This window comes from Ammospiza caudacuta, chromosome 18, assembly GCF_027887145.1.
Source record: "Ammospiza caudacuta isolate bAmmCau1 chromosome 18, bAmmCau1.pri, whole genome shotgun sequence".
Taxonomy (NCBI): domain Eukaryota; kingdom Metazoa; phylum Chordata; class Aves; order Passeriformes; family Passerellidae; genus Ammospiza; species Ammospiza caudacuta.
The window spans coordinates 14,295,266-14,583,623 of NC_080610.1; the positions used below are offsets into that span (position 1 = coordinate 14,295,266).

General features: G+C 45.3%; 2 protein-coding genes across 2 annotated transcripts; one reads left to right on the forward strand and one right to left on the reverse strand.

The window, feature by feature from the left end:
- The first annotated feature begins 3,319 nt into the window (after positions 1-3,319).
- On the forward strand, positions 3,320-212,723 carry TMEM132B (transmembrane protein 132B). Its single transcript, XM_058816681.1, has 9 exons — positions 3,320-3,404; positions 62,037-62,916; positions 99,214-99,354; positions 147,362-147,548; positions 173,821-173,964; positions 200,681-200,886; positions 207,821-208,094; positions 209,489-209,680; positions 210,855-212,723. The coding sequence occupies exons 1-9, from the start codon at positions 3,320-3,322 to the stop codon at positions 212,007-212,009; spliced, it is 3,264 nt and encodes a 1,087-aa protein (XP_058672664.1). The 3' UTR covers positions 212,010-212,723.
- On the reverse strand, positions 195,007-198,336 carry LOC131565668 (endogenous retrovirus group K member 24 Gag polyprotein-like). The gene is made up of 2 exons (XM_058816682.1): positions 198,011-198,336; positions 195,007-196,126 (listed from the first exon to the last, which is right to left on the reverse strand). The coding sequence occupies exon 2, from the start codon at positions 195,896-195,898 to the stop codon at positions 195,227-195,229; it is 672 nt and encodes a 223-aa protein (XP_058672665.1). The 5' UTR covers positions 195,899-196,126; positions 198,011-198,336; the 3' UTR covers positions 195,007-195,226.
- Positions 212,724-288,358: the final 75,635 nt, after the last annotated feature.

Here is a 288,358-nt window from a genome sequence, read left to right on the forward strand (position 1 = left end):
CAAGCGGCATCCCTTCCCTGTCAGCACCTTGTCAGCCTGCAACATTTCTCACTTTGGCTTTTCTTTCACATGGTGGGTACAAAATCCCACTTAAAAATGTGCAGCAGGGATGGAGTGGAGTCTGAACGCTTCCCAGTGGGGTGAGGTGAGGCCCTTGGCTGTGTGCAGGGTTGGGCTGGGGAGGGGACGGGGTCCTGTGTGCCCCAGCTGAGGGTCAGAGCTGGGTTTGAGCTGCACAAGGGAATCGTTTCCTCCTTCCCTGTGCCCCCATAACGTTGCAGACATCTTTTATGGAAAATCCTTTCCTTAGGATTTTTCCTCCTGAGAAGCTGAGAGGCCTCAGGAAGAAAATGTAAGCAATGGTTATCTGCTGCTGTGGAATGCAGCAGGTGCATCTGGGATTGGGCTCATGTGGTTGTTTCTAATTAATGGCCAATCACAGTCAGCTGGCTCAGACAGAGAGCCAGAGCTACAAACCTTTGTTATCATTCTATTCTATTCTATTCTATTCTATTCTATTCTATTCTATTCTATTCTATTCTATTCTATTCTATTCTATTCTATTCTAATTTTCTATTCTATTCTATTCTTAGCCAGCCTTCTGATGAAAACCTTTCTTCTATTCTTTTACTACAGTTTTAATGTAATATATATTATAATAAATCAAGCCTTCTGAAACATGGAGTCAGGTCCTCGTCTCTTCCCTCATCCTGGGACCCCTGTGAACACCAGCACACCATAACTGCCCTGGGTCCTGCTGCTGTCCCCAGGGCGTGCAGCAGAGCTCACACACAGCTTTGGAGGCCCCTTGCACACACCTTTGCACATTTATTTCACACAATGACCCCCCTGCACCTCCAGCTGGAAAACCCAACATCCCCCACACTCCCCAAGAGACAAATGGGATCTCAGCTGATTCTCTTATTTTGGATCCCCACATCTCCATGAGCAGCTGAACATTCCAGTTGTGTTTTATTAGATCAGGTACTGAGGGCAGACAGCAAGATGTTCTTCATTACTGCCTTTTACTCCTTTTATATACTTATTTATTAGTTTGATCTTCTTTGAGGAGCCCAAATCTTTGTGTTCCCCTGGGTTTTGTTTTCTCCCCAGCTCTGTGGGTCGGGTTCCTCCAGCCTGAGGTTCGTTCCCATGTGCTCTCACGCTGCTGCACATTTCCCTGCACGGGAGATAAGCGTTTATTCACGTTCATGTTTGTGCGGAGTGGTAAAATATTAGAGCTAAATTTTTCATGACATTCCTAAGAGCGGTTATGGAGCAAACAAGATTACAGCAAGTACTACAGAAAAGCTTGTTTATGCAGGGAGGGAAAAAAGTCAAACTCGGAGATGCGTTTGCAGAGCTGGGGGAGAGCCCCGGGGCGGGGTTTAGAGCTCCCTCTCCTTTCCCTCGCTGTCTCCATCACAGCAGCAGCTCCCTGCAGTTAGGGCTGAGCGGGCTGGGAGCGGAACTCCGGCTCCAGCAGCGCGGTGTGCTGGCATTGCAAGGGAGAGGGCACGGGCAAAGCCTGGCTGCGCTGGCACGGTGCCATCCCGAGGGGATGGAGCTGCCCTGGCACGGCGGGCACTGCCCTGGGCACGCTGCTGGTGCTGCCCTGGGCACGCTCCTCTCTCCCTGCACAGCCCTTGGGATGCCCTTTGCACATCCCCGAACTCCTGAGGCTCCCTCTCCTCACCTCTGGGGAGCCCTGCGCACACCCCTTTGGACACCCTCACACTCCTCGAAGAGCAGTGTCCTTTGCACAGCCTTCAGAACGCTCTGACGCTGCTCGGGATGCTCTGACACCGTTCAGGAGGCTCTCACACCGTTGGGGATGCCCCCACATCCCGAGGGATGCTCTTTGCCCAGCCCCGGGATGCTCCCATACCATTCGGGATACTCTGACGCTGTTCGGGATGCCCTCACAGTTTCTGGGGTGCTCTCCCAGTTTCTGGGGTGCCCTCCCAGTTTCTGGGCTGCTCTCCCTGTTTCTGGGGTGCTCTCACAGTTTCTGGGGTGCCCTCACAGTTTCTGGGGTGCTCTCCCTGTTTCTGGGGTGCCCTCACAGTTTCTGGGGTGCCCTCACAGTTTCTGGGGTGCTCTCCCTGTTTCTGGGGTGCCCTCACAGTTTCTGGGGTGCCCTCCCTGTTTCTGGGGTGCTCTCCCTGTTTCTGGGGTGCCCTCACAGTTTCTGGGGTGCTCTCCCAGTTTCTGGGGTGCCCTCACAGTTTCTGGGGTGCTCTCCCAGTTTCTGGGGTGCTCTCCCAGTTTCTGGGGTGCTCTCACAGTTTCTGGGGTGCCCTCCCTGTTTCTGGGATGCCCTCACAGTTTCTGGGGTGCTCTCCCTGTTTCTGGGGTGCTCTCCCTGTTTCTGGGTGCCCTCCCTGTTTCCGGGGTGCCCTCACAGTTTCTGGGGTGCCCTCCCTGTTTCTGGGGTGCCCTCCCTGTTTCCGGGGTGCCCTCACAGTTTCTGGGGTGCTCTCCCTGTTTCTGGGGTGCCCTCCCTGTTTCCGGGGTGCCCTCACAGTTTCTGGGGTGCCCTCCCTGTTTCTGGGGTGCCCTCCCTGTTTCCGGGGTGCCCTCACAGTTTCTGGGGTGCCCTCCCTGTTTCTGGGGTGCCCTCCCTGTTTCCGGGGTGCTCTCTCCCGTTTCGGGTCCCTCTCTCCCGTCCCGTTCCCCGCAGTTGCGGCCGGCGGCCGCCAGGGCGCGCGCGCGCTCTTTGCGCGTCTCGCGGCCGGCGCGCGCCCCCCCCTCAGGGCCCCCCAGGCCGGGGCAGCGGGACCGGGACGGGCCCCGGGGCGCTGCGGGCCCGGCACCGGCACCGAAACCGGCACTGACACCGGCACTGACACCGGCACCGCGGGCCGCCGGGGGGGCCGGGCCAGGCCACGCGGGGCTGCCCCGCTCGCCGGCCCCGCGGGCACCGCGCAGCCCCGGCGCGCTGAGCGCACCTGCGGGCCCGCCCCGATCGCGCCCAGGTGAGCCCGGCCCGGCCCGGCCGCGCCGCCGCAGCCCCGGCACAGCCCCGGCACGGCGCCCGCTGCCCCGGGGGAGCCGCCGCTGCTGCTGCTGCTGCTGGCGGGGGCGGCGGCGATGCGGAGGGGGCGGCCGTGATTGCGGGGCCGGCGGGGACCCCCCTTCCCTTCCCTGCCCGTGCCCTGCCCTCCCCGGCGGGCGCCGGCCCCGCCGCCGGACGGAGCGGCGCGGCGCGGAGCGGAGCGGGCGGGGAGCGGAGCGGGGGGAGTGGTTACGGGCTCCGGCGCGACATCCCCGGCCCCCCCGCCCCGCTCAGCCGCCCCTCTCCAAATAAATCAGCACCATGACTACTTCTGGGCATGGAACAAAGAGGATGCTCTCCCGGGGCCCCGCGCTGCTCCTGGCGCCGCTGCTGCTCCTGTGCCGAGGTAACCCCGGACCCGCCGCCGCGACCCCGCCGCTGTGCTCCTGTTTGTCTGCTTTGCTCGTTGTGTCCGTTTCTGTGTTTGTTTTTAACAATTTGTGTTTATTTCATAGCTGCCCCCTCCCCCGGTGTTATTCGCGGCCGGTTCCCCCATGCCAGCGCTCCCTCCCCGCTCCCCGCGGCGCTGCGGGTGCGGCGCGCTCCGGGCTCCGGCTCTGGGCGCACCGAGGAGTCCCCGTCCAGCTCTGCCGTCCCTGTCCCCGCGCGTGCCGCGGGCTCCCGGCCCCCTGCGCGAAGCCTGCCCGCCTGCTTCGGCCGCTGCCGATTTGGGGGCAAAAATGGGAAAAGTTTGGGCTTGCCGGAGCTCTGGGGGATGGAGAAGGGTCGTGGGGTTTCCCACGGGGCGGCCGACCCCCGTTCCTCGCTGATGCTCCTCGCTCTTTCTGGCTATCTGTGGGGTGGATGGGGGGAAAGATGTGCAGGAATTAAACCCTTTCGGTTTACAAAATACTTGTGCAACCTTTTTGCGCTGAATCCCGAGAAGGACGGGTTTCGCTGGGCTGGCGGGGAGCGGGGTCTGGCCCTTGGTTGGGCTCAGGTGGGATTCCCTCATCACGGCCAGCTGCGAGGCAGCGCGCCCGGGCACAGAGCGAGGCTGGGAGATGATCTTCCTCTGTTATTTTCTTTTTATTATTATTTTATTTTTTATTTTATTTTTTATTTTCCCCCAGCTGGACTTGGGAGCAGCGTTTCGGGTCCAGGTGCGGGTGTTTGCTGGGGAAGGGCTCAGCAGAGCGCTGCCCCTGGGAAAGTCTTTAGCAGGACTTCACTCTGGGCACGCTCTCCTCGGCGTGCTCCCGTGAGCTCCCTCGCAGATGCTGCTCCTAATAAACAGGGGCTGTTAAAAGCAAATTAATTAAGGTGCATCGGTGCTGAAGTTGCTCGGGGATTCGTCTGCGCTTACTTCTTTTCTCGGGACGGTGCTCACGTTTGGCCGTGGCGAGGAGCTTGGGCTGCTGGGGAAACTTCGCGGGGGGTTTAGAAACACGCATAAATGCAAGGATTTTGGGTGAAAAAGGAGCGATCCATGGGAAGGGATAGCAGCTGTCGCTCTCGGGGAGGCCACAGGGAAGGCTTTGCGGTGGGGAAGTGTTTTAGGAAAGGTTCCTACAGGAAGAGCAGGAACGATTTGCCAGGAAGGAGGCACCAACCTTGGGGACACACGGAGATGGACAGCAGGGGATCCTCGCTCTGCTCACCCCAAAAAGCACCGCTTGCCCCTGCCCTCCATCCGCCTCCCTGGCTGGGCTGTGTGCAGCACCTGGGAATCCTCCTGAGCAGGACACGGGCACTGGGCTGCAGAGTTTGGGGTGCGGATCGTGGGGACTGGGGCACCGAGCACAGGGCGCAGGGCATGGGCTGCCTGTGGGTCAGCACTGCCCATGGAATGGTGGCTTTTTGTGGCCACTGCCATGCCCTGTGCTCCGTGCAGCTCTTCCTTTATCGAGGAGAGAGTTGGGCGCAGTAAAAGAGCAGGTTTCTGGTTTTTTAAAATCTTTTTTATTTATTGCTTTGACATATTAATGCTTATCTTTTCCCTCCTCCCGTCTCCTCCTGTGTGGGTAGCTACCATGGTGAGATCGGGCTGTGGGTGTAATTCTTCCAGCGCTCTGAGTGCTTAAACATATGGAAACCCACTTTGAAACAGTTTGTGGCTGCAAACCTACCGACGTATCCATCCATCCATCCATCCATCCATCCCTCCCTCCCTCCCCGCTCGGTGTGCGCGTCAGGGGCTCGCAGTGCGCTCAGCCCGAGCTGTGAATAACGAGAGCGTTCCCCGCCCGCGCCTCTCTCCTCTCTCCTCTCTCGGCCGCGGCATCCTCCTGCCTCCCCGGCGGAGCCTGTCCCACCCCTGCGGGCCCCAGCCGTGTCTGTGCGGGCAGAGGGGCTGTGGGATGGGGGACAGCTCCTCAGAGAGAGGCGAGCGGCGGCGGAGCCCGGGAACGCCTCCCTCGGGGCTGTGCCCATCTTCCCGCAGCTCGCGGGAATCCGAGCCGGTTTTCTCCTCTGGATTACAGGGGTTAACGAACCGCATCTCGGTTTGGGTTGTTGCAGACGGGAGAGACACCTGCATGAGTCATGCCGCGGTGCTGCCATCTCCGCAAAGCCGCCGGCTCCCGCAGACGCTCGCCTTGGGCTCTTGCCATTTTTCTCTATTTATTTGCCTTCGCTCCCTCCCTTCCCCCTTGCCGGCTGCGTTGCGGGGCCCGGCGGTGCACCAGGCTGGGTTTCTGCAGCCTCTCCCGAGCGGGTGGCATTTGCTCTCCTGTCAGGCAGGTTCCCTAAATAGCTTTGTGCGGGTCCAATTAAGAGATCAGCGCGCTGCCCCGGCGCTGGGGCTGCTGGCGCGCTCGGTGCGAGCAGAGGCTGTGCGTGTGTGCCTGGCAGCCGAGGGCCGCTCACGCTGAGCCCGAGGATGTCTCTGCCTGGCAGCGGGCCCCCGTTTGTTGCTGGCATCCAGGCAGGGTTTTGGCCGCCTTCCTCGCTGGCGGCGGCGGAGCTGTCTCCGAGGTGATATGAATAGGTATCCTGCGAGCGAGCTGGATGAGTTACCTGAATATTTTGTTTTCCTGCCCGGTGCTGTGTCACCGGCTCGCTCCGCCGCCTCGCACCCGGTGCGGGAGCGCGGGGCAGGGACGGGGCGTGCGGAGCTCATCGAACGGCTCCTGTGGGATGATGCGCTGGGGCTGCTGTCAGCCGTGCGTGAGGAAGGACCCGCGATCGCTTTTAGACTCTGGCTCCAGGGGGGCGTGGGAGGAGAGACATTATGCTTATTTTATTATGTGTCCCTGTATCACTCTACCTAATATGGAGACACTTTTTATTCAGAGGCTCTTTAGGAACAGAAATGAAAGACCTGCATTATCTAGTGTACAATAGATTTGCAGATCACGATCGTACAAACTGTTGAAATGTAGGTTATTTCCCCCAGATTAGTGCAGATCTCAACATTTTATACGATGACCGTTCAAACTGATGTGAAGTGGGGGATAGAGGGCTGGGGGAGAAGTCTGAAATTATTATAGTGCCTTTTGCTCCAGCATCCATTAGAGCAGAATATTTTAGATACCCTGATTTTACTTCCCATCAGCATAAATCTGGACAAGCTGCTCTGAAGCCAGTGGAGCTACTCTGGATTTATGCATTGCTGCTGTGATCGGCATTGGGCTCTCTGGGAATGCAGGAGGCAACTGTGTGACTTACCCTGCACAACATTTTTCAATTCAAAATCTCCTGTCACTGCTGCTGCAGCCTCCTTTGTGTATTTGAAATGGGGAAGTCTCACTGGTTTTGGGTTTTGATTATTTTCTTCAACATGTGTGGCTTGGTCACAGAACTCTGTTCACTGACTCTGGCTGATCAATAGAGGGTTTTGTGGTTTGAATACCGAAATAGTTACATTAAAATATAAAAATCAATTAAATGCAATTAATTTGCTGTATTTTATAGCTGGGAATGGTAGTCACTCCCAGCCCTATTATCTCTGTGTTTAAGGCAGCTCAGTGTGGTGATGAAGGTACGAGCCCAGGAGCAGCTGCAGGAGGTCAGAGCAGAGGGCTGCCAAGGCTGGGACAGGGTTTGTGCCTCAGGAAGGATTTTTTGGATGAAGGATGCATTCCTGAGCCAGAGATGGCTCCATTTGTTTAATTGCTGTGTTGGGTTTGCCGTCATGGATTTGGTTGCTCTTTGAGCCCGGGCAGCAGTTTGGAAGGTGCAGTCCCTGGGCAAGGACTCCCTTGTTTCAAAGTGCCTGGAGAGAGGAGTCTGTGCTCCAGGGAGGTGCACAGGGGTTTGGGTTACACAGGGATTTGGGCTGTGCAGGGTTTCCCCTTGGTGCCAGTGGGATGGAGATCCCACCCCGCTGACCCCACTGAGTTGGGATCCCCCTGCCCTTCTCCACAGCTCCTCAGAAACGTGTTTTGCAGCCAGGCTGCTCAGGGGGCCTGTGTTGGCTGTGTCCCTTTGCTGAAAGGAGGAGGAAAGGGTGCCATTACTCGTGATTTTGGGTTGTGGCAGCTCATGCTGCTTGTCCTGACCTTGGTGGTTGATGCTGGTACCAAGCACAGGTTTTGCTGTGATGGAGAGGTGAATTCATCATGCCCTGTGTCTCATGGAGGTGGCTGCAGACCTGTCCTGTCTCAGAGGAGCAAAGGGGAGCTGGCAGCCCCCTAAGTCCTGTGTGAAGCCAGCAAAACCAAGGTCTTCTGGCCTTAATAAACCTCTCAGTGAAAGAGAAGCCACCCCACCAAAATAAATCCTGTCAGCTCAACAAATTCAATTCACTGACCTTGATTCCCCATTCTCTCCTTGCCTGTATATGACTGATGTTAGTTAATGACAGGGGTGGCTTGGTTTGCTGGCACAGCTTTAGCTCCCAGCCCCGTTGGTGGCTCACTGATGTGCTGGCACGTGGTGCCTGCCCAACTGTCAGATCCTCTCCACAAAGTGGCTGTGCAGTGAGAGTTACCATGTGTTGCTGTAGATGTCGTGGAAGATGCTTTGATTTGGTGCTGTCAGGAGTTCCCAGGGGCATTTCAGGGGAAGCAGTTCCCACGTGAGGATGGGCAGGCAGAAATTACAAAGCAAAGAAGTCCCTGGAGACAATTTACAGGGATTGCTCAGTGTCTGCCTTTCCCTGGGTATTCCCACTGCCCTCTGTGACGTGCAGGGCTGTGATGGGAGTAAAGCCAGGGCTCTGAATTGTGTGTGTGGCTGAGCTCCTTGACTTTATGTTTGGGCAGCATCTCACACAATCAGCTTTAGTCTCGGGTGCAAGGTAAATATTCACGTTTTTAACACGCTTCCCAAAAATTCTCTTGCAACAAGCTTTGAGCTGTTCTTTGTTTACATAAATGTTTGTCTCTGACAGCATTCAGAAGGCTTCATGAATTTATGATGTGCTCCAGATTAAAGCACACTTTTTCCCTTTTCTCTTCTTCCTTCTTTTTTCTCCCCAAAACCACTCTTTCCTCCCAAATTTTGGAGATGAAATGGCAGGAGGAATGCATATTTCAGCTGGCTACTGAGAGGCAATGTAAACACCATCTTTCATGGAAAATCAGTTTGTTCAAGTCCAAAAGCAGCCCAGCCTCTCCACTTGATCAATTTGCCTGTCATAGGAGATGATTTTAAAAGTGGTGATTATGTCCTATCTTGTCTCTTGCAACTTCAGGCAAGGAGAGAAAATGAAGTGTAGCATTTGATTTTAACTCTGTTTTTTTCCTGATATTTTTTTGGTGATGGTGGCAGTCAGAGAGCAAGCAAAGGGGTGCCCTGAGGGGTGAGGGACACCAGGAACAGAGGAGTTTCCACCAGGCTGCTGTCTGCTGAGTAAACTAATTGGAAACTGCATGTAAACCAGCTCTGCTCATCTCACTGTGCCTGCACCAGCTGGCCCTCAGGAGCTGCCCTGCCCCATCCCTTCCCCTGCAGTGGCAGGAAATGGGATTTTAGGGACAAAGCTGCTAAATCCTGGGCAGAGGGTGCTCGGTGCTCTGTGGCTGCATGGCCACATCCTCCAGCCTTGGGATGGTGCTGCCATCTGCTTAAAGGCTCTGCAAAAACCACAGGTCAGGTCATGGGGAGGGATGGTGTGAAACCACCCGTGTTGGGCAGCTCTAGCTTGGCATTGGTGATGGAAGGAGATGATGGAAAAAACTCCACTGATGCCATTCAAACTGGGCCAAATGGAGAAGCAGGGATCAAACCCTCATTCTGGCCTAGCCCAGGGGCTCAGCAAGCTCCAGAATTGCTGTTTGCAGCCCATGGGATGTGTGGGAGGTGCTGCCTCTGGCCAAGCCTGTGCTGAGCCCATTTATCCGCACATACAATGTTGGGGAGTTAGTTTTGGGCTGAGGGAGCCCTGGGGGGAACCAGCCTGAGGAGGAAAAGCATTTCTGCCAGAGAGGGGAGAAATGTCATCCTCATTACCCCAGAAATAAATTCCTCTAGAAGGATCGAGAGGTGCACGTATCTTTGGGTTTTTTGTTTAGCTTGTATGGAAACATTTCAAAAACAGATGGCAGAGCAGAGATTTATTTCCCGTTAAGTGCAGAGGGCTGGTGCACAGGACCTTATCTGCTTGTGGGCCCTGTAATAAACCTGCCAGCAGGTGATTTAAATCCAGTTTTTCTGATTGGGAGAGTACTGAAAGGAACAGGGTTTATGTTACTTAGGAATTTTATGGCCAATGTTAGACTTTTAAGATGCAGGAATGATCAGGGCATGGCTCTGTAGCACCAGAGACGCTCATTTCTTTAATAAAGGATCCTCCCTGAGTCAGAAAAATGAACCATTTTCCATTATTTAGCAGCTGAGCTGCCGTTGCTGTTTGCATGAGTGACAGACGCAGCTCCTTTATATCTCAGTTTAGGAGTTGTTGTCAATTAGCCACAGCTTTTGCTTAGCAGCAAGACTCTCGCCACAATGGGGAAGGAGGGCTGTCTAATGGATGCTGCAGCTCTTGAAACAAACATTCATGCTGCAGCTTCAAAAAAGGATGAAACTCACACCAAAAATAAGACAGAGCCCTGTGCCCTAAAAGGGAGCCCTTGAGCAGATGGAGCAGGGTTCTATGCAATAAGCAGTAATTAGAAACTCAGCAAAGGCTGGTAGCTGCTGACTGGTATTGGCACCCAGATTTCTGGTTGAAAAGGGAAAAATCCAAGAGGAGTTTTGGAAGGAGCTGGTCTGGACGTGTGTGTGGGGCAAGACCCTGGCCAGACTGAGCACCTGGTGTGGTGAAAGACAACAGCAATTAGCCCCCAGTGCCTCTGTCCCTGAGTCTGTGGGGCCACAGCATCTGAAATGTCCCTGGGGCACCCACAGGGCTGGCTGGGGGCAGCAGGGACTGATAGCACAAGGTCTGATTGACTTTCACTGGGTGCAGAGGGGACACAACACACACGCTGTGGAACGGGCTTTTAAAAGGTTGCCAGAGGCACCCCGAGAGGATGCTAAGAGCTTTCTAGAAGCAGCAGAGCCCTTTCAGGGCAAGCTAAAGGCCAGTGTACCTCAGCCTCTCCAAATCCTGGGAATTAGAGCTGGAAAAGTTGGCAGATAAGCTGCCTTTGCCATCTCTGGAGGTTGGGTACAGCCTGTTCCTGAGCAGGGCTGGTTTTCAGGCACGCAGGGCTTGTGCTGCTTCCCTTGGCAGAGCTCTGCAGCCCAGCAGACCTCTCCTGTGTTCCGCCCACAGCTCTCCTTCTCTGCTTCATTCCATCATTTATGGGCTGGCCTGAGCTCCCAACCCTCCAGCCCAACACCCACCCACAGCCAAACCCAGGCAAATCCATCCAATGGGGACAAATGGTTAAACACGGAGTGGGAAATGCTCAGGAAGAGGAGCTGGGTCTGGCATGTAAATACCCAGCATGCAAATGCATTTCCAGCTGGAGGTTATTTGGAGAAGAGAGGGCAAGGACTTGAAGCACACGTGGTGATGAGCCATAGATTATGCTCTGAAAACACTCAGAAGGCAGTTCCAGTGGCACTATCTAATTCATCTCCCACTAAGACATTCTGCTCCAAGGTGTTGGGAAATAATGGAGTAGCTTAGATACTAACATTATTAAATCCTCATCTCTGACAGCTATGAGAATTAATATACAAAGGTTTCTTCTATTTTTTTTTAATGCAGCACAGTTAGTCATTTCAGGTATTTTGCTTAGGAGTAGCCCACTGAAAGTTATTAGCATGAATATTGGTGCAAAAAGGCTCAACTCCATTAAAGAGGAGAAACGAGATAAACAGAAGATAGCATGAATTTTATTACAGTTGAGGCATTTTGTTTCCTTTCAAATATTAATCATTTGTCATTCTTTCCCCTGTAGATCTCAAAGGGCTTTAGAGAGAAAAGTGAAGCCATTGTCTGTCCTCTGCATTGTCCCCATGAGGTGCCCTGGGGCAGCAGCCCAAAGCCAGTGCTGAGGCTCTCTCTAAGGCATCGGCACTGCTTGGTTCTTGTGCTGTGTTTGATTTGCACCAGCCCATCACAATTTTTATGGGAAGGCATAAGCAGAAAGGAAGAGATGGAATTGTTGTTCTTTATTGCTGAAATCAAAGAGAGCCCTACAGAGGAGAGCCCGGATGGTGGTGCCCATCTCATCACCTCCTTGGTGTGGTGAAGCTGGACAGGCCATGGAGACTGGGGTATTTCCAGGGACTGCACTGAGGAGCTGTTCTCCAGACAAGCCCTTTTAAACCCCAAATGTCCATGTTGTGCACCTTATTTCACTTATTACAGTGTCATAATGAGATTACTGGAGTCTGCTGTAATCCCTGGGGGACAGATATCATCTCCTGGGTACAGCTTCAGCTGTGTCTTCTTGAAGGGTCCTGCTCATCCAGAGTTAAAGCCTCTCCCTCCCTTTCTAGGGAGCCCAACACATTAAACGTGTGAGAAGGCTTTATGGCATTTAACCACATGGGGAAAGCCAAAGGGCAGTCATTGCTTTGGTTCCTGCACCGACCAGCAAACTCTGAGTTGGTTCCCCAAGCTGCCCTGGGCCCTCTGTGCCCTCCTCAAAGGGCTGAGAGCTGGAGCAGCCCCAGCTCTAATTCCTATCTGCCAAAATGCTCATCCCTTAGGTGTGTGGAATGTGGGAATTGTCGTGGCAGACTCCAGTCTGCGGGACTCCATCATCTGAGTTATTATCTCCAAAATGCAGTTCCCTCCTCAGTGGCAGTCTCCTATTGAAAGCACTCTCTTTCAGCAGGGCACTTGCATTTATTTACTGTGCAGCTTCTCCCATTAGTATAATCATTACTCCTTGGACTGGGTTTGAATTCAGAGCATCCCACTGTGGTACTTAAAGAATTAATTACAGTGATGAAAGAATTCCTCTAAAGACTTCTATGAATTGGTCTGGTTGAAGTGTTTTAGCTTTGCTTCAATTGGTGCAGCTCTTGTCAAAGGATGGTGAGAAAATGCATGGGTCAGTGATTTAGATGAGGCAAATTACGTTAGAAAAATTGATTTGATTTAGAAAGTGAGCTTTCAGATCACAGGGAATTGCCTGCTTCTTTCTCTGCCGTGCTGATTCTCCCTGAAGATGAGCAGAGGCAGATAATTCAGGGTTAAAGTAAGTGGCTCTTGTAAAAGGTTTGTCAGAGAGTGAGGAGAGATGGGCTGACACACATCTTTAGATAAACCATTATTGACCCATATATTGCTATCTGTGCATCAGCTGGAGTTACAGACGGATGGGAATGCTTATAAACACACTCAGGCAGTTCATGTGGCTCGCTGAAGAATTGAATCCTTGTTTTTAGGTTTGGCTTTTCTTTTTTCCTCCCCAGGAATGGTTTTCCCATGGAGCATACCTTCCGAACTGGCACTGATCTGGCAATGTGCGCTGTGTGGCTGCCTCAGCCAGCCCTGCGCTGCCTGGCTCTGTGCTTAGTCATTCCTGGGGCTGGCACTTTGCTTTTCCCGAGCTTTTTCACTTCCTCGGATCAAACTGAGCGTTTCCTCCTTCTGTCCCTTGTCTTCATCTTAAAGGGGCTGCGGTCCCTGGGCTGCAATGGGGTGATGCTCCATGGGTCAGGCAGTGTTCCCTCGGGGGATTGCTCCTAAAAAGCACCTTCTGAACGAGCAGTTCCTTCCCTGCATGCTCGGGGGGTTTTCTGAGCTCTCCTCCTGGCCAGCTCTGTGCTGCCCATGGGAGCGATGGGCTGTGAGTGCAGGGGCTGCTGGCCAGGGACCCACATTGCTCCCACCATCCTGAGCTGCTCTGAGCAGGCTCTCTGTGTTGTCAGGGAAGCAGGGATGGAGCCTGGCAGCGTTTCAGTTTGCACTTTGTAAAATTTGTCTTTTAAAAAAACAAGTTAAGGAGATGACTTTTGCCTAGCAGTGCTTTTTGTTTCTTTCTCACCTTGCAGAACCCTCTACATTGCAGATTGTTTGCTGGAATGCTGAGAGACCTCATTTTTGGTCTGTCTAGCACTGGTGGTACTTGTCTCCATAGCTCCAGCACCAGCAGCTCCCTTGGCATGGAAATGCAGGAGTGGGCTCTGCTGTGCCTGTGCCATTCCCTCCCCCAGGGTGGGCACGAGAGGGTGCAGAGCCCAGGGGCACCCACACAGTGGGGTCCAGCCTTTGTGTGCACCTTCCTGTGCTTGCAGAGAGCCTTTTCCATAGCCCAGCCTCAGGCTGGGAAGTGAGATGACAAGTGCAAGGAGAGAAATGATGCTGGGGAGAGCTGGAACGGAGCCTCCCGCCAGCAACTGAATTCAAGGCTGCAAAAAGAAGTTGCAAAAGTAGCAATCCATCTGTCCACTTAGTGGGAGAAGCCTAAGATCATTTCACAGTAATCAGCCCCCTGGTGTTCAAAAAAAACCCAACCAAAAATACTGCAGGTTTTTGCTTTACTGTGGCAGAATCTAAAGCAAATTAATGTTCTCAGAGGCTGGGAAGCTTCCCCCCCCTCTTTTTGACAAGTAGGGGCTGTATCAAGCTAAAAATAATATAAGAAACAATAGAATATCTTTGGGTTTTTAGATAACCATATTTTTGCCATACATTTCAGAGATTTTCTGTCCTCACTGAAACTCTGTGGTTAATTACCATCAGAGCTATTGGCAAGTGGGTGTTTTTGTGCAGGGTCAGCTGGGTGGTGAGCAGGGTCATCATCACTTGGCATGCTCCCAAGGCAATGCATTGTGCAGATGCACTGCCATGCTACAGCTCCTTGGCTCTATCAGTGTCTCCAATAACAGCCACAATATTCAGGGATTTTAATTTGGTTGTAAAAACTTGCTCCAGGCACTACAAAGTCCGGGAGCGTTTGTTTATTTATTTATTGTAATCTCATTATATTCTTCCTTTCCCCTTAACTGTGAGGGCATAGAGGAAACAGATTCCAAAGATGCCTCTTGATTCTTGCTTATTTGAATTGAGAAGCATTGAGCTGGAGGAAGATCATGGATTTCTGTCTCTGTGTGTGGAGACATTCATTCAGATTAAAGGAGAGGTGGCAAATGGGGAGGTTTGAACATGCCAAGCTTGAAGGTGACCACAAGGAGCCCTTCTTGCAAAACACTACAGGAGCAAGATGTTGAGGGTGGGTGTTTGCTCATGCCAGGCTCATGCCTGGAAGGATGTCCCTGCTGTCCCCCACCTTTGGTTTTGGGGTGGCTGGGGCTGTGGGGAGCAGAACTGGACCTGAGCCCACGAGTGAGGCACAGCAGGACCCAGAGCTGCTGAAATGCAGCAGCTGCTTTGCTGCTGCACAACAATTCGTAATTAAAACACAACTTGCCATCCTGATTAGGTTAAGCATTTAAATTCATTTGCAACTTTTCTCCCCCCTGTATTGTGTAATTAGCAATGTGTGACGCTTACATTAGCTGGGTTAAAAGTTATAATGATTAATTTGCACATCAAAGCCTCCCCATGAATCAACTGGTGCAGAGAGCTCCAGTGCCTACTGAACACATCCCTGCCTGCTCCAGGGGCACCAGGGAGGCTCCAGGAGCTGGTTCCTGGTGTTTCAGCCCTCCTGCAAGGCAGCAGTGTCCCTGTGCCCCCAGTCACTCCATAAATGACACTGTGACCAGGATGTGGCCACGCTTTTCGAAGCCGGGCTGATGCATCCTGAAGCACCTGACTGACCATGCACCTGGGAGCACTTCAAAGTCATAGTGTGAAATTACTACTGGTGATTTTTGTGGATATAAACATTGCTCTGAAGTGTTTTGGCCAAATTCTGATTGTTTTTACCCAGGTTAATCTTTGACTATGAGTTTTGCCTGAAGGTTTTTCTAAGTCAGGTTGGAGCTCTAACTAGTAAAGAACCTTGTTCAAGCAAGCCAAAACCAACAAGAAAACTACTATAAGCTAATTATAAAGAATGTCTTCTTTCTTTCTTATCTAGTCATAATATTGTCTTTCTTTCCACCTTCTGCTGAGCTGTGAAAATATTCTGCAAAATGATATTTTTGAGTAGATGGAAAAGTACACCCCTGTCAACAATATTTTTCTATTGTTCATCAGAGACAGGCTTCATAACAGAAGAGATCCGTGCTGGAAAAGTACATCAGCTGCAAACAGTTTATTCAAAGTCAGCTCAAATAGCAGGGAGGGTTTTTGAGTTCCTGCTCCAGCAGAATTTGAAATGCAGAATGCAGCTTCTAATATTTCAGAGACATGAATGGTGCAGGTCATAATAATGTATAGCTATTTTCACAAAGGACAGGTTTTCTGTTAAAGCTTCCAGTGGAAAAAGGTCTAGAGGAGTTAAAATATTTACCTCCTGTTTGAGTTCCTGTGTGAGGGTGCCACGAGTGTAAAATGAGTTCCCACCTCTTTTGGTCCATGTACCCGTGTGTGTGTCCATGCACATGGGAGCACTGGTGTTGAGTTGGTGGGGTGTTAAATGTTTCACTTTTCCAACCATCAGTTTCAATTGAATTTCATAAGCCATTAAAGTTCTCTGCTGCTTTCTTTGCTCTTCCAGTCATGTGAGCTCCAGCCATTTAGCTGTGGGTCCTGAGGCATCATTGCTCTGTGGAGCAGCAAAAGCAAATTGGTTCCTGATGTAAAATCTTTTTATATATATGTATTTTTTTTCTTTTTTGATCTCTCTAAGTCACTGTGAGTGGTGTTACAGTGTTGGGCTGATGATGGGAATCTTCAAGCTTGGCTTTTTCTGGTCCAGTTCTGGTTCCCCCCCACAGCATCTTTGAAAAAGCTTTTGTGCCTGGCTTGAATGGCAAAAACATAGAGGAAGAGTTGGGGTTTTTTTGTGCTGTTGTTTATATATTTATCTGTAGAATCATGGTGCAAAGATTGGACTGGGGCTTTGGGTTTTCTCCCTGTAGAAATGTTTATGAGGATGATAGTTATTTGGATCAAAAGAGATCTTTTGGCAGTCCTCTGACTTTGATTCGGTACTGGCAGTGCAACAAATAATGAAAAAGCAAAGCAATCATTTCCCCTTCTCCCACTTTTATTCTCAGGATAAATGAATGGTTAAGATCTCTGTGCTCAAAAATAATTGCTCATGGCTCTTACAGAAAAAATGAAAATCCATAACACTCACCCGTTAAATGGATTATTTGATCTTTCCTGTTGGTTTGTGTTTTGCACTGCTGAGTGTCTTTGCTGCCAGTCTGAGGCCGAACTGGACAAAGCTGATGTTCAGGCTGTGCAGATTGAGTCTGGGGAAGGAAAAGTGGATAAGGAATTTTACTGCTTTGGAAAGCAGCTCCCATGGTGGGACTTGAGCAGCGGGGATGCAGCAGGCTCTTGCTGTCAAGGTCCACTGGTAGAACTGTTCTGCACAGCATAAAGTTAAAGAATTTGACAGAATACAGAATGAATGGGAAAAAAGAGTAACTTTAACTTGCCATGTGATTTTAAAGTAGCTCAAACATCAATAAATCAGAGTGTGTGTGAGTGATGGCTGGGACCTGCTGGGCAGTTGTCAGTGTGCTCCTCCTCCAGCTGCTGAGGTTGATGAACAGATGGAGGTGTCCACCAGTGCTGTGCCAGGCTTTCTCTTCCTTTCTCTCCTTGTTTCATGGCAGTGGATGTGAGGGTGAGCTGCCATATTTTACATTTTCCCTCCCAGCAGCCAAATGGTGCTGAGTGACCATTCCCATCCCCAGGACTGTGCACTGCCCCTTCCTGAGCTTTAACCTCCCATCCTTTCCAGCAAAGCCAGGCATGAAACATTAGGCTGAGCCTGTATTCTTTGTTTGGGCATAACTGCAGCAGTTCCTCTTTTTGTTTTTAAATCCTGCTAATTGGTGCTCTCAGCCTCAGCTCCAGCTTAATGAAGGCTGCTGTCTGGGAATCATCACAAACAGTTATGGAAATGCATTTAAATGCTTAAATCTGTTGTACTTTTCTCTTTATGGGCTTATTCCTTCAAAAAGCATAACTATGCCCAGGGTTCCTCCTGCCCAGGATGGTTTCTGTCCGTGAGCCCTGTGCTGGGGCTCTGGCACAGAGGGGTACACAGGAGGTTTGTGCCAAGGCAGAGAGGGAGCCCTTGTGCTGAGGGAGCAGCATTTTCAGTCTGTCTGCTCCAGATGGGGCCTTTGGATGCTGGGCATGAGAACTGAGAGAGCATCCAGAGGGGAGGAGAGCACCCTGCTCCTCTGACCTGCCCAAACATCATTGACTCAATCCAGTGAAATGAATAGAGCTGCTGTGGCTGCACTGCTCGTGTCCCTCTGTCTGGCAGTCAGTGCATGTCTGTCCTTCTGTTCTTCATGGTGAGAACCCTGCAGTTGCACAAGGTTTAAGCTAAAGCAAAGCAAAGGTCACATTGTGGGTTTTCCCATCATGGCTGTGGTTGTAGCCACACATTCTCCAGCTCTGGAGAGGGGTGGGCCAGCTGGTCCTGGGGGGATTTGCACAAGGGTTTGTGGTTTCTCCAGAGGCAGGGGAGCAGCATGCAGTAAAACAAGGGCTTGTATTGCCATTTTTCACAAAACATGAGGTATTGTTTATTTCTGCTCTGGTTAGAGGGAGATGCAAGTGGTCCAATTCCTGTATTTTAAGAACAGCCTTCAGCCCATGTGATGGGCAGGGAAGATGAGGAGAGACTGCTACAAGCCAAAAGCAGCAAACCCATGAAGCAGAGCCTGAGACAGCTTTAAAGCTATGAACATAATTACCCGAGGAGTCTGCCAAGGAACCAGATGCTGTAAATGAAAGAATAACTTCCATGGCTTGGCATCTGTCTGCGATCCAGGGAGAGGAGGAGAAGCAGGGAACTGCATGCAGGGCTGGGAAATGGTTCCTCCAGTTGCAAAATGAGCACCTTCAAAAACATTTAGTCTATACTGCCATTTTTGTATGGAGGAGAGTGAACCTGTTGGAAAGGAGAGGAGAGAGGTCAACGTGCTTGTCTTGTGGGCAGTTCGACCGTGTTCTGCAGGTTGGATGTCAGCGTTATGTGGTTGGTTGGCTTCTGGGAAGATCTGGGTGCTGTGGCAGCTTAAGCAGGGGGTGATAAATGAGGAAGATGTGGCTGGGCTGAATTCTGAACCTTCTGGGACCCGTTTGTGCCCAGAACCCTAGAGAGCACTCTGTTTTCCATGCATGGATGAGCTCAGTTGATATTTAAAAAAGTGGCTGCATGTGACTTGTTTGAGGTCAGGTCACTCTTGGCAGTGCTCTAGTTTCAAAAACCAAACTAGGAAGTTCCTGCTATTTCCCTCCCCAATTTATTTTTACAATTACTGTTAAAATAATTGCAGTTCTAGCAAAGGTAAACAGCTGGGTTCAACATAATCAGTACATAAACAATATCCATCATTTCCATGGTACAAAACCTCTGGCACACAACATGTTCCTGAGGCTGCATCTTAGGGGAAAAATAGAAAACCTTTGTTGGAAGGGGAGCAGAAAATCAGCTGGGGTCCTCGTGGATTGAGTACGTGTGGATATCAGCAGCAGTGCAGTCTCCTTTCTGCTTGTGCTGGAGCCAAACACCCCAGAAAAAGGTGCTGGTGACAGAGCTGCACATGGGGCATCTTCAGAGCCAAGTGAGTGGTGCTTCCTGGGCTGCAGAAACAGAACCTGCCTCTCCCAGCTGGGAAATAAAGGCAGGGAGCAGTGATGAGAGGTTACAGGGGAAGTTCTTGTGATTTCAGGCCAGGATAGCAGTGTTTTCAAACCAGGAAGAGGAACAAGAGCTTTGCTTTAGATTTACTAAAACAGTAAATTTTACTGTTTTAGTAACCTTATTTTTTACTCTTATTTGGCTGTAATCAGTAGAAAATATGTTCAACATGCACCTTGGGTGCACAGGATGGGATGGACATGGCAGTGTGATGGAGGGCTTGGGAGTGGGGGACATCACCAGCATCCCAAGGAGCCTGGCAGGGAGCAGGGAGGTGACTGGGGATGAACTCAAGCTGCTGCCTCTGCACACTTAAAACCTGCTCTATGTGCATCCTTGTGAGCAGCTGTGGTCATTTTCCCTCAAAATAACAAACCTTTTTTGCAAGAAGGAGTTGGGGCAGGCCTCTGTATCGCTGCAGCTTGGGGACACAGTCATGTGCCAGTCAGAGAGCCACATCATGTTGAGTGCTGAATGACTCTGCTTATTAATATAATAAACCAGAGGAGCGCTGTCATGACAGTCTCTGCAGCGAGAATCCAGGGGGTTATTTTAACCACAGCACATTAAATCTTCCTGTCTCCTGAAAATTGCACCCTGGAGGTATGGACTCAAGGGTAGGAGGGGTAGGAACATTTAACAAGGGTTTGCAGGAGTTTTTATGCATATTGTGGTCTCCAGAACAGTGCTCTGCTGTCTGGGCTTTTATATCTTCCCATCACTGTAGTTAAGTTCCTCAGACATGGAAGGGAAACATTCTCTCTTTTATTTTCTTCTCCCTTCATTCTCAATTTTCAAGATGAAATTTTCTCTGCTGTAGCACTGATACAAGACCTTTTCTTCAGATGTGCTATATGAAAACATGCTGTCATCCTCTCTGAAAGCTGTGAAGTGTGTGCATGTATATTCTGTATAGGCACACACTACACAGAGATACATGTGTGTATACATAGGGTTTTTCCTCTCTCTCTCAGATAAAATAGGCTTTTCTACATCTTTAACAAAATCTGGGTGTTGATAGCTGATGGAAGATAAAATTCTCACCAGAGTACCCTGATGGGCTCACAGCTGTATCTGCTGGGGTTGATTCAAGGGCACTCCTCCCCTGACTGGCGTTTTGGTCCCTGGGTGCCTGGGTAGGGTCACCAGAGCCTTGGAGAAGATCTGCTGTGGGTCAGTTAATGGCCACAGCCCAGCTGCCTCTGTGAGAGCCCACAGAGAGATTTCTGTGGCTTCAGATGGCCCCAAGATCAGGGCTGGGGGCAGCACCTTCCAGGGGGCTCCACTCCCAACAGGGAGGGAGGTTAAAGCAAAAAGGCAGGACTCTCAGGGACAGCAAGGCGAGGGGATCCCTGCTGATCCCCTCGAGGTGTTTTGTGTCTCTATCTGCCAAATGCAGAGCACACTGGGCTGGTCCTGGTTGCTGTGCTTGGGAGTGGAGCTGCAGCAGCTCAGTGTCTCCCCTTTGCCACCCTCTGGTGAAAAATGTGCCCACATCTCCCTGGGTTTCCTGTGTGCCGGCCTGACACACAAGCAGCTTTCCCTTCTCTTTTTCTAATCATGGAGAGGGCTCAGCACACTGTCTGAAATAGCTTTTTTGCCTCAACAGGGAGGTTCCTTGAGGCAGTAATTGACTCTTTCTTTCAAGCAATGGCATTTTACCTGGGAAAGCAGCCAGTTGGTATTTTCAGCACAGCAGAATTCTGCCTTGCTTTGAAAGGAGCTGGTTCCAGATCCTCTTTGGGTTTTTTCCCCCCTTAGGATGATGTCATTTTACTTTGTGCACTCTCTGCCATGCTGCACAGTCTCTCCAGCTCCTTGGGAAACACTTCCATTAGACAGGCACTTAATTTTATAGGAGCAGCACCTGCAGGACCAACAGGTGAATAATCTGGAGTCCTCAGCTGCATCATGGGCAACTGAAATGTCCTTTAAGTGACCCTGAAAGGAAGGCTGAATTGGTAGTGATGGCTTTTTCTTTTCCATGAAGAATCATAGGATGAAATGTGTGATAACACAATTGAAAGTGAAGAAGATGCTGGATATAGGCAAGAAAACTGAAGAGACCAGGGGAGAAAGATTTCCAAATCAGAAACAAACTGCTCTTCACTCTTAGTTTTCATGCCAATTTAACGTATTCATGAAAATTGCCTCAATTTAACTTCAGGGGAGAAAAGAAGCTACAGGGTTGCTGTAGCTAAAAGGCTGCATCCTGTTTTAGTAAGTTTGCTATACTTTAGATTTTTATCTAGAGGGGCTTTTTAATGGTACTTTCTACCAGCAGTTCTCCACACCTGTTTATTTTTAAAAAGCACTCTGCAAGCTGCAGGAAAAGGATGCTAAGCACAGTTATCCTTGTTCTGCAGGTAGAGGGAACTGGCAGGGATGTGCAGTAACTTTAGTCTGTGCCAGAGCCAGGAAAACAGATGAGCCTTTAGCTCCTGAATCCTGTTCAACACCACACAACCTTGCCTGGGGGTCATCCTGCAGTGTGGGACTGGGGCAGGAGTGCTGGGCTGAGCTGGTCATCCTGCTCAACCCAACCTTGGTTTATGTTCCTGCCCTTGAGTTCCCCTCTGTGACAAGAATGAAAGCAGTGGTGAATATTTTGGATTATGTACTCCTTGTATAGCAGAGGAGGAAACCTTGATAGAAACCTTGATAGACTTGGCTGCTTGTTGGTGCTTCCTCTGCAGGGTCTGTGCAGCCACCCAGCAAAGCAGGGCTGGTCCCTGCCCTCTCTGCAGGACAGCCCTGGGCCCACGGGGATGGGACATTGCTGGCATCTGGAGTGAGAGACTTTGCCAATCCAGCAGCACCACCCCTGCCCGCCCATCCATCCATCCATCCATCCATCCATCCATCCATCCATCCATCCATCCATCCATCCATCCATCCATCCATCCCCAGCAGCTGCAGAAAGTGACCACAAATCACAGCCTGATTGGTTTTTTAGGAGGTTTTGATGCATGAAATGCAGGGACAGTGTTTCCCTCCTGGTACCTGCAGGAACACGATGCTCTGCAATAAATTAGCAATGCTGCCCTGGAGACTGTAGTTTCTGGGTGTATGATATCCTCCTCAACATTTAAAAAAATACAAATCCTTAAGAAAAAGAATAATGCACTTCCAAAATTTTGTAACTTCCTTCATGCAATGTGGTCTTGCTGGAGTGATCAAGGTACAGGCACAGATCCTGCAGTGTGCTTAGGCACAGGCACCAAAGTTTGCAGAATATGGGTTACAGAGTTTAAGGTCTTTCAGTCCAAAGTTAGATCTTTTCCACCTTTGCAAATGTTTCTGATGTTGCATAAGGACTGTCTTTGAGGTTTACCAGCAGTTAACATCATCACACACTTCCATTTAAAGCAAAATCAGAGTGCCTCTTTCATATCTCTAAGAGAACTAAGAAAGCCTTCTTCACAGCACTGCAGACAAATGGAGATTGACAGTTATTAGCTGATGGTCTAACTGCTCTGACAGGGTTTGATGCAGAGGGATTTTCAGTGATTGACTCTGAGCCATCCCTCGTGCCTGTTTCACAGAGATGCTGAATCCACTCTGTCCCTGCTGACCATTGATTTGGTCCCCACTGGGCCTTTCTGGCTCCTGGGCAGTGGAGGTGCTGATAACTGAGCAAAGTGGGCAAGTTGCCCAGCAGAAACCTCCTGTTTGCAGCAGATGCTGAGAAGGGGACTGAGAAGCTGTTTTTTTCTCCATGGCCTTGTTTGGGGCCATTTAGAGGCAATACAGAAATGGAAGGATTGTGTCATTCACATTGCTGGTCACTTTTAGCAATTATCAGCAGGAATTTAGCACCTAATCTGTGTCTAACAAATCAGAATTAAATCTTTAATTGAAGACTAAAGGACTTCATGTGAGAAGTAACTAAATATTAAACAACCTGCTCACCTGCTATTGCTTGGGTGTTCAGTGTCTCTCCTGTGTGAGGCAAGAGCTGCAGGTCAGAGCTCCCTTTACCCAAGTATGAGCAGCATCTGTGTGGATAAGGGTTTGGGCAGCAAGGCTGCCCCATCTGCAAGCACAGCTCACACCCCCAGCACTGCTGCAGAGCCCTGGCTGTCACTGCAGCCCTCCAACACGATGCTGTTTGTTTGTCACAGCTGTCAGGGCCTCTGTCAATCTCTGGTGCTGTTAATCCATCCCGAGTGCATCCTGAGCAAACCTTTCTGCTAGCTGGGAGGAATTTACTCTCTGCTGATACTTAGCAGCAGAAAGACAGGAAAAACAATTATTGATCACAAATGAGTGGGGCTGTGCCCAAGCCCTCTGATTCCCAGGCTGCTTTTTGTGTCTCTTTCTGGGCACAGTAAGCCTTGCATTGACATCTGCCAACACCACCCACTGCTTCCTGTGACGCTCCGGAGAACTGGGAGTTAAATTTCCTTAACTCACATAGCAAAAGCAGAGCCCTTGTTTATTTTGCATGTCGTTTTGGTGCTGCTCCTCGTGCCAGTGTTGGGATTGCTGCTGGAATGTCTCTGCCCTGGGAGCAGGGCAGGGATGGGCAGGCAGGGATGGGCAGGCAGGGATGGGCACACGGGGATTATTGTTGGGATTTCTGTTGGAATGTCTCTGCCCTGGGAGCAGGGCAGGGATGGGCAGGCAGGGATGGGCACACGGGGATGGGCACACGAGGATTATTGTTGGGATTTCTGTTGGAATGTCTCTGCCCTGGGAGCAGGGCAGGGATGGGCACACGGGGATGGGCAGGCGGGGATGGGCACACGGGGATGGGCAGGCAGGGATGGGCACACGGGGATGGGCAGGCAGGGATGGGCACACGGGGATGGGCAGGCAGGGATGGGCACACGGGGACATGGCCGAGCAGCCCAGCGGGAGCGCTGCGTGCCCCGCGCTGTCCCTGTCACACACCCGGCCCCTTTGTGCTCCCGATCCCGCAGCCCCATCGATGCCATCGATCCGGGGAGATTGCAGCCATCTGGAGTTAAGCAGGAAATGGCACTGCCTGTTGCTGGTGGCACAGGACTGACTGCTCTTCCCTGGGAATTGATGCTCATGGCTATTGATTGGAAAGCACTTTGCATTGCGCTGAATGTCAGTCTAGTTAGTTCATAAATTTATGGATGCCATTCTGCATTTGCCACAAACTTTCCTGCTTTCTGTCATTTTTTTTCAGGAGAGTTTGAAAAAAAAAGGCAACGTGATATGAACAAATGGAGATATGGGAGTAAGATCTTAGGTTTTAAATTTGCGTTTATTCTGTGTCTTGAAGAGCAGTGTTCAGCTACCTCTGCCTTCTAATTTTGCCTTTTAACATGGTGTGAAGCCCAGGGAGACTTGTTAGATGTTGATATAATGATATTGGTAAAAGATTGGTATTTGGAAATGATTGTCAGATAACTTTGATTTTCCATGCACAAGTGCACAGTAAACACACACATTTATCTAATACTTTGGAGACAGCTTTAGTCTTTCAGATATACACTGGGTAATTGAAAACAAATGTTAGCTTCTCTTTAATAGTGCTCCACACTAGTCACAGTGCAGTGTGACCGAGTTCTCATTTTAGTATTCTTCAGAGACATTTGAAGTATGCAGCTTCCTAAATCCGAGCTGACTTGGAGCTCTCTGCAAATGCGTTATTGCAGCTATTGGAGGTGAGTCTGTCGTGTTTGCTCCTCCAGGTAATGCCTGACCTGTTTGAATTGGATGCCCTCCTCGCAGCCGATAACTTTCTGGGCTGAAATTTGGTAAAAACTTCAGCAGAGGTTCCTGTGTGGCACTTCACAGCTTCTCCATGTGGGCACAGGTCTGGCTGCCCTAGCAGGGTCTCCATGAGCCACACTCCCTGCAGCAGGCACTGCTCTGTGCCAGTGTTGTGCAAGCAGCAGAGAAGGGGCTGCCCTGCCCTGGGAGCCAGGCTGGAGCTGCTGTGCCAGCACTGACCCTGCTCACCACGGCCCCAGGGGCTCCAGGGGCACCCTCAGCAGCTTTGCTTGGGGACAGCACCCCAGAGACAGCTTGGCCTGGCTCTGCAGTGAAGACCTATAGTAGGAGTCCTAGTAAATATCTGTATTGTATTTGAGTATCTGTATATTGCCTTGCCCTATATCTGCCTTGCCTTGCCCTGATAAGCCCCGGTTGTTCTTGATGGGCTGCAGCTGTGATGTCCTTAACTGGGCTGCAGCTGTAGCTAGTGAAGATAACTGGGATAAAAGGGGGTGGGCTTGGCCAGGCAGGGAGAGCCTGGAAGGAGCCCTGACAAAGAAGGCGTAACAAGCAGAAGTGTGTGCTGTGAAGAACTGCCCCCAAGAAACATCACTGAGAAGGTATGAGACTTTAGAAATATGTTTGTGACAGTATGGGACTTTAGAAATATGAAATATAACAAGATGATAACAAAGATCCATCCCTGGGTTGTGTCCCATGGCTTTTCACAGGTAGCCAGAGACAGCAGTGCCTTGTGCTTCCCCTTGCATGTTGAACTGGGGCTGGGGATGCTGAGGAGGAGCGTGCCACGTGTGGGATGGATCCTGTCTGACAGTTAGTCATCCTGAAGGGTGTTTGGTTCTCTGCTCAGTCGCTGCAGGGAGTGGGCTGCTTCAGAGGCAATTTGTCCTGCTTTGACCTGGTGTCTGTGCACAGGGGAGCAGGATCCCTGTGCTGGGTGGGGAGGGACAGCCTGGCCTTGCTCTGGACAGGGCTTTCCACCCCAGGGGTGCCCTCACCCAGCCCTGGAGCAGGGGAACATCCTCCTCCCCTGCCCTGTCAGCATGGGCATTTTCTCAGGGGGGAAGGGACCCTCAGACTCTGCTGAGTGGCCGCCTCAATCCTCTCCAAAGCACAACAGGTTTGCTCTTGGCAGACTAAACCACTGCTGAACAATGGAACTAATGAAGAGATCTGAAGTGCATTTATCCTTTGAAAACTGAGTCTAAATATAGTGCTGTGGAGTTCAATATCTCTCTTCAAGACATTTAGATCAAATGTACCTATTCTGAGACTTCTACATTTTTTTTTTTTTTCTTGTCTGTAAACCCAATGGCCTATCCTGGGAATTTAAATTCCAGTTGAGGTCCTTTGGACTCATGAATCACTTCCAGTCACAAAGGCACTGTAGTGCACTTGGGACGTGGTAATTATGTTCGTGTTCAGCAGGGCAAAGTAGAGCCCAGCTCACCTCCCTCCTATTGTAGCAGCTTTTGGTGCTGTCTTGGGAAAAGTAGTAGTAATAATAAGAATAATAAAAGGGTGCCACGAAAGACAGGGAATCTGACTCAATGCACACAGGCAAGAGAGGCTGTGGAAGCAGCAGCCCTTCCCAAGTGCTCCCCTGCCAAGTCTTTACAGCCCTCAGCCTTTTTTTGGATGAGCTGGGGCCATGATCAAGCAGTGGCTTCTTTTGTGAGACGGCTGTATCCAGAAAGGCCATTCTCATACACTGAATAAAAATGGAAATTCGTCCCCAAACATCCACATTCATTTGTAAAACAGTTAGGAAATGAAAACTGTCAACACCTGAGACTGAGAGCCCATCTGGCCCCCTGAAAGAGCTCAATTTTCCCTTTGCTGATCTGGGCCAGGTATATAAATGTGGTCGACAAAACAGCAGCAGAGGTGCCTGGGCTCATTTCTGTTTGCATCCATCCACTAGTGACTTCTTTTTTAAGGATTTGCTAGGCTCCTGAATTGTCATCTTATCATAAAAAGGGAAATAAATCCTCCTGTTTTCCCTGTGCTGCCATTCTCCCCAGATCTGTGCCACAACTGGGAAGTTCTCTGCCTGTTGTGGTGAAGTTTGGAACTCAGCTTAACCCCTGCCTTGCCATGCACCCTTCTGAATTGAAGTGCTGAAGATTCGTTCTGTTTGTTCATTAAATAAAACTAGTAGAGAGAACACATTCAAATGCATTATTTTCCAAGAGTGACATATGCTGTTGACTCACACAAATATGTCTCCTCTGGAGAGTCCCTCGTATGAGAAATCTCAGCACTTCAACTTCAGTCCTTAATGAGAATTTTTCTTCTAGCAGAGCTATTAAAGGCTCCGATCTTAACTCTCAAAAAAACACAAAAGATGTCAAATTATACAAATCCAATATTTGATATGTTAATAACCAAAGAGGCTGCAAAAGGAGGAGTGAAAATACAACGTGAGGAGAGGCATTGCCTTCCTGGTGGTGTGCTTCCCCTGGCTGCTGTTTATTGCCACCGTGTTACCTTGGCAGCAGCTTCTGATGCATCCCTGGATAATAAGATGCACACACTAATATGACAAATGTGTGATGTACCAGAGCACGTACAGTGCATGCAGGGGAAATTAGGTGTATTTCTCTTTTTCCTTCTGGTACTCTGGAGGCTGTAAACTCCTCAGGAGTAATTTGCTGACTGGTGTCACGAGGGTGGTGTTTCTGTAGCACTGCCAGGATTTACCTCTGAGGGCTGTGTTCTGCTTCAAGGTGCAGCACTTGTGGTGTAGGAGCAGGAGTGGCATTTTCCCTTTTATTTCAGTGGACAACTAGCAGCTGTTGTGGCACGTGGAAACTGTGTTTTTCTTCCTTTGTGTCAAGGGAAAAAAACCTCTCTGAGGTGATACGTGCTCAAGCCTTGCTGTGCAGGGTGTGTAAGGAATGGATGACTTGGAAATCCCAAGTTTTGGGGTTTTTTTGACAGTCTTTTGAAAGATGCTCTGAATTGCCACATCACATGGTTTTCATACTTTGTTTCAGCAAAAAAAAAGTATGTTGTGCAAAGTGTTTCCTCCCATCAATATGTGGAGCCAGGCCCTGAATGGAGGGATGGGGGCTTGATAAACTGGATTTATCTTGGTGGGCATGGGGACTAAACGCATCTGAAAGGTTTAAATCCTGACCCAAATCAACTTTTCTTCCTGCCGAGATAGTTCCCCTCTCCTAGCAGAGGCAATCACCACGCCAGCTGGGCAATTTGGAGCTGTCTGAGGTGCTGCTGCCAGGCCTGTTCCTCATGGGGCTGGTTCAGTGTCACAGTGATGCTTCTGAAGCTCCCAGTTGTATTTCTAGTGTTTTACTGGGTTCAACAGCACAGCAGGGGCAAAGGGCAGCACAAAAACAAAAACCCATTGCTGGTATGTGTGTAATTCCAGCTGGGTATTTATTTGTGCTCAGCAATGACACACTGCCTCCCCATTCCTCTGTACCCACCACGAGCCATTCCCTCCTGGCAGGAGGTGCTTCCTGCATGTTTTTTGTAAATCCTGGGTTATTCTGTGATGTCACTCACAGGGACAGTGGTAAATAATGGAGTTGGTGCTTTTCCCACAGGCAGGATTTTCCACATTGTGCCTCCAGCCTGATTTGGATTCCTCAGCTTGCACATGTCTCTGATCTGCCACCTGTACATTTCTCATGTTGCCCAACTTATTCCCAGTGAGCAGGAGTTTGAGTCCAGGAAAAATGCAGAATTTTGTCTCTCCAGTGCAAATGATAATTGGGTAGAGATTGCCTTCTGGGATTGGCTAGGGATTAGTGGCTGTATTTTTTAAAGCTTCCTTTAAAAATTTATATAGAAAATTTGGATTTTCTGCTGGAAAAATTTATGGAAAGCAGAGAAAATAATAAATCTGCCAGGCTCTGCTCAGGGAAGTCTTCTCTCCCTGCACTCAAATATGGCAAAGCTTAGCTGCTGGCATTTCTCAGAATGAGTGCTGGATCTCCAAAAGCTCGTGTAGCTCTGGGATCAGCTCAGTCCTGCAGGATGCTGATTTTCCTTGCCTTGCTACCAGAGGATCCTTGCAATGTCCTCATGGATGCTCAAATGCTCCGTGTCTTCAACCAGAACGTTTCAGGCTGGTATTTTTTGCTCCCATTGTGGGAAAGGAGAGGCGGCTTGGAGCTGAGGAGGGAGGCAGAGTGTGCCCAGATTTTGGTTTGTAGGGGTCTGTGGGGGTCTGAGGGCACAACTGTGCTCTGGTGGATATTTAGGTGGAACCCAGATGTTTTCTGTGGCTGGCAATGGATGGGAAATCTTTGGGCATTTGATTTCAAGATGCTTTAGTTTGCTGCTCTTGAGGAGTTATGAAATACTGTAGAAATGCTGACAAATTAATGGCTTGTAAAACAAGCTTTCATTATGAAAATGTCAGAGTTTGGAGACCTGCTTGGTGGCTTGGGAGAGTCTGGTGGTTTTTTCCATTGATTGTGAAGGTGCTGGAATTTGGAGCTTTCCTCTGCAGTATTTTGTGGCACTTTATATACTTGGCATAACAAATCAGGTCAGTGCCTTCACTATCTGCTTGTGCAACGTGTAGCTCCTTGGGACTGGAGGGCAACATTTAAAATTTGCACAGAAATTGGAATTTAGCTGTGAGGATTTGAGACACTTATTTTGCTGGGATTATGCTTCTGTTTATCAGCATTGGAAGGTATTTGAGAGACCTAAAAATTGAATTCTAGGTTTTGCATTAAAGAAAAAAAAAGATCTGTTAGAATGAGTTTCTCTTTGGAGAAGATGGATACTGAGTATAGATCTGACTCTCCTGTGTCTGCAGGAAGAGGATAAAGCATAGACCAAGCTTATTCTTAAAAGGCTCATAATAAAAAAAGAAATAAGAGTTTAAAAAAGTCTATTGGACTGCTTTGAATCAACAACACTGAATTGAGAGCTTCAGAAACTTTTAAGAACAGGTTGTGCTTGTTTCTTTTTATCTCTGTAAAAACTAAAACTTAAAAAAAGGAAAAAGTAGCCACTAATGAAAACATCGAGTCAACTGCTAACTATAATTTTCAATTAAACCATTTAGAGAGGAGCCTGTTGGAGCTGGCTTGAAGAAGGATATTAATATTACATTGCTTTATAGCAATATCAGTTTTTGACCACAGAATCTGTTCTTTAGGCATTAAATACTGGGGAGAGCAAAGAAAGTGAAGATTCTGAATTACACAAAGTTGATAAAAATACATTTATGATATGATCTTTCTCTGCTGGTGAGAGAGTAAATGCTAATTTACTCTTGCTGTCCAAACTGAGCTGGAGTAACAGGCACACCTGTGGTGAATGTTATGACCTTTTTGTTGTGCTGCTTGCTCCCTCCCACAGCTGGTAGTGTTTTGTGGCTCAGTAAAGCATTTTCCATTTACATAAAGACTTTTCAACTCCTCTCTTGAATATGTGATTCACTTTGGAGATGTGCAGTTGTCTAGCAGAGCAATGGCTGTTGCACTTAGTAATGTATTTTGAGATTTTTGAGGCTGGAAGATGCTATCAAACTCGATGATGTCTGTTACTTTAATTTTATGTTCTGCTCTATACAGTCCTGGAGCCTAATATATCTTCTATTCTGCTGGAGGGAACTGGCTTCTTTTTAAGCTTTTGCAGGCTGTTTCTGTTGTGCAGCGGAATTCAAATTAGGAATTACTCTGCTCTGTTCAGAAGAGAGAGAATCTTGTGTTAGGATGGAAAGCTGGGCAAGGCTCAGTGGCAGTAAAACCTGAGGGAAATGTGTCCATGGCAGTGAGATATCTGTTGTAAGGTCCTGTGCATAGCTGGGATTCTCATTCTGGGTCTGAGAGAATGCAGACCCCTTTCAGATAATTTGGTTTGGGGTTTTTGTAAGGTCCTCTGCATAGCTGGGAGTCTCATTCTGGGTCTTATAGAATTCGGGCCCCTTTCAGATAATTTGGTGTTCCTTCTAAACAAAAAGGTTTCTCTCCAATCCTCCTTCTCCACCATTCCTGGGGAGCAAAGTGGTTCAAGCCTGGCTTGGCTTTGCACTGAGGAATAAGGGATGGTTCTGTGCTCAGAGCCCTGTGCTGGTGCCAGCCTTGGGGTGATGGATTTGTGCCTGAGCACTGTGCATTGATGAATATTGATCTCAGAAAAATGATGAGGGACCAAGGCTTGAGTGGTCTGTGTGTGTGGAATCAGCTGCAGTCTTATCTCAGTTTAACTGATTATTGGAGCTTTGGCTCGCAAGGCAGAACAAACTCTTATTAGGTTTGGTCTTTGATGGCAGAGCAGTTACCTGAGGGCAGAACTGCAGTGTTACAGCCTCTGGATGTTTGCTGGCTCCTCCCTTCCCTCCTGAATGCTGCTCAAGGTGACTGACAAACCCACAGGCTTTCCTAATGAAATGTAGAAACTGTAAATCTGTCTTTTTTTATTTTTCCCCGCTCTCTGTTCTTTTTATCTCCTAGTAATTATTCCCCTTAGGATTGGCTGCATAATATTAAAGAATCTTTTCTTGTTGTGCAATTAGTTTCCAAAAAGCACGTTCATCCTGGGCACCAGTCTTGGGCTGGGGAGGCCAGCAAAGACCTTGGCACTGCTGCTGGGGGGCTGCTTTTGAAGCCTTGCTGGTGAGGATGTGCCATGTACCCAGTCTGTCTCCCACCAGAAAAAGAAACCCACAAAAAATTATTGTGAAAATTTGTGCCTGGCTGCTCACAGGTGGTTTTTAACCCCCATCTGCCCTGGGAAGCGCAGGTGTGCTCACATGGGATGAAGCAGCAGCATGGAAAAAACTAAGCTCCAATAAGATATTTAAGCACCTAAACCCTCTTATGATCTTTAGCAAGCCTGTCTTGGTGAAGCTGAATTTACAGTATTTTACCAGAGTTGGACATGAGTCTGCTGATATCAAACTTGCGTGTTCAGCCCCAAATCCAGTTTCTCACTGTTGCATCACTGGATGTGCAGCAGGGCGGGTGCTGGGTGTGAAGTTTTCTGTCCATTTGCTCCTTAAAAATTGGAATTTGACGTCTGTGGAATTTGTACAAACCTTTCTGGGCCTCTGACTTGTCTGGATGGACTGAAGACAGGAACTGCTGAGTGAATTTAGATGGATGTGCTTGAGTAAGGAAATCAGAGATGCTCTACCATTATTAATAGGTTTAGAATGCTTGCAAGCTGTGGACTTTTTCTTCTGTTGAGTGTATCCTATCTGTTGTAAAACAATCTAACCTTGTTTAAATAAATGCTGCAGAAAAGCAGCATTCCCAGAAAAGCTGGGAATAACCTTTTTTTTTTTTTTTTTGCTTTCAGCAAGCCTGCAGACACTGAGTGGGTCTTCTTTTCCAAAGTTGCAGCAGTGATAGGTAGAAAAGTTCTTTTCAACTCTTCCTGTGGTCCATTCAGAAAAGCAAAACTACTAATGTTGCTTTTTAAAAGAGTTTTTACTCTGGTGTTCAGCACTGACCTAAAGTTTGGACTGTCAGCCATGGGAAAGAATATTTATTTAATAAGCCACCACCATCATGAAATCCCTCTGGACTTAAGGAAAAGATGTGCAGAATAGAAATTAAATGCAACAGAAGTAAACAGAAGTTTAATAAGATTCTATAGGAATTCCTGTATAAACCTAAGGAGTTTAATAGAAAAGGAGAGGTTATTTTTAATCATCCTCTGGAACTCTACAGCACATTTTTAATTAAATTACCTAGGATGGATAGGAAAAAACCTAAGGAAAGATGACTAATTTCCTATTAACCTTTATTCAACTTTTTCATAAAGTGAATTAAGTTAATGACTCATTTCTGTGTGTGTTGTCCTGGTGAAAGCTCATGCTTACAAAGTTTAAACTGTCTCCAATGTTTCTGGCCAGTCCTGTCCTTCCACCCCTCATTTGGTGATTCCCTGTCCGAACGTGGGCACTCAATAGGAAGACAAATCTGTTAAAACAAGACTGCAGGATACTAAGCCATGCTCAAACTTTGATTTATTGTGGAACCATGAGAGTTTTTAGCTTTTTTTTTTCTTTATTCTGATTTGTGTGATCCTCCTGGGGAAGAGGAGATTGCTGAATTCCAGGTTCATCCTGACTGGTTTGAAATGGATGTCTAAAAGAACAACCTTGGTTCTGGCCATCAGCAACTCAAGAGTGGAGCCATATGGACCCTTTGGCTTTTTTTCTTCTTTTTTTACCTTTTGTGGCCTTGTTGGATTTGATTTGCTGTGCTGCTTTAATAACTGTAAAACGCAGTAATTAAGGAAAACCTGAGAATGTCATCACCTTTTGGACACTGATAATTTTTTGCTAGGCTGGGTAAGGATTGCACTCACATGGGCCATTGGTCTCTTAAAAGAAATTTCATCCTATTCTTTGAAAAAATGCTTTGATATTTGCTTTAATATGAGAGAAACCAAGCCCACAGGTACCCCTTGAGAACAGCTTTATTAATTAATCCCACGTGGCTCATCAATGTTGCTGGTGTCTCCATTACTTACATGCAGAAATAAAGACAAATGGCTCTTGTTAATAGCCCCAGGAATGCATAAATCTCGCTTGTTTATGGAAGAAGGCAACACAAGGAGACATTATGTTACAAGGCTTTCTCGATTTATGGCCTCGCTGCCTATGCTGGCACAGATTTGGGTCAGGAATGTGGGGATGGGCGCAGAGTCCTGCTTTTATTTGCATTAACCGGAGATATTTCCATTTCCCGCTGCAGCTTGGGGGTGGGAGATGCCTCAGCCATGGGATGGGGCTGGAGGAGGCAGCTGGGGCGTGGGAATCTCTGCTGGTTGTGTTTGTGGTGAGGGGGGTTTGGAGCCTCCATCCTCACAGGAGTGGGAAGGGACTCCTGTGCTTGCTGTGGGTCTCAGCTTGATGCCCTGTGAAACATCAGACTGTTTCCACAGCAAAGCAGTTTTGGTAGAAAGGCATTTCATCTTCTGGGCTTCCCACTTCTCCTCTTCTTCATGGCCTTTCCTGCATCCTGCCCCTGCCAAGTGCAGCTCATTTAACCTCAGACAGGGTGTGCCTCATGCCACTGCAGAGATGGCAGTGGGGAGGGTGTTCTGGAGCTTTCCAGGCTCCTGCTTGGAGCAGGACACTTGCCCACACGAGCAGCGGTTTTGCTGAACTGAGTGGGAAAGCCTCTTCCTCTGGGATTGGGATTTATCCCTTCCCTGGGGCTTGTTCCTGCTCTCTGAGGGAAAACCTTCCTGACCCCTAGATTAAGTCTCCCAAACTGTAACTCGGATGGTCATTGCAGTTTTCCTGACAGATCCCCTTTTGGTATCCCTCCATCTGTTATTTATTGCACTTAAATTGAGCTGATTGTGCTCTCTCTGGTCCTTGCTGCCCTGTTACCACCTTCTCTCCTCCCTGCTGGGGCTCCCCAGTCCAACAGTGTCAACAGTACATAATTTCCTGAAAATATCTTGGGTTTTCAGCTGTCTCAGCTCACACCTCTCTTTTCCCTTCCATTTTAGCCCTGCTCATCTTTTATGGCTTGTCTTAGGAGAGCAGTGGTCCCTCTCTGGGCAGGAGCTGCCTGAGGGTGCTCACGAGGGCTGTGTTCACCATCTCACCAGAAGGATGGATTTTTCTGAAAGGGTGCAGATGGGTACTTCGGAAAACCTGTTTGATTGTCTGTCTAAGAAAATTTTGGTTTAATTTTTCTCCATGACTGAGCATTGCCTTATGGAGTCAGACCTCCTAGAAATCCATCAGGCACTGGGAGGGGACTGTGGCTGCTCGAGTCATTGATCCTTCCCCAAACAGTGCAGCAAGGAATTTCCTCTTAATTTTGAAGTAGAGGAACAAGCACTTTGTGTGGCTTGTTTTAACAGCTGATGTAATTAATTCTGCTCTTTTAGCTGGGGTTTGCTATTTTTATCAGCCCTGGACTTGCATACTGCTGTAGTAACAGCTCTGGGGCAGACCTCCTGTTCCTCCCAGTCCCGAGTGTGAGGTACAGCTCTAATTATATTTACAGTCAATTCACAGTTCAGCGAGCGGAGCTTGGGGCCAGTTTCACAAGTGCTTCACTCTGTTATCAAACTGCTAATAAATGTGGGGAGCCGTTGTGGGAGAGCACAGGCAGCAAAATCCTAACAAGAGTGAGAATTCGTGTGTTATAAACCCCATGCTCCAGCAGCTGATGAAAAGCAGAGCCCCACAGAAGGAGCACACAGGATATCACAGAGCATCAATCACATGAAAAGTGATTTACTTGGTGTGTAGGCTTTGCTGCTCCCTTTGAATGTTTAATGGTTACTGAGGTATTTGGGTGGAGGAGAGCAGGAGATCCCTTGTGTTTTAAGTGATTAGACAGTGATCAAGAGAGGTGTGATAAGTTCTGCACAATGAACTTTTGGCTTTGAATTTCAGCGGGCATTTCCTCTCTGCGTGTCTCAACTCTCCCGTCCTAAAGCAGGATCATGGTTGCAAGGTTAGGCTGCCATCCTCAGTCCTGCCTGGCTGTCCCCAAACCAGATGAGGTGACTCCTGCAGCTGATGGCTCTCTCTCCTTTCCTGTAGTTGCACCTGGGCATGGCAGCTCCTCACTTGGGACCTGATTTTGTGCAACTGTTTTCAAAGCAAACTGTAGGAGCAAGGAATAATGGGAGAAGAGGAGGTTTGGATGGTGGAACACTTCTGTGCACATCTGCCTTCCCCATTGACTTAGCCAGCTTTTAATCCCATCCCTGCAGACTGAGGTTTCTTCCTTCTTGTGTCTCCCCAAAGCTCTTGGTACACTTTTCCATTAGGTTTTCTGTTTTCCAGGCTCAGCAGCTGGAGCTGATGGGATTTCAGACCAAGCAATGCCAGGGCTGGCCTGGGGAGCTCCCTCAGGGGGTGCCTTTATTCTGAGTTCTGCTGTTGGGGCTGGGGTTAAATGTGAAATTTCACAGCAAACCCCACAGCTGAGTCAGGTCACCAAAGGGGTTCATTTTGGTGTGGAAATATTTCCAGGCTAATGGAGAGTCCTGTGCACCAGTAAGGAAGAAGGAGGTTGTGGTAGAGCCTGGCCTTTGGCAAAACCATGAATTATTGATTTGTCTGACTAGGATAGTTGATATATAACATGGCTCTGTTTTGCCTTGCTTTCCTCCCAAGGATAGGCTGGGTATTGATTGGAATCATCTGTGTTTTCAAATGTCTTAGCCAGGCTGTAGGTGTTGAAGAGTTTTTCAGCGAGTACAACAAAATGTCAAAGTTATTTTGTGCATTAAGTCCTCTCCCTCAACTAAAAATTCCCTCCTGCCTTGACACTGTGGTGTAGATGTCGATGTATATATTTAACTTTATTTTTAGACTACTGGACCAGATCAAAGGGAGAAATTGGACATAGGTAGTGTGCAAAAGCTGCCCATTAAGAGATATGGAAGTCGTGCAGCTTCTCTGCAGCAGAGCTATGCAGGAGGCTAAAGCCCTGTGGTAACTTATTTTCCCCCAAATCCACTCCTGGCTGCTTAGAGTGAACATGTAATTTAGGTCAAATTGTGCAATGAGTGAAGAAGAGCCCCCTCTGTCCCTGCTTTTTGCCTTCTCAGTTGAGTTTCATTTTTCTCCCAAGGCTATTTGGCATTTCCTGGGAGGCTGAAGGTGGTGTGTCCATGTGCAGCAGGTCTGTGTGCCCTGTGGTGATGGGGTGGGGTTATCCACTGTGCAGAACTGAACACCAGGCAGCTTTCCTGCGTTTTGGGGTTATTTTTGTCTCTCACTAATACACCAGCTGGCTTTGCTCGATAAAATAGCAAGGTCTGGTGGTAGGGAGGCACAAACACTGAATTCACCTTGTACAAAATTGCTGCTCTGTGTTTATATTTCCATGCTGGTTGCCAGCCATGGGTTCCCTACCGGGTTTTATCCAATCATTATCTCTTGCACTTATTTTGGGTTTGGATTGGAGGCAGGGTTTCTTTGCCCTGCATGTGCTGTCAGAGGAAGGGAGGGAGGCTGCCCCAGGTGCTGTGCTGTCCCATCTCTGGGAGCCCTGGCTGGTGCAGGTGCCCACCCGTGGGTCAGGGCAGAGCTGGAGCTGGAGCAGCTGCTGTTGGAGTGCTCTGGCTGCAGGCAGCTGGTGGGGCTGCTCACCATGTGTTATTTCCCCATGGACCAGCTCTCAGCAGCTGTCAGAACGAGGAGTGACCTTTTTTCCTCTCTTTGCCTTTTTTTTTTTTTTTTTTAATAATTTTTTCTTTCTTTTTCTCCCCTAGCCTGCTCTAGAAGCAGATCACTGTAAGTCTCCAAAAGGATGGGGCTGGTATCAAGTGTACCACTAACTATAATTAGCTGTTACAGCAGGAATTATATTGGGAAGGCAAGTCCTGAGCCACTGAGTCCACACTATTATTTAAACTCTTTAGGTGCTTATGTTGCTCTTGAGAGTCAGACTTGAGCTCTTAAATCACTTTGAATCCTTTTGGACAAAACAGTTATTGGAGCTGAGGGCTTTTTTACAAGACCTTGTGTACGTGAGGTTTCCCTGTGATGCACAGAGGTATTTGTAGAGCTGTAGCTGATATGTTTTAGTGGAAGAGACATGGCAGTGATTAATAACTTGGTCAGCCCTTGCTGGCCCTTCCACTTCTGAGGCAGCAGAGAATGGAAAACACTGTGCAGAGAGACACATTTCCTCTGGGATGCTGGGCTGGGAGTACCTGCTGAGGCTCACAGAGCAGCATGTGAATGGTGTAATAATGTAATAATGCTGCTTAACTGAGGGGTTTGTGCACCTGCAAATAACAATGGTGCAGTTGAATGGAAGCTTGAGGTTGGGAGTTCTTCTCTGACTTCAGAGGTTCAAGCACACAGCTGAGCTCTTCAAGAAGCTCAAGTCTCTAATTGTGAAGCACCACGACTGTCCTCACATTGCTCCAGGTCACATACAGTGACAGTGCCCAGGTGAGTGAGTGCAGGAGGGGACAGTGCCCAGGTGTGTGAGTACTGGAGATGACAGTGACTGGGTGTGACAATGACCAGGTGTGCAAGTACTGGAGATGACAGTGACTGGGTGTGACAATGACCAGGTGTGTAAGTACTGGAGATGACAGTGACTGGGTGTGACAATGACCAGGTGTGCAAATACTGGAGATGACAGTGACTGGGTGTGACAATGACCAGGTGTGTGAGTGCAGGAGGTGACAGTGCCCAGGTGTGTGAGTGCAGGAGGTGACAGTGCCCAGGTGTGTGAGTGCAGGAGGGGACAGTGCCCAGGTGTGTGAGTGCAGGAGGGGACAGTGCCCAGGTGTGTAAGTACTGGAGGGGACAGTGCCCAGGTGTGTGAGTGCAGGAGGTGACAGTGCCCAGGTGTGTGAGTGCAGGAGGGGACAGTGACTGGGTGTGACAATGACCAGGTGTGTGAGTGCAGGAGGTGACAATGACCAGGTGTGTGAGTGCAGGAGGGGACAGTGCCCAGGTGTGTAAGTACTGGAGGTGACAGTGCCCAGGTGTGTCAGTGCTGGAGGCCACAGAGCTCCTTGGCATGGACAGAACTCAGCTGCAGGAGCTGCCTGCCCCAGCCCTGCCCCTGTGAAACCACAGTGGAGGAGAGTTCTGCATCAGAATTCCAGAGAACACGGATAATATCAGGGATTGTGGCCTCTATCAGTGGGTAGCAATTAAGGGGTGTCAAGATCATTAATGCATAATTAATCTTAATCTTTCTGCTGCTGTATGTACTTAACAAACTCACACAGAGGCAGGGATCCGTGGCCTCGCTTTGACACTCCAGATAATAGAGGCCAGCAATAAACCTGTTCACTGCATACTTCTGCTTTTCCTTGCAAGTAAATTCTGAGCTCAAGCAATTAAAAATTACCTTAAAAGATGATTCCCTTCCACCGAGACTGATGAGACCACACAAGGAAATGCAGCATTGTCTTTTGGGCTCTGCCTGCAATAGTTGTTTTCCTTTGAGCTGCTAATTGAGATGCAAGGTAGATCTTTGAAAGGAAATACAGAACTTTTAATTTCTTGCTCATGTTTGTGAGCATTCCTGAGTTAGCAAATCACCAGGAAACTGGCTAAAAAGAAGTGATTTCTTAGCAAATGAATTGTTAATTATTGAGCTCCTGTAAATTCCTGTAATTTTAAAATCGTGTTGGCAACGGATCAAAAGAACATGTGGTGCCACAGTGTTAGAGTATTTTTATTTATATCTGATTCACAATTGTCTCCATGGCAATGTGAGAGATGAAGGCAGAGGAAAGAAATGAGTTATCACATTATTAAATGACCCAGTGGAAAAAAAATTAAGACATGTTAAGGATTAATTTTACATTATAGAGCTGCCTAGCAAGCCATTATCATTATAGTTAAGGATTTGTTAGCGTTTCTATTATAAACGTGTTTTTGAAGTGTTTATTACTGTTTCAATTTGCATCAGGTTGCAACTTTGCATACAGGTCCTCTGAAAAAGGAAATCTAATTTTAAAATGCACCAAGTAGAACAGTTTATTAATTTTAGAACATTTCAGTGCTCTGTGTCTCATAGAGAGAGATTTCTCCACTCTAATGACTAAGTAATGGGTTTTCTTCCTTCAAAAAAGAAACCCCAGCCCCTCAATTGGGGAAGCAGCCTTTATTAGGTTTCTTTAGTGGAACTTGGGGCAAATCAGTGTATGGCTTTTGTAGAGGTGAACACAGCCCAGCTCTTTGCAAATTGAGCTTTTTCTGCCCTGCTTTTGTCAGAAATATTGTCAGTAGATGTATGACTCGAACAAAGAACTGGTAAAAGTCTCTTGGAGGACAGAGGTTTTGTTTGTTTTGTGTGGGTTGGGGTTTTGTGCCCCTTGGCAGAGGGGGGAAATGCTTTTCATTAGAGCACACAGCTTATGCAAAAATCCCCTGCTCCCGGTGGATTATTGCATAATGCACTATAGCGTTTTCAAGCTTGGCTAACTGTGATTAGGAAGCTAAATGGAGGGAAAAAAGCAACAATTTCTGTTCTAAAGCCAAAGCTTATTTGTGCCTTTCACCAGCCAGAGTGCTGGTTCCCTGGCAGGGAAAGGCCAGAGGTGCCAGCATCTCCCAGCCAGGGCAGAGCTCCCCATCCACTGGGATTTGGGGCATTTTCAGGGGTTTTGGGAGCTTTGGGTGCCCCGGCTGCAGTGTGGCAGTGCTGAGGGACAGTGTGTGTGTGGGATGGGAGCTGCCTGCAGGACAGAGAATGATGGAAGTGCTTCTGGGGTTTAAAACAGAGGGAACAGATGAGGGAAGGCTTTATGGTACAGCCCATTTATCTTGAATTCCCAGAAAAATCTGTGAGGCTCTGCAGGGCTGGCTCCTGTCCATCTCTGTTCAATATTTTCATTATCAATCTGGGTAATGGAATGGAGAGTAGGTTTGTTAAACTGACAGGTGATGTAGAGTCAGGAGAGACTGCAGATGCTCGGGGAGGAAGAAGCAGAGTGCTTTCCTAAAATACTTCATTTCAATCTGGGCAGATTGGAATGGTGATGTGAACAAGGGATGAAGGGCCAGGTGACAGCTTGGGGCAGGGATTGCAGCAGGGCAGGTGAGCAGCACTTCGGGCAGAGGGTCTGGGGCTCAGTGGGCTCTCACAGCACAGACATCAGCGTGGAACGGAATGACAAAAACCCATTCTGCAGGGCTGGCATTGGGGAGGCTCAGTGGGATGTGGGACAGTGTGAGAGACTGGGAGCACTGACACCCTGTCTGGGAGGAACAGAGAGAGCACCTTCCATCAGATCTGCCATCTGAAAGCCACGCAGGGAGTCTGGCTGGCTGGGGTGAGAACACACTGGGAGGAGTGTTGCTGCTCCAAGGGGATGCACTGGATATTCTGGGAACACATGGCCACTAAACCTTGGCTGGTAATTCCTCCAGCAGCTCTGCTGGCTGGCTGAGGTGTTTATGCAGGAAAAAGAAACAGTAATGCACTTTTTTTTGGTGGCTCACCCATTTTTTTAAGCTACTCTTCTGAGCACTGGCCTAACTTGACTCTTCTTAGTTTTCATTCAACTTTAATTTTAAAAGAAGTTATTAACAGGCCCACAGCACTGAGCAGGATGGAGCTAGCTGAATTCCCTCTATGAAATGCTACTTTACTTGATTAAGTCCAATGACATCTTTGCATTCAGCTAACTAGCTCTCGGCAGGTGATAGAATAACTAATCAGAGTAAAAACATCAGATGAAATGAAATACAGACTGTAAACACCATTCTAATTAGTAGCTTTATGGGACTCTGTCAGTGAATGATCATGGAAGAGATTTCTTGTTTTCCATCTTGAGAATATTTGGGTATTAGTCATGGCTGAATGCCTGTTTGTGTCTTCCTAGCTGGGATTTAGGGGATTTTAATCCTGGCTCTCTGTGCAGGCCCTGCTATTAGGAAGTGCCAAGAGCTGTCCTTGGCCTCTCACTGACCTCTGGCTTTGTGACAACCAAATGAAGCTGATGGAGGTGGCCTGGGTGTGGTGGTCCCAGTTTATGGGCATGAGTGCCCAGTGCAGCAGTTTCATGGGGTTTATTTTGGGCACAGTTGGTTGCTCCTCTCTCTTTGGAGGCAGCTCAGCCATGCTTCACTTTTGGAGCCAGCAACCTTTGTCTTGGAAGTTCATCAAAGGTAATTGTCAGTAATTAAATTTCCAGCCTGGAAAAACCAGAATTTCTTGACTGCAGAATTTCTGCCTGTTATGCAAGCAGAAACATTTTTATACAAAACCCCCAAACACTTCACATTTCTGTCTGTATATATAGCCAGGAACAGGTGGCTGTGGCTGCACCCTGCATTTCAGAGCTAATGGCTCCTGAGCTGGGAGGGGATGCACCTCTGAGCACCAAAGGGCTGTGGCATCACCCTGAGGGGGTCTGGACAGCATCCCCTGGGCTGGGGCCCAGAAATTCCCTGCGTTGGGTGGGCAGTGGGAGAGGAGCATCCCCAGAGCTGGGGTGAGCTGGGAGAGCTGCCCTGGGGTGGCTGATTGCTGGAGAGGTGGCAGAGCAGGGGGTTGGTTTTTTAAAAGCCTTTCAGAAAGATGGAGAGGAGGAATGATTTCCATGACAACAATTCAGTTAGGGAGAGAAATGATGGCTCTTGGAGAGGGAATGTGAACGGAAAGGTGTCACTGCTGTGAACCTGGAGGGGCTTAGGGGAGAGCAGGAGGCAGAGCACAATCAAAACATTAAAACACAAAAGCATGATTATTGCTTGAGAAACAGCACTTTCCAAAGGAAATAGGGATGTGCAGCAAGGCCTTGGTGAGGAGGAGGAGGAGGGCAGAGTCCTCCCAGCTGGTTCCTGGGTGAGGGAGAGTCCACACATCCATCCCCAGAGCCCCTGGCCTTCACTCCAGCGCTGATTTTGTCAGATGTGCAAGTGAAAACATCTTCTCTGCTTCAGTGGGCACGGCTGGAGTCCATCTCTGAGTGCCCAGGCAGAACACAGTGTGGTCTCTGGTTTTGGGCTTTCTCCTCTTGCCCTGGAACCCTGTAGTTGTGCATGTGCCTTGCAGGTCCAGCAGTCTGCGTTCCTGCCTGCTGCACAAAGTCAGTTTCTAACTATTCTCTTTTCTTTTGTCACTCTTCATTAGCTGATTTTCTTCCTATATCCTCCCTTTAATGCTGACTAGAAATGGCCTATCATCTCAACATTGCTTGAACCTTGATTATGATTATTCTTTTTTCAGACACTATAATTTTGGGTGATATGTAGACTGGGAACCCTGCTTCTGGCACTGACACTGTCAATTTTGAAAAGTTTGCTTTGCCTAAAGAAGCCCATCCTAAGACAATGCTGATTAGCCAAAAAAACCTCAAACAACCCAGAAGCAAAATGTGAACAATATCTAAACTAAACTTTGCAAAACCGACATTCATTGAGCTATTTGAATTCTATGCAGCCACAGCAGGCTTGGAAGACACTTGGATACATTTTCCAGCCATAAAGCAAACAGGTTGTCAACTTGAAAGGTACTTGGTTATTGCTGATAAAAGACGTGGCCAGTAAAAGGTAGGAAGATACACTGGGAATAAATAACAGAGTCCATAAACAGTCACTATTTGTTGTATGTCTTTGTAATGCAGTGTTTTTGTAGACAAGTGCACTGAAATTTCAACTTATCAGATAAAACAAAAAAAAAAAAAAAAAGGGAAATAAATTGTGCTTGGGATGGGCGAGATAGTGCTGTGCAGGGTAATCACTCTCCTCCAGCAGCACCGTGGGTGTGTGTGGGCATGAGGTGCTGCCAAGGGCTGCTCTGGCCAGCTCTGAGTGTCCTCCCAAGCCCCTGCCATGGGCACACCCTGCCAGGGCCTCGGGCAGCAGGGACTGCTTTGGGCTGGAGCTGATGCACTCAGAGCCCCCTTGCCAGGGCAGGGCTGGTGGCCCCGTGGCTGTTGTGCTGTGACCTGGGGCTGGACAGTGCCACTGATGGAGGAGAGTGTTCCCTTTGCCTTTGGGAAGCCCAGGTATCAGCCAGACACCATTGTAATGTTTGTGTTCAGCACTGCCTTCCCCAGGCAGCTCCCCAGGATCTGCCAGCAGCGTTTAACGCTGATGGCCGTTAATGGTTTGGGCTGCCAGGATCCATGGGTGTGGGGATTGCCCCTGAATTATGGATTGGGAATCCTTCACCGTGGGTTTGGTGGGTGCTGCAGGGAATAGTGCTGCCCTGGCCATCCCTGCTGCCTCTCCTTTTCTCTGGGTCCCACCTGGGCATTGCTGGCTTGCAGCAGAGCTGGGAGGCTCCTTGGGAAGGGAAATGCAGGGCTGTGATTTGAGCTGGCAAAGAGCTGAGCTTGAGGCACCCCAAATCCTGCACCTGGGCTGCTGGGTGCAGGCTTTTCCTTGTCCCAGGCTTCTGCCTTGCCCCAGCTCAGCCTTGAGCCCCAGTGCTCCATCCCCAGTGTGGTTGTACAGGGAACCCCAGTTCTCAAAATTTTTCGATTGCTGACTTATGTAACTGTCAGCTTGTGGGGGTTTTTGGTGTGTGTTTGATTTTTAAATGTCGCCTTATGTGAAATAATTATGCTGCCTTAACTGAGGAGCAAACATTGCCCTGTGATAGAGTGAAAGCCCTGGATTGATGTGGGTTCTTCAGTGCAGTGTCTGCACACGATGGTGGCTGCCTTTTATTTGCACTTTGGCGTGATCCAGCAGTATCTGAAATGAATGCCAGAAGGAGAAGTCAGTGCATGGCTCCCCTTTTTTATTTTTAGCATTTTTAGATATTTACACATGAGGAGGATTTCACAGGCCCCTCTGTCACAGCCTTGCACAAAATAATCTGCTCTGTAGTGGCTGTCTGTGGAGAGCTGCAGAAGAGGGCACACACCCATTTGGAGGGGCTGGTGTGCAGAAAAGGATCTGTGCAGGTTCCTGCATGTGGGACATCAGTGTCTTCCTCATTTGTAATTCAGGCTTTTTGGGGTAGAACAGAAAGGGAGGAGAGCAGAACCAAATGATTCATGTTGGAAATGCTCTTCAGTGTTGATGGGAAAAGCAAAATTGTGTGCATGAGGCATTGGGAGTTACTGATGAAGCACTTGGGCCTGACACAGTATCCTTCCTTTAACAGAAGATCTAGCTTTGGCCTTCCTGACCTCTCTGGGTATTGGGATCCATCCATCTCACTGGTTCCTACTCTGTTGCTGTTCTGAGTCTAGTCCCAGGTCAAAAAGTCCCAATGATCCTGGCAAGAGTGGAAGGCAGGATGCACTCTCACATTCCCATGTACAGCTTAGCAGCGTTTTTCCAAGTGGTGGTGTTAAAAAGTGGATATGCTTTAAAAACAAGCAGAGTGCTGAAGCCCCAGTTTAATTGCTGGGTACAGATGCTGCTTTTGATCCAAGCTAAACCTCTGAGCCAAGCTGAAGTTCTTACAGACAAGAGTTTGTGAAATTCTAAAGAGGAGGAAATCAGCATTAAAATAGCATTTGTAGAGAATCTTAAGCAAAATGTGCACTTTTCAGTGAAGGCCTTTGCATCATAAATTAGCAACATCTGTCCTCCTATTCTATATGTCATTTCCTCTCCAAATCCCCTCCAGAATCTGCCATTTTTCAGAAGTATTCTTGGATACATTGAACTGAGTTTGAAGATGCTTCATAAAATATGCATAAGCACTTGTCACTTGGATAATGCTTCTTAGTATTTGCCATTTTGCTGTATTTTAACAAATTAACCCTCCAAACATCCCTGATGCCCATGGTGACTATGGGCCAATATCAGGATGAGACTACCCTGGGCTCAGGAAATACTGTAGGAAATGGGTGTGCGGTTGTGAGAAGTGGCTGCTCTGTTCAATACATAGTGGTGACGGATAAGACCTGAGAAATTCAGATTTCCTTGCAGATAAGTCTGAGATAGCTGGATTTTCCAGGGATGACATGAAGGAGGATAACCTCTTTTGCTCCCCACTGCTGAGGTGCTGCTGCTGTCCCAAAGGGCAGGTGAACTCCTTTGGCTGTTTCAGGTGCAGAGTGTGCTTTGGTGGAGAAACAGGGCTGGGAGGGAACATAAAGGATCATCCTGTGCATGTCCCTGTCCCAGGAGAGCTCAGCTCTACCCATGGAATTCCTCACAGACGGCCTGTCCTTGGGGTCTCCCTGTGATGAAGACCTTGTGGTGCTCCCAGGCCATCTGTTCCAGTCTTTCAGCAGATAATATTGGAGAATCAAGTCCAATCTTGGAAAGCTTCTAAGTGTGAATGAAAGCATGTAAAAATCAATACTGTGCTTTACAAGGAGAAAATAGGTGTGCGATGACACAGGAAAAAGATACCGGGCAGATTTAATGCCTGATCCAGGGGACCTTACTCAAGCAGAAATTTCATTTCATTCCTAAATTCTTTTACTTCTCTTTAAAGCATTTAATGGCCACTTGGTAGTGGTGCATCCTGTGCTTTGGGATGGACTGACTGACCTTTGGGCCGGTCATTATGAAACGGCCAGGCTGGATTTGTGTGGATGGAAGCTGGCACCATCCTGGCGCTGAGCAGGACAGAGACTGCACATCCTCAGTCCCTGCAGGGATGGGTTTTCTCTGTGTTCCCCTGTACCCTCAGGAGTGCCCGGGCTTTGCTTGCCTCTGTTCTGCAGGTGGAATGGTTTGGAGGTGTCCCTGTGCTTCCCTGCTCCTCGAGCCATGCAGGATTGGGCTAGACGTGCTCGGGAATTACACGGCAGGAGGGAGAAGGCAGCTTTGAGCTGCAGTGGAGAAAACAGGCTTTGCTTTCTGGAAAACGTGTTGCAACTACTGTAAATCACAGAAAAGAGGGCAGAAAACATGAAGTGTGTAATGAATGCAACACCCGTCACTGAAAGGTCAGCGGCTCCCTGCACAGGAGTAACGTGCATCAAAAATTAATGAGGCTCTCTAATTAGTTTGTTGTGGTGGAATTTTATTAACGAGACACAATCGATTTCTGGTTTCTGCTAAAAACATAATGAAGTGCAGTGAAAGCTGGTCTTCACAAATTCCTGCTTCTCATTGACAAAGTGACAAGAGCTGCAGGCGCTGTGGGAGGCAGCACAGGCACAGTCCCAGGGCTGGGGATGGAATTGCTGGGCTGTGCCAGGGCAGGGATCCCACCCCCAGTGCCCATCCCACTGCTGCCCCCCTCATGCACCCCTGTTCTGGGCCCTGGTGCTGTGAGAAACCCAAACTCCTGGGACTCAGCTCCCTGCTGTTGGGGATATCTTTATATTCAAGGTGACGCTTGGCTTATTTGTGCTGCAGGTTTTGCAATGTGTCTTGCTTAAGGAAAATTAACTTGTTTGGGTCTTGGTTGCTAGCTGTATATGCTGGAAACATTTTGATTAAATACTGAGGAAAGAATAAGATGAGACTGTTGATTAGTTAGAATTGAACTTTTTCCTTTTACTCCTACACTCAGAAAAACCAGACATTTTTTTGTTTTTATTGTGGTCTATGTAATTAACTGCATGAATAAACATACAGCATTTCTGAAAACTAATACTCCTGAAAAATCCTCAGACACGTTCTGTTTAAAATATTGTAATCTCTGGTGAATCCTGCAGTTATTGATGTTCAATGGGACTCTAAGGCAGGAGTGTTACAGGGAAAGCAGGGTGAGCTTTATACCAGTCTGTACTGGTGTAAATAAACTGGGTGAGACAAACCCTGCTGGCAGTCCATGTCAGGGGCCCAGGTCCACTTCTCCTGATATGGAGAGACAAACCCGAAACAATTCAGCTATGGGCCAAGAAGAAGAGGAAGCGTGTTGCCTCCTCTGGGCCATTCTCCATACACAGACACCTCCTGGCCATGTGCTGGGGAGCTCCCTGGTGTGTGGACCTTGCCCTCCTGTGTGATAGTGCTTTAAATGTGATGGTAAATGTGAAGAACACACGTGATCCCTTCATGTGCAACCTCATACCCCAGCCAGATGTGGTTATACAAAAGGGCTGTGATTTTCCTGAGAATTGATGTGCCAGGAGCTCTGTGGAGTCCCTATGTGTATGAATCCTTTATACTGCACGTTTTTAGTCTCCCTAACTTCCTTGGAACTTGAGAATTCCTTTGGGTGCAGACTTTGGGAAGCCTTGCTGGCTGCCCACAGACAGGTGCATTTTCCCTTGCTGAGTTCCAGGAAGGTTTGTGCAGCATCCTTGCTTTTGAAAGCAGGTCACTGATGAGCACTCCAAGTGCCACTCTGTGACAGGTGGCCACTGCTGAGGTTAAACCCAAGCTTTCCTGTGGTCTTGCATTAGCAACTTTGAGTGACAAATTCCCCCTCCTGAGCTGATTCACCCTCCATCTCCGTGTTTCTGTCTGCCCAGCCCTGCACTGAGGGCCAGGAGGGTGACATCAAAAGGGAGGGTCCTTGTTACACTTGGCTGCCTATAAATATTTGGCTCTAAGTTTCATCCAAAATTCAGTAGAGATGGTGAGGTTCAAAGGTGTGTATAAAAGGGAACAGCCAGGAGTTTTTGCTTTTTATTAAGTGGGTCTTTATTTCTCTACGATTTGTTTGGTTTTTCCAAGCTTGCAGTAGGCTTTTATAAGAATTCTTGAAAGTTGTGGCTCATGGAAGGGACTTGTATCAGATGGGATCTGGTGATGGAATTTTCCACATCAGGCAGCAGAGGATACTGGTCTGAACCCCTCTGCACAGAGCAGCATTTTCTTGTATTTGCAGTTCTTACACATTTTCTGTATGAGTAGAAGAACATCCCTTGAAGATTGGCCAGGAATAGATCTGGAATGGGCTGCCTTGGGGAGGCAGTCCTTCCTGTTGATTAATTTCACATCCCACCTTGGTGATCCAAGTGTGCTTGTTGTGGATGAGAGGATGGGTGAGTAAAGATGGCAAAATAAGCTTTTTTGCCAGCAATTGATTTTGCAGTGTGAGATGCACTTGGGGCTATTATTCCCATGCCTGATTTCCCATTCTGGCTGAGACCTGAGCTTGTTCCTCAAGGAGGAAGGAAGGAACACACTCAACTCCTTGCCATGAGACCCAACTCTACCAGAACAAGGGTGAGGCCGGCACAGGACAGGCTCTGCTTAACTGGCCTGACATTTGTCATCAGTCAGATGTTGACTTTAATGCTCAGGCAGATGTTGAGGCCAGCAGATAAATATGCTGCCTGAGAAGTTATCTAAGTAAATTTTCCAGATCAAGGCACTGTGCAGAAGAGCCAAGAATAATTAATCTCAGAGTGCCTGGGAGAAGCAGCTGTTCTCCCAACACAGGGGGAGAAGCAGGGGAGGTGAAGAGGGTCCCAGGTACAAATAGTGCAGCTCCTGGGGGAGGATGCTGGGCTGGAGCAACCTTTGAGGCAGGAAAGCTTTTCTACCTGACCCAACTGGGTTAAGGGCAAGACACCCTCATCTCAGAGGAAAAATAAAGGTTTCAAAGTGGCTTTTAGCTGTTTGTACCAATCATTGATGGCTTGGTGTTTTTTAAATGGAAATAGTGAATTGTCAGTCTGTGTACAGTCACTTGTGCTCCTGCCACCTCCTCTTTGTTCACTGCTTCTCCGTCACTCTCCTGCTTTTCCTTGGGAGTGTTTTTCCTGCCTCCTGCTGTCTCTCTTGTCCCTGTGCTGATTCACCAGGCCAAACCTGTCAGCCTTGGGGGGTATCTGAGCTCAGGCTCCGTGTGTGCCTCTGTTGGCACGTTCCCTGTGCCCAGCACCTGCTGCTCTGGGCCCTGTGGCCTCACTCTCACCGTGGGTGTCTCAGGGGTGGGTCCTTCCTTGGTATCCAAGCCAAGCCCACCTCAGTTAGCACAGGTGGGAAGCACCTGCATTTCCTTTGGTCTCAGTGGGAGCTGTGAGTGTTCAGGCCCTTTGGAGAACAAGGAAATTTGTAAATGTGTGCAGAAGTGTTGGATTTGATGTGTCTTCTAAGCGCTGGCATTTGAGACGTCTGATCCTGCTGCTGTGGGTTTGCCAGTAGGAATAAGTGTAGATGGAACTGGGATGGGACCAGTTTCCCACTGAGCCTGGGGTGTCTGGCTTGATGGATCCCAGATCCCTTGTTAATTCTGAGAACCAGTCTGGAGCAAAGTCCCACACCAATGTTTGTCTGCCTCCCTTTCAAGATTCAACACCTGATGTCATGTTAGTAGATCCCTGGCAGTTGCTTCTGATAGATATCTGAAATGCTGATGTTCCAAATGAGCTCTATCCAAAGTGCTCATCCTGCAGCTGGAAGTTTTACCTCATAAATTCATTAATTGTCAGATCACTACCAAAATCATTACTTTTTACAATTTTTCCTGTATTTATTTAACACTTACTCTCGACTTGCACTTCTGATCCATTGTGGGTGTTTGTATTTTAAGTTCACATACTACAGTGCAGCTCCTATCCCAGCTCTGAAGGAAAATATGGGACCAATTTTAATGACAATGTACAATTGTACTGGCATGTCCCAAAGCCTGGGGAAACCGGTCCATTAAAAAATAATGGAGTAGGAAGTCCTGGCATAAAGTAAAGCCTAGAGTGAAATTCCACAGCTTCATGGACTGTTAATTCTTTATTAGGTTTTCCTAAGACTGAGATAAAAGGCATTTTATCTTTTTTAAGGTTTGCATTAACATGTCATTGAGTTTTATAGATACATTGATCTTCATTTGGCTAATCGAGAAAGGGTACTAGAAATGTGTGTTAAATGCCAAAGCAAAGATAACTCTGTAACACTTCAAATTTTTGTGTTATTTTTATTTGTTAAGTTTTCTTCAGATACAGAACTGTGGTCAGTGTCAAGTTGTGAAACTCCTCTCACTGTATATTTTTATTGGCTGTCCTGTCTAATTTTCTTTTTTCCCTTCTTTTAATCTGCCTTTGCTTTTAAGTTAATTTGGCAGTGAATTTGATGTGCGATCACTAAAAACTAACAGAGACAATTGACAAGATTTTTAGAAAGACTGTTGTGTCTGATGGATTCTTGCCTCTCTTGGCTGAGAGTCTTTTTACCCTGTGTTCCATCTGAGATGGAGCAGTGAAGTGTGTCTTTGGATTCAGAGACAAAAGCTGAGCCTCACTCATGTCAATATTGTTTTGAACAAAGATTACGGTGTTTATCCCCTTCCCCTAACAGTGAAATCTGGGTTTGGCGAGGCTGGAGGGACTGGGACTCCACTCAGGGCTCCTCTCTGCTCTTTTTGGGTCGGAGGATTGTTGGTGATTGTCGGTGCCTGGCTGGGCTCGGGAGGCTGCGGCTCCTCCCGGGTGTTTAATTGTGCCTGTCTCCAGAGAAACTCACCCCTCACACCAGCCTCACTGTGTGCATCTAACTAGGAACTCTCTGTGGATAAAACTTTATTAACAGCTGTCATTGCTAATGAAGATTGTGCAGTGCTCGGTGTATTAGCTCTGTGTATGAAGGCACATGAGAGGGAAATGGAATGAAAAATTATTGTTGCCTTCTCTGTGTTGAAATTGTCCATCCTCCATCAGTTCTGCATGTGCATGAGGGAGGGCTGGGGGAAGCATTGGATTGCTGAGGCTCTCTGCAGCTGGAGAGGGCTCAGCCCCAGCTTGGGTGTTTGTTCCCAGCCCCATCACATCTCAAGGCACCTTCCTTGACAAACAGGGAACGAATGAGTGGAGCTCTGAATCAAATCCCCTGAGCAGCCCTGGGGATGATCACCTTCCCTGCTTGTCAGCTCTCAGGGGGAAATCTTCCTCTCCTGCTCTAGAAAGCTCTGCAAGGACTTCACTGACAGGGAATGGCACAGGCTGGGTGGTCTTAGAGATGGTTCCCTTCATGTCCAGGGTTTGTTCCATCCTCTCCTTGCCAACCACTCTTGCCAAGCCAAAGCATCAGAGCAGCTCAGATCTTACATCTCATCCTCAGCTCCCAGTCCTGCAGCCTCCAGCAAAGGCTTATTTTAGCACCAGCTGGCTCTGATCCCTTTGAACTCTCTGATATGAGATTAAATGTTAATTTATTACATATCATTATAGGATTATATGTTATCTCTAGGATAATGGAATCCAAATGTTAGAATAGCATGTTTGAGATTTAGTGCTTGTACACATTTCCCTCCACTCAGGAAACAAGAATAGCTAAAGGCACAAGACTGTACAAGAGGTGAATTAATCTCTGATCACAGCTAGCTGAGAGCTCAAGCTCTGGAAGAGTAAAACCAGAGGTTCATAATCTTTTTGCAGAGTTTAGAAGCAGAGGAGAAGTTGACTGAATTTTCTAAAAAATAAATAAGTATGAAGAAATTGTTATCTGCTTTGGCTGTTCCATGGGCAAAATCCCATGGATAAATTATGCAGTGAGAATGATGTGCTTGGCTTTAGATATAAATGCCAGACAAAGCAGAATGCTGAAGTGACCTGGATGCTGAATTTCTGCAGAATTTCATTCCCTGGGCTGTGGGTAGGTGAGCAGTACTGGATGTAATAAGATCTGACTTGAACTTGAGCTGCAGTGGTGATGTTTCCACACAGAGGTTTAGAGGTGATGCCACAAAGCAGAAGGTGAGCAGGGCCCTTTTGCTGTCCCTGTCACTGCCCATGATGGCATTTCCAAATGGGCAGATGCTGATGCTGAGCTGCACCCAAATGCTGTGCCCAGGCACGCTGGGCTGTGATAGTGATGTCCTGTGACTCTCATTCAATTTTATAATTTCCCTGTCATTGAGAAAAGAATTAGATCCAGCTTTTTGCCTTCTCCGGCAATCTCAAATCTGGTCTAATTTACTCCTCTTGACTCTTGGAGAGTTTGAAAATGCTGTCAGCTAAATGCTCATTATCTTTTACTGCATTAATACATTGACATGAGTGAACCACACAGCAAGTATGACCTCATCCAGATTTGGGTTTTGCTCAAGAATTTTTATTCTTTGCCTGGAAGTTAATAATTGACTGTGAGCAAGGTAACTGTACTTGGTGCCTCACAGCATGAAAGTCACAATAAGGTTTCACTCTACACACAAATATTTTGACAAGATCTCGTTGAACTGCCTCCTCCAGAGCTATTGGGAATTTTCATTGTGCTTAGAAAATCAAACTCTAAATTGTGAATTGGCAACAGAGAGAGAAACAAACACCCAAGAAGTCCTGGGTGAGGCTCTCTGCTGGCCCCAAGGAGTCATTCTCCACATGTGAGTGACAAGCTGCAGCCTTTGATTGCTGCAGTAACAGAAAAGTGCTACTGGGGGAGGGTTATTTTGTCCTTTCTGACAGCAACTGCCTTAAATTTGTAAAATATGTCAAATGTGTATTCATAAAGTAAAATAATGCATTCAAGCATGAGAAATTATGCTTTGTTCTGGTTCTGGGATGTGCTCGAGCAGGGCTGTTTCAAGGAGCAGGGGAGCAGGTCAGCAATCACACTTGGAATGCAAAGATCTCCCACTCTGTAACAAATTAATGGAGTTGCTTGAGGCTGTTGTCATTCCAAAAATAAAATGTTGAATTAAGTAAAGAAATCTGAGACAAAATAGAAACTTTTGTTCTGGGTATTTTGGGCAGGGGAAAAGAAACAGGCTGTCATTAGAAAGGAAGGATTCGTGTTCTCATGTGCTGTTCCTCGAGAGGCAGACATGAATTGATAATTCAGTGATGTCTGAGCTGCAGAACTTGGCCTGTGTGCTTGCTCCTGGGGCAGCCAGGCAGCACAGACTGCTCTGGAGCCTGCTTAGCACAATGGTGGTTACTGGTGAGAGCAATGCTAAGTGCAGGCTGAAGCCTGGGTTCAGAGAAAAAAGGTCCAGACATCTCTGAACTAATAGTGGGGAATCTGTAAAGCCACGGAGCTTTTATTTAAGGCAGCTAAAAGGCTGCATGCCCTCACAGGTCTGTGTCCTGGAACTTTTGTATTTGTGCTTCAATTTCCCAGTGGGAAATCTCCCTGCTGTAGGCAGGCTGCACAACTTGGGATGATCTCTGTGTGTTTGCAGATGGGGACACAGATCCTGCTGGAGGCAGCTGCACCTCTGGGCTTCACCTAAGGGAAGGATGACTTCTTTCCACAGACCTGAACAGTGCAAAGGCTGAAGCAGGAATTTACACCACTAACAGTGCCCCAAACCAGCGTGGGTAGTCGGTGATGCAGCAGGAATGGGGAGGGAGAGGAGAATTGCTGCCAGTGCTCAGGCTGTGAGCTCAGAGCTGCTGCCCCAGCTGGGTTTGGCTCTGGGTGCCTCTGTGCTGTTTCATCGTGGTCCCCAGCAGGGCACAAACTCCTCCTGGGATTGCAGCCCCAGTGGGATGTGGATGTGGGCTGTGAGACAGAGGATTTTCTCTGCATTCAGGACAGATCTGTGTTGTTAATAACTTTACAGGGGGTTTATTGTAAGCTGCTTTTGTGGTTTCACACAGCTCCCTGTGCCCATCAGCTCGGAGCTCATTGCCTCCAAGAGCTTTGAATCAACAGGGTGGGGAATCCAGTGAAAGCCCATTGTTCTGGAGAAAGGCTTTGGACCAAGCTGCCTGCTTTCTGACAGTGCCTCTGGACAAATTTTAATATCCTGTAATTGTCAGCTCATGCGAGGAATTTTCCAATATCTCAAAGAGAGATGCTTACATGGGGAGAATCACAAGTGCCCTAAAATGAAATACCTGTGTGACCCGTTGGGTGCAGGGATGTAGGACATCTGTAGAATGTAGAACTTCTCATTCCTTTCCTTCATTTTGGGTTTAGGTGTAACACACAAGGCCACTGACTACAGTCACAAGCTGGGGCTTGTAAAGAGAAGCACAGCCAAAAATCTGTGTCCTCCAGAGGCTGAGGGATCAGCCCAAACCAGGGGAGAAATCATTGCCTAGAGGGAAAATGGAAAATGCTGGAGCAGATTTAGGGAAGGATCCCTTTGAAATGACAAAATTGCTCCTTAAAATGGGAATGCAAGACATGCATTCAGCACTGTGTTCCTTTGATTTAATGCTGAACTCAATCTGGAGTTATGGCAACCTGCCTTAGTGATTTGGGGAGCAAAATAGGCTTCCTGGAAATCTGGGAAGAGTCGTTGAGAGGGGCTTTGTGGTTCCTGGAAGGCAGCAGTGCCATGGTTGTGGGGTGCTGTTTGTACCAGCGCCCCTTGCTCCCTGCCCATCCTTTGGGGGTGAGGGCATTCACCCCAGTCCTTTCCTGCTGTGCCAGGGAGGAACTCTGTGAGAAATGGGGACTCACTTTGCTGTCCAACTGTGGCTGCTGAGATCAATATCTGCAGGCAGAGAGTGATTTTAATAAAAGGACTCTCTCCCAGCTTTGCTATCTCCATGACAGATAGACCCCAGCCCACATAAATCCTGCCCTTTCTCCTGTCAGTCTCTTGGCTTTGTGTGACTTGTAGGTGTTTTGACACAGAATACAAATATTTCACACTTAGCTAATGGTTTCGAGCGCATATTTAAAAGATTTACTTTTGCAATCACCTGGTGCCTTTAGTGAATGTGTTTGCCTTGTGAAGCCTCTCTGTTATTTGGAGAATATATCCACACACTCCCATACATGTATTCATTTTCTGTTGTTTATGAAATATCTCTGAGGGAAAATGAGTTTTTCTTTGGATAATGGTAGGAAGCCCTCTCCTAACCATCTTTTTAGCAATGAGAACCTCCAGTGGCTGTGACAAACCTTATTTCTCATGTGCCAGGGGGGATGCACAGGGCTTGTCAGTGCTGGCAGCTGCATTAGCAGCTGTTTCTCCTCTCCAGGTAACCAGAACAAACACCCTGCATGGTTAATCAGGTGTTTTTAAACTTCAGGTGAACTTGCACTAGTAGCTCTGTCCTTCAGTTCCTTCAGCAGATGAATCTGTGACCTTTAGCCACTGCACTAATGCCTCCAATTGTAAGTGGCAGGACAATCACCCTGTTGCTGTTGTATAAGAGATGCAGAGAAACTTGCCAAGAGCAGCCTGTGACTTTTAACCACTGTATGAACAGCCCTGATGGAAACTAAAATGGCAACTTAGGCCAGTGATCAGCCCAGCAGAGCAACCTGAGCCATTGCAGCAGCCACAGTAAATGAGGAAACTCATTTGGGGTGCATTTTTCAGCACCCTCCCTGCTCTGAGTTGGGGCAGCCAGAGCAGCTCTGGTGGTGCCTGCTCCTGTGGCCTGGGCTGTGCTGATCTGGAGACAGAAATTCTGTTCTGGAGGGAGGTGGCACAGGAGCCTCAATGCTGGGGCTGCACGTGTGCCCTGCTGGGCATAAACACAGGGGATAAATGCAGGCTCTGTTCTGATCAACAAGCTGGACCTCCTCCTTCCCACTAATAACGCTGGGAACAATCATCTGCCCAGACAACACAAATAATGAGGTAGTGCCTTAACAAGGCAGCTCCTCAACGCTTTATAAGTGGAGCCTTGTTTCCTTGGAAAAGGATGAATCTCTGATCTGCTGCTCTAAGGGGTTTTATTTTCAGCTAAGTAAAAAGTCAGGGTAAACTTTGCTTATTTGTCTGATGCATTCGCCTCACCCTATTTTGTTTTCTGGACTGTCCTTGTTTAATGTTGTGGCCTCTTCTTTGCAGCTGCTTTGGGGTCACCTGTGGGGTGTTGCAGGTGAGGGAAGGGAAATGGAGAGAGGCTGTGCCAGGTCAGGGCACAGACCCACCTGCCCAGCAGCACCCAGGGGCAGGAGCCTGCAGGAGAGAGCAATCCCAGCCAGTGCTTCCCCTAAATGTGCTCTCAGCACAGCTCCTGCATTGCCCAAGCCTGATTTGGGGAGCAATATTCCCTCTGGAGTCCAGCACTTCACGTTTTCCTTGGCAGCCTAATGGCAATTTTAAGCCTTTTTGTTTTTCTCCAGCTTTCCAAACTTTTGCTGATAGAGAACCCTGAATTAATCCTCAGGCCTTTTGGGTATTGGATTACACTCTGTCCCAGTCCTTTCTGTGACAGCAGTGCGGGAAGTGGCATGGGATGCTAATCCTTCTGTAGCTATTCACTCAGTTGGAGAGGAAAATGCATGAAAGCAAATTGCTAGTCCAAGCTAAATTTAGATTTATTCAGTTGGAGTTAATTATAATCTTTATTTAGTCCCAAGTGATGCCTTCTTATCATACACTTATTATAGCTGAGAAAATTAATTTTTATTCTACCATAAAGGTGAATGTAATAATCTGGGTTCAGGGAAGGGATTACTTTAATAAGATTTATAGGCAGCCTTTCAGACAGCACGGTTTTATTACTATCTGTAGGTGGCCTTGCTGCACATATGTCTTTCAGTATGGGTGACTGTGCAAAATGCAGGCAAGCTCAAAACTCTGGAAAGCACCAGCTCAGAAACTTCACCATCCAACTGAATCTGCTATTGTGTTCCAGAGCACTTGCCTTGTTTGGAACATAATAACACAATTTATGGCTGAATGTGTGGCCTGATCAGGGGTTTCATTCACATGCATGGTTTAATTTTGCACTTAAAAATGTATTTTAGTAGACAAAAGATTTATGAGGCCCGAGATGTGCTTTAAAGCTTTTTTGGAAGCTTTTTTGCTGGGTAAACATAGGCATGTGGTTTCTCTATTACTCCAGCCCATAAAACCAGGTGCCTTAGTTAAACCCCACTGTACAAGGTTCAGAGGGAGCAATAAAAGCCTCTAAAATTTTGGGCAGCAGAAGTTTGACTCACACATTTGGAGATAAGGATGTGAGACATTGTCCCAAGCCAACCAAAGTTAATTAACCTCTCTTCAGTTTTAGATGTTTGGACTAAGTTGGTTTTTTTTCTAATTGCATCTTTTTTCTTGTCTTTCCAAACAAGCTGCTGGTCCAGCAGTGTTTTGCAAAGCAAATCTCTGTCTCCACAAACGTGTAATCAAGATTGAATGGAAGGACTGTGAATTGGTTGCAAGCCCTCCATCAAGTTCTATCCTTACATCAAATTAGGATAAGAGGAAGAGAGAATAAGAAAAGCTTCAAGGGATTTTATCACATTTTCTCAGACTATTATTTTTTATATCTTGACAGCTTTTTGTCTGACTTTTAATGTTAAAAATGTACTGGGAGCAGTTCTTAACTCTTCCTTGCAGTGTCATTTGTATTTTCAAATTGCTCTGTTCCAGCTGGAAACTCTAATTGTCATTATGGCTCTTTTCCTGTGCAGTGGGGTTCACTGGACAGCCAAGTCAGCAGTCAATGACTGAGGCTTGCTTGTGAATGGAAGGCGATGGAATTTTTCCCGCTTCAGTTGGGTGATGGAATTTTACCCCTCAGGGCACTGTGGAGGGTTCTCCTCCTTTTCCTCATGAATGTGAGGCTGAGGAGATGAGTCACAGGATGGGCTGTGAGAGGAGGAAGCAAACAGTACCAAAATCCTCCTTTCCTGGCCGCTGGAGCGCATTCTGAGTGAGTCAGGGAGAGCACAGGGGGGGTTCACCCCCAGCTCCTCACCCAGCCCAGCCCCAGCCCCCTCACAGCGCTCAGAGGGTGAGTAAACCCGTAGCAGACTTGCACACTGCAGTCATCCTCCTCCTTTCCTCCTGCCAGCCCCACGAGTCAGAGTTTTCCTTCCCAGCTGTGGCCAATTCACCTTGGGCAAGCTCTCATGGCAGCATCCCTGGCAGTCTGAGAGGAACTGACCCACACAGCTGGTCCAGAATGAAATATTCTCCTGCAATTTATGAGTTCCAGATTAGCTTTCCTTGCGTACGCACCCTATTCTGGGGTGCAGTGTGTTTTCATTTGAGGCCAACGCCTGCAATTCCAGAACAAAATCATTATTATGAACAGAGCCATTTTTATAGTGGGATAATGTACATGTGTAGTTTGATCTTTATGGGGTTTCAGGGAGGGCTGGTGGGAGGGGCTGGTGATTTTTCTCCTGTACAGACAAGCCATTGATTGCCTCTGTGAGTCATGGATAACATCACAGCACTTACTGGCACCACACTACTTGAAATGATTCCTCTTTTACAGAGAGGAGTGTCTGTATGAGCTCGCTCTACAGTTCTGATGATGCTGCAGGAAAGAAGAATTTTAACATTTTCACAGTTTTGCCACAGGTGCAGGGTTGGCTTCTTGTTTGTTTTCAGAGAAAAAGGATATTGAAAGAGTTGCAATTTTAAACAGTTGTTGTTCCTTGCACCTTCAGCTTCAGAATTACTGATGGCTTATGGAAGACTTGGCTCCTGTTAAATAGTTTGCTAAAGCAGAGAGAATATTTAGATGTGAAATTTGGATTTATGTTCCATCAGGAGCTATTTTCCTTTTTAGCTAGAAAATGATGGTTTTAAGACTTTCCTCTTACTACATATTAAATAGATGCATTGTTGCTAACACTGACCTGCCACTGCCACCACTATCTTCCAACAGGATACTTGTACTTGTTTTGTTTCTTATTAAAAAGTACGAAATCTAAAAATTCAATAAGGATTCAATGAAATCTTGAGCTCCATGAATGGCAGATTTTTGCTGCACAGTCTGTCCTGCAGCTGTGGCTTTGCTCCTCTTTCAGTCCTGTGCTGCTTTTTGTGGTGCCAGTCCAGGGTCAAGGGAGATTAAAACCAAGAACGGTGGATAATTTTATGATTAGATAAAAAATGCTCAAGAGAACAGAACAGGAGCTTTGTTTGAGGCCTGAGCTGGGCAGGGCAAGGACCAGGAAGGGGCACCTGTGATGCTCAGCACTGCATTGCCTGCTGCTTTCCTCCCTCTGTGCCTCAGAACATCACAGGGAGTTTTCTTTCCTGTGCTCTGAGTTGGCAGCGTGAGCTGGGCTGTGAGGATACTGCCCAGCTCTGGAGGGAAGGATTTTAACATAAAATTGCAGTGCTGATGCTTTACAAGCTGACCTGTTGCTCTAGGGGTCAGTAGTTCCTCAAGCCGAGTGAGTGTCTTGGCAAAGCGCCTGCAGAGAATCTGTTAAAGGGAAGAGTTTTTCCAAAATTCCAACTCAATATCTCAATTCACATCCCCCAGTGTGTTTTCTGCACACGTCTCCCCTCAGCACCCCCAGTGCCCAGAGACTGTTCTGTCTGAGAAAGCTCTGGGGAGGCTCATTTGGTCTCCATTTACTTTTCCTCAGCTCTTGCTCCCTTTTGGTACCTAATTAGAACTAAGCCACGTTCTGCTCTAATGTTCTGCCCTCTTTGATCTTGCTGGAGTGCTTATTAAAGGAGCAGGTGATTTTTCCATGGCATTATTGCACACCAGAAAGCTCCAGATGTGTCTGGTTTCTGATTGTTGCTCTGAGGAGATTGATGCTTGGTGCTGATGTGCTGAATTAAAAAGGAGGGGTGCTGGCCTGCCATCGTATGAAGTATTTCTTTTTAGGTCTTCCTACAGCATCATAAAATGCTGCTAAATTCAGATATCATATTTTGTTGCAGGCTGGTTCTAGGACAAAGCCCAGCCCTGTCGACTGATGTTTATGGCTTCCCATATAAGCCTTCAGACAAAATTTGTATCTCATTTTGCTTGAGTTACAGCAGGATGATATCCCGGTGCTCACACCAGTTCTGAGCTGAGGCACTGAGAAGTTGCCACTGTAATGAAATGGAGGAAAGGGAGAAACATCCCTTTTAAACTTCCTGTAAGTCACTGCTTGAGAGAGATAAAATATCTGCATAAAGCCTGTGTGGGAGTCCTGTAATGTAAACACAAATGCATTTAAGCCTTGTCTTGTTTCTGGTTTGTAACTGCCTCAGTGTTTAAATCTCCTCTGCAGGCCGGTGTGCCTTGGGAGGAGATTTAGCTCCTGCTCCAGGAATCAGAGGGCACTCTTGCTGCTCTGGCTCCTTGCTTATCTGCTTGGCTGCTTATCTGTATGGCTGTAAAGTTTTCATGTTGAATGCAACTTCTCAAAAGCCTTGCTTTCAAATGGAGTTCAATTTATTTACAATTAATCCAGAAAGAGGCTTGTCTGCATTTGAATTTATAGCACAGAAAAAATACTCTTCCTTGTATTCTGCCTCAGCTTTCCCAGGACGAAAGTTCACTTTCTGCTCCTGAGTTGGGAAGTTGCACAATGGCAGAACATGTCCAAGTGCCCTGTAAATAAACCACAGAGCAGAAATGGGGCTGCTAAAGCATCCCTTGGTGACTTTCTGCCCATCATCCACATGGGGAGGGAAAATGTGGCAGGGAAGGACCAAGGTCAGTTTTCCTCATGAGAAAATCAGTTGTCCCGTGTGTGATGCCGCTGCCAGTTTCTCATTATCTGGGTTTCTGCATTTCACCATGGGCTGTGCTGGTGACTTCCAGAGCTGGGCTGATGTTTATGATGAGAGCAAGGCAGGGCACATTTCCATTTGCCTGTGAAGCTGAGAGGAAGCCCTGAACTGATCCCCAGGTGCAGTGCTGAGAGAGGAGATTGCTGGCAGAGTGTTTCCTGCTGAGAATTTTTTTTTTTTTTGCTGCTTTTTGTATATTTTTTCATGTTTACTCGTTCCCACAAAGAATATTTCAATGGCTGAAAAAACCTCCTTGACACAAGTAAATATACAGCAAAAGTTAAGGCAAAAGTATTGTGGTGAAATGAGAGGCATTTAAACGAGTGTAGATAATATCAGACTATCAAAAACAAATGACCAGAATTTCAACTGAGAACAAGAGTGGAGCAAAGTCAAATGGATGGGATTTGCCCTAGAATCTGTCTTTGATAAATGTAGGCTTTAAAAATACACAACCTGAAAAAAAAAATAGCTTTAATATTAGAGCTTTTATCTCTGCTAAGTCGTGGCTGCAGGAATCTGAGTCATCTGGCTTGAGCAGGTGTAATTGTTTGTGTGCAGTGTATCTGCTCTGGGCAGCCCTGACAAACAGTGAAATCAGCACTCAGCTCCAGAGGGACAATGAGAGCTTTGACCTCAGGCTCTGTCACTGTGCCTTTGTTATCTCTGAGCGTTATGGAACTGCTGCATTTTAATTCCTTGGTTTCTGTTTGTTTCCTCTGAGCAGTCCCAGGAGCTCGGATTCACCGGCTTTTTGTTAGTTATGAATTGTTAGTTTGAAAGAGCCACTGTTTCTGGTAGGATCACAGCCCACACTGAATATATCTCACTATTAATTAGAGACCAGCCCAAACCCAAGATGTCTGTTTGATCCCTCCCTCCCTCTGGAATCTTTTCTTTCCTGGGAAAAATTGCTCAGTGCTGGCTGGAGGATTGACCATTGTGTTGTAGAGAAACTTCTGTGGTTTCCAAATGTGTTTTATTCTCCTCAGGAATTAAACCCAAAAATCCTTCTAAGTGTCTGAGATCCTTCTGTGTGTAAAGGATTTCTCCTTCTCTCAAGTTCACTCTTGCCTGTAAGTCCATCCCACTGAGATCTCAATCAAACCCCATATATTTTATCGTGAAAAGTTTTGGTTTCAGGAACATGAAGCTTTTATCAGGTTCTCACTAATCTCCAAGCTGCTGACCTGGCAGAATGGATTGGGAGTGATGCAGATGTTCAACCCCCATTGCTTTGTGTGTTAGTGACGGTAGATTAAAGGAAATGTTCCATTTTTACTGCTTAAACTGTTCTGTTTTACTGCTACTAATATTCAATATGTCAGTTCCTTTGGCACATTGAAACATGGGTGAGGAGAAGCTGAAAGTTTGAGCTGATGATAAAAGGAAAAAACAAAATAGACTGCCAGTAAAAAGTTTGGGAAGTTAGTTTGGGATCTGGCCAATCGATCCTCTCTTGGTGGTACCAGTATTGGATTTTTTGATTAATGGCTTTAAGCAGCTAACAGGCTGGGGAAGGTGGGAAGGGAGCTGCACAGCTGGTGCACTGTTCCAGCCTGAGCTGTGAACACGAGTGTTGTCCATGGTACCTGTGTCAGATTGTTCTGGAACTGTGGCCAGCAGGGCTGATCTCCTGCAATCCATTGCTTTTGTCAGAAGCTGAGGCCTTGCTGAGCAAACATCTGAGTTTTTTCTGTTTCCTTTTCTCTTTGGCTGCAGTGGTGGAGAGCCGAGGAGGGATCATGGACAGCATCCAGAGATTCTCCAACCTGCCAACCTATCTCCCTGCAAACCCCCACATCTCCAATGCTGATACTTTCTTCTTCCTCAAGGAAGCCAACCAGGATATCATGAGGAACTCCAGTTTGCAGTCCAGGGTGGATTCATTCTTTATATACAAAGCCAAACAGCCACCTGTCCTAAATGCCACGTACGGACCCTTTTCTGTTGAACAACCCGTTCCCTTGGACCTCATGCTGACTTCTGCATCTTTTGGTTTCACAAATAAATTCACTTTTAATTGGAAATTAAAATCCCACATAATCAACAGCTCAATCTATTCCAACAAACCCAAAATACAGACCCTGTTCTATATAGCAGGGAAGGACTGGGATGACTACGACTCTGAGGAGATGCTGCCTTGTGTGAAGATGTTTGCTTTCCTGGAGTCCAGAGAAGTGGTGGCCAGCTGCAGATTGACAGGCCACCTGGGATTATGTGTGGTGGAGCTGGAATTGTCTCCCAGCTGGTTCAGTTCCCCTCCACCCCTGCTTTCAGAGGAAACAGCCTCCCTGGAAGGGATTACTGTGGAGCTCTTCTATAAGATTTATGCAGTGGATGGGGAATGTTCTCCAGAGGATGCAAAATGGGAAAACAATATCCATGCAGGTGAAGAGAATGAGCACCAAGCTTTGTCAGCCATGGAGAGGATTGGTAGCATCGTTGTTTACCCAAATCAGGACAAATTAAAGCAGTCTTCCCTGAGGGTGGATGAAAATATCCTTATTCACTTACCACTCAGCCCGGTCAGAGAGGGGGACATTGTGACCTTCCATGTTTTCCTGGCTGATTACTCGCTAGCAGACCAGTTTGTATTAAGGTAAGAGAATTTTTTAAGTGTTGTATGCAAAACAAAGAGGGGCAAATCAAAACTGGGTGTAAATCTTTGGTTATATTTACTGTATTCATGAGAGAACTGCATTTCCTCTTCAACAGGTGAAAACTATAGATAGTCTGGAATTATCTGTGTGAATTATTATGCTTTTTGGACCATGGACATTGATTTTAAAGTATGGGCTATGAATGTTTGTTTGGTTATTTTTTAATTCTGTTTGCTTCTAGTCATAATTCTGCCTATTAAATTCCGCCTCTGTAACTCAGCTAGGGTAACTGCTGCAATGTGTTTTGCTAAAGAGTTTGCAGGAGGGTTTTCTGTTTCTTTGGTGAAGTTCCCTCTGTTTTTATCGACTTTATCATCATCATCTTTCCAAAATGCATGGCCTACATCCTGCACAGGTCAAACGTGGTGAGAACTCTTGCTGCATTCTACAGAGGGGAGCTGAGGAAATGAGCTCAGCCTGTGTAGGGATCCTTTGGCAGAGCCAGGATTTGGGGCTAAACTTTGCAAGTTGTCTTCAGTTTTCCTGTAAGATCAGCCCTTTCTGCTTCTTCAGGCTTTTGACTGCTAGTTTCATGGCCCATTTTTGTTTTAAGTCTGGGGACTCTCTGTTGACCTTTCCCTGTGAATCTGCCTGTAATAGGAGAACTCAGGCATTTCAAACCACCCCGAGGGTTAGTGCTGCGTATTTGTTCTGTCCTTAGCTGTCAGACTCGGCTCGGAGCTGCACAGGGACCAAATTCAGAGAGAAATGTGAGCCAAACTGGGGGAACAAAAGGGCCAAAAGGTAATTGGAAAGTGTCATCTGCTGTAAGGATGTGGGACTCTCGGGAAGGGGAAACCTCAGAGCAGATTCATTCCTTACTTCCAACTTTTGATCCGAGAAGGATGGGAGCAAAACGTGACAGAAATGCACTTTGGGGACAGATGTTGAGAAAACAGACAGCAAACCTTATGCAGCACTTTCAAATCATTCAGCATTTGTGAAATAGCACATGCATATTAATAAACTTAGAGATTGCTGCCTGAATAGGGACAAATGATTCACAGCACAGCGCTGCTAACGGGGGGAAAGTGTGACAAATATAATGGGGTTTAACCAAACTTGAAAAGGTTTGGATCAGGAAGGGGCTTCCTTTAAACACAACTTATTGGTGCTCTTTGTGGATTTAGTGTTTTTAATTTGTCAAACATGGATTTGGCCAGCATCCACCGGCATGGATGGCCTGGCCTGGCGGAGCAGTCGGGTTTCAGCAGGCGTGTATTGATCCTCGGCGCCATAGCAGAGAGATTATAGAATTTGCCTAAGGCTCTGCAAGGATTTAACATCAGCTCTTAATTCGCAGGGTTTTGTTCTCTTCCCCACACCAGAGATAAAATTCCCAAGGTATTAGAGCCAGCCTAAGACGAGGATGTTTTCTTTCCACTGGAATTTCTAAAATAGCATTTACCTCGTGACAAATGGTGCAAGGGTTGAGTTTTGATATTTCTGCTGGCCAGGAAATAACAAAAAACTCCTTGCAGAGGCACTTTCGAAATGGTGTTTTTCAAAAGCAAAATAGGTCCTGAAGCACTGAGCAATAACTGAGCTGGGTTTTCGGGGGAGCAGAAATTGGGGGAGCAGGCAGATTCCAGGCTGGGGAGCCCCAGGATGACCCACAGGAGCCTGGCTGCTGCTGAGCCCTCACCTGTCCCACAGCCCATGGGGTGTGCATGGCCCCAGCTGCCAGCTGTTCTCCCAACATGTGGAACGTCCATCGCAGCGCTCCTGGGAAGGCAGTCAGGTTTCCATGGGGATTTCCTTCTCTGAAAAGTGCATGGAATCTGTTCATCCCCAGGAAATGCTTCTGGTACAATAAATCAGCATGTTTTACGTGCCCAGAAATATTTCCTTGGAAAATTCACTGCTGGCTCTCTGTAGTCTAGCCTGTCTGGGCTTTTATTTGGCTTTGCTTGCATTGTGCTTTTCATCAGAGAAACTGAAAGTATTTTTATTTACCCTTCATTTGGATGCTGAAAGTGAGAGGCAGAATGCAATTCTGCTGGTGGTTCACCTGCCCTTTAGAATGGGAAGAGAATCTACAACTGTTGCTGTGATTGTGTTGAATGATGTATGTTGGGTCCATGGAGAGATTTTCAGCTGAAGTTTACATGGAAGGCAGGGAATGATGCTGAGGGAAATACAAGCACTACAGTGCCTACATCTCATTTATGCAGCTTCCCTCACCAGCTTTCCCTGGTTTTCTGCTCAATGTTAATGTCTGTGAAAACCCAGAAGGTTCTTCTATACCTAGAATTTCTGTGTGTTATAGCCAGAGAAAAAGACATTGGAGTGAATGTTTGCCTTGGGAAATATATTTTTGCCTAATATAACTGATAGTTTTTAATCATATCTGTTGTAAGTGTAGCAGGGTCTGGCTCATATGAGAGGATAGATCAAACCCAAGTCATTCTCAGCACAGCCTTGAGCTCTGACAGGATGCAAAGGAGCAGATATGCTCAATTTTATGCACTTCTTTACTATTTCATGCTGTGTGGCATAGTGTTTTATTTTATGCTGGATTTTTCCTAGCAGAACTGACTTCAATTCTCATATGGGAGCTGATTCTTTTTTGTTTTGGTGAAATCTGTGATTCTTACCCAAGCTTGGGAGCTGAGAAGCAGCTGGGAGCAGTTCCTGGACTCAGCAATGTGCTGTGCTGAGAGACTCCCCCTGTCAGATCCCCATCCTCCAGCCCTGGCACTGCAGGGTGACACTGCAGCTTGTTTGTGAGCTCCAGCTCTCACTTCCCGTCCCTTCCATCACTCCTAACTGGCTTTGCCTGGCTTGAGCTTGGTTATTTTCATTCAGTAACTTGAATTTCAGGTGGGGTTGGAGCTCTATGGTGCTGTGTTTTAAATAAAATACATTTATTTCTTTTCCTACTGGAGTGCAGCCAGCGTGGCTTGGTGTCAGGGAAGGGCACAGATGTGTCAGGGGGCAGAATTTGGGGACAGAGTGTGCATTCGGTGCCTTTGCTGTGCCTTTGTTGACAGTGATCCGTACATGTGTGTGATGAAATGCTTGTGACACTGGAGATTAATTTGTGGCCTTGCTGGTCTGGTCTGTACTGCAAAATTCACCATCTGGGAAGATAAATTTTGCCCATTATGTTTGGTGGTTTGTCACTAAGCACAGTTTAACTGTAAAGGTAGGTGAAATGGGCTATGTTTGCCATGATTAAACTCTTTTATGGCCACCTTGTTAAAAAAAATAAGGGTAAAAATGAAGGACAGGTTTGAGATTCCAGCAGGACTCATACATACCTCAGTGTCACAAATTTTCAGGGCTTTTTGTCCTTTGATGTGCTGGAGTATCTCTGTTTCCCTCTTCACTAACAAACTTAGATAAAATGTAGTAAATGGGAAAAGAAAAGATGGAAATTGTGACTACAGAAGGGGTAACAGCAACTTGAGTGCTAATTGCTAGACAGAAGAAGTCTCCTGATACATGGAGGAGTTATAAAAGAGACAGGAGAAAACAATTCCTGCTCAACTGGAAGAACAGAAATCTCATCTAATAGCACTGGGAATGGCTTCTATTGTTTCTGTGGTGTTTGTTATTATTTAACTCCGTCTTGAGACTCAGAGGATGAATTGAAAAGAAAAATGGGAGTCAATTTGTACAGCAGGAGAACGTTTAATGAAATAAATGGACAATTGCCCCTTGGTTATAGGGAAGAAATGAGGACACTCTCTTTAGGAGTAAACAATGGATTTTTGGATTGTTCTCCAAGTCTCCCCATCTGAGCTGTCAGTGGGGATGTGCTGCCCCTGAAAGCTGAGCATTAACAGCAAACATCACACACAAAATGTGGGTTTGCTGGCATCCCTCACCCTCCCCAACAGCAAGGAGCCATCCTTCTTTGTGTCTGCAAAGAATGGAGCTGGAAATGGGAGAAATTTCAGGGTAACAGCGAGGAAACAGGTCATGAACCCAATCCAAGGTGTTACACACACCAGGAGACCCTTCCCGATTGGTCTCACTAGGCAAAATGATATTAAGGATTTATATTAATAAACATATATCCATATGGAGGAGGTGATGTCTCCTGCTAAGGAATAAAAATTGCACAGACCATTAAAAGTGACTTACAAGGCTTCTGTGTTAATAATGAAAGATCTGGAGAAGTCTGAGCAGTCGTCTAGAAGGCCAGAAAAAGATCATTAAGAGGATGTCTCCTGCCAATAGCTGCCAAGAGCAAACAAGGGAGAGAAAACAGAAGGTTTTGGATCCGGAAATGCATAGAAAATGAGAGTACAGGCTGTGGGGAATGCAGCCTGGCTGCCTATGAGGAGGAGGCTCCACATGGCCTTCATCCCTCCCAAGCAAGCTGCTGGGAATGGGGAGCTCTGTCACTGGGGAGAGAAAGAAATGATTCACGGGAACATCACCGAAGGATGAACATTCAGCAGAAATCAGTGTTGAGAAAGGAAAAAAAATGTAAAAATGCTCTTCTGAAATCTGAAATGCTGGTTCAGATTTAGAAATAATCACAGAAATAAACCATTATGGGTGGATTGGGAATAATTTGGGTTTGAGTCCAAAATTTTATAGACCCAGGATGAATGCTGAAATTTTTGGTTTCTCTTTCCTCTCTGAATGTACATGGAACTAAATGTAAATATGAAATAGTGATACATAATGTTAATAAAAATATCAAGCACTGCTAAGTCTGGAAATGCCAGATCTGTCTGTGCAACCTTTCTGCAGTCCCCAAGTACTTCTGCACTATTTCATATTCCTCCAAGACAGATTCACACTGTTTCATTTTTCCAGATCTCCTGCTTCACTTGATGCCTATATTGTCTTCCTCCCACTATTTTATTTTCTTTTTGTTACTGAATGGAAAGGGAGTAATATCCTTTCAGGACACTCCAATGAGGCCTGGGGGAGCTGTCACCAGAATGGTTTTTTTGGCTTGAATGAACCATTTCTATAAATCCTCTTTCAGAAAAGGTTGAAACATTCTTTCATTTTTCCTATTTCTGTTTGAGACCGGCTTGTGGCCCAGAAAAATTGGCTGCAGCTGATGAAAACCTGACATGATGGTATGGAGTAACAAATTTCACAAGGATGCTGTATGAAGTACTTAGACCTGAATCTCTCTTGGCTAAAGGGAAAAAGGATTTTTTTCCCTGGGAGCTGCTGGATCCATATCCATGAACCAGCCTGGAAATCATTGTGCCACCCTGGCAGCTTCTCTGTGCTCCTCACGTGCCTTAAGATAACCTCCTCTGCCCCAGAAACCACCCCCTCATACTGCCTTAAAACCAGCTCAAAATGACAAGAAAAAATAACTCCTCCTTAGAGCTGGAGCAATTCTAAAAGCAGGGAATAAATGGCCCAGTGAGTCCTGAAAGAGCCTGCAAGACTACAGTCAATAAAGCTTTTTAATGGAATTTTAGATAAAGGTCAACTATGTGCTGCAATAATCAGCTGTCCATGATCACTGCTCAGCAGCTCCAGTGACAGAGAGAGGCCCTGGGAATTGTTGGGTATTGGCTTGGAAGCGCTTCCAGATGGGATTGCAGCCTCGTGGTGATAAAACAGGGCTTTAATTGAGATGTTTCCTGATGGAAACGCCTGTTTTCCTGCAGAAGGGGTCCTGGGCCTGCTGCTCTGTGACAAACCAGGCCCCTGGGCTGTGTGGAGGTGCTGATAAGGGCAGGGAGGATGGGGCAGGTCCTGGTGACTGTTCCCACTGTCTGCTCCTCCCTGGGCCTCCACAGCCTTGGCTCTCTTCTTCATGGGAGTGGGGAAATGTTTGTACGAGTTGGAGGGGAGGGTGCATCAAAATGCAGAATTAATTACAAATATTTAACCTGTGCGTGTGTTCCGCCAGTGTTTTTCACTGAAGAGTTTGCCAGTTATTTTTAATTTTGGTGCTTTGGGAATGTTTAATGTGAGTGCTAGAACACTGAGTACAGCTGGAATGAAACAAGGATCCACTTCCCACCGGAGAAGGTGTTTGGTTTGCCTTGAAAGCCTGCTTCTGCTTCCATTCAAGCCCTGAATTCCAGCACCTCAGCTATCTCATTCATCTGCACCTGGGAGCAGTAAGGATCTGGCAGTGTCACATAAATTAATTGGTGTTTCTCACATCCAGAACCATAAAGTAGGAAATAAGAGAGGTGGTTGTTTTTATTTCAAGTTATTTGGTGCAAGAGCAGGTGTCTCACGGCTGCTCTGTGAGTGGGGTCCTGGTGCTGTGTGTCACTGGTGGCTCTGCATCTTGTTTGACAAACAGGGATCGTGAGAGGAGCCCTGGCAGGCCCTTGTGTGCCCATGTCAGCAGGCACTGCTGTGCCCTGCCAGGGGAGGGATGTGAGCAGCAATTCCCATGGACCTGAAGGTGCCAATGCACCACGTGCCCTGACACAAACTCTGCCTTGTTGATGGTAATGGAAAGAGATTTTACATTTCCAAATGGATCGGGCTCTACAAGCTGCTTGTAAGCTGAACCCCGTCTCCAGAAGCTTTGACATGACAGCTCCTGCTAATTAACTGCAGGCAGCTCCTGCCGAGCTCAGGGCCTGCTGCAGGGCCAGGTGTGGGTGTGCAGAGCACTGGGGCAGGGACAGGCTGTGCTTCACCCTCCCCTGTGCTGAGCCTGCCTGGGATGGGGCTGGGGAGCCCTTTGGGTGAGGGGCTGCATCACAGGGACCCCAAAGTTCAGCCTCTGCAGCCAGCTCAGGGCACTGCCACTGCTCTCCTCCAGAACTTGCTTTTGCTGGGGGCTATCCTGTCTTACCTTTGCTGTGATTAATGTTGGTGCAGCTCTGAAATGGGAAGGGAAACCACAGAAGATGGAATTAGAAGTTGAGTTTTGCCTGTGAGCAGCCAGCTCTGAGTTGAGTTACCTCTGTTAATGAACACAAAGCTGCCTTGGGGTGACAAAACTGCTTAAATTCACAGTATCACAAAGGGCAATTTAATGTTTGTCTTACAGCTGTCTTGTTTTTCTTCATCCATTCCTTTTAGTTTTTACCTTGTACTGAGGTTGGGAACACGGGTCAGCAAGGTTCCTGTCTGTGAGTGATCATTTCAAGTTTGGGGCACACTGAGGCTCTCTGCAAACCGTGTGTCCTCATAAACAATCCCCTGGCGGGGAGCTTGGGGGGAGCCTTTGTTTTGGACAATATGCTGAGTAGTCCCTGCTTTGTGCTGCCAGACAATGATGGCATTGATCAGCTTCTTGTACAGCTCTTCATTAGCTGGCAGTGCAGTAAATCACAGTCTTGTTTAAACAAGTCAGACACAACAGTGATTCGCTCCTTGATGCAGTTACTTCTCCTTCTATTCATTACATTCACTCTAATGAATAGTATTAAAAGTAGAAAAATGCCACTACTTTGAAATTTCCTTTTTTCCTGAGATGTTTCAGGCCATGCATTGCTGTCATTTTATCCCGGTAAAAATGAGATTACTCTCCCGTGAAGCTGATGAAGTATTGCTTTGAGGGAGCACATTGATCTCAATTTCTTCATGCTCCGCCTGATGCAACAGAGAGTTGCTTTTGTCCTTGTGTTTACCCATGAGTTTTTGCATGCTCTGATAGAAGAAGGGCACTGTGATAGTTGGCTGGCAGCTCCGGGGAGAAAGGACTCTCAGAAAGAGCAGGAAACCAAATATTGTGAGAAAATTGTCAACATATCTTCTTGTTTTGGGTGCTGCTCCTGCTCCCCATGCAATTTATGTCAATAAAAGACTGGTAAGAAATGGTTTTGGGCAAGGCAGAGCACGGAGCTGTGCTGTGTGAGGTATTTAATGCTTCAAATAGCTGCCACGGCTGCCTTGGATGCTGTACCCGGCCAGGTTATGAAAGAAATCATATTAACAAAGTTATTGGATCCCAGATGAATCCAAAGAGCTGCAGGAGAAGAAAACAGTGACAAATGAGTCTGCCATTCCGAGGCACAGCAAATGGTGCTTACAGTTAAAGCTATTTCACTGCTTGCACCATTCCTGGCAGCCCGGAGCTGCGGGGGCAGCAGTGGCTGTGCCAGGATGGGGAAACCTGGGGCTGGCAGAGCCCCCAGAGCCCCTGGGCCAGTGCTGGGTGGCACTGGGGGCACCATCAGGGGCTCTTCTTGTTCTTTCCAGAGCCGCTCCTGAGCGCTCTGGCTCTCCTCTCCCCCAGCTTTTGGTCTGGCACCAAGCAGTGCTGGCTGTCAGTGCCCTGGGTGCTGCAGTGCTTCACCCTTAGTTGGGGGTTACAACCCCTAAATAAAAGGGAAATATCTCAATTCTCCTCAGGATCCCCAGGGAGATGCTGTGGGTATTCCCAGCAGAGGAGGAGTTGCTCTGAGCAGCAGTATTTCCAGGGATATCCCCTCAGGAGGGTGCTTTTAGGGGAGCCATGCTCACTCAAGCAGCCCCATGTTTGTGGGGCAAACCTGTCACCCTCCCTCTGCCCCAGCATGCTTCCCTTTAAATGGCTCACCAAGACCAAAATGTCCTTCCAGTCCCCCCCACTTCATCCTTCTGAAAAATCTCCTGCCAAGCAAACTTTCTCAGTTCCTTTTTCCTCATTGTGTGGCCCAACCTTTTGTGGTATTGATGAAGGAGCCCTCCAATGCATTTTCACTAAATCCCCATCTCTAATTGTGCTGGTCCTAGAGGAGAACAAGTGGGAAAGGCAGAGAGGCAGAAGTGTGGGAGAGGCAATGCCTTGTTCATGAGCTTTCTCAGCATCTGCTCAAGTTAATGAGGGTCTGGGCAAGAAATGTGCCAAGCAGCCACAGGCAGTACGCACATGAGCACTTTGGTGCAGATCCCTGGTGGAGGATGGTGATAAAATGCACCAAGTGATGCTCGGGGACAAGCTGAAAAGTTTGTCCTGGCCTGGGAGGTGAGAGAGAAGCAGCAGCAGACTGTGAGAATTTGGAGCTGGATCCAATGCATTGAGCTTTGGGTAGTTTTGGATCTGGGAATTTGGCTCTGGCCCATCTCTAATTTAATTTGCCTGGCCAGAGTCTTCTCAGTGCTCCCCAGAAAAGAGGGGTGATTTAATTGACTTCCGTAGAGCTCCTTGGGATTAGTGCCAGCAAAGCCATTGGAATTTGGTTGTGTGAAGGCACAGGGGTGTGAGCCAGTGTCCTGGCTCCGTGTTTCTCTGGGAAATCGGTTAGGGACAGTGGCAGCCACGGTGGGTGGGTGGGCAGGACACAGATGGATAGGGAACGCTCGTGTTTGGAGCTGTGTTTGTAATGGCACACAGCACCACCAGCAGAACACTCCTAACTGTGGCATTTCCTGCCATGGTCATCTCCATAATGTGGTGTAAGTACCTATGCTCCTCAGCTAAGATGACTTTTGACTCGTTTGCCAAAGGTAATAACCCTTTAAAAATAATTTAAACCTTTTCAGAATGATTGCCCTGATGCTCTAGGGACCAGTAGTCCTTTATTTGCCATAGAGCAGCCACAGAATGAATAGCAGCACTGTGGACTCCCTCAAACAGCGACCTTATGTGAGATGTAGCGATTACAGCAATTAAATCCTCTTTGCCAAGGCAACCAGGGCTTTATTTCTAACTGAAGTTACATTTTTTTCCCCCAAATGAATCTCTTCTGCATGCATTATTCATTTTTCTTTGGAACATTTAGCCTGTGCAAATTCCACGAGCTCAAATTCAGTATTATTACTTATTAATTATTGTGTTGAGGTAATGTCTAGGACAGAGTGCCCCAGGGGGTCAGAGGGCACTGGGTTCCCCTGCAGCCAAAAGCCATAGACTTTGTCTTGAGATGGGGGCTGAAAATTGAACAGCATTTGTAGAACCACCCATGAGAGTTTGCATTTGCATTTTGCTTGACTCAAAAATACACATCAAGGAATTTGGGGCATTTTGGTCCAGTGGATTCTTAGGGCAGTACAGTTCTGACCATACCCTTAAATTCTTTGAAGAAGGTTGGTCCTGTCAGCTCAGACATTTGAATCCAGCTGCATTCTTCTCATTGTGGCTCCTGCTTGGAGAAGGGAAGGTCAGTGATCAAAAATAATGGTTAAAGTGCAACATTTTATTTAACAATTTTGGAAATTCTAGCTTAGGACAATCCTTGGAATCCTTTGTTTTTAAGGACATGTGCTAGACTCTCCTTTTAAGACTACGTGAGTTCATTGTCTCTTTCTGATATTACATAAATAGCCTCTTGACTGACAAGGAAATGAAAATGATTCTGTTTAAATCTGTACTGCTCTCCTAAGAAATCTACATTCATTATTCCTGGGATGACTGAAAGATTTACAATAGTTTATAATCTGGTATCATTTCATTCTTCTTCTTGGTATTATTAATCACCTTGTCATGAAACGTCAGGAGAACTTTGTTCAGCTTGCATGATTTGGGCTGAGAAAGCCATCCTTTAATATTAATGTTTCTTAGGAAATTGGGTAGATATCTTTGCATTCTGGGAACCATAAAATGGATGAATGATGTCCTCTGACTAGACATTAGATGCTTACAGGCTGCTGAAGCTGAGGAATGGTTGAAAAAGCCCTGCAGCTGTACCACAGTGGGAAGAAAAATGACCTTGCAGAGCAGATCTGGTTCAGGTCAATGCTTGGTGGTAGCATCTGCAGGCAGGATGGAGTTTGTGGTTCTTCTGGAACTCCACATCAATGGTTGTGCCTCACTGGGGACATGAAACCCAGGGCCCAATTATTTGGTCATTTAAAGATTCTGGGTTGCATTTCCTGAGCCTGGAGGCAGTCAACCAGGATCCTGGCTGGCTTTCAGCTGCAGTAATTACAACTTGCCAGCTCAGATTTTCTCTGCCTCTTAAATCACATCCGCTATTTTTCACTTCCTTTGCTAAACTGCTGTGTCCCCTGTGCTGTTGTTGGTGATAATAGTTCTAATGCTTTGCCTGTTTATGTAACGTTACTTTATCTGTAGTGTCTCACACTGTTTGTACAAGGAACGTCTGTCATTGCTTTCATTTTACAAATCACTGTTTTTATTGCTCGTGTTGCAGCGATACACCTCAAGGAGCAGATGCTCTCCAAAAGGAGGAAGGCAATGCCTCCCCTGCCCTCCAAGTGTTGTTTTCCAGCGAGCAGAAAGCTCCTGCTTCGTCCCTTGGGTGTGTTGGCAGGGCAGGTGGGTTTGGGATGGCACAGAGAGTACCCAGGGATGGCGAGTTGGTGGTGGGCACGGAGGTGCCATCCTGCGGGTGCCCCCCGAGGGGGGATGCCCACCCCTCTGTTGGCAGCCCCGCCGTGTCCCTCTGTCCCGGCACGGCTCCGAGCTCAGGCCAGGAGAGGGCAGAGCGGGCTTGCGCTGCAGCGGGAACCCCGCAGGGGAAGCGCTCGGGAGCCGCTGCCTTTGACCGCGTTCACTGGGCTCTGAGGGGCAGGGAGGAGACGGGGAGCTGACTCCATGTTCCGCAAGGCTTGATTTATTGTGTGATATGCATTATATTGAAACTGTACTAAAAGAATAGAAGAAAGGATTTCATCAGAAGGCTGGCTAAGAATAGAAAAAGAACAATGATAAAAGCTTCTGTCTCGGACAGAGTCCGAGCCAGCTGACTGTGATTGGCCATTAATCAGAAACAACCACATAAGCCCAATCCCAGATGCACCTGTTGCATTCCACAGCAGTAGATAATCATTGTTTACATTTTGTTCCTGAGGCCTCCCAGCTTCTCAGGAGGAAAAATCCTAAGGGAAGGATTTCCATAAAAGATGTCTGTGACACTGCCTTGGTCCAGCTCGGGTGCCCGCTGGGAGCAGAGCCGTGTCCGGGCTGTGATCCCCGCACAGGGCTCAGAGCATCCCTCCCCTAAAATGCCTCCATGGGGGGATGCTCAGGAACTGCTCCATCTGTGCGAGCCCCACAAAGAGCAGTGAAGGCAGCCCAGGGATTATCTCCAGTGAGGAGGGCAGGGCTGTGCACACACACACACACACACACACACACACACACTCTCCCTGGGTGCACCCAGGCTCGGGGCATCGCTCCTGGGATCTGTGCATAAATCACCAACAGGACAGGACTGCTGGGAACGTGCCTTGAGCTGTTTCATTTTCCAGCATCACTCTCATTCCATGGGTATGACAATGGGAAGATGCCACCAGCTCACATCTCAGGCAGCAGACATTGAACTCAATGCTGCAACTCACTTTATAAGTTTTTTGACCAACCACACAAAGCAAAAGCACATTGACAGTATTTATGTCTGTATAGTATATATTCTATATTGACAGTAGTTCTGTCCAACCACTGTAAGCACAGGTACCTTCGGTTAAACAATGCTTGCTTATTTCTAATACAATACCTGCTTGTAAGCCCTTAAACACAATGCACAGAGCTCCATTATTAAGCTTAAAACTTCCTAATATCTTGCTAGATAAACTTTTCTGCGGCTTAGGGAGTTACTCTAGGCAAGCATTAATACACAGACCATTCCTCTATTTGTCCCTGTCTATCTGTCTATCATCCTCTATTTGTCCACATCGGGGCTCATATCTGCAATTTCCTACCCCAAATGAAATGCTGCACTGTGGTTTATCCCCTTCTTTTCCCCCTCCTCCCTTCCTTAAACGCTTTCTGAGAGCTGTTGCATTTTCTCTTTATGAATGTACTGTGCCCTGTGCGAGGTGGATATTGCAAATGCATTTCATAAAGCAAATTTCCCCTCTGCTCTGAAGGTTAAGAAGCTTTAAGTGAGATTGTCTCTTTGCAGAACAGCTTTCTTTTTCAGACTTGAAAAACAATGGAAGTGTAGTTAATGTTCAGCCTGACAGAGTCTTAGCAAACATATTAAGGGTTTCATTTAATAAAATCATATTTCACTTCCATAGACAAGAAGCAGAATAGACTTGAGTCTTTTTTAATGAATAAAGTCCTTAGTAAGGTACTTGCAATCTTTCTTTATGTAAGGCTCATTCTCAGGTTTTTTTTTCTTTTAGGAGCTAGGAAGATTTAGTGCAGCATTTTCTAAATTGTGTCGTGCTTCCTTAGGAACAGAATGTAAAGGGAAATGTATCTTAATGTTAAAGAGACGTGAAACAAAAATGTGGTTTTTCCCCAAAGAAAAGTTAAACATTTGCAAGAAAAATGTTCTTTACGGCAATTTCAATTCTGTTAAAAACACATTTACTGTCAGAAAATAATGGTGCTGGATGAGCTCTAATAATAAACCAATTTGTGTGTACCAGGGGAGTGGACTTTTTCAGCCTTTTGTTGTAAGTCATGCTGCAAGGGCTGCCACTGGGCTACAAGAGCACGGATATTTTCACACTGGGATTTGTGTCTGCTTGAATTATGTGAATAACTCCATTGAAGTACAACTGGGGAACAATTCATCATGTGACTTCTTATTAAAACATTGCTTTTTTACTCCGTTCAGTGATGTTTGAGCAGCTCCATGTATTTTTCTCTCAGATTTCTCTTTTTAATTCTTTTTTTCTTAAATGTTCTGTGTGCACAGTGCCTCTATTGTACAACCCAGAGCACGTGGCAGCAAACTCCTGATTTCTGGGGAGCTGCAGCTCACAAATGCCATTAATGGGCTGCATGTGAGCTGCATTCTGGGGGCTTGCACAGGGCTCCCCTTCCCTTCATCAGCCCATTTGTTGAGATCAGCAGGTGCACCAAAGCATGCAAATTTAAAATTTGCTTTGAGGAAAATGGAGTGGCGTTTTTTGCCCTGAAATGAGCTGTTTCTCTGAACATCGCTGCCAGCTCGCTTGCTTGGGAGGGTATTTGCAGAAATGGAATGCAAAAGTGGTACAAATGCAGCCAAATTGAATACATTTACAGATGTAAAAGGCTCAGGCTTTTGCAGGCTTGTAAGTCTCTTTGGGGTGAGGACTGTCACTCGGTGTGGGTTTATGGAGTTTTGTGTCACAGGTCCCTAAACACATCAGCCCTCAGGTGGGTTTGGTGCTGGTGACAGTGACAATGCTGCTGCCACCTGGCTCAGACACCTGCAGGGCTCCCTCAGCACAGGTACCTGTCATCCTCCCTGGACCCCAGTCAGTCGTGCTTGATAACAGCGTGGAAATTGGATTTGTCATCCAGTAATCCCTCAGTGATCGATAATTAGTTGTAATTACGCGCTGTTTAAGAGCTGAGGGGAAAAAATTGAAGTTTGTGGCCGGAGGAGGAAATGAAGAATGGCAGGCACACCAAGGTGTTGGGCATAAGAGAAATGCAGTTAAAGAGCTGAATTTTCACAAAGAACAGGGAGTCAAGCTGCCTTCTCTGCCAGGCCAGGTCACAGGGCTGGAAGGGCAGGAGCTCAGGCTGAGCAGGATAATGCAGACCTCGGTGAGCTTGGTGTCCATACAGCATCATGACTTGGACAACAAGGACGTTTGCTTTTGTTTGTAATCTCCCAGAAATGTGCCCAGTGTGAAGTGTCACAAGCTGTTATTTGTGAAGTATTCCTTGAAACTTCTCCTGTGTTTATAATCAGAGCTCCTTCCCCCAGCTCAGTTTGAATTTTTGTCCAGTATATGAGCTAGGAGCAGCTGAAGTCCTTGAGGGTTCACTCATGGGACTGTGCATCCTCTGCTCTGTCTCCAAAAAGGCACAGCCTATACACCTGGTTTGGTTTCAGATGGATGAGAAAAGGTCTTCCTTCTCTTCTTTTTGCTTTCTTCTCTGTTCCAAAGAGCCCAAGAGCTCAGGTGTCCAGATGGGCAGGGATGTTATTCCAGCTGTCTCTGAAAATCTAGTTGTGCTGTCCTGGGATTTCTGTACCAGCTTTGCAGTTAAATCTGCCACTGGTAATTCTTGTCAGCCACAGAGGCAGAGAGGGTCTGTGTGCTTTGGAGTTGTACCCATGGGTGATTGCCTCGTGTGGCTGATTGTCACTCTCTAAATAGACATGCAAAATGGAGCTGTTTAACTGCAGGAGGTGGGAGGGAAGGAGCTGGAGCAGACCTATTACCCAGTGGTACGTGAGAAAGAGCCAGCAGAATTTATGGTTTCTGAAGGAGCAGTATATTTTTAAGCTTCTTGTATTCCTACACTTCACAGCCCAGATTAGCAGATTGTTGACAGCTCCATGATATATTTGCTGTCACCTGGCTGGAGTCCGAAGCAAGTGATAAATTTTTGGTTTGAATGAGCTCGTGTGACATGCAGTGACAGATATATTTTTTGTTACTACAAGTATGTAGCGTGTCCTGTGCTTGGGGACTTTGGTGCTATTCTTGCTGTGGTCGTGAGCGACTTGCTTGTTTTCCTTGTGCTTCTGCCTCACCATCCAAGAAAAGGTGGGGAAAATGACACATTCCTCATGTGCTGTGATGGCTCCTTCCTTTTCTGCCGTGTTGTAGCCTGACACAGGCTCGCATCATCTTCTTTGGGTTCAGCAGAGCCCATGTGCTGGCTCTGTGCAAAAGAATCCAGCACTTCCAGTTGCTATTGCTGGATTTCACTTGTCTTAGATATGTGTCACAGGAATTTGCATGCAGAAACTTGGGGTGTTTCTGAAGTGATACTACAATATTCTGGGAAGACACACCTCCCAAAATACACATTCAACATAGGAGAAGGGGCAGCAGGAATCAGTTTTGTCTTCACGTGACTGAACACTTGGAGGAGCTGAATTTACAGATTCTGATTGTGGGTAAAGCCTTAGTGCTCTATATTGGTGAGCTCTACTCTGACAAAGCTTCAGGGTAGAATAGCAAAGAAAAAAATGTGAATATACATAATTAAAATGCCTACTTTAAACTTCATGTCATATTTTTAACACTAAATTTGAGTTAAGGACTTCAGCTTTCCTACAGAGTTTTCCTGAGGTTTTAAACCCTGGATGCTTCGAGAGAGCAAGAGACTTGGTGCCAACAGTCCCTCAAATTATAGGGCCTGTGTCATTTTTGCATACCTTGGGGTGAAGGCTATGATAATTAATGGATTGCAGGGATTAATATTGTTTCTTTTACGTGTAAGTTAAATATTTTTGGAACAAAAGAATTATCCAGGTCCATAAACCCAGTTTGCTTTGAAGCAGATGGTAGAGACTGAAAGGGATCAAGAGGCAGGGAAGCTGCAGCTTTCCACATCAAGGACATGTTTTGTTTTTGTGCTGGCAGAGCAAGGGATTAAGCCTGGGCAGAAAGTCTGGGGGTTGTGTCCACTCATCAATGCCTTGAGAGGGCTCACACGTGGAGCTGACATTGCCTGGTTTGCTGGGGCTGTGTTTCATGGCACACAAGGATCCGTGTCCAGCCCAGAAGCATCTCTCACCTGGCTCTGAGTCTGCCCTGTGAGAGCTCTCTGCTGCTGCCTCTTCTCAGCTCCTCCAGCAAGGGTGGAGACACCGAAGCATCTCCAAACTCTGATGTGCTTAGACATCAAAAAGGGAAGGTGCACCTCTCTCATGTGATTGCCTGCCTTAGGGGGCAGAGCATATGCACAGCAAATGGACACTTACATAACCCTGTCAGCTTCCACTGGCTGATTTCAACTGTTGGTTTGCCACAGGGAGCTGGAGGAGAAGAATTAGGTAATATAAATAGAAAGATGACATCCTCCAAAAGAGCACCATTCAGCACATATTGCTGGCTGGCCTCATGGTTCAGAGCTGATAAGCAAATTTGGCCTGGATCCTGTTGCAGCATTTGAGGATGGCACCAGCAGAGCAGAATTGGCAATTTCAGCAGAGGTGGACGCTGTGGATGTGATCCCTGCCCGCAGAGCTGCCTGCAGGAGCTGCTCTCTGTGGCAGAAACCTAGGGCCAAATTAATTGTGATTAATTTTGATTACAGACCATTCTCTTTGAAGTGACTCTCGAGATGAATTTGTCCCATGCGTACTTTAAAGGGCAAGTTGCTCACAAGTGCTTTGGCTAATGCATCCTCCAGGTTTATTTCAGATATCCTTTTTTTTCTCTCAGCAATTGGTTCCTGGTGCAAATACAGACACTTTGCATTAATTCCCTGCAGGGCTTCTCTGCCATATTTTTAGGCTTTTGAGTGGCATTGTGGAAAACATGAAAGCATTATGGAAATGATCAAGTCCAATTCTTCTGTTCTTTATTCAAATATCAGTTGGAGGGGGAGGGGGGGGAAAGCCTGTGATGCTTAATCATGCAAAAATCCTCCTAAGAGCTCATTTAAGTGAGGGTTTGAGTGGGGACCTCAAGATTTGGCCCCTAGTGCATGATGGATTTTAACAGCAGCGAGGTAATGATTAGGTGGAGGAATGTAAGTACAAGTGGTTGAAGTGCTGGCATGAAAAAGGAGTGAAGAGTATTGTCCGTTCAACACCACGAGGAGCTGTTGCATATGATTATATTTAATGAAAAGAAAAGTACAATGAATGCACTTTAAAGTGAATTCCTCCCCCTGTTCTTTTCATTTGTTTGGGAATATTCTGTGGGACTGACTGAAGGCTTTGTCTGGTCTAGCAGGAGCCCCTCAGCTGCCTAATAGCAGTGCAGAAAGTGTGGCACAGCACCTTTTCTTACTTATTTACTGATCAAAAGGAGTGTTTACAGAAAGCTGTGCTTTGCCCCCATTTCAAGAAAAGCCACCTGTGCTGCACTCCTTGAGGTCTTCTGAAAGCTCTGTAATGGGAAGCATTTCCCACTAGGAACAAACAGCCAAATGTATTTGAAATGGAAAATTTCTGATTGAAATGGGCATCTCAGAGCTTCCAGCTGCTGGCGACCGTATGGCAAAACAATTGCAACGTTTGCAATCTCTTTGCAGAAGCTGCTTATCTAACCATCAGGACAGCTTTAAATATTTATTTGAAACTGGTTGGTTTCAAGTATTGAAAAGCACTGGTTTTCCCCCTCTTTGCCTGATTGAAACAGGGTCATGAGTGCTCAAGGTCACTTCAGAGCCTTGCAGGTCTCTGCAAAGAGGGAGAGGAATTGGGAAATGCTTGGGTTCCCTTGGAAGCTGTGTTTTGAAGACCTTTCTAAACAAATGTGAAGATTTTGAGGAGGGATCAGGAGCAGAGCAAAACTCCCCAGATGTTTTTCCATTCATAGGTAGAGACTGAGAGGGACAGGAAGCTCTGAGGCTGGGGCACTGGCCATGGGCTAAACTTGAATTTAATTTGTTTTCTGTGTCATATTTCCCCATTTTCAGCCAAGGGAGATGCTGACCCCCAGCTCTGCTGCCTCCTGTGCTCTCTGCTCACACCTGAGCTCTTTGCTTGGGTGGTTTGTACTTGGGGGACCTTCTGGTGGGTTCCCCTCAGCTGATCTCTCACTCCTCTCCCTCAGCTTGTTCATGAGTCTCCAGCAAAGCTTTCCTGAGTCCATTACTGTGAGACACAAGTGCAGGACTCTGGAAAAAAGCATTTTGTGCAGGTGCTGGTTTGGCTGCAGCAGCTGCCATGTCATGGGCTGATGGATTGTCCATCTCTTTGTACCAGAAAGTTCTGTACATAGGTATGGAAAGTGCAGAAAGTCCTCTGCCAACTAGGAAATGTGATTTTGAAATTTATCCTTACAAGTCCTTCTGACAGCTGTTCCTATTAGGAACTCAATCAGTACAGCATTGTGAATTCAGTCAAGTTTTCCCTTGACATGCTATAAATGTATTAAGTGATGAAATGTCATAGAATCAAAGCAAATTTGCACTTATTCCAGAAAGAAATCTGAATATGTAACTGTTGGAGCAGTGATGGGGTAAGCAGAGATTTGCATTCTTTTCCTTCATAATGGAAGTTCTGAATAGTTGGGTTGACCTCCCAGTTAATGTAGTGGTAATCCTGCTGTGGCTAAATTGTTTCTCCTTTCTAACCATTTTTGATCAAGTCTGAATCCGCATGTTTGTGTCTGGTAGGTTGTGGTTTGCAGACGATGGATTGACAATAGCGAGGGCTCTGACTCCACTGTCCTACTCCTGTGTATCTCTGCAGAATTCTCTTCTGAGCCACAGGAACTGATCAGGATGAAAAGGGGGACCTCTGGCAAATCTCTGATTGTTTAAGCAAACTGCCTTTTGTCTTGAGTCACCTTGAAGAAAGTAGCTTTCCACTAAACAAAAGGGAAAATCTGCTTAGCACATTTTTGGTTTTGATGAAGAGCGCAGCTTCCAGCCGGCTGTGCCGCTAATCTGCCTGATGTAGGAATGGGCACCTCTTAAGAAGCTGCAGCCCAAAATTAATTTCAGCAAATGCGTTCGCTCCTTGAAGAATCCCTGCTAAAGGGTTTGAAGTCTGGAGATGCTGCAGCTGTTGGGAAGCTTGTCAGGCTCAGGAGGAAGAGCTGAGCTGTGTGTTGGACGGGTGGTGGGGTCGGTGATGGGTGGATGTGGTGGCTGAGCTGGCGCTGCTCGTCCTGCTGTGATTTAGATGTAAAAATGTGCCCTGTGGGACTCACACCTGCCTTCAAGCCTCCTCAGGTCCTTCCTGGGACAGAGCCATTCTCCTCTCCAGGCCCTGAGCCTGCAGGTGGCTGAGCCATCAATAATACACGTTGTCATTGCCCAGACAGAGCTCTCCCGTCCCCTGGCTTTGTCACAGGTCCGCGTTTGTCGCTGCCACCTCGGCACAGTTGCTGGCTGTGGGAGCCTTTCACAGCACAGCGCTCCGCAGGGAGGGACAAAAAGCCACTCAAAGACATTGAGGTCTCTCCTTGCTTTGTTTCAAGCCTGTATATCTTGAGATTTGTCTTGCTCAAGCCAAAGAAAACTTCCATGCATGGGGTAATCCTAAGATTTGGCTTTATAACCTAAATGCAGCCTAAATTTTGTACATCAGTAGAGGGCGGCTGGGCTGAGGGAGGGCTCAGTGTTGTCTCCTTTTAGGGGCTTTTCTTCTCTCTCTCCTCCCTCCTCTTCCACAGTGTGTAACGCATTTGGAGTCCTCCAAGGCCATTTCCATAGTGTTGTGATTCATCAATAATGATACTGCTTTAAATCCATTGTTTGTTTACTTTTATAAAAACTCCCCAGCTTTAAAATCAACTTTTCAACTTTTATTTCATTCAGATTTATATTGGTCTTGGAGAAAAAAATCCCATGCTCTTTGCCTTTTAGCATCTGCTTCATTATCCATTATATTTCAATACTTATTTATTCCAATGAAGGAATATAAATGTTGAAGCATTCTGCAGAAAGTCAAATGAACTGCCAGCAGTAAATAGCATTTTTGATCAATTTATTCATTTTTCTTTCTGTTTGTAAATTGCTTGTAAATATGCCTCCATTTGTACAACTTGGAATTATTGTGCAAACAGATTACTTAAGTTGTCTTGTAGGCAGAATTTCATCTGATCAGCTGTAACTTTGTGTTATTTATTTTCAAGAGTAACCCTCCTGTTTATGCAGTGCTTTGGCAGCACTGTCCTGATGCATTGGCTTGCACGCTTTCTCTAGATCAACTTTTAACTAATTTGTAGGAGTTAAATAAACACCAATGACTGTGCTCTTTTATTCCTAGCTTTGATACATTTCCAGCCCTTTGTCCTTGTGTTCATTTTAGTATTCAAACTCTTGCTCTGCATTCAGGTTGCAATTTGCTTTCCCCCCAGTATTTCCTAGCAGTTCATAATGGGTTTGACCTGCCCTATCCATTTATTAGCCTGATCTTTATAAAAAGTCTTTATCATAGCACTCTCTGAAATATCTACAACCCACAAAATCCTGAAAACTCCTCTGCTGTGAATTTCCAATCAAATTTCTTTGCTCCACAGAGCAGAGCTGACTTGTGCAGGAGTTCTTAAGGTGGGCAAAATTGTTCCTTGTGACATTTAATGAAAACGAAATCTAAAATCAATGGTCATCTGCTGAAACAGCATCTTCCTAGAAATTTAAGATTTTTTTTACTGGTACTTCATGGCTGGCATCTTTGCCTGATGGTGCTGGGGAATTCAAGTGGTCACAGAGCACTTTCTCCCCTTATGCAAGGCTCTACCTGGCTGTGTAAAAGTAGTCTTACATCAAGTGTCATGTTCAGCATAAATTGAGAATGTGGAGGAGGCTGCACTTTTAAACCTGTGGCAGGAAATCACATTAAATTCAATGTAATTACATTGTTCTAGAAATGTGATTATGTGTTTCAACTACCAGCCTCCCACTAAATTACTTCAGATCAGTCTCAATCTGTGGAATGAAATCTGCCTGATTTAGATGTAAAAAATGCAATAAATATGAGGAAATGCATTTTGCATTTATATTTTATGTTCACCTGTGACTGCTTATTACATTCTCCAAATCCAGCCTTTCCCCATCTCACCTGCTGCGTGCAGGGAAATTAAACCCTGACTTTGCTTAATATCAGGATTTAGTCTTTGCAGCACCATGTGTATGACATTGGCTACTTAATTTCACATAAAGCTGCAGAGAGATCTTAACTGCAGGAATATTGAGTAAAGAAAGGGGTTCCTCAAGTGAAAATAAAATAAAATATTCCCAGGACTAAGCCAAAACTTGAACGTAATGATACTTCTGAGGTTTCAAAGAGTAGAAAGGATGGATAGTATTGGTGTTTCTGATAGATGAGTTTGAGATTACAGCTTGCAGACCCACTTTTGAAACCCACTGCTCATCTGGTGGGCAGCGTGTCAAAGCTGACAGTAGTTGTGCCTGAAATTAATTGAGGATGATGTCTTGACAGTGAAGATTCAAGCCAGGAAGGCAACACCACCAGGAAGGAGCAGAGTGCTCTCAGAGCCACTGAAAATCAAAAGATGTCAGCCTTATATTTTGTGATTTTTTTGAATGGTGCCTTTCTAATTTGAGCTCTTCATCAGCAAATCAGATCATTTATAGCCCAGGTATCAGATTAGAAAGCAATCTCAGCCCAGGAAAACACTGTCTTCACTTTTAATGCCCACAAGTTATTGACACTGGTAATTGGGAATAAGGTTTTGTATCAGCAATGACTTCCTGGGAGGACACTGTCCCCGAGTGCCTCAGCACCTGGCTCTGGGATAAGGTCTGACACAGTGACAATAATTGCTGGAGGAAAAAATTACAGCCACAATCAGGCAGGCATCAAGAAACATCACCAGTGCAGGAAAGTGCCCTGAAAGGTGAGCTCCAACTCGTGTTAATGCTGTAATTGGAAAACATCTGTGACTTGGAGGTGCCAAACTGCGTCCACAAAAACACAGGGCAGATTGCTTTGCTTTTGTTTCTTCATCCCACGGATCTTCTGTGGGAATAAGCAGAACCATTGGATCAGGCTGCATTTCTCAACCTTTCAGTCCCACAGCGTCTCCTGTGTGCAGAGCCCACGAGAATGGGTGACTTTTTGAAAGGGGAGAGCTTGATTGATGAATAAATCTGCTCCAGCTGTCTCTGGCTAACTTAAGTAGAAGATGATTTTAAGCCTCCCACCCCTCCTCCTTTCCACACAAAGTCTCAGGGAATGGGTTTTCCCTTTGGTTCAATGGGTCTTTGAATATCTCAGCAGTGCAGTCACAAGGACCATGGACATCAAGGCTCTGCAGCTCTAGAAACCACTCAGATGTTCTGTGAAGGTGAAGTAGGGAGGAGCATAATTAATCTTTCTGTCTCTTTCAAGATGTTTTAAGATCAGAAAATGTCATTTTCTGAGAAGAGCTGGGGAGGAGCTCAGGGGGGAAAAGGGCTTGTCTTAAGAAATGAATTCCCTGGTCTCTAGGACTGGGCTCCTGAAACAGGTCTGAAAGTGCTCGATGTAGGAGAAAAGGAGCATTTCTTCCATCTTGGTGAATTTCATAAACCATTTCAAGTATAATTAAGGTCCCCCCCTCCACCCCCCAAATTGTTATGAATATTCATGGACACGTGATGAGCGATATTATTTAATGAAGAATTTTATCTTTTTGTTTTGCACTGCTGTATCAGATTTTTCACGTCCTGAGAAATACATTTTTATGTTGGAGTCAGCAAGGCTGGCCTGCTGAGGGCCCTGTCTAGCCCTGCTATCAATCCTGCTGTCCCCATGTCCCCAGCTGAGGAGGAAATCTGCTCCTCTGGACACCCTGGGAGCTGAGGGCTCCCCAGAGACAGCTCTTCCCTGCAGGCACAGGCAAGAGGAGCCACCCAGACACTTGTTTTACACATCCCTTGGAGCAGAGAGGAGCTGCTGCTGTTTTCCTGCTCAAGCATAACAAGCCGTAATTAGTTTAGCCCTGGGTTATTGGTCCTTGCTGCACAGGCTCAGGAGATGTGTGTGTGCTCATGTTCCTCGTAGTTAAGGATTCTGGTGTAAAACCTCGCTGGCATCACCCTCACTCCGCTCACAGCCGGGTTTGACCGGCCCCAGATTTACCAGCAGATGTTAAACATCCTGAACACACGAGGATGATTTTGCCCCAGATGCCAAGCTGTGAGAGCATCACACGGCACCACGGAGCTGAGAGCACAGCGTGCTGCCCCTTGTTAGCATGACTTAACAGCTGATTTCCTTTACTGGAGGGTTGGAATCCCCCCTAAGCACAGCAGATTCCCTCGCTGAATTAGATTGTCTTTCTGTGGTTAGAGCTCTCTGGGTATCAGAGCAATTGCAGATTCACATCCCCTAAACAAGGCTCATTAATCAAGAATTCATGACTAACAGGGTTAGGGACTAGTGAAATTGGGAAGGCAGAACAGAAATGGGAAGTGCTCAATGCTCAGTTGGATGCAGTGTCTCACTGTGAGTGTTTTTCTCTGAAAATCACTGAATTGTTATAATGGATTGTGGATTTTGAGGGAGCTGATTCTATGCCCCACAACCCCCCTCAGTGGGAAAGCCTGGTTTTGGAGTGTTGTTGCAAACACAGTGTTTTATTTGACATCTGAAAGTTTAAGAGGCTTCTTGGTATCTAGCGCCTAGGCCTGTGCAGTCTTCATAAAACTTGAATTGTTCCTCCTCTCCCTTTTTGACTGTGACCTTCGGCAGAGGTGATTTTTCCTCTGTGTTTGAGGATGTGTAAGGAGCTTTAATCATAAAGATGGTCAAGAAAACAGGCTATCCAAAATCAAAGCTGTGAGAATGGCTCGTTCATATCCTCAAAAGTTGGGCTTTCCTTTGCTTTTTGTCCTCCAGAAGCTCTCCAGGGCAGTGCTGAATGTTGGAGCCACCTGTGGTTCTGCCTGTCAGAATCAGCTGCTGCTCAAGGAGCTTTGTTCAGTCCTTCCCCATTGGCGATCTCCTGAGTGAATGCTGATTGCCCCCAAACTGGAGAAATATCTCCTTTAACAAGGATGTGACTGAGCTGTGCTGGAGGATCTGCTGTCCTTGCAGGGACAGTCCTGGTTCTGCAGCTGAGGCCAAAACAGAGGAGTCCTGGTGGCTACAGCTGCAGTGGTAAAGGAAAAATGCTAAAACATAAAGGAGGTTCTAGGATGATGTTAGGAGGGAAGAGGAAAGCTACAGAGGGAATGGTCCCATCCCTCTACTGATTCAGGAAGTAAATGAATCCCTAATTCTGGAGTACTCTTCTGAACACAGAGACAAAATGGGAGCACATTCCTCTGCCACTGAAGCCTCCAGCTTTTGGTTATGGCCTCTTTGTCCTGTTCTGGCCCCAACTTTTTATTACATGCATGTGTCCAGGACTTAGTTCTTTGTTAGAGATTAACGATCTGGAAATGGATTTGGCCTCCTGAAATCTGCAAATGTAAAAGGAAGTCAGGAGCAGAGTGTGCAGCTGCCTGTCACCCTGCCCTTGCTGTGCCAGACCTGTCTGTCCATGCTATATCATGTTGGGATCCATCCTGAAGCCAGCTGCTGTCTGTGACCGATCTTCAGCCCTATGAACACTTGAGCTTAATTTAAAAATCGCTGCAAGGATTAAAGAATCCTTCCCCAATCCTGCTGGTCCAGGCTGAGTAATTTCATTTGACAGGCAAGTAAAATGCCATTGGTTTCTTGCATTACCATCAATCACTCTGGTAAATGGCAAGTAATTTTTGTGTGGTGGCTGGTAAATTTTCCTGACAGCTTTGCAAGGCTGGATAAGCTTTCTAGGTTGTGGCAGCACTGTGAGCAACTCACTTTGGAGGGCTGAATCCTCCTGAATTCTTTCCCATCTTTGGCTCTGGAGCTGCTGGGCTCTGTCTGTCAGGCATCAGCTTGCAGAATGATGCTTTGGCCAGATCTGAAGAGCAAAAGCTGGGACTTGGAGCTTCAGGGTGTCCAGAGGCAAACAACTGTCTGTTCATCTTCATGGCTGGGAACATTGCAGGCAAATGCAGGCAGACAGGGGTTGGCACCATCCGTTTGTGGGGCTTTCCCTGGACTTTATTGCAGGGTTTGGATTGATTATGGACCCAGCCTGCCTCTGCTGCACAGCTGGGCTCAGGTGAGAGACCAAGCCTGGCACTTGCAAAACTGCAGAAAAGATTTGCAGAACTGCAGAGTCCCAAAGGAGGATTCAATGAGTCAATGTACCTGCAGAGTGTTCAGGAAGCTCCTGAGAAGCACCACTGGAAAAACCAAACTGGGCTGCCAGAGATAAAAGCTGTTGGCACCATGGCCAAAGCGCCAACTGGGGCTACCTGAGCACCAGAGTGAAGTGCTGACTATTGAGGAAGATCTTGGAAAATTGTCTGCTGGTTGGGAAAAAAATCTTATAGTGAAGAAAGGAGAATGGAGGGAAAAAAAACCAGGGTGAAAAAGTCTTTGATGTTTTGTCCCAGCTGGAGGGCTGTTCTCATCAGAGCTGGCTCGTTATTAGCCTGCTCGGTGGTCATTGGTGCCTGGAGTACAAACCACATAATCATAATGCTCACTAAAGTTTTCACTACCAGCAGAAAAATGCTTTTCTGCTGTAATATATGGTGCCACCTTTTCAAGAAAACTACTGGCCTGAGCTATGCTGGAAATTGAATTCCATCTTGTGGAAAGGGAGATTATTTCCTAAGGTTCCCTTATTCACTGTCCTGGCACACAGTGCTCAAGGTAAAGGTGCACTCCAGGATGATTGATTGGCAAGCGTGAGAGCACTGCTGTTCCATGTGACAGGGATATAAAGAAGGATATTTTTATTTTTTGACAGTGAAGGGGAAATGGCATTACTAGCAATATTCAGCAATGTACTCAGCAGCCCCGGTTAGCTCTGCATATTTTATGGCATCCATTTTCTTTCTTCGATTAAACAACATAAAACCCCATAAAATACTCCAATAAAAACAACAACTACTAGTTCAGGCAAAGTTCTTGTGGCCTTTTTAATTCTGGGAGGATTTTCATTGCTGTGTTGGGTTTTTTTCCCTTCCCTCTAACTCCATCCCTTGTGCTCAGGTCAGTGTCTCCTTGCCACAGCCTGGGTGGAGGTCCTGGTGACAACCTGTTCTGTGCTGCTTTCATATTCAGAGTGCTGAGCAAGCATGGATAATGCAGGATAGATCCCCTAAAGACCACTCCACCCTGTTAAACAACTGCTGGATGTGCCAAGGGTTGGGATGAGTTCAGTGGAATTAGAAGATCCGTTCTTTTGAATGATCATTTTTAGTTTATTTTTCAGCTTGAAGCAACTCAGGAAGGTTCTTTTGGCCCTAAGTCATATATACTGGTGTCTGGTCAAAGAGAATTAATGATAATAATATATTATAGGATTTAATAAACTTTTAAAAGGAAATGTCAGAGACTCCAGGAGGGTGAGGAAATTCAGCTGCAGTGATGGAGTGTTTTAAATGCTGTAAACCTTGCTCCAGTATTGACCAGGACATGCCATGGAGCTCGTTATCTGCTTTGGCAAGGACAGGGATGGAAAGTTTTTATTTTGTTATTGTTTAGTTTCTTCCAGAGTCTCTGACCTTCAGAGTTTTTTTTATTTGTAGAGGCAGAAAAATGACCCTTTTATAATAGTGCTTTGTCTCCCAGGAGGCCTGAACTCTGTTCAGGCTGCAAATGTTTTTGCAGTGATGATCTCTGGAAGAAGCCTTTCAATAAAAAGAAACCAACCTGTAAGTAGCTTTGTCTTTGCAGGGGGAAACTTCTGCCTTACTGTGATTTTTTCATTATGGTTTCCAAAGCTGTGTTTCTGCATGATTGCAAGATTTCCAAGTTCAAATGCTTTGAACTCCTTCAGGCTGTTAATGCATATTCTCCCTTAAAACTTGTGGGTTTTAAGGAAGAGTTTCATTTCTTAGAGCACTGCATTGGTTTCAAGGTAAAGGACATGGTCTGAGCCTTTTAGATCTCTCAGAGAAAGGCTGAAGAGACTGGAGGGGCTTTGATTTTTATTCTGTAGCTGTGTTACAGAAAACCACTGCAGCTTTTCACCTCTCCTCTCAGCAGAGAAGGTTCAGCACAGATTGTTGTGCTGGAGGGAGGAGGGCAGGGAGTGCAGTGCTGGGGTGTCTGAGGGCACTGCCAGCACTCAATCCCAGCTCAGTTCATCCCTCAGAGGCCCTGGGATGGAGGAAAACATCTCTGTCCTTCAGGGCAGGCTCTGGGTGCACCCTGAGGAGCGAGGGATGGCAGGAGCTGCTCAGTGCTACAAGGATCCTTAATGCTGGGAAAGAGACCTGTCTGCTTCTGATTTATAGCAGAATGGTTAATTCATGTTTATTGGATATTTGAATGTGTAAAGTGCCCAGTGAGTTCTAGGAATTGTGTGTGTTTATAGGCAAATTCTGGGCAATTTTCCCTGCCCTCCAGGCAGGCAAAGGACAGAGGATCTGCTCCCTTTCCATGCTGGTGGAGCAGGATTCTCTGGAGCTGGGCTGGTGGGTTCCAGGGTTAGCCCCCAAACACCAGGCCTGTCCCACTGCTGTCTCTGCTGGAATTCAGGAGCTTTCAGCACGATACAGACCCACACTTGTTTATATTTTGATTAAAGTCATTTATACATCAAAGGTACAGCAATGTTTTCAGGTAGACTCCAATAAATTGTGACTTTTAGTTTTACTCAGAACAAGGCAATTGTTACAGAACTTTTTGACCTGCAGTTTGAAGTACTACTGGAAAATTACAGGAATACATTGAAATTCAGTATCTGTACAATTTTTAGGAATAGAAGTACATGGTGTCTCCATAGAAATAATAGGGTTTTTTCTCCTTGCATGAATTTCCAAGCAAAGGTGAATAATGATCCTTATTTTGAAGTTGCCCAGTGCGTTAAATGGTTAATAGCATGTCTTGAGTCAATAGATTTGGACCTGATGTCTCCTGTCTCCGTGCCTGGCAACCCTTTTCTCCCAGAGGGACAAAATTCCACTGTTGACATATTTCAAAGGAAACAGTGCTCGCTGTGGGAGACGGCGTTTTCATCTCATGTTACATAAAGCCTTCAGAACCTCTCAGGTTTCCATAGCAGTGTTGGAAATCCATATAAAACAGGTCTGGTTTGTGACAGGAATAAATAAGAATAAAAATTAATAGCTTTAATTTCAAGCCAATTAGGATGCCTTTCTGCTGTTTTTCCAAGCTGTGTTTGCTTACCTGAGAGAGAGAGAGAGGGAGGGCAGTTTGAAAAATGGAGTTTCTGCTGAAATGTGAAGATGAAATCTTAAAATGTCTTCTCTCCTTTAAAGAAATGACAAAACTTGGGAGTTTTCATTTGGATATGGAAATATAACATGATGCTTGGCTGCTTTGAAGTTGATCACATCCTCTTTGCTGATTTTATGAGCATAGTCTTATGCCTAGAAAATGTTTCTCAGACACCTTCCCTTTCAAAAAGATTCCTAAGGAGGGGTGACACCTCTCCTTCTGACCTTGCTTCACAGATGTCAAATTTAACATCTCAGTGTTAAACAAGCACATTAAAATTCATCAATCTGGTCATCTAGAGCAGCTGAGGAGCTCTCCTAAAATGTTGAGTCATTCTTAGGAAAAATGGGGGGCTCTTGAGAGAAGCTGCTGCATTTTTTTAAAAGAGAAGTTATATGCAGAGTTTGGTGAGAAGAAGGAGGAAGAATTTTTGGTAAAATACTCCCTCCATCATCATATCCTGTTTTTCATCCTGCCTTATTTTTATCATGCTTCTGTAAAAGCCTCCTCAGAATCATAAGCCATCATACTCAAGGGGTGGTTGTGTTAATTTGTCTTCCCTAATAGTTAATTTATCACATGGAAAGCGCCTTACTGTCAGAATCCAAATTAAAATCCTGTTTACTCTTTTCATTATTCAAAATCCAATATGCTAGTGAGCTCAATGTTTTACATAATTTGAAACATTTGATGGGCTGGAAAAAAAAGAAAAGGTTGATAGCTTCACCTTTTTGGGTAGAAGAGTGGTAATTCTGTCATTCTAAATCTTTGGCATTGATTCCCTCCATAATTTCAAAGGGTTTTCTGTCCTCTGAGTCATTGGCTTTTTTCCTGTCAGCCACCACTTGTGTTGAGCAGATTTGTTCCTGCCTTGCCCCCCTGAAGCTGTTTCATCTGCTGTGTCCTGCCCAGAGCTCTGGTGCTGGACTGAGATTTGTGACACTAATAGCTGCTCTCAGGGGAGATGCAGCCCAAATGCTTGGCAGGGTTAAGCACAGCACTACAAAAGGTTATTTAAAAATAAATTAAAAAAAAAAAAAAGGTTATTTAAAAATAAAAATTTAAAAATAAATGGTGCAGGAGGAAGTGAGGTGTGCCAGGGGGAGGGAAAGGCACATTTCCAGCGAGGTGTGAAGGTGGGAGCAGAGCTCTGAGCCTGCACGGGGGCACGTGGGGCCAAGGCAGGCACGGCCAGCACACCCAGCTCTGCTTTGGGAGCACATTTCACCCATTGTGCGCTGAGGGCTCAGCCACTGCCGCAGGTCTAGCATGGATGAAATTCAGATCAAATCTTAAGCACAACTCCAGGTGGCTTTGGAAGTTTTCTGCCTTTCTCTGAGGATTAATTTGCCTTTAACCCCAAGGCAAACCTGGGGGTTCTGTCCCACCTTTGTTTCACTGGTAACACTCATTGGCCCTGGCTTTTTCCCAGAGCCATGCTGAGCTTTTTGCCTGCTGGTACCTTCATCAAACCCTTTTACCTGGGGTTTCCTTCAGTTTTTGGAGCCTGGCAGTTGCTGTTTCCAAATTGCCATCTGCTCACCATGTACTTACACCTCTCTGTGGGGCTGTGTAGGCTGCTTGTTTTACTGTGCTGTAAAGCAGAATATTCCTTGTGTTTCTACTCTTGTGACCTCTTTGGAGAGGGCTGGGGTCTTTGCAGGGTCTTTATGTATTTTGAAGGGTATTTTACATACTTGGGAAAATAACTTTGCTTGTAGCGACATTAATATGGAATTGCACAAGCAAACACAGCTGGCCCAGTGCTGCTATTTTAAGGAGAATTTGATGGGGAAGTAATTTGAACATAAATCTCTGACAGGTCTTTTAAAATATAAAAGAACAAAGAACTGAAGTTCTTGGGAAAATATTTTGAAAAATAAGCACTTGCTTGGCTTGTGAAGGTTGAGGACCTGATGCCCTGAGCTGCTGTGAGTTCTGTGAGAGGTGAGGCAGTGCAGGGCTCCTGATCTCACACCCCAGGGCCCCAGCACAGAAAGGGCATTGCTGGGACTGGCAAATTTGGCTGCCTGTTATCAGTGGCTCTGATACCAAAATATTCCTTTGCAGCTCTGGGTCCAACTCCTGGTTCTGCCATGTGTTTTCTGGGTGACTTTACATCACCTCATTCCCTCATATTTCTGCATTACCCATGAAGAATTTAATCCAGGAGGCTCAGGAAGAGAGGAGAGGGATGGTGCCTCTCCTTGGGGGAGCTCCCTCTGCTATAATTGCATTTCCAGGAGGTTTTGCTTTCCCACCCTGTGAGGGATGAACTCCTGACTGTCTGTGCCTCCCTCCCAGAAGCCACAGAGTGCACTGGAAGTGGGAGCTGTGAATCACAGACCTGCTTCTCTCCCAGCCAGCTCCCTCTCCTTCCTTCCTCCACCTCTGCAGGAGTCCTGCTATTCCATCCTTTATCCAACACTGCCCATCTCACCCACACCCACAAGTCCCCAGATGTTATGTCTGAGTTCAGTGGTGATTTTAATTTCTAATGCTTGGTTTAATGTAGCCTAAAACACATGTATTTTAACTAGAAACTCCCCAGGGACCTTGTTCAGAACTAATTGCTTGCTGTTTGTGCAATTCTTCAAATATGGTAAATGCTCTGTGAGGGCTTGGAATTACTCAGCTGTGCTCTGGTTTGGTCTGAGAGATGGGGAGGGGTGTCTAGCTGGGAATTGGGAGGGATCAGCCCTCATTCTGGCTCTGCAGAGAGTATAATTTTGGGCAAGTTGACTAAACTGGTTACAGCTTGGATTTCCTGTAGGGAAAGGATAATGGCTTTATTTTTAATTGGGCTAAAAATGTGTGTGGAAGGGCTGACTGCAGAAATGGTTGGAAATTACAAATGAAATTTATCATCACTGTTATTATTAGTACGTCATTGAGAGTGAATTTAGCTCAGATCATGCTTTCCCCCCCTAATGGAGTGAGGGGGGGGGGGGGGGATAAGAAGATTTCTAAAATAGCTCTGAAAAAGTCATTTTTCACATCATTTTGAGCATTTCCCATCTGCTGTGAGCACATCTCTGTTTTATTTCCCAAATATCTTTCCCTTCTGTTTCTATTTTAAAGCTCCTTTTGCCAAGCCTTTACCTCCCAGTTCCCAGTGCCAGGTTGGGGCTGGGGCTGTGTGAGAGGCAAAGATTCACCTTTCAGATTTTGCACTGAATTCACTGGGAGGCTGTGGAATTCCCAACCCAAGTTCTGGGTGCATAAACCCCTCCTGCAACTCTGACTTTTTTCCCTCCCAGCTCTTTGTCCCATTTTCCTTGTGCTGGGAGAAATGAGAGAAGAGGCTTAGCCTGGCTCAATTCACAGGGTCAAATACATTTTGGGCTGGGATTGCATTTTAAAAGAGTTGCTGGTTCCAGGTTGGCAGGCTGGGAACGCTGCTCCATCCAGCCCAGCACGTTTGTGTCTTTATGTTCTGCAATAAATGGGGGACACATTGTTCAGGGGAAAGTCCTGCCAGGGCTTCCTAATGTGCCCCAAAATCTGCATTTCAGGCAGCTCCTCTGTGCCCTTGGAGCTGCAGGAGGGGCTGTGCTCACTGTGATGCATTCTGGCAATTCTCCCTGGAGATCCTGCAGGGACAGTGGCACAAAGGCAGTGATGGAGGGGTCACCTTTCTGTGGGACCTCCCTCACCCCTATGGCAGGGATATCCCAAATACTCAGGCCCTGGGTGATTTCTGCCCAGCTCCCATCTCACATCCCTGCTAGCTGCATTTTCAAATGGACACTGCAATGTTTTAGAGGTGGGTTTTCAACAGGACACTTTTCTGTCTGACAATTCTGCTTTTCAGAAAGCAAATATTTCATATTTCATGGGAACCAAACATCAGTTTTGCTAAATTTCCAATTGGTTGTCATGTTTTGCTCCTTTTTTCTTTTTTGCCCCTCTCATTTCAAAAATTATCTTTATAAAAAAATAATTAAGCCATCTTAGTGGTAACAGTTGGTTATTGGGTCACAGTTCTATGAAATACTTCAGCGGCTCCTTTCCACAGTTTCATGCACAGAGATGGCAGAGTTTTTGTCAGCTGGCAAATTTAAAGGACATCAGATTTTTTTGCAGGCAATTCCATTTATCCTTACAGCTCCCTTTGAGTTGGCAGAGCAACACTTTCCAGTATTTTATACGTGGGGAAGGGAGGTATGAGAAAACGAAATGATCCACCCAAGCTTCTAATTGAAGCCTGGCACAGAGGAGGGCCCACACACGTGCCATTCACCATCCCTTCTCCAGCTGATGGCAGCTCTGCTAGGAATTTCTTACTCCTTTTCGAAGCCTCAGTCCCCAACACTTACATTAATTTTTGTGCCTGTGGAGTTTGGGGGAAGATTTAAAGATATGAATCACTTATCTGAGGAACAGTAGGCTCAAACTCCCATATGTAGGCTGGTTTCATTTGAATTTCTTGACTTTTCCTAAGTGAGAAGCCGAACGTAGTTTCTTCCTTCTTTCAACCTTCTCTACTGATATCCAAAAATGCAAAATGACATCTTGTCTCAGCCCACCAGAGCAGATGCAACGCAAGGGATTAGACTGGAATTTTTCCTAAAATGCAGCATTCTGAGACACTTTTGGAAAAGGTGCCCGGGGAGCAGCGAGCGCTGTTCACTTGCTGCTCACCCAGAGAGGCAGAGGGGGCAAAACCCCCAGGGCCTGCTCTGAGGGGTCCCCCTGAGGGGCAGCCAGCCCTGGGCCAGAGGACAGCCTCACCTGGTGGCAAAAACCTGCTCAGACACAGGGGGATGAACAGCAAAGCTCCCTGCCTGAGGGGCTGGGCCAACGGGGGGTCGGTGGTTTGGGGTGCAGTGTCCAGGAAGGAGGCTGGGACAGCTGGATGGGGAGAAGGAGGGGGATCTTGGAGCTCCTGCATCCTTACAGTGTGTGTGAGCACCACTGATGGAGGCAGAGGGGAGCAGCTTCAGGAGGAGCTGCACAGGGGTCCTGAATCCTGCCCAGGTGTGCAGGAGATGGGTCTGGAGCTCCTCATCCTCATTGTGGCTCCTCATTCTCATTGTGGCTCCTCATTCTCATTGTGGATCCTCATCCTCAGTGTGGCTCCTCATCCTCATTGTAGCTCCTCATCCTTGGTGCAGCTCTTCATTCTCATTGTGGCTTTTCACCCTCGGTGTAGGTCTTCATCTTCATAGCTCCTTATCCTCATTGTGGCTCCTCATCCTCATTGTAGCTCCTCATCCTCGGTGTAGCTCTTTATCCTCATTGTAACTCCTCATTGTTGTAGCTCCTCACCCTCATTGTAGCTCCTCACCCTCATTGTAGCTCCTCATCCTCATAGTAGCTCCTCATCTTCATTGTAGCTCCTCATCCTCATAGTAGCTCCTCATCCTTGGTGTAGCTCCTCATCTTCATTGTAGCTCCTCATCCTCGTTGTGGCTCCTCATCTTCAGTGTAGCTCCTCATCCTCATTGTAGTTCCTCACCCTCATTGTAGCTTCTTATCCTCGGTGTAGCTCCTCATGCTCTTCCTCCTCCTATGTGGTTCAGGACAGACAAACGGAGCTGCTGCAGAGTGAAGCTCTCTGCAGTGCAAAGCTGTGTAGGAGGACACAACGAGCTTCTGGCAGATGGGAAAGGCTGATGAATCCTGAAATTGTGGATAAGTTCCAACTGTCCTGGTGTGCCTGTCCCCCCAGCATCTCTGCCCTTCAATTAACCTTTAATTAACCAGGATTTGACCTGGGTGAAAAGTCAGGGTAGAAGTTTTCAGACACATTGAAAAGAAAAGCATGGGAACTTGAGAGGATGATGATAGGAATTTCTCAAAAAAAATACAAATTTGGCTGGGGAAGAGAAAATTTAAAAACAGGTACTTTGTTTTGGTTTTTTTTTTGTTTTGGAGTTTTTTTTGCCAGGTCCTAATGATTTTTTTTTTTCAAAAGTGGTTTACTAATGAAAGAAAGTATTGAATCTATTGCTGAGGGCCCAATTCTCTATCTCATATGAATTATAAGCCAGTCTGAAATGAAGCCATGCAGGTGTCTTGCAGGAATTATTTGGTCCAGTGCAATTACTACAGAATAAGTGAATGTCCCTCTAAAAAAGAAGAGGAGGTGATAGGAAAGGGCACCTCAGCTTTGAGGAATGCTGTTTGGAGATGTGAATGCCTGTGGGAAAGCAGGAAGGACACAATTAGAAAATATCAGGTACAATCCTGCTTCAGAGAATATTTTTCATCAGCTTGGTTATGCCAGGCATGGATTTGACCCATCGAGTCACTAAAGGCTTACAGGCAAAATAAGGATATCATGAAAGCAGGATGAATTAATTCCTTCTCAGAGGAACAGGCCACCCATGGCGCTGTGAACTCACTTTGATCCCAGCCCATGGACCCAGCCAGAGCTCCAAGGAAGTTTTTAATGGTGTGACAAGAGCACCAACTGGCCATGAGGCATGGGGCAAAGCCATCACAATTCACTGTTAAATAACACTCCAGGTCCCAGCAGTGCTGTTCCATTCCACCATATAACTAAAAGGTCCCTCTTGGCTTTGCTTTTAATTAATTAAGTCACAGCAGCGGCGAGCGTGGTGCTGCAGCAGTTTCTCTCTGCCTAATTGTTCTCCAGGCATATTTGCAGCACTCCTGTTGTAATCCCAGGCTTGTTTCAGGAGTCAAGCTGCACAAATGAAGTTCCTGCTAATAAAAGCAGTTTGTTTCCTATTCCTTGGCAATCTGTTCCTAACGCTGAGCCTCGCTGGAGCACGGACTTTTTATTTTTGGCAAGTTTTATTTTCTCTGAGCCAAAACCCAGCGACATTTCCCAGCTACCACACTGCTCTCAAACTCTAGCCATTCTCAGGAAATCAAAGTTTTCCATGTCAGCATCATATTATTTTTGGCAGCAGCAGTCTGATGTGCCCAGTTTGAAAGATCCTGCTGCAATGACATAACTGTTTTCCTCCCTCGGTCTAGGATAACTTACTCCTTTTCTCTCCTTCCTGCATTATGGTCTTTGAGCAATGAAACTCATTTTTTTCCATGCAGGCATCCCTAATATCAGAAGATACCTCACTCCCAAAGGTTTGCAGACAGGAGGATGTATTTTATATCCCATTGCTCTTATTTCCCATCTCAAACTGCAGGACAGACACAGCAAATTAAATCAACTTATGCTTCATCACACCTATTTCATTTGTATCAGACTGGGGCCACAGGAGCAGAAACCATTCTTAACCAATCTCTCCACATTGCTCAAGCTAAAGTTGACTGGCTTTGCACATAATGAAACTCATCCCTCACCTCTGTAAATGACTGGACCTGGTTTAAGTTTTTAAAGCAGAGTGACTCGTGGCTGCAGCCTGCTATTGATGGGAGAGGGAGTATTTCCTTTCAGCTTCCTGTTCACCTCTCTGGGTGGATCTGTGGCTAAGGTGTTTTGTGGAGGCAAACAAAACTCCACAACTTTGTGAAAGTTGTAAAGCTGGTATGTTTATTACAGCATGTGGAGATTCCTCTCTCTAAAAGACATGTGTGCCTCTGGGAATTCCAGATCCTTCTTTATCCCCCTCTCAAATCCATATGCATCCAATTTCACAATAGGCTCATACATATTCAATTTTACAAATTTTCGTGGTGACATATCCCGCTAATTCTTTATCAGAAAGAATTCCTAGGTCAGGTTGACCTGCTCTCACTGCAATCCCTGTCTCTCTGTCTGTCCCCTTTATTTCTGTCTTTCACTGAAGCAGTTTCTCTGAGCCTAGGCTTTTATAAGAACAGGCAGTCAGACTAAACAGGTGTGTTTTCAAAGATGTACATTTCACCTAAACCAAAACGGATTTCTAAAAATTTCAGAATTGTTTTCTCTGGAAGATTTCCGCCGCGTCTCAAAGGCAATGCTTGGTGTCCCCACAGGATCAGGACGGCCCCAGGCGTGAGGATCTCGGACATCAGGGTGAGCGACGCTGACCAGTGGGGAGTGCAGGAGGAGACGGACAGCGCGCGGAGCACGGCCACGCTCACCTGCGTGCACAACGACCCCGGCGCCACGGACAGGTGGGCGAGCCCTGGGCTGAATCCTCACACACACTCACTGACCCCGTCAGCGAGCGGCAGCGCTGCTCCTCTGCCTCCCTGAGAAGCTGGATCTGCTCCTGTGATAGCTTTGTTCCCTTTGCGTCACTTCTTGGGAATAGGTTATTGAATTAAACTGGAGGCAGCCCCCCAGTCCCAGCTCACATCTGCTGCTCATGGCCCTTCAGCACAGCAGAATTCCTCTTGCCAAAGAGCCAATAAGAAAAATATGAACTAAACCAGAGAACTGGGTTCTTTGACAAGGATTCCTCTTGCCAAAGAGCCAACAGAAAAAAAAAAATTATCTAAACCAGAGAATTGGGTTCTTTGACAAGAATTCCTCTTGCCAAAGAGCCAACAGAAAAAATATGAACTGAACCAGAGAATTGGGTTCTTTGACAAGAATTCCCCTTGCCAAAGAGCCAACAGAAAAAATATGAACTGAACCAGAGAATTGGGTTCTTTTACAAGAATTCCTCTTGCCAAAGAGCCAACAGAAAAAATATGGACTGAACCAGAGAATTGGGTTCTTTGACAAGAATTCCTCTTGCCAAAGAACCAACAGAAAAAAAATAACTAAACCAGAGAAATATGGTCCATTTTGGGTGTAGCCCCTGGGGGGCTTTGTCTGCCCCTTTAATGAAGGCACTTCAATAAATATAACTGCTTTTTATTCCCTTCATTTTGTCTGTTTTTAGGTAGTTTTTAGGTAGTCCCAAAAGGCAACAGGTGGCTGGGCAGGGTCTGCTCCCTGTGAGCCCCATCAGGTTCCTTCCTCTAACAAGCACAACCTCTGCTCCCTTTGGAGCAAAGTGGAAAACCATCAGTTTAAAAGTGAAATACTGAGGTCAAGGGAAGATTGGGGTCATCTGATGTTACTGAAATCAAAATGAAGGGGCTATTTTTAAAGTTGGACCAAAAAAAATAGCCTGAACATTGAAACTTATTGCCTTGTATGGGGTTTCACTAATCCATGAAATTATACCTGTCACAGTAACTTAGTTTTTATTAAAACTGAGTTTTGCTTTGTGTTGAACTGTTAAATTGCACAAAAGCAATGCATCTCAAGTTAATTAATACTTTGACCCTTTCCTTTGTGAGATTAGTTTAATATTTTTGGATTAATTAAAGTATGCAAATAGAAACTGCTGAAAGATCACTTCCAGATTTGCAAATATTGTAGTGCTTAGAGTAAATATTTAACTTTGATCTTTCCTTTAATTTGTCTTTTTGGTCATAATGATGGCCCTCCTGTTTCTTCTGAAGAATGTCAAGTGTTTCTGTAGAAGTTCTGCTGTTTCATTTAGATGATGGGAGACCTGAACTTGCTTTTATTAATGTCAGGGTGATGGAATTGTCACTAGAGCTGGTTCATTTTAGAACCCAAGGAGTTTTATGGAGGGCAGTTCGTGTCTGGGTGAGTGTGCAGGATCAGCCTCTCCTGCGGCAGAAGCTGCCAGTGAACAGAATGTTTCATCCACCTCAGAGGAGATGCTTTTTTCTCTCTTGGAAAGAATTTCCCTTCTGCTGAGTGGCCCAGCTGGTAGAGGAGCAGAGGCTAAGCCAGGACTGAGCCTCTGGGCTGAGCTTAGCTGATTCCTGGGTAAGATTTGGCCGAGTTCACGGTGGGTTTGAGCCTCTCTCAGGCTTTGTGCGGGGTGGAAAGCCCTGTCGGCCTCTGGCACAGCTCTGGGAGCTTTGGGGACCCCGAGGCACCCCAGGAGTCACAGGGGTGCACCCTGAATGAGTGGGGTCTGTGCCCTCCTGTGCCCTTGACCCCAGGCAGGCCAGCCTGGCACTGGGGCTGTGCTGAGCCAGTGCTCAGCTCTGATAAAGCCCCTGACAGGCAGAGCCTGCAGGGAGAGCAGTGGCTCTGGGCTCTGACATGTTCTAATCCTGGCTGCGTTCCTTTCAGCCCCTCTTATCAGCTGGAGCATTTACAAATTTGCTTACTTTCCTAATCTTCCTCCCTCTCCCCTCCGCAGTGCTACTGCTATCAGGAGGTTTTCATCTCCACCTCTCACATTTCCCTACGCAAATTGAGTGTCCATTAAAATGCTTTAAATTAAGACCTTTCCTCCTTTCATGCAGAGTGCATCGTTGCCTTTTTTGTGCATTACTTTAAAAAAAATTCCTTATCACAGTGTTTCAGGCAGTTTACATTATATTCTATTAAAAATCCATTTTGTCCAAGGTTGTCACAATTCATAGATTAAAGCCTTCAAGAGTGTGTTTTGTTAGGAATACATTCATAAATTCACCTCTTTAGTAGTCCCATAAGCTTGTATTTAAAACCTCTTTTTTGATAATACAGTTGAACAAAGAGCATAAAAAGAAGAGATTTATTTTAAATATACACACACCAGTATATTTGCCCACATCTTTTCTCATCTGTGTGGAGCCTTGCTTTGCCCTTGGTTTTGCTATCTCAAAGGAGGTTTTTGTCCCTCATTGAGTGAGGAGATTGGTTGTTGCCATCTGCACCTCTTCTCCCTCGAGCTCTCTCCTTGGGGCAGAGCTCTGAGAATCTCATTTTGGTGGGCATAGTTGAAGCAGCAATGTTTTGGTCCAAAAAGGCACAGTTCATTATTAAAGCACAAACAGTTCTGCTCTGTGCCTGCAGCTGGGACCCAGCACTTCCAATTCCTTGGGGAAGGATCCGTGTGGATTTCCGCTCTGAGTGCAGGGGAGTGGTGGGCTTTGCTGAAAATCAGCTATTTCCAGCCCTCTGTGCAGAACAGCTGAGCTGCTGAAGGGCTGGGATCTCACCCAGTGCTGGATCAGTACAAGAAATGCTTTTGAAATAGCCAAAATCTGGGAGTTTACCAGCCACGAGTCCTTGGTGGTTTCCTGCAAGCAGATCCCACTTTGTACAGACCGTGCAGGTTTTTTCCACTGCATTTGTCAAAAGATGGATGGACCCTTGCAGTTCCTGTGTCCTTTGCTCCTGAGAGTTCTCTGGAAGCATTTCAGAACATGCAACAAATGAGCCTGCAGTGGGACCAGGGCAAGAGGGCTTGAAAAAATGCCCTGAGAGCCTGGTCCATCCTGGCAAGCTGTGCTACCCCATAACTCAAGGCTGATATCCTGGGGAGCAGGACTGCAGGAGCTTTGCCAGGGTGATTTAGCATTTTACAGGATTAGGTTATTTCAAATCAGTGCTGAGCAGGAGCTGAGTTTCCATGCTCTCATTGAAAGGCTCCAGAACAGAACATATTTCATGGTGCTTGGTGTTCTCCTTGCTGCAAAGCTGAAGAACAAATTCTGCATGTGACCCAGCCTGTGGCTCAGGACAGAGGAGGTGGCACCAGCACAAAACTTGGGCCAGAGAGTTTCAACAGCTCTGAGAGGGAATTTTATACTGAGAGATGATTTTCCTTCCTCAGGAACAGCCATTAAATTGGATTGGATTATAACCAGGTAAGGAGAGTCTGATCCTTGACAAACTAGTATTTTAATCAGGAAGGTTATATTTATGCTAACTAGCAAAGTTAATCAAATTGATTTAACCTGCAGTGCTGAGTAGAGTGTTATTGAGACCAAACTGGTGCTTCTCACCTTGGGATTATTTTATCTTCATGTCTTTAATACAGCTCCTGTCTCTCAGGATATCTGTCACTGCATAAATTAAACTTGCATGAGGGGCACTCAGTATGCAGAAGCAGAAAGAGTGAAATCTTCAGAAGGCTTTTATTTTCAGGTGTCCTCAGAAGTATTTATTCTGTTACCTGGAAGTTTATGTATTTTTTAAATTGATGCAGTCCAACTCTAACATTTTACATCCTCTGCCTTTAAACTTGAATGAAAAATTAAGATTCTCTTATGATCATTCAGTTTCTTTACTGTTTTAAGAGGTGTCTACAGAATTCAAATTATTAACTTATTTTATAAAACTGCAATTTTAATGTATCTTTGAACAGGAAAAGCAGTTATTTTATGTATTTATAGGCATGCAGATACATCCTCCTGTTTTAAAATAATTCACTTCTTTTCCTATGCTTGTGAATACCCTTTGAACCAGGAATATCAGCCAAAAGAAAGATGTAAAATTTGCTGCCAGTTAAGATTTGTGCATGTATTTATTTAAATTAAATATGTGTTGCTGGCATGGATGATCAGCTGAGGAAAGATCATTTGGTTTTGTTTTCAAAGCTTTGGGGATGTCTTGAAAACGAAAGCTGGGGTTCTTCCCTGTCTGTGTTCACTTGGGCAGGGTTTGTTCTTCCCTCTCTGTGCTCACTTTGGACAGGTTTGTGGCAGGGTTTGTTTTCCCTCTCTGTGCTCACTTTGGTCAGGTTTGGGGCAGGGTTTGTTCTTCCCTCTCTGTGCTCACTTTGGTCAGGTTTGGGGCAGGGTTTGTTCTTCCCTCTCTGTGCTCACTTTGGTCAGGTTTGGGGCAGGGTTTGTCCTTCCTTCTCTGTGCTCATTTGGACAGGTTTGTGGCAGGGTTTGTTTTCCCTCTCTGTGCTCACTTTGGTCAGGTTTGGGGCAGGGTTTGTCCTTCCCTCTCTGTGTCACTTTGCAGGGTTTGTGGCAGGGTTTGGGGCAGGGTTTGTTCTTCCCTCTCTGCGTCACTTTGCAGGGTTTGTGGCAGGGTTTATTTTTCCCTGTCAGCGCTCACTTTGGTCAGGTTTGTGGCACAGGTGACAGCTGTGACAGGGATCCCGCTGCCCCTGCCCTGTGAGCTCCATTCCCCCTGCACCTTCCAGTCCCCCCTTCCTGGGGCAAGAACCAACCTGGGCCATCCTGGTGTGCTCACCCCCTCTGCCAGATGGACATTCTCTCTCAGAGCTCTCTGGAGCTGTTTCTGTGTTGAATTCCCTTCCATTCTGCCCCAGAGTGACAGACTCGGGTCTGGTGTCCCCTCCAAGCCACCAGGAGAGGGGCTGTGGGGCAGAGGTTCCCAATCCCCTCTCCAGGCTGAGCCTGGCCTTTGCTGAGCTGATTTGTGCAGCGCCTTGACACTGTGCCTGTACCCAGTGTCAGCTCAGCACAGGGCAGGCTCTGGAGCTCCTGGAAGATAAATAATGCCAGAAAGATGGGCTGCAGCCAGTGTACACACACAGAGTGCTGTTCCCCACCCTGGGGAGGGCATCAGGCCGCGCACTCAAACACTTCCTGATGTGTTTATTGCCACAGGAACCCGCCTGGCCCCTGGACAGCAGCGTGTAAAGTGCCACCAGCAGCAGCAGTTGTCTGACAGGAGATCAATGGCATGTGTTGCTGTGCACAAAAGAGCAGTAACTGCTGCAGGCAGCCAGCCTTGCTGGGGCTTATTTCAGGCCGTGGGCTGGGTGCCATGGAGTTCACAGAGCACCAGAAAGGGAATGAGTGAGAGGAGCAGGGGGAGAAAGGAAACACAGGGAAGTGTCGAAGGCAGGCAGCAAAGAATTGAGAAGAGATGAGGGAAAAAGCCAGGGAGATGGGGAGGGATAATCCAGCAAGATGGGGAGGAAAAGCCAGGGAGATGGGGAGGGAAAATCCAGGGAGATGGGAGGGAAAAAGCCAAAGAGATGGGGAGGGAAAATCACTGCTGTCACCCCTGCCGGACTGCTGTAGGTGAGGACACTGGAGTTCCTCAGGAACTCTTGCCACTATGAAAGCCGTATTTCCATGAAGCCAGACTTCAGCTGGTTTGGAAAGGAAAGCTTTGAGTTAAAAATTAGGGGTGCTTAACATGTGGGAAGAAGCCACAAATGCTGTGCACTTGGGTGTTTCCCTCCTCTTCTTAGGCGCTTTCCTTGGGTCAGAGGTGTTCTGGGCTGTGGCTGTGGGATGCCCACGGCCTGTAGGTCCTGCAGGAGTTCATTTCCTGGCCTTTGGCCACCCCAAGACAGCTCTGAAGAGGATTTTATCTTTAATGCAGCAGTTTTCAGGCTGTGACCTCTGTTGTGAGTGATGGAATTGTTCTTTGTGTGAGGAGTGTCCAGTGAGGAGCATCTCCACACATTTTCAAACGTAAGCAACTCCAGTGAGTCACAAAGAAAACCTGAGTTAGAAGAATTTTAACCAACCTTTATTCTTTACATCTCAGCCTTTTTGTTGAAAGAAGCCAGGCCAGCTTGGCAATGTTCCTGTTAGATGAAAGCACTGCCTCCTCACAGCAGCTTCGAGAGGACATAAAAATAATAGACAAATTAACAGCAGTAGGAGGGACAGCTTATTGTAGAAAACTGTGGTGTGAGGATCAAATAGCATTTCTGGAGGGTCTTTTTTCCTCTTTCATTTTTTCCCTTTTTTTTTCCATTCAAGGCCAAGAACAATGAAATTGTCTCCATCTCCTGTAGGGAGCCCAGTATCCTGGGAGCCACACGGATTCCTTCCTGGCCAGGCAGCCCTTTGGGATGGCTGTTCCTGCCTCTCTCTTGGCTCAGTGCTGCTGCGGCAGAACCCCAGCAGAGCTGGGTCAGAGGGAGCAGTGGCTGCCAGAGCAGATAATTGCTCCTGCCCTGTTTCACCAGCCCAGGGAGGTGATGGCTCAGCCACTCTTCTTGTTCCATCTTATTCCATCCCGTGTTATGACCCAAAATAATCTTTTTGAACAAATGCACCTTTGGTAGCTGGAGCAGCCTGGTGTGCAGCGTCAAGTCAATGTTCTGTTGGCTGGAAATTTCGGAAAATAAGGAACCTCTTGTTGGAAGAACTCAATACAAACAGAGGCGTGAAAATGACTTAGAAAATTGATGTTTGATAAAGATCTCTGGACTTGCCAAATCAGTAAAAAGCTTTGTGCAAATCCAGAGAAAGTGCAGAAAATTTCTTTTGGCAGATTTGTTTATTGGGACTACAGTAAATTAGAAAAATACTAGGGAAAAAAAAAAGGGAACAAAACCAAATATTGGAACTCCAGACCCTTTGGTCTCTTCCTTGGTGCAGAGGGGAACATGCAAAGGAGTGGCTTAAATGAACTCTTCATGATTTTACTCCATAGAACCTGATCCAAACCCTATTCTGAGCAACAGAAAAGCAAACCTAATCATTCTGAAATTAGTCTTGTTTTTAATTTGACCTAATTACCTCGGTCTTGGGTGTGTCATTCCTCAACGTGAAGCTTAATATTGATGTAACAGTTGGGAAAGTTTAATTTCAGGCTAGGGTGGTCTGTATAATGAGGACTGCAGGAATGTGGCAGGGAGGCTGGGAGCCAGTTTGCAGTGCAAGCAGATGAGTGAGTGGCTGCTGAAATCATTATTCACCCGCTGGAGCTGCCAGGTTCCACCCTGGGTGCCAAAGGGAGTGATGGCACATTCGCAGTGGATGGGGCTCCCCAAGGCTCTGCCATGGGGGTGATGGCACCTGGGCTGCCTCAGCAGGTCCATCACCAAAATCTGCCCAATTGTGGGGAATTTCCAGAGCTTTGCAGAGATCTGTGGCACTTTGCAGCTGTGCTAACTGATAGCTGGTGTGATAAAGCCCAGGTAACCGCGGCTGCTGAACTCAGCACTCAGAATTCTGAGTCCTGACTCCAGGAATAAAATGGTTGTGGGTTGGATTTTGGGTTTTTTTCCCCATAATTTAATCAACTTTTTCCCTTGATGAGTTGAAGTAGCCTTTCCCTTGGTGTTTGTTGGGGTGAATACCCAGGAAACACAACTCTTAGTACAAATCATCTTATAAATGCGGGGTCTGCACAAGTTTAGGTTTCTGTGCAGCACCTTGAGGTACTTTCCATCCCCTCATTGATGGGAAATCCTCATGGATCCTTTTGGAAATCCCAGAGGGAGGGAGGAGACGTGATCCAAGCCCTTATGGCACAGAAGCATGACCTGATTGTTCTGTAAATATTGTACTTTTTAATGCAGTCCCAGCTTGCAAACCTATTCCAGGCTCAGGAGAGCCCCTTGATGTAGGGTGCCACTTAAGTACCCACTTGCTCTGAAGTACCTGTCTGGTTTGTCATGGCAGGTGTGATGATAAAGGAGGTGCTCAGAGCCTGCAATTAGAGACACCAATCTGCAGAAAATATAAGTTTTGATGGTGAGCCACGTTCTGTATAATGACAGGCATTAGTGTGTCACACCTGAAATACTGTGGAAATCAGAAACTGGAATTTTCTGTAGTGCAGGAACATTTCTGGGGATATTTCAAGTGTTGCTAAGGAAATTATTTTTGGCAACTGTGCATAGGGATTTAAGTACCATAATTGGATTGTTCTTTGATATAATAGACTGGAAAAGATTATTGAATGAATGTGAAATTGGGGAGCTGGTGTTTGAGGTGTGTTTAATTCCCTCTTTTACCAGTTTATGAGTTTGGCTTGAAGCAAAGCCTAGTGCACACATTTGGATTCCATTTGCGATGTGTTGACTTGCTCACGTAATAGCCAGTGCATTAAAGTACAAAAGCTAACAACTCATTTATTAGGCATTTAGCCAAAACTTAAACTCATTTTATTGTTAGGAGGTGCTGTTGCTAGACAGGCAAATATTAAGTTTGTTACATTGATTTATTTGAATCATCTGTGCCAAACACATTATAAAACAGCCCAACATTAACTTTGCATAATTTATTTTTTGCTTTAGTTAGAATTTTTCACTCATTTTGCCATTAATATGCCTCACCTGTGTTTACAACTTAAATAGTTACTAACTTTTTATGTTTATGTTTTTTATGGTTAACTTGAAAAGTTATAAACTGTTGTAAAATGAAAACATGAAAATTGGCTGATGCTTTTGTCAGTGTCAGCATGTGATTTTTGTTTGTTTCTTGTAACACTGGTGTTTATTTGAGAGGAGCATTAAATGGGAGTTAAGCACTTTGCACAGGGCTGTTCACCAGCTCCTCTCCCTGGGCTGTAACAGGGGAATGAATCTCCCCTTGGCACTTGGCCGAAAATGCCATTTTATTTGGGTATGTCATTCCCAAAGTCCTCTCTTTGGGAGCTCACGCTCAGAAATTGTGTTTATTCTTTCTCCAAGTCAGTCTGTGTGGATTTTCCCATGACACTTGTTCAGGGGTTTGCTGTGAAATATTGCAGTCATTAAGGCAAATCACTAAAGCTTTAGCAAAAAAGCTTTCCTTAAAACCAACTGCCAATAACTTGATCTTGCAAAAATGCCTTTTTAAATTTTTTTTTTTTTTTTTTGTTGGTGTAATTAATGAACTGGTTTAATTCTTCTGGAGTTCTGGGGCTCACTGGGCTCAAAAGCTGGGCATGGACAAGTCCCAAGAAGAGCTTTGTCGCTGGGGGTTGCTCTGCTGCATGTGTGCTCTGGGTGCTGCATTTTTGGGCTCTTTGCTTGTGCTGGCTGGGGGGCAGCAGCAGGATGGCAGAGCTCAGCCCTGATCAGGGATTTCCAGCTCTGCTGGATTCTCCGGGCTGTGATTTCCCTGGGAAATATCCCTGCCTGCCCCAAGGCTTCCCCCACCTCAGCTCCTCAGCTGCCACCAGCCCTGCACAAGCCTAAAGAATTATTTTGTCTTTTCTCTCGGGAGTTTTCAGTGCAGAGATTTAAATTGGAAGTATTGACCTTGGCAGTGAGGGGATGGTGGAGGTTTTTGGATATATGGGTTCCTGTTTTCACTCTCCCTCTTGGACAATTTATGTCCTTGCTGGTTCTCGAAGTGTCTGACTGGTGTATCTTTTTGTTAGACAAGCACTTCTTAATGGTGTACCAGTTAATTTCTCTAGTAACAAGAGCAAGAAATAAGTTATTCCTCTTTTAAAAAGAGTCATTTAAGTAGGGAATAATGAATGCAAAATGCTGTCATTAAAAATCAGCAGATAAGCTGATGGATCATCTGTCATTCCCAAGCCTTGCCATAAAGGAAAAGTAGACTTTTTTTTTTAATAAAAATGATAATGATGAGTATGGAACATACTGACTATGAATGCCTTAATAATGAAAATTGTTATTTATTCAGTCAACAACACCTTGTGACTGCTGCTTAACAACACCTTGTAGGAGAAAATGACTTCTTTCATACTAAATATTTTCGTTTGATTACCAATTGTCATCCTGTTACTGTTATGAGCTGCTTATTAGTCAATTCCACAGGCTCCAAAAAGCCATCTCTGGTACCTGTGGCTGTGTGGAGTCACCTGCAGGAGGCTGTGCCCAGGTCCCTGTGGACTTGTGCTTGTTTCAGGGGCAGAATTTTGGGGAGCTCAGCTGGTGCTCAGGGAGCCAGAGAGCAGCTGTTCTCTCTGTTTTGCACCCCTTTATTCAGGATTTCCTTTAAATGGGGGGCCCTGCCCCTCTGCAGTGTGGTCAGCAATGTTTACCTCAGCCTGAGAGCTCCCTGGGGTTCAGCAACACCCAAAATTTGGCACTTGCATGAAATAAGAGCTGTCCCAGCCCAGCACCTGCTTCAGGCAGGACCCAGAGCTCTGCTTCTCCCTCCACACCCTGGAACATTTATCCTTCCCTCATCTCACTGTCCTCCACCCCAAAGCAGCATTTCCAGTGCTGTTCTGCAGATCTGAGCTCCCTTTGAGGGGCTGTTTGCTGCTCCACAATGAGCTCAGCTCTTCCAATCACTCATGTTTTACATGGATGGCAACCCCAAGCCCGATGAACGTAGACATGTTCTGTGGTGGAGGGGAAAAAAGTGTCCAATGTTTTCTCAGAAGCTGAAAATACCAGCAGATGCCTGTTGATTTGGAGCTATCCAGGCATTTGTACCTTTATTCTTTGCACGAGTGTTGAAAGCCACTGTAGGGCTCCTTTCTTGGTGTTTTACAGAACAAACTCTGTGATCTTTTTACAAAATAGATTTATATATATATATAGCAATAAATAGCATAAAGAGCTGGAGAACTGGATGGGTGGGAGCAGGAATTGAATGGAACCAGAAGTTTGATCACCTGCAGTGGGACAATTTGTGGTTTTGCCTCTCGTGATTGAGTGAATTGGTGCAGCTTTGGGGCTGGCACCAGTTAATCCTGCAGTTTTCCCCCTTTTTGATGAGGGGATGTGTGCTGGGCTCCTTCCCTCACCTCTCCCTCCACCCCGAGGCTCCAGCAGAGATCAACAGCAGTGCTGGGGCTCTGTGAGCTGTAATTCTGCTGCAGCCATGATTATCTGTCAGCCTGCTGCACTCTGCAAGTGCTACTCCTGGCTTCCTGCTGCGAGCAGTTGATTAGATTCCAGTACCTTTTATGCTGTAGATAAGGATTCTTTTAACAAAGCATAGTAACACACTAAAGCCCCCATTTGTATTTTACTATTTTTCTTCCCCCCCCCCGCTCATAACTCATGCTTAAATACAAAACTTAAATGTTTTTTGGCAAGCCTGACCTTCCTTAACCCAATCTGTCCTCCCACTCCAAATAAAATTCAATTGCAAGGTCTATTGTGGCCTAAATTGTAGGATAAGTCTTTGACCTAGGTAGAAATTTTCTACAAAATGTGAACCTTAAGCTGAATTTTGGACTCTCTCTGACGAAATGAATGCTAACTGCAAGTTTATTTGTAGTCCCACTTGTTACATTTTTCATTGTCAGCACAAGCTTTATTCCTCCAAACACATTATTGAATGAAAGAAAGCAGCCATTCTTTTATCTGTTACTGCTGATGCCTGTAATTCATCCTGTTCATTTTCTGTGCTGCTATTTTCTTTGTGTGGTTCTTCTCCTGCTTATGTAGCACAGAAAAACTTAATTGCTGAAGTCTGATGTAGTTTTCTATTCCTGGCAGCAGTGTAGGTTGCTGAACCATTATGTGGGAGCTGCCTTCTGGAATGTGCAGAGTGTGTTGCAGTGGGGATGTGGCAGGGCCAGGCCCAGTCCAGGAGGAGCCTTTAATTCCTTTTTGGAGGTTTTCTCTCATGCAGCCAGTTCTGCTGCTGTTTCCTTTTTGCAAGTGGAATATTTTATTTTTGGAGGTCTCATGCTGCAAGGCTTTCCTAAACTTTATGGGACTTTGATTTTGGGAGATCAAGAGGGGAGCTCTGAATTCACACCAGCTGCTGGTGCTTGCCAAAAACCAGGAAACAACTCTTTATGTGATGACATGAAAGACATTTCCCTTCATAGCTAATCTAGTTTGGTTTCCTGCTAATCAAAGCTTTATTTGGTTGCTATTTCAGCTTTGGTTCCACCCATTTGCCATAAAACACCAGGACAGGGCTGGTACTCATGCACATAGGGGTTTTATTAAGCAGTGATGATGATGCATATTGACAAGTCACTTTTTCTATCATGTCTTCTCAAATATTTACATTCCAAATCCCAGACTTCTGGAGTCAAGTGATTCTGAAGAAGGATTGCTCTTGCATTTGAATGTAAAAAAGTAAGATTCTGCTTGTTTTGACTGATGAAAAGTCTTGAAAATTTCATGAGACTCAAAAATGAGAGCAAAGAAAGAGCAGTTAGAGCTGTGGGAATCCTTGGATGGGCTTTCAGTGTGCAGGGTGGGATTTCCATGTCTGTGAGCTGCTGATGCTCTCTCCCTTGCTGCAGGACCACACCAAGGCAGGGAGGGCTTCAGCTCCAGGCATCAATTATCTGTGTGCTGCAAGTGCTCATTGAATTTCCTGTCGTGGTGATTAATGATGGAGCAGACAGTAATTTTAGTGTGAGCGTGGTTAGTGTACCTGTTAATACCCCCTGAACACAAACGGGGCGGGTCCTGAGGAGCCTGCCCTGCTAATTAGTATTTCTGTGCTCTCACTAATCACTTGGACTGGGAACTTGGCCAAGACCAACAGAAGAGACTTCCAGTACAATAAATTGTTTTAATTTTGTGATCTGATGTTACGCATGGCTCAGTGTTTCTGAAGGCAAGGGCAGAATAAAATCTCATTTTGCATGATAACATATGCAAATCAGAACTTTTTGGTCCCAGATGAAGCTTTGCTTCTATTGACATGGTGCTAGGAAAATGCTGCTAAGAATAAAAAGCCACTAAAACTTTATTTTGCTGATAATATTCCATTATTGCTTTGTAAGCTACTTTATCCATAGGGCAAAATCTGCCAGAGAGATAAGATCCCATAATTCCTGTTTGCTTGTATCATTCGCTTTATGATTTATAGACTGCTGTAGATGTTCATGGCATTTGCAGACATATAAAAGATTGACATGTTCTTGCCTCAAAAGAACTTAAAAATTCTGCAGTTTAGCAGCACTCAGCAGTTCCTCCTGTTTGAATTTTACTTTTAATGGCACTGTATGAAATCACTATTGCACAGCCACCAAATGAAGTGGCATTTTATTTTTAGTTACAAATGTGATGTTTTTCACATATTTGCTGTAGGTCCTAGACTGTCTGTGGGATGGGCTGGAAAGTTCTGTTCCAAATCCCCTCCTCGACTCTTTGCTTGTATTTAAAACCTTTTCCCACCATTGGCTGGAAAGAATTGGAATAAAATGCCATTTTATTTACCAATATTTAAAATGTCACTTTGCTGCTTGACACATCTTTACTTTCTGCATTATGTCCTTGCAGTAAAATGTGAGTGAAGTCCCACCTCTATACCTGCAATTTTAGGATTTCCAGGCAGTTGTGTAAAGCAGAATCCTTCTATATCCTGCCCAGGTAATTTTACAGAATTACATCTATAAACATGACATTAAAAGCAATTTTCTGAGCCTCATGATTACACTGATTTTGTTTGTCACACACCTGCATGTCCTGACTTGCCACGTTCTGTCACTCACAGCAAACTCTGTCTCTGGGTGTAATGTGACACATGCTAATGAAGATGATACCAGACCAATTTTAAAGGCAGAGATACTTGGGAAGGTCTTACTTTCACCTTCTTACATGCTTTGAAAAAATAATTTTGTTGAAAATGAAGTAAAATTCTGGGGGGTTTAAGGTGCCACACACTTGACCCTAAGCCTAAATAAAATTCACTGAAATTTTATGGCTTGCTTTGATGAATCCCAGGATGGATTTGATGAATCTCAAAAGGATTTTTGAGCAGCAGACTGGTGGGAGGCAGGAGTTATTCAGAGAGGTTTTGTTCCTAGGGAGGAGAGTGAAAAAACTCCTGCTAATTTCCCTGGGAACTCGAGTAACCTGCACCGCCCTCATCCAGCTCCATCTGCTCAGCGCAGCAGCAGCAGGGTGGCTCTGCCTGGGTTTGTGGCTGCAGGAGGCTGCACTGGAGCACTGTGAGGTCAGCAGTGCTGGGGCTGGCAGACAGCCTGCCTCTGCCTTTGAACACGCTCAGCGGAGAGCACGGAGGAACACAATTCACAAAATGCACTTTCAAAGGCAGCAAACTTTGTTAAGGACTTTGGGCACGGAATCCCACTGCTGGTTGTGCTGTCAGCCTTGAATGCAGCGTTGTAGGGTGAAATACTCTGCCATGGAAGTGTGAGGACAGAGATTGTACAGAAATTGTACAACAGCTGCCCTGTAATTCCTGGTACAGGGGTTTAATTCCAGGCTTGCTGTGGGAGGTGAATTGATGTGCTGGGTGAGCGCTGGCTCAAATCTCCAGTTTCTTTTCCTGGTGTTTCTTTGCTGCTTGCTATCCCCAGTTGCCTGCAAGGTGGGATCGTGCTCTGGGATGAACTTTTTATGCATTGTTGGGCAGCACCTTCCTCATGGGCTGCTCTCTCCCTCAGCACTGGGGCTGATCTGATTGTTTAGGTTTTCCATCCCATTGCTGCACTGGTGAAACACCTCTTGACTCCTGGTCATCCAACTCGTCTCTACAGCCACAACAGCCCCACAATACCAGCAGTTCCCCACAATACCAGCAGTTTCACTCCTAACCTTACTAGTTCTCTTCTTACTAACTATCCTAGAGGCAGCAGTAGCGATAATCCAAGCCTATGTTTTCGTACTCCTACTGAGCCTCTACCTACAAGAAAATATCTAATTCTCAATGGCACACCAAGCACATTCTTATCACAAATCAGGACTGCCCAGATGTGTCTTTAGTTGAGGAGGAAACAAAACAATTGAAATGGATTTTAGCAACCCTTCTGTGGCTCACCAATGCTTTAACCAGCAGCGGGGTGAGGTGAGGAGGGCAGGGTGCAGGTGAGGGGAAGGCACAGAAGGTTCAGGAAGGAGCAGCCCTGCTCACACAGGGGCCCTAAAGCCCCCCATGGATGGCAGTCCAGCCTGGGACTGGGGAAGGAGCACCAGGGATCCCAGAGCAGGGGATTGTGAAGAGGTGAAGGGGTGGGCACTGCCACGCTCCCTGTGCCATCCCCGGGCACCCTCACCATGGCATGCACCCTGTGAACATCTCCCTGGAATGCACAGATGTTCGTCAGGCATGCTGTAACTGCAGGGGTGGTTGGATTTGTGTGCCATGCCCTGCTGGGTGAGTTGCTGTGCTCCCTGGCCGAGGGCTCTGCCTGCAGGAGCTCCGTGTGTGACACTGAGACTGATGTGTGCTGTGCTCAACGGGGCTCTGCTGGGGCCCCATTCATAAAGCACAACAAAGTGGCAACAAGTACAAACCTTGTCAGCGAAAGGGTCTGCTGGGAATACCAGAGAGTACTTAGTGAGTAAAACAAATCAAATTTTGAAATCCTCCCTTCCGAAGGGAAGCGCAGAGGGGATTTAACTGCAGTGAGCAGTGTGTTTGCAGGGAAATGGCAGCAGGGCAGGCAAGGGGAGGCTCAGCTGGGCTGGGACAGAGCTCTCTGAAAAGCAGGGCTGCCTGTGGGACCATCCTGAGCAGCAAACCAGGCCTGGCTGTGCCTGTGCCCTCCGTGCCATGGCAGGGGCTCTCCAAAGCCCTGCTCAGTGCTGGAAAGGGTTAAATATACATTGGGCACTGCTGCCCTATTTGTGTACGGGAAGATTCCTTTTTAATTGTAATTAGGCTGTCCTTGTGTTGGTGGCATGTTTCCATGTGGGAATTGTTCCTGACAGAAGCTGTTCCAGGAGTTTGGCTGCTCGCCTGTGCTGGGAGCTGGGCTGCAGCTCTCTGCTAAACCAGATGCTCCCTCTGTGGTCTGGCCAAGGCACTCAGAGCCTCTGTGCCTCAGTTTCTAGCCATAAAATGGGAATGTTAACATCTGCTTCTCTGACAAGGGGCTTAGGAACAGATCAGAGGGAGTTGGGAATGGTCCCTGTTCCTCAGCAAGGCAGGGAGCAGCACCCATGAGTCTGGCTCAGGCCTGGGCCATGTCCTCAGATGAGGGAATCTAAAGCACCAGTTCCAAGTGCTGGCTTCAGCTCCCCAGCAAAGCTCCAGCTGAACCTGAGGTCTCTGACAGCCACAGGAGGAGAAGCAGCCAAGGGAAGGCTGTGAAATGGACACTCCCTTCCTCTGCCTACAAATGGGCATGGATTTTAGAAACGTTTGTACCTAACTCAGGTTGAAGGTTGCAGCAGTGTGACAGAAAGTTCTAGTGGGCCCTCGGCAGTTCTGTCTTCTGGTCACTTGGGTCATTCTTTTCATTTTTACTGAAGGGCTGTTTATTCCCTTGCAGTGTTGCCTCATTTGTACCACCATCAGTCACCCCTGGAGCTTGGCTGGAGAACTCCTCAGTCAGCACAGCCTGGTCACTGGTGGCCTGTGCTCTGGAGATGGAGCATGTGCTGTGCAGGCTGGGTCACTGAAGCCCTGCCAGGATCCTCCTTTCTTTGCATGGGCCACAATGCTTTGTCTCTACTTGTGTATCACTGACTAGCCCAAAATGCTGGGCTGGAAGTTGATTTGTGTCTTGCTTTGATTTATCTTTTTTCTCTTCCATTTTTTTCTCTGAACTATAGCATTGTTTCCCCTGGGGACAGGACAGGGCCATTGCTCTATTACATGGAGCATTATTGAAAACTTGTAGGAAATTGCTGCCTTTCACCATTCTCTACCATTGCATGGAGTTGTTGAGAGCTCCAGCAGGGGACTGAGTTTCCTCCAGCAGAGACTCTGCTGCCTCCAGCCCATCCTGTTAATCTCCCCTTAATTAGATCCTTATCCCATTCTCAGGAACAGATGGGAGGCTCAGGGCTGTGAAATGCTTGGGATCTCCTGGGACACCTGAGGAGGCACCAAAAGCAGAGATGCCCACAGGGCTCCTGTGAGGCTGTGCCAGGGCAGAGTGTGCTCCCTGCAGGCTCTCACTGCCATGCACTGTTCCCAGCTCCCTGCACCTCAGCAGCCCTAGGGAAGTGCTGAGGTGTCCCACACATCTTTCCTGCAAGGATCTTTGATTTAAAGTGGATTTTGGCTTAGCAGAAACACATCTTTGTGATGAGGAATCCGATGAAAACCTGAATTTCTGGCTGAGCACTCCAATGCTGTCCCAAAGAAGCACATGGAAAATGTTCTGCTCAGGATATCCCATGGTAATCAGATTTCCCATCAGCAGTGTGGGCTGTGCAGTGCCATGCAGTGTTTCCAGGGAGACACTGCATGTGGCCTGGCATCCACAGGCTGGGGAATATCCTCTTGTAGCACAAAGCAGAAGATGTCCCTGTGTCCATACACAGAGCTGCTGAAAATGGGGATATTGACAAGGAGAGGAAAACAAAACAAGAAATCTGAGCCCTTTTCTCGTGGCTGTTGTAGAAGATGATGTACTGCTATGTGCTAGTGGTGACAGTTCCTTATTGACATCCCTGTTTGCTTACCTGGCTGGTGAGCCCAGGTGTGCTGGTCAGCAGGCAGCCCTGCCCCTGCACCAGTACCTGCTGCAGCTGTGGTGTCTCTGACACAAAACCTCTTGTACAGTCCTGTTATGCCCCTCATTCCTTCCTTCCTTCCCTGCTCCAAGCCTCTGGTTCAGCTCTGCAGTGCCAAAGGTTTGCAGTGAAACTCCTGCATGCTTGGGTTTAGTCTGGAGCAGAACATTGGAAGCTCTGGGAGGTGGTGCAGGCACTGAGCTCAGCCTGGGCAGACTGGGCACATGAGGATGAGGAGGAAGCTGTGAGTGAGATCCCTAAATGGAGAGGTTTGATCTGTTTTGTTTGCTGAGGCTTGGAGTACAGACAAACCCATTAAAACAAAACCATAAAGCAAGGCACTGGTTTTGGTCTATGGACAAGTTTGGCAAGACTCAAAGCACAGAGCAATGAGATTTAAAGCAAGAATCCTTCTGAAATTATAGTTGGGAGCAGGGAGCTCCACGCCAATCGATGGGAATCTGCTTTTGTTATGGTCACAAAAAGTGCCAGGCTGACTCATGCTATTACAGTGATGCACTGGGTTGTCAAGGTAATGGATTTGGGCACTTGGCAAAGACAGGGAGGGTGTAAAAGGCAGGGAGCTATTCTGCCAGACTCCAGGGGGAAGCTTCATATTAAGGATTATTTTTTTTCAAATGGCTGAGATGGAGAACACTCAATTTTTGTTGTGGAAGTGAGAATTTTATGCCCTGGCCTATGGCTGTTGTGGTGCACATCAGCCATGGGAATGGTGCTGTTTCCCAAATGCAGCAGGGTGTGTGAACTTCTGCTGCTGCCTCCTGCTGCTGCTGCCTGAGGAGCTCCTGTCCACAGGGCTGGAGTGGAAACAGAAATGGGAACAAAGGGGGGAAAGGAGGAATGTGTGCATATTGCAGCTCCTTGGGGAAGGAGCTTGGCTGTAAAGGAGTTGTTGGGCTGAGTTCTGAGGAGATTGAGGTAAGGAATAAGCCTCCAAGGACCATGTCTGCAACCTATCAAGGCCTTTTTTCCTTTCTCTTTTCTTTTTTTTTCCATAATAGCAACAACATTTAAAAGCACTGTTTAGGGACAAGCTTGAAAAGATCAACCAAAAGGCAAGAGAAGTGGAGTTTCTCTTACAAAAACTTTGCAAGCCAGTCAGGCTGCTTAACTGTACTTTGATAAAAAGAGAAACTGATAGGAGGAGGGGGGGAAGAAAAAGAAGAAAGCAACTACCTCTTAAAAATTATCAAGATGAGGGATTGCTGTCTGCAGAGCTTCTGAAGACAAGTCCTCCCTTATGTAACTCCTTGGCTTTCTCTCACTTGCTGAAACAAATCAGAAGCTGACAGGAGAAGTGAAATGTCTGCACTAATGAGATAATCTGACTTACCAGGACCAGGAAGGCAAAGGACGCCTTAAGAGTTTGAATAATGGAGCTGGGGATGTGTCTGGAGCAAGGGATGCTGTGGGAATGTGATGGGAGAGCTGGCAGGGCTCAGGGAGCAGCAGGGCTGTGTGTCCATGTGTGTGCCAGGGTCACTGGGGCCTGGGATGGAGGGACAGTGTCTGAATGACCAGCTTGGTCTGCTCTGTAGCCTGCTTTCTCCTAAAGGGACAATGACAGGGATAGGAAACCCAGAGAGAGAGCAGAGAGTCCATCCTGTGGTTTGGAAAAGGAATGTTATGGGTTTTGGAGACTGGACATGAATTGCCAAGAGAAAGTGGCTCATTTATCCTCACTTGATGTGTTTGGATCTTCTTTCAAAGGTCCCAATCCAACCTCCAGCCAAGCTGGTGGGAAAGCTTCCCTGAATTCTTGGTTTTTTGGATCAGGTGGTGGAAATCTGGAGTCACACTTCGGTACAGGATAGGAGCAGGAGAAAGGAATTGTGAGGAAAACACTCCCATGTTTAACTGCAGGTCTGCAGCTATCATGGGCATCAGGGCCCAGTGTTTATGGAGCTCCCTGAACAACATCCAAGGCAGTGTTTGTTCTTATGTGGTACCAACATCATGCACACAGCTTCTCTCATAGCCTCTGGTTTTGCCTGAGGTGAGAGAGAGCTGGGGCTGGCATTTGTTGGAGATTTATCTTGTGAGAGGTGCACTTGCTGCAGCTCAAAGTGAACCAATTCACCTGCAGTTTGAAATGTCAACCTTTTCTTGGGTGTTTAGGATTCACAAGCAGTTTTATACTGCAACACCATTTTGGGGGGAGTTTTGTGGTATTTTGGCTACAGAGCTGAAGCCACTTTGGTCCAACAGCCTTGTGCCTGTTGGCAGCGAGGCTCTGGAACATTCCCTGCCCCTGAAGAACAGGCACAGCTCCATTGCTGAAACACAGCTCACAAATGCAGCATGGCAGCCCAGATGATCCACTGGGTGACCTCCAGTCCTGCTTTGTCCTTGCTTGTGCATGAGGAAACCTCTGAGTCAATTTAGAGTGTCCCAAACTATGCTGGAAGTGACAATATTTCACTTCTCCAATGACAACGCACAATGAAGTTGGATTGTACATGTGACAATTCACTGAGGCTAAATGAGCTGTTGCTTAAAAATAGTATGGTGGTAGGCATTTAATCATCCCAATCTAACTGGAAGATATGGTGATAATCCTTTCGTTTCAGTAAATTAAATGCCAACAGGGCATTTAAGCAAAAGAGAGAGAGGCTCTATGAGAAACATGGCACAGTACATTAAAAATAACTGTGGAGAAAGGTGATTCATTAAAGAAAATGCCAACCTTGAAAGAAGGACTCTAACAACCTATTACTATAAAACAAATAATGGATTATACGTGGCCTTTGCCATCCCATGTTCTGTTATTTCTGTTTTCTTGGGGAATACAGAGGTCTGAGGTTGAGGGAAAAGCTCATGAGTGACAAATTTTGGACTGATTGGACATGACAGCATTTTTCAGCTTAAGTAAAGATATTAAAAGTCAACACCCTACCTGTAGAGGTAAAACTTTGGTGTATAGGAATCACTGAGCTCAGAATTTAGCCAGACACGCCAAGTCTGGGTTATGTTGCTAATTAGCTCTGCAGAGCTGCAGGGATCCACCAGGATTAACAGCACGTGTGGAAAGGCAGAGATTTATGTGATGTCTTTCTCTTGTCAGCATTATGTTGTGCAGGAATTCTATTTTTGTTTACTCTAGGTTTGAATTTTTGGGTGAAAGCTCAGAACAGCTTCCCTGATGAACCTCTGTCTGTGAAATTGAATCTCTTGTCCTGCTCAAGCAGATACAAATTGCTGATTTAGATGCTAGCACCTATGAGGAGTCTCTCAGCCAAAACTAATATCCTGTGGAAAGATTTTTTTTCTTTCTTTTTGAATCTGCTTTCCCTATCTTTGATGCCTTTATTTCATCAGCTCTACTATTACTATATTTGACAGGTAGTCCAGGCTTTTCAAAGCAATGGAATATTAATTCTTGGTCATGCAAGAGATTTTTCCTGATTCACCCAGGGCATGTGGAGCACCACAGTGAGCCTTTCCTGGTTTTTGGCTAAAGGGACAGTGGGAATGGCCAGTGAGGAGGGAGAACAGTCTGTGCTGTGCCAGCAGGCAGACCTTCCCTTTCTGCCGCTGGGAGGAGCAGGAAAACAAGGGAAAAAAGCACATCCTCCTCCTCAGAGCAGCGCTGCAGCTCCCAGGCTGGAAGGACTGCAGTTGGCACCTGGGTTCGTTTTCCTGCTGATACCTGGGAATTACTGGTCTCACTGTTGGGATGTTGGTGAATACAATTATTTGGTGTTGAATACTCTGATTATCAGGGCACTGTGCTTTTAATTCCCCTTTCCAGCCTCACAAAGTGCATAGAGATGTTGGGTGTTTGTCTAAGTGTGCCATTAAAGATGGACTGATTGTCACCTTGGCTGTCCCAGCCCTTCCACAGCTGCTGGGCTGGGATGAAGCTGCAATCCTGCCAGCCCTGCTCTAGTCCTGAGGCTTCCAGAACAGATATGTGCCTCCTGCATGACCTAAAACCTTCAGGGATAGGGGGAGAGTTGAACAGAGAATTATTTTTTAAAACAATTATCATTACCTGCCTCTGTTCTCTCCAGCTTTAGTTAAATTAGGTATGAGCAGGCTGTAGAAAACTGGGTGTTCTCCAGAGGCCTGGTGAGTCCTGATGAGATAAAAAGGTTGCAGGACTTGTCAAAGGAGGAATGGTGCTGGAAGTGACTGTGGTCCTGCTATGGTGACATTTACATTTCTGGACAAAAAATGCCCAGAAATCCAGAGATGCCCAGAAATCCAGAAATGTCCAGCAGGGACACAGCCCATGGAGTGGAGGTTCAGGAACCACTGCAAGGGCTTCTGCTGATGCTACCAATTACCAATCAAGCTCAGGGGCACGGTGTAATTATTTACTTTGCTAAATAACACAGAGGAGCTGTGGTTTAATTACCCCAGTTCAGCTGTGCCACGGGATGGCAGAGACTGAGGCCTCTGCACTGCCTCAATGGGCCCTGCTATCTGCTACTTCTAATGCTGGATAATGTTCCTTTTGTTTTAAATCATCCTTTCTAAACGAGTCCCATGCAGATGAGAAGGAACCTTTCCAAAGCACCACAATGGATTGTTTTTGTTTCTAAAAGACACAACCCAACAAGGCACTTGATGCTACAATTATCCTCAGTAAAGCCAGATGCATTTGGCTCTGCTCTTGTGTCATTGACATCCCTTTTGTGCTAGCTTTTGATGAAATTTAAGCAAAAAGGATGTAACAGAGCATCTTCAGATGGCAAGAGTCTGTATTTCTCAATCCTATCATCATTTCAATCAACTTTCATTTAAAGAAGATTGGAGAGGGGAATAATGCACTTTAAATAATAGCCTTTTCTGAGCATTTAGGGCATACTAATTAATAAGCAGTTCATTGCAACTTTAAGGCCAAATTTTATTTTTATTGAAGTCAATGTTCCAGACCCTTCACGTGACCAAGAACAGTGTTTGCCATAGCTGTGTAGCGCCCCATAAAATGAATTTCTTCTCTATTGTTATTCCCCCTCCTCTTTTCCAGCCTCTCCAGCTTGTCCTGCCTGCTTTAGGTTGATCTTTCCATAATTCCAAGCCTGAAGGCCCTTCCTGAGGTGCTGCATCCCCCTGGCAGCCCAAGAGTCCCATTTCAGATAATGAAATTTTGTGGTCCGTGCTGGAAGATGCCACCCAGCCCTTTGTCCTGCTGTCACCGTGTCACTTTCAAGGCATTTTCCCATTCTGCAATCATTTGCAGCTCTGTGGTTTTACCTTAAAGCCTCTCTGACTTTTTACACTGAAAGCTCTGCTTGTCTCTTGTTCTCTGCTCCGAAGTCTCTTGCAGATTGCTGTGCATCAGTTCAGCATCCTGTAACAGATTTCTGAAAAAGATGGTTGGTTTGGTTTTCTTTGCCCTCTTCACTCAAATTTTCATTTTCATTATTATCAAATACTTCTTACAACCTCAGAGCCTCCCTGCCCTGCTGCAGCCTTGACCAATTTTTGGAGATAATCCTTGATGAGAAGCTGCATTTTTGGTGGTGTGTGTGGTACGGGAAGTTTGGGTTGAGCTGGAAGCTGATTCCTGTGTTTGGTGCTGTGTCTCAGTTTCTGTGTCCCGTTCTCTCTTTTCCCCACTCTCCCAGAACATTGAGCTGGTTCCTGTGTTTGGTGCTGTGTCTCAGTTTCTGTGTCCCATCCCCTCTTTTCCCCACCCTCCCAGAACATTGAGCTGGTTCCTGTGTTTGGTGCTGTGTCTCAGTTTCTGGAGCTGTGTCCCATTCCCTCTTTTCCCCACCCTCCCAGAACATTGAGACAATGCCAGTTTGGGTGGGATTGGTGTGTGCAGCTCCCCCTGGGCAGTGCTGGGTGTCTGCATTCCCCCCATGTGGGGCCTGGGGCGGTGACAGGTGAGGCTGTTCTTGTTCTCAGTTTGCACACTTTTATATTTATTGTTGTAGGCTTTCCAGTGGCTCTCAGAGGAACATTCTGTATTTCCCCCAGGTGTTGCAGTGAGGGGACTGGACTCTGATTTGGAGGAGAAGGGAGTGTGGTCAGTGCCTGCAATCCACCCCTGACAGGCTCATTCCATCTCAGTTATGGGTGCTGTGCATCTCAGCCATGCATGGGAAATTCACATTGAGGCAAAACGGGCTTTCCTTCTCCTTTTATAGCTCTGAAAAGATTGAATGCTTCTCACAGACAAACTGATAAAACACCTCGAGTGCTTTCTGTCGAGCAGGGTGGTATTAACATGGAAATCTGGGCTGTTCACTGATTCAGCTGTCCAGGCTTAGTTAAGTTTCATGTATCAGGAGCTGATATTTTTCAAGCTGTCAATTTTGAGGGTGGATGAGTGACTAAAACAGATGTATTAATGTCTGGCAGTTGAAGTACTGTAGCCTGTGGTTATACAGACTAGGTTAGTGTCTTGCCAAGATCCAGAAAATCAATGGAATAAGTGCTAAAAAGGGAAATGCTGTGTACACCAGGAAAGCTCTGGCATTTCCTCATGGGAAGAAAAGGAAATAAAACACTGGTTTAGTGCTAATTTTTGCTGTCAGAGGTAAGCCTGTAATACTTAGAGGTACAAGAGAGGTTGTTGTCATTTTCTTCTCAGAAATGTGGCTGGAAGTGCCCAGCTCCTGGCCCAGCTGTGGTTTGGGGAATCACATTTTGTAGATCAACATTTCCATTGTTGTTTCAATTATCTGAAGCTGTTAATGAAAGCTATGAAGTTAATTTTCATTTCAAAATGCCAGTGAATGACACTAAATATCTTTCTGCTCTTGCTATTGTGGTTGCAAAGTTTGGCATGGAGAGCATGGCAGAGTTGGGAACTGCTGTGCTGGAGAGAAGACACAAGTTCAGGCTCATTTCCTTGCTTTTTTGGGTTTGCTTGCTTTGTTTTGAAACAGTCTCATCAGTTCTCAGTTGTCTGTAGTTATTTGTGGAACTGCAGAAAAAATTATTCACTGAAAAAAGTGAATTATTGTGTCAACCAAAAGTCATTATATATTTAGACCATTTAGGTTATAAATAAGGAAAAACTTTTGACCCGTGTTTTCTCTAGACCTTAGAAAAATACATGAGCTGTTTTTTGTTTTGCTCATTTATTTTCTTTTTAATATCCTCGCTTGAAGCTGTTATTTTCTTTTAAAATATTTTTACTGTGGCTTTTTAAAACCTAGGCGTTCTGACCTTGAAAGAACGATACAAAATTTTTAATTTTAGCTGTTCTGATCTGAAGAAATATTGCAACTTTTCTCTTTTTCAGATTCAATCACATTTAAAGAAAATCTTTACACATCTCTCTGTAGTTGGGACATTATGGGTCTGTCTTAAGATGAGCTTAGGAGGCGTCTAGGGAGGAAAACAAGGGCACAAGAGGAAATTGAGCGCTGGAGTTTCCCTCAGGTTTGCCCAAGGAAACCTTGCACAGGCAGGCAGGAAGGGCACTGAATGCACTCTGGCTCAGGAGCAAATGCAGGCACCAGCAGGGCTGAAAATGCAGATAACTGTCAGACAAGGAAAGTGCAGCAGCAGCAGAGGAGCCCCTCTGTGTCCCCTGTGTCCCCGGTGTCCCCTGTGTCAGAGGAGCCCCTCAGTGTCCCCTGTGTCCCCGGTGTCCCCTGTGTCAGAGGAGCCCCTCTGTGTCCCCTGTGTCCCCCCAGAGCCCCGGCTCCTGTGGCCAGCACGTTGGGCTGCAGGAGTGATGGTGCAGAAAGTGGATAAATATAACAACCTCAGACAGCAGCAGCAGGGCCAGGCAGGGCTCGTGGCACAATCTGCTGCTCCCCACTGCTCAGGACGTGTCACGGAGCTGCTGCCGATGTGCCTGGGACGGGCAGGGATGTGCGCATGCTGCACTGAGCATATGCTCCCCTTCCCTGCACGGGCTGCCAGATTGCTGCCTCTGTGCCATCCTTGCTGTTCTCTGCCCCAGAGCAGGCTCAGACCAGCCCACTGCTTTAAAATGATGCTGGTCTCTCAGAGGACTGCACGTTAAACTAGGGGAATTTTGGGAACTTTTGGCGAATAATTGTTTTCACCAACATCCCAACAATGAGACCAGTAATTCCCACATATCAGCAGGAAAATTAATCCAGGTGTCAACTCCAGTCCTTCCAGCCTGGGCATAAAAGATGCCCAGGATGCAGAGAACCCAGAAAGGTTTGGGGTTTTTTTCATTATTTTGGGCTTGAACTTCAAGGGACTATCTTAGCAGCTGAGTAAACATTCAGCCTAGCTCTGGTTTAGCTTAAACCCCGAGTTCTCCCCTAAAACTGATCTTGATGCCGAAGACAGCCCTCTTTATTGAGCAGCACAGCGTGTGATATCTGAGCAGTGTTCGAGTGTGCCCTTTGACAGCAGCCAGATGAGAATTTCTGCCCTACATGAGCAGTGCCAGGAGCCCGGGGTGCCTCTGTGCCCTTGGGAGCTGCTCAGCCCTGCCAGGTGCTCCCTGCGCTCCCTCTGTGCCCAGAGGGGAAGGACAGGGCAAGGAACAAGGGGAAACTGCTGAGCAGTGTGCTCAGCTCCTCTCCTCTGCACACTGACACACTCTGTGTTTACACTGCTGAGGTGTTAACCCACTTTCTGTATTGACAGCTCCCCTTTCCCTCCTGCAGAAACAACTCAATATTTTACTCTCCTTGGTTTGGTTTTTTTTTTCTTTCCCACTTCTTCTTTTTTTTCCAGTGGCCATATGGGCATTTTGGCTTTGAGTTGAAGCACAGGACACCGCAGTGCAAATAAACAAACTTTGCATATGGGCTGCTGCTTTGTTTCGGCAGCTAATGTCTGTTCAACTGTGAGCAGAAATCTGTTTGGAGGATATGAGGCAGGGATGGAGCTGGGGAGACAAAAGTTTCCACCTCAGAAAATTCTTTAGGAGAATGGGGTAGGTGCCAGAAGAACAAAAGAAGTGGAGCAGGTGCCAGGAGAACAGAAGAATGATGCTCAGTGACATTGTGTGGGATGAAATCCGTGTCTGTGATTTGCACAGGTGCTGATGGACGGGGAGTGAGCACAGCCTTGATCTGCCCTGCCCTGGCCGCTCCCTGCCCAGGGATCCCTGCTGCATTCCTGGCAGCCTCTGCTTACCTGTGACAGACACAAATGCCACCTGCTCTGGGACCCCTCTCAGCCAGTTGGCTTTCTGCAAGTGCCACCATCACATTTCCTGAAAAATCCCTTCGCCAGGATTTCTGCTCCTGGGAAGCTGGGAAACCTCAGAGAAAAATGAAACCAATAATTATCCGATTGCTTCTCCTGTGTTTGCTGCTTTGGGATGTGGTTTGGACATTGTTTACCAACTGGCCATTGTTGGATTGGTCTCATGTGAATTGGTTTTACTTAATGACCAATCACAGCCAGCTGTGTCAGGACTCTGGAGGAGATCACGAGCTTTTTCATTAGTATCTTGTTGAGCCTTTCTCTATTCTTTAGTATAGATATAATATAATATAATATAATATAATATAATGTAATATAATATAATATAATATAATATAATATAATATAATATAATATAATATAATATAATTTTCTCCACATATATATATATATATATATATATATATATATATATATATATATATTCTACTCCTTTTCCTGAATCTCCAATTCTAAGAACATGGAGTCAGATTCATCCTTCCTCCGCACAACAGGGGACCCTGAAAATACCACCTGCAAGTATCTCTGTCTGCCTCAGAAGTTGAGGGCACCACAGGAAGGGAGTGTGGAGCCCATCCAGAACGTGCCCAATCTGAATTCTTTGTCACATTCCTGCCTTGGCACCTCCAGGCAAAGCCCTGCCAGGCATCACGTGAGACTGAAATAATCTGCTGAATTTTAAACAAATCCAGGCCAAGATTGAGGCTCTTGTCCAAGTGAAAAGCACAATTATCTCCTCTATTAAATATGCTAATGAAGCCAAAATGGGGGCGGGGGATGGCGAAGCCATTGTTTGATTTTAATGAAATGTATTTTATTTTAATGAGAGATGTCCTATTAAGCTTAATACAGTCAAACTTCTGATAAAGGCCCTTATCAAAAACCATGCCACAGGAAAATAAATTAATTTAATTGTGGCAGCCAAACAAAATGAACCATTTTCTTGGGTTAGAAGCAAAATGGAATGTGATCTAATAACACCACACTTATTAGTATTTCTGATATGTAAATTAAAAGCATTAAGTGAATAGCAAGATGATCCATAGCTTCTCTAGATAGAGTAATAAGTGCGAGCCAGTTTTTTTTAACACAGAAAACTGATATAATTAGAAGACTGTTAACAATTTTTTTTAGCTGCGTGAAATGAACAAGCCACAGGAGACCAGTTTGTCATAATAATTAAAGTTCAGAAATAGTTTTCTATTACCATAAGTGAGATTTGATAGTTATCTTTTTAATTTACTGTAAATAGCAGCTTCTTTTTTTGTTTGGGGTGTTTTTTTAGAAACTTAAAAAAAATGAATAGAATTTAATTAACATCACCCGTCTTTGGGTGATGGTTGTGTTTATTTCAGATGCTCCATGGTTTATTTGCCTGGCAGTGGAAGTGACTTTGTGCAGTGCCCAGGATTGCTCCTCCATCCCAAGAGATGTGGTTTCCTTCACCCCTGGCTCCCAAACCTATCTTCCCCCCTGTTCTCTGGGCTCCTCAGTCCTGTCTTGCCCTATTCCATCCTAAATCCTTTTTGATATATTTGCAGGCTTTCTTTGGTTGTTCCTGCATGGATGATTTAAGGCCAGCAAATAACTTTTTCCCAGAGCATGGAAGTGTCTTCTCCAATAAATGAAACCCACATCTCACATCAGTGGGCACCTTGGGACTTGTGCAACAATTCCAGGCCTGTTTAGCTGAGATGGGATGGAAACAGAGTCCAGTTGTGCTGCATGATGCAGAGGCTGCTGTTTCAATGCAGGACTGATTTTCCACTTTATTTGTAATGGACAATAGGCCATCACTGTGTTGGTAGGGAAAAAACAAGAAACCATTGTAATCTGCTTTAGCCTGGGGCTCTTCTGCTCTTTATGGGTCTCCTGCAGAGTTTAAGTGACTTCAGTTATGTGGTGCAAGAGGCCAAACCTGGAGTAAAAAGGATTCCTGCCCAGTCAATCAGAACAGCCGTGGGTGCTGGGACCCCATAGCAATTCCCTGCTCCCAAACACTGACATTCCATTTATTCTGGCCTTCAGTCTTCATTGAGGAAATAGATATGTGTGTCAAGAATCCTGTTCTGTCAGTGATGGCCAGGGCCGCAGGCTGCAGCACTGGGACCTCGAGCAATCCCTCTTGGTGACACTGGGAACCCTGAATTCCCACTGAGCAATCCTTGGTGACACTGGGAACCCTGAATTCTCACTGAGCCATCCTTGGTGACACTGGCAACCCTGAATTCCCACTGAGCAATCCTTGGTGACACTGGGAACCCTAAATTCCCACTGAGCAATCCTTGGTGACACCGGGAACCCTGAATTCCCACTGAGCAATCCTTGGTGACACTGGGAACCCTAAATTCCCACTGAGCAATCCTTGGTGACACTGGCAACCCTGAATTCTCACTGAGCCATCCTTGGTGACACTGGGAACCCTGAATTCCCACTGAGCAATCCTTGGTGACACTGGGAACCCTGAATTCCCACTGAGCAATCCTTGGTGACACTGGGAACTCTGAATTCTCACTGAGCAATCCTTGGTGACACTGCCAGCTCTGAATTCTCCAGCAGCCCTATCCCAGTGGGCAATCCTTGGTGACACTGCCAGCTCTGAATTCTCTTCTTCTTTTTATCAGTGGGTCTGGGAGCTCTGCTGGGAGAGGGAGAGCAAAAAATGGCAGTGAGGGACCATAATAAGAGAGGAGAGTTGTTACTTCTGGAGAAATGAGCATCTGGAGAAAAGGGTAAATTCAGGAGTTAAAGAAAATATTACTGGCAGTCAGAAACTTTATCTGAATGCATTGATTTATCTGTAGGACATAAATAAGCTGGCAGTCTGGAGCTCATGGAGCACTTCAGACCTGTTACCTTTGCGTTTTCCTAATTCCCAGAAGAGGAGCTCAGAATTTCTCTGGGCTAAAACTGCAGAGAAAAGCTGAAATTATCTGGATTAAATTGCTGAGTGTGTTTCTTTAATGCTGTGTGAGTCCTGCTGCTCAGGACAGGGTTTCCGAGGGGGTTCAGGTGTGTTACAGGCTCACATTTCAGAGGGAGTTCAGAGCACCAGGCTGGGTGATTTGTTTGCAAGCCCAGCTCAGTTTCCTGTCAGTGCTGCTGCTCCCTGATTCAGGGCGTGATGGGGAGATTGAAGATTTTCTTGTCATAAAGATTTGGAAGTTTGGGATAACAGGTGTTCTCCAATCACAGTTGATGGGATTAAGAAGATGTTTGATTGATAAGGATGTGTTTGAAGGGTAACAGTTTGCTTCTGAGCTCCCATACACACCAGCCTTCATTTCCACCTGCCATCTTGAGGCGTGCTAGGGTGGGGAGTAAATTCCTGCAGTCACACCGGGAAAAGCATTCCTATAATTCTTATTTAGCACCACTCCCTATTAGTCCCAGCCTCTCATCAGCTACACTCAGATGATAATTTATGTTTTAATGGGCAGAGCACTTTACTGCCCACAGGCTTCTAAACCAAGCCAGAATTTATGTCCCATGCCTCTAAAATACCATATATTTATTTCCCTGGCACTCAGGGCTGCTGGAGTTGAATCTTCAAAGAGCCCAGCTCTGTCCCTGTGCCTGGCTAGGAGGGGCCTCAGATCTGGGTTTTGTTTGAGATCAGGGCCAGAGCAATGAGATGGGATGAGGATGGAGGAGTAACCCTGGAAGGAAGCACTGCCTTGGGGAGGCTCTGCTGATTTAGGCACTGATTTCTCTTTCCACCCATTTTGGGGCTCAGCACATCCCAACGCCAGAGATCAGGGAAAGCAAAACTTGTGCCTTGCCTTGGTCTTTGACCTGCCAGTTTGCTTCTCTCTGAAAAATTAATTTGCTACGCCAAAAGTCAGGTTTTCCCTTTCCCAGAGAGGTTTTTGGGCCGTTCCCATTTGAATGCTGCATTTTCAGCACTGCTCGGGGTGCGGGGTGGTGGCAGCAGGAGGGGTTTGGCTGCAGTGCCACCAGTCCCTGACATCTGTGACCTGTGCCAGCCACAGCCTGCAGCTCTGCAGCTAAAAATGAGTCTAAATTATCCACAGGCCTCCCTTTCCTGAATCTCCAATTCTAATAGGTCTCAATTAAAAGTTGCCACTCAGGCTGCCTGACCATTACTGCTTTCAGTAAATCTGCTGCTGCTTTGCAGTTAGAAAGCTCCACTGGGCATTTCATTTAAATATGTGGCAGGAAAATTTCTTGGTCTAGGTGTGGGATGGGATTCTTTTATTAAACCTATAAAGATAAGTTAAATAAAATCATCTGTGGCAGGTTTTTTTCCATTTATTAAATGCAAAAACTTCTTCCAGCATTCCTGTGCTGGAATTCCTGTCTTGTGCTGCTTGGTTGAAGGATTACTCAGTCATAATTTCTAAACTTGAAAGAAAGTATAATTTTAACAATTTAATTTCCAGCTAACGTAATTTCAATTTACCTTAATGGGTATTTTTCTAATAGTTATTAATTAAAGAAATTTACCAACTTTTTTCAGCTGAATTTCTGCAAGCTGCACTATAACCAACATATGGCACATTTAGTTATAAGATTAGGGATGCAGAAGGTAATTTCAATTAAGAGAAAAGATAAAAATTAGCAGCTAGGAAGGCAACATCTGTGTTCTCCTGCAGGAAAGGGAAAGGGAAAACATCCACAGGCATGGAGAGCCCATCTCAGTGAGAACGAGCCAGGTCTGGAGAAATCACCAGCGTGGCAGGTGAACAGGGAAATTACTGTTTTTTCCAAAAAAGCGTTGCTGATATTGCTTGGAGCTGGCAGCTGGCAGATTGACAGTGAAGGGAGGAGCTGCTCCAGCAGCTGCAGCCCAGAGGATGCTGTGGATTGCAAAAGTTTGTGTGGGTTTGGAAAGGGAAGGGGCATCTTTGCAAGGGAAAAATCCACTCAGTAATGGTAAAATTCCCTTTTTATGTTGAATTTCTCTTTTTCCCCCTAAGCCCTGCACTGTGGGCTGCCTCTGCCTGGCCAAGGGTGTCTCTGTTTGCTTTCCCTGGCTGAGCTCTCCCTCAGGCATCACCCCTGGGACCTGGATAGGGCAAAAGGAACAATCCCTGTTCCTTCCTCTGCCCAGCAGGGCCTTTTCTTCATTTATCCTGAGGTGCTGGAGTGAGCTGGGGCTGCCACATCCACAGAATTTCTCATTTTCAGTGTCTGCAGAAGGAAGGAGCAGCTCAGCAGTGGGGAGGTTCTGCTCCATGTGATGTTTTTCCTGCTCTCCCTCCCCTCTGCCTGGGTACTGGTTATTTATATATATATATATATACATACATACATATATATATATACACATACATACATATATATATATACATACATACATACATATATATACATACATGTGTATAGATATATAAAAACACACACATATACATGTATATATAAAATTTATATAATTCATATATTTATATAATATATAATTTTATATCATTTATATATTTATAATATATAAAATACAATTTTATATAATATATATAAAATGTAATGTTATATCATTTATATATTTCTATAAAATATATATATTTAGATATATTTATGTAGGGGGATAGCATATAAGAAAATAAAGATAGTGTAGAAAGCAATCTCACCCATAACGAGTTGCAGCTGGGCCAATTATCAAAGATCAGGGGCAGGCCTGACTTTACCAGGCCACAGCTGTACCCAATGAGAAGAAGATGCCCTAAAAGAGTGGGGTGGTGTTGAGAAGGAATCTGGAGTCAGTTGGTGCTTTGTGAGGAACAGTCAGTGCTCTGAGAGCTGCCCGTGAGAAACATTCAGAAGGTGTGGAACTTGTGTGATAAGGAGACAACAGTGTGGAACCCCTGCTGTAAGGTGACAACATATTTATAGTTACATTTATATTTAAATTCCATATATTTATTTTATTTATATTTCTAGTGTGCAGGTCTCACCCACCTTGGATCCCAGTTTAAAGCTCATTTCCATTTGTTCTGCTGCTCCCTGGGCCTCTTGACTTTATTGTAGCAGAGATGCGCCACCTTTATTTCTGTTTTTCCATGTGATTATATATATATATATATTCTATATAATTTTTTCTATTTATATATTCTATATATATAGAATATGTATATTCTTTATGCGTATATTCTATGGGCATAGAATATTCTATGTTCTATATATAAAGAACATATATATATTCTCTCTATATATGTTCTATGTGCATTCTATATATTCTATGTGCATTATCTCTCTAGGTGCTTTTTTTCCTGATTCTGTGCCCTGGCTAATGTTTGCTTCCCTTCCATTTTAGTACTGTACATTTAATTTAGACATTTTTACAGTAGAAAAGAAAAGGCCATGCTAAAATATATTACTGGTCTAACACCAGTCCTGGTTTCTTTTTCCCCAGAAATGAAGCTGGTCTTTAAATACTGAGTTTATCAACTGAGGTTGAGTATCCAGTTTATTAAAGGTCTTCTACTTAAATAATTACATACTAAATATCCTTACAGTTCATGTTTCCTTATAATTTCAATTTCTTTTTCCCTTTACAGTCTTCAGAAGCATCTTTATTTCAAATAAGTAAAAGCAAATGTCCATTTTTTCTGTTCCAAACACAAACTAGAAGGAAGAGGCACTTTCCCAGCCAGTGCCTGTTTTTAGGACAGTTTAGAGAGATCTATATTTCAAACAAAAGGGATCATGGTCTGTATCTCACCTGTGACCTGCACCTGCAAACCAGAGAAAATCAGAGCTGAAAGCGGCTCTAAATGGGTCACATCCTCCCTCAGCCTGGAGTTTTGCTGCATTGAGAGAGGTGACAAACCAAAACACAGCAGAGAGTTTCTTTCCTTGATTTCTTGATGTGAATTTTGTACCAAAAGCTTTGCTTTGCTCCTGCTTTGCTCTCAGGCTCGGTGGGATTTGACCATGTTATGGTAATTTGAATTATTTGCCAAGTAACTTTCCCAGATTCCTTTATTCTGTAGGTTTGTGGGTAAATAAGATACTCAGAGTTTTCTCACTGCATGGAATCACAGAATGGTTTGGGTTGGAAGGGACCTTAAAGATGATTTTGTTCAACGCCTCCCACTACCCCAGGCTGCTCCAAGCCCCATCCAACCTTGAATTCTGCAACATGGCATAAAGATATTAAAACATATAAAATAAAACATAAAAGCCATGATGAGTTAAAGATAAAAGTGCCACGGGACTGTGTGATTTGTAATGTATGCAGATAAATTTACTCTGGCAAAGCTGTCCTAAATTTTTAATTCATGAGTTTGTTAAAATAGAGAAAGGTAATTATCCTTTTAATTATAACAAAACAGTTTCCTGATTGCCATGGCAATAGTTAAATGTATTTCCTATAAATTTATCATGGTGATTGCAATGACTGTTAGCTTTAAATTATTTTTTCCTTTTCTTTTTAATTATAATGCACATAATTTTTCCCCCCTAATGTTACAGACCAAAAGTGGAGGTAGAGGAAGGAAGCACCCACCTCAGTAACATTGCCAGGGTAACTTGAGCTGCTCAACAACAGGATTTCCAAGAGGAAATCCAGGATACCTCAGCTCTCCTCAAAGTGTTTAGTGTTCAGCCAGGATGGTATTAATGATATTAATTTCAGGGAAATTTGCTCTGAATTGGAGTATTTGATTTTATTGGACTGGAACTGTTGGAATCCTGTCCATGAGCCCATTACACACTGCCATGTGAGCAGGGTGTCAGAGGGTTTAGCTGAACAGGGACTTAATGGAAAGTAGATAAAAATATAAATATTAAAATTTACAAACGTATAAAATACAAACGTATAAAATACAAACGTATAAAATACAAACGTATAAAATACAAACTTTGTGCACCTGTTCAGAAATGGGAGCAGCACAGGCCCTTCTCTGCTTGCCCTGTTTGGTGCTCACCTCCTGCACCAGGCTCTGGCTGCTTTCTGGGCACCCAGGGATGGGAATGCTTCCATGACCAGAGCCCAGCAATGGCTCTGAAGAGATTCTTTGTGCCTTCATCAAAAGCAAGCCCACTTTGTTAAGCACCCAGGGAATGCAAAAGCAAGGGGGGAAAGTGGTTTTCTTGATGAGATAAACACAGTAGCATTTTCTCATTTTACATAAAATAGCAGCACACGCCTCGTGTTCCAGGGGCTCAGGCTGCAGGATGTGTCACCACTGCCATGTTCCTCTCATTTCCTGTGCATTCATCTCAAAGGTACTGATTCAGCCTCTAATTGGCTTGTTAGACACTTAAAAAATAAAAAAAAAGCCCCCAAAATCTGCAACAGAACCCTTGAAAGTTCTGCAGTGAAAGCGGTGCTGTGCTTTGTGTGCTTCAATTTGAATTTGAATCAGGAGAATTCGATGGGAGCTTGAATTTGCAGTGCTCTGAGGGGGAGATGAATAGGTGAGTGAAGGGAGAAAGAGGAGTAAATAAAAAGCTCTAAGTAAAATAAAAGGCTTGTAATAAACCTCAGTTTTGTGCCCCTCTCTGGCAGCAGAACCATCTGTCCTTTTGCTTCAGACACCTTCCCTTTTATCCAACTCCTCTCAGTTTTAAATTAAATTGAAAAACGAGAAGAGTTGTGAGGGATACCTCATTATCTGTATTTTGTTTATGAAAACAACTCCCAGAGCAACTGGATGTTTAGTTTATTGCCTGGTGTCTCTGCAGGGCTGGGTGGGAGGAAAGCCTTTGGGATGTCTTTTGCAGTTTGCTGTTTTAATTAGAGTATGATCATCTCTTGGCTGCTTGCAGATCTCCAAAGCAGCACTGTGGCCTGCTGGGTTATTCACTGGACCTTTGCATGATTGATCCTCTTGCAGCTTTTTCCTGTTGTGGTTCTTTCATTTCAGGGAGCAGATTTGTGATCCTTTCATTCCTGGGAGCACGTTCCCAGTTGGGCTTTGGATGCTCAGTAAATAATGGAATGAGATAATGGTGAAATGGAGGGGAGGAACACACGGGCCTGTTATCCATCATTTCAGTCATAATGAGGATGAGAAAGTGAGATGCTGAAGATAACCAAAATCAGAGAAAGATGGAATGGGCTGGGTTGGAAGGGACCCTAAAAATCACCCAGCTGGGGCAGGGACACCTCCCTAGGCCAGGTTGCTCTGAGGGATTTCCCCACTTTCTCCCAGTACTCATTGGAATCTTTATCAAAGTAGTTAATCAACCGATCTCATTCCCAATTATAACCTACAGAAGCATTCACATAATTAGCTGTGCTCCTGTAATCCCCTGAAAAAGAAAATACGGGCATGGAGCAGTGGATAAAGTGATGTAGTAAGGAATGACTAATTTATATTTTAATATGCATTAATTTTAAATTGTGTGTCTAATGTATTTTTTTTTCCCTTAATTTTTAGAAGTCTTTAAGGTCCCTCCCAGGTGAGGGCAGGCTCTGCTGCAGCCAGGGATCTCCAGGTTAGCTGGGAGTGAGCATGGAGGGCTTGCCTGCAGTGACCCCAGTCTGGGCAGGGCTGTGTGCACTGCTTTCTGTTTCCCTTCTGTTTGATCCACTTGCTTGGAGTTTTCCCTGCTTCATGTTACATATTCGAGGTTCATTGCGATGAAATCTGCCTTTATTTGAGCTACAAAGGCTTCTGGTCTTCTTTAGGGAGCTCATTATGAAGAAAAATCTCAGGCAGCAGATGTCAGAGCTCTGGCTGACCCAGGAGCTTGTTATACCTGGTTTAAAAAGAGTAAAAAAGTGGTCACAGCACGAGCTCTCCCTGCTTGGTTTGTGAGGTTCTGGAATTCCCTCCAGCGCAGAGAATGGCGCTGTCCCTTTGGGCATTGGCAGCCTGAGCCCTTTGCTTTCTGTGCCCTCTGCCCAGCGGGAAGGGCAGAACAGAGCTCCTGCAGGAGCCTCCCAGTGAGCCTTCAGTCAATGAATCCTGAGCAAACGTCAACGCCTGATTTCCCCTCTGGGGCTGGAGTGTGGGAACAAGAGCGAGGGAAGCTGAGACACGAATGAATTTCCTTCTTGCAGCCGCGTTATTTGCGGGGCTGTGGGGCTCGTGCTCTCTGCCCCGTGCAGATTGTCTGGGAATCACAAACTGGGAGCCTGCAGGAGGTGCCAGCCCTGCACAGCCCTGCTGGGCGCAGTCTCAGGCTCTGGTTGTTCCATCACCCTTTTTATCCTGCTGAAATGCTGCGTGCTCAGCCAGGCTCGCTTTAGAGTGCCTTTGGTGCTCAAGAGTTTCCTGTCCACTCCTACAACCAGGCTGCCCTCTGGATTATTTGCTCCCCTCTTAATCTATAATCTACGTTGAATAGACAACTTCAAGTTGCTCTGTCCTGGTATTTAGCAAAGAAAAATGATTTTGGAAGCGGAATTCTCCCAGTTCAGAATAAAATTATAAACACGTGGCAGAAGATTAATAAAAGCCCCAGACTGCTGGGTGGATATTCCCATTACTGTGTGCAAGCCAGACAACATCCTCCTCCTCCTCCACTTTCCTGGTTTGATAAATGCCTTGAGCTGATGTAAAAATGTGGAGGTTATTTTTAACCGTGGTAGCAGAGCCATCTGTATTGTATCTGATGAAGTTCTGTGATAGAGCAAATTGATTTATTCTATCTCCTTACAAGTTATACTAAGCTTTATGTTATAAATAAGTTGGTTTGAAGTACATGATGTCATTGAGCTTGAAAGTCTCTAGATAAATTTGTGCTTAAAGGGTTTGTGCCTTCTGTGTGAATTTAAATTGGTGCAGATTGTTAAATCTCTTTTCTCTCTCTGTCTTGTGGACTGCAAACTCTCTGGGGTCATGACTGTGTCTGTAGCCGTGTTTGTATGAAATACACAGGGGCCCAAACAAGGCTGGTGCTCTTTTACATTACAGAGATAAAAACAAGAGCAATCAAAAAGCCAGAGCTGTGCATTGCATGGCAGGATTGCACGGAGCATTGCAAGGAGCTGGGTGCCCAAATCCTGCCCTTTGTTGGGATAAAAGAGACGGAATTAATGAGGGGCTCATTTCACTTGGAGCAGGGCTGAGCCTCGTGCTGTGGTCAGTGTGAACTGAGCAGGATTTGAGGTTTGTGGTTCAGTTCCAGGACAGACCCTGCACTTCTCCCCTTTGCCTTGCTCCGAGGGCACTGGGGCTGCAGCTGAGAGAGGGGAATGAATCAAATCCTGGGAAGAATACACTAAATCCTCTCTTCGTTATCTGCTTACAGAACCGGCAAAAATAAGGCAGAACTTCAGAAAGAGAAGGACTGAAATCCTGTCCCTGTGTTTAAGGGTAGCTTTGGAAAGACCAATACTGAAAATGAGATGATGCTTGATGAGAGCCACGAACAGTGCAGATTTTGGTGTAATTAACAAGAAAATGAGCAATGCTCTAATTGAGATCTGAGATTAGGAGTTAAAAGCTCAGTATCCTCTATTCCTTACTGTCAGATAGGAATTTACGTGGCATATGTGTAACAAGCCATTGCATTTTAAAAATGGAGCCATAAAAAAGTTGCTGTAATTTAAAAGCAGCCAATTTACCAGGAGTACAGTTTGCAGCTCTGTCACTTGCTAATCAGTCTGTTAAACATAATAGCCATTCTTGTCTGCAGGCAGTTAATCATGTTGTGAATGCACTTATCAGCACATATTAGAAATACAATACAAGACTTTCCAGCAGAGGGATGGATGCAATTACTGCAATCAGTATACATTTAGCTACGCTCTTCTGTTTCTTCTTTCATTCCCTTTTTTCTCTTTTTTAAAATAGTCCAGCAGTGACAGATTTCCCTCTTATAAAAATATGAAATACACACTTGAAAGTGTTGTTAAACAGCACAGAGGTGCAGGAGGGTGACCTGTCCCACTGCTGGACCCAGCAGTGCTGGAAGCTTTGAGTGTTGTGGTGATGCTTTCCAAAGCCTTTGAGCATCTCCCCTGATGTGCTGGGACGTGGCTGTGGTGGCATTCATTGGTGGTGGGGAGCTGAAGTTGCTGCATTTGAATGGGACTAAAGGAGCTCAGCATATGGATGAACTCTCTTTTTTTATTTTTTTTTTTACATTTTTTTTCTGTGCTTCTCTACATCTAAATGGATAGAGATGAGGGATCTCAAAGTTTTTGAAAGGCAATATTGAAAAAGCATGAAAGCTAATTGCTTCCAGCATGACTACCCAGCAGCCAGGGGTGTAAATACAGCTGGCCAAAGAATGCCAGGCCTCGACAAAATCTCAGGATTTCAGCTGAGCAATTTTCCAGGGCTGAGCACGTTCTTGTATGGGGACGAAGGGAAGGGATGATGAAATCCTGAAGAGACTCAGAAAAGAGAGGAATAGCAGGAGAATGATTTTGTGCATTCTCCTTCACATTAACCCGTGATGTTGGGGATATTTTCTGTAGTTAACATGAATTGCAGCACTTACAGGAGCCTGCCTTCTTTTTCTAGAAACCCTTTCATCTGTCTCTTTGTGCTTTGTGACAGCTGGTATTTTTGCTTGGGTGCAATTTTTGATAGTAGCAAGGAAAATGAAAAAGCAGAGCCGTGCCCAGATTGTGGGACTGTCACAGTGGGTGCAAAGGGAGTCAATGGAACACCCCATCCAGCACTGCAGCATTTCTGTCACTGGGATTTTGGGTCGTTTTGCCACTTTGGGTCATTGCTGACTCCCTGAGAGCAGGAGGGATGGAATGTCCTTGGTGTGATGTGCAGGTGTCTGCTCAGCTTGGACACTCAGCCCACCCCATCTCAGGTTGTTGAAGGCTTCATTGCTGAGGAAATTCCTTTAAATGAAGTTTTGGGACCGTGTTTTGGCTTTTACCATACAGTGGGTGGAACACCATTTCTCCCTCTTCTTTTCTAATTATTCCTTGTCAGAGGCTGAGTGAATTCACCTCTCTCTTTCCTCACTTGTGCCTGCGCTCACTGCTCAGGTGTGCCCTTGAGCGATGTCCCAGCAGCTCCCCTTGAGCTGTCAGTGTTGGGGAATTGTTGTCTTGGGAGTGTGCCAAGGTCCTGGCTGCCCTTTGGAAAGGTGACCTGGAGATGTTGTGGGGTGCCTGTGGTGCTGACCTTACTTTAGTGCCGTTAAAAAATAATTGTGGGATGATTTTTACAAGGAGAAAGATTAAATCCACCCCTCTGTGGTTCGATATTTGGAATTATCTTTGCATGTCTAGGAAAATTTGGATTCATTTTTAGGACAGAAATGATCTTTTAATAGGGTGACTTACATGGGAACTCTTTGCTTATCTCTTGCTTTTAGCTCTGGTGTAAGATCAGGACTTTGAGCTCAAACAGCAAAGGGTGGAGGTTCAGAGCCTTGCTGCAGATGGCTCTTTCTGTTCATACACTGAATGCAGACCCTGAGCCACCCTCTGTTTGCTCAGCTGGATAAATTAATCTTGTTTATTAATTAAAACACGGGAAACTGATGTTTCTGTGCCAGTTTCACTTTCATGTTTTTACTGTCTGTTCACTGGGTACCAACAGTGAGTGGAAGAGCTGAACTCTTGTGTAAAACATAATTATCAGCCTTTAAAATAAACCAATTTTGTGCCCACCATGTGTCTGTCAGGGAGTGGGGAGAGAGGAGGTCCCATTTTGTTGATGTTCATGTGCTGCCCTGCTCCCTGCCCTCTCTGCTTTGAGGATATTGCCATGGACATTTATTTCTCAGCCACCCTGCACGTTTCCTCTCCATCCAAGAGCACTGCATTCAAGGAGAGCCAGGTCTAGTTCATTAGGTGCTTAAACTTGTTTGGAGGGAATGTAGGAGGAGTAAAATAATTCTTACCATGTCCCTATTTTGATTTTTTTCTTAAATTATTTAATACAGGTGGCATCACAGCAGACCTATGAGTTCTGTGCAGCCTTAGCAAGCTGTAGAGAGAAAAACATGGACTGGTTTTAAATTTCCCTTTGGTATTCTGTTATTTAGTAATTTACACAGTCTGGCCATTGAACAAAGGATTAAATTCCAAGTTTTTAATTTTTTCAATTAAATGTTGACTGAAACTTTTTGGATGCTTGTGGGGAGAGCCCCGTTTGTCTGTCCTGCATCCTGCAGCAGTTCAGGGGTGCTCCTGTCACAGGCTCCTGGCTCCCTCCTGCTTCCATTCAGGAACTCCCTGCCTGGGGAATTTCCATCTCCAGAGCCCCTCTGGCTGATTTTCTCCCCAGGGAGATTCAGCTGTCAGCCTCAGTTGTAATTCTGAGATCAAAACAGCAACTGGGTACCAAGGAGCTTCCTCCTGCCTCTAGGAGGGATTTTCTTTCCTAATGGGGTTGGTGCACACAGAAAGGTCTGATCACCAGATGCTAATATCACATTAAAATAGTTTAAATAGTGTTAAAATGGCAAGGGATCTTGCTGGAGGGGCGAGCTGAGCTGTTAGGGTGGATCCAGGTCACTTCCCAGCAGAGATCAGACCTGGGGGAAGGTGAGGAATTGTGAATATTGGTCAATACAAAACTCCAGAGCCTCCTGAGTGTGCACGTTCAGGAGAATCACTGCTCCTGAGGCTCACGGGGCATCTGGGAGAGGCACAGATAAATCAAACTGCGCCTGCCTCCCGTTTCAGATCTGGCTGGGGAAGGCAAGGCTCTAATGAAGCTGAGCTCAGCTGCTGCTGCTGAGGAGGAGCTGGGTTCAGAGGAAATTCAGGTTTGTGCCTGTGTGCTGGCAATGTGCACAGCCCAGTGCCACCAGGGATTCCCTAAATAGGAATATTTCCCGTCTCATGGAGCCTCTGGGTGCCCCTGTCCCTCCCCTGGGTTTTCCCTGAAATGTTTTCAGCTTGGCTGAAGTTCCCCATGCCTTGGGTTCACTCTGGTTCTTGTAAAGGCCTTTGGAGAATTTGCAGAGATCTCTGTGTGTGAGTTCCTGCTCTGCAAAGAGCTTCTTGTGCCACTGAATTTATTAGCTTTAATTTCAGTCCCTGGTTATTTAAAAATTCATCTCTGTATTTTGATGTATTTAGCTGCTTTCACAGCAATGTTGAAAATAGACCATGTGATTATGGCATGTAAAAATGTAAGGATTTCTCAATAGTTGAAGAAAAATTACAAGCACCATTTGGGGCTGTTGATATTTATTAACTGGATAGGTTCCAGCATGAGTCTTTCATCACAAAATTATTCTTATTTTTTAAACAACAATAGCTCCCTCTATATTTGCCTGGCCCCAGTTTCTCACTGGATGTGTTTGTTGTTTCCCAACAAGACTTCCTCCTGACAGAGAATCTTTATTTTAAGAAATACACAACACAGCAATAAAGAAGTTCTAAATAGTAGTCAGGAAAATATCCCAGTGCAATCAAAATGCTTTTTTAAGCCCCAAAAGATTGCATGCTGTTCCAAAAGGGGGGAGTAATGACAAAGGTACAAACGGGCTCGCAGTGCCCAGCAAGTGGAGCTCACCAATTACCCCAAACCAAGTTCTCTCCTAAAAGTTGTTTTGTTAAAGGTTGACTTAAAGAGTATCTAAGGGCTCTTTTAGCAGAAGCATTTCTGTGCACTGTCACAAGGGTGCAAGCAAATAAAAATAATTGAAGCAATTGTCTCAGTTGTCTCCAGGGTTGTCATGATGATGTTGATAAAATCAAATAAAGTGGAAGTTATTGCACATTGTTAGTGAGCAGCACAGTTGTGAATTGGCAGTGGAGAAGCTGAAGAGCTTAAAAGGTTTGCTCATTATCTAGATTTATTGTTTTCAGTTGTGGAAAGATGTTGGCTAAGCAAAATAACATCATAATACCTGGTCTTGGTGGTGTGTTTTGAACAAAAATATTTTCTTGTTGTTTTTGTGGCTTTTACTGGATTATTAAAACATGCTGTGTCAATCCATACACTCTTAATGGATTTAGCAGCTTGGGTTTATCCTCTGTAGCCATTTTCTCTGCCTGTACCTCTGTGGAGAGCATGAATTTTTATGGCAGTGAAAGACAACTGAGATCAGGCACCCCAAAACGTTTGGGAAAACGTGGACAGCAAAGCAAGTTCTGTGTTAGACAGCAGCTCTGTGTCCTTCCAGCCTCTCCAGAACTCTTCATGCTGGGAGGGAAGGTTTAGGCTTTGGCATCCTTTATCAATCAGGGCTGTGTGCCAGCCCAGGGTTTGGGGTGCTGTGCCTGGGGGGACTCACCCAGGTTTTGGGGGTGCCCCGGGCAGAATGCTGTAATGTGCAAATCTTCATCATTCACAAGCTGCATGCTGCCCTTGCCTTCATTTCCTCATCTCAAACTGCTCAGATCTGCATTTCCTCAGGGGCAGAGGGTCAGGACTTTGTCTGGAGGTGTTTCTGAGAGCTCCCTTCACTTGGCTTCAATGAGGGTCTTGAGCACCTCCAAAAGGCTCCTCTTGTGTTGGCTCTTCAGTAAAACACCCTTACAGAATTAATCCTCTTGACATAGAGGAGTGAGACCTTTTCCACTCAAGTATTTGATAAACTAATGTACCTTGGTAATGTGAGGTCACTGAATTCTTATTGGATTTGGTTACAGTTTGTCAGAGTAAGAATTGGCCATTATCAACCTGGAAAAGACTCTCAAGCAACATGATAACCTCACATTTATTATTTTCCAATTTTCCCAATACCTCATGTCTGCTCCATTTTTGAGGGTGTTGTTTACACTGCTGTGCCTCTCATAAACAAATTGCCATTTACTGAAAGCATTATTTTATGAGTGAATGGAACTTGTGATTTCCTGTAATAGCCAAGTGCAGCAACAGAAGGCTGTGACTTTTATCAGCTCAGTTGTTGCTGACCCATGAGTGGAGCCAGCAGAGCCTTGGTGTGGCACTGCAGAGTGCCCAGAAATGCCCCCCTGCATCTCATTCCCTGCCCAAACACACAGGGCAGCCCCTAAAGCTTGGCTAGCAATGCTAATCTTTCCTAGTAGTGAATAATTTTGTTTATCTAAGGTAAATACAAACCAGTTGTGCTGTTGCTGCCACATTAATATCAGTCAGAGTGTCATTACATTAACTCAATAATTCTTGTTGGGCTCAGGCAAATTGAATTCATGGTTATTTCAGTGCCAGGTGATTTTGTGGTGCTGATTAAAGAGCCGTGCTGGACCCTCACAGTGATCTGATATTTTATAAAAATAAGCTGCAGCTCCTTTTTGTGGATGTGTCCATGGGGAAAGCTCTGGGACTGAGCAGCACTTTCCTGTCCTTTGTTGGGATAACTCCCCCTTTTATTGGGATAGATAACTCCTTTATTGGGATAAATAACTCCTTTATTGGGATGACTCCTTTATTCTGGAGCTGGTTGGAGCTGAAGTTGGCTTTCTGTGGGATGGATTTTCCCCTCTGTGCTCCAGGTGCAGACTGGGATCCCAACCCAGCTCCCACCTGGCTCTGGGATGGGGACTGGTGTGACAAAGCTTGGCTGGGCTGTAAATGCACCAGACAGGTATGAGGGCAGACAACAGCAGATTGGGCACAAATCCCAAGGATTTGGGCATTTTTCCAGTCCCCAGCAGAGGCAGGATTGTGGAGGTACTCAAATAGGATTATAAATCACCGTTTGAAGAAGAGGACCTACTTACAGGAGTTTGTGAGAGGAAATAAATCCAAAAAGACCCATGGGGTTCTTTTTTTCTCCTCTCACCAGAGAGAAAAATGTGTAATGAATGTCTCATGTCTGAAACACTGGGCTGGATTCATCAAAGGGAGTTAGTAATTACCAAATTGAGAGAATCATGAAGCGCTTTTCTAAATTTGAAAGGCTCATCAAGAATAGATCAGGAGCAGGCAAAATTAATAGTTATGAACTCATTTCCATAGAAATGGACTTATTAGCAAGCATGCCAGCTGCCTAAAATTATAAGGTCTTTTCCTTGTGCTTGCAGGAAATAATCTTTTTTTATAAAAGTAATTTTGACTTTTTATTTTTTATTGCTTCTCTAAACTAGAGTTTGGCAAAATCCTAAACTGGGAGCAAACTTCACTGGACAATAGAAATGTTTAACTAAAAAGAGAGAAAAGATTTGGAAGGGAAAAGTGATTTATAGTCCTTGGATTCCATCAGACTCTCCCCAAGAGTGCAAACTTATTTAAGAGAAAAATGAAATAAGTCTCCCGGAAAAGCTGAGAAATCTTGATAGGATAAAGTTTGGTTTAACAGGATTTAATGGCTGATAACAGCATGAGTTACAGTCCTTGTCTTCTCTGCTGGTGCATTTTCCCTCTGGTGGCATTTTGTCTCCACCAGGCAGATGGACAGTGGCCACCAAGAGCAAAGTTCTGCCCCCAGTTCCAAACCAGACCAAAAATTGAAGGTTTGCCCAGGGTGGAACCCCTGCTTTTAAAAAACCCTTCAGTGGTTATGCTGCACAGCCAGGAGGGAAATTGAAATGCAGGTGTTGGGATGGGAATTTATCAGCTAATGGAGCTGACATAAGTAAATGCTGACATTTGAGGTCTTGATTATGGTTTAATTTATCTCTGGTTTTACTTTAGCAACCCCCATCAATTTCAGCAGAAAAAGGCAGTGGTCTCCCACACGGTATTGCAGAGGATGGTTAATAAATTGCAGGAATTATGAATGTAATACCAGCCTTTCCAGCAGGAAACCTCTGTAGGATAAGAGATGAAGCAGCCAGTAGGTGAGCACTAGTCTGAACATGAGAGAAATTCACTTTTCAGGTTTTATCATGAGTTTGTACCAGCTGTAACCTGGGAAGAGGCTCAGAACAAAGAGGGGGAATTCATCCGTGGGGTGTGCTCGGTGTCCCAGATAGCACAGCACCTGGCATTGCTCCAAGGCTCCAGCTCTAAAGGGGACAAAACCCATCATTTCAGAGACAATCCATTCACCTGCTGGGGAGCAGAGTGCAGAGAGCTGAACCCTGGTTTGCCAAAGCTGTGCACGCAGGGGAGGCTCTGCAGGTGAGAGATGGTTCAAGGCATCTCCTGCAGCAGAAGCCCAAGAGGGAAGTGGAACCTTCTTTAATCAATATTCACGTGTCATGCTGCTTAATTGGCTACCGAGACAAAGCAGGAAACCTCTGACAAACGTTTGGAGTTGTTTTTCCAAGTGGTGCTAAGGATTCTCTTTGGAACCAGGACTGAGACCTAGGAGGGAGGATGGTTTTGTTTGAATTCACCTGTTAATGTGGTTTTGTTTGAATTCACCTGCTAATATCTTTGTTTTGATTTGCCTGATAATGTAGCTTTGTTTGAATACACCTGTTAATGCAGCTTTGTTAGAATTCACCTGTTTATGTAGTTTTTTTAAATTTACCTGTTAATGCAGCTTTGTTTGAATTCACCTGCTAATGTAGCTTTGTTTTAATTTGCCTGTTCATGCAGTTTTGTTTTAATTTGCCTGTTAATGTAGTTTTGTTTTAATTTACCTGTTAATGTAGCTTTGTTTGAATTCAGCTGTTAATGCAGCTTTGTTTGAATTCACCTGCTAATGCAGCTGCATCTGAGGAAGGTTTATGTATAAGATACAAGCCCACTGTTGTGGTTTCTTTCTGGATGTGTGAAAGGAAAACCAGGAAAGGAATAATTGAAGGTGTTGTGGGCTGAACTCAAATGCCAGTCAGTGGGACCCATGGATTGGATTTGTCACTGCAGACTAACGTATTATTTAATTAGTCTGTTTGTACCCAAATCCTCCACTGGTGGTTTTGTTCTCAATTTGAACCACTCCTGGGTGGTTTTGAGAGTGGCAGCTATTGGCCTGAACAGGCTGAAGTGAAATTGCAGACCTAAACAAACCTTGACAGGCCCAATATCTAAATCCATAGTTAGTGGAAAGCTCATATCTGAATTTCAGTTCTGTGTTGTGAGTATATTAATTGTATGCAATTTAGATAAAACAAACTGCTGGGGGTGATACACAGAAAGCAATGCAGTTCAGTTTATGTTTTTAACAGAAATAGTTTAATTACATCCCTATTATTATGTAATAAAATTTATCTTAAAAGGTTTTTGCTGGTTGTCTGCTTGGCCACACAAAAGATGCCTTTACAGCTTCTAGTTGTGCCTGGAGGTGAATATTATCTTCTGTCAGCATGGAAAATATTTATCCTCCAGGCATTGAAGCATATGTTTAGGTTGTTTGTTGTCAGAAAGAAAACACGAAAATCAATAATTCCAGCTCAGAATTTTTTCCCCCTTTACAATTCTCCTTCAGAAACATATGGCAAACCCAGATTCTGCCTCTGTGCATTTGGGGAGAGGAAAAGGATGTTTGGAGTCTCTGTTCTCTGCAGCAGCAGCTGAAACCGTGAGCACAGCTCCTGGAATGGCTGCTTTGGGGAGGGACACACAGACAATGAAGGTGCCACTGGCCTGGCACACAGAAAATTCAGATTTTACCCCAAAACTTGAGCAGTGTTGGTAAGATCGGGCGTTTCTGCAGCAGAAGCAGCAGCTGGCTCTGCAGTCAGAGCCTTTCCATCCTCTCCATGGCTGTCACCTCCACCCCTCACTGTCTGAGTCTGGAACTTGCATTCTTTGTAAATATTTGTGTGTAAACTTTGCATGATTTGTGAAACAACTCAGTTTGTGGGAAGTTTGGATGAGCAAAGGTTGTTTTCTAAGCAGATCCCTGCTGAGGATGCTCTGAGTGCTGCTGGTTAAAGCTTGGTGTCTGTTTGCTTCTCTGTAACACAAAAACAAGCTCTGTTTTTCTAACCTGAGGATTAATTATTAATATTTACATAGCTTTGGACCTGAGGAAAGTGATAAGAGTTGCTGTTGAGAAAGGAAGCAGAAGTAATTCTTAAATTCATTTCTGACTGCTGTGCATTTACTTCCATTTCTTTACTTTTAAACTTTTATTTCCAGATGAGAAATATATGATTGCCATATAATTACCAGTCTGCACCACTGACGAGGAGAATGTTGTCATGAATTCAAAACAGGGATAATCTACCCCTCATTTATTGTCATGTATAATTTCTGCAAATCCATTTTTTCACTGAGATAAAGACCAGTTTGGGTTTGAAAGGCTTTTTTTCCCTCCACAAGAGCTCATTTCTGGTAGAACATGAGGAATGGCCAAGTATTCTGTTGTTTTGCAGCATCAAAATTATAATAATGTTGTATTAAATAATTTAGCAACTTCTGTGCGCTGCCTTTCCAAGGGTTTGTGGCTTATTCTGCAAGTTCATTGTGATTATGGAGAATGAATGCCTGAGTTTAATGGGAAAAATTTCAGGAAACTAAAAGATGAAGTTTCACCTTATTTAGAAAGTTCTGCAATTGTCCATGTGCAGTTTTATTTAGGTTTCTGTCAGTGTCTCAAGTCTGAGACGCCGAATTTAATGTGAATTTAATGGCGAGTAGGAAAGAGAAATGCAAATCCGCTTTGCTATCAACACCCCAGTGACGATGTGGGGAATCTGCCTTGTTTTGCAGAGCAAACGTGACCTCCTACGAGATCCTGCAGATGGATTTTGAGGTTGACAACGGCAGCAGCCTGGCAGGGGCCCAGCAGATCACCTGGCAGGTGGAATACCCGCGGGACGACTCGGTCAGCGAGCTCGTGGTGTCCGAGATCTTCGTCAGCCGCACCATGTTCGTGGGCATCGTGCCCCTTGCCATGGTAAGGACCTGTTCCTTGGTCCCTTTTCTGAGTGTTCTTATGGGAATTGTTTCCCTTGCCATGGTAAGGACCTGTTCCTTGGTCCCTTTTCTGAGTGTTCTTATGGGAATTGTTTCCCTTGCCATGGTAAGGACCTGCTGCTGATCCCTTTTCTGAGTGCTTTTGTGGGAATTGTTTCTCCTTGCCGTGTTAAGGATGTGTTCTTGGTCCCTTTTCTGAGTGTTGTTATGGGAATTGTTCCCCTTGCCATGGTAAGGACTTGCTCTTGATCCATTTGCTGAGTGTTGTTATGGGAATTGTTCTTCTTGCCATGGTAAGGACCTGCTGCTGGTCCCTTTTGAGTGTTTTTGTGGGAAACATTCCCCTTGCCATGGTAAGGACCTGCCCCTGCTCCCTATTTTCATGGGAATCATGCCATATCTTCATGGTAAGGACCTGTTCTTGATCCCTTTTCTGAGTGTTGTTATGGGAATTGTTCCTCTTGCCATGGTGAGAACCTGCTCCTGATCCATTTTCTGGCTGTTTTTGTGGGAATTGTTCCTCTTGCCATGGTAAGGACCTGCCTCTGATCCTTTTCTAAATGTTCTTATGGGAATTGTTCCTCTTGCCATGGTAGGGACCTGCTCCAGATCCATTTGCTGAGTGTTTTTGTGGGAATTGTTCCCCTTGCCATGATAAGAACCTGCTGCTGATCCCTTTTGCTGAATGTTTTTGTGGGAATTGTTCCTTTTGCCATGGTAAGGACCTGCTGCTGATCCCTATTTTTATGGAAATTGTTCCTCTTGCCATACTAAGAACTAGCTGCTTCTCCTTTTTGCTGAATGTTTTTATGGGAATCATTCCCATTGCCATGGTAAGAAACTCCCCCTGCCCTCTATTTTTATGGGAGTTGTTCCTTTTGCCATGGCAAGAACCTGCCCCTGCTCCCTTTTCTGAATGTTTTAATGGAAATTGTTCCTTTTGCCATGGCAAGAACCTGCCCCTGCTCCCTTTTGCTGAATGTTTTAATGGAAATTGTTCCTTTTGCCATGGCAAGAACCTGCCCCTGCTCCCTTTTGCTGAATGTTTCCGCTGATCCTCGTTAGTATTCCAGGAATGGGAGCCTTTTTATTATGAGCTCCTTCCTATGCACCTGCTGCAAGCGATTTAAATGCAAAAAATCCACTTCAATAATATTTTATTTACCTGATGCGCCGCAATGGCTCCTTTGAAACCATTTGGGCCTTTTGTGAGAATCCTTTGCCGTTTGTGGGTTATTGGGCTGGTGCATGGAAATGGCTCCTGTGTCCTCTGTGCGTGGATGGCACTGCCAGGCTGAGCTCTGAGGTGGCTGCATTTAGTGGGGACATTTTCACCGAAATAAATTAGCTCTGCACGTGTGGGAAGCTTCATTGCTAAACCAAACAACTGGGCTGTTCGCTGCTCTGCTTTCCCCCAAAAGAGCCAAACAGTCCAGTGAGCTGCAAAGTACCGATTTAATAAAAGATTTAATAAAAGGCCTGGTTTGAGTTGCACAGAAAGGATAAAATACCTCCTGAAGGTGGAGGTGTCCAGCAGGTTGAGGTGTATGAGAGCAGGAAGCTTGAAGCTGATGTTTTATTTTAAAAATGCAAATATCTCCTGGTAAAATCAGAGGCACCTTTTCCAGGAGGAGCTTTGAGCTGTGTTTGGCCTGAAGGACTTTTTAATATCAGAGCTTTGCACATGAACAAGAATTTCATGCGGAAATTGGGTGTAAAACCAGAGAAACAGCCAAAGTGAGGATGCTACAGCATTTCCTCAGAAGCACCCACTCTTTTTTACTTGGTTCCTCATGAACATTTGCCCTTCATCCCATATCTGCCAAAGCATTTTCTACTAAAAAAGCTGAAAGGGATGGGATGGGCCTGCTTGCACAGGGGAAATAAATAAATGCTAATTCCTAAAACTGTGCAAATTAACAAATTGGCTTTTCCTTCAGTACTCTGTTATTATTTGGTATTTATGTAGTGTTTTATATTTTTGGAACTCTTTGTAGACGTTAATTAATCAGGCCTGAATAAACTAAGCTTGATGAGAATAGAAAATGAAATGGAAATGAAGTCACTCTAATTTAGTTTTACCTGTTTCTGAATGACTTCTAAGTCCCTTTTTATATTCTTAAAGGTACTTTTAAAGCACTTACTCTTGCAGAACTCTTGCTTATTATCTCTAAAAACTATTTTGGTTAGAAAAGGGGAAGAATTTATACCTTTAAGAACAAGTGACAGCTGGGATGAGTGGCTTTGAAGACTCTAAATGCTGTTTTGTCACCTAAACTCTTGTTTTGTTTAGGCTTTAATTCAGCTAAAAAAGCAGGGATGCACCAAGGGAAATACAGGTTGGGTATTAGGAAGAAGTTTTTTACAGAAAGGGTGATAAAAAATGTGATAAAGTTCACATTGGAGTCCCCATCCCTGGGTGTGTTTAACAAAGCCTGGATGTGGCACTGGGGGCCAGGGGTTGGCTGAGGGGTTGGGGCTGGGTTGGGCTCAGTCTTGAAGGGCTCTTCCAAGCCAGTGATTCTGTGAGTTCTGTGAATTCTGGTCATTCTGTGAATTCATTGAATTGACTCTCCCAACACTTGGTGCCCAAATGAACACGTGGAACTCACACCCCCCCAGTAAGGGTGATCCATTCCCCTCAGACACAGCAGAAGAACAGGTCAGGGTGAGGAAAGCACAGCCAGAGCTCTTTTTGGTGCCTCTGTTATGCTGCTGAATATCAGGGGAAAATCTGTTATTCTGTCTTCTGCTGTTAATTCCCATTGCTGACTGCAAACACAGCAGGTGATTATTTTATAATGTTTATGGCATTGATATAGGCTGGGAGCTGTGAGTCTGGTTGGTGTCTCATGCAGCAGAAGGTGTGTTTTAGCATCCAGAAGGTCCAGCAGAACGTTCTAAACTTGGATCTAAACTAGACAGCTTGATTTATCTTAATATAAAAATGTGATATAATAATCCCGCAAAGTGGAAGTGCATGTCCTGCTAATTACAGAAACTGATAGCACAGATAAATCTGCTCTGTCCAGCGATGATATAATGCTGTAATTCTCGGTTATTGCTCTTGATCTAAGCAGACATCATCTGCAATTGCCATAGCTGTGGAAAGCTGGTGGCAGCAAGGTCGTCAGTGGAGTCTGGCACTCCTGGGATGCAGAAACAAACACTGCCCCAGCCTTCAGTCTGTCACCAGCACCTGGGATTCGGTTAATCTGTTACCTAACTAACAGTTGGCAAAAACATAAAGAAAAAGAGAAAAAAATTAAAATCCAGGTCTTTTAGAGAGTTTCTAGGCAACAAGGACTTAGTTAAAGTAAAGAATTAGACATTGAAGAGATGTATCTTAACTGGTTTATGTAAGCAGGCTCCAGCTGGGGCTGAAGGCTTGAGGAACAAAGGATTTATTAATAGAAAAATACCTGGCATTGTGTCCTTATCGGGGGAAAGGACGGCTTGGTCTGTGGCTGGCAGCCCTGCTCTCCCAGAGTCCATGCTGAAATCCTGTCTGTGCAGGAGTGGAGCTGTGAGTCCCAGGCTGGCACTGCTCCAAAGCAGTTTTCAGTGCTTCAGAATCAATATTTCCCCAGGGCTCTGTGCCCCTCAGCCTCGGACATTTCTGTTTTTTACAAGTGTCTGAACAATGTTTTCAGGAAGTTTGTTTCCTCCCCAAAATGGGAGCTGTTGGTGAAATAAATGTTTCCTGAGGTTGAGTCCCTTACACACATGGCTGTGCCTGCTCTGCTGAGGTTCCCTTCAATGGGAGCCTGGAGAATTGCATTTCTGGTTGCTGCCAGACAAGAACACCCAGGAAAATCGTCCTTAAAGTGCCCATTTCTGTGATTCAGGCTGAAATGGGATTGCTGAAGGCAACACTTGGCTGATTTGTTTGAGAAAAAACCTTTTTATTTATTTCATTTTTTATTTTAAATATTTTAAAATAGCTTAAATATATTTATTTTAAATAATTTAAAATTTTATTTATTATATTTTAGTTTTAATATATTATTTTTTACTTAAGAATTTATTTTTCCTACAAAAATCAGGGTTTGCTAATGGAATTTCTATTCAGACAGCAGTTAAAGGAGCACACTCAGTACAAGGTGGAAGGTGACCCAGGCTTAGAAAGCAGCACCTCAAACTAAACCAGAAAATGTCACTCTTGAGCAGCTTTTCCTTTGCGTGCTCTGGGTTTGGGTGTAAAAACCAAACCCACTTCATTCTCAAGTATAAAAAAGCCAGGATCAGTCATTTCTAGCAAACCCAGATGATTTATGTATCTCTCAGAAGTTGGTTAAATGCATTTATGTGCAAAATTGTCCCCTATGTGTTTATCCCTTGCACTTAATGCATATTTCTTACTTGAAATCACTTTGACCTTTGGCTTTGCAGTTCCTTTGTAACAGTGCCTTTGTGGTGTACTCTGCATGCAAAGGAACCTGCCCAGAATGGGATTTTGTCCTTCCCAACATTCACTGATTTATTAAAAAAATTAAATATAAATTCAGTCCAGAGTGGATCTTCGTCCCAGAAATATCAGGGATTATCAACATTGTTTTAAAATCAAACTGGAATCTGTGGCTCCCAGATCACAGATTTCAGTGTGAATTTTAACACTGAGTAATGGCAGCAGGATTGAAGCCTTGAGCTTTCCTCAAGTCCCACATTGGAAGGATTGATTTTATACTCCGAGCAAATTAACTGCTGTGGAGAGAGTACAGAATAGGAAAAAAGAGATTCTTCTTTTGTATTACTTTATTTCCCATGCCCATAGCAAGTGTTTTATGTCTCTGCAGCAGAGATAAGATCTTGTGCAATTATTGCCATCTCCAAATTAATTGTCATAGAGAATTAAATGGTTTTGTTTTGTCAGGCTGCTCCTAAAACCACAGGGTGAATTTTATGGAGAAAGATGAAAATTTAAAAAAGATTTCTTGGAACACATCAACCAAAAAACTGAAGGTGTATTGAGTTTGATCAGGGGAAGGCTTTGAAACCCTGAGAGGGGATTTGTGGGAGCAGATGTGAGGAATGTCCTCATGGGCTGGGACTGGGCAAGGCCAGAATTATCCCCCTGGACCTGCTGCCCACACTGCTCTGGGTGCAGCCCAGCACAGACACAATAATGTACAAATATTCTCTTTTGGGAGAAAAAAACCACCTTTTTATTTCTTTCTTTCTTTCTTTCTTTCTTTTTTTTTTTTCTGAACTGAAAATGTCCCATTCTGAATATGGCAGATAGGAACATTTTGGTCATGTCAGCATTCTTCCTCAGTGAGTTAGAATTCTTCCAAAAATGAAATTCCAGACAAATCTCTTCAATTTCATCAAGTGTTTCATTTTTAACTGGACTGTGTTTTCCAAAGGATACCACAAATTTTTTCCTCTTTCACTCTAATTCTGGGCATCTGAAGTAGGTTTTGGAATGGCTCAATGTGAACCATTATCCCTTTTTTCCTCTGCTCAGTTAAACATCCTCTACCATTTAATTCTGAGAGCGAAAAAGAAAGAAACTAAAGGAAAATTTCCTATTGGTGGGACAAAAATAATGGCATTTTGAGTGTTTCCATGAAAGCAATGTGACATGACAAATTTTAAGAAGCTCTGTGAATACTATTAATATTTATGATGCACTCAAGAAAACAGCTATTGTGTGCCACATCCATCAAAGATAAGAACTGTATTCTGCTGTGTTGGGTGATAAACATTGAATGACAATAGCTGGAGATTATGTGAGGTTTTCATCCTTGTGTTGAGTAAAGCACCATGTTATTCCACTGAGAACCAACAATTTGCTTTCATGAAATTTGATACACTTGCTGATACTCCTTACAATCAGAGTCCAAAATATTAATGAACATGCAGAGAGGGCTGATGCCAAATGCTCCAGATCCTTTGGGACCCAGGCAGCATTTCCCACCAATCCACCTCTTGGAAGTCACTCTGGATCCCAGATCACAGAGCTTTGCCCAATGTTGTCACTTGGGTGAGTGCAGGGGATTGCAGCATGGCAGGCTGGCTCCTGTCCCATGTTTGTCCTCAGAGCATTCCCCACACAGGGATGGATTGTCTGTGCCATGGAACCCTGTGCTGGTCCCACAAACCATCCCCTAAATGTGGCTGGGGTCTCCTAAGCCTGGCCTTGCTGTAAAATGCAGGTTTGGAGCTGATTTATGATCACTGGGGACAGACAAAAGGGATTTTCCTTTGCTTGCTCTGGGGTTGAGTGTAAAAACCAAACCCACTTCATTCTCAAGTATAAAAAAGCCAGGACAGGATCAGTCATTTCTAGCAAACCCAGATGATTTATGTATCTCTCAGAAGTTGGTTAAATGCATTTATGTGCAAAATTGTCCCCTATGTGTTTATCCCTTGCACTGAATGCATATTTCTTACTTGCAATCACATTGACCTTTGGCTTTGCAGTTCCTTTGTAACAGTGCCTTTGTGGTGTACTCTGCATGCAAAGGAACCTGCCCAGAATGGGATTTTCTCCTCCTCCTCCTGCTCCCAGCACATTTTGCTGTCCCTGCTTCCACGCAGAGCTGTGGCTGCTCCAGGGATGGATCCCCTGGCACAGGCCCTGCTCTGCTCCTCTCCTTCCTGGGGATGAGACTGTGGTCCCTCAGCTCTGCCCCTCACAGGCCTGTTTGGGATCGAGTGATGGGGATCTGGAGCAGCTTTGGGCAGCTTTTGGCGTTTCTAACCAAAGCTGGGTGTGGAAGAGGTGATGTGCTGCCCACACAGCAAGGGTAGGAGGACAGCAGCCATCCCTGCACCAGAATGAGCTCAGGGCTCTCTGATCCATGTGGACACTTAATGTTCTTAGAAATTCCTCTCCAGGGTGCTCAGGCACTGAATTCTTGTTAGAAGTAAGAGTTTCCAATAAGAAATGTGCAGAGAAAATGCTCAGAGGTGGCTTCTGCTGAGCTGGGACACCTCTGGTCCATTAGATTGGTTTCCTTTAATGACAGATTTTCTGATGGGAGCTCAGGCTCAGGGGTTCCTGGAGAGGATCGGGGGTGGTGGGAGCTCCTGCAGGGCAGAGTGAGGGCACAGGGACCCTCCTGAGGGGGTGATGGTCAGAGGGATGAGCTGAGCATGAGCTGAGCCTGCCTCAGGGGCTCCGAGCACCACCAGGACCCTCCACTCTGCTGCAAAGCTTCCCCTTTGTCTGCCTTAAAAAACTCTTCATGTTCCTTAACAATTCCCCAATGATCTGGCTCATCTATAAGTTTTTCCAGCGTGCTCACTCCGGTTTCATTGCCAATTAGCATTCTAGGCTTGATTCACAGCTGATTGGGCAGTAATTTGAACCCAAGCCCTCAGCAAAAGGGCATCATTTGTAAAACAGAGAAGAAATCTTGGAGATACTGAAATTACTGTTAATTAAATCAGCACGTGAATATAATGGACACACATGAACAAAATGATGTTTGTTTTTGAGCTGTTCTGCTAGCTGGGCAGGAAGCATTATTAGGAATATTTAGTAGCCTGCATTTATTAGTTGTACAGCAAGATGAGTCCTTTCTGCATAAATTAACTTTGTGTATTGTGTATATATGTATATATAATACAATATTTCTTCTGTACAGGCTGCAGTGAAAGCTTTCCTTTCTAAACAGTCATTTGTGTTCTGCACAGCTCCTGTGCAAGTTGTCACTGACCCCAGTGTAGTTATTTCTGATTTACATGGTCCCAGTACAGTTAGGCTCAGGAATTATTTTTCATGTAATTTCTATTTTTTAAATTAAATTTCAACAGCAGCATAAAGATGGAGCAGAGCAGCAATCCAAGAGCTTTGGCCTATGAACAGCTATTGTGTGTGAAGAGATTTCTTGCAAAGGAGCCTCAGCTTTACTGGAAATGCTAAACTGCAGCTTTATTAATATGATCAGGAAACTCCAGCCCAGAGCTTTGGGACAGCTTTGGGATATTCTGCATTGCTCAGTGCTGAAGCTGGGGAATCAGCAGTTCCCAGCCCTGCCTCCTGTGGGGCTGGAGGCGCATTTTGTGGGGTTGGCAGTTTTTGGTGAGCTCTTCCAAAACCCATCAGAGGCAGAGGAGAGCACTCTGGGGAGGGCAGGGAGAGCAGGCACTGCAAATTCCAGGGGTTCACGGGGAATAAATACATTTATTTATTTGTCATAAATGGAGGGGAAGGAACAGGCCCAGAGAGTGTCCGGGGGTGAGATGTTGGCATCACAGGAATGTGGGAACAAGGACAGGGAGGAGCTGACAGAGTTTTGCATCATCTCTGGGACCTTGGGCTTTGGGCTGGTAAATGCATTGGGATGGCAACAACTCTGAGCATTCCGGCTGGTAACGTCACTGCCCAAACCTCAGTGCCATGAGAGCAGGGTTGGCCAGGCTGCTGTGCTTGGGAGAGAACCCAAACCTGCCCTCTTCAATTCCTATTATCCTCAATTCTTTCTCACCTCAATTCTTTCACTCCTCAGTTCCTGCCCCTGCTTCTTAATTCCTGCCCTCCTTAATTCCTGCTCTCCTAACTCCTTCTCTCAATTCCTGCCCTCCTCAGTTCCTTGCCCTGACACACTGCTCACAGCCAGTGTTTGCTGCTGCTGCCTGTGCTGTGTCCCTGTAAGGTTGTTGTAAAGAGTGAAAGGAGAAGGTAGAAATTCTAACCCCAAAATCAAGCTTCATTCATCCCCCTTCCTCCCCTTGTTGTTTCCTTGTGGTCAGGAGCATTCTTATGGTGTTGGCTTGGCCCTGCAAAAGAGGAGCCGTGAGAATTGAGTGTGATAGACAGAAAATGTGGGGCCATTTGGGCCCTGCAGGGCCAGGAATGGGTTAACAGCCTTGATGTGCTCCTCATTGCTGGGGCCTGAAGTGCAAACAGAGCATTTGATCTCAGTGTCTCATTAGTGTGTCATTTATCCCGAGTGTGTGCATGGCAGAATGCATTTGATCTGTGCAGACTCAAAGCCTCTCATTGTTTCAGGCTCCATTTTGAAGCTCACCTAATGAAGAGCAAATTTCAAGGGGAAAACCACACTGTTAAATTCCGTGTCAGAACAGGGAGCTGCAATGGGTGTGGAGTCTTTGGATTGCCAGCCCAAATCCACCTCTGCCCGCAGAAATCAGAAATATTTACCTGTGGCATTGCCTGGTTCTAGGGCCCAGAGTTTCTGTGCAAGCAGCCTCAGCCCTGTGGGCTGTGATGGAAACCTTCATCCAGGGCTCCCCAGCTCAGATATTTCTGATTTTCCCTCTTTCCTTGTGGGCTTTTAAACTCAGAGTAAACACGGACTTCCCACTTCATCTGTAGTTTAAATTCAAGTATTACCTATTGCTTATCAGTTGCATAAGTTCTCTTTATTATGTAGCTTACACAAAAAAAATGAGCATCAAGCTGTTTGGGTTCTGTATTTGTAAAATCACTTCAGCATTGCTGCTGTTTCCATGATGATCTGCTAAAGAAAAAGGAACATTCCCAGTGGTCTCTAGTTCCTATCCCATAATGTGAATTTCAGTCCACAAATAAGAATAGTTTGTTTTGTGAAAAAATGTTCAGGCTAAGAATTATTCACAGAAAATAACTCTGATAAATGAGTACATTTTCAAGTTTTCCATGGTCATGATCAATTCGCAAAGAGGAAAAGGAATGCAAAATTAATCAAATAAATTATTCATTATATTCACTCAACTATAGCTAACAGTGAATTGTCTAGACAGTAATTACTAATTTTTAACCTATGCATGTTCACATAACACTATCGTGTGAATAGGTTCAGTATACAGTGGCTTGAGATAATAGTAATGGATGTAAGTCAACTAGCAGGTGATTTTAATTGGGAAATTATATTGGATTTTTCTATTGAACTTCCATAAAACATTACATAAATATTGAATCTCTTTGCTGTTTTTTTCCAGCTGAATATACAGGCACACAGAGTTCTGTGCTAGTTTGATCAGTGCCTAAGCAAACATCATTTTTTAAATTATTATTATTTTAATTCTGCTGTAAAACTCTCAAGAAAACCATTAAGTTCAGAACCCAGCAGGAACCTACAAGGGGCCTGCTGCAGGAACATTTTCCATTTCAGTGATGATTTTCCAGCAGCAGCTTTGGCTCTTGAGGAGGGCTGGGGTTGCACTCAGGGTCAGGTTGCTGCAGAGTGGGCCCTCCCACTCCATTGCTGTGGCAAAAATCAACATTTTGGGGGTTTCCCTGTGTTTCCCAGGCAATGCAGGAAGAGATACCCTGCTGGGATTTGCTGGGTGGAGCTGGTGCTCCGTTCTGTGGGTGTGACAGTGCAGAAAACTGGGATTTAGATTCCCTTGACTTCTATTTTTATTTTTTCCCCAGAAATCTCTATTACTGTTGCAGTTAATCAGAAAAGATATTTAAACGAAAAGTAGAGGAATCATAATTTCAGGTGGATTTGTCGCTGCAGCTTGTGCCCTGTGGCCTAATTGGGAGTTGGGAATTTTGTGGCTCTGAGCTGATCAGAAGCTGTCATTTACAAAGCTCTTCCATCTCCCTTCAGGTGACTCGCCTGGAGAGGAAAATAGCAGGAAACCCACACAAACAATTGGAAACGGTGCAAAAACTAGGACATTGTGAAAGGATGTTTGCATAAAGTGTTGGTTTTGTGTGTGTCAGCTGCCTCCTCTGGGATCTGGCTTACAGACATTAAAACCCATCCACGTAGAGCTGCCATTAACCCTAATGCCAGCTCTGATTCTGACTTCCTGTGTGCTTAATGTTATCTTAATGCAATTTGATTTGGTATTTAATTGTAGTAATTTAATTAATGGTTCTGTAAATAAAAAGGCAAAGTTGTGGCCTCCTGCATGCACAGATATGCACAGCAAGCAGCTCCTGGGAGATTTGAGTTTCTGTGTCTTAAAGCAGAGTTTAACCCTAAGGGTGTATGATAAGGTGCCCAAATCCCAAAGTAACCCTGTAATGGTGTTTGCACTGGAATGTTTCAGAGTTAGGTCAGGCTTGTGGGAGGAGGGTGGCATTTAAACCCTAACCCATGGATTTCTCCCTGATGCTTGTGGTGGAATAGGTCACCTCTCACACAGGAACTGCTTCCTTGTGTGACTGCATTACACTTAAATTAGTTCACAAAGACTGGGTTATTAATGAAACTGCTACTAATTGGATAATTGCTATTAATATTGCTACAGAATCCTGTTGGCCCAGGGGGTTATTTGTGAGTCAGAGCTCGCAGGTGTTTCTAACCCTGCTATTGATGTGCCTTTGACCTTCTCTAACACATGCTGCTCGTGTCTGCTGCACACTTAAAATGTCTATTAAATATTGATTAGTCTCCCTTATAAACCATTTATAAATAGAAGCATGTAGTATAAATGTAACCTAAAATCATTAAGGCTACATGGTGTGCAAGTTAATAGGAGCAATGTTGGAAAGTTAGGGAGTGCATGAATTGAGGGAATTGGGTTCATAAACTCTTTTCTTAGTGCAGGATGGTGGAGTTCCCATGGCAGTCAGGGATTTCTCATAGCCTCCACTGAAGGTTTTCCTCTTTTTAAAAATTTATTTACAAACAAGAGCTGACATAAAACCCAAATCTTTTTCCAGAGTAGAGCTGCATAAAGCACAGCTTCAAATACTTATGCAAAGGAGGAGGAACATCCTGTGTTCACATATGGAGAAGAGGTCCAGGTTCCCCAGTGAAATGCAAAGGTGTTCTGCTGATGTTAATGGAATTCTGCTGCATTCCCTACACCATAAATCACAGCCAGCTGTTTCTAAATCAACTCCAGCCTAAACTGAATTCAGTATAAGCAGCGTCCCATTGCAGCACAATTGCTGCCTCTTAAGCTTGGAGGTAAATCACATTTATGTCCCTTCAAATCCATTGCTGGTATAAGGAGATCTGAGTAGGACCCTTTGCCTGAGCTTGCCTTGCCCTGAGCTTGCATTGCCCTGGGATTTGGTATTGCAGAATTTCCCTGAGGTGTACTGTGCCTGTGGGTTTATTTTGGACATCACCCCTAAGGACAGAGCAGATTCTGTTGTCATTAATGGGGTTGTCATTATTCTGTTGTCATTAATGGGGTATTTAGATAGGCAAGAGCCAACTCTGGCTCAAGGCCTGATGTGCTCTGAAACCCCACAAAGCAGGGTGGGAATGACAGGTCCAACCTCCCAGGCAGTGACAGCAATCACCAGGCCTTTCACATGCCAGGGGAAAAATCCGAAAGATGGAAACAACAATGAACCAACAACGGTTCAAATGCTTTCTTTGAAAGCATCTCTTGCCGTTGCAGCTGCCTCCCTTCTGTGTGATGAAATCTCCTGCTCAGATAAGCAGCAGGATCAGCCAGGCACAGGCTGTGCAGTTTTCACTCAGCACTCAGAGCCTGTACCTGACCCCCAGCTCTTAAAAGCAGAACAATTAAGCCAATCCCAAAGAGGATTACAATTGAGAATTAGAGGCTATAAATGTGATTTAGCACGGAGTGCTGAGCATGACAAATCATTTATGTGCCCAGGCCTCACTAGTTCTGCCATGAGTTTCATTTGGAAGCGTGGAGCAGGCTCAGCTCTGGCCGGGCTGCAGAACCTCTCTGGAGCACAAAATGCCACCAGTTCTGTCAGCTCCTTGTTCATGGGAGGCAATCCAGGGCATGAACGTGCCAGCCCAGCTCCCAGGTTGTTTCCCTCTTTGGAAAAGCTTGTCTGAAAGCCTGATTGTAGCCCAAGGACAAGGCAAGGTGGCCTCAGGGTTTTGTGTTCATGTGGCTGTAGGAGACCTTGATGCGAAAACTTGTCAAAACTTGCACTTTAGTGTACTCAGAGGGAAGAGTTTCTTGATTGTTTTCCCGCTGTGAGTTCCTCTGGGAGAAGTTTGTCTGAGCGTTTCGCTCCTCCAGAAGCTGTTGAGCGTTTCATTGATAAATGAAGATATTTCCCCATGCAGAAGGAACATTAATAGCACGCATGTGTGTTTGCATGTGTCTGTGTATTGAGTTGCCTTGGAAACAAGGAGAGAAAGCTCCATGGACCAGGACATACTTTCCATTCAAGGAACACTTGTGCTATTGTAACACCACATGCAAAAATAATCCAGTTCATTCATGCAGTCTGAGAGGCTCTTGCTGCAGGGAGCAGCCTGTGAGTGTGGATCCTGTGTAAAGATGACAGAAATCATCTGTGATAGTGTCCCCAGGATGAGGGAAGGGATGAGAATGTTGACTCCATGTTTCAGAAGGCTGATTTATTATTTTATGATATATATTATATTAGAAGAAAATTATATATTTAAGCTATATAATATTTATATAGTTTTAGTATGTAAAAAATTTACTAAAAGAATAGAAGAAAGGATTTAATCAGAAGGCTTGCAAGGAATAGAAAGCAGTGATAATAAAATCTTGTGACTGACCAGAGTCCCAACACAGCTGGACCTGTGATTGGTCATCACGTAAAAACAATTCACATGCTGGGTAAACAATTCTCCAAATCACATTCCAAAGCAGCAAAACGTGGAGAAGCTGAAGTTTCCCAGCTTCTCAGGAGAAAGGATCCTGACAAAAGGATTTTTCATAAAATATGTCTGTGACAGAAATCCACTTGACTCTGCTTTTGAGCATATTGCTGAGCAAATTAGTGGATATTGTTGAAGCTGCTAATAAGGTGGGAAAAAAAGGAATGTATGTGAGTTATGCAGAGCCCTGGCAATGCTCCAGGTGTGAGTTAAAGTCACCAAGACACAGAGCAGGCCTTGAGTGTTCACATTGCAAAACAAAGTGGACAATTTTACCTTATGTGTAAGAACAGCTGCTTCAGCATATTGCCCTCAAAGACAGCATGTTGAAACAGCTGTCCAAGTGTTCCGGAGGTTAATCTACTCAATTAATCATTGCGGGTTTATTTTCAATGTATAATCATGTTTGTGCTGTTCCTTGTGGGCACGTGAGCAAAATATTGAATATAAAGTTTTAGTCATCGGTGAAACGCCTGTCAGAACACTTTGAGGGAAAAACTCTCTTTAAAGTGACTCTTGGAGAGATAAATGGGGGCTCCCCTTGGAGCAGCTGGAGTCACACATTGCCCCCATCCCCGTGGTGCTGCAGAGGTGAGGGTGTGATGTAGAATTAACAGGTGTGGTTGTTGTGATGCCCAAACAATGTGCAGTGAGAGCCTGCCCTGGACAGAGGTGTGCTCTCAGGGTGCTGTGCTCTGAAAATCACACTCTCACAAAAAGGCCACAGCTCCCACCTCAGCTGAGTTCATTGTGCAGCATTTTGTGAATGAAACCCCAGGACCTCACACATTTTCTGCGTATTATTCACTGCCACGGAATTGTAAACAGCCACTGTCAGAAAAATCCTCTGGCAATCCATTTGACCAGAAATAAATAAGATCTAAACATCATTCCCAACCTTTCTAAATATCACTGCACATGTAAAAATAGCAAAATCTTTATATATCATATCCCAGTGCACCTTTCATGTCAGTGTTTTTTCAGTCAAAGGCAGGGTTTTGTTTACCCCAAGAGACCGTGCAGAACAAGTGGGAAGAGCTGTGACAAAAGTTGGTGAAATACAGACTAGAGCAGCTACACACAGCTAATGCCTAATGGAGTCCTTTCCTCTGCCTTGCGTTTCCCAGATTATATTGGTTTATTCCCCTCTGGACTGAATAGCAGTGCGTGCTGGAGTGAGGCTTTTTAGATTGAAACTCTGCTTTGGGATTCTTGTCCAAAAGGGAGAAAAAGCAAAGGACACTGCAGAGGAGGAGCTGCTGCTCCTGGCCAGCTGTCCCAGGCTGGCCCTGTCCCTGCTCTGTCTCATTTACCTGGCCAGGAGCCTTCCTCCTCTCCTCCACCCCTGTCACCACTTGTCCTTAGGGAGAAATGCAGGTGCAGTTTTATTCCAGCCTGTTCTCCATAATAGCTCTTGTCAGACTGCATTGGGTCTGTGCGCCAGAATTAATTGCAATGCTGCTGGGAGAAAAATCCCAAACTAAATCAACAGCAACCTGCACAACTGCCTTCATTAGCCAGGAGGAAGGAAAGCAGCACTGAAGTGCCACGTCTGAGAGTGCAACTGGTGGGCAGGGAGCTGAATGCCAGTGCCATTGGACAAAAAATGAAAACCTTTAAATAGAAAGGTGAGTTTGATGTAGTTGTGACTTCAGGAGCTTGACCTTGGTTGACCACTTTGTATTGGCATGAAAAGAAACTTGCAATAACACAAGGGAATGCAGAGGGAAATGTTTGATTACCTTGTGTCACTTTTTGTTAGAGGAGTTTTCTGGAAGTAGTTTTTGGGCTTTTGGAAAATTCTTGCATAGTAACAAATGAACAATGATTTTTGTTTCAAGGTCCTCTTTATCCATTGTTGCCTGGAAAAATTGAAAATGCAGTAGTTTAAATGAGATATTTGAGTCATCGTGTTGAATTTGATTTAGGTAAGAGTGTCCCTTTTTGGAGGAACACTTTGAAAACAAACTTTAAGAATCATTGCCCCCCATCTGTGCTGAGTGTGTGTCAGCACCAAGGGGTGAAATATCACCAGGAGGGGAGGATGTGCCTGAATATTCCAAGGTGTGGGAAAAAAGGAGAGAAGCCCAAGTGCTGAGAAGGGGAAGGTGAGGAGAGCTTGCTCTTTTCTGTGTGATTGTTCAGGGGAGCTTCCAGGCACAAGCACTTTGCAGCTGGAGTTTTGTGTCAGGTTCATGGAGGCCTTTAAGTGCAGCACTTTTCCCACCTTTTTGTTCAATTCTTTGCTGAAATGATGTGTCAAAATGCCAGAGAACCTCCTGTTTTGTTCAGCTGTGTTTTCTGCAGAAAGCCTCTTTTCCTGTGCCCCTCTGTCCATTTAGCAGGAGGATGTACAAGGAGGGCCAGAAAGGACCTGGCCTCACTCCTGGCCTTCCTCCCACCTCACAGCTGTCAACAACCTGAAATTGGTAGTGCAAAAGGAGAAATAAATGTATTATCATGAAAACCTGCCAATTTTTAGAGGGAAAGTAAAGAATGCATGGTTAACAGAGGCAATTTTAAGGGAGATAAATTTCCTTAATGGGGGTGAATAGCAAATATTCCTTTTATTTGAACAGTCCAGCAGGGCTGACCTGATTTCTTTCTGCAGCTCAGGTGTATTTTGTGTCTCACATTAGGGAAATGGCAGAAAATGGGAGAGGCTTTCCTTCACTTAGATTGCTCTTGGAGATGAGTCCTTCAACACAAATTGGGTAATTCTCTTTTACCTCTCTTGCTGCACCCAGTTTATCTCCCTGGAAAATCAGAACTTTCCCCATTTCTCATAATGGAACAGGTTCTGAAGAAACAGATGGGGAGGTTTGAACTTAAATCATGTCTTAACGACTTTTAAGGGCTAATTATGAATACAATACCTTGGAAGCAAAGATAGAAGTCTTTTTTCACTTTCCTTCAGTGTCTGTTGTTGGAAACCCAAGCCAGCCACTCTTTCACAAAGTTTACAAACAATTTAAATGAAAAAAATTAAATCTACTGTGGGATCCCAGCCTGGTGCGAGTTTGGTGCTGAGGTGTAAGAACAAGGGACCAGTTAAAACCATTTCTCAAGGAAATGTGCTGTGATTTTGATATTTACTTGCCTTTATAGAATAGTAATGGGAGACCTTTGTCTGTTTACAGAATAATTCTTTTGAAAACCAATAACTCTGTGTTGCTGAGAAACATTGATGTCACCCCCGTGCCCCACCTGTGAGGTGACACTGGAAACCCCTGGCAGTGGAACATTTTAAATTGTTTCAGATTAAGAGATTTTCAGTGATTTTCCCCTTGAACTCCTGCAGCTGCCAGTGGCATTATAAACTCATGTGCCATTATAAACGTTGGATATGCCATTATCCATTTAAGAAGGATGGCAAATAATACTGTAATACTGCATTTCTTCCTTTCCTTTCATCTCTGCTGCATTTGGAGCCCTCTGTAGTTCCTTGCAGTCACTGATGTTTGTTTTGGTGCACAGCTGAATTTCAGAGAACCTGCCAATAAAATCCCCATTTTTTTTGTTATGCATAAGGGCCACTTAATAGGAAAGGTGTGGAAATTGGTGTTTAAATTGGTCAGAACCAACAGCAGGTTTGAGTGTACCCAAGAACAGGCAAGGACCTGGGACTGAGGAATAGGGAATTTTCCTCATCTGCCCCTGGCCTGGTGGGATTGCCTCTGCCTCAGTTATTTTAGATGTATAATGAAAATGACTGCAATAACTGTCCTGTTGTCTTTGGCAGAGCTGAGAACTGGCTTGGAAGTCTTGTGGAAAGACTGGATACTAGAAGCAGTAGTTTAAATAAATCATTGTATACCTAATTTATAGAACAGATGAAATAGAGATGGGAAAAGATGAAAATTCAATAGCTTGATGCTGAATTCACAGCAGTTTTACATTTCTGTGGATACTTGGTCTTTATTATAGTTACTACCTCCAGTCAGTGCTCTTTTTAAAATTTTTTTATTACCTTCCCACAGATTCTTAACACATTCTTTAATTTGAGGGACTGTGTTTCCTAAAATCTGATGGACTCTGGAAAAATATTGATGTTCTGACAGCAGCAGCTTAGCTTTTGAAACCCAGATGATATTGTCCTAGTCTGCAGGAAATAAATACACTGCACAAGAGTTCACTGGGAAATTCAATCATGAAAACAAAAAAGGGATTTTGTTCTGAACTTGAATAAAAAAGAGTCTGTTCTTTGTAAAAGTTGTGCAGGAAAAGAAATAATCAGACACAGGGGCATGTCAGAACAAGGTGGAACGTCACACAAGGTGAGCAGACTGACAAATTAAAGTCAAGAACAAAACTCAAGCCAAGAAGAGGCAGAGGAAGGAAGTAAAAATCCTCCAGTAGTTCTGAGATCAGTCAGAAAACTCTCAAAAACTCACCTCTAATAAATCAAGGTTCTGATTTGAAAAAAAATCAAATTTTTTAATTTTAAGGGGTTTTTTTTCAAAAGAAAATATTCTCAAAGTTGTCTTCTTTACACTTGATTTTCATGGAGAAGCTAATTTGTTTTCTCCAAACCAAAAGCATTCCCAGGCAGCGCCAAGCCCAGGTTGGTGAGATTTTCCTTGGTGTTTGTTTGACAGGAGCTGGGAGGTGGAAGGCAGCTCTCCCTTGGGTGCAGTGCCAGGGCAGGAGTCCCAAAATCAGGGAACAGAGCAGGGAGCTCCCAAAATCAGGGAACAGAGAGAAGGGAGCTCCCAAAATCAGGGAACAGAGAGCAGGGAGCTCCCAAAATCAGGGAACAGAGAGAAGGGAGCTCCCAAAATCAGGGAACAGAGAGCAGGGAGCTCCCAAAATCAGGGAACAGAGAGAAGGGAGCTCCCAAAATCAGGGAACAGAGAGAAGGGAGCTCCCAAAATCAGAGCAGCAGGAGCTCCCAAAATCAGGGAACAGAGAGAAGGGAGCTCCCAAAATCAGGGAACAGAGAAAAGGGAGCTCCCAAAATCAGGGAACAGAGAGAAGGGAGCTCCCAAAATCAGAGCAGCAGGAGCTCCCAAAATCAGGGAACAGAGAGAAGGGAGCTCCCAAAATCAGGGAACAGAGAGAAGGGAGCTCCCAAAATCAGAGCAGCAGGAGCTCCCAAAATCAGGGAACAGAGAAAAGGGAGCTCCCAAAATCAGGGAACAGAGAAAAGGGAGCTCCCAAAATCAGAGAAAAGAGAGCAGGAGCTCCTAAAATCAGGGAACAGAGAGCAGGAGCTCCCAAAATCAGGGAACAGAGAGAAGGGAGCTCCCAAAATCAGGGAACAGAGAGCAGGAGCTCTGGGTGTGCAAGGATAGAAGGGCTGATGCTGCACTGGCCACAGATGTGATGTTTTTCTTTTCCCTGCATCCCATACAGCAGCAGGAGACTTTATTAAGTGAAGCAGACCAAAGGTGCATCGAATGTGAGTCTGTGTCACTGCATGGATTGTGCAGGGTGTAAATTTTAACTCCCAGGGGTGAAGGAAGCAGCAGCTGTGTGTGGTACTGATTGTTTGCAGTTCTGAAAGCATGGGGGGATAGAGATTCTCTCCCCTAATTGTTGACTTCAAGCATAAAGAGACATGTGAGCCCTTCAACAGGCAATGGAGAGAGAGAAATGCTCCAGAGAATCTCTGGTGCTGGCCCTGCAGGCGCTCAGGACTCAGGAGAGGCTGAGCCAGGCTGTGAGAGCCCAGAGCAGCTGTGAAATCACCTGAACAGGTGAGATCAGTGAGTGCAGCAGCCTGGCCCTGGCAGATAACACAGCCCCTCTTCAGGAATGAAAGCAGCAATTCTCTGGGTGAGGCACAGATATTTCCTGCAGATCCATGCTCGTCAGAAAATGGAATCCTCCTTGTGCAGGACAGTGAGTGAGAGCATCTCCCAGGGCGTGTTTAACCTCCATAATGCACTTCTCAAATACAGCCAATGCTCATCCTGCTCTGGCCAGGCCTTTCGCCAGTGTTTGAGCTGTACTCAGGGCAAGACATAAACCCCACTTCTCCTGCCCCCGCCCAGTGACTGCTGTCTGTCCTCAGGAGATCCCAGAGCACTTTGCACAGGTCATGGCTGCTTTCCCAAGCATCTCTCCCTGCTCATACATGGTTTTCCCCGAGGCACAGCCCTGGGAAGGGCTGAAGGGAGCAGGGCTCTGTGTCCAAGGCAGGGAGAGGCACACTCCATCCACGTCCTGCAGCATGTTGGGATGTGGTGCAGACACGCTGTAATTAATTTGTGCATCCTTCTATAGCATTAAGCAGCTGTTGTTACAGAAGGACATGGATTCCTGCCCAGGTAGGGCTGGTGGAAGGGGATGAGCACACAGATTGCAGTGCTAAACTCACGTGATCCACAACCTTATGTTTCAGTGCCTGCAGTTCTGCTCTCGTGAAGCTGAAGCCTTTTCAAGCCATGAGAGATGCCAGCTCTCCCACTGCACCAGGGGCAGAGAATTCCCTCTAGAAAACCCTCCCTCAGCCCAGTCTGAAGGAAATAGCAAAGAGTTAGAGAGTGTCTGAAGGAAGCTTTTCCAAATGGCCATCCCTGATGTTGTTAAATATTATTAAGCCTGTGGGACAAACACACAGAGCCAGAAAATTGTATCTTTGACTGCTGATGGTGCTCAAGTGAATCTGATAATTATGTTCCATGGCAAGGCATGGCCTCCTTAGACTCCTCTGTGGAGAAAACAATGCCTTTGAGGAATGGTCAGATTAATTATTTCATGGCCATTTGAAAACAACCATTAGTGTATCAGTTTGTACACTCACTGCTCTCGAGCACAGAACTCTGCCCATTTTGTGTCCACTTGCAGGGGGATATTGTTTGATTCCAGTCAGAGGGGAGCCACAATTTTATTAAGTCAGAACATGATTATGTTCTTCTGGAACAAAAAGGGAAAAAACCAATATCTTTAAATGAACTGAGAAACTCTAAATATGCTTTAAAATGGTTCCCAGTCACCTGCTGCTGGGAAGGAATGGCTGGAGCCTGTCAGGAGAGCGTTCAGATCCTGCACAGATTTCTGAATACAGCACAAATTCCAGTGTGAGTGGCTGGCAGAGCTTTCCAGATTTTGAGGCTGACTTTAGGCCCTTTGTTTCTTGGCTAAAGGGGCCTGAAACAGAAGTCAGGAGCTCTTGCTGCCTGTCCTCTGTGCAGACATTCAAAATGAGGTTCACAGCATTGCTGCCCAGCTCTGCAGCCCCAGGTGGGCACTGAGAGCAAAGGTGTCACCAAGCAGGTTTGGGCATGATGTGCTGAGCAGAAATGACCTGAGCTCAGGCTCAGAGAGGGTTCTGCTGGTGCACAAGGCACAGTGAGTCTGCTGACAGGCTGCAATTACTGCTGCCAAGTGCACCAGGCTGTGTTCTGAACCTTTGCTTAATGGGGGCAGATCTGTTCTGAGCTATGAAAAAACACAAACCCCAAACTGCCTCAGGTCACAGAAATGACAGTCTCTGTGTGTCTAATCAGGTTTCACCTCCAGCAGCAGGTTTTGCTTGTTCATCCTACATAAACCTCACAATGAGCTGAATTTCCTTCGTTAAAAAACACGAAGTGGAGTAAATCTCAGCTTTGGTTTCCATGAATCCATGAGAGAGCTGCTCTGTGTGCCAGGTACACTCTGCTGAGATCTGAGCTTCCTTCAGTGGCTCCATGGCAAAAAGACAAGTTCAGAAATGAGACTCTGCTGTGGAGTCTCTGGATCGTGCTTTTTTGAGCTAAAGCAAATTGTTTTTGCAGCACTGATACACATCTAGAATAATATTCAATTAGGCTAATGGCTGCTGCTCCATTGTTCAGTGAGAAGCAGTGATTGGGAACCTCTGAGCATGGCTCAATCTGCACTAATTCCTGCTGCACAACACCTGCACCTGCCTGGCCATCCCACAGCAAATAAAACCTTTTCAGAGGTTTTATTTCTATATATTTATATATATATATATAATTTATATATATATTATTTATATATATATATATATATTATTTCTACATATTTCTATTTCTATTTTATTCTATAGGTTTTATTAGGAGATAGAGGATGACCTCTAGCTTGGACAGGACAGGCTGCAGGGTTTGTGATGTCCCTCTGTCAGAACTGACCCCTCCAGCAGGGATGGATTCTCCAGGGATGAGGAAACAGAGCAGGGGATGGATGTTGGAGTGAGTGGGATGGAGACTTGTGCTGACACCTGAGAACTTGGGGAATTGCTGATTCCACAAGTGCTGCACTGAAATGGTGATTGCAGAGTAAGGAAGCAGCTGAAGTTCAGCTCTTTAGTGGGAGGGAGGAAGGAAAGGAAATGAGGAAGGAAAAAATGTCAAGGAATATAATCTCTTTGCAAAATTTTACATTTTCTAATCTTTCATAAACACATAATCCCAGCTGTTTGTTCTTGCCTTTGGGTGATTGAATGGTGTATGTTACCTGATAGAACAGTGGAAAATGGAGTTTTCTCACAGCCAGGTTTCATTAATATGTATTGGAAACCTAAAACGGTGTTCAGCCACGAGGGGTAAAACTACAGAATTGCTGTGGATTATAATAATTTCAGCAAAGCATCTAATTTATATATTAAGCTTACTTAATGGGTTTATATTGCCTTGCTCTTTGATCTGAAGCAAAAGGTGGTGAATAATTTATCAAATAAAAAGCCCTCCCCTAGCCCAGCCCACACGTCACAATCTGCCCTGTAATTTACATTTTTTAAGAGATGCCGTTTCCAGGCAGAAGAGCTGCTTCCTAAAAGACTCCTTCTAATATTACAAATGTATTTTCGTGAGCTACACTCAGGGGAAAGAAATAATAATGAAGGAATGCAATTCTACAGACAAATGTTCCAGCTCTCTGCCTTCCTCACTAAAGACAGTCATTTCAGCTAAATGCCAAAAGGCATTTAACTGTAGCATTTGTCAGTGGAACAGGGCTGGCTTTGGGTTTCCCTCCTGATTTACAATGGAGTGTTTATTGGGTTTAGTGTACTGTAGCATGTTTTGTTAACCTCTAGAAAAACGCAGGCAGCTGGTGCATTAATCCCAGGGATGATTCCTGTCAGGGGACAGGGCTGCAGGGCTCTGGGGAGCTTCTGGCGGCTCCACGGGGCAGCAATCAGCTCTGCCTGACCTGGGCCAGCTCCTGAGGTGCTGCTTGAGAGATGGGTCACCCATTCCTCCATGGTTTCATTTTTCAGCAAAACCAGGGTGAACGTGCTGCATGGTGGGAGCTGGGGGAGCTACCATAGTCACCTGCCCAAGGAGCATTTAGGTCACTGTTTAGTTGTGTTTGAAGCACAGTTCTGGGAGCTTTGAGCCTGGAGCTCCTCAGCTGATTTGTGCTTATCCATGGGAGTCATTCCCCACAATCCCAGCTCCTGGTCCATGCCCAGGGACAGCCCATGGGAGTCACTCCTCAACATTCCCAGCTCCTGGTCCATGCGCAGGGACAGCCCATGGGAGTGACTCCTAAACATTCCCAGCTCCTGGTCCATGCCCAGGGACAGCCCATGGGAGTGACTCCTAAACATTCCCAGCTCCTGGTCCCTCCCCAGTGTTTGCAGTCCCAGCTCTCTCAGGGCTCCTGACACTTCTCCCATTCACTTTTCCCCCTCATTTGTCCAAACCCACCAGTTGTCAAACATTTACTAGGGCTGTGTGGCAGCGTTGATTCATATTTAAATAAAGCCATTATGCCAGCCTTGAGTTCCAGTAGTTTTCTGCTCTTCCTCTCGAGTATTTCTCTCAGTAGTGCCATCTAATCAGCTTTAGGTTTTAATTAAACAGCTGTCATTTGCTTCCTAGTTCTGTTGCGACCTGATGTTGTATTAAATTTTAATTTAGCCTGGGCTGCATAAGAAGTAGATTCCTTCAGACAACAAAGAAATGCTATTAGCAGGTTACAGTTGTAATTAAGAGGAGCTCTGCTGAAGTGCTAATGCAGTCAGGTAGAGAGCTGCAGATAAACACACATAATAATAATAATTATTATTATTCAGGGATGGAGCCTGTGATATGAATGTGTAGATTCCACCCCTTCAGGCTGCTGAGCTGAAGGAGTTGGTCAAGATCTGATCCCAAGAAAAGAAATAGGAAAGGATTCCCACTTTTTCACCAGGACCTTGCAGTGCCCACAGTCAGAGGGTCCTGGCTGATGTTCCACTGTGCCACATTGGAGAACCATCAGCTCAATGAGCCCTCTCTGCATCCCAGATGCTGCCAGAAATCACAGGGAGCTGAAGTTCAGCAGCTCTTTTCCTGCAGGAAACTCTAGCATGGAAATGTAAACCAAGCTTTACAGAATTTAGATGAAATGTTATGACTTGTTGAAGAAGCACTAAAAGGTTTGTTTATAAATCTACTGGACAGTCAATTAGTTCATATTTCTTCCTCGGGGGAAATATATTTTTGCAGTCTATAAATAGCCAGCCCTTAAGAAGGCTTTAAACAGCCTATTATATTTGTGTAGCACTCAGTGCAGGCATCAGGCCTGTGGGATATTGATTTCTGTGGTGGAGCTGCTCACAGAGGAGAGCAGGGTTTGTTTGGGAGGCTGCCCCAGCTAATTAGCACAGGGGGTCCTGTGTGTGCTGGGCAGCTCAGCACAGTCCTGGTGCTTGTCTCATGCTCATCTTTTATGAGAGGAATGCAAATGCCTTTAAAACTTCACATCGTCCTTCAGTGCAAGGTCTGAGTGCAGCTTTGGCACTAAGAGCTGCAGAGGGGGCTGGAGGCTTGTGCTTTGCCAGCCAGCATGGCCAACACCTGGGTGATGGCACAAACAGCACAAAAACCAAATGGGAATGGACCAGGCCTGCTGGGAGCTGGTTCCAGTCCACCAAGGTGCAGAGAGCCTTTAATCCTGGCTCAGTGTTTAATCCTGGCTCAGTGTTTAATCCTGACTCCCTGGTGCTTTGATCAGGCTGTGACTGACACAGGCCCTGCCTGCCTGACCTGAGCAGCTCACAGCTGTGCTAACAGAGAGGCTGCAAGTGGAATTTGTTGTGTGCTCGCTGTTTGTGACCTTGGCCAGATGAGTTGAAGAACACCATCTATTGTTGGAGAATTGCTCCTCCCGAGCCCTTTGACCCAGGACCACCAGGTCTTCATCAAATATCTGATATCTGAGGGCTTAGGATATGTGGGGTGTTTGCAGTGGTGAAATCTAACTGCCTCTTCTCTGGCCTGTGGATGAATTACCTTCTCTTTGCTGTCTTATAAAACCTTTTTCCACGTGAGGTGCACCTAAGTGCTTTCTTCCACCTGGCAGTGCATTTTCTCCTCAGCCTGGTTCAAATCTCAGTCTTTGCAAAGGATTTTCAGTTGTTTTTTTCACACTTCCACTTCTGCCACACACTCCTTTCTTTGCCAGTGTCCCTCTCTCGTGGCTGGCAGCTGGTTATAAATGATCCTGTTCAGCACAAACAAAAACCAGACAGTCATTGACTGGTAGAACATCTGGTTTGTGCCTCTCAGAGAACAGAACAAAGCCTTCACTTATTTCCTGAGGTGTTATCCAAAAAGCCTCTCTGCTCAGGATGACTCTTCAATCACACTGGAGTGTGATGTGAGGCTGAGCACGTCCTTTCAGGGCTGTCCTGAGCAGAAATGGACTCCAGTGTGTGCTGGATGCCTTTGTGCTGCCCATAAACCTCTCTGGGGCTCTCAGAGGTGCCTGGCACTGCTGGTATTAGTGCTGCAGCTCATTTAATTCAGGCTGCTTTCTGTAGAAGGTTCTGAATATTGATTAATAATACATCTTAGCTGCAAGTATTTATTGGTCTTCTCCAGCTGTCCTTAGCTTGTGGTCAATGCTCATTATTCTCTATCAATCTAGCCAGCAGCCAGAGCAAATGATAGTGAATATATCTCCCTATGCAAGCTGCCATCAAATTTTTCACTAAAATCCATTCCTTCTTCCACCAATTCTAATAATGGAATTTAAAGTTAGATTGGTTTGAAGCAACTTTTTTATTTTTTCTCCTGCTAACTGGCAAGCAATTAGTTTTATGGAAGTTGCAAAATGAAAAGGGGATTGATTCAGAGCAGTATTTCCTATTGCAGGTTTTTTGAGGGGGGCAGAATGGATCCCTGTGAAATCCCAGATCATTCCTTGCCCCGTTTGTGTGTCACCTTTTGGGCTGGCAGTCAGCACTGCATCTGCTTCTGCTGCTCCCCTCCAGCCTGGACCTGCTCATGCCAGGCAGGGGCCTCTGCAGCAACTCATTTGGAGTAATTAATCAACCTGAGACAGAGAGGAAGGCTGTGAAATGGAGTCATTAGAGTGCCAGCACTGTGAATTCATCAGGGTTACAGATAAACGTGGTTAAGCATCTCTAGGTGGGGAAATACTAAAACAATTGTGTATGGATGTTTTTCTCCTAATGTGTTTATGGAAAGAAATGGTCGACTCACAGCAGAGTGAGCTGGAACAGGAAGGAAGAAATGCTGTTGTGGTGGGGGATAATCACCTCCCAAACCACTGGCACCATTTGGGGCAAAGGGCTGGGAGGTTTCTGGTGATGCCCTGGAGATCCTGCTGAGCAGTGCGGTGCTTTCAGATCCCTTCCCTCAGCCAGAAATGTGTAAATGGGCTCAAAGGGATAAACCCAGGTTTGTCAGAACAGGCCTTGGTGCTCCTGATGCAGCTTTTGGCTTAGGAAGCTGCTAAAACATTGCAGGGAGCCGGAAGGGTGGGAGGGTCCCATCCCTGTCACTGTCACGACCCCTGTGCCATTCTCGTGCTGTTGTGCTGCTCCAACACTCAGCCTGTGTTTGTGTGTGCCCCCAGGACACAGAAATCCTCAACACAGCCATCCTGACGGGCAGGATGGTGGCAGTGCCAGTCAAGGTGGTGGCCGTGCAGGAGGACGGCTCCGTGGTCGACGTCTCCGACTCCACCGAGTGCAGATCTGCTGATGAAGACGTGGTCAAGGTGAGGCACCCACAGGAGTTTGCTGTACCCAGTTCTGGGCCCTCAGTTTGGGAGGGATGTTGAGATGCTTGAGTGCGTCCAGAGGGGGCAACAGGGCTGGTGAGGGGCTGGGAACACAAACCCTGTGAGGGGTGTTTGAAGGAGCTGGGGGTGTTTAGCCTGGAGAAGGGGAGGCTTAGGGGTGATCTTATTGCTCTCTTAGAGGTGACCTTATTGCTCTCTTAGGGGTGACATTATTGCTCTCCTAGAGGTGACATTATTGCTCTCCTAGAGGTGACCTTGTTGCCCTCTTAGGGGTGACCTTATTGCTCTCTTAGAGTGACCTTATTGCCCTCTTAGAGTGACCTTATTGCCCTTATGGAGGTGACCTTATTGCCTTCTTAGGGGTGACCTTATTGCCCTCTTAGAGGTGACCTTATTGCTCTCCTAGAGGTGACCTTATTGCCCTCTTAGAGGTGACCTTATTGCTCTCCTAGAGGTGACCTTATTGCCCTCTTAGAGGTGACCTTATTGCTCTCCTAGAGGTGACCTTATTGCCCTCTTAGAGGTGACCTTATTGCTCTCCTAGAGGTGACCTTATTGCCCTCTTAGAGTGACCTTATTGCCCTCTTAGGGGTGACCTTATTGCCCTCTTAGAGTGACCTTATTGCCCTCATGGAGGTGACCTTATTGCTCTCTTAGAGTGACCTTATTGCCCTCTTGGAGTGACCTTATTGCCCTCATGGAGGTGACCTTATTGCCTTCTTAGGGGTGACCTTATTGCCCTCTTAGAGGTGACCTTATTGCCCTCTTAGGGGTGACCTTATTGCCCTCTTAGAGGTGACCTTATTGCCCTCTTGGAGTGACCTTATTGCCCTCTTAGGGGTGACCTTATTGCCCTCTTAGAGGTGACTTTATTGCTCTCCTAGAGGTGACCTTATTGCCCTCTTGGAGTGACCTTATTGCCCTCTTAGAGTGACCTTATTGCCCTCTTAGGGGTGACCTTATTGCTCTCTTGGAGGGCAGTGGAGCTCCTCCCAGAGGGGTCTCTGCTGCTCTGGGCTGTGCCCTGCCCATGGTTTCACAGCAGTGGCACAGAATGTTGGCACAGGGGGCAGGCAGATTCCTTCCTGCTCTGGCTGCATCGCCAGTCAGGAGTTTCTTATAATGAACGATCCTGAACTGTAACAACACCTGTAGAGACTGACAGGGATAAAGAATAACAACCATATTGCAAAAAGTCTTAAAATGAGAGCTGTGAGCTTTTAAACAATGTAGTGCTGTGTTTTACTGTTTTTTTTTTTTTTTTTTTTTTTTTTTTTAATATTGTGTTCAAGTGGTTTTTTCTCCCTGACATAGTGATGAAAATTGTGTTGATGTGACTTTCCCAAGACCCTGCCTGTCTGACTTCTGACACCATTGCATGGCTTGCAGCTTTTAGCTCATTAGTATTATTAATATTTTAGACATAAAAGAGGTGCTTTTGAATATCTTGAATATATTAATTTGTTTTATTATGTGATTTGAGGGTGTTCTTGTTTCAAATGAACTTAAAAATTAACTACAGAGAATTCTGTATGAGGTGGGTTTTTTGGTATTACATATGGGTTCCATATTTTCCCTTAGGTATCAGATAGGGAAAGAAAAAAATCCCATTTTCTTTTTCTGGAAACCAGAATTCTTTGAAGGTCCTTACCACAGGAACATGGATGAATATCTTTGTTTATAACTAGATTAATTGTCAAAGGAAAAGACTGCCTTGATAAATGATGCTATTCTTTACATTTTTTCTGTGTAGCATACAGCTATTATCTGATTAGTGACTATTATTTATGAATTGATAAACATGAATTGTATATTATAAACTCAAGCATTGAGTTCTATATCATTAACATATTGCTGGGACTGTTTTCTTTTTGCACCTCAGAAAACCAGATCTAAAAGATGCTGGGTGGGGACTTTTATTTTTATTAATTGAGCTTCTAGGACTTGCTGTACTTTGAGAATACTGGACTGAACCAGACAGGATTTACAATGTTTTGTGGGGTTTTTTGGTAGTGACTTGATATAATTCAGGTCTTCATTTGTCTGCTTTAGGAGATTATTTGGGTCTCAAATCACTGACACTGGGCAATGCCCCTGTGACCCTCTCCCAGGCCTGGTACCCATCTCTCAAATATTTAGACAAGGTGAACAAACCCATGAGGTCTCAATGTGGTCTTTGTTGAGTTGATATTGGCTCATCCTGGTGGTATAAATGGGGAGTAATGTTATTTTTGTGAAAATTGCAGCATACTTGCGTGATTTCAGTCACAAATTACTGAGACCGAATGCTGTTCAGGCATAATTTTTTAACTGCAAATATATGTATTGGTTGCAAGATTGAATCCATAACAATTAATTAGCTGAGTTAAAATTTAGTACAACATTTATGTGCCTATATTTTTTCAGAAAAATGCATATTCCGTTTACAAGCCCCTTTGGTAAAGTCAATATTGACTTTGCTTCTGAATTTCTGTTGCCTTTTCCATATAGGTTGTAGTGCTAAACCCTCTAATGAGAGTTGTCAGGCATTTTGGATCTAATTGCCTTATCTTAAGCTTCTTTTCACTCTTAATTCTGCCTTTATTGTTTCTTTGATGCTGGAGACATATTCCTATTCTTTTGAGCAGAATAGAGTGTTGCATTCTTAACCTTTTATTTCTGTTTAATAGCTAATGATTTAATAGCCAATTAATGAGACAATTCTTTGATCACTGCTCTAACATCATTATTTTCAGTTAAGGCAGTGAATTGAAGCTAGATTAAATAAAAACAGGCTTCCACCCAGGCTCTTATGTGTTTGTACAAAATGAGTTTTTCTGGGCAGGGACCTGGTGCTGCTCAAAGATGGGCAAAGAGATCAGAGATGAACAAGGGGTTTATTTGTGTGCCAGAGCTGGGAATCTTCCCTGTTCTCGGCCATTTCACAGTTTGACAGCTTCCCAAGGAGAGAATATTTCAGCTCCTTTTTCCAAAGCCTACCTAATTAGTGGTAAATACAATAAAACACACCCAGGGGTTTTTGACCTTGCATTTTCAGCATGTGATCCTCAAAGGAATCTGACAGCTGAACTTGCTTTGGTTCATCCCAATCTCTGCTTCCTAGATTTGGACATAAATCCTAATACTGACCAAGCCTCCCCATGGAACTGGCTGCCCTCTAAAATATTTGGCTGGAAACATTCCTGTAAGTCAGTGGAAGTCTTGTGCTTATTCCATGATTTAAAAGGAACGTTTAATGCTGTTGGCATTTGAGGGAAAAGATTGGCTTTATGATTAAGGCACTGAAATGCTCCTCAGCATTAATTTCCATATCTCTTGCTGATTTCCTGTGTGACTGTGGGTAAATCACTCATTCCCCTTGGAATCTTGCTTCCTTATCTGCTCACAAGGAGAGAAATTCATCCTTCCCCCTCCTCCACCTGCATTATATGGTTTCTAGAGTTTCTGTTGACTCTGAATGGCAAAAATCCCCATCTTGACCTCATTCACCTCAGTGCTGTCCTCTCCTCCAGGGCCTGTGTGCCTGCTTTTCCTGCAAACCCTAAATAACTAATCAGGCTGTGAAGCTGAGAAGAAAGGAATGGCGTGAGCGTGGCAGAGGTTGATTACAGAGGGTTTATTGCAGCAGGAAATGGACCCTGAGGGGCTTTGGCATGGCCAGAATTCAGTGAGGAGCTGCAGGCAAGGTTCATGCCCTCCTCTGCAACAGTGCCTCTGAAAGCCTGAGCTGCAGTAATTCCACATGAAGGGAAATTCTGGAGGCTCTGGGGTCCCATGGTAGTTGTAAACATCACCATCAGCATCAAATGAAGAAATTCTAATGAGGACAGCTTCTTAGTCCAAATGTTTATCTCAGTGGTGTTCGATTGAAAGAGAGACAGCTGCCCAATTAATTCATCCTTCCATTAGTCATAACTCTGTGTCCTTTGCAAGTTACACACAAAGTGACTGATTGTTCCAATTAATCTCTGCAGTCACTCAATGCCTTACACCATGGACTAATTTAGCCTGATTTATTTTATTTTATTTTATTTTTTGGTAGGAGAAAAGGCCCTCAGTAGAACAGCAGGGAGTCAGGGCCTCCCCCTGCCCATTTGTGCCCACACATGAATCAGTAGGAACAGACAGGCTCCCTGTGCCCAGCACAGGCACACTGGGAACAATGGTGCTCAATAACTCCCTGTGAACTCCATCTGTGCCACAATGTGCCTTCCTTGTTATCTTGCTAGAGGAAAGCTCTTCAATGAATTATTTTTCACCTTTTCATAATTTCCTGTCTAATTATAATGAAAGTAAAATTCAAACCGTTCCTGCCCTCTACTTTTGGAACACAAACCTTATCTTGAACTCTCCATAATTAATGGTAAAACAATAGAAGACCTAATTTTCCTGGCAGCAGCCAGCCAGGCTTTATCTAATGTGCAGAAAAAACCAGTGTAAGAAAGGCAGAGAGGTAATAGCTGGAATAGATTAAATCTGAGGAGAGTTCTTCCCTCTTGCAGACAAAGCAGATGAGTGACTGAGGACCTCATCCAACAGCCCTGGGCACAGGGATCTCCAACCCCAGCACAAAAACTGCAACAAGGACCCATGGGCAAAAAACAAACAGGGAAATGGAGGGATACTGAGCTTCTCCAATTTAGATGGCACTGAATTTTTGAGAACAAACCCTTGCTGCAGGCTCACAGCACATTCTTGGGACAATTTACAGAAAGAAGAGCCTGCCTGGAGTTGTTAAATACAGCTATTTATGCAGCAGCTCTGAAAACAAAGCCAGAGCTTGTAATTTGCAAGTTCTGCAGCTGCTTTGCCATTAAAGTATGTGATCAAGAATGTGATGGACTTGTACATAAAGCAGAGCTAATCTCGTTCCTCCATCTATCACATTTTTGAGTACCCATCACTGCATTACCTAGCAGCTTTATTTTGTGGTCACTTGTGCAGAAATTACCTTCATCCAGGAGGCCAAACTCTTCCTGGAAGCAGTGAAAATCCTCTTTGCTTGTTTGTATGATGGATTTACTTTGGTGCCACTTGGCTTGTTGCACTATGAATTTTGAGCTGGATCTTATTTTCTCAGTGATCTTTTTCTCCAGTGGAGCATTCAGGACTGGCAGAAGGGAATGGACTCTGCAGGTGTGAGTGCCCCAGAGCAGGGCCAGGCTGGGGCTGGGGGCTGGAAATATGTGAGTGTTTATTGTGGTGAGTCCTTCCTGACCCTCCTGTCCTTTCAATCCCACCTGGCTGGTGCCAGCAGCCCCATGCCCTCACTGTGAGCAGCTCCAGGAGGATTCATTGGCCACAAAGAGTTGTCTTATTAAACTTCTTGCCTTTTGTATCTGTAGGCAGATATGCCTGAGTTAGGGCAATAATGAATTATCATCGAGCTGTTTGCAATTCATCAAACTTCTAAATTAGAGCTTCTTGCAATTTCTGGCCATTTTGGACAAAAAGTCCATTCTCTTTGTCCCCATACAAAGTTCATCTTTATGAGTCATTAGGGGTGGGCAGGGGAGCACATGAGATCTCTCTGCAATATGTCTGCTGTTGAATTAAGGATTTTGCTCTTTGCTGAAATATCAGAGGTTCTGACATCCAGGTCACCAGATTCTGCTAATTAGTTTTCTAGCTTGACAAAGTATGATCAGAACAGAGACCACAGCCACTTACTGCATATTAAAGATTTAGCTTAAAATGTTCTCGCTACAACAGGTGGAAATCTGTATTGTTTTAGGATCGTGCCAAGATAAAACTTTGTGTTTGGAGTTATATTTGCACACAAACCAGCTCCATGTAGAGCAATAAGGATGCCAGCGAGGCAGTCGCACAAAATCACATATTGAGGCATTAATATTCTGTATACAGCACACGTTGTACACAGTTTATAGCAAAATATATGTGTGTGCCTTCCTGAAGCTATATTTGAACACACACAGCCTTCAAAGCCAGCTTGAGAAAAGAGTGTTTTGTCTGGGAGAGGGATTCGCTCAGAGCAGACCACACCGACATGTGCAATTACACACATTTCAGCAGAGATGCTTATGGTGTCTTCCAAGGCACCAGCTGCTACTTTAGAGGAGGAAAACAATTCTATGGCTTAGCATTTGGCTGCTCTGAGAGCAGGAATGCAGAGGGCACGGATCCCAGTCCTGGGAAACAATCATCACCCAAACCATGGCGTTGCTCAGGATAAACTCTGAATATTTTATAGTAAGAAAAGCACGAGTAAATGAACAACTCAGTCCACGCTCAACAAAGGCAGCAATAAGTAGCTGTTGTTGGGGGAAAATGACAAAATTTTACAGGCTTTTCCTCCAGATTCTGTAGGCCATAAGCTGTACTTTGTAGACTTTATCCTAGCTGCCCATTTAAATATTCTAATTGCAGCTCTGTGAACCTCATGATTCCAAGGCTTTTACACCTCTTGAACTACCATTCTGGCTGAGCAAATTAATTCAGATTCCCATTGTCATCGAAGCCCTGGGGCCAAGCTGTGCTCTCAGCAAAGTCCTGGCAGTGTGTGACAGGCAGGGAGCGACAGGGGCGTGCAGAGGGCACAGTTTGCTGGTGTCAGAGTTGGAGCAGCCATCAGCTGTCAGCCCTGGATGGAGCAAAGCTTTCCGTGCTGCCCTGCCTGCCGTGGGGCTGGGCACACACGGGGCAGGGCTTGGGGCAGCCCCACCTGAGCCACAGTGCACACCCAGCACCGAATCCCCGACAAGGACTCCATTTCTTCATGCAGAAAAGCCAATTCTGTGTTCACAAAGCTCATGGTTATAGGAAATATCAGAAGGCACCGTGTTAAATCTAATTGGCTAACAATACTCTGAAACTCAGTTTACTCGGGCCCGTGTGTATATCCATCAAATCTCTCTATTTTTGGTTAGTTTACATATTTTCTTCATGGATTCTCATGGGACAGATCTTTTGTTATTACAGGTGCGACCTATTTTTCTCTACAAGAATAGATTGTTATGCAAACTGGAAGTCATTCCTCTCATTTTTCCACATGGGGACTTACACACTGCCTGCTAGCTCAGCTAGAGCAGCAAGCCCTGAACCCTATTTTACAAAGCCTTTCTTTTATTCTATCTCTGCCTGTCTGCAGCACTGAGGCAGCTCAGCAGTGATTTGCACTGGCAGAGCCAAAGCTCTGCATTCCCCAGCTCTGTGGGTCACAGTGGGGTTCTGAAGGCAGCTTTGGGTGTTTATTTTTGTGGTTCAGCTCACCCACACCTGTGTTTCAGTAACGTGTTCTGAGATGCTCTCCCCTGAGATTGGGATTGGAGTTGGAGATGGAGATGAGGAGGCTGACATGGCACCATCAGTTTGAAATACAGTTAATTTATTTGACAGAAGAAGCAGCTCCTGTTGACAGTAACCAGCTCCCTTCCTCCTCTGTGGGCAAAGGCAGCTTTCTCTTGCTAGGTTTTCAGTTATTTATGGGTTTGCATTCTCATTATATGGAACTGGAATTCAGAGTGAAAGCTAGTTTGGTGTTCTTCACAGGATCAGGAACAGGAGGAGAATTAACACCTGGGTTGGATTGGGAGTCTGAGGGGAATGGGGAAAACCCAGCCTTAAAGAATCGTACTTAATGCTGAGTTATTGAGTCAGACAGCTCATTAAATGAGGATGAAAGAACAAAGTGAAGTTATAAATGGATTTCTTTTTCCATTTGCCTCAAGTATGGCAGAGTTGCACTGGGGTGTGGTTTTTCTCTTCCAATTAATTGCACACTCTGGGAAGAGTTTTCCTCAGCTTCAGTTTGAGCAGTGGCTTCAATGGTTAACTAAATGTCAAGATTTTGCATTTTGTTTTGTTTTGTCAATTATTAAGGTCTGATTTATACTCATGGCACTGTACCAAGACATTTACTCCCACATCTAAGACTTGAATTGCTAGAGTTGTTTTTGTGAGTCGAGCCAGGCTATTGGAGAATGGTCCAGGTAAATATTTTAAAATATCAGAAGTGTTAAGTGGCAATTAAACTTTAAAGTTTGAATCTGTTCAAGAAGAAGTTGAGGGGCAGATTTGGAGCTCTGTGATGCTTGGCTGGGGAATTGAGCAGCTTTCCATCAAATTCACTGTGAAAATGAATCACTTTTTGTTAATATTAAGTTGTTGAGTTTTACTCCTTTGATGAATTTCTCCTGAGGAAAGGCACTGGAAGTGCTCCGTGGTTCTAGAACAAACGGGCATTGTGTTCAGAGAGAGCAGTCAGCTCCCAGCCCTGGCTTGGCAGGGCCATCCCTGCAGCCTCAGTCACCTTGGTGTTCCAGACACTGATCAGCGCTTGGGTTTTACCTCTGCTACAGCTCCGTTCACAATGGAATGGCAAAAACCTGGTTTCATTTAAAAATGTGGCAGTTTAGAGTCAAACCCAAACATATGGTACAAAACCAGAGTCTGGCAGCAAAGGGGAGGCAAAAAGAGCATCCAAGGCCATAGGAATGGATATGGAAACTGCTGGGCTGAGGGTGAAACCTCTCCCCAGTGTCAGCCTGGCCCAAAATCCCTTGTGAGCCTGAGGGGACAATGAGCAGAGAGACATGAACTGGAGGAGGTGTCAGCAAGAGGCTGGGAGAGGAACATTTCCCTTCCTGGCACAGGTCTGGGTGTTTATTTGATGGATTATTCACAGCGTGCCCGCCTTGCAGCTCTGTCCTGCAGCTGCACAGGAGCCCCCAGGGCTGGCTGCAGCACAGACATGAGCTGCAGCAGGACAGCAGCTGCAGCACAGACAGCAGGGAGCTGCAACACGAGAACAACTGCAGCACAGACCCCAGTGCAACCACCCTGTGCAAACCCCAGTACAGGGGTACAAGCCCCAGCCCAGCTCAGCAGGGCACAGGGCTGGAGGGGACTGCAGGACTGGCAGCAAGGGCACTCCCTGGTGTGAGAGGCATTGTCACAACAGAGGAGTTCCTAGCAGGAAATGCTAGCTCCTATTTCTATTGTTTATTTATTTGCTCCTTTCCAATTGCTGCTTCTGAGATTGCTGTTAGGATTTAATTTGCCATCCCCCTCCGGTGGCTCTCCGGTTTCCTTCTGGAAGCATAAGAGGAAATCCTTAAGACACACAGTTCTTCCTTAGATCTCTTACAATCAGCATTATGCACTGCAGAGCCAAATTAATGTATGCCCTTCCTCATTGTTTCCCTTCTTAATTCATTTCTTTCCATAAAGGCTCAGCAAGCAGCAATTTTCCAAGTGAGTTTTTAATCGCCTGAGCTCAGCATGATTACTGTCTCACAATCTAGTCACCATTTGATGCAATCAGTATTTCAGAATACAATCATCCTTTTTCTTTTTTTTCCCAAAAGCTGAATATTACATGGCCAGCTGATAACACTTGGCTTCAAAGAAACATGAAATACTTGCAGTGCTGCGTGAGAGAACAGAACCTGTGATTGCAGGGTCTTCCCCAGCTAAGTGCATGGAGGTGATGTGAAACACTTTTGTGAGATGGGGCACAAAGAAATTCATTATTCCAATGCAAAGAGCTCAGGCTGGGGAGGCGGGGAGGGAAGGAAAGGGAAGATGGGAATGTGGCATGCTGAAGTATTCCTTACTGCTGGGACGCTTGCTTTGAAAGGGCCTTTCAAGAGTACATGTTGCCAGGGGAGATTTTCTCTCCACAGCTTTTATTGCCACCCCACAAACAAAAGATTTCAAAACAGCCATACAGGAAACCTGCAGACTTAAACAGTTGCTGCCACACAGAAGCTGGAGACTTCCAGATTTCCCCAACCTGCAGTGAGTTTAGCATGAGAGATTATCAGAGTGAAATGAGAAAATCCTGCCTTGGAGGAAATGCTTCATTGCTGTGTTTTTAGGCACAGTTCGTGTACTATAAATGCCAAGAAAATGTTTTCATAATTGCTAAGTGAAGATCAGGATCTGAGGACAAAAAGCAGAGGCAAAGTGGCACTGAAGGAGAGAAAGGATAAAGGGGAAGAGCAGCTGCAGATGCTGTGCCCTTAGGGCAGGGCTGTGCCCATCCTGCAGCTCCTGCAGAGCACCAGGGGTGGCTTTGGTGTCCTCAAGCAAGGTGACACAGGGAGAAACCCCCGGGGCTGCACTGGACCCTGGGTGCATTTCCATGGGCAGGATCCATCAGCAGGGCTGCCATGGAGAGCTCATGAGAGGCTTCTCCTGGTGCTGTCCCTGGAGAAAGTGAGAGCCCACGGGGTGTGGGTGCTGCCCAGCCCTGCTGGGGATGCCTCAGCACTGGAATTGTTGGAGTTTGTGGAATTGTTGGGTTTGAAATCTCCCAGACAGCCATTTGCTGAGACCTTCTGTTCCTCACAAACGTGACAGTGGGGCTTGTTTCATTGCCTTATGCTATTATTGATATTTTCATCTTGTGTAACCGGTTCTGCTGAGGGAAAATCTATTATTGCCAACTTTGATCCCCTGAATTCCTGTAAGGAGATGCCTCCAAGCTTTGGCCCATTTGAGGCAAGCACAGATGGTTTTGTACAGGAGTGTGGCTCCTCAGAGAAGGCTGCTGACCTCGTGTGAGTCAGGGACCCTGTTCTGAAGACTGAAGACATCCTGAAGGGGATTGCTGCTGCCTGTCTTTCAAATAATTCTTTCTGTCTGTCACTGGGAGTTCAGGAAGAGCTGCAGCAAGCTCAGGGAAAAGCCTGAGGTACCTGAGAATGTGTGGTCACCACAAACTGACATCAGAGCCCCTGCTGCAGGGGTGTCCTGCCATAAGGATGAGATTTCTGACAGCAGAGAGAATTTCCCTAAAACTCAGGAGCCCTCCTTGAAATCCTGGCAAGAATATGAAATTATTTCAGAATAAGCCAAATGGACAGAAAAAATGTATGTGTTTTGGCAGCAAGCATGGTTAAAATCCCAAACAGAACTTCACCAAACCCTCCTTTGCACAGAAGTGGAGATCAGAGCAAGGAACTATTTGAAGATTTTGGGATGAAATAGGAAGTGAAGCTGCAGAGGAGGAGATGACAGCTGTCCTACCACAGCCTCCAAAGTGCACCTGCAGCACAAACACTGGGAAAAAAATCCATGTGATGTCAGCTGAGAAGCCACTATTAAGAGAAACTTAAAAGAAGACAGGGAGCATGAGCCTCTTACAGAAAATAAAGGGAAAATCTATTCAGCCTTCAGTGCTGATTGCACAGAGAATAAAAGCAGAGTGCAGCACCTGCAGCAGGGATGCCTGGGATGCAAATGCTGCACAGGACTTGTGCTGTGCTTGGGCAGAAATGGGGCAGTCCCAGCACTGGCTTGCACTTTGGTTAGTGTCCCCAGAGAGCAGCAGCACAAAGGAAAATAGTGCATTAATTAAGAAATTAAATCTGTCCTTCACATTAACTTGTTCTTTTGTAGCTCTAGCAAGGAGGACATGAAAATAAGAGAGGGACTTGGGGTTTCATGGGAAGGAATTTCTGTGTCTGTGCATGGGATGTTCACATCTGGGTTGCACCTCTGGGGCTGCTCTCTGATCGTGTCCCTCTGAGCAAACCCCCTGGGCCTGGCAATGTGACTGAAATTCAAATAAATCTCTGCTGCCTGAACCACTCTGGGTGGCAGCCACAGCAAAGAATGGACCAGATCCTGCAGCAGTGGAAAATTGCAATTTATTTTTGCCCAAACCCAGCCTGAGCAATGTCCAGTTCATCCTGGTGCTCTCTGCCTGCTTGGTTACCTGATTTCTTTGCTTTCATTTGCTTCTCCTGCCTCTTCTTCCAGGCATTTTCAACACTGGCTTTTCCCATCCATTTTTCTAGGGATTTTTAACAAAGCACCATTTTTAATGACACCATTTCCTTTCCAGACACAGTCTGGAAGCATTTTCTGTTTGTGTGGCACCCGTAAATTTTCTGGTTAGGAAAGAGAACTCATAATTTCTAGTAAAAGAGCCAGATTTATACATTTTCTGTGATTCTGGGGATGTATTTTTATGTCTCACATAGCGTTTACATAAACTTCTCTTGTGATGAAATGAAGAGAAGGTAGAAACCTTTTCCCACTCTTCCCCTGTTTTTCTCTTCTTTCACTGTGGCATGTTTTTCTGTATCTACACAGCCCTAAGGGAAGATGTTGAAAAACAAAAGAAAAGAGGAAAATCCTGAAGTACAAGAGCAAACTTATGGCAGCACTCTGCAGTTTGTCACTTGCCTTTCATGCATGAGCTGGAACAGTTGTTTGTGCCCAGATTCCAGGGGAAACTGAAGAACTTTACAGATCTGTCTTGGCATTTGGACAGGGTTCATGCCAGTCCATGGCAGAAAGACTGACAGACAGGGAGGCCAGCTCGTCTGTAAATGGATTTTAGCAGGGTGTTGTTGGATGAGAGAGAAGCCCAGTCCACATGTGTCATGCAGGCTTTGGATCAAAAATGCTCCAGTGAAGAGCACTCAGGTAGCTCTGCACTGCTTGTTCTGATAATTCAATCTCTGCCTGTAAATGAGAGTCAATAGAGAAGTATTGATTTCAATAAGTCGTGGTTTCTGAAGAGCTCTGTGAAGAAAGACAAATTTTTGTCATCCAGAATGTGGCATTTTGACATTTGTTCTCACTGTGATTAGGTTTTTTAAAAGTTCTCCTCAAAAGAGGAAAATACCGTGGTTTGGTTTGTTTTCTGCCACGGGGTCTGCAGAATCTTTTTGCTGTGATTTTGGGGGTTTTGGACCTGCCACTCCTGTGCTGCCAGGGCCACTTGTGTCCCTTGGAGCCCCTCCTGACGTGTCCTCAGGGGTTTGACAGGCCGTGTTCCCTTTTTGGGAAAAAGAGTGATTGTGCCAGTTAATTCTTTTGTAAAATCCCCATGGATGGCTCACAGGGAACCCTCAGAGGAACATAAACACCCTCAGTGTCTTGTGGCAGGTGTGTGGGGCTGGATGGATGGGTTGGGACAGCACTGTGCACGGAGAGGTGTCACCCCTGGAAAGGCCATTCCCCAGCACTGTGAGGGAAAGGTGTCACCCTTGGCCAGGCCATTTCCATTCCCCAGCACTGTGAGGGAAAGGTGTCACCCTTGGCAAGACCATATCCATGTCCCCAGCTCTGTGCAGGGATGGTGTCACCCCTGGAAAGGCCATATCCCAGCAATGTGAGGGAAAGGTGTCACCCTTGGCCAGGCCATTTCCATTCCCCAGCAATGTGAGGGAAAGGTGTCACCCTTGGCCAGGCCCTGTCCCCAGCACTGTGAGGGATGGTGTCACCCTTGGCCAGGCCCTGTCCCCAGCACTGTGCAGGGATGGTGTCACCCTTGGCCAGGCCATATCCCAGCAATGTGCAGGGAAAGGTGTCACCCTTTTCAAGGCCGTGTCCCCAGCACTGTGAGGGAAAGGTGTCACCCCTGCCCAGGCCATTTCCCAGCACTGTGCAGGGATGGTGTCACCCCTGGCAAGGCCATGTCCCCAGCACTGTGCAGGACTCCTCAAGGGCAGCACAGCAGCTCCTCCTGTCCCTGCAGGAGGAAATGGGGGTGTGGAAGATGTTGGAGATGTCAGAGCCCCCTCATTCCTTCAGGCCTTTGGGAGGAGACCCAGCATCAGTGCCCAGCAGTGCCAGAACATTCAGTGCATTATTCACTGTAGCACTGCAGCAGCCAAACATCCCTGTTGCACCAGGCATTTGTAATTACCTCTGTATAATTAGGTTTGTAATTATAAATATACGTAATTATAAATAATTGTTTGTAATTATTAAGATATTCTGCTCTGCAGAGGCTGGGGTGTGCCACTTTCACCCTGGTTGGAGTTTGGATTTCCTGGCACAATGGAAGCGGAGGAGCAGGGAGGGCAGAGCAGGGGTCACCCTGAGCTCTCTCCCTCAGCAGCTCCTGCAGGATTGGTTCTGCTCCATTCTCTGCTCCTTCCTGCACAGAGGGACCATCCACTCCTCTCCTGCCCCAGGTGCAGAGCACAGAGGCAGCTGCTGCTGTGAGCAGCACATTTTCCATATTTTTGGTACACAGGGACTTTTCCTTTCCAGTCTCTGATCCAGGGGAGCTCCCTGTGTTTCCCTGAGGAATATTCCCTGTGAGTGCTGTCCCTGGAGCTCAGGCCTGGCACAGTCCAGAGGGAAATTCCAGAGCCCTTTCCTGGTCAGGAGCCTCTCCTAATGCTGACCCTCTGTGCCACCCTGGATTAGATGAACAAGGCAGTCCACTATAGTCCAGTCTCAGAAGACCAGAGGAGAAAAGTAATTTTTAGGTAAAAACTCTTGATCTTCTCTCCAAATAATTCTATTGAAGCACTTAGCTGAATGAATGCAGTTTAAAGGCTGCTTTTCTTGGCTGTGTTGTCTGTCCTAAAGTCCCCTTTTCACTAATAATGAATTATTTGTGGCTCAGAGACTAAAAACTAACTGGGAAGACTTATGAATGTCGATGCAGCACTGTCTAAGCACAGGACCAGAGTTATCTTCACAAAACAAAAGTGTGCTGTTGTGTATCTAAGAGCTTTCTGGGGATTTTTGCTGGTTTTCTGTTGATCCTTTGGGATAATGATGGTGTATCCTTGTGTTACTGGGAGAAGATTAAAGGCTAGATTAGTGTGGCAAATATTCATGACTTAAGACATTCCTCTTAATGCTGTTAAGCTCCCAAGCTTTGCAGCCTGTCTGTCTGCTCCTGGGGGCTGTGCAGTGTTGTTGTTGCTGCCACACTGCCATGGCAGCCCTGGGGAAGGGATGCTCTGTGCCATGGCAGGAGAGCAGCACCTGGGGCTCCTTCTCCTTGAGGGATGCCTGGAGAGGCTCCCTGGAACAGAATTGGGCAGAGTAACAGGAATAAAGCAGGGATTTATTAAAAGGCTTTCAAAGGATGCACCTTGGGCAGTGCAAGAGCCCAGCCAGGGCTACACCCGAGATGGACCCAAGATGGACAATGGTCTTGAGTTTTCACACTTTTATAAGTTTTGGTTCATTTCCATATTGGGTTCACTGTCCAATCCCAGCTCCAGGTTGTGCAGTCCCACCCTCCCAGTTTGCTCCCCTTAATTCCCTGCTATTTGCACTTTTTTGGCTGAAGCTGTAGCTGTGCCCTTGGTTCTGGGGCTGGAAAAGGATTGAGAGTGACTGAGGAGAGGCAAAGGATTGTGCTGTGGGACTGAGGAGAGGAAAAGGATTGTGCTGTGGGACTGAGGAGAGGCAAAGGATTGTTCTGTGGGACTGGGGAGAGGCAAAGGATTGAGAGTTACTGAGGAGAGGCAAAGGATTGTTCTGTGGGACTGAGGAGAGGAAAAGGATTGTGCTGTGGGACTGAGGAGAGGCAAAGGATTGTTCTGTGGGACTGAGGAGAGGAAAAGGATTGAGAGTTACTGAGGAGAGGCAAAGGATTGTTCTGTGGGACTGAGGAGAGGAAAAGGATTGTGCTGTGGGACTGAGGAGAGGCAAAGGATTGTTCTGTGGGACTGAGGAGAGGAAAAGGATTGTGCTGTGGGACTGAGCTGTGAGGAGAGCTGCTGACACTTCATATGGAGTTCAGAAATACACACTAACACAGTACAGAATGTGGAAAAGGTGAAAGCTCAGCCTTCAGGCCTGGTGAGGGCTCCTGCAGGAGCAGCTCAGGGGTTGATGGGCGCCTGCTCTGCTCCCTGTGCTCTGTGCAGCTGGGGAAGGCTGAGCTCTCCTGCACGAGGGCCCCGCTCCCTCGGTGCCCTGAGCTTTGTGCACTCTGTGTTGTCACTCCTATGGAATATTTGCACGCCCCGGCAATGTGGAGAAGCCAGCAGGCGCAGAAGGGTGCCTGGCTTCAGCAGTTAGAGCTCATCTGCTGGGGTTTCTCAAACACAGTCTTTAGAAACCTCTGTTTCCCTCGTTAAATTTTTTTTTTAAAACTTGAAGGATACGCAATACATGAAATTGAATGAATATGCATGTAATTGTTTCTTTTTCTTTAATTTCATGGAGCCTTAGATCTTAAATTTCAGTCACAGGGATTAGAGCCATGAATCATGAACATTTAGTTTACTTAGTGCTCAGAAAATGACTTTTAAAGCCCGTTATTCTGCAAAGAACGTTACATCTGATGCTGCCTGAGTATTTTCCCCTCTTACTTTTCTCACTCATCTGCAAATTATTCTGTCAGTTTCTAGCCCCATTTGTGTGAGCAATTCAGTTGGGGGAAAACAGAGAGGGGGGAAAACCCCACCTTAGCTTGTAGCTCAAACATATGTGTTATTTTCACCTAATTAACAGCTTTTGCAGAGCAGGTTCCGTGTTTGCAATTAGATGGGTGCAAGAAGGAGCTGGTACCATCTGCTGGGGTTTCACCACAGAAACAGCTCTTGAGCCCTTCTGGGATAGCAGCTGATGAATATGAGAAATGTGGATGTTTACATAAACTAACGAGTGCTGGTACTGCCTTATCTGCACAAGTGGAAGGATCAAATATTTAAGCAAATCCACCTCAGACGAGAGCGTGTGCTTGGGATTGGTGCTGGGGAGAGATGCTTTGTCTCATGCTGGGAGTGGAGATGTCTGATGGAGATGAGCAGCCTGGCTGGAAGGATGCTGACAAGGCAGCAGGAGCCAGGCTGGCCTGCACGTGAGACTGCTCCAAAGAAACAGAAACTCATGGCAGTGGGACTGACAGGATTTTGATCACAAGTGGATAAAGGAGATCCTGCTCTAAGCTCTGCTCCATGTGTTCTCATTACCAACAAAAGGAGTGATTGAATGGGAAGAAAAAAGCATTCCTAAAGCTTTCCCTAAACACAAACTGTGCTGAGACTGAAATCAGCTTGAACTTGCTTCATGTGCACCTGCTCTGCTGCATCCTGGCAGTGGAACTGCTGCTCCATCAAGGGATGAGTGCAGTTGGTCCAAACAACTTGAAGTGTGACAGAGCAGAGAGTTTGAGCCTCCATAACCACACTGCCTTTGTTCCAAGCTTGTGTCACAGTTGGCTGTCACTGCATTACAATAGACAGTGAAGTCCTCCCAGCCCTGAAAGCTCCTGGTCCGGGGCCAGTAAAGCAGGAGAAAGTCTCTCACTTGCTTCAACAAGAGCTGGATCGAATTTCAGAGGCAGGCTGTGTCCCTGCCATCCCGTTCTCTTTCACACATCTCAGCAGAGCCCCTCTGGTTCCCCATCCCCTGCAGCAATGCTGTGCTGTGAGCAGAACCAACTCAGCCAGCTCTAGGGTTTGGTTCTGGATATTGAGCACACCAACTCAGCCACCTCTAGGGTTTGGTTCTGGATATTGAGCACACCAACTCAGCCACCTCTAGGGTTTGGTTCTGGATATTGAGCACACCAACTCAGCCAGCTCTAGGGTTTGGTTCTGGATATTGAGCACACCAACTCAGCCAGCTCTAGGGTTTGGTTCTGGATATTGAGCACACCAACTCAGCCACCTCTAGCATTTGGTTCTGGATATTGAGCACACCAACTCAGCCACCTCCAGCGTTTGGTTCTGGATATTGAGCACACGAACTCAGCCACCTCTAGCATTTGGTTCTGGATATTAAGCAGCATTTCTTTTCCTGCAGGGCAGGTGACATTCCTGGGGGACCAACCACTGCCTGTCCCAGGCATTCTCTTCTCTTCCAAAGGCACCAGCACCTTAACATGGCCATGGAGCTCACCTGATGCTGATAATCTCTCTTTCTCAGTCTGCACATGGTGATGAGAAAGCAGAAACTTTTCATTCCAACACAATTCCTCAACTTGATTTTTGTTAATTAAAATCTCAGCTGATGGGTAGAGGATCTCATTTCGTGAAACAGAGAACATTTTGGCAGCTCCCATGTACTGCTTTAGCTGCTCCCCATTTGCTCTCAGTGTTCTCTCTCCACAATCAATCAGGAGGAAAGTGGAGCAGCTGTCCTTGCTGTGTGCTCTGGGTGCCCAGGGGTTGCTGCTGAGCTGGAATTCAGCAGCAGGCTGCAGAGTGAGTGCTCACCCACCTTTCTCTCCAGAGCTGTGCCCCTGCCAAAGCTCTCCTCTCCAGCAGGAACGCCCCTGCACCGTGCTGGGGAGAGAAGGGGAGCAGCTGCTCTGCACCTGGGACTGCAATCCTGGCACATCTCAAGTGTTGTTTAATAATTTTGCACAGATCAACAGTTTTTGAATAGTGCACACTCCGTTCTGTTCAGCAGGTTTTTAAACTCTCATCGTGCATTCATGGATCAGTGCACCTTCTCTAAGGCTCAGCAATTGTCTGCATTGTTAAACCCAAATGTTAATGTCTGCCACGCTGTCCTTCCCTCTAGTTCAGTGCATTTCAATGGGGGTTAAATGCTAAAACCACTCTTAAAACTTCAAACACCCATTCACATCAACACAGGCTATACCTGGCCTCATCTCCCTCCTCCCTCGGTTTCCTGCTTAGGATGAAGATCATTGGAGATGCTTCAGGCTCACCTTGACATATCTCATTTTTTACCTTTTCTCCAGTGAAAGCTGGTGGCTGGGAGAGGGAAATCCTTCTAATCCTGTTGGTAAGTGTGGCTGTTGGAGTGCTGTGAGCCAGGCAGTTTGTGTCCCGTTCCTGTGGAACATTATTATTCAATGGTAAGATGAAAAACAAACACATATCGAGCACATGGGATGGGGAATACTCGGCTTAAACTCTGGCTATCATTTCTAAGTAGGAAAGAAAGCTCAGAATGTATCTCAGGGGATTCCTAAAAACAACACTCCTATCTGAAGCTACAGCAGCTATTTCAGAGAACAGTACTTGGAGACCTGATTTGCCAATAAAAACAAATTAACGGGAAAAGAATGTTTCAAAAATGACACTTCCAAGACTGTTCTGCACACGTGGAAGATTAAAAGGGAATAAAACCTCTTGTTTTATTAGTTTAAATTCCAGCATCATGTCATTTGCCATCCTTTACTATGGTATTCTTAATCTACCATTTGCCTCAAATTGCTTGCAGGCAATATCTGCAGACCCCAGTGCACAAGAGGAGCTGGGGCAGGGGGAGGCAGAGCTGTTGTGAGTTTCTGAAGCACTGGTGAAGGCTCTTTTGGCAGCAAGCACCTCTTTTCATGGGTGAATTTGAGCTTCAAATTTAAATTATCTTGGGACATGACTGGATAACCAAATGCCTGAGTTTTTCAGCTGAAAACACACTGTGTTAGACCAAATTCTGAGACACATGGTGTCTGCCTCAGTTTTCTTAAAATGTGTTGTAAAATTAGCACCATTCCTTTGGGGTTGGTGTCAAAAACTCACAGGTGAGAAGTGCCACAGGACAGCTTTGCACCGCGCTTGGTGTCACACTTGCATCCTCTTAGGCAGTGTTGCTTTGCACTGAATTAACTAGAATTCATTCCTTTGGGTAGGAGTTTCTCCTTTATAATTCATTACCCGCGTCCATGCACAGCTGTGTGTAAATACCAGTGAGAAGTGTTTGCCTGGAGGTGAGAAAGGCTGACCTTGGGCCTCCTGAGGTGCTGCAGACAGGAGAGGGATGTCCCTGTGGCCGGGTCTCTGCTGAAGCAGGTCTCGCCGTCCCCTCCCACGCTAGAGAGTGTGGAGGGAAATGGTTGTGCCCAGCAGGGTTTCAGCACTTCAAAAACTCCTGAATAATAAACAGCCAGAGGACTGTGGCTGTCTTGTGCCTCCTGTGAGGCTCCTTGCAGGGTGACCTGCCAGCTGAGGGTGAGGAAGGAGCTTGGAGCACACCCTGCACGCAGAGATGAGCCACGAGCAGGCATCTCTTGTTTTCCTGTCAGTTCACGTCCCCTCTGTTTTACCTGCTCCCCCAAAGGGTGCAGAAGCCTTTGTGACCTGAACATCAAATGGTTTCCCAATTACTCCTCCCAAACTGCTGTCTTCCTCTGGTCGGGATTAGCCTGAAGTGAGGAGGCTGTCACACACTGAACAGGGCAAATTGAGCTTTTTTACAATTACTTGTGGGGATTGGAGCCAACCACCTGCTTCAAAGCCCTGAGAGGTTAATTGCAGCTCTCTTTCTCTTGACCTGCACATGGGAGCACACGGTGGCTGGCCTGCTCCCCTGCAAAGTGTCTCAAACAGCACTTTCTGGGGCTGCCAGGCAGCTGACGATGGATGCTGACAGACTGCTTTACACAGCCTTGCTCCGTGTGTTTTACATGAGAGGGTGGCATTCTAAGCTTTTGCTGATTCTTCTCACTGTGTAGTGTTTGTAGGAGAGATTTAAGAGCCTTTTCCCTCTTTGTTCCCTCAGAAGCAGCAGCTCAAAGGGATTCAGTGTGGACGTCACCTGCTCAGGCAGCTCTGATGGGAAGAGGCAGCACTGGGACCAGTTCCCCTTCCAGCAGCATCCCTCTGACAGTCAGAGAGTGGCTGCAAGGTTTGGAGGGGACTGAAAGGGAGAGAAAGTGCAGGAGGACATTGCTGCAGGGCCCAAGGCTCAAGGGGTGTCCATTCCCTCTAGAGCAGTGAGAGGGAACAGTGCTGCTGCCATGAATCGCAGCTCCAGGATGGAATCAGCTCTGTGTCCTGGATCTCTAGTGGGTCCCAAGGGAAAAAAGAGTGCTGGACATTTCCTGTCCATACTCAAGGCCCTCATTTCCTTCAGATGAGCCAAGTCTGCTTTTTAGCACCAATTGTAGTGAGGTGGGTGAAAGGAACATGGCAGTAATGAAATATGTGTGAGTGAAACAGAGGCTTCCTCATGAGAGCTTTAGTCTATCCTGCTTGTCATGGGATTCAGCTGGATTTTCCTGTGAATTGTCTGGTACGTTTGTACTTAACAGAGTAAACTCAAATTCTAGATAGAGAACTGAAACAATGGCTCTTTTCAAGTTTTCTTATCCAGGCTGGGTTATTTTCTGGGAGATACACCTGAGTGAATGCTGAGCTCTGAACGCTGCACTGGGTGAACCATAGCAAAGTTATATTTCCTGCTTTGTACTTACCTTTTGGTTAGTATATAAATGACTGAATGTCTCTGTCTAAAAATAAAATCTGTGACATTTGTAAGCCTAGATGTGAAATCCACCCCCCAAGGTTCCCCTGATGGGGAGACTCCTAAAAAGTGCTGTGTCAGAATTAAGAGACGAACGGGACTTTTGGTTTTTTCGGTCTTCAGGCTGTTTATTTTTCTCTTATCAACAGTTCAGCATGCTGTCTACATACCAGACCTAGCCTACAAAGAGAAGGCACCAAAAAGTCACAAAACACACAGGTTCAAGATATTTTAAAACTATTTTGTCCAATTAACCCTTAGAACGTATTTTATTTCTACTCTCTACCAATAACGAATTATTCTTGTGTCCACCATCTGCATTGTGGTTCTTCCTAACCAATCACACCTTGCTGCACGCCTCTAACATTTCAGCCATGGTTGGTTGACCAGGCATGGCACTAATTATACGTTTGCACTCTGCATTGGCGTTTTCAAAAGCGAGGTTTTGAAGCAGATATTGCTTTGCCACTTCGTCACTCACTTGTCTGTCCACTGCCTTCACGAGACGATCGATGAACGAAATGAAGGGCTCAGAAGGACCTTGCTTTACTTCTGTGTAAAAGACTTCTGGAGTTCCCTCCGGCTGGATTTGCAGAATTGCGTTCCGCGCCGCCTCTTTGATGTCTGCAATCACGTCTCGGGGCAGCTCTGCCGCCTGATGTTCGGGGCTGGCGTGGGGTTCATCCCCTGCCAGCTGAGCCGGGGTGAGGGCAGCGCGGGGCCCTCCTGCGTAGCCGTTCCTCAGCTGAGCCAGAGCCCTCCGCCACCTCGCATCCCACTCCTGGAACTGTTCTTCTGTCAGAATTAGCGAGGCGAGGCGTCTGCAGTCATGAGGTACCAGGTCGTAAAAATAAAAGGTGATTTTTATTAATTGCTGGAAGTAGAGAGAGCCTAAACCATCCTCTTTTACTGCCTGTCTCAAGTCTTTAATTGCATCATATGTCAGTGGTCTCCATTTGGGATTCTCATTTTGTCTGCCATGTTTTGTTGTCTTTGATTTTGTTGATGCCATGTCAAAATCTTCCTTTAATGTTTTTCTTCTAATCTCTGCCCAGTTGGTAGAATTTGCTATGTCTCTTGATGGATCTTTTGTATTATTATTTGAGATGGCTTCTGGAATCTAAGGAAATGGGACAAAATCTGTTTGTATTTTGGGGGTTTGTGTCCTGCAAAGATGGTCTTTCTTTACGTTTCGAGGCTGTATTCACTGCTTCCCCTTGTGAAAAACACGTTCACTCTCCTGTGAAAATTTAAAAGGTTAATTAAAGGGCAATAAGAGACAAGGAGCATAGAGCAAAGGTTATTATGGCTGGGGGCATTTAGAAATAAAAACCACATATTTATGACAAAGTTACTTTAACATCACACATAAAAAATCAATTTTCATATTTGTGAAAAGCCAATATTATAATATGTATTATAACACATACTTATATGTGTTATAGTATATATAGCATACTATAATACTAATAGTATATATTATATTATATTATATTATATTATATTATATTATATTATATTATATTATATTATATTATATTATATTATATTATATTATATTATATTATATTATATTATATTATAGTATATTATAGTATATTATGGTATATATTATATAGTATATAGTATATATACTATTTCACTGCTATGTCTAAGCTAAACTAACAGTAGAAATGGAAGCTATATCTTCATAACAAAGTGATTTTAACATGACACATATAAGATCCATTTTAATATTTGCGAAAAGCCACTATTATAATGTGTATCCATAACACCCCTCTGTATGAGGAATTGCTGGTTGCATTTATCGCTGTGTATTAGAATTGGAGGGTGCAATAATTGATTTGGCCAGAGGTGGCGCTGCAGCAGGAGGTTTAACGTCTTGTCGTCACGAAATGACGTCAGCGGAAGTACTTAGCATAAATTACGGAAGTGCAGGGCGCCGCCATTTCGCGTACGGAATAGGTGCGCAGGGCGCCGCCATTATGTGGGAAGGGCATGTTTCGTGCGCAGCCTCTGAGCCGCACTAATGAATCAGGGGGACTCCCGCGGAACAGCCACGGAGAGTGATTGACAGGCCGGGAGGCGGGGCCAGGGGCGGGGCCGCAATGGCTGGAGGGAGCTGCGGGCTGGGGAGCGTTGGCTGTGAGCTTGGGTGTGTGAGAGAGCGGCTGGGGAATGGACACCCCGCGCCGCAGCTATGGGCAGGAAAGAAGCGCTGTTTGCGATCTCTGGGTCTGTGGGCAGTAAAGAAGCGCTGCTTGTAATCTCTGGGTCTGTGCTTGCCACCGCCTTCCGAGACTCCATCCGCCCGTCCCGAGGGAGCCCTGTCCTCCCGCAACCTCTGTGTGCCCCGTCCCCGCCGGGCTCTGCGCACTCCCTGAGGCCAAAGCCACGTTTGCTACTTTTACAAACCGCCGCAGGTCCCGCTCTGCTCCCTCCGGGTAGAAGGGAACGGCGTTTTGCGCTGTTTGCGGTGGTTTTGCGTACCCGGGGCCGTCCGCGCGGTCCCTGGCTGCGCAGGTTGCGTACCCTGCGCCCATGCCGCGGTGCCAGGTGGCCGCGCACCGGGACAGGCCCTCCCGCTGCAGGGCTGCTCCTCGGCGATTCGGGGCGTCCCCCGGCTGTGGGGAGCGCCTCGCAGGGCTGGCATGTCCCCTGTCCCTGGGGGAGCCGTGGGGAGCGATCTGTGCAGACGCTGCTGGAGCGGGGCAGGGGGGCTGCCCCGTCCCGCCGCTCTGGGCCGCACGGGCCGAGGCCGGGCGCTCTGGGGGGGCACTAATTATCTCCTGAGCCTCTTGTGCCGCTTCTGTGCCCGGCTTCTGCTGGCTAGAGCCTCACAGATCACCCCACATGATGGAAGAAGTTTTGCTGCTGCTGTGTTAAGCGTAGCAGCATTGTGTGGTCTTAGATTCGCAGAGTCCCAGAGAAGGGGATCGAAAAGAGCCCCTGGGTCTGCGTTTGGAAACTGTTCCTGCACCCAGTGTAAAAGATCTTTTAGTTGGGACAGCCCTGGGATGTTCCCTGCCCATTGAGTGTAGGAGGTCTAAGGTGTCTCTTTGTGATCTGGAAATTAGTTTCCCGTTATCAGTCTGTGATTAACCCCAAAGAACATAAATCATACCTCACTTCTCGCCTCAATTCCCGTCTCGGTCTCCAGCATCCACGTTCTGCTCCAAACCGTTTCACCAGCGTCCAGGGATTTCCAAGTTCTTTTTTTCTTCCTTTTTTCTTCTTTCTTTTCCCTGGGGATTTTCCAGCTCACAGCTGCTGTTTCTTCAGAGAGGTCCCAACCCCCACAGGTGTCCCCACACCACGGCACCCCTCACTGCTGGCTCTTGGCTTTGTGTTTGCTCTGCCAAGGTCAAGATTGAGGCGCCCCAGACGGTGTTCTGTGTTCAGACTCAGATGTTTATTATTTCTTATCTACATTACAAGTCCTGACTTCTACAGCATTCTAGTAACAAGCTACAAAATGGCCAACTGTCTTTCTCTACAAGGTCTTTTAAGGCTAAACTATCCAATTAAGAAATGACACCTGAATTGTTTTCACTTTTAACCCAATAACTAACCCCTCGTGTCCGCACTGCGGACTTTTCTGTCCAATTACACAACACCACCCAAACCCATGGAGAAGAAGGGAGAAGAAGGTGAAGGATCAGCCTCCGCCCTAAAACCTCCATCTTGCTCTACATATATTGTTAAACTCTTAAGTTTTCCACCCTGTGATATTACACACTTCTAATCAAACTCCACACCCACAATCCCAGTGCTATCAATTTTGGAAGCCTTCTCCACGGCCTCAGGTCAAATGCAGTGTTCTCTTGTGGGTCTGTGCCTTTCAGCACAGAAAGTTTGAAATACTCAACATCCAGCATTCCTAGACTGATATTTTTATAGCTAAAATTAATGTCCATTTTCAGTTCCCTAATTTAGCACCTTTCTTGTCTGCTGACAAGAACGTTTGATGCAGCAAGAAGAGAATCTGAAAAATTAGCTGCTGTCTTGTCAGATATTAGTTATTCCCATGATCCGGCCTTGATGTTTATCCCTCCCTCTTTGAGTTTTCTTAATTATTTCTGTCTTGTATTAATTCTCACATAACTCCCTGGATGTAAGCTTTATGGTTTAGAATCTCAACTGCTCATTCAATTAATGGGCTTGCTTAATGTGCTTAAACTTTCCAGAGACGCTCGTGACACATTATGAGGGAGGGAAAAAAAGATTTCAAGTCTGCTCCATCTCATTTGTGGTACTCCTGAGCCTGAAGTCCATTTTAAGCTCTTTATCAGATTATCTAGATATATTATTTTTATATTCTTGTGTTCATTAAGCATTTATGTGAAGGAGTATTCTCTCCAGAAGAGGGACTGTGTTTCCTTTGCCCCATCCCTCATCACCTGGCTCAGCCCCTCTGTAAATGAGCAGTTGTAGTTTCAGTACATTGAAAAGGATCTGAGAGGGCTGACTTGAATATGGCAAATGTGGAAGGACAGATCTTTTACTTCATATCTGAAAACTGGGTATTTTTTGAGCAAAATAAAGCATCTGCCAGAGGTTTTCTCTATTTTTTTCTTGGCTCAGTAACCCCTAATTCCTGTTAATATCTGAAAAGATTTGAGGTTGGTTTGCAGAGGGAACCCAGCCTGTTCCCCCCCGAAGCCTACATGAGTTATCTCAGTAATTCCAGGAAAGCAGAATTTAAACACGGGCTCAGCCAGGCTCCCTCTGTGCCAGAGCCTTGGACAGGTGACACAGAGCAGCTCTGACAGGAGAACAAAGTGCATTCCAGGGACACAGCCACATCTCATCAGCTGTGGGCTTCAAAGATTAAAACCACTCTGCAACCATGGGCTCTGTGGGAAATGAGCTCCTCTCTGTCTTCAAGGCAGAATGCAAACCAGATAAAGATAAAATACATGTACACATGCAGGTATAGAACTCATTATATATGTATATAAACATGAATATTGTACATGAATAATATACATGAGTGTTATACATGGCTGGGTGTTTGTGTATCTAAAACTACACTGTTTGTATAGCTAAAACCACACACACACATTTATAAATATATTAGAAACCCCTCCCTGACAAAGGAGTCCTGTCTTCCAGGATGCAGATTGAATTAGTTGCTACATCATGGTTTTATATAAATGAGATCTGTGCTCAGGACCTTGATTTTGTGCCAGAAGATCCCTGGAGCCAAGAGGGCAGATGAGTTGCAGTACACAGCCCACACGCTGTTTTTAGCAGAGATTTCATGGAATGCCACGGAGCAACTATGAATACATTTTGTTAAAACAATTACTGAGAAGTCCTAAAAAATAATGCTTCTGCTGCACTTCTGCTCATGAGCCATAAGGGCATCTTTGTCTTTCAGCATTACAGTGCTCAAGGAAAAGGGAAAAGATTCTGGTTTATGGTTCTGAGTCAGTCTTTTTCTTACTAACATATGGCCCCATTTTTCCTGGTTCTTTAAGCAAGTTGTAAACATAAATGTTGATGCACATGGAGTTTGATTCATGAAGGGTTTAATTTGCCTAATATAAAAGATTCACGCAGGTTATATAACATCATTAAATTATTTTTGTAGTTTGAGTAGTATCCTTTGAGGAAAGCACAACTCTTTCCCTGGGGTCCATTTATCACTGTTTGCTTCTAATTAGAGAACTGGAAATGCAATATGCATGACTTAGATTTGCAGTGTTGTCTTAGCCCTCATGTATCATCCTCGTTCTTCCTCAGGAACTTTTATTCATTTCCTAATTTTTGATATGTATTTTTTTTTAAGGTTTCTGAGAGCTGTGACTCCATCTTTGTTAATGGCAAGGAGATGAAGAGCAAAGTGGACACCATAGTGAATTTCACGTACCAGCATTTCACCACGCAGCTGGAGGTGACGGTCTGGGTGCCGCGGCTGCCGCTGCAGATCGAGATCTCCGACACGGAGCTCAGCCAGATCAAGGGCTGGAGGATCCCTGTCACCTCCAACAAAAGGTGGGTATGTCCCCAGCACGTGCCTGGGGCTCTGCTCTGACAGCTCAGCCATTTGAGAATGAGCATTTCAAAATTGCTGTCAGCTTTGCAGCCTGCCTCAGCCTTCACTCAAACACTGGACAGTTTAAAAGGCAGAGCTTTGCCTGGAGCAATGATCAACCCTGCACAATCTCAGGACATTCGATCACACATTCCTGAGGAAAAGCACCTGGACATCTCCTGTAGGTGCAACACAGCCCTGTGTGTGTGTGTGTGTGAGATATTCAGCACTGCCAGACCTCAGTTCTGTCTGCTGGGACAAATAACGGGGCCAAGGAAGGGTTCAGGTGTCACTGTCTTGGACCAGGTGACCCAGGTCTCTTCCAACCCAAACCCTCTGTGATTCCATGGCTTTGGGTGGTTGTTCAGTCTGTGCAGGCTGCTGTATTACTTAGCAACTCTGAATTAAATAAGAAACAATTCCTACTGAAGACCATGTTTCCCCAGGAAGAAGTGGACAGGGAAAAAGGAGGGCAGAGACAGTGGGGCTTCTGAGCTCTGATCCCATCATTCCCTACTGGAAATGCCCATTCTGTAATAACCATCATTTGCAAGATAGAACTTCCTGTGTTGGTGGATTTCAGGTGAAATTGGAAAATATTGGTGGGGAAAAGGCGTGACACCAGGTCAGATTTATCACCCAGTGAAAAAGCCCTGCTGGCAGCAGCAAGGGGAGTGCTGAACACTGTGGCAGATCCAGCTGAAGCTCTCCAGTGCCCAGGAGAACATCTCAGCTGCTGAGGAGCCTGAAGAGCCCAGACAGCAGTGGAGAGAACTACACACACTTCATAAGAGCACAGAACCAAGGGAATGGCACACAATTTGCAGGGTGATCAGATCACAAGCTCCAGAGAAGGGCAATGACTGACCTGGTGATTATTTGGGTATTTTTTGGCTATGACAGAGGAGGTGATGAGAATCTGGCACAAGAGAAGTTGCAGTGTTTGCTTCAGTGACAAAGGCAGGAAGAGCTGTGCTGGGTGAGGAATGAGTGGATTTAAGCTGACTGCTTAAATCTTCACTGAACTTCCTCTCCTGCCTGTGCTGTCCCAGCCCCGAGGCACAGCTCCTGCTGAAAGCAGTGGGATTTTGCTGAGCACACAGCTGCAGGATTAGGCTGGTGTTTATTGCAGGAGCAGACATTCAGCCCTGCTTAGCAGTCGTGGGCATTCTCAAGTTAAACCCATTACAGGCAGCGCTGGAAATTTCCCCCCTGGTGTCTCCTCCTGATTTATTTGGCCAGCTGAAATAAAGAGAATGGTCTGAGAGTCTGCTCTGCTTGCAAGCTGGCAGCCTGTGCAGAGTTTTGGTGCAAAGCATTTGCTGCTGCTTGGATTGCTCTGGAGCTGCTGGCCCACGTCCTGCAGGCATTTTCCAAAGTGTGGACACTGTGCCATCCCCCTGGAAGGTCCATGCCCACATGAGCAGCAAAGGTTTCAACAGGAAACAAATGATCTCCCCTTTTATTGACCATTCATGGGGATTTTTAACTTTGCAGGGCTATTCTGAAGCAATGGTTCAGAGCCAGCATTAGTTGTGCTCACGCTGACATTTACTTTGCACATAAGGTTTTTACATTTCCTTTATTTTTAGATTTGGATGGTTTTTACCTGAGATTTAGTGGCTTTTCATTTTGGCTCTTTTTTATTATTATGACTTTTCTCTTTACTTTTTAATCTGCTTATACCTCCACCTCCTATGTGTTTCCCCAAATCCTAAACACGGGGGAGGTTTTATGAGTTTTAGGTGATAAGCTGAAGCACTCAAGACACTTGGACTGCAGTCAGGAGCTGTGCGTTTGAGAGTGAGCAGAGTGCTTTTATCTTTGCAAAAACCCCAAATCCAAGCATTTCCCAGCAGGTGAAGCCATAGCATTGTGTTGTTTCAACTTCACCTTCATGTGAGAGCCAATATTGGCAATTTGCACAAGGTTTTTGATATCTGTCTTTTTGAAGGAAACTCAAGGATTCTTTCCAAAGTCGCTCACAACAGGCTTTGGCATCCTTGGACTTAGCCCAGAAATAAACTGAAACTATGTCACTGTTCTGGTCATGGCAGGATTGCAGTGTGGCTCCTTGTAGCTCACCTCACCACAAACAAAACAATTTCCCACTTTGCTCCTGTCCTGCAGGGTTGGTGTCCTCGCACCACTGCTTGTGTTCTCAGCAGGAACTGAACATTGCTGTAAAGTTATTCATCAACATTCAGCAGGCAAAATGATGGAATATTTACAGGGATTGTGCAGAGACACTTCAGCAACCTCCAGAGGTTCTTTCATCTCCTCTGGCTGCCCCAGGGCCTCGTTCCCACCCCCACAGCGTGGCTGGCTGGGCCAGATGGCAAAACAGAGCTGGGTTTACAATAATCTTAAACGTGTTTATTGGTGCTGTTAGCAAAAGAAACGTTTGTGCATCAGCATAGCTTTTCTTCTTCTGATACAGCTGCTCTCCTCCAGACCTCAGAGAGTTTATGTGCCCCAGATCACATCTGTTCTTCCCAGGGATGGCTCTCCAGCCAGTAAAATGTCTTGCTGCTCCCTGTAAACCCTGCCATGTTTGTAATTGTAAAACACATGTGATTACAGACATGTTTGCCTCTCTGACTTCTTGAATCATTTCCACAAAGCCATGAAGAAAGCAGGGTCTTTAAAAACTTTTACAAATGTCCCCTGCACATTGAACTGTGTTGGTTTGTAGCTGGTCTGAACAACTGCAAGAGCAGGAACTTGTCAGCAGAAAGGAAAAGACAGGCTACTTTTATGCCAAAAACTGGAAAAAAACCCCAATTCCTCTCCCCTGTGTAAGAGGAGCAGTACAATTTACCAGATCACCTGCAAATATATGGCAAATCTTTAATATTATCAGGAGGAGAACTTGATGTCTGGTGAGTGCTGCTGCAGACAGGAGGAGCCTCCCTGGGCAGGTGAAATTCAGCTCCACCACCAGCTCCTGAGTGGTGCCTGAGCCAGCACAGGCTGCACAGACCCCCAGCCTCAGCAAACAGCAGGTGTATATTTAAATTAAAGTCAAATATTAGAGTGTAGAAGAGGTCCAGGCAGACTCTGCTAGTCTAACAAGAACATTTATTTCTATTCCTCATGCATCTGCAAAATAATTACCTTGTTCTTGAGGTTCCTGCACCAGCTCTGTGCACACATATTTACATGGCATGAGTGGCTTCAGCTTGCATTAATAGGAATTGCATGGCTAAAGTCCCACAGAACAAGCTGGCAATTTAATTTCAGTAAATATTTGCAGCTGGGATAGGACATTGTTTTCAGGAGGCTCCCAACACCACCAGCACAGGCTTCACTTCAGGCAGGGTTTATTGAGCTCTGCTTTGGTCCTGTCCAGTTCTGGAGACAAAAGCAGGAAAGCTGGCCTGGGTTAAAAGCAGGAGAAAAGAAACTGCTTTAGTTAAACCCTCAGGGAGTGCTGCCCTTCAGAAGTAAAACTGTGAAATTAAGAGACACTGGATTCAAACCATTCCACTGGTGGGTAACAGCATCTGCACAAAGCTGGAACACGCTGTAAATTTGCTCCTTTGGTTAATTGACTTTAATGTCCTTTGGAGATAAGGCCTTGGAGATTTTTGTTAATAGGTAGGCTGTATTTTCAAGATCTGTGAAAGTACCAAATTACATTTCTTCTTGAGCTGTGAGTGGAGTTATGTGCAGCTTTATTTCTGTGGCTTCCACTAAATCAGCTTCTAGTGGTTTGTAATTTGTATCTGAGAGAGATTTCTTTTTCAATTAGGGATGTTGGAAATGTTTTTTAAACATGCGACTCTTTGTAATGAGTATTTCAAATCCAAACCCAGCCAAACTGATTTCTTTAGGGTTGTTTTTTTTTTTAAACAGAAAATTAGCATCTGGCCCAAGAATGTGATGCCTGGTTGGAGAGGGGTGCAGATTAAAAGAGACACACTTCAACTGCTCAGAGACAAGGTCTGTAATGTGGAGCTGACAGATCACTGATTAGATCAGTGCTTGCAGGCACCCTTGGAACTGGCTGCTGCTTCAGCTCAGCTCCCTGGCAGAGCCTTTCCTCTGTGAAATGTAAATTAAATGTAATTCTGGCAACCTTGGCTCGCTCCAGAAAAGCACAAAGCCTTCCAAGCAAGTTTGCCAAGCAGCAAGAAATAGGCTAAGGAGGACTCTGAGAGATTTTCAGAGATGACCAAGGGGAAAAAAGCACAATATGCAGCAATAGCTTATGTTCACCAGGACTTGTCTTGAGCAGAAAATGAGCTTCCTGCTTAATGAAGGATTTTAAGCTTACTGAAAACACTTTAATGAGGAGTTTAAAGGGAACTGTGCAATTCACAGGATCTCAAACACTGACTTACTGCCTAAATCTTGATTTTGTGGTTTTATAGTGGAAAAATTATATCCTTTGTTAAAAAATAAAACAAAACCAGAAAGAACTTGAGTTGAGACCTGGCAAAGCAGACTTGCAAAGCTTGTACAGAAAATTCAGACACCTCCCTCTCTGCACTGAAAGAACATGCCTTGCTCATCCCAGGCTTTGGAGAGGCTTTTCTGGTGCTCCACATTTGTCTGCCACAGACAACATGTTTCTGAGCAGAAGTATATCAACATCTCTGAATGTTTTTGTGCTGAAATGGAGCCTTGGCATTTAGGATACCCCAGGGAATGGGCTGGACTTGAATCATCGTTTTGTTGTGGTAAATGCTGGCTGCCCACACGGCCCCAGTGCTGGAAATAAGGACAGGAGTGCCCCTGAGCAGCATTCCTCCCCTCTGGTCATCCCACAGCTCATATTTATCAGCTGGGGCTGGAAGAGAATTCCCTCCAGTTGTTTGGAATAGATTTCCTCTTGGACAACCCAGCAGTGCAAAGTTTTAAACAGTGAAAGTAGAAATAAACAAGGACATAAATAAAGATAACAGCAACCCATTGGATCCGAATAAAACATCGACTCACAGAATTGTTTGGGTTGAAGGAAACCTTACAGATTATCTTGTTCCAGGCCCTGCCCTGGGCAGGACAAACAGGAGTAGGAAGGGAGTGTTGTACATGATGCTGGCGTGGGTGTTGAATATGTGAACATCTCCTGCCAGCCACACCACGCTGCCTCTGGGTCTCCTTTCCCATAACAAGGCTGGTTCCCATCTGTTCTGTGCTCTTTTTGCCCCACATCCCTCAAATGCTCCTCACCTGAACAGCTTTTGCACGTTTTTCTGCAGTTCTGCACAGGCACTAATGGTACTGCCTGCATTATTAAGAGAGGGTCAGATCCCCAATCCCAGAGCTGAGCTTGGTCCTGCCAAAGTCTGAGATTGCTCAGAGCTGGGTTATGGCCTGGCTGAGCTGGAGAGGGTCAGAACACAGGAATAAATTGAAAGTGGGAACATTAAGGAGTTCATGAATTTGTTTACAGTATGGATGGATGTGGACCACAGAAGCCCAATGAACATTCCCCTTCTAGAACTTTCTTTGTGGCTGTTCTGCCAGCTGTGAGCTGACTTCAGACTGACACCAGTGCTGGCAAGGAGAGAACAACTGAAAGTTTCCCCGAAATACCCAGCTAGTCAAACTCTCTAAGACTAATTTCTTTGGGAAATAGAAATCCTTTTTTGTAGCCTTGCCCCTAACAATTCCACTGTTATTCAATGATGTTTCACTCAGCAAGTAATGATGGACACTTGTTTTATACACACAAAACCAAAAGGCACCACAGACCATTTACTTGAGGCTGAATATAAATATTCAGCTAACAAGTGATGCATTGAAAATGTATTTCCAGTGGATTAGGTTCTGTAACACTGGGACTTTCAGTCATTTTGAAGAGCACAAGGATTTTTCTTAGATATGTTTTCAGCTTACTGGCTGCCAGCTTTTTCATAAAACAATTTATAACAAAAGCAATTCTGTTTTATAATAGTTTTTCAAAGGAGGAGATAAAGGGACACAGTAACCACAAAACTACCTCCTGCAATACTTTGAAAAATGAGAGACTTATCCTGTATTTCCCACCCTTGATATAGAGGTGGCTTCAGGCTCAATAAATACAGGAGGGAGGGAAATTATTTCTGAGCAATGAATCCACAGCATGGGGGCATAATGAGTAAAAGTGTGACCACCCACTGCTTAATACCTGACTTGGAAGAGATAAGAGGATCCATGTGTTTGTGCCAGGCAATGAACAAGAGAAAAAAAATATAAAATATTAAATATTGGTGGTAAACTGGGTCTTCAAGCAGACAAAAAAGTCTGTGAGGTGTGACAGGAGTGCTATCATGTACAAATCACCATGATGCCTTCTCTGAGCTCTAGGGAAAGCAGTTTTATTTCACAGGTTCTACTTTGAAAGGGAGACAGATAGAAAATGTGGAAGTGTGTCCAATGCTGCAGGTGTCCTGCACGGTGTAATCTGAGTCACCCTGCCTTGAGGGGGAGCCCAATGTTCTGTTAACAGCAGCTAAAGATTTTGTTGTGACAGAGCATTTTGAAAACTTCTTAGCTGATAGCATATTGCTAAAGTTACAGGCAGCTGTTCTAGCCAGTCACTGAAAGCACACCTACACCTGCTGCACACATTGCTGCCTTGTCTGCTTTCTGTTAACAAACCACAATACTTCATTATTAAGCTTAAAACCTTCTACTGCCTTGTTAAGCATATTTTTCTGCAGTCTTGAAGTCAATCTTAGCCTAAAATTCAAGCTGATATTTTATGTCCTTGCTTGTTATCCCACTGTAACTTTTTCTACCTTCAGACCTTGCAGCTGCACCTAGCTCTGAGTTTCTGTGCTCTGCCTGGCTCTAAGCTTTTCCAGCTTTGTGGGAATCACTTCCCTTTGCCACGTCCCCCCGAGGAGGTGCAGCTGGAGCTCTGCAGGGCTGGGGGTCTAACCAAGCCGGCTGTGTTCACAGGCCCACGCGGGACAGCGAGGATGAGGAGGACGACGAGAAGAAGGGCAAAGGCTGCACCCTGCAGTACCAGCACGCCCTGGTGAGGGTCCTGACGCAGTTTGTGGCCGAGTCCTCGGAGCTGGGGGGCCACCTGACCTACCTGCTGGGCTCGGAGTGGCAGTTTGACATCACGGACCTGGTGGCCGATTTCATGAAGGTGGAGGAGCCCAAGGTGGCCAAGCTGCAGGAGGGCCGGGTGCTGGCTGGGCGAGAGCAAGGCATCACCACGGTGCAGGTACAGCCCCTGCAGCCCCTTCACAGGGGGCTCAGCCTCACACACCTGGGCTGCCAGGGCTCGGGGCTGGGGTGGGAAAGTCACCGATCGCAGGGGAAAAATAATAAAAACCAGGAAGCTGGAAAAATGGGCGTGCTAAATGGAAAAGGAAGTTTGAGCGGGATTCATTGTGGCTGTTTGTCACTTGCATGGAATGCCCTTAGGTGAAGCTTTTGGAGGGATTTGTCCATCTTAGTGTGACTGGAACACAGGGGGATTTCTCTGGCTGGTGAAAGAGGTGACGTGAGGCACACAGCCAGCTCCTTCTCGCTTCACTGGGACCATATGAGCATAACTGTGGGGAAATTGTACCAAATATCTACATGCACCTTTACATCCTTGAACATATCTGAAAAATTAGTTCTTTTACGTTCACAAAACCGATCGCAAACCATGGACACAAAGATAATCTTCAGATGCCTTTTGGAGTGTTCATGTTCCCACCTAACCTCTGCCCAAATTCATGCACCTTCCTTAATCAAAATAAATGAATGGAAGCCCTGGGGCTCTTCTCAGGGGCTGCAAACACCTGCAATGTTCTGGTCACACTCTGGAGTCAACACAGGGATTTTAGGGCTCAGCTCCCTTCAACCTGAATAAATGGGATATAGAGGTCAAGGGATTTCTGCCCTTAAAATGTCTCTTCCTCTCCAGTGACCCTAAAAGAGCAGGGAGCTCCAGTGCTGGGAGCTGTGCTGCAGGTTTCTCGTGTTGGATTAGACAAATCACACCTCAACTATTCTGGGCTCAAAGCAGCTGTTTCTGTCACCAGGATAAAGATGAGTCTCTTTCTGAACATGCTGGAAACAAGGTCTTAGAGCAACTGGCAGGAGTATTTTGGCATTGAAAAATGCAGGCAGGCCCCCAGTGGGATTTCCAAAGTTCTTTTGCAAGTCTCTCTTTCATTTCATTCAGGTCCTGTGCCCCTAGAAAGGCAACAGGCCAAGTTCCCATCAGCCAGGCTTTGAGCACTTATTTATCCCCTCACTGAGTTTCAGTGTTAATCAGTGTCTTACACTCTGTCCTGGGCTGCACTGCATTAACAGGGAGTTTTATAGACCCCACAAAAATGACTTGCAAAAAAACCCCAAAGATCCATTTAATTAATTCTATATCATATATATTTTGTCGAGATCAAGCTGCAATTTTGAAGTAATTTGTTGTTTTATTAAATTATTTTTTTAGATAAAGTAATTTAGCAGCAAATGAGTGTAATATCTTGGGGGAAACATCAGCTCTGGCTTAGACATGGACGTGACAAACCCAGGATTAATGTGGTGTGCTGGTCAGAGGCCAGCCTGGCTTTGAAACACTTCATTGCTGTTTCATGCAGGACTTTTCCTCTCTCCTGCCAGGTGCTGTCCCCTCTCTCGGATTCCATCCTGGCAGAGAAGACAGTGATAGTTCTGGATGACAGGGTGACCATTGCTGACCTGGGGGTGCAGCTGGTGTCAGGCCTGTCCGTGTCCTTTCAGAGCAGCAAAGGCAACAAGAGAGCCATCCTTGCCACCACCTCTGCCCACGACATCCTGCGCACTCCCAAACAGGTACGCCCCAAAAATGCATCATTTCATTTCATGCTCCCTCTGCTCTGGCAGAGGAATTTGCTGTTAATTTTAGGCAGGAAATATAATGAATATATGGCTGTGAAAAGCAGTAAGTAAAGGCTGTTCATCTTCCTGACCCCTGCACTCTGCAGAGCTGCTCTGGGGAGCTGACAGCACAGGGAAGGGGATGCACAGTGCCAAACAAACATGGATGTGCCACAAAAATCTCCTTTTCTGTGGGGAAATGCAGCCTAGCTATGGGCTAAGGCTGGAATGCCAGTCCTTAATTGTCTCACAAAGTCAGCTCAGCCAAAATGACCTCTGGCTGCAGGTGCAGAAGTTTTCATGACCTGCAGTGCTGAAAACTGATGAGTTTGTGCTTACTTTGAACCATATAATCTGAGGAATTAAATAGCTTTTAATGAGACCACAGAACAAATTCTGGATGTGGTTTTTAATAGAATCCATAGAGCTGAGGTTATACATCAGTGCAGAAAGTGTAACTATATTTTTTGCACTAGCAATTTGCAGCAAGAAGACAAATTGGTTTGGTCAAACATAAAAATGGTGGTTTTTTATGAGTGTTTCTACAGTTCCCAGGAAAGACCACAATCCCTTTTGCATATTGCAAGTCCTGCACATTTGAAAGCATGACAGAAAATATAAAGTACTGCACTGAGATGTGTTCTCCTCCCAGTTTGTTCCGTGGGCTGGATGGGCTCGCTGGCCCGACACATTCCAGCCCTGCTCATTGCATTCCATGAGGCCCTGGAACTGCAGCATTAGAGAAATTCCCCATTATGGGTCCTTTACAAATCTAATTGACCGTGATGTTGGAAATATGATTATTTTCATCATAAGGCTCCGGCATTCAAAAGAAGCTTCTCTCTTCAGACTGAGAAAAAAGAATCATCAATTGTTTTTTCCAGCACTTTTATTGAATTTACATGAGTGTTTCTTTGATAGTTCCTGAAGGTGAGGTAAATGCCTCAGTGGTCTAGAGAACACGAGCCTGCAAGAAAATGAGCAGCAGAGTAGACATTTCCATTTTCTTTAAAAAAACAAATCAAAAACAAACGCTGAAGTTAAATCTGTATTCTTTTCAGACTTTAACAACAGAGTGTCTGATTTGTGCTCTCTCTCTCACCTGTTTTCCCCCATCCTGTCCCACCAGGAGGCTGTGGTGAGTGCTTGGGTTCTGTTCAGCGACGGGGCGGTGACGCCCTTGGACATCTACGACTCCAAGGACTTCTCCATGGCCATCACCTCCCTGGATGAGATGGTGGTGTCCTCACACCAGAGCCTGCAGTCCCTCTGGCCCGTGGTGGTGGCAGAAGGGGACGGGCAGGGGCCCCTGATCAAAATTGAGATGGTGATCAGCGAGCCCTGCCAGAAGACCAAGCGCAAGAGCGTTCTGGCCATGGGGAAAGGAAACGTCAAGGTGAAGTTTGGTCAGAAGGATTCGGACCAGAAAGGGAGCACCAACGACATCGATGATGTGGAGAAAGATTTTAAAAGCCATGCCGGCAATGCCATAGAGAAAGCTGCAGAGCAAGAGAGGACAGCACAAGACTGGTCCAAAAACCACGAGGACGTGTCCGGTCCTGAGGACAATGCAAACAAAAGCACAACTTTCATCTCTCCCATTGATCAGGAGTCCCTGGAGGATGGCCAGCTTCAAAACAACCCAACTGCCTTCACAGGTTTCCCTGCCCAGGTAGAAATACCAGGAGAAAGCAATCCCAGTGACCTCTCATTGACTTCCAGAGGATTGACAGACCTGGAGATTGGCATGTACGCTCTGCTCTGTGTTTTCTGCTTGGCAATCTTGGTGTTTCTGATTAACTGCGTGGCGTTTGCTTGGAAGTACAGGCACAAAAGGTTTGCTGTGAGTGAGCAAGGCAACATCCCCCATTCCCATGACTGGGTCTGGCTTGGAAATGAGGTGGAGCTCCTGGAAAACCCAGTGGACATTTCGCTCCCATCGGAGGAGTGCACTACCATGATTGACAGAGGGATGCAGTTTGAAGAAAGCAACTTTCTCCTTAATGGGAGCTCTCAGAAGACTCTTCATAATCATATCCTCAGATCTTCTGAGTACCTTTGTGAAAAAGAAGTTAAAAGTGAACCTATAAATCCTTCTGGGCCAAAGCAGAAGCGAGTAAAGTTCACTTCATATACAACAATACTGCCAGAGGATGGAGGCCCCTACACCAACTCAATTCTATTTGACAGTGATGATAATATTAAATGGGTATGCCAAGATATGAATCTTGGTGATTCCAAGGAACTTAGGGACTATATGGAAAGACTGCAAGACAATATGTAAAACTACTTTCTTATGTTTGTAATCACCTTTATGCCTTCTGTTTATGGATGGTGGAGCAGTCAGTCCAGTCAGCAATAGGAACACGACAGCCCAACCCTGGAGGTCCTGAGATGATAACCTGATGGCAGAGAGCAGGTCCAAGAGGCTGGCTGAGTTAATCCTGTTTCACCACAAACCAGGATGTGCCCCTAAAGCAGCTCCCTGTAGGTGTTGGAGGCGTCACACACGATGGCTGTTGCTGTGTACTGCCTGGTTCTAGCAAAATGCTGATCCACCTGCGCTCAGACTCAGAGGAGACTCCATGTGTTGGTCATCTCTCATGAGAAATGGTCAATCAGAAAAGAAAGGGATGTTTGTTTGCATTGATTTTTTCTAGTCGTCGTCCTTTGTAAAGCACAGTGGACATTTCTTGCTCACAGCCTGAGAGGAGGCTCACGGAAAAAGGGATTGGAATGAATCTCATTTTATTGCCTATGTGCAATGCAGCCAAGTAGTCTTATTATTTTTTACAGATATAAAAAACCCCATGTGGTTAATTTCTTCTTATATTGTTTGTGAATTTTATTTGACTTAGGGAACATTAAATATTTTCTTTGAAGGGGTTTGGTTTTTTTTTGGTTGTACCAAAGTGTAGTACAGTAATATTTATAATGATTTGAGTTTTTTATTCATCTGCTTCAGCCCCCAGAGATACCTCCTTCATCACTGATTATCTTCCTCCTTTCCATATGGGTCGTTAGTATTTGAAACATAGAAAGGAATTAGAACTCTTACTGGGAAAGGGTTGTGTCTTCTTACAGGGAACTGTAAATATAATAATAAACCCTGGAAAATAAAAATCAAGGAGTAGCCCTGGGTTCACTTTTGTCATTGCTAATATGAAAAAATAACCTGTAAAAAAACCCAGTACATACTTCAAAGGGAAATGCTTTGCTAAAACAGTAGCTTGGCTGACAATACCTGTTATTATCTGAGTGGGAAAGTCAAATGTGGCACTGGAATGCATAAAGTGGGAAGGAAAATGTCGTAGGAAATAAGCAAAGCTTGGAGTCACAGTTTCTCTATGCTAATGAATCCACTGGGGGTAGAGTTCAGCAGGCCAGAGAAGTTCATGCTCAGCAGCCTTGTCTAAACATCCCTGGCCATGAAGCCATTGAAGAGAAAAACTTTACACCATTTCCATTAAAAAGGGAAGAAAAGACACATGGGGACTGCAGCCACACAAGGGACTACTCAATTTTATCAAGGAAAGCAAAGCTGCCATTTCATATGCATCACATCTATTTTTTTACTGAAGGATGGCTCAGATAAATTGAAAATTACAGTTAGGAAAAACCTGAATCTACACAATACTTAAACCCCCCAAATAAATCTCATGTTCTTGTGATGGATCCTGTGCAATAACCACAAGAGCCAAATTCCAACTGCCTTACATACTGGAGCTCCCATCCTCTAGGCAGATCAAAGCAAGATTTCAATTTATATATAAACCAGAAAATTGTAAGAAATTCTGCATTTGGGTCCTAACCACAACTGGGAACATATTTAATGTAACTGTAGTAAAATACAGGAATTTTAACATTGAGACTAGAAGCGAGGACACCAGGCTTATATAAGTGATTAGAGACTTGCTTTTGCTGGCACTGAACTGCACAGGGAGGAGATGGCATCTGTTAAAATCTAATTTTGAGGAGAGAAAATAATAGAGCACAGATATGCTTCTGTTTCATAAGGGATGCAGCACTTGTGCGTCAGATGAAGTCTTGAGTTGTTTAACAAATGTTCTCTCCCCTTTCAGTGATCCAGGAAATAAGGAAAGATGAATTCCTACAATGATCCTTATCACTAACAACATAAAAACCCTTTTTAGAATCTAACTTCTCTTTCCAACGCATTATTTGGCCCAGCCAGAGAGCAGAACAAAAAACCCCTATTTACTATTGTTTGCACAATATACTGACCCAAACTGACCTCAGCTTGATTGACTCTTGAAATCAGAGGAACCAAGCTCTGCTGGCAGGTGCAGAGGGCAAAGCGCCCAAAGAGCAAACCTCAGTGAGCCAGCGAGGCCGTGGCCTCACAGAGAGCTGTTTCTTCATGGAAGTGTTTCCTTCCACTCCCTCTGAGGCTCTGTCTCCTCATGGGAACCTTTCCTTCCATTTCTGTGAGGCTCCTCATAGAAACCTCTCCCGCCAGCCCTGCTGAGGTTCCATTTCCTCATGGAAACCTTTCCTTCCACTTCTGCTTTGGGTCCCATTTTCTTATGGAAACCTTTCCTTCCAGTCCTGTTTTGGATTCCATTTCCTCATGGAAACCTTTCCTTCCAGCCCTGTTTTGGATTCCATTTCCTCATGGAAACCTTTCCTTCCAGCCCTGTTTTGGGTTCCATTTCCTCATGGAAACCTTTCCTTCCAGCCCTGTTTTGGATTCCATTTCCTCATGGAAACCTTTCCTTCCAGCCCTGTTTTGGGTTCCATCTCCTCATGGAAACCTTTCCTTCCAGCCCTGTTTTGGGTTCCATTTCCTCATGGAAATCTTTCCTTCCACTCATGTTTTGGGTTCCATTTCCTCATGGAAACCTTTCCTTCCACTCCTGCTTTGGGTTCCATTTCCTCATGGAAACCTTCCAGCCCTGTTTTGGATTCCATTTCTTCATGGAAACCTTTCCTTCCAGCCCTGCTGAGGCTCCATCTCTCAGCTGGAGACTGTCCCTTGGAGGATCCCAAAGTTCAGGGGCTTCCTGCTGACACCCTAGGGTGTCCCTGATGCCCAGTCCCTGGCTGTCCCTCATGCCTGGGCACTCAGGGAGGGGCCAGAGCCACCAGGGGACACCTGTGGCCTTTCCAGAACTTTCCTGGTGCTCCTGGGTCTGGCTGACCCCAAACCCACTGGGGCAGGAGGTCACGGGTGCCTGGGGCTGTGTTCCATGTGCCACTGAGGGTCAGCTCCTCAGGGAGGTTTGGGTGGCTCCGTGGCTGAATTTGGGCTGGTTTTAGAGCCACAGAGGTGGTGTCCTCCTCTGCCCAAGCTAAATGACAATTCCTGCCCATCAGGAGGAGCACAGCTGCTGCTGGGAACCAGTTAAACAAAGGAACTGGGAACCAGTTAAACAGTGGAACGGGGAACCAGTTAAACGCTGGAACTGGGGACAGCTGTCCCCAAAAAGACCCCAATCCTCAAATCTTGCAATAGGGGGACAAAAAGAAAGGTCTGCAGGTTCATAAATTTTCTTTTCCATCACATGTCATCACATGAAAGCTCTTACATGGAAAATGGCAATACAACCATGGAAAAAAAGCAATACAGAAAAAGAGAGAAGAAGTGGGAAGAGAGAACTCTCTATTTTCAGTAAAACTGGGATAACACCAATAAAGTGGAGTTATTTTATCCTGGTTTGAGCCTTTATGCTACTTCTCGTAAGATGAAAGGAAAATCTATTCAACATGAATGTATCTGATGCAAAACAGTTCTGAGTTGATAATTTCCTTTTAAATTAAGTATCTCAAATTTTAATTTCAAAATTATGGCATACTCTATAAATTTAAGCAAATTCAATTTTAAATTATTTTAAACATCTCCTCCCCCCCGATTTTCCCACTCACCTAAATATTTTTCAGTGTTGCTGTTAAATACAATATTTTATTTATGGAATATATAATATTCCACTTTGCTGTTAACTGAACAGCATTTACACATTGATGAAAGAGTCTCTGCTTTTGAGAGAACAAAGCAATGGTAGCCAAGTGATCAAAAGGCACAAAATGTATGTATGTAAGTACGTGTGCAGGAAAGTAGAATTGTCTGCAAATAGGAGCAGATGAGTTAGAATGCTGCTTCAGTAGGTGCCTAGGGAAGCAATACCTGTGATTCAAAAATACCAAACCAACGCCATCTCTGACTGCTGGGGGTGCAGAGGGGGCTCTGCTGCCCTCGGGCTGTGTGAGAACATCCCACAGGAGAGCCCAGAGCAGCCCCGTGGGCACAGAGGGGTTAACGGGACATGCAGAGCAGCCCTGTGGGCACAGAGGGGTTAATGGCACACGGGGCGCTGCAAACTTTGAAAACAAAGCTGGTGGCAGCCCCCAGCCCTGCCAGGGCAGCAGGGACAGGGAGTGCACAGGACAGGGAAGGGAGAGCTGCCAGTTCCCACGGGCAGAACCTTTTGTTTCCTTCACCCCACAGTGCCCAGCCAGGGCTCCCTGTGCCCCTTCCCCACCTTAGGGTCCCTGCCAGCTCCTGGGGCTCCCCGTGCCCCTTCCCCACCCTTAGGGACCCTGTCCTGTTCTTGGAGCTCCCTGTTCCCCTTCCACACCCCTTAGGGACCCCTTAAAGACTCTGCCCAATTCTTAGGTCTCCCTGTGCCCCTTGCCCACCCCACAGGGACCTTTGGGGCTCCCTGTGCCCTTCCCCACCCTTAGGGACCCCTTAGGGACCCTGCCCCACTCTTGCCCCCCTGTCGAACCCCCCGCGTTCATGTTTGGAGCTGCTGGTCCTTAACTCATCCTGGGGAATGTACAAGCAGACCTTACAGCCATAGACAGTGCAAAGAGTCCATCAGAGAATGGAGAGACCCTTGTCTGGCGAGGCGGGGTGAAACCCCCCCAAGGAAATGCAGATTTTTCCTAGCAGATGTGCTCTTCTATGGATTATAAATCATGTGCACTACATTGAAATACACAGGAGTGTATTGTGAACTGCATACATTAACTGCTGAATGATAACACTGGAAATGTATATACATCACACCCCAGATATTTATACAATATAATAAGTCTTAGATGTATAACATAATGAATTCTGTACAAAATAAACTGTAAGTTAAGACAATGAAACAGAACTTTTATATCTGTGTAATTTGTATGCTGATTAAGTTATTCAAGCTTCAGTTTTCATCTTTTAATGTGCCCTTTAAAAAAATACTTATTTTCTATAGGCAGATGTCTGAAATAAAGACTTGAGTCTTCAGAAGAGAAGCAAATGAAAGACTGAAAGAAACAGATTTTGCTGGAGAAATAAAAATAATGTTCATGTGGTTGTTTTTTTTTTTTAAAAACCATTTGGTGTTGGTGCTGGTCAGGGTGAGCTGCTGGCTGGGCTGAGGGTGATGCGCCCCTCCCAGGTGAGCAGAACCAGCAGTGAGGATTTCTCAGGTGTTTCCTTCCCCAAAGCAGCACAAACCCCTTCCCCAAAGGAGCACAAACCCTTCCCCAAGGCAGCACCAGTCCTTGCATTACCCAGCCCAGGGTTTGTCCCCTGCTCCAGCCCTGTCCTCCTTCCCCTGCCCCAAGAGTGAACCTCTCATATGAGCAGAGCCTGGCAAACACCTTCAGATTTAAAGGAAAGAGGCACAAACCAAACCTGTCCTTGAGCTCTCCAGTGGGAACCACCACAGAAATTGGATTCAGCCCCCTGAATCCTCTGAAGCTCCCTTTAGACTCCAAGAGCCTCGAAATTCTTGAGTGACCACTGAGCTCCTCATGGGAGCTGCAGGAAAGCATCTGGCTAATGCCAAAAAAGGGAATTTGAGCCTCAGGATTTTGCTGCAGGGGTTGGAAATTCTGGCAGAGCCAGAAACCCAGAGCCCCCTGAAGGCTCAGGAGCTGGGGCTGCTCCAGGGAATCAGCCCCAGGATGCTCCTGCATCCCCCTGCTGCTCTCAGCTGCTCACACCTGGGATCTGGCTGTCCCACTAATGGCAGCAATTTAACATCACCTGGATGATTTATTGAGCACCATTGTAATTTCTAATGCATTGAAATGTGGGTTTGTATGAAGTCAATTGGACAAATGGATTGAAAAGTGTGATTAGGAAGTGCCTCAGAGAACCAGCTCTGTGCTGTGCTCTGGGCACAGATTCCACTTGGTCCCCCTTGGTGTTCCAAACCCTGAAATAATAAATGGATTTTATAAATGACATTTTTGTGTCCTGGCAGTTTGGCCATTACTGGGACGCCCATCCCTCAGCAGCATCTGCATTCCTTTTCCTGTCCCAGAGCCCCACCTGGGCAGGTTCTGCAGCGTTGGTCACTGGGGGAACAGAATTGAGCTGTCTCATTGAGAGGCAGCTGGCTTCAGAAATAAAGTGAGCTGGGGATGTTTTAGACCTGTTCTGCAGCTCTCAGAGGGCAGCATGCTCCCAAAACCATTTGTATCAGCATCAGTGCAGATGAAGGCTTGTCTCCTTCCTCCTGATAATCTTGGGTTAGTCTATTTAAAAAACAATGGGATCTGATGGTACAAAACCCAAATAAGCAGCTTAGGATTTAGTGGAAATGAAGAATGGATATTTTTAATCCTCCAATTTAAACCTGTGGTAGGCAGAGCAGAATGCACACTTTATACCATGGAATTATCTGTAGGATTTTTTTTTTTAATCAGGAGGGTCCTACAGCACCCAAATCCCTTTAACAAATCTTGTGAGTGGGGAGCAGGTTAAACCTCCCTGTGACATATTCTACAGCACCCACAAATCCCTTTAGGGGATCCTGAGAGTGGGGAGCAGGTTAAATCATCCTGTGACATATTCTACAGCACCCATAAATCCGTTTAACAAATCCTGTGAGTGGGGAGCAGGTTAAACCTCCCTGTGACATATTCTACAGCACCCAAATCCCTTTGGGGGGTCCTGAGACGGGGGAGCAGTTAAACCTTCCCGTGACATCTCCTACAGCACCCAAATCCCTTTAGGGGATCCTGAGCTTGAGGAGCAAGTTAAACCTCCCTGAACACCCTCAGGATAATGTCCCCCATTGCACCCCCAACGTTTGGTGGCCTGTGCTGCCCATCAGGTGGCACAGCTTGGATCAGAGTTTGGATCCAGCACTGCAGCAAGAGGCTCTCGGAGCAAGGACAGACCCCTGGCACTCCCTTTGTGCCCACCCTGAGCAGCACTCACTTTGCACCGGCAGCTTTGTTCTGTTTCCAGCAGAAAGGGCCCTTGTCCATCCCCCTGCATTAGGAAACACATGCTCTGTCATTTCCACAGCTTAGTGAGCCATCCAATACGAGCCAGTTCACTGGACAGAGAAACTCAAATGACAAACAAACTCCCATATTAGTAACAAATAATAAAACCCAAAAAAATGCTCTTGGCAGCAGCTTTTTAATAGCATCTCAGTGAATGTGTCTGTTGGTTTCAAAGCCATGCATCTGCCTCCTCCTCATGTGTTCTCTCTCTGCTGGAATGGAGACACCTCTCTAAAGCCTGGAAAAGCTGCTTAGCCCTGGAGAGAGAGAAAACATGAGGAGGAACACGAGGGGATCTGCTCCAGCCCTGGGTGCCGCAGGGCCGTTCCCTGGCCTGGGGGTGCCCCAGCACTGCAGCCCTGGCACGGGCAGGGGGCTCAGAGCTGCTCTGCTGAGCCCCAGGATCCCAGAGAAACCTTAGCAGGGTCTGTGGCCACTGCAGGGCAGGGAGAGAGGGAAATGGAGCCAGGTCTGCCTCCTGTCTCTCAGCAAAAGAGGCAAAGGGCACTAATTGAAAGTGAGGAAAAATGAGGCAGCGACCAGCTGACCCTCAGGGGCTGTGCAGAGCAGCAGAGCTGGGCTTTGGTGTCCCTAATGAACCAAACCCTGCGCAGAGCCGAGCACTGGGAGTGACCCCAGCTACAGGAGGGAAAACATCATTACCTGAGCCTGGCAGCACCCCTGCCATCCATCCTGGCACTGGGGGTGGTTAGCCCTGCCCGGGGGCTGTTTGTGCCCTCGTGCTGGGCCGGGAGCAGAACACAAACGGGATTTGTTCCTAAGTCACTGTCCCACAGCAACAGGCCGCATTTAGGCCTGGATGGAGGCACGAGAACTGCTGGGAGCTGAGCACGGCCCCGAGGCCCAGCCCAGCCCTGAGGCCCAGCACAGCCCTGAGGCCCAGCACAGCTCAGCCCGTTTTGGGCCATTTGAGGGCTTTGGGGCAGCTGGGGGGTGAAGCTGGCAAGGTCCCAGCCATATCTGGCCCTGCTCTGACCCTGGAATCTCCCCTGGATGTCCCTCTCTCCCTGGGTGTATTTCAGGATAAATTAGAGGAGGTGAAGTGCACTGAGGCTTTGGCAGTCCTGGATCCCTGTGCCACTGGCCGAGCTCCTGCTTTTCTGCTCCCCATTCTGAGGTGTCACCACATCCCCTGCACCCTGCAAAAGCTCAGCAGCATTTTTGGCATCATCTTCTTTTTGCACTTTTGTAGTTGAGCTAAACTCCCTTTCACTTTCCCTCTGCAGTTACTGTAAAAGGCACAGCAACTTTACTAATTTATTTGCAGAAACCATTGAAGATTCCATCTGCTGTGATCAAATCCCCTTAAGTAAAATATAAACTGCTGCTCCTCTGAATGTAAAGCCTAAATCAATAATGGACATGAAATCATCAAGTTTAATCTCAAACACAGCGTACCCAAGTAATCACTCTTCTTGATATAAAACTAATTCTGTTTGACAATAAAATACTACTAGTCTGTGCCATAAACCAATGGAACAAATAACTTTCTTAACCCTGACAGTTGCTGTCCAAAATCATTACATCTCCTCTCCCCAGCAATCAAGCATGTCACTGCAGGAAATTCCAGCTCAGCTCCTTTCCACAAGCTGCTCCCATGCACTGGGAAACAATTGATCTTTAAAAAGTGTGGGGCTGCTTTGGCTTCTCCTCCTCCAGCTGCCCAAAAATGGGGATTGCCAGGGCACAGGGCACAGGCGGCAAGGGAGAGCTGCAGGGGACAGAATTCCACTAATTCCCTTCAGGGGACAGAATTCCACAAATTCCCTTCAAGGGACAGAATTCCACAAATTCCCTTCAGGGGACAGAATTCCATGAATTTCCTTCAGGGGACAGAATTCCACTAATTTCCTTGCTCAAGAGTCACTGAATACAGAATACAGTCACTGAATACATGTTATTATTAATTAACTCAGCATCACCAAAGCATTGCTGCACTAAGGAAGCTTCTCAAAAGCAGAAATTTTTGATTTAAGATGCAAATACTCACCAGAGTCTCAATTATTTACCACTACAAGAGGTACCCAGCACCTTTTGGCTGTCACCTTTTAACCACTGGGTTATGGATAACCCACGGAGCCAGAAATCAGCTCCAGGAAAAAGACCTGAAAGAACATCTGCAGGAGTTCTCTCCACTGCTCTTTGGCTCCCAGCTGCCACTGGAAATCACTGGAAATTATTTCAATTATTTCATGAATCTTCAAGTTCTGACACCACCTTCCATGGCTGTGATCCCATTTTAAACCTGGAGCAGAGCAAAGTCTGGCTCCTTCCTTTGCTGCTGGCAGAACATCCCTGTTGGGATCAGCACCAGGGACTCTGCAGCCCCCAGATGTTCAAAATTCTGCATTTCCAGCAGCTCTGCTTCCCTTCAGAGCTCACAGAGCTAATTCAGGGATGGGGATTTTCCTGTCCCACACAGCCCCTGCTCCTGGGGTTATTATTCTTACTCCACATAACAACAGCCAGGCCAAAGCTCAGAGCCTGATCCGTGTCAGCGGCGCTGGGAGCCTGATCCTCTCTCTGCTGAAATCCTGGGCTGTGAACAGGAGCCAGGGGCTGGTCTCATCCTGTTCATGTCAAAGCTTGGGCTTTCCCCCCTCCTTTCAATATTTCTGAACGTTTAAACCCTCTCACAGTCCTTGATAACAGCTTGGCATCTCTGAAGCTGAGAAGTTTTAATATTCTGTGGGGTTTTTTCCCCAGCACTTCTGTAATTTCAGGGAAAAAGGTATTTGATATGGTGGTTTTATAGTGAGAGGAGGAGCAGGAACATTTGCTATTGTGTGAGAAAAGACATTTCAAATAAGTGTTATAATTTTATAACTCCTTTTTTTTCTGTAACTATAACAGGAATGAATAGCTGTGAAACAGAATGGGCTTTGCTTTCTGTGCAGGTAGGATTTTTTAATTTCATTTTTTCTCTCAGGCCTTGATATTTAAATTGGGGAAGATCTTAAAAATGGAACAACACTTGCAAATGTATTCAGAGTGATGGTTTGGATGTATAATTATAAAGATTCTGAAAGATAAAGAATTCAGTATTTTAACCAACGTGCCAGATTTTAAATGACAATTATAGCTTTCTGTGGTTCAAGAATCAACATGCTGTTTCTCTTCTGTTGGAGAAATATTCATCAGCACCACCATGGCATCCTGGCAGCAATTATTGACAGTTCAGCCAGGAATAGACTGCCAGAATTACCTGTGACAAATGCTGCAGGAACCTGCCCAGCACTGAGCTCCAAAGCTGCAATCCTCTGATAGAAAAGACACCCAGCTGTCCCAGTGCCAAACACACCAAGGAAATTGGGGAAATTTAGGAAATTTAGGAAATTTAGGAAAAAAGCCTCCCCAGCTCCCAGGTGGTGTCTCCACACCTGGTTTGCTTCAGCAAAATGTTCCATCCAACATCATAATCACAATGAAATTCCACTGAAAAACACAATAAAGGAAATGTTTTAATTAGGTTTCCTTTAGCAATGGAGAAAAACAAAACCCATATGTTTTAAAGGCTTTTAGGAATTAAAGTTTGGGTTGATTTCTGTGTGTCAGCTGGAGGTTTCCTATATTCCTTTTTCTTCACTTCAATAGAATTCTTGGTGAGGGGGACGTTTGGGAAATTTCTAATCCACATGGCTCCTTCTAGTCTAGAGTGAAAAACAATGTGGAACTGTGCAAATTTCCTGCAGAGCCCAAATTCTGAGTTTCAGCTGATGTTAATCAGCCAATTTAATTATTGAGCCAAATGCAAAGCCTGATATAACCTGCTTGACTCCATGAAAGAAACCAGCAGAAAAAAAATGTCACTTTTCCATCCTAGATTTGGTTATTTTGCTTTTCTAGGCACCGTGTGTGCCCCAGTGTGGCAGGAATTCCTACAGGAGAATTCCCAGGATTTCCTCTCCAGCCCCAGCCATGGAGGGGGAGCCTGCAGGTCACCCACCTGTGATTAAGTGATTCCAGCACCTGCTGAAAGCTTTGCTCAAAACAGGATAAATTTTTAATCCCTCCAAATTGCTTCTGCAGCTGCACAAGGTTTCTCTTTCTTCCCTAAAATATTGATAAGGTGGGAGCAGGATTCTGCAGGGAGATCAGTTTAAAAAATGAACTCTCCTCCTCCTGAGCATTTTTCTGGGAGTTGTTCATGGATTATTCTTCTTTGATTATCTTAAAATGTCTCCTGGCTTTCCATGGGGGTGACCTGCACCTTCTTGTGGCTTTTGACAAGCTGGGGATGAAAACTGAGGCAAAACATCTCATGCCCCACATCTCAAAGTTAAAGAAAGCTCTGCTCTCACCAAATTTGGTGTCAGAATTTCAAATTTCTCCTAAAGAGCAATTTTCCCCCTCTGCATTTTGCATTTTCTGCTAATTCCCTTCTTTTCCAGGGTTTTCATGGGCAGGGAACAGACATAACAAAGCATATCAGAGGATTTAATTGCTGTTTTCCAGTGTTTCAGGCAGGTTTAATCCAGGCCTTTATCCCAATCAGAACCTGTGAAGGTTTTTTAAATCCTCTCTTCATAATTATTATTTACAGTTAGTGCCATAGTACCCAGAGTGAAGCTTGAGCTTTTTCTTACAAAAAGCATTTTCAGAAACAAAAGGCTGGTTTTGATGAGTTTTAGGCTGGAATTTCTGGTACAATGCATGGAACAAAAGCTCACCTGATTTTCCCTTTCCTGGGGCTGTGAACATCACAGAAAACTGAAACCTGAGATAAAAATGAACCTGGACAGAAAAGCAGGGACTGGAGCTTTGCTGCCCACGCTCACAGAGAGAAACCAGGATTTCTGCAGCTGAAATATTCCAAGGGATTTGGTTCATTCTGGGAATAAATTGCAGTTTCTGCGTGTCTGGGGTGTCCAGAGGTGGAAGGAGCAGGGAGGATCTGCAAGGTGAAACAGCCTGGAGACCTCTGAGCTCTGTTACATCTCAAAAACTTTTCTTTTGACTTTCTGTACAAGTGCTAAAAATGTTCAATGTCCTCTTGGAATCATCAGATCATCCTCAAAGCTTAATTCTTCCCAGATCCTTCATTTTCATCCATTCCAGTGGTTTTTATATTTCCACAGAACAGAACTGGGATTGCAATTGTACTTCTAATTTATATTTATAGACTGAGCCAGCCAGCAACACTCAGTGTTGTTGAAACTGGTAGGAATTTCACTTCTTGTTTAAGAAACACAGAGAAGCACCAAGCACAGATCCATCAGAGATTTTTCCATCAGAGCCAGATTTCCAATGGAAATTTCAGTTCCAAGCAACATTTTTGCAGAAAATGCTGTTTTCTCACTGAAGAACTGAGCTGCCAAAATGAGGTATATGTTAATTCTGAAATACTGCAATTATGCCTTTGAGAACTGTGGTTTGTTTGCTTTTTTTCCTGCTCTCCCAGCCCAAATCTTTCCAGGACATTTGGCAAACACAATTTATTTCCCAGGTCTGGTCTGAGCAGGGATCCTGGGGGGAGGCACAGCCTTACCCTGAGCAAACCCTGCAGGCACAGCATGGCCACGAAACACAGACATTTATCTATAAAAACACAATAAAAGATCTCAATGACAGCGAGAAAATACCTGATTTCAGCTTTTGGCTGGAAACTCCAAGCTTGGCAAGGAAGGGAAATTCCACCTCCCCCCTGCAGCCAGGTGAAAATCCCATTTACAGCCCCTCAAAATCCAGGAGAATTTCTCACTGCTGTCCCTACTCTGTTCCCAACTCACAACTCCTCCTATTTGAGTGCTGAGAAAACAATCTGAAAATCAGGAAATCCCCCGAGGGGCTCATTGATTGCTGACAGGCAGAAACTTCAAGGAAAGGGAAAAGGAAAAAGGAGAAAAGAAAAGGAAAAAAGAAAGGAAGGAAAAAGGAAAGGAAAAGGAAAAGGGAAGGAAAGGTCAAGGAAAAAAGGGAAGGGAAGGGAAGGGAAGGGAAGGGAAGGGAAGGGAAGGGAAGGGAAGGGAAGGGAAGGGAAGGGAAGGGAAGGGAAGGGAAGGGAAGGGAAGGGAAGGGAAGGGAAGGGAAGGGAAGGGAAGGGAAGGGAAGGGAAGGGAAGGGAAGGGAAGGGAAGGGAAGGAAAGGAAAGGAAAGGAAAGGAAAGGAAAGGAAAGGAAAGGAAAGGAAAGGAAAGGAAAGGAAAGGAAAGGAAAGGAAAGGAAAGGAAAGGAAAGGAAAGGAAAGGAAAGGAAAGGAAAGGAAAGGAAAGGAGAAAGGAGAAAGGAAGGAGGATTATACAAGCAAGGCAGAGCCCATGGCAGCTCCATCCCTCAGCTGCAGCTGCTAGGTAACCAGAATTTGGAATTTGTGTTTCCCTTCCCCACGGCTGCACAAGAGCCCTTTGGGCAGGTTTGGAGCAGCACTGGGGCTGTGCCTCTGCAGGGCCCCGTGCTCCTGGGGGAGCAGAACACAGCACCCACAGCATTCATCCAGGGCTTGGAAACCACCTTGCAGAGATCACAGCAGCTTTCCCAAATGCTAAACTTCTCGTTAAAGCTGCACTGGCAACTCTATTTCAGACAGAAAATACAGAAAATAGGAGCAGGGGCCTCCCCCTCAGCTCAGCACTGGGGAGGATGGCAAGGGTGTGAGCAGCTGCCACCTCCTGAAGGAACTCTCATTTTACCTTAGAGAGGTGGGGCTGTTTGCCAGCAGGCTGCAGGAGCTGCCTCTGATGCCACAGCAGTCCCTGGGGACACAAGTTTTATTCTTGTGGAGCACCTGATGCTTTGGCTCCTCCAGTGCTGGAGCCCAAAGCTTATTTAATGTGCTCTGGGGGCCAAAGGAGAGCAATTTCTCCCAGCTCTGGGTCTCTGTGAGGACAGGGCTGCTCAGCCCTTCCCTCAGCTGGGCCTGGGCCAAATGGGCTGGAGCTGGAGGCAGGGAAAGGAACATCCAGCCACAGTGAGCACTGTGTTAATTATTAAAGGCTAAAGGCCCCCTCGGTTATTAATATTACAGTGAGAGTTCCTCTCCCTCATCTGGGGCTCTGCAGAGCAGTCTGGGGCTGGCAGAGGCTGGGACAGGGTTTGTGCTGCTGGCAGAGCCTCCAGAGGAGCTGTGTCAGACACGAACAAGGCGAAAACAAGGGAGGATGTGCTGCTCCCGATGGCAGAGCTGCCTGCAGGGTTCTCGCAGGAGCAGGGGCACAGCCCTGCCCCTCACGGCACCACCAAACAGCTCCTCGAGCGCTCTGTTTGGGCAAGGAGAGCCGTTCAGAGCAAATGCAAACCCAGATCACCCGGCCCATACAAAATTCAGCAATTCAGAAACGTATTTTTGTCTCACATTGAGCGTCAAATGTGATGTTTTTCAGTTTAAAGTTGTTGGTATTATTGTTTTTGAAAAATTTCAAAATGTTTTTATTCAATTTTATTTTTTGGGATTTTGAATCGCTAGGATAAAAAAAACCCCCAACCCTATAAAATTAAGAATTATATTGGAATTGTGTAGCCATATAAATTAATAAAGCAATTGAGTACAATAAGGAAAAGCAAGCTATGCTGCAATTATAAAGTCAAACTGATTAATTTACATTTTTCTCCATTAAATATTCATGGAGAACAGACATGTGCCGTGAAACGTTTCCACTTCGGCAAAACCGTTTTCAATGGAAAACTTCCATCCAAACAGTTCTGGAGTGTTAAATGCCTTTTTAATTTTTTTATTTCTTTTTTTTTTTTTCCTTTTTTTCCCCCAAGTTTCCTTGCAGCAACAGTGCCATCCGCTGGCTGCAGCGCCGGCCGGGGCGCGGCTCCGGGGGAGCTGTGTTTGGGATATTTCCATTCATTCCATGGGAAACCCAAACCGGAATCCTGGTGCAGTTACCCACGGAGCTCAGGGGTTACTGCAAGGAGCAGGTTCCCCTTTTCCTTCTCTTTTTTCTTTTCTCTTTGCTTTCTTTTTCTTTTTCCTTCCTTTTCCCTTTCCTTTCCTTTCCTTTCCTTTCCTTTCCTTTCCTTTCCTTTCCTTTCCTTTCCTTTCCTTTCCTTTCCTTTCCTTTCCTTTCCTTTCCTTTCCTTTCCTTTCCTTTCCTTTCCTTTCCTTTCCTTTCCTTTCCTTTCCTTTCCTTTCCCTCTGTGTCTTGTGTCCTCTCTCTTCCTTTATTTCAGTATCAGTGACAATCTCCAGACACTAATCTTCATTTTTCTCTCCCCCCAGAGTTTCCCATCTGTGCCAGAGGAATTTCTGTGCCCCTCCTGCCCTGTTTTGTGCCAGCAGACCCACAGGAACAGCTCCTCCAAGTTCTCACCTTCTCCTCCTTCGCTATTAAAATGACCTTGCACAATGGATTAACTGATCTCCCATCCCTCCTCAGGTCGCAGAGCACAAAAACTGCCTAAATAAGGATGAATAAATAAATATATAAATATATATAATATATAAATATATAATAATAAATATATAATAATATATAACGACAATAATTTATAATATAATTACAAAATAAATAAAATTAAATAAATAAAAATTAAAATATAAAATATATAATATAAAATATATAATTATTTAATTTATAATAATATATGATACATAATAATATATAATATATAAATATATATAAATAATAAATAAACATCCCCTTTCCCTGCCTTCCCCCTGTGCTGTTCCTGCCCTAAATTCCCCCAGCCCACACCTGGAAAACACAACCTGCAAGCCTCATCCCTGCCAGCTATCCCCAGGCTTTGGGAGCTGGCTGCCCAGCATTACCATTAATCCATAATTCATGATTAATAGCAGCACCTGAGAGCCAGGCTCTGTTATGAAAGGCAGAGCAAACATTTTGAGAGCCAATCCTTGCCCTGCAGGGCCTGGCAATCCAGCAGGCAAACACTGCAGGGCAGGCAAAGGAAACTGAGAGGGAAGGATGCTCTGAGCATTCCCAGCAGCTCAGGGCTCCAGCCCTGGCCCAGGGCCTGCCTTTGTCTCCTCAGGTTTTCCTGGGATTTCTGCAGTCGGCTGAAGGGCTGTGTGTGAGCTGATGGGGCCACACACCTAATGGGGAGGGTTTGCCTCTTAAAAAATCCAATTTCAGCCCCTGGGCCTCAGCACACGCTCCCACAACACCGAGGTTGGTTCTGCTGCTTCTGATGTCCCTGCAGAAACTTTGTGGTGTCTTCTTGGGGTCTCTGCTGGTCACAGTGACCCTGAGGTAAGTTAGGGTCTCTTTTCCCCAGTCTGGCACTCACAGGAGTCAGAGCTCTTCATTTCTCCTTCTCAAGGTTGTTTATTGTTCCTTATCTATAAAATTCTTTCTCCTGTCCAGCCAAGGTCTGTTCAGCAGGACACTCCAGGCACTCTGCCTGCCCCCAGGGCAGTGTTATCTTTTTATACTAAAAACTACCTGTACAATATTTACCATAACTTCCCAATACCCATCACCTCTGCACTCAGAGCCTGGAGAGCAGCTTCCTCCCCCAAACCCAAACCATTCCAGATCCAAAGGAATCCATCACTGTGAGTGGCTAAAGGTCAATCAAGCTGCAGAGTTCTCCATAACAGCTCCTGGCTGCTCCATCGGCCTGTTTGGACTCAAATCCTGCCTTTCCCCCCTCACCCTGACAAATTAATGAGCTCTAATTCCTATAATTATTCCCTTTTGTGCTGTGCTATGACCCTCTTTGTCCCAGTGCTCCTTGGCCACCCCAAGCCAGGCAGCTCCAGGTGACACCGAGCTCACCAGGGCACACTGAGGTGGCCAAGCAGCTTCTCCCTCATTTTCAGCACCAGGGACAGGTAATTATCCCAATTATCTCCCTGCTGCAGCCTGCAGAACAACAAACCCGACCTGAAATGTGAGCAGCACCCACAGCTGGGCCAGGATCCTCAAAGGGCTCTGCATCCTTTCAGCTGCTGCACTAAGGGACCAGCTCCTCATAAAGGAATGCCAGATACTGAGCTCCTTTGAAGGTTATTTCCAATTAGACATCATGAGCAACATGCAAAAAACCTGCCCCAAAATCTGCAGAAAAAAGCTGCTTTTCAGACAGAGCTGTAGCTGGAAAAATGTACCAACCACAGCCATGTCTGCAGGATCACAGAGTCTAAATCAGGAACGGGATTCAGTGTGTCAAAGACAGAAGGATTTTACAGCAAATAAATTAAACCAAATCAAATCATTATTTTTGAATAAGAAGGAAAAAAAAGGTTTTATATTAGGTGAGCCAGACAGAAAGAACTGCCTGTATAAATATCGAAAAAGCAGACATGGTGTAACTTTTAGGGATCCAAGAACCATTTGTCCCCACAAAGTTTAACAGGCACCTTCCACTAGTAAAAGTTTCTAAATTTGATCCATACAAAATCTGTATTTAATTGGAAGCACTCTTGTGCCAGCTCTGTCATAGGAAGCTCAACACAGATTTTCGAGCCATTACAGGGAGAATAAATGGTGATGCTTAGGTGCTGCCTTTGAATCTAGGCCCTTCAATTTGGCTTTATTTCCCTCTTTAAAATTAATGATATATTCCACATGTCTGTGGAATTATGGGACCAGAAGTTAAGCACAGAATATAGCTATTTCCAACTATTTGCTTGCTCTAGAGATTCAAACCATCCATCTTCCCATAATTGCTAGCATGGTAAACAGTTATTTAAAAACACTGGGTTGACTTGCAGTGCAGTCAGCTCTCCTGACTGTATTTATTTGGGGTATTTAAGGACGCTGGGTGTGTTTTAAACACGGGACAAGAGAAGGCCTGGGAGGTTTCCAGGCTGAAAAATGGACTCCTTGCCATTGTACCTGCCTGAGAAAGGCTCTGGCTCCAGCAAGGAGGCCAGAAGTGAAAATAATAAAGTTGAAAAGCTGTAATGATCCCATCGCTGCAGTGATCAGCCACAGGAGCTGGGGGTGCTCGCTCCCATTAGTGCAGAGAGGATAAACCTGCCCTAAAGCAGACCCAAAGCCTTTGTCCAGCAGCTCCCCAACACTAACCAGAGAGGGAAAACCTACAGAATGGTGGGGAAATCATACACTCCTGAAAAATATTGAGGAAAAAAGGGAAAATGCTCTCTTGTTATGGTAACAAGAAAAATTAACTCCTCTCTGACAAATTATATGCTAGCATTCAGCTTGGCACTAACCAAGGCTTTGAAAGCACATAATATAATTACTCTAACACAATGATTAGCCAGTAATTAGCACTGGCCTATCTTACATTAGAATCCTGGCTTTTTGTAATACGTTTTTATCTTCACCTACATTCATTTAGCACAAAAGCTGAGACACTCACATCACTGCTAATAATTAGGGCATGGATTTCAGCTTAGCACTTTGCAACAGAGCACCACAGCCCAATAACTGGAACAGAATTTAATGTATAACACAAGGGCTAATTCACATTATCTATCTGCTAATTATTCATTTGTTTCTTTAGCATTTAATTTAAAAGCTAACTGTTACATGCTGCCATCCACGGGCACACTTTATTCCGTGTTTGAGGTGGTGTTTGCCAGGGAACAATCAATAAATCTGCAGGACTGCTCATTTTTGCTGATGGGGAGGGGCAGGCAGGGTGTTCCAAGGTGGATCAGCAGGATTACTGAGTTGCTGTATCCCTGTTCCATTATTGCACCAGGGCAATCCCATCCTGAGCATCCCAAGGTGGATCAGCCCCAGCAGCATTGTTGAATTGCTGTATCCCTGTTCCATTATTGCACCAGGACAATCCCATCCTGACCCTGGAGCTCTGCCATGGTCAGCAGGGCTGGGAAATGCTGCTGGTGCCAAGGGTGAGAGAGCACAGCCTTGGTTATTCCACAGTCTGAAAGGGTAAAACACAGTGAGGGCTCTGCACCAAGATGTTATGTTTGCCCAATTACCCCATTTAAAAAACCCAAAAGCATCAAAGCAATAAATCTCTTATAGCTGGCATTTTCCTGGGACCCAACCAGATTTTCCCTTCTTTCTGTTAATTTTTAGTAACTGTTATCTCTTTCTTTTTCCTGTCCTTGAACATCTGCAGGGAGGAGGGGGGGATGGAGCCACAGCACAGTGGGCTGTGAGAGCAGCACGGGGTGGCTGAGATAACCCCAGAGCCTTGCAGAGATCCCACCTGCAGCCCTTCCCTGGCACAGACACCTTTTATGGAAAATCCTTTCCTTGGGATTTTTCCTCCTGAGAGGCCTCAGGAACAAAATGCAACCAATGGTTATCTGCTGCTGTGGGATGCAACAGGTGCATCTGGGATTGGGCTCATGGGGTTGTTTCTAATTAATGGCCAATCACAGTCAGCTGTCTGGACTGTCTGGATCAGTCACATACTTTTGTTATCATTCCTTCCTTCTCTATTCTTAGCCAGCCTTCTGATGAAATCCTTTCTTCTATTCTTTTAGTATAGTTTTAATATAACATACATCATAAAATAATAAATCAGCCTTCTGAAACATGGAGTCAACATTCTCATCTCTTCCCTCATCCTGGGACCCCTGTGAACACCACCACACTTCCCCACTCTCAAAGCACTGCAGAACATTTCAGCCAATCCAGGAACATTTCAGCCAATCCAGGAATGTTTCTGCCCATCCAGGAACATTCCTGCCCATCCAGGAACATTTCAGCCAATCCAGGAATGTTTCTGCCCATCCAGGAATGTTTCTGCCCATCCAGGAACGTTCCTGCCCATCCAGGAACATTCCTGCCCAGCCCATGGAGCCCCTGACTCCAGCTCTGTGTCCTCGTCCCTCTCCTCCCCAGCATGTGGGTCACAGATGCTCAGCTCTTTGTGCCTCTGTCACCCCTGTGAGTGACTGCAGGCGAAGGAACTCGGGAAGAGTCCTTGGCACATCCTATTAATAGCCAAGGTGACAAGAATTCGTGACCCAGAAGAGGATCTGGCATTTGCTGGCAGAGTCTCTGTGACGACTCCTCCTCCTCCTCATGTAGCTCCTCTCCAAGAATAGAGCAGTGCTGAAAACAGGAGCTGTCAATCTGCTTTTGCTGCTTTTCCTGGGGGAAACTGGAAATCCAGGAGGGTGGATCCCAAAGCAGGGCTCCATTGCAGGGAGCACCCACAGGACACTCATGGGCAGATGCTGTTAGTGACAATAAAGAGCATTTGTGGCCCACGTGCTGAGAGCCATCAGATCACACACAACTGCTCTAAAGTCACTGGAATTTATTATTGAGGGAGTGTTCTAATATCTGACATTAGGAATTTCTCTTGTGGTGCTGAAAACATTTCCACTGCTGTAAAAAAATGACACTTGTGATGAGAGCCTTTAATTCCCATTCTGTCTGTCTGGTGTTTATCTCCACAAAGAGCAGGCACATTGTTCATCCACCCCATGTTACGCTTTGTTTTTCCCCCAAAACATTTTTTCTTGAACAATAAAATGTCTGATAAGGGCGAGAAAAAAAATGATGGCATGGTTTCACTCTAGCAGATTGCTGCCCTTGAAGAACAAGAATAAACCTTCCTCTTCTAATTTTGCCATCAAGCAGCCCAAATCATTACTAGAAAAAAACCACACTGTCCCCACACAGAAAGAATATGTTAATTATATCACCTCACCTAGGAATGTGCTGCTTTTATTACTTTGCAAATATCACCAGACTAAATCAAGTTGTTTTCTTGTGTGTGTGGCTGGCTCAATTTCATTTTTTTTTTTTGGGAAATGTGCAAGATTTCAACCACCTCAAAACGACCAAAATAACAACATTCCAGCTAACTGCACTGCCTCCACATGAATTTGGGATGCTCCTGTGCAGATGGTTCCCAGGATCCTCCTCATCCTTGCAGAAACCTGAGCTCCTGCAGTGCTGCCAATTGAACCCGTGGTGAAGCACAGCCTGGGCATCCTCTGTGCCCTGGTCCTGAGGAGCTGGGGCTGAGCACCCCTGAGCATCCCTGAAAATTCCTGCATATCCCTGAGCACCCCTGAGCATCCCTGAAAATTCCTGCATATCCCTGAGCACCCTTGAGCATCCCTGAAAATTCCTGCATATCCCTGAGCACCCCTGAGCATCACCTGAGCATCCCTGAAAATTCCTGAATATTCCTGCATATCCCTGAGCACCCCTGAGCATCCCTGAAAATTCCTGAAAATTCCTGCATATCCCTGAGCACCCCTGAGCATCACCTGAGCATCACCTGAGCACCCCTGAAAATTCCTGAGCATCCCCGAAAATTCCTGAGCATCCCTGAGCATCACTTGAGCATCCTGAGCATCCCTGAGCATCACCTGAGCATCATTGAGAATCCCTGAGCACCTCTGAAAATTCCTGAGCATCCCCAAAAATTCCTGAGCATCCCTTGAGCATCCTGAGCACCCCTGAGCATCACCTGAGCATTCCAGAAAATTCCTGAGCATCCTAGAGCACCCCTGAGCATCCCAGAAAATTCTTGAGCACCCCTGAAAATTCCTGAGCATCCCTAAGGACCCCACAGCACCCCTGAGCATCACCTGAGCATCCCTGAAAATTCCTGAGCACCCCTGGGCTCTGCCTTGTTCTGCCCTGGCTGCAGCAGGACAGCTCCAGCTCCCAGTTTGGCTCCTGGACTCCACCTGCATTTCTGTCTTCATTTTAGCCAACAGAGGGAAACTGGTGGGGGGAAAGAAATGTATATACAGACACAGGTGGCTAGGCAAGCATTAAATAATGCAGGAATATTGAGATTACACAACTGCTGGTTCTGGAGACGCTTTCTCTGGGGAAACTGAGATACCAAAGGGGGAGCTGACTTGTTAGAAGGCAGATATTGTGTCCTTCCAAAACACCAGGTGCCTTTTGAGGGGCTGCCAGAGAACAAAGGGAGCTGCATCACCCCAGGCTGCCCTTTTAAAGCCTTGCTTTGTGCTTTGCTGGTCACTGTCAGGAGGATCAGCCTGCAGAGTTCTCACTCTGATTGCAGCAGTGGGAAGTGTTCTGCTCACTCTGCAAGGAGGTGGTGAGAAATATCAGCAGCTCCCAAAAAACACATTTGCAAATTATGATCTGGCTCCAGCACAGCCCAGGCACAGCAACACTTCTTGTTGCAGTCCATTTAGCATGACACTGCAAGCTGGAGGAAAACAGCCCTTGGAAGTTCATTATCATCAGGTTCCAGCTAAAAAATATTTGGAACAGATCCTGAAATAATTACAAGAGCATGTGAATAATATTACAATTAGCAGGAACAGGCTGCGGGAGGGTTTCTTGTCTGCTCACCTCCAGAAGAAGAGGTGTGAGCCTTTTCTGACAAATAACACCAGCCTTCAAAATCTGCCTGATGCTGTTCTGAAAAATGGAATCTGAGATTCTCATTTAGACATTACTAAAGCAAATATATACATCCCTCTCTCCACATGGAAGCCTCTGTCTCATTCCCAGTGGTGACATCTCTCCAGGACTTCCCATTTCATCCATCCTGACATTGCTCACTGCTTTAAAGATGACTGGCACCTAAAACACAGCCCAGTTCATCTCACTAAATTTCACCCGGTCCATTCATTGCACAGCATTGTTTAATGAAATCTGAATTTTTTATTCCTTTTTGTGGTGGTGTTCACAGGGAGAGGGAAGAGATGAGAATCTTGACTCCATGTTTCAGGAGGCTGATTTGTTATTTTATGATATATATTATATTAAAAGAAAATGATATATTAAAACTATACTAAAAGAATGGAAGAAAGGATTTGATCGGAAGGCTTGAAAAGAATAGAAAGGAATGGAATGATAATAAAATCTTGTGACTGCTCACAGCCTCAACACAGGTGGCTGTTTTTGGTCACCAAGTAAAAACAATTTCACGTGTTGGGTAAACAATTCTCCAAATCACATTCCAAAGCAGCCAAACATGGAGAAGATGAAGCTTCCCAGCTTTTCAGGAGAAAGGATCCTAATGAAAGGATTTTTCATAAAATATGTCTGTGACAGGAGAGCATTGCCCATGCAATGCTTTGCTCCCTTTGCTTTGCTCCCTGCACAGGGGAGCAGTCCCAGGACACAGAGCTGTGATGCATCCACCCCTCAGAAAATGCCAACAGTTAGAGCCACACCAGGAAGTTTCACTAATTTTTAAAAAATGTATCAGCTCACCACACAATCCATCACCTAAAGACTAAATCCCCTGGCACGAAATCAATGCAGCTTGAGTCCTGACCTTGAATACATCAATTTCTTCTAAGGAAAAAGAGAAATTGGGGTAACACTGCTTAAATAATTCCAGTGCTGTGGTGCACTCTGAAAGGCAGGAGGCCTCGTGATGAATCCCATAATTACAGAACAGGAATTGTGGTGGTTTTGGGGTCCCCCATTGTGGGGAGGAAAGGTGAATCTGATTCCATGTTCTTAGAAGGCTAATTTATTATTTTATGTACTTATATTATATTAAAGAATGCTATAATAAGCTATACTAAAGAATAGAGAAAGGATACAGACAGAAGGCTAAAAAGATAATAATGAAAAAACTCCTGACTCTCCAGAGTCTGACACAGCCTGACCATGATTGGCCATTAAGTAACAACAATTCACTCGTTGGATAAACAATCTCCAACCACATTCCAAAGCACCAAAACACAGGAGAAGAAGCAAATGAGATAATTATTGTTCTTCTCCCTCTCTGAGGCTCCTCAGCTTCCCTGGGAAAGAAATCCTAGCAAAGGGATTTTTCTGGAAAATGTGACAGTGACAAGGAACCTGTGCTTCCTCTGGTCTTGGCCATGCACAAAGCAAGGGAGAACACAGAATATTGTCATAATAACAGAACAGGAATCTTTGCCTTATCCATGCACAAAGCAAGGGAGAACACAGAATATTCCCATAACTACAGAACAGGAATCTTTGCATTATCCATGCACAAAGCAAGGGAGAACAGAGAATATTGTCATAATAACAGAACAGGAATCTTTGCCTTATCCATGCACAAAGCAAGGGAGAACAGAGAACATTCCCACAATTACAGAACGGGAATCTTTGCATTATCCATGCACAAAGCAAGGGAGAACAGAGAATATTCCCACAATTACAGAACGGGAATCTTTGCCTTATCCATGCACAAAGCAAGGGAGAACAGAGAACATTCCCACAATTACAGAACGGGAATCTTTGCATTATCCATGCACAAAGCAAGGGAGAACAGAGAATATTCCCACAATTACAGAACGGGAATCTTTGCCTTATCCATGCACAAAGCAAGGGAGAACAGAGAATATTCCCACAATTACAGAACGGGAATCTTTGCCTTATCCATGCACAAAGCAAGGGAGAACAGAGAATATTCCCACAATTACAGAACGGGAATCTTTGCCTTATCCATGCACAAAGCAAGGGAGAACAGAGAATATTCCCACAATTACAGAACGGGAATCTTTGCCTTATCCATGCACAAAGCAAGGGAGAACAGAGAATATTCCCACAATTACAGAACAGGAATCTTTGCCTTATCCATGCACAAAGCAAGGGAGAACAGAGAATATTCCCATAATTACAGGACAGGAATTTCTGTTTCCTCTGGCCTTATCCACGCACAAAGCAAGGGAGAGCAGGGAACATCCAGCAGCTGCTGCAGCCCCAGCTGGGAGCTGGGGTGCTCAGGAATTGGTGCCTGGGGCTCAGCAGCAGCACAGAGGCTCTGGCTGGGCAGGGAGGGTCGGGCTGGGCTGGCTGAGCCTCCCGTGCTGAACTCAGCGTTGGATATCTCAATTCCATGTCCAGCCTCAGGGACAGCAGCTCCCTGCACACCCTCGGAAGGCTGAACTCACCCAGGGCTAAAGCAATGCCAGGGAGGCGCTGCAAGGGCAGCCAAGTGCCAGCATCCAGCTGGCTGCAGTACCTGTACTTGCAATAAATGGAATAATAAACCTGGCTGCAGTACCTGTACTTGCAATAAATGAAAATATAATAAACCTGGCTGCTGCCCACAGAGCAGGGAGTGCCCCCAGCCGGGGTCTGTGTGTGTGTGCTCAGCTCTGGCTCGCTGACAGCTGGGCAATAACGGGGATGGGCATAATGAATAATATAAATAAATATCTAATATAAATATAAAATAAATATATAATAAATAAATAAATAATACAAATAACAAATAAAAAAGGGAATGGGCATAATGAATAATATAAATAAATATCTAATATAAATATAAAATAAATATATAATAAATAAATAAATAATATAAATAACAAATAAAAAAGGGAATGGGCATGATGAATAATATAAATAAATATCTAATATAAATATAAAATAAATATATAATAAATAAATAATATAAATAACAAATAAAAAGGGAATGGGCATAATGAATAATATAAATAAACATCTAATATAAATATATAAATATAAATATAATATAAATATAATATAAATATACAAAATAAATAATATAAATAATAAAAAGGGGATGGGCATAATAAATATAATATAAATATAAATAAATAAATAAATAAAAATAATAAATATAAAGGGATGGGCATATAAAAGAATATAAATTAATATATAATATAAACATAAATAAATATAAATATTATATACATATATTATGTAAATTAATAAATAATATAAATAATACATAAGTGATAAATTAGAGGGGATGGGCATGGCTGAAGGATGCCAAACAAGGTTGGTATTGCAGAGCTGGAACTCTCAGAGGCCAAATTTGCAAATCTGTAAGTGCAAACATTACTGAGGGAAAGAAAAGGGGAGAATCATTTTCCCAGCAAGGCTGAGAGGTGGGAAGGGAAGTGTGCTCAGGCAGGAGCTGGGGCTGGGCTGTGTGCCCCTGCAGCACAAAGGAGAAGGAGAAGGAGAAGGAGGAGGAAAAGGAGAAGGAGGAGGAGGAGAAGGAGAAGGAGAAGGAGAAGGAGAAGGAGAAGGAGAAGGAGAAGAAGGAAGGAGAAGGAGAAGGAGAAGGAGAAGGAGAAGGAGAAGGAGAAGGAGAAGGAGAAGGAGGAGAAGGAGAAGAAGGAGAAGAAGGAGAAGGAGAAGGAGAAGGAGAAGGAGAAGGAGAAGGAGAAGAAGGAGAAGGAGAAGGAGAAGGAGAAGGAGAAGGAGAAGGAGAAGGAGAAGGAGAAGGAGAAGGAGAAGGAGAAGGAGAAGGAGAAGGAGAAGGAGAAGGAGAAGGAGAAGGAGAAGGAGAAGGAGAAGGAGAAGGAGAAGGAGAAGGAGAAGGAGAAGGAGAAGGAGAAGGAGAAGGAGGCAGTCTGCACCAAGAGTGTCCAGGAAAGGAAAGGACAATCTGGACCAGGAGTGTCCAGGAAAGGACAATCTGCCCCAGGTTGTCCAAGAAAGGAAATCTGGACCAGGATAGTTCAGGAGAGGACAATCTCTGCGCCAGGATTGTCCAGGAAAGGACAATTTGGACCAGGATTGTCCATGAAAGGACAAAGGACTGGCGCTCCTGGGCAGCCTGGGCTCTCTGACCCCTCTCATGCTCGCGGCTCCTTGAGAGCCTCACCCTCTGCAGGAAGCTTCGAGCTCCTCGACTAATGGAGTTTTCATTAGGGGAAAGGAACTCCAACAACTTCATTACAATTTTTCCCATCTCTGCCAATTACTGGCTGCCTCTAGTGTAGATTCCTTGAGCCTGCTGAAGAGCTGTTAGAAGAATCCTGCCATTTGCCGCTCTTGTTTTCATTGTGCGCTGCTGATAAACATTCCCAGAGTGTTTTACAAATTGTGCCAGTGGAAGGTAATTTTCTACACCATGGCTGAGTAAAAGGCAATGATGACTGTAATGCATTTCCCTAAGTAGAAATAAATCATGGCAGCTCTTTTGGAACTTGCCTTGACTCTCTCCCAGTTTCTGTTTACCAGCGCCTGCAGCAAAATTCTGTTTCTGTTTGGATGAAACCTCTAGAAGAGAGAAGCCCCACCTGAGCAAGTTAATTCTCTCATATCTTATGTGCATCATGGTGGATTTTGGGGTTCCTTGGTATTATTTATTTTTTTTATTTTTTAGCACAAGGGTAAACACTGGCCCTATCCCAGTGAAGAAAACTAGGTTATCCCAGATAGAATTTGGGAAATTCCAATATTTTAAAATAAGTTTTTTATGAATTTGAATGGAGCCCCTCAATAAATGCTGCTGCCAAGATGAAAAGCCAACCCAGGGGAGATGTCCTCAGACATTCCCTTTCATTTCTGCCCCCTCCTCATGGCTCTGGATGGATTTCTTCTTCCCTCCAAGAGAGAAATTAATACCACACACACACAATAATGGAAACACGAGCCAGGATATGAACTGGAGACATTTTGGCCTCCGAACAATAACTGCTGTGGACGAGGCAAACGCCTCTGAGTGAGGCAACAGAACATTTCTATCTGCAGAGGGTAATCACAGCCTGCAGCACAAAGCAGAACTGATGTGATGTTTGGGCTGGGAGAGGACACAACACAAAGGTGGACCCATCAAATTACATTACTGCAGTACTGCCAGGCTGGGGGAAAGGCAGGGCTGAGCTCTCCATGAGATTGGAGCTGTTTTCTGAAGGTCACAGCTGCTGGGGAAGGGGCAGGGCTGGCTTCTGTCACAGGCACTGCTGAACTCTGCTCATTCCCCCATCCCTGCTCTCAGGGACCCACTAGTGCAGCAAATGCTGCCTGGAATGCAATTTCTGCGGCACACCTCACAGCTAAATGCCACTTTGGGATGAACTCGAACACACCTTCAATAAAAACCCTTAAAAAAATAAATTAAGTATTGTTTTCTTTTTCTGGAGCGATCTGAAGGGCTGTGGCCCTGTGGCTGTCACTGTCACCCCCTGAGCTGGCTCCTCTCCCCACCACAGGCATGCACTGCTCTGCTCCTGCAAAAAGCACATTTCTGATGCCCTGCTCACCTGGCCAAGGGCAGCTTTGGGGTCAAAAATCTGGTGCTAAAACTGGTCAAAATCTGGTGCTGTACGCCAGCACCACCTGCAGAAACTGTGCTCGGGTGCTGGGGGCTCCTCCATCCTCCTGTGGGGCCAGACAAAGCTCCTTTAGCCAGCTGTGCTCCTTTCCAGGGCTGTGGAGGGGCTCATTCCAGTGCTCACTGCCCTCAGAGTTTCCAGATGTGCTGGGTGAGCATGAACACACATTTCCAGTGCTCACTGCCCTCAGTTCTGTGTTTCCAGATGTTGTGCTCGAGCATGAGCACACATTTTTCTGCCCAGAGCATCGGCAGGGTTTGCCCAACCAGCCCCACCATTCAGGAGGAGTTAATTCTGAGTTGCAGGGAAAGGTGAAGGGGAACCTGCCCCAACGTCAGAGCTGGCACTGAGCAATGGATCCTCTCCACATCTTACTGAGGAGTCAGCAGTAAATTGCTTTAAACAGAGCTATTTTGGCCTGGTTTCTCCAGCCCCTCTCCCCTGATATCTGCTGGCATCCAGCTGATAATCCACATCTAATAGACAATTCAGATATGTGCACTCCTGACTCGAACCATCAGTGCGGAATTCCCTGACAAGCCACTGCTCTAATGCTCCATCAGACAGACCCTCAGGTCACCATCCCCAGCTGCTTTAGGGCAGGAACTTTTCCAGGGTTGAGATTTTGGCCCTTTTCCCAGATTCTGAGATTCAGATTTTTCCCTCAGTAAGGTCAAAGGAAACATAGATGGTTTCTATTGAGTGTGATACCCAAATACAGCATCCTAAAGGTTCAAATTCCCTTCACAAATGAAATTCATCTGGATACATGTATAAAATATTGTGACATTTGCAAAATATGGGGCACGTTTCCCCCTCAATAAAGCATGCCTGAAACACACGTGGGTCTACGACTTTATATGTTTTAAACTCACCAAAAAATCCCTGTACAAGTATCTGTGACAAACACAACTGGTACAGTCCGACGTTGTGGGAAGGTCCTAAAAAATTGTTACACTCAAAGGTTGTGCTGTCATCATCTCAGTTACCTTTTCATGAACTCCTGAGCTCACAGACACCTCTGAGGAAATCAAAGTCATTCCTTCTCTTTGCTAACAGGAGCAGGGAGGGAGGAAAGGAAGAAGATTTTTCAAAATCCTTTTTTTTCCCCCAAACAAAATGAAAAAATCAATTATTTCCATTGAAATTCTGATTCCTAAGGACCCCATCTGTGTTCCTCCCCCCTCTCTTTGCTCCTCTGAGCCTGCTCAATAAATCTGCAAGCAGCGCTGACATGAATGTTCACTGTGAGGGATGAAACAAAAGCAATGAGGTTAAAAAAGCCCAGCCCAGGAGCTGCAGGGCAGAGCCCTTGAGGAGCTTTCAGATGTGAGAGGATTTCTGCACTGGCACAAACTGGCTGGGCTCCTCACCTCTGCTGAGCACCAGGAATGAGGAATAAAACACTTCTCTCTCAGGTGCCATCAAACCAAGGAGTGTCCAGGAAAGGAAAGGAAAGGACAATCTGGACCAGGAAAGGACAATCTCTGCACCAGGATTGCTCAGGAAAGGACAATCTAGACCAGGAAAGGACAATCTGGACCAGGAAAGGACAATCTCTGCACCAGGAGTATCCAGGATTGTCCAGGAAGGAGAAGAAGAAGGAGAAGGAGGAGGAGGAGGAGGAGAAGGAGAAGGAGGAGGAGAAGGAGAAGGAGAAGAAGGAGAAGGAGAAGAAGAAGGAGAAGGAGAAGGAGAAGGAGAAGGAGAAGGAGAAGGAGAAGGAGAAGGAGAAGGAGAAGGAGAAGGAGAAGGAGAAGGAGAAGGAGAAGGAGAAGGAGAAGGAGAAGGAGAAGGAGAAGGAGAAGGAGAAGGAGAAGGAGAAGGAGAAGGAGAAGGAGGCAGTCTGCACCAAGAGTGTCCAGGAAAGGAAAGGACAATCTGGACCAGGAGTGTCCAGGAAAGGACAATCTGCCCCAGGTTGTCCAAGAAAGGAAATCTGGACCAGGATAGTTCAGGAGAGGACAATCTCTGTGCCAGGATTGTCCAGGAAAGGACAATTTGGACCAGGATTGTCCATGAAAGGACAAAGGACAATCTGGACCAGGAGTATCCAGGAAAGGACAATTTGGACCAGGATTGTCCACGAAAGGACAAAGGACAATCTGGACCAGGACTCTCCAGGAAAGGTCAAGCTGGACCAGGATTGTCCAGGAAAGGACAAAAGGAAAGTCCTCTGGACATCCACAAAGCTCAGAAGATGCCCAGGATGAGTCTGGACTCCTCCCAGACAGAGCAGTGCCAGCAGCAGAGCCATTCGCACCTGGCTTTAACAGCCCAAAGAAACAGGAAGGCAGCACAGAGAATTTCTCCTGGTGTGAATCATGGCTGAATCATTCTGAACCAAAATCCTGAGAGGAAAAAAAAGAAAAAAAAATAAATTAATTCTGATGTTCTGTGGCCTCCCAGGAGCCCACACGAAGCAGCTGACTCTGTCCTGAGATGTGTGTGCAAAGCATCAAGGACAGAACGTTTTATTTTGTCTAAATATCAAGGGAAACAAAGTTTGTCAAGGAGAAACACACCAAGTCCTTTTAACTCACTCAGATTTTGACACGGTATTTTGAAGCACTTTCCCATTAGATAGGAAAACCTGAAAAGTTGTACATTAGCCAAGCGAGAATGCTCCTTTTTTTCCCTCACTTAAAAATAACTTTCCAGAATGAGATTTATTCCATTTTCTGGTAAAACATGTCCCATTTGAAAAGGTTAGGCTCAAAACAAAATCCCTCAACATAACTGAAATGTTAAGCCTTTTTTTTTTTATTTTAATCAGTATGCTGTACACTGCCACCAAAAATAAACATTCTTTTTCAGAAACGAAGAGAACTCCTAGGAAGTAGAAAAGCCACTTTATCCACAAACCTGCTTTAAGAGAAACAGAATTGAAATCTGTTTTCCCTGAGAGTGTTCATTTTCTGATGTTGCAAACCGAGCAGCTCTCCAATTTCCATCCTTTCCCAAAATAAATAGGAGAGGATCAGACCTTGGTTTCTATGATACAGAACAAGCCTTAAAAATGCAATTCTATTTACAGGGACCTTCAGTCTGCACTTGTAATTCTGTGCCCTCACCAACAATGGGATTCCCTCAGTGCCACAGGAAACCCCTCTCAATGCAGCTGATAACCCACATTTGGATATTCAGATAATCCACAATTCAGATATTCAGAGTGCACTCCTGACTTAAACCATCAGTGCCCCATTCCCTGACAAGGCAATTGTCAGGAAACTCCTGTAGGAAATCCATCCCGTGCCAGTCCCAGCAGTGCCATCCCCTGCGGTTGTCACACATCCCCTGAACACAAAGTTCTCCCAGGATTTTCCTGAGAAAACTCCGAGAAAAAATGAAAACCATGATTATCTCAATCTCTGCACCTGGCAGGCAATCTCTGTTTGCCAAAAATGTTTACGAGAAGGAGTTGTCCCTTCTTGACCAGTAAGTGAAAAAAAGATTCCTAAAAACCAATCAAGTCTTAATCCCACCATTATTTCTATAAAAACTGTGGATTTCTATTAAGTACCTTTTCATACCTTCTGATAAGAGTCTCTGTGTCATCTTTATCTGTCCCCAAAACCCCTGTGGAGACAATTCCCTGCTCACTTTTATAAAACCCTATATATTTCAGTATATATAAAAAGATATGAATATTTTATATATTTGTATTATATATATAGCTATTTTTATAATATATATAATTTATATAGACATATAAGTGTATATATATATAATATGTATATATATTATGTATATAATATATACAATACACATATATAATACATATACATATAATATAATTTATAATAATTTTTATATATTTGTATAACAAATTACAGTTATATACAATAATTTGTATATAATTTATAATACATTATATACATATAACATAATATATATTATATGTATATAATATACATATAATATATAAATATTATAAATATAAATAAATAAATAAATAAATATATATATATATATATATATATATATATATATATATATATATATAAAAATTACAAATAAATAAATAACTTCAACCCATTTTTCCCTACACAAACAGGAATATATCTGATCTCATTTCCATCCCAACACCACCCCACACGTGGCTGGAGATGGGCTTTGCTGCAGGAGATGCTGGTGCCTGGCTGCATTCCATGCACTGCTGGATCTCCATGGATAATTGTGGGGCCAGGATCACATCACTTGTCACAGCTTGGACAGAGTCCACCTCTCCTTTCATGGGCTGAAATGTGTGAAATTCAATTGCTCTGCTGAAGTCTTAATTTTGTACCAATTTACTCACAAACGCTGGAAGGAAAATAAAATTTAAAACGTGCAAAAGATGACAGCGCTCCTGTGCTGATGAGAGCCATCTGCTCGCTGCTCTCCCTTTTAAAGCCCTTGCAATGGGCGGAAATGAAAGACTTCAGACACACCTTCGTGTCTTGAGCCTCAACAACCAAAACATAAAATCGCAGATTCATCCTCCTCAGTCAGAAACCTGGAGTGAGGAGCTCAGCCCCAGTCCAGGTCCGCGGGTGCTTCAGGGCCACTTCTGGAGGCAGCAGTGCCGTGGAGGCGATTCTGCCCACACCTGCGCTGAAATCCACCTGCACAATGCCCTGGGCTTAACCGTTCCCCGCCACTCCGCCTCCACTTCATGCCCAAAGCAAACCGCACAGCTTTTATCCACAAGCACCATAACACACGCATAAATACATAAAATATATTTATATATTTATACATATAAAATATATAAATATAGTATTCATTTTATATATTTATAAATGTTATAATACATATTTGTTATATATTAAATATATTTCTATTATAGGTAATTATATATTTTATATTTTATAATATATAACGCATATATATTTTATATATTATAAATAGAAACACTATAAATATATATAAAATAGATATTCTATATATAAATTTGATATATTATAAAACATAAACACTGTATAAATAATAAATATATTATATATCTATTATATGTATTATATTATTTCCTATATTATAAAATATAAGCATGATATAACTATATATAAAATATATATTCTATATATAATATATGTAGAATATAAACATATAAATCTATAAAATACAGCCCCGCACACCACACCATGTTTAAGTGGAAAATGAATCCTCTGAACACCAAGACTGGCACAAGGATATGAAATTGGCAGCTCACCACCTCAGACAATTTTTAAATGCCAACCACCCATTAGACACGTGGATATAAACAGATTTATGGCCCTGCTCAGAGCTGCAGCACAGCAGATAAATGTTTAACATTCAGCCAGGGGTGTCTCTAATCAGATCCACGCTACAAAACCACACAAGTGTCAGCAATCAACTGCTCAGGCAAAAAATTACTGATTTTTGGAGGAGGGGTTATTTCAGCTGCAGGCAGAATTTAATGAACGGTGCAGTCACCCTCACACCCTGTCAGCTTCTGGTCTTAGTGCTCAAATGGGACAGAACTGGTTAAACAGCCAGAAAAAAAATAAATGGTCATTCAGAAAAAAAAGAATCAAATAAATAAAGACAATTTCAAGTGTTTTCTCAAATATAAATATTATATATATATATATAAAAAATATATATAATATAAATTCCCCTTCCCTGAGCTGAAATTCCCATTTCCCCTGGTGAAACCCAAGAGTTTCACAGGACTCTGCTGCTGGGAATGAGGGATCCCAGGAGATGAGGGGAGAATTTTGAAACACCTTTTAACAGGAGCTAAACAAGATAAAGTGGGAAGGACTTTTGGTATACTGCAGTGGGAGCCCACACTGAGCTTTGCCTCTGTGGGGTACAAGAACCCAAAAGTGCTGCCTGGACTTCCAGCAGTGGCTCCCTGCATGAGGGACAAGCAAACAGGACCTGGAGCAGAAGTCAGATGAGTGAAATTTAAATTACTGCATCCTTAAAACCTACAGTGGGTGAAAATCCACCCAAACACTTCATATTCGCAGTAGCTTTTCACCTCTTATTTTTTTCTCCCTTTTATCCAGCTTGACGCAAATGGCTGCCTAATAAATTAACACAACCTTGATTTGACAAGCTTTTCCCCAGTTGCATTACAATGTCAAGTACCAGGGCCACTGCCTTCAGCACAGCCTTGACCATTTGTCATTTCCTTGTAATTAATTACAGCTGTCTCAAGCAAGGCTGTACAGAAATGATAAGACTATTATGCAGCTTTCAACATTCACTGTCTGAGGGACTTTCACTCTCTCCATTGTTCTCCAGGGGGCCATTGTCCAACCGTTTGGGTATAAAATTAATTTTATCGTTAATAGGAATCCAAAGCCCATTTTCTTTCATAACTTAAACTTTTCTTTTCTTCATATTTTGCTAATAGCTTGGGTGGTTAAGAATGCACCACGTGCTGGCCTGGGGACGTGCAGAACTCACCCTGGGCTGGAGTCAACTCCAGAACCTTCAGCTTGCAGGAGAACACTGGAATTTCAATTCTTGCTTCTCTTCTGCACCAGAAACTCTTTCCTCCTTTAGGGCTCCCAGATAAGAAACACTTAAAGAGAAAAAAAAAATAAAAAGAGTCTGTGGTAAATTTCATAATCTAAAGTTTATTTAAGGGTTTCACTTCACAGGCTGCAGCTGGCCATACCGGTGAGGTTTTTTACATCATCTCATGAGCCCGATGCCCAAACTCCTGCCAGCTGTGGAGTTCAGGATGGCAAACAGGACTCCAGCAAGACCTTCCTTTTTTTCCTTTTTTTTTCTTTTTTTTTCCTTTCCTTTCCTTTCCTTTCCTTTCCTTTCCTTTCCTTTCCTTTCCTTTCCTTTCCTTTCCTTTCCTTTCCTTTCCTTTCCTTTCCTTTCCTTTCCTTTCCTTTCCTTTCCTTTCCTTTCCTTTCCTTTCCTTTCCTTTCCTTTCCTTTCCTTTCCTTTCCTTTCCTTTCCTTTCCTTTCCTTTCCTTTCCTTTCCTTTCCTTTCCTTTCCTTTCCTTTCCTTTCTTCTCCCTTTCCTTCTCCCTTTCCTTCTCCCTTTCCTTCTCCCTTTCCTTCTCCCTTTCCATTTTTCCTCCTCCCATCACTTAGTGCATGATGAACTTTGGTTGCACTGCTGCAGGAAATGACATCCATTTCCCTTTTATTCCCATGTAGGTGACACTTGGGCAGATATTTTGCTTTCTTTCTCCCCCTCTCTCCTGCTGGAACCTCCCTGGTCCCCTTCAGTTCCCCAGGCTGCTGCCGTTGCTGCTCCTGCTCCCATGGCACAGTTATTGCCCAGGCACAGGGAAATGTCGGATCACAAACACCACACCTGCCAGGCGGGTGCTTCTCCCCCCGCAATTCTCCTGACCCACAGAAATAAGGACAGGTATGTCCGAGGCGCACACCTATTTCCACCACAGCTCGCCCTTGGCTCAGCTTGGCAAGGGCAGAGGATAAATCTGATCACATCCTGGTGCTTTCCCAACAGGGTGTGGATGCATCTGCCTGCATATTAGGCGCCCTGAATTAATCAAAATGGAGCTGTTTTCAGGACAATATTTATTCCCAGATGTGTTTGTAAGGCTATAAATACACTTCTGTGTGTTATAAATAGAGTTTTAAAGAGTTTTAGATATCTCTCCCTATTTCTGGAAAGTTTCCTTCTGAAAAAAAAGTAAACACTCAGCTGAAACTTAACCACTGACCTCAGGACAATATTACAGCTATTCAACACAACCATGAGGAGATCAGCATTTATAATTCTCTGCCTGAACAAGTTGTCTTAATTGCATTATAGGACTCCTGGCCAAGCCACACAAACCATTTTCCAAGAGAACTCCTAAATACTTCTGGTTTTGGCCCTAAAGCCTCCAGTGGAAGTCTTTCCAGTTGTGGATGAAAACACTAGCCAAAAGGAAGCCAAATACTAAATTTTCAATGAGGAAAATATAGCTTTTAGCAAACAAATTATGTCCTCAACTGTTCAATGGGGAAGTTTATTTAAAAAATAAAATCTTCATCCTAAGTTCATTTTGAAAAGCTGACTCTCCTCCAAAAAAAAAATTCCCAATGAAAGTTAAGGAGGTGAGAGACCTCTGATAAGAAAGAAGAGACAGGATAGCTGCAGACACACTAATAAAAAGGACTTGAAGCTTTATCTGTGACAAATAATTTTTCATTAATTCGGTCTCCTTGCCCAACTGCTTCCACACTCTCAGGTTTTCTGTGCTCCATGAAAGAAAAAGAGAAATCTCAAGAACTGCAGTGCCAAAGCTCTCTGACCCCACCCCAGCTGGTTCCAGGCATTTTCCCCTCCACACAGGTGGAATTCCCATTTTCCCCAGCAGTTACTGAATTTGCTGCTTTATCCTTTGGGTGGGAGCCCTGCCCTGAACTGTGAGCACAACAAATTCTGCTCTCAGTGAATTTAGGGGCAGAACTTCCCTGGCTCCCCCTGAAAGGAGCCAGCCCCTTCCATGGAACACTGCACAATTCTGACAGCAGAGCTGCATTTCTCCTGCATTCCTGTGGGTATTTCCCTTCTTCCTTAAATCCCCATTCCCCCAGTTCCCACTGACCCCTCTCTCCTGGGAGACTTCAGGCAGTTTGCATCTGCTCCAGAAAAACACCCTCACTGATGAGCCCATGCTTCTGTCAGTGCAAGATCAGAGTGAAAATTGTTTATACTGGAGTTTGTATTGGTGTTTACATTGGAGTTTATATTTCCATCTCTGTCCTGCTGCAGGGTTTGCGTGTGCAGAATTCACCACATCATAGAGATGCCCCTTTAAAGCAGGCACAGCCTGGGGACAGGCATGGCTGGCTCCCAGGGACACCTGCCTCACCCAAGGACAAGGCATTTCAATTTTGAGGAACAGCAAATCCTGACACCAAATCAGAGCTGCTAATGGTTGCAGAAGCATTTTCACAATGAAGTGCTGTTCCCCTTCAGTTTCCAAATTGTCATTAATTCAACCATTGAAGGAATGCAAGTTTTTATCTCATCCAGCCTGTGAAAAGGTCCTGCTAAAAGGAGCTGTTCCTGAAGAGCTGCACACAGAAATCAGGTGGAACACTTCTGACAACAACAACAACAACCCCAGCAGGACATCCAGGGCTCTCTCTGCTTTTATGGATGGCTCAATAAACAGAATAACCATGTTAGGGGGGATTAACCCTTTCCTAAAACTCTACCAAGTGCAGATTATGCTGATCCTCAGTTTAAGGCCAAGTCCTCGAGGCTTGGAAGGATCTCAAAAGGTGCTGGTGTGTTCTCCTTTCTGAACAGGGGCTGAGGGTGGCTGCTTCCATCTCCACCTCAAGGTCAATCCTGTAATTCAGGTTCTCCTGTAGTTCAGGTGTCCCTGTGCATCCCAGGGCAGCTCCTGTGGGCTTCAGTGCTGCCCTGCTAAAGATAAAGGATTGTCTGAGAGTCTTTTGGGTCTCCCCCCACCCAAAATGGCTCGCTTTGGAATTAATGGAGGCACAAAATCCACAATTAAAAATAAAATAAAAAGCTGGTTGAGGTGGCAGCCCCATTTTTCCCCCCCAAAACCGAGCAACAGATGACACCCAGGCCATTCAAGCTGCCAGCAGACAGAAAAGAAAATCTCCTCCTGTGGTGCTCCAGAGCTCTGTGGGTGTGCTCACATCCCCAGCATCCCAGAGCTGGGGGCTCTCGCATTTTCCTGAAGTGCTGCATGAAGCCACAGCCATTACTTCATGAAAAATCCCCTTTTTTTAGCATTCAGAATTCCACTGCTGTTTGGTGCTCCCATCCTTCAAAGGCTGAGTGCTGCTCTGTGTCTGCAGGCCCTGCTCTGCCCGTTCCACCCTTTTCGTGTTTCCCTTCCTCCTGCACATCCCGTCCCAGCCCTGACACTGCTCCGCTCAGATCCTGCACTCTGGAACATTCTGTGCCGAGTTATTCCTGGGATTCAAACTATTCCTGTGAACAGATTTTACAAGTTTTATCTCCCTTACATTTGTAATTTTTTTTTTCTTTCCCTCTGGTGCCAAACTGCAGCTGTGGGTGAGGGGGAAGCAGGGAAATTGAAGTTATATATACATATATATATATATATATATATATAAAATGGAAGTTAAATACCAAGTCTGGAAGGGTTAGAAAAGCAAGGAAGTCTCAGAGGGGAATGGGGATGACATCATTTTGTCAAGGATCTCCTTTCTCTTTCTATATCAACAAAATCAAATCTGGCCAGTCAAAAAATTTTAATAAAAATTGTACAGAGAATTAACATGCTGATTCCACACCGTAACACTGATGGGAAATTTCAAGTGTTCTGCCAAATTTCACATTTAAGTTATTTTTGAAAATGCCAAAATGCTTCTTGTAAAAGTATTCTAGTTAAATTTTAACATTTTCCTCTGAAATTATTTTGGCTCTGGCTTTCATTTACTCCTTTTTTATTGTAAAAAAACGGCAAGAAAACATCAGCAAAGGAAAGCTTCTCAAAACAAAATGAAGAAAAGCTTCTCAAAACAAAACCTTGATGAGGAAAAAGTTTCAATTTCCAGAATGCAGCTTTAAAGAAGAGTTTGAATCGGTCTTTTTTAACCCTGAATTCCACAGTTTCCACAAAGCTAAAACATTTCTCATTTTCATTCTGCTCCACTTTGCATTTCTATGGACAATGGCACAAACAGCACGTCTGCCTAACCTATAATTTCTGTCCTCCACTGGGGTCTGCCCATTTGGTAAATTACAGCAGGGCAAACAAATGGATTTGTCCCAGCTGTGATGAGATGTGTCCACGGTACCTGCAGGGTGTGATTGTCATTAAGGAACGAGGAATCTCAGTGCAGGATTAGCAGAACCCCTGATTGAACAGTCCCCGCCGCATTTATTCCTGCTCACTGTGATTGAAGGTGTGATGAGAGCTGGGAGAATCATCCTGCTCTTGTCTCAGTGCCACTCCCACCAGCCTGTGCAGTAAATGGAATAAATGCACAGATATAGCCCAGCCCTTTGGCTCTGGGGCAGAGAAATCCCCAATCCTCAGGGACAGACAGAGCCACAGCCAAGGCTCAGCTCAAAAACCACAGGGAACCAATGCTGGGACAGAAAAACACTACAAAAAACCCTTTAAAGCATGAAACAAGAATGTTTAAATGACCAAAAAGAAAAATTTCTTCTCCCATTCGCTAAACCTGTCTAGGACAGTCACGTTTGTGAGTCACAGCACAGAGATTCTTCCTTCAGAGACGGAACCTGAAATGCATTTCTTCCTTCCTCCCCACGTGCCAGTGAAGAAAATAAAAGTTCATTTAGCACTCGGAGCAGCTGAGACAAAAACTACAAACCATTTTTCCTCTGGAGAGGCCATTGGGAATTTTTAGTCCTGGGGATGAATAAAACCACAACCAGATGTTCAAGGGCTCTGTTTCCCTTTGCCCTTCCAGCTGTGCAGCCACAAACCAAAGGAGGCTTTATTGGAGTGTCAGTGGGGGACAGACCCTCCAAAAAACTGCCTCTATTCAGCCTCCAGGGACCCTGAGGATATTGTTCCTGTTTCTTTCATATATATGTGTATATATATATATATATATATGTATGTATATATAATCTACATATATGTATATAATAATATACATAATATATAATAATATAATATACTAACATATAAATAATATAGAAATAATATAATATATAATAATATATATGTATATATAATAATATATATGTATATATGTATATATTGTATATAATATAATAATAAATATAATAATAATAAATACAATTAATAAATGCAATATATAATACTATTTTTTATATTTAATAATATAAATTTAAAATACATGTAATATTTTACACCTCATTCCAAGCCCAGAGGAGACACCCAAGTCCCGCAGTGCCACAGCCTTCAGACCTTAAATTTGTCACCTGACAACACAAAATCTCCATGAACTTTGAAGACAAGCACGACTGGGCGGGGAGTTAACCCAAATAAACTAATTTCACAGCAAGAACAGAGTTCCAAAACCAGCAGCCTATTAATATCCAATGATCTAGCTGTTATTTTTGTAAAAGGGTACAGAATATTAAAACAAAAAAATCCAACAAATATCTATTTCAGTCATGACTAATGCCCTGCTTCTGATCCAGGAGAACAAACCTCACATTTTGGGAGCCTCAAACACGTGCTGTCGAGTTTGCTACTTTGGAATCATGCAGAGAAAGTGTCTGCTAAAACAATTATTAAAAAAAAGAAGCACAACTGTGGAGTTTTACCAAGAATAGATCTCACCATGCTCTATTCGCAGCTCGCTGTAGGAAGACAGAGGAGGAAGGAAGGAAGGAAGGAAGGGAAGTAATTGCTGTTTAATTATATCACAAAAACATCAGCTGACGTTGGCAGTGAATGGCAGCCCATGCACAGTTCCAGCCTTGGGGGCTTGTGGAAGCTCAGAAAAGGGAAAATGCCCAGAGCCAGCACCCAAATACCCCCATTTATCACCCCACATCTCACTCTGGCATCTCCAGCTCTGGGCCCACCCCAGCCTTGGGCATTACCTGCCAAGGGAGGGCTGGCTCCATTTCCATCCCCAATTTCTGTCCCCACAGGCAGGACTGGCTCCATTTCCATCCCCAATTTCTGTCTCCACAGGCAGGACTGGCTCCATTTCCATCCCAAATTTCTGTCTCCACAGGCAGGACTGGCTCCATTTCCATCCCAAATTTCTGTCCCCACAGGCAGGACTGGCTCCATTTCCATCCCCAATTTCTGTCCCCACAGGCAGGACTGGCTCCATTTCCATCCCAAATTTCTGTCCCCACAGGCAGGACTGGCTCCATTTCCATCCCAAATTTCTGTCCCCACAGGCAGGACTGGCTCCATTTCCATCCCAAATTTCTGGCTCTATTTCCATCCTTTATTTCCCTCCCCATAGACAGGACTGGCTCCATTTCCATCCCCAATTTCCATCTCCACAGACAGGACTGGCTCCATTTCCATCCCCAATTTCCCTCCCCATAGGCAGGACTGGCTCCATTTCCATCCCAAATTTCTGGCTCCACTTCCATCCTTTATTTCCCTCCCCACAGGCAGGACTGGCTCCATTTCCATCCCCAATTTCCCTCCCCATAGACAGGACTGGTTCCATTTCCATCCCCAATTTCCCTCCCCACAAGCAGGACTGGCTCCATCTCCATCCCCAATTTCCCTCCCCACAAGCAGGACTGGCTCCATCTCCATCTCTAATTTCCCTCCCCACAGACAGGACTGGCTCCATTTCCATCCCAAATTTCTGGCTCCATCTCCATCCCCAATTTCCCTCCCCACAGGCAGGACTGGCTCCACTTCCACCCCCAATTTCCATCTCCACCCCTCCCTGCTCATTGCCCCGACCCTGTTTTTGGCAGGTGTGACCCCACTTAGGGATTCTGCAGCCAAAAGCAGCTGCAGGTGTTAAAAACTCAGCAGGAAACAGGCTGGGAGCTCAGAGGGAGGTGCAAAAAAATGGAATTAACAGCAGCAGGAGAGAATGGGAGCTTGGGGCAGGGAATTGAGGTGATTCTCCTTTCTGTCCCTGCATGTTTTACCCCACACAGCCCCAGCCTGGCTAGGGAGTGGGGTTTGCTTCATTTCACACCAGCCCCAAAGCAGAGCGCCCCAAATCACCTGCAGCCAAATGGGAAATGCAATGTCAGCAATAAAAGGCAGCTCAGGCTTTTTTGTGCTCCAGTTTGTGCAAATGGTGTGATAAACCCCTTGAGAACTGGCACATTTTGGGGCTTGATGTGGAAGTTTTGCATTCCTCTCAGAAAAAGCTGTCAGTGCTCCATAATGACACCACTTTCCTTGAAAATGTCTCTGTAATGAAAGACCTGGGATCCTCCAGTCAAAAAAATTATGTTCATAGGCCTCTTTCTATAAGCAGACTTCAGCATGTGAGAAGATTTGGATGTGGGATTGAACTCCTTTTCATTTGGTGTAATAGTCAATAGTGGCTAATCACATATTGCATTTTTATTTGGGGGAAATGATCTCATTATATCAGTTTTTGATCCCCCATGATGCTTGGGAGTCAGTAAATGAGAAGGTTTCCAAGTGAGTAACTGCATTCTTGATGAAACTGATTTCTTTTTTATATAACACCATAAAGGACATCCCTCCTCATACTGGTGTGTAATATCCAGTGCTCCATCATTAGCCAGCCTAAATGGACATTCATTGGATTAACATTATCATCTTGGAATTTCTCCTGCAAAATAATACATTAGAGATTATTGCTGGGGTTTTTGCTGCAAGGCACTACTGCTGGTAATCAAAACCTCATTAAAAGGAATTCATATCTTCTGTAGCCCAGAGGATCTCAGTTTCATTCCCTCCCCTGTCCCTGGGCCTCCCGTGCACTGATTTATTTGGGTGTTTTACCCAAGGAAAATCTGCCCAGTTTGCCTCTCTCCAGAGCAAGTGTCAGAGGTACAAATGGAATTAGGCACCAGCTTGTTTACATACACCCAGGAGCTGTGGGGAAAAATTCCCTTTTCTCTTTTTGCCAATTTCAATCAAACGTGTAAAGGAGTTGGAGCTGTTTCACAGCCCTGCTGTGATGTGTGGTCAGATGAGAACATCCTCTGACACTGCACTTGTTTGGCTGCAAGGTTACACAGCTTCAGACAGATTCTGCCTTGTAATTACATTTGCTTTCAGTTCTGCCTCTCCACTTGGACTAAATTTCTTTCAAATCACAGCGAGCCTGTTGAGTCTGCATGGGAAATTCCAGAGAGTTTCTTCCTTCCTTCAGTCACAGTGTCCACCCAATCTGAATATTGTTAACCATCAAATCCGGGCTCCCTGCTCCAACCCTGAGCTCTGTAAATGGTACATCAGCATCAAACCCAGCAGATAAACACCCTGGGGCTCCCACAACCCCTCCTTGGCCATTTTACAAACTGATCCCCTCAACTGTGAGGAATTTTGGAAGGAATTCAAGATGGGCCCCTCTGAATTGTTTAGATGATATAATTTATTTTTCTTATCTTCCCCATGGGCAGGAAGGGTGAGTTTGGCTCACATCTTCACAGCATGGCTCAGAAGGTCTCAAGACTTCTAGGTACAAGACCTTTTCAGGATTTATTGACAAATAAAACACTGCCAAAAAGAATATTTATGATTTTGGCCCAATCTTTAAATATTTTGTCTTGTGGACCCATGTTACAGTGTGAGCTTTCTTAGCCATCATGCTATGACACACAAACCCACAGCACTGCATCCTAAACTCCTTGTTTACCATTACTTTTATTTTTTCTATATCTTAAACTCTAAAACTCTAAACTTTCCTCCACTTTAAACTATAAATCCACTGTCTCTGCTTTAAACTATAAATCCACTATAACTCTCCCCTAAAAATAATGCACTATAAATTCTCACTTCTAGCACCCCACTTTGGGAGCCTTTTCCAAAGTCTCACGTCAAACCCTGTGTTTAATTCTGAGCTTTGGCTTGCAGGCCCAAAGTCCTGAGAGCTTCTGACATTTCAGGTTCCAGCACTCAGCTACGGTTCCACAGGAGATTTATTGGATTTATTTATTTATTCCATTTATTCCCTGTTTTTCTCCTCTGCCTCGGCAGTGCCAGGTGGGCACAAACCAGGCAGGAGTGGCACAAAAACACCAACCCCAGTCTCAGCCCCCTTGGGATCCTGACATGTTTTTAAGATTATTTGCAATGCCTGAGAGCCCGGGGGGATTTGGAAAGTTTTGCTGTTTTGGGGCCTTTGGCCCCTCTCATTTCCCCACACCAAACTCAGGAATGGTTTTTGCTTCCCAGCTGAAATTTCCTTGGCTGGAGAACACCTGAGAGATTTCCATCTTTGAGCTGAGAATTTCTTTACTTGCTCGTGCAGGGAACACTTTAATGACCTTCCCAAGTGCCCAGGGTAATTAATCACTGATTGCTTTTAGAAGTTGCTTTTCCAAGGTACCAGCTCAGCCTAAGCTTGTTTACTGATGCTCACTCATCCATAGAACTCACGCTTTGTGACTAAAATCGCTTTTTCTTTAACGTAATGAGGTCTTAGAGAGTCCTCTGCGGGTTTCCCAAATGTTCAGAGGCAATCCCAGAGAGGCACATTGGGAGTCAATAAACATTTAATTCAGCTCACCTTCAGCAGCTGGGAAAGGAAACAAGGCAGGATTTAGGGAGAGCTGCTCACAGCAATCTCCTTCATGCTCCTTCAGAGCAACGGGCCCCGAGTTCCTTCACCTCACCTAAAAATCTCTGATATTTCACCGCCTCTCGCCATTTAAATTAAGATTTTTAGGATTTTTATGGAATATTTTAAGGCAGTGTAAATCCTGCGGTGCAAGGTGCCGCGGCTTCGTGCAGCTGGCATGAAGGAACAGGAACATTCCGTGCCCAGGAACAGATTTTCTGTGGACCCTCCTGTTCCTCAGCAGCACAGGAGCCATGGGCTCAGAGGGCATGAAAACATTAAATTTCAGGAGGAATTCTGTGCCTGGCAGTGCTGGACAGCAGCACAGGTAAAAGCCAAAGCAGCTGATCAGCACCCACAATTTTAGTGGAATTACTAAAGCTTAAGCAAGAGCATTCCAGCACTAGTGAGTTCCTTGAGGATTTCCGATATTTTTAGTTCAGATTTTTTTTTTTTTAAAGTCCATCTTCATAAACTGTGGATAAGCAGGAGGAAATCTTCCTTTTTTAGCCACAGTTTTGTCCTTAAAAAGCTGTTTCAGGTGGAATTTTTCCCTCCCTTCCTTTGCAGCAGATTGGAGGGTTTTTTTTCTGATATAACTGGGACCAAATTTGCACACACAGAGAATTTTCTCACATTTCTCTGTCCAGCTGCTGCCCTCACCACCATGAATGGGTGCTGCTGCTTGCCTGTGTTACTGATAGCCAGATAGAGAGATCTCAAAGGAAAATATCCTCCATTAAATCCACTGGTGCTTCTTCTGGGAAAGAAGCTGAATATTCTCATTATGGCTTCTGTTTTGTTTTTTTTTTTTTTAATTTTAATCACATCTCAAATGGGCTTCATTTGATCTCAGCTGCCTTTGTCCTAAAGCTATTGCTTTTGTTCTTCTTTTTCTGAAAGCCAGGGTTTGCGATTTTGGGAAACAAGAAATCAGCTTTTCCTCTCAAGTTTTATTTCATTGCTCTGTGCTTTGGAGGACTGTAGCTTGAGGACAGAAAGTTCCATTGATGTGGGGACAGGATGGAGCAGGCCATAGGAATCCACAATTTAGAAACAAATTTTAATTTTGCTTCAATTTCAGTCACAAACAGAATTCACTTGCCAGGGTTTGCGCTCATGACAATTACTCTGAAATTCAGAACCACTCCGTAATCTCTTTTGTCTTTTTTTTTACCTCCCGAGTTTCATTTGGAATCGGTGATTACTGAGCTCAGTCAAGCTGCCTCCCTCTAAATGCCTGCAATTCAGTATTTTACAGCTGGTTTCACGGTCCAGATGCTATTTAGAGCTGTATTTATGCCCACAACTGGAGCTGCTCCCTCCTCCAGCCTCTGGCTAAGGGACAGATGTGCTCAGCCAGATGTTCCGAGCGTGCAGGGGAGCCCATCCCTGAAATAACCCACGGCCTGCTCAGCCCAGACGCTGCTGCCTCGGGTCCGGGGCTGGGACAGGGAGGGGAAATCCTCCCTGGGACTGGGGCTGCTCTTTCTTTGCCTCCCGGCCCTGCAGCAGGAGCAGGCTGTGCCCCAGCGCTTCCATGGGACGGAGCTGCTGCCACCCTGTCCCTGTGTGACCCCGCAGCTCCGGCTCTCTGGTGCTGGGGTGACCCCGAGGTGTTGGAAAGTCTCTTTTTGCCAGCCCCGAGACCAAAGAGGAAGACAGAATTCCTTGACTCTCGTTCTCAAGGTTATTTTCTCTTATCTATAACATTCTTTCTCTGATCTGCTGAGGCCTGTCCAGCAGGTCGGGCTCTGGCACACTGCCCACCCTTGCAGTGCTGTTGGCTTTTTATACTAAAAACTACCTGTGCTTTATTTACGATAATTTTCCAATACCTATCACCTGTGTTAGACAGTCCATCTCTACCCTAAACCAATCCAAAAGTGCCACCATCACCCAGAAGATGGAGGACAAGAAGAAGAAGGAGAAAAAGGACGGAGCACACCCAGATTCCTCCATCTTGCCTCCCTGAACCCCCATTCTAAACCCCCAAAATTCTACTTTTTCACCCTGTGACAAATTCACTATCAATCTATTCAAACTCTTGTGGCTTGTAATCCTTGCACAAAGTTGGGAATTGTTTCCATGGGCTAAAATCAAAGGCTCTCCCTAATTGGGGAAATTGGGAGAATGTCCCCAGGCACAGGTGGCTCCAGCACTGGGGCCACTGTGACACCAGGACTCTCAGCTTGCTGCTTTCCACTCTCCAAAATGGGAAAAAACTAAATTTTAATGAACTTCACGCCAATGCCTGGATGGCCAAATAATCATTATGACACTGGGTTGAACCACGTATTATCATTTTGTGAGAAAACCACTCCTCTCCCAACCCCTCAGCACTCCATGAACATCCCCGAGCACAAACCCAGCTCTGCAATATTCCAACAGTGTTATATAGCTCTGCAATATTCTAACCCTACCCCAAGCTCCTGAGTGCAGGCAGAGTGCAGTAATTAATTATTTGTGCTGCAAAGGGAAAGGAGGTGACAAACAAGGGATGAGGGAGATCAAATTCCCTCCCAAATACCTCGGGCTGCTCACAAGGTCAGCAGCAGAACAAGGGAAATGGGATTTGTTCCTTTCTCCCAGGAACCAGACCTCACTTTCTGTCACACAGTGTGAAGTTCAGCCTGAGCTAACACAGCACTGAGACCTCATCTGACACCCACAAATCCAGGAGCAAAAGGAGAAATTCAGGGTTTCTGCTCCTCCCTTCCCATGCCCTGTGTGCCACAGGCACAGAGTGACCAAAAGGCCATTTCTGTTCCTCATCCTCAGCTGTTCCTTCATGACTGAGCACAGAGGGAGGAACACGGTAAGCTGAAAATCTAATATGTGTCAGTTTATCTGCTGCTGGTAGCATATTGTGAGAGTGTAAACTTGCTCGTTTTTTCAGTCTTGCACTCATGCCAGAGGTGCCACACTCCTGAGCTGTGCAGTCACAGGGACAGGAGCTGAAATGGCCCTTCCTGGATCAATCCTGTCCCTGCTGACGTGGCAGGATGGCACAAACCAGAGGATGAGGAATTGCTCACTGCACACAGCAGCAGATGAACGCCAGCCCAGAGGGAGCAGCCAGACCCTGCAGGTGCCGCTCACAGCTGGTGCCCATCAGCTCCACCAGAACCCAAAAACCATAAACCCACGAACCCGCTGAAATTCAAATTGAAATAATTCCCCCTGGGCACCTGGAAACAAACCCACAGAGCCCAGGCTGGTTCCTCAGAAAGGAGCTGAAAACCTCATTAATGGGATTTCTAAACATGGCTGGGATTTCTAAACTTGAGCCACCCCTGACACAAACCATGGTGAGAATTGTCTTTATTTGGTCTCTGCCTGCTGGGGCCTCACCAGCATCAAAATCCCACAAAGAAAACCACAGACACTTTTATTCTCCTGAGCTTTCTACCCAAACACCCAGGGACAGGAGAAAAGGAATTATCTATCTAATAACAACAACAACAACAACAACAACAGCAACAACAACAACAGCAACAACAGCAACAACAACAACAACAACAACAACAACAACAACAACAACAACAACAACAATAATAATAATAATAATAATAATAATAATAATAATAATAATAATAATAATAATAATATCCCAATTTTGCAGCTGAAGGCAACACACTGTGTGAAGTATCCACTCCTGTACTTTGGAAACCCATCACATTTTCCTTTCTAGGATGGTTCTCTCAAGACATCTGAGAGATTTGGGGGAAAACAGGGCTGTTGTGGCACAAATATCTCAGTTTTGCTTCCAGTGAAGAGTGAATCCAGAGAGGGCAGGAGTGAGCTTGGAATTGTGAAAACAGCAGAAAACCCCAATAAAACCCAAGTGAGCAATTGCCCAGGTACGACTCTTAAACCTACACAGTTCTAATAATACTGACAGTATTTTTCAGCTCTTTGGCTTTCATTTATTTTGGATTTTTCCACTAGCACGAGGTGAGGAAGCTTGGTGGGTGAAGGACAATGTGCACCCAGAAATCAGCAGTGAATTCAATCACCTGTTCTCTGCCCACTCAGCAAGGAATAACCAAACCCAGATGAGCTCAGTGAGTAGCTCTGGATTGATATTAATGAAAGAGAAAAGCTCTGAAGCTCTGCAGCATCAGAAGCACCTGGGCAGGGGTCAGCCCTTGTGGCAGCTGTCACATCTGTCCCTGCCTTCCCTCCCCTCTCCTGCCCTGGGAGTTATTTATTAAATTTATTAAATGGCAAAGTTCCCCACAGCAGCTCGTGGCTCTGTTGATAAAATGTTCCTCTCCATTACAACTGCTGCAAAGTTGGAAAAATCAATTGTCTGCGTTATCAGGCAGAGCATTTTCGCTCTTTAGCTGTACAGTGTCGGCTGACTTTTCCAAAGAGAAAGAAAGAAAGAAAGAAAAAGGTTTTCTGTCACTTATTTCTGTCACTTATTAAAACTCCAGAGCCTCTGCTTTCCACTGGGCCTCCCTCTCAGATGCTGCAGAATTCTGCCTGGAGAATGGCAGCCAGCCCAAAGCTACATGAAACTCCCATTTAAATGTGACATTCAAAGCCAGCCTGGAATGTGACAGGTTTACAAAACAGCACCTCCGAGGTTCTGTCCAGGAATCTGAGCTAAACATTCTCTGGGACTGAAAAGGGGCTGGGGATTCAGGTCTGAGGCTCTTTGCAATGAGAAACACATTCCCTGAAACCCCCTGGGGAATTCTGAAATACAAATATCATTTATAATGTATAAATAATATACCATAGATAACATAATACAAATAATATTTATAATATGTCTTAGCTTATAAAGGTTCTGTGTCTATTTGCTTGCCTTGACGCTTTTTTCATGATGTTTGACTACAACAGAAACACCTGAAGAGCATCCTGTCATCACAGGACTGGAATGTGCTGGCATTTGATGGTTGGCAATTCCTTATGCCGAGATAAGGGATTTCCCTGACTTGAGTCAGGTTTTAAGCCCTGCATTTTTGGGGTGGTGAGGTGAAAAGCTGATGCAAACACTGGATGATACAAGCCTTGAGTAAAGGTTTCTGCTTTCAGTTCAAACAGGAAACCTGAGAAAACCCCTCTCAAAGCCCTTGCAGTGACGCCTCAGGATTTTGGCTTTTATATTTTTCATATAAAACAAAACCCAGCTGGTTTTAGATGGTCCTGAAAAGGCATCAGCAGGGTTCACCAGGAGCCCAGCAAACCCTCCAGAGGGGCTGGGGTCCTTTGAAGGGATTTGTACCCATTAAAGCCAAGGACAGCGCCAGCTTTGACCTCAGCCACGTCCCCCCTTGGAAAGGAAAAGAATTTGGGGCAAAAAAGCTGGAAAAAAGAGTGAGAAACTGTAATATGGATTCGCTCATCTGCTGTTTTGTTTTTTTTTTTAAACATCCATTTTGGTTTTTTTTGTTTTCTTCTAAACTTTCTGATGTTTACATTCTTGAAGCAAACTTTCTCGCACACTTTTCTGTAAATAATTATTGGTTTGCATTCTTTTCTAGAAGAAGAAAAATTCATGAACTATTGGTTTGGCCAGTGTCATTGGAGAGGTGGCACTGTCCACTGTCACTTTTGAAAATCTATAAATGTTGGAGCCAGAAATTAAACTTCCTTCTGTTTTACCTTGGAAATTCCAGTGTCTGTGTTGTTTTATTGTGGTTTTATTTGGTGTCCTGTGGTGACACTCCTCCCTGCGCTGACACTCCTCCTGCCCCTCACATCCCTGCTAACACAAGAATGGTGGATTTTCCTCTAAATACCTCCAAAATCCAATATCTGAGGGAAAAGAGAACTGGAACAATAAATATTTCTGTCTGCATGAAGGAAGCTGAATTCCCCTGCAGCCCCCTGACAATCATTACCCCCGTTCCTCCATGCATTGTTTGTGCCAGTGCTCATTATTAATCCTGTTCCTCCTGCTGCTGGATGGATTTCAAACCATCCTGTGCAACAAAGAAAAGTAAATTGAAATTAGCATTATCTAAACCTCTAATTAAAGTGGTATTAATTTTTCTTCGGTGAAAAACTAAAGGGAAAAATCCCATTCTTCAAAACAGAAAATACGTTGTCACATTTGAAAGTCAGAGTTAACTGTGAATTATGGATCATTTGAAATAAAGCAGTGCAGAAGTACCCACCAGGCCTGTATCCAAAGTAAAAATGAATTTATGACAAAGTTGATATTGACCCATCATTTATAAGGTCTGTTAAATTCATCTTAGACCGGGCTTCTGGAGGAAGATGATTTATTAAACAAAGCAATATAAAACGCAGCGAAATAGATTAAGTCTCTTTCTGAAATATTGCTATCCATTAGATCTGTTAAATTTAAGTCTTGAAACGTGAAATAGCACTCCAGCAGATCCCCCAGCTCCCACCTCCTCGTGGGGCTGCAATGCTGAGTCCCTCCAGTTATTTTTATAGATTTATAGTTATTTTTTATCGCAATTAAAAGGCAAATATGTATATATGTTAAGAGAATTTTTATAGATTTATAGTTATTTTTATAGATTTATAGTTATTCTTTATCGCAATTAAAAGGCAAATATGTATATATGTTAAGTTTTATAGATTTATAGTTATTTTTATAGATTTATAGTTATTCTTTATCGCAATTAAAAGGCAAATATGTATATATGTTAAGAGAAGTTCTATAGATTTATAGTTAATGTTTCATAGATATATATTTATTTTTTTATCACAATTAAAAGGCAAATATCATTAGTATATTTTAGGAGAGGTTTTATAGATTTATACTTATTGTTTTATAGATTTATAGTTATGTTTTATCATAATTAAAAGGCAAATATATGTATATGTTAAGAGAAGTTTTATAGTGAAGGGATTTTTCAGAAAATGTGACAGTGACACCCTGCACAGAAAGCTCCTGAGCATCTCCTGCACAGAAATCTCCTCCTGAGCATCCCCTGTGTGGTCTTTTCGGGGTCCCCAGGATGAAAGAGAAATTGATGAATATGATTCCATGTTCTCAGAAGGCTAATTCATTATTCTATTCTATTCTATTCTATTCTATTCTATTCTATTCTATTCTATTCTATTCTATTCTAGTCTAGTCTATTCCATTCCATTCTATTCTATTCTATTCTATTCTATTCTATTCTATTCTATTCTATTCTAGTCTATTCCATTCCATTCTATTCTATTCTATTCTATTCTATTCTATTCTATTCTAGTCTATTCCATTCCATTCTATTCTATTCTATTCTATTCTATTCTATTCTATTCTATTCTATTCTATTCTATTCTATTCCATTCTATTCCATTCTATTCTATTCTATTCTATTCTATTCTATTCTATTCTATTCTATTCTATTCTATTCATTATGCTATGCTAAAACTATATTAAAGAACAGAGAAAGGATACAGACAGAAGGCTAAAAGACACTAATGAAAAACTCGTGACCTCTTCCAGAGTCCTGACACGGCCTGACCATGGTTGGTCATTAAGTTAAAACAATTCACATGTTGGATAAACAATCCCCAACCACATTCCAAAGCAGCAAAACACAAGAGAAGCAAATGAGATAATATTGTTTTCCTTTTTCTCTGAGGCTTCTTAGCTTCCCCAGGAAAGCAATCCTGGTGAAGGGATTTTTCAGGAAGTGTGACAGTGACACCCTGCACAGAAATCTGAGCATCTCCTGCCCACAAATCTCCCCCTGAGCATCCCCCACTCAGCCTCGCTGGATCTCTGCTCCCCACCCGGCTGCTGCCACCACCAGGATTCATTTCTTGAATTAAATCTCTGCTGTAGGGCCCAGAGTGCTTTACAGCCTCGCTTCTCCCCGTGTTCCAACAATTGTAATTCTCTTGTAATGACTCCTGTGAAGATATCGTTTGAATAGGAATGCTTTATCAGTTTTACTTCCGCCTGTTTTCCAGAATAATCCATTCTCTTATCTCACTCTTACTTTTCAGCCTTTGAACATTTCTGAGCTTTAGTGTTTGTGCACAGCACAAATACTCATGGCCATGGGAGAAGCGGTGCCTCTTTTTTAATTTATTCATAATTAAAAGTCCTGTGTTAGTGACAGTTTCAAATCTGACATGACATTTTTATAATCTACTTAATATCTCGACAGGTTTCTCTGCACAGCAGCCTGGGAATTATGCAAATTAAGAAGGGAAAAAAAGCACTGCCTCAATGCTGTTTAATCACAAAGCTGTGACTGAGGAATTATTGTTGTTTTTATTACAGGAAAGCTCCATTAGGGGGTTTTGCCCAGGAGCAGGTGATGGCTCAGTACATCCTGCACTGCAAGAATCCTCCTTCTCCTGGGGATTGTCCTTGTTGGAGCTGAGGATTGGGCACTGATTTCTGGGCAGTGCAGTGATTTCTGAGCTGGGCAGTGATTTCTGAGCTGTTCAATGATTTCTGATCTGAGCTGCTCAGTGATTCTTGGCTGTTCAATGATTTCACGGCTGTTCACTGATTTCTGAGTTGTTCAATGATTTCTGGGCAGCGATTTCAGAGCTGTTCAATGATTTCTGGCTGCTCAGTGATTTCAGAGCTGTTCAATAATTTCTGATCTGAGCTGCTCAGTGATTTCTGGGCTGTTCAATGATTTCACGACTGTTCAGTGATTTCTGAGTTGTTCAATGATTTCTGGGCAGTGATTTCAGAGCTGTTCAATGATTTCTGGGCTGTTCAATAATTTCAGAGCTGTTCAATGATTTCTGGGCTGTTCAATAATTTCTGGGCTGTTCAATAATTTCTGATCTGAGCTGCTCAGTGATTTCTGGGCAGTGCTGGGCTCTGTCTCTCAGCCTCCTGAGCTCATCCAGCTTTGCTTGCTGCAGTGCTGAGTTGCTGCCTGGTGAGCTCTGTGTTTTCAGAATAAAACATGTTTATAACGCAGATTTGGGGAACCTCTTCCTCCAGCAGCTTCACCAATGGCAAAATCAACCCCAGGTGTGGCTGTGCAGAACACAACACGTGTGCTCACATTGCTGGAAACCCCAGTGACTCCTGAATATTTGATTTTAAATGCCATCCTTTACTGGCCTTATCACAGTTTGCAAGTATTTGATGGCAGATATTAAGTTCCATACCAGAATAATTCTTGTATAACTGAGAAATACCTTTAGCATAATTTATGAAGGTTGCTTAGCTGGTATTTACAGCAGCTGCAGTAAATCCAAGATGCAGCTTCAAACACAACTCCCAGCATCTCCCTAAATGTAACCCAATACTGTCAGGAGGAGTCAGCTTTAAACAAATAACACAACGCTGCACTAAATAAAGATGATGACAATCTAATGCTGATCTTCCAACCTGAGATGTTTAGACACAACAGAATTGATTTTTTTTTTCTGTTTTAAGAGAAGAAGGTCAGGCAGAAAAACAGTATTCCAGAGGTCAATGGGCCCTCTGCCCTCAAGCATTTTCTGCTACATCTTGAAATTTCACTCCAGAGAAAACATTACGAGCATTTATCTTGTCCTGCTGAGAGGGGAATGGGAAAGATGATGCAGCCTCTGAGTTTTGGTGAAACAAACACCAGCAATTTCCCTGCTTGTACAAAACAATCCCCCAGAACCACGAAGTTACCCTGGGTTAATTTAATGATAAAGCCTGCAATCGTTGCACTGGCTTTTACTGCATCCAACAAGAAAATTTATCAGACTGTGCTGCCTTTGGAGATCCAGCCCCAGGAAGGAAGGAAAGGGGTCAGCAGTCCCCTGAGGAGTGTGGATTTGCAAAAGAATGGGAAAATTCCTATTAAAGGACCTGAGAAATATTTGCTATCTGGGAAGAAATCCCCAGCAAGGTAAATGAGCCCCAAAAGCAGAGGATTTCATGCTTTCACAGCAGTCAAGCTCAGAGTAACTCAGAGTAATGACAGCGTTGCTTTTCAAAGCAAGGCCCCCTCTTCTCCCACTCCCACCTCTCCTTCTCTTGATTCATCAGTTTTTCCACTGCAGAGACTTCAGAGAGGCCTTTTTGCCATTTTCGATGCCTTCACCTGGAAAGGCAAAGCGCAGCTGGCAGTGTGCCACAGGGGCAGCTCCACAAGGGGAGCAGATCCAAACAGGGGCCCTGCACTGCTCAGCTCCGAGCATTTCACAGGGATTTCACTGGAATTTCACAGGAATGTCACAGGAATTTCACAGGGATGTCACTGGAATTTCACAGGGATGTCACAGGAATTTCACAGGGATTTCACTGGAATTTCACAGGAATGTCACAGGAATTTCACAGGAATGTCACAGGAATTTCACAGGAATTTCACTGGAATTTCACAGGGATTTCACTGGAATTTCGCAGGGATTTCACTGGAATTTCACTGGAATTTCACAGGGATTTCACTGGAATTTCACAGGAATTTCACAGGAATTTCACAGGGATGTCACAGGAATTTCACTGGAATTTCACAGGAATTTCACTGAAATTTCACAGGGATTTCACTGGAATTTCACAAGGATGTCACAGGAATTTCACTGGAATTTCACAGGGATTTCACTGGAATTTCACAGGAATGTCACAGGAATTTCACAGGAATGTCACAGGAATTTCACTGGAATTTCACCAGAATTTCACTGGAATGCCACAGGAATTTCACAGGAATTTCACTGGAATGTCACAGGAATTTCACTGGAATTTCACAGGAATGTCACAGGAATGTAACTGGAATGTCACAGGAATTTCACTGGAATGTCACTGGAATGTCACAGGAATTTCACTGGATTCTGCCTGGAAATGTGCCCACTTGCAGTCGCCGATCCATCCTCGCTGCAATGTCAGCCAGGAGTGAGTGAGGGATCAACACCTCCTGCTGTCCCTCCTCCCCAGGTACCCCAGAGCCCCACGAGGGGAGCCCTAAAATCCAATTTTGTGTGCTCCCGTTGCATTATCTGGGACAACGCCTTCACCAGGATGCACACCAGGATCTCTGAGGCGAAACTTCCACATAACACAAAAAAATGAGTTTTTATCTCCTGCAGAACAGCTGTTCTCCTTTACCTGTGCCTCCAGGAACGGGGCCATTTTATAAGGAGTTTTCAGCTCAGCAATTAAGGAAGATGTCTTAGCAGCAAGCAAACGTTTCAGCAGCAGTGTGATTGCTCTAGCAGAGTTCAAACACTCCTTATCCCACTGCTTTTATCCACCAGCCTGGAATTACATCCCTGCTCCTTAACGCTGAATGCAATTTTCATTTTGTGCTTTGTCCCCCCTCCCCTGTGGTATCAGATTTCTCCCTTCTGTCCCTGCTGTGATAAGGTTGTGATAAGGACCCGTGCTCAGCCACATCCTTGGATTTCACAGCTTTAAAAGCTGGCCTGGCAAGGGGGTATTTCAGAGAGGGGGAATCGGGATAAATTGTGAATTATTGTGCATTATTATGAGACAAGGAACAGCTTAGGTGAATAATTAGGGTCGTGCCTTCTGCCACGCCGAGGTGTGAATCAGAGCTAACTTGTCACCACATTTCAAACCAGCAGTTTAGGCAGAGCTGGGACATCCATGGGGACAAACAGACTACAGCCCGTGCTGCTGTTTGGGTTTTATTCTCCTGGCTCTGCAGAAAGGGGAATGGGATATTCCAGCGGATGGAATTCCTGATGGAACGCAATAACCCTGCAGTGTAACCCGCACCTGCAGCCTCCCCATCAGCAGGAACCTGGTCCTGACCCTGACACAGGTGCTCAAAATCCACTTCACTGCACGGTTTAAAATCTCTTATTGGGGCAACTGAACAGGCATCATGAATAAATAAATAAATCTGGTCCTGCCCATGGCTGTGAGTTATTCACTGTGCAGGATTTCCACTGGGCTGGATTTTCACCATCCAGTGGCAGCAGCACCTCCTGAACCTCTCAAAATCAGCCTGAACCCCTGGCTGTGCCTTTCTCTTAAAGTTAGTTTTCTCACTTGTTAGTTTTAAAACTGAAATTTCATGTCTGCCCTTTGAAAAAAAAAAAAAAGGAGAAAAAGCAAAAGCTTCAGAGGTCTGGGTCGTTTTTAACTGGCACTGTCAGAGTGCAAAAGTTTGAAACTCCAGAGCTCTGGAAAGAAAGGGACTAGACTTGTAACTATTTATAATTATTTAATTGGGACTCTTCAGCTAATGCTGCATTAACACTTTGCATAATCTAATCTCTGCCTCACACAAGTGCTATTTTAAGCTCCAAAATTTCATGTCGCAATTTTCAGGATAAAGAATTTTGATTGTAATGATAGGGCAGAGGCTGGTGGGGAAAAGCGGCGTGAGACAAGAATGCAAACTGTGCTTTCCCTCCCTGGCCACAGCTCCTCTCTTGCACTGTGCTCCACAGAATAAGGAACCTGCAATTACATTAATCCCACAATTGATTCCAAAAGGTTCAGTGATTAAAAACAACTGTACAGAACCAACATTTAGAAAAAGAATCAAACACTATTTATGCACCAGTAGCTTTGTTAAAAACAGGGAGAAAACGCACTCAAGCCAGAGGAACAAGCCCAAGGTTTAATTTATATAAATTGCAGCCACCTGCTCATTCCATTTCCAAAAGAAAGACTTTCCTGAGTGCTCTAAATCAATTTCTCCAGCTAAAGGAATCTCTGGGAGTCTCACTCATTTAATCTTCCATCGGAGGTTGCCAACCTTTCCCCTTAAGCTGCAGATATGATTAGTAAATGAGGAAGTGATTACCTTCACCCAGCCAAGCTGGCTCCACACAACCCCACTCACACACAATTCAGTGCCACAAAAAGACACAAAAAATGGATAAAGGCAGGGATCTCCCTGCTCTATAAAGAATTGATTGTTGATGGTTTTTTCTCCAGTGGGTTATTATGGCCTCAAGCAAGAAAGTTTGTCTTTGGTCTGGAGCTGTTTGCAGGTCACCAGAACATATCAATTATCAATTATCAATTATCAATTATCAATTATCAATTATCAATTATCAATTATCAATTATCAATTATCAATTATCAATTATCAATTACTGGGCCAAACTGGAGCCTGGTGTACTGCCCCAAACACACAGGGAAAACAAACGCTGCTGAACTCCACAGTGCCTTCACAAGTGCTTCTCAAATATTTCCTCCTAAACACTTTAAATATTTTTATTTCAATCCCTCCTGTCTTGGAGGGATCACTGGTAGCAGGATATATTTAGGAACTGAGGGATGCTGGACGAGGAGTGACAAATTTGGACGTTTTCTGTCACTTGCAATCATAACTCAGTGTAACAGGAGAGCACGGGAGGAACAGCACTGGATTGGATTTACAGCCACTGTTACCTCATGTCAGTTGATATTCTCCATTGCTGCTGCTCATCAGTCAGATTTCTTTGCTATTTGGATATTTTATTCAAAGCATGCAGAAAGGAAAGGGCTCCATTGCCAAAGCCTGTCCCATTTGGAGCAGCCTTGTGGCAGAGCTGGCAGAGTGAACGCGGTTATTTCCTGCTGAGCCCTGATGTGTGTCACCAGGATGGCAGAAGCTGAAGAAAGGATGAAGGAAAACACGTCCTGCTCTGAGTCTGACGTGCAGTGAGCCATCCCGGCCCGCTCCATGCCCAACCAGGTGCCCAGAAATCCCCACACCCATGCCCTGCCTGGAAGGAACTCTCAGATTCTCCTTGCCCATCACACTATGTGATTTTCCAGGGTGAAAAAGCAGAGCTCTGGGGCCTCAGTTATCAGAGATATTTAACAACTTCAGGGATCTTTTTCCCTTTTTTTTTCTATACGATTTTGCAGGTGGTGGAGTGTGTGGGAGATGAGAGGTGGCGCCTCTAAACTTTCCTTTGCATTTTAATTAAGCCTGAACGCTAAAAATTAAAAAGCCATTTGCTAAGATTAGCATAATTTAAAAAAAGAAATGATCAAGCCAAAATCAAATTAAGTGGCTTTTTGTCATGACTGGGAATGAGTAGGTGAGGTGACATCCCTGTGCTGCAGATGGGTTCACTCCTCACTGCACTGGAGCTCGGGGTTCACTGCCCAGGTCTCATCCTCTGAAACTCTGCAAAATGCATTTCAGCAGCTGATAAGGGTGCTTTGCATTCTGACCTGTGTGTGCCTCAATATCCCCATTTATATCGCACATTTGTTGTTGGGACCCGATGGATCCGGTTTATGAACTGATGTTAATGTGAGTTATTTAACTCAGGGTTGGTGCTGCTCCCTCTGCCAGGGATTAACTGAGGGAATTCTCCTGGTCCTGCCCAAGAAGGGAGGAGGAGCTGGAACAAGAGGGAATTTCTGTGGCAGCCAAGGATGCCCACACTGGAATCGGGAGTGGCGCTGCCCATGGCTTGCTCAGCAGCACCAGTCCTGATGATGCCGGGATGCACCTTTGAATCTAAACAAAACCATTACCTTAAAGCTAAAAACACTTGAGTTTGCAAGGAAATTATCACCATTTAGACTTTTGAGCTGGCACTGCCTCCAAATATTTTTACAAACAATTTTGTGCCAATTTCTCCCTTTGTGAAAGTTTTTTTTTTAATCTTGACAGTGTTGGGATCAAATCTTAACAATGATTTCAGTGAATTCTAATAGTAATGGGATCAAATCTTAACAAGAACTTTAGTGAATTGCTTCTGATTTCTTAACCAATCCTTCATATTTATATCAGTCCTTTATATTTTTTTCCCCCCTCATATAAAATCTTCAGCCCCAATAAAGCTAAGCAGAAATGTGGAGGGCTCTGCTGTAAATATGCAAGCTGAATTCCCTTAAGCACGAGCCAGGGTAAGTTGGACTCTGCTCTTCCACTCCAGTGCTCATCTCATTTGCAGCCCAGGCCACGACTTGGGATGATTTTTTTTTTTTTAAAGAGCAAAATGACAAATAATTGCAGGTAATGCCATGCAACTTACCATGAAATCAATACAGCCAAATGAGGCAGGAATATTAAAAGCAGGAGCGTTTCCCTGTAGCACCCAGGGACGTGTTGAAGGAATAAAAGGAATAAAAACGGGTAACAAGACATTTGCTCTTGGTCTGAGGATGTCAGGCCACACTCCAGCCCCATCAGCAGGAATCACATCCCTGTGCCCCATCCCTGTTCTCTCAGGGCTTTCAGGCTGGGCTGCTCAATTGGAAAGGACTTGAGCACAATCCCTGGGATCTATAAATACAGCACAAAGCAGGAGACAGGGAAAGGACGCAGGGTGGAATAAAGAAATCCACGCTGAGATGGGGCAGCTGCTGGAGAGGGCAGAGCCCAGCTGGGGCAGCAAGGAAAATATTCAATTTTTCCAGGATTTTGTCACCTTCACAGTGACCAAGCCTCTGTTTGGTTTTCAGGGACTTTTAAAGCTAGTGTGTCACAGACATATTTTATAATAAATCCTTTGTTAGGATTTTTCTTCCTGAGAAGCTGAGAGGCCCCAGGAACAAAATCTAAACAATGATTACATTGTGGAATGCAACAGGTGCATCTGGGATTGGTCTCATGTAATTGTTTCTAATTAATGGCCAATCACAGTCAGCTGGCTCGGACTCTCTGGTCAGCCACAAGATTTCTTCTCCTTTTCCTTTTCCTTTTCCTTTTCCTTTTCCTTTTCCTTTTCCTTTTCCTTTTCCTTTTCCTTTTCCTTTTCCTTTTCCTTTTCCTTTTCCTTTCCTGCCTTCTTATGAAATCCTTTCTTCTATTCTTTTAGTATAATTTTAATATATCATTTTCTTTTAATATATTATATATCATAAAATAATAAATCAGCCTCCTGAAACGTGGAGTCAACATTCTCATCTCTTCCCTCGTCCTGGGAACACAGAATTCTGCCATGGCCTGAAAATCCCTGATCCTCCCCTGCTCACACAGCCTGGCCGTGCCTGGCCCTGTGCTCTGGGTAATTTATGGGTAATTTATGGGTAATTTATTTTCTCTGCGTTGTTCTCCTGACAAGCTGAGCTGCAGGAAGGACAGTGGGCGCTCCTGCCTGGCACTGAGTGCCAATGGACTCACACCTCTTACCTCTCCCTACAATTTATCTGCTCTAGGTGTAAAATTGTAATTGTTTGTGGCAAGTTTTAAACTGCTTTTTAAGTGTGGGAAAATTGGTAAAAGCTTATCTTTCACAAGATGGAAGGTGTATTTTAAGACACGCTTGATATTGCAAAATATATATTTAAGGTGGTATAAGCAGAGAACCTAAAGCCAAGAAGGAAGAAGTACCAAGCTCAAAGGGGCATCAGGAAACCATCAAAAGACCACCCTGGACTGCCAACATTTGTAATAATTAAATTTTGCAATGTTAATAATTAAATTTTGCAAAGCCATGTCAGAGCAAACCATCCCTCAGATGGAGGGCTGTTTTGTCAGCAGATTGTTAACTAATTAAAAAAAAAAACCAGAAAGAAACCCTTTGATTTTAAAGTGTAGCTAAAAGTTAAACCCACAGAGCAGCTGGGAGGGAGCAGAACAATCAATCATTCCCCAAGTGCAGCTAATTGCCTCCAGCACCATCCTAGCACCATGGAACAGATCAGAAATCAGAAGCTATTGAATGTCAACACATCAGAACTGCAGCAGTGGCTCTCACCAGCTTATTAGAAAGCAACATTCTGGAGTTAATGGAGTTAATGATGGTCGTGCATCAGGTTTCATCCCCACCTCAGCCTGGCAAGGCACCAGGAGCATTAATGATTGCTCAGGAAACAAAACCCAAAACTGTAACTCTGTCACAGGCATTGGCACAGTGCAGCGCTGAGAACAAAACCATTTAAATTCACTTCCAAAATCGTGGAATATTCTGGCCATTGGAACCTCCCTTCCCATCACTTGCACATGGTCTGCTACAAAATATGGAGATTTTTCTAATTAAACATTTTTCCACAAGGACACGTTTATGAGTGACCAACTTTTGCCGTGGAAGGGGCTGGGAGAGGGAGCCAAAATACAAATACAAAATAAAATAAAAAATAAAAAATATATACAAAATAAATACTGATTACAAAAAATAAAATACAAAATAAAAAGAGTTGTGGTACAGAAGGTCTTAATTTCCACCAGGCTGGAAGTTTCCTGTTCTTTTGGCTTTTGAGGTGCATGAGGAAGTTTTGGACTCTAAAGAAAGGTAAAGATCTTCAGTTCTCCCTTAACAAAAGTGGGAAACTTTGGGGTTTGGTTTTTCTTGTTTTTGTTTTTTTTCTTTCTTTGCTTGTTTTTGTTGTTGTTTTTTGTTAGGTTTGTGGGTTTTTGTTTGTTGGTTTGGTTTTTTGTTTGTTTGGGTTTTCTTGAAAATGCAAATATCTCTGATTTCCAGGAAAATCAGTTTCTGCCTGTTTCTATCAGAACCCAACCAAAGAGCTCCAAATTTCCCCCAGCACATCCCAGACACAGAAATTGGAGCTTTTCTCCTCTGCCTTTAACTGAAGTCCCTGTGAATGTTTGTAATAGTGGAAGGTCAAATGGTGAAATCTGTGTCACGGGCTTCCCTCAACACCTTCAGCTATGTGGGAAATATTTCTTAGCATAATTAATTAATCAGCATCAGCAATTCACTCCAATTATCATCTTTCCAGGATGGAGGCCCTCCACAGATTTTCTAGGAAAACAAAAGAGGAGAATTTTTATTTTTTTTGTCTTTGTGTGTGTGCACCACTCCAGGTTCTGCACAACTTGGCAGCTTGAGCAGACTGACATTATTGCAGCAACTTTTAAAATTTTGCACTTCAAATTCTACCCTTTTTGCTTAAAAAAAAAAAAAAAAAAAGCAGCCAGTATCTTCTGTCATTAATTTTCTCACATTTTTTCCCAAAATGTGATGGCTCTTTAGCACTCCTCCTTTGTTGTCATTCCCCAAGTGTGACTGATGTCTCTGCCAGGCCTGGGGGACATGGACACCACTGTTCTCAGGCTCAGCACTCACCCCCAGTGGTGTCAGCTCACACACGGCAAGGACAAGATCACAGAAATCCAATTTCACAGAACAAAGCCGCTCTGAACTTGCTTCATCATGCTCTGAGATCAATGAGCATTTTTGATGCCTGGGTTCTGCACGTTTGGGGCCCACAGAGCCTCCTGGGTGGGTGCCCGGTGTCTCCAGCCCCACACCAGAACTTCAGTGTCGCAGACATCTTTTATGGAAAATCCTTTCCTTTGGGTTTTTCCTCCTGAGAAGCTGGGAGGCCTCAGGAACAAAATGTAAACAATGGTTATCTGCTGCTGTGGAATGCAACAGGTGCATCTGGGATTGGGCTCATGGGGTTGTTTCTAATTAATGGCCAATCACAGTCAGCTGCCTCAGACTCTCTGTACAAGCCACAAACCTTTGTTATCATTCCTTTCTATTCTATTCTTAGCCAGCCTTCTGATGAAAACTTTTCTTCTATTCTTTTAGTATAGTTTTAATGCAATATATATAATAAAATAACAAATCAAGCCTTCTGAAACATGGAGTCAGATCCTCATCTCTTCCCTCAACATAAGACCCCTGTGAACACGGTCACACTTCAGGACATGACAGAAAATCTCACTGGTTTTTGGTGCAGGTTGGTTTTGGTCTCTCAGTTCCTGTTGGTTTTTGGTGCGGGTTGGTTTTGGTTTCTCAGTTCCTGTTTGTTTTTGGCGCAGGTTGGTTTTGGTTTCTTGGTTCCTGTTGGTTTTTGGTGCAGGTTGGTTTTGGTTTCTCGGTTCCTGTTGGTTTTTGGTGCAGGTTGGTTTTGGTTTCTCAGTTCCTGTTGGTTTTTGGTGCGGGTTGGTTTTGGTTTCTCGGTTTCTGTTGGTTTTTGGTGCGGGTTGGTTTTGCTTTCTCAGTTCCTGTTGGTTTTTGGTGCGGGTTGGTTTTGGTTTCTCGGTTCCTGTTGGTTTTTGGTGCAGGTTGGTTTTGGTTTCTTGGTTCCTGTTGGTTTTTGGTGCAGGTTGGTTTTGGTTTCTTGGTTCCTGTTGGGTTTTTGGTGCAGGTTGGTTTTGGTTTCTTGGTTCCTGTTGGTTTTTGGTGCAGGTTGGTTTTGGTTTCTTGGTTCCTGTTGGGCTTTTGGTGCAGGTCAGTCAGCTGCTGCTGCATTTCTTACTTTTCCCCCCCTCATGTCCTCTGGTGCCTGGAGGCTGCCCCTGCCCTGGGAGCTGCTCCAGTGGGAGAACCAGAGCAGTTTGAGGGTGTTGTTATACCCAGAGCCTGTGTGAGCTCCCCGCCCTCCTCTGAGCTCTCTGCACTCAATCCCTGCATTACCACGAGTGCCATCACCCCTCTCTCACTAATGCAGCAAATGAAGGGTCAGCTCAGAGGAAACGAACTCCTCCAGAGCCTGGAGTGCCACTCGTGTTTATCTGCAGCAGCAGATGAGCTGCACTCCTCTGGGAGGAGCTGGGTCACACACCTGGGGCCCAGAGCCTGCAAACAAACCCAGGAATAGGAATGTGTGTGTCACAGAGCGCATTAAACTGCTCAATGAGGGTTCACCTCACCCCCAGCACCTTCAGGGTTTGGGAATCCCCCTGACGTGCATCCTGCTGTAAACACCTCAATGCATCCCGAGGTAAACACACCCAGGAACACAGATTGTTTGTAGAATAAAGGGCAGCTCCTCTGCTCAGGGATGCTCTTCCAACAGGGACCAGTTTGCTGTTTGTGCATCTCTTACTTCAGCTGCAGCAGGAGCTGACCCCAGCCAGGGAGTCACACCAAGAAACCAAATTATCCTGGAGATGACCTGGGCACAGACAAAGCCCCAGCTGCTTTCAGGGCTCTGCTCTCAGGCTGAGGCAGTGGCAAACCTGACTTCAGTGGGATTCTGCATCTCAGAGCATTCCCTGCAAGGAAACCCAGCAGGTCCAACACAAACAGCCCTCTGGAACTGAACTTAATTACTGCTTTGACAAGCCTCCACTTCTTCCGTGTCATCACAGACTTTGTGGGAAACTCTGCGATGTTTCCCTTCTCCTGCAAATATTTAAACACATGCACTATTTCATTATTACTTTCCTCTATATTTCTACTTTTTTTTTTTACATTTCCCTGCACAAGATGTATGCCCCAAAGGGATGAAAACAGAACAAGGGTAAATGATAGCTTATTAAAAGAGGAATGGGAAATATTCCTGTGATTTCTTCTTTGCTTCTCTGTCCACGGTTATACCCTGCTTTCATGGCTCCTAATGACCAATTTTACCATGAGCTGCAGACACTTGTGTGACACCGTTGACCTGATTTTGATCAATGCTGTGCTGCAGAGGCTCCCAGCCTTACAGAGAAAAGCCTTTTCCAGCTGAGATGGGCTGGGTGTAATGGGCTGAGCGCGGGCCAGCCTCACTGGGAATTAATTCTTCAGCACACAAAGCACTGCAGACTGGGTGGACTGCAAGGAACACAGGGAAGGGGAGCGTAATTAAATATGCAGGAGCTGTCTTTAAACCTATTGAAGTGAAGACAATTGAATGAAAAACAGAGATGAAATATTGTTAGAGATGGACGGGAGGGGCTGGGCATGGAGGGGATGGACCCAGCCACGTGTTGGGGTTTTGGGAAATGTCAGGAGCTGGCAGCACCACGGACTGGGGCGGCCAAAGGAGAGAGAGATGGGGCTGGCAAAGATGGAGAGAGAAGAGTGAGTCAAGGAGTGAGCACGAGTTCCTAGGGGAAAAAACCCAAAAAAATCACAACGTGGAGAGATGATATCCACACCTGCATTCTGCGGCAGCTCTGGCGATTGGCTGGGTGTTTGTTCATTGCCCCAGTTTATTGCTGGGGTGTGCAGGGGGTGCTCTCCTGGTTTGTGCCCTGGGCACACAGGGCCAGTCCTGGGCCCTGCAGACTCTGCCCAGTGAAAGCTGAGCAGGAGCACACAAAGCTAAGCAAGAGCTCACATTTTTGCCAGTAACCAAAGCCGGTGTCCAAATGAACCCTTACAAACTGTTCCCTATGACTCAGACTTCTTGTACTTTTTGAATTACTTTTTTCTTCCACTTTCCCATCCATAATCTGATTATTATTGGTTAAATCTGATTATTATTGGTTAATTCAGTGAGTGCAACTTGCAAAAGCAAAGAATTACAGGCTAAAGAACTTCAGAGTAATTTTCTGGAGCTTTCAGTGTGGGATACTATGGAACTGAACAGAGAAAATTAGGAATGCTATTTAGTTATTTTTTATTCAAAGGGGATCTTCATCAATTAAACCTCTTATAGATATTTGGATGAATGATGAAGTTTGTAGTGTTTATTCCAGATCATAAAACCAGATAAAGCAAGGAAACCTATAAAATCCACTATCCTAGGGAGGATAAGTAAAAATGGCAAACAGTTAAATTTTCTTTTAATAAACTATTTAGCAATATTTATTTAATGATTGCCCAATTCAGCTGCTGTAACACTCTTTAATAACTCATAAAGCATATTTTACAGCAGCAATGAGATTTAATGTCATCACAGTGGAAGGAAAATCTATCTTGACATGAAGCTTCTGAAAGCAATGGGAAAAAATGAAGCTGAGGATTCTGGATGGGAAAAACTTTATTTTTTTTTTTTTATTGAGGCAAATGCTTTCTATCACCTTCTTTGTCTGTGTACTGCAGCCAGGCAGCTATTATATGCAATTTGAGTCTGTCACTTGAAGGGTGTGATGCATATTAGAGTGGGTAAAAGCAGTTGTGAGCAAGTTAAATTTAGCCCTCATTACCTGCATTATGTTAATGCCTCTGGGTGCTAACAGACTGAAAGCCGTGGTGATAGACACTGAACAAGCACAGAGCAAGACAGGAGTCACTCAGGGCATGGGCTGAATCAAAACAGACACGACAGAAAAAGGGTAGGAGGCTTGGAGATGAAAGCAGAGGAAAATAAAGAGCAGCAGAGCCAAGGGAAAAGAACGGCTTAGGATTTTTTTTCTTTTTTTCTTTTTTTTTTTGGCAAAAATACGTTTCATCTATAAGTGAACATTTGTCAAAGCCATCAAATGTTTTCAGGAGCGATATTCTTCCCTGGGCATGTGAGAGAGAGAGAGCAGCAGAGGTTCAAATCTCTGCTTCAAGGATTAAAAGATTTGGATCTTTGCTCTCCTGAAGAGTGACCTAAGGACCAGGCTGCTGTGGCTGCTCTGAGATCTCCCATGAAGAACAAACAGGGAGGCTTTTCCAAATGTCACAGGGTTGGGGACGTGGGGACAGGCTTTCTGAGGCAGCTCTGGGCAGGAGCAGCAGCGTGGGGCTCCCTGTGCTGTCCCTGTCTGTGCAGGCACACACGGACACTCCTTGTCCTTTTCTCTTCTTGTTCTCATCTTCTTCCCCAGGCAGCACAGCAGCTGCTCCCCGTGCGGCTCAGCTCTCTATTCTGGCCCAAATAGGGGATTTATTTATATAAATACCCAATTTATTTAAATAAATACTGTATTTATTCTATTGATATAAATAGCTGCAGATTGGTGAACTTTTCCAGGTACACGCACAGGGATTCTGTTTTTGTGGGCAGTGGGAGCCAGGGGAAAGAGCTCAGTGACAGCTCTGCCCTGAGTGAACTCAACGTGCCAGGTACAACTCGTAGGAGGGTTTTACACCCCTCAAACCAAAGCAGAATTACCTGGTAGGTTACCCAGATCTATGAACTGAGCTGTGGAGGGCTCCAGTGATAACTCGGAGCTGTGATAAGGGAGGGAGGGAGGGAGGGAGAGCAAACTGCTCTGGTCTATTCATGATGGTCACACACTGTTTTATTCAACAGCTGAATTCTTGCCCAGAGTGATTTAACACAAGCAGACACACAACATGTATGTGTGTAGATATCAGATTAGGAGATGACAAGCTCTATCACCGTGGCTTTATTTCTTTGGCTGTTCCAAAATCTCAATTTAATGTCCTTTCAGGTGACTGCTGTGTGGTGACAGGCAACAAGAGCGTTGCCATGTCTGAGGAGCTGGAATGGCTGTCATCACACAAGGGTTTGAGGCTTCTCTCCAGCCCTGCATTGCAAGGATGTTAAAGAATGCTCCCTCAGGAGCAGCCTCGCTGCTCAGTGCAGCAGCAAACAAAGTGCTGTCATTTTGGTGAGCTTTGTTTTGAAGCTCCTACAAGAGCTGATGGCACGCCTGAAGGAAGGCAAATATCTCTGAACTGTCTGTGTTTCCCCACAACTCCCACATTTCAGCAGAAGAAAAATTGAAGCTCCTTTCCCTGTCCCCTTTCCAATTGTGTTTGTGCTCCCTGGCTGCCTGCGAGGCTGGCTGATGTCACCACAGGCTAAGTGATAAAAACGGATGCAGCAGGAACATTTTCCTCTGGCAGCTTAATTTTGACAGTGTCTGCAGCTTTCCGGAGCTGACAATGGCAAGGGAAAGCCTTGGGTACAGGCTGGGATCTGTGTCTTGCACCCACCAACAGGAATGTGCTTTCTGCAGTACTGGAGCACAGGCATGGATTGAAAAGTGATATTACCGAAGTATTAACGCTAAAGCTTTGATATTTTGTCACTTTTCTCCACCTTGTCCAGCGCTGCTGAAAGCCATCCATGGAAAATGAGCTTCAGTGGGTTTGCAGCCCCCAGATCTGTCCCTCCCTGTGGCAAAGCTGCCCCTTGCTTGTCACTGCCACTGGAAAGGAGAGCCAATTCTGAGCTCAGCACCACCAAACACCCTGATGCTGTCCCTGATGCTCCCAGCTGCATCCCTGGGACAGCACCAGGACAAGGAGTGCAAGAGCAGCTCCAGTGCCCTGCCAGTCTGTGCAGGAAGTAATTTCCCTGGAATTATTATATTTGTTATAATTATATATATATATATATATAATATTATTATTATATCATTTCCCTGGAATTATATATTTGTTATATCAATAACAAAGAAAGAAGCCTTGGTCTGGCCAGTACCTCGCCTTCTTTGTCGATTCACCTTCCTAAGCAGCTCCTTAATTTTCCTAAAGAACTGAATTAACAAAGGTAAAGGGGTCTAATTAAGTGGTTACATAAATCCCATTACACTGAAATGAAAACAGTCCTGAAAAGCAAAGAAAGAAATTCTGAAACTGTCTCAGTTTGGAGCTGAGTTTGTGCCAGCAGCAAACAAGTTACCCAGCCAAGGTGAGCACCAAGAACATTGATGGCAATTTTCTTCAGCAGGTTGTATGGCCCCTGCTCACAACTCCAAGCCTTTTATTTATTTGTCCTCACAACATATTGCACCGGGGAGAGTGAAGAAATATTTGCCCATTCATTAGTCAGGGAGGAAGTGAGAGACCAGAGCAGCACAGAAATATGCAGCCACTTACTTGCCATGGAAATGGCATTAAGGGCCATGAGTTACACGCTCAGGTAATTTATTTACCTATATTGCTATTACCAATAAGACCCAACAAAAACACACCAGGCAAACACAATCTGAGCATCTTCTGCAACAGGAGAGCTCAGCAAAAATAAACCAGAGGAGGCACCAAACACCTTCTTTCATCTGGCCTGTCCCTGACCCTCCGTGGTTCTTAGAGACTGATTAATATTTATGCAAGCCACCACTTCAATTAGAAACCTAGTGGGATTAATTGGATGGAAAACTACTTACAAAGCAGCACATAAAGGAGAAAAAGAAATCAAAGAGAGCTTTTCTGTCTTTTGTCTGCTGCCACCAAAATGCCGCAGGGCTCCAGGGTGGGCACAGGGCTGTACCCCCAAATTGTTCCAAATTCAGAACCTTGGGATGGGTGGGCGTTCTGGAGAGGCGGCGGGGAATGCAGGGAATCGGGCTGGATTGAAGCTGAAGCCTGGCTCACGCCCATTGGAGCAGCCAGCTCCACACCTCTGATGTCTGTGTGGGCACAGGACTTTACCTGCCCGCAGCAATGTCCTGGAAATGCTTTATCCCTCACTCCCAAATGCCCCTCCTCACACACCATGCACCTGCACCTTTCATCATTTTCCTGCAAGTTTAATCCTGTTATCTCACAGAAACCTTCTCACCACCTGCACCTGAGCGAGAAGCAGCCCCTGATCCTCTTCCACATCCATGAGCTTCCCAGTCAGATCCACAGATGAATATATAAAAATATATAAAAACCAGAGATTTCTTGCCAAGTTCCTTTCTTCCCCTGGCTGCTTAAGCAGTGGGCCAGTTGCTTGAAAAATAGATATACCTCTCCTCTCTGCTTTTCCTTGCCAATGGATCATGTTTTTCCTCAAATCCTGGCTTCATATACCATCGCAGTGAAACTGTGAATTGTGAAACACAATTCTCCACAGTGAAACGCTGCAAAAATGTGAATAAATCTAAACAAAAGAAAGTATGAAACTTATAAATGGAATACTCAGCTTCACTCTGCTATCCTTAAAAACAGTCATTGTGGGTGACAGAAATAACTGTTTGTCAAAGAAAAAAAAAAATAGAAATATGGGGCGTTTTATTTCAGCCTAAATGATTCAGGTGATGCTTATCACCCCTGCAGAGCAGGACAAGGAGCTGTGCCCCAGCCAAAGCCATTTTGGAGGAGCAGGGCTGTGAAATGTCTCCCTCAGGACAGCTCCCAGCACTGCAGATTCCCAGGGAAGGAAAGAACCACGGTGGCTTTGAGGAGCTCGATCAGGCTCTGGCACAGGCTGCTGCTGCTTCGCTTTTGGCAGGCAGGGTTCGACGTGCGGCTGCTTTGGAACGGCTCCCGCACCCTCGCTGCCTCTCCGAGGTGTTTTCTGCTTTGATGGACAAGATGTTGGGTGTGAAAAGTGGGTATTTTACGGTTGGCTTTTTGCAGATATTGAAACGAGGATTGTATGTGTTAGGTTAGGAAGCTATGCTGTGTTAATTCTCTTAAGTAGTGTGGTAAATATAGTTTTAGGTTATAACAAAATGTTAAAATAGAAACTGTGCTATGTGGGATGCTTTTTTTAAAGAAAGGACTCGCAGTGAGACAGCAGCCACAGGACACCTGAATCTTTCAGAGAAAGGGAATTTATTGCTCCATTATCAGGAGAAATGAACTTCTTCCCACCTCGCTCGGGCAGGGTGCTGTCAGCATTCAGAGGAAGGAGCTGACACTGCCCAGACAGAATCCCGTGTTTGAATGGAAATTATGCACCATGTATGAGGTGTATGAATATGCAACATGTTATTGTTTTTAAGGGTTAATCCCCTGTTAACATGTGTCCTTTTTCAGGCTTATTTTGCCCAAAAAAAGGTACCCAGACTGTCCATAACTCTTTGTTTCTATTGTCTCATATTGTCCTAATCCAAATTGTCCACATTATTATTACTCTAATCATATTACTATTTTTATAACCATTTTATTACTGTTAAAACTTTTAACATTTTAAAACCAAGCCATTGGCATTTTTTCACACTGGGGATGCGCTCCCTTCTCCCTCAGGCACCCTGGCAGCCCAAGTGGCTGCTGGTGCTAATTCTGGCACCTCTCTCACTCCAGAAGGAAGGTGGGATGCCTTTGGCTCCCTGCCCTCCCCAGGCCCTATAAAAAGGCCCCTTGGCATTCTTTAGTGCTGCCAGCATGGGGATTCTGCCTTGCACGGGGATGGCTGCAGGTGGAGGGGGCTGAGCTTGGAGTCTGGAGGGGTTTTCTACCTGCACGCGGCTCTGCAGGAGCTGGTGCAGCTCCAACGAGGGCAGGGAAATCCTGTGCCTGCCCAGAGCAGGGTGCCCGGGCTGCCTCTCTGCATTTCTGCTGCTCCGCTGCCCTTCCTGCTGCCCCTTCCTGCTACAGGACACGGGGGGAGCCCCCCGAGCTGTCACGGGGGGAGAGGGGACACCAGAGATGCCTGGGCTGCAGGGGGAACAGCTCCAGTGGGGAGGGACAGCTCTGCCACAGCCTGGACAGACAGACAGACAGACAGAGCCCGAAATCCTCTGCAGGCAGAGCCTGGAATGCCCCTCGGACAGACAGACAGAGCTTGATATCCTCCACAGGCAGAGCCTGGAATGCCCCACGGACAGACAGACAGACAGACAGAGCCCGAAATCCTCCATAGGCAGAGCCTGGAATGCCCCACGGACGGACAGACACACAGACAGAGCCCGAAATCCTCCGCAGGCAGAGCCTGGAATGCCCCACAGACAGACAGATAGACAGACAGAGCCCGAAATCCTCCATAGGCAGAGCCTGGAATGCCCCAGGGACAGACAGACAGACAGAGTCCCACAGAAGCCTCAGCTGAGATAGAAATGTCCTTAATTATTTAATTAAGGAGACCGACCCCAAGAAAGGTTGAAATCAGTCAAGGGCTCTCCCTGTTATCACATGGAGGACTCCCAGCACTTCATACAAGCACTCCTGGACATCCAGAAATTACTCAGGAATTTCTACTGGGATTTGTCTTTGTGTGGAGGAGAACTGGATGGGAAGTCCTTCCCAGTGCTGCTTTTCAAACATGGGGCACTGCTGGGTTTTCAGTGCTCAAACCAACGAGAGGAATCAAGGATTGGCAAGAAGTTATTATTGCAATATCAGAGATGACACCATTCTCCTCTCCTCTCCTGTCTATACAAGTTTGGGAATAAAAAACCCCAGTGCTTTAATACCATGGGACAATTTGCTGTTCTATCAGAAATGTGCCTTTTGCCAAATGAATGCAGATGTTCATGCCAGGACAGGAGCACTTTGTAATTGGAAAACAGTTGAAAATAGGAAAGAAAAGGAAATGCATTCCTGCCATGCCTTAAATTGCCTGTAATCCTTGAAACAAAATCAATTGAATTCAGCTACAATGAAGTTTTTTGCTGGATTACTCCTCAGCCTGCCAACAATAGCTGGGAATTTCTACAAAGGGAGCAATGCTTTTCTAAAGGAAATTAGTCCACTTTGATGTGCACCCAGAATTCTCACAAGAGGAGAGCACCTGTCCGCTTTTTGTGCATTCTCTGAGCCCGAGAACAAAGAGCAGGAAAAGACAGCAGAAACTTTGAGCGTGCATTTGACACTGGGATCTGCTCTGCAGCAGAAGTGCCCTGGGACTGGGATGTTATCTCTTTGCAATTCTATCTTTACTATCACTTGTGGGCGGCAGAAATGGATGGGAACGCCGCAAATCTCAGGTAAAGCCGTGGAATTTGGGTTTTCAGCTGCTGAAAGCAGTGCCACAGACCGTGCTGGCTGCTGCACAGGGCCAGCGTGAGTGGCAGCAGCTCGCTGATGAATCAGCTCGTGGGGAGCACCAAGGACACGCGAGCGATGCCTGTCGCAGACGTCTTTTATGGAAAATCCCTCCCTTAGGATTTTTCCTTCCTGAGAAGCTGAGAGGCCTCAGGGACAAAATGCAAGCAATGGTTATCTGCTGCTGTGGGGTGCAACAGGTGGATTTTTGATTGGCCCATCTTGGATGTTTATAATCAATGGCCAATCTAGGCCCAGCAGAGTCCGAGACACCTGCCTTTTGTTGTCATTCTTTCTTTTCTATTCTTGAGACACCTGCCTTTTGTTGTCATTCTTTCTTTTCTATTCTTGAGACACCTGCCTTTTGTTGTCATTCTTTCTTTTCCATTCTTAGCTTAGCCAGCCTCCTGAGATAGAACTTTTTCTTCAATTCTTTTAGTATGGTTTTAATGTAATATATATCAATATATATCAATAAAATAATAAATCAAGCCTTCTGAAATGTGGAGTCAAATTCTCGTCCCTTCCCTCAGCCCGAGACCCCCCCCTGTCACCACCATCACAGATGACACGTGGATTTCAGCAAGCCCCAGTTCCACCTGTTGCTCCCAGCACTGTGAGGCACAGGCAGAACCCCTGGGTGCCAGTGCCAATGAACTGAGCACAACGTGGGGTCAGAGCTGCCGAAGCTCCTGTGACATCCTCACACGTGGGAAACCACCCTGGAAGGGGCAGCTCCTCCTTTTCCAACAATTCTGAGCCTCTGTTCAGGTACTTCTGGCAGAGGGAGCCAGACTCTGATGTAAATTGAAGTGAGGTTTCCCTGAGATCCTATCTAAATTTAATAACCCCAGTGAAAGCTGTTCTGCACCCCACTCCCTCTGTCAGGCATTATTACTGAGCTCAGAGCTCCCTGTTTATTGTTTTCCCAATTTCTGGCCACAACACACTCTGTGCCAGCACAGCAGCCTCCCAGCCAGGCTGGCCTGCACAAAATGTGCCTGCCCTTAAAAATAAACATCTCTGCTAATCCAGGGAGAGCAGCAAGGCACGGGCTGTGCATTTCCGAGGGGGAATGGTGATTGAGCTGCCCAAAGAACAGCTTTTAGGCTGAGCTCAAGGAAATGGATGTGGCAATAATCCCATGTCACCTATTGAATGGTAATTTCAGAGACATCCTTTGCTGAGTGTTTGAAAGGACAAAATTTGAATTCCAATTTCCAGAGAAGGCAAAGGCATTTATAACAGTTGCCTCTGTGCAGTTGCTGGAGCCAGACTCTGTGCAGGGGCACAGGACAATGCATCTCGTAAGGAGTCAAAGATAAATGGAATAATCTGAGATCTGCAACTCTAATTATGTACATCTCTCTATCCTAAAGGGGTTTATTTGGCTATAGTTGCTTTTAGGGCCATTAAGGAAATGTTGCATTATATCTCTGTTAGTGTGGGGGCATGTGCAAGCTGCACTTATGCCTAAAGCCTATTTTTACATGGAATGAGCCCTAAAATGGAATTCAAATTCAGTTTGTTTCCATTACAGTGCTCTGATCATTACAAGTTATTATTTCTTTTAAAATCATATTTCTGCATTAAAAGGGTGTGTAAGAAAGGAATGGAATCCACATTAAAAATGTGAGTTAGGAAATATTTACAAAGGAGGAAGCAAAGAATAAATCTGCTACAAATGCATTATCATCCCCTTAGCAACACAAATCCCAGCCAGGGCTTTCTTTTCAAGTGCTGCAAAGGAAAGGAAAAGGAAAAGGAAAAGGAAAAGGAAAAGGAAAAGGAAAAGGAAAAGGAAAAGGAAAAGGAATCTTGTGACTGACCAGACAGTCCGGACAGCTGGACTGTGATTTGCCATTAATTAGAAACAACCACATGAGCCAATCCCAGATGCACCTGTTGCATCCCACAGATAACCATTGTTTGCATTTTGTTTCTGAGGCCTCTCAGCTTCTCAGGAAAAAAGATCCCAGCAGAAGGATTTTCCATAAAATGTGTCTGTGACGCTAAAGTCCAAGCACTAAAGTCTGGTACTGAAGTGATGTTAAGGTGCTAAAGCCCAAGTACCAAAGTCTGCTTCTGAAGCACCACCGCTCCTTCTGCAGCCTGAGGTCACAAACGCCTCTGTCCTGTGCCTGCACCACACTGGGATTCCTGCACAAGATTCCTGCACAGGGATTCCTCTGAGGACAGCTTTGATTTAGAGCAGCACAGCAGTGTAACAGAAAGGATATTTATCTCCCAAAGCAACACTTTGCCTCGGCATTCTTAAATGTTCCAGGAGAGCCACTCACTCAGCCCCACCCTGAACCAAATGTTTTTGTTTGGAAAAAGTCACAGTAAAATTGTAGCAGAACAGTTGTGTTGTATATAAAAGTGAATCCTGTTGATCAATAGATTGAAGTCTTTGTCTTGCTGTCACCAAGAGGCCAAAGCCATGGAGATTTGGCAGTATCTGACCCATCAGGCTATAAGAGCAGCGTGGTTTGGGCCCACACCATCTGACTGCTCTCACCCTACATCTACACACCCCATTTTAATGGCAAAATTCCCATTATGCCAGAGAAGGGAAAAGCCTTTGACTAGAGGCAGAAATGCAGGCTAAAAGAAGAAAAAGAATATGTGGACTAGACCTAAAGCCATCCACTCAGCAAGTTTTCAGGACAAGTCAGAGATTCAGGGCAAGTTACAAACGAGGTTGGTTCTACCAAAGCTGCTCTGGCTGCTCAGGAGATCAGCTGTGCCTGTTTTTGACCAGGAAATCTGAACACAGCCACGGCACAAACAACATTCTGTGTCTGCAGCCCTCTCAGAGCAGGTTACAGCCACAATTACCAAGAACAACAACCAACACGGATTCTTTGTTCTCCTAATCCTCCTGGTCTCACTTTGTGTTCTCTGAGCTCCTTGGCCCCTCAAAGCAGGAGAGGTAATTGAATTTCAATCATCCCAAGGTCTGACTCAAAACAAGCCATAATGGCACTCATTTCAATATTGCACCCGCTGATTCTCATGCTGAGTGTAGTGCCTGCTCTTTGCTGGAGAAATTTCCATATGCTCCTTGCCCTGAATTCCAAAGAATAACTCTGTCTAATGAAGCTGAGTATTGAGATTTCCCTCTCCTGTGACTTACGGGTGCAATTTGAAATGGGGAGAGAGTAACAAGCGAATGGAAAGCACGTCCAGCACCGAGTGATGATGAACAGCCCCTGCAGTTTGCTTAGCCAGGGCTTGTTCTTCATCCCCAGAGGCACCAGCCACTTTTATTATGAGGTGACAGCTGAGTTTTATTCTCAAGATCGTGCAGATTTCTCACCTGACTGGCTCATGAGTGCATATTCCAGGTCAGAGAGCAGCACAGGCTGGGCTCCCTTTTCCCCCTGGTGGCTGCTCTCCCCTTCCATTCTTTGCGCAGATTTCCGTTTTCTCAATTTACTCATTTCTATCTCCAAGAGCAGCCCCTGTGGCCACCCTGCACACCCCGAACCCGTGTCCCTGGGCTGGGGATCGCAGATCTCTGCTCCTGGTTCTTCCCTCAGCAAATCCTCCTCGCAAGGGGCAGCCACATCTCCTGCTTGCTGCAGTGTGAGGGTGGATGGACGTGGGGCACTTTTAGTGACATTTATCAGGGACAATCTGTGTAACTCACAGGGCAGAGCAGTGCCTGCAGCCCAGAGGTTCAGTTATCAGCTCTGCTGCTGCTCTGCACAGCCACCCTGGGCCTCTGGCTGCCAGCTGGTGTTTGAATTTTCCACGTGCAAATGGGCAAATCTGGCTGCTCTGTGCAACCCATACATTGCATGGATCTGGTGTACCTAGATAAAAGTCTCTACTATTTTTAAATGTGTTTATGGGAGATATTCCATCGGTTCAGTGGAAGAGGATCCATTTCTGAATCCCTGGCTTTGAGACATCATCTCCACAGCACTGCCGGGCAACTTCTAGAATTGGAGTCATGGCAAGAATAGACCTGAAATTTCTTCTACCAACCTCCTTTTCCAGGGCTATCAAACCAGCACAGCTCCCCTGCACTGCTCTTGCTGAGGAAAATAAATCTGAATTACGAGCACAGCCCACATCTGCACTGCCAGGTCAGGAGCTCAGAGCTCTTGGACAAACACCAGCCCAGCCAGATGGAACATTTAGTTAGCAAGGAGAGTGCATTGAAAAGCTGGACCAGAACCCAAATCACCAGGGCTGATAAGATCGTCCTCAGGCACTGCTGCTGCATTTGGCTGTGTCAGGTCCTGTCAGCATTGGCTTCTGAAATTCAGGGTCCCAAAAGGGAAGAGTGCATTGAATCCTCTCCAGAAATTTTGCTGCACTGATTAAAATCTCTGCAAGCTTCCCCCTCAGCTCACATTGGGAACATCTATGCCTTTGAAATCATCTTCATCTATTTGAGCAGTAAAA

What these genes read in the sequence shown, in the direction of transcription:
- TMEM132B (XM_058816681.1), top strand. Translation starts at nt 3,320, where the DNA reads ATGACTACTTCTGGGCATGGAACAAAGAGGATGCTCTCCCGGGGCCCC. An exon ending in GCTGCTGCTCCTGTGCCGAG is followed by an intron (nt 3,405 to 62,036) that starts GTAACCCCGGAC and finishes CTTTGGCTGCAG; the next exon opens with TGGTGGAGAGCCGAGGAGGG. An exon ending in GACCCCGGCGCCACGGACAG is followed by an intron (nt 99,355 to 147,361) that starts GTGGGCGAGCCC and finishes CTTGTTTTGCAG; the next exon opens with AGCAAACGTGACCTCCTACG.
- LOC131565668 (XM_058816682.1), bottom strand. Translation starts at nt 195,898, where the DNA reads ATGGCATCAACAAAATCAAAGACAACAAAACATGGCAGACAAAATGAG.